Source organism: Anabas testudineus, chromosome 9 (assembly GCF_900324465.2).
Source record: "Anabas testudineus chromosome 9, fAnaTes1.2, whole genome shotgun sequence".
NCBI lineage: Eukaryota > Metazoa > Chordata > Actinopteri > Anabantiformes > Anabantidae > Anabas > Anabas testudineus.
The window spans coordinates 20176160-20418947 of record NC_046618.1 but is presented as its reverse complement, the minus strand read 5'-3'; the positions used below and the strand labels follow the sequence as shown (position 1 = coordinate 20418947).

The following is a 242788-nucleotide window of genomic DNA, read 5'->3' as shown; positions in this document are numbered from 1 at the left end:
GCCTCATTTTTACCGAAGATGCTTTGCTGTAAAACATTCATGATGCAACACCATTAAGCTTCTCCCCTTCCAGGTTCCTGACTTTTATTTTGACAACTTAAATCTTTATCATCATCACATTCACTTCTTCATAAATGACACATAATACTGACCTTACTCAAAAAAGCATATCTATCATTAAAGCTTATAATGGATCTTCATTTGTATAGTTTGTACAGTAAAGTTTGTAAACGTTTTTTACCCTTCCAGAAATTATTTAGTTTCTGCTGTTCAACTGAATGTCAATGAATTACAATTTGCAGGCCTTGTTATAAAAGTTTGTGTTTTTTGTGCAACTTTTGGGTTTGTTCTACTGTCCGGACAAAAATTGTCAATAAAAACTTTAAGCGATAAGTTTGTTTTGTTTGTGTCAAGATTGTGTCCCTTTGATATTGTTCATATATTTCAAATGTTCTGACTCAAACAATGAATCTAGACGAATAACTGAAGACACTACCTTCAAATAATTATTAGAATACGTGATCTTCACCTCATGTGGTGCACTTCAATGAAGTCTACGCCTTCATGTTTTATGACTTTGACTCTGTTCTGAGACAAGATTGATTAAAAAAAAAAAAAAGCAGTCTGACTCATAATGTGCCCCAAGACATCATTAATGTTGCTATTAATGCAGCTTATGTTGCCTTGACATTAAATTTAAAAAGCTAATTTATTATTCTCTTGATATTGACCGAGGAAGGCTGGCTTAACTCATTTGATGCTATTCTATTATGGCTCATGGCAGTAATTTGAAGGATAGCACTCACACACACTGAACCTCAAAATGAACACCTCATTCTGCAAGTCGTGATCATTTTTCACAACTTTTTATACAAATGACTGTTTGCTCAATCCTACTGTAAAATCAGTTCAATATGAAATTGGACTTTTAGGAAAATTCTGCTAATCTAAACACCATCAGCATCTAATCATATTTAAAAAACAAATATTTATGACAGAAAATGCATAAACAAGAACAGGTGAACAAGCACTGCATTACTTTCATACTGAAAGTTTGTATAGTTTCAGTGAGTGGATATCCTCAGGAAGTCAGAGTCACATAGAATAATGTTAATATGAATTTCATGTGTTTGTGATAATATGAGAGAGACTGAGTAAGATTTTTTTTATTCATAAACCACCTCATGTAGAATCTTTGGGATTTCAAGTGGTATTAAAATTCATCCTCTAGGAATGAAAAATGTTTTTGCAAAATGTAATATCCATTAATCAAATAATTACTGCATGACTACAGGTGTTGTGAAAACCTTAGCAAAAGTGTAGAAAACCTTTCTACTGGATTTTGTCTGTTTCTCATTTGCGTTTCTCATGGCAAGCCTTATAATTACAGTACAATTTCACAAAAATAGTGCTATAATTACAGCTTCTAAAAGAGGTTTTGCTCTGTGAGGAAAAGTACCTCAATTCAATTGTTATCATTTGTTCCCTAAAGACTTAAAGTCTGACCAGAAACATAACTGGAGAATTATATTTTATCTGAAAACATCATTTGGTCTCTGAAGAATGGCAACCCAAGATAACATCTTCAGAGGATAAGTGAGTTTATTATGGTCGAAAAAAAAAGGTCACTTAAACACTCAAACCTTTTACACTATTTCCAGGTATCAGAAAACTGGCTCCACTTTTACCAGCAGTCTGCTCAGCACCACAGAACAACTAAAAATAGTTTCCAATTCAACATGTTTAAAAAAAAAAAATCTAAACAGAAATGACTAAACCTTTAATTATGCAAGAACTAGTCTTACTGCTCTCTGAACCACTCAGGCACCTTTATTGACCTCCTTTGTCTATCCTTGGGTCTTGGCCAGATCAGGAAGTGCTACAAGGTAAGAACAGACTTCAGTAAGCTTCAAAATAATGACATTTAAAGTTTCTGCAATTTAAATATTTAGGAGTCTTAATTGACACACATGTAAGTTGTTTTTGTGCCTAGACCAGTTTGCAACAAAAGGGTTAGTTATATCTTTTTCAACAGGGATTTTTTAAAATATTCCATGCCACCTGGCAAACAAAGACAGATAACAGAAAACAGCTTCAGGCTGGTGAGAGAGATAAAACAAGAAAAGTCACTCTTAGTGATGAATTAGCAGAACTAACAATTAAAATTAGGGCTATGCAAGATATACATGTAGTTTCCTTTACATGATATTTATTTTATGTAATGATTTTTCATTTGACTTGAAGATAAAAATATAGATTGATCAAAATGCTACATTTATTCAGAACCAAAGAATTCAAAGCAAATATAATTTGGCTTTTACACAACACAACCGTCGCAAAATGTTTAGTGCTATAACTATATACAGAACTACCTTTGTTGAAAATACCTGTTTCAGTTCTGCAGATTAAAGTCTCTGCAGGTTCCAGCTGAATCACAGCTTGTGTGACGTGATTTGGCACATTTTACTCAGATCAGAAAGTAGAGCCAGGACAGGCAGAGGTACAGATAATAATACTTCACATGATGCTTCTCCTTATCACAGCTGTTTACCCCTAATTTCAACATTTAAAAATCATTTTAGTGTGCCCAGAGCTCTGGTACATCTGCAGAATAGAGACTCAGTTGGATTGCAGCTCGTCTGATGCGATGTGACACATTTCACCTTGGTCAAAAACTGGAGGCCAGAGAGGCACGTAGCCATCTCACTTATGGGAATGACACAAACTGTGTCAGCTGGAGATGTGTTTTGGCTCATGAACCTCCCTGTTGCATACAATCAGTGTTATTTCAGACTTTTGAGGGGGAATGCAATCAGTGGCCGTAAAAGAAAAAAAAACAAAGCTGCTTCGGCTTCTGTGGACTTCCATTTCAATTTGTGATAAGTAAATATCAATTTGCCTTCTGACCACACCAATTTTGCTGTTTATAGTGGCTTTGAATGTTAGTCAGTAAGACATCTGGTTCACTGACCCATTATACAAAGTATGCATCCTCTGCATCTTCAACTTAAGAAGAGATTTTGAGGTTAATGTCAAAAGCAAAAATAAGGATTCATTGAATTAGTTTCTCTGCTCAGCAGACCTGCTACCAGTAGCCAGAATTACTATTCCACACCTGTGAACTGGAGTGTAAATGAAAAAGGGAACCGACATCCCTCCTACACATGAGTACTGATTGAGAAAGGAGCACTGTCGGATGAAATGAAAGTCTGATGAACAATAGGGGGTCAAGTCATAGGTTTTTGGATCACACTGATTTGATGGAACACACAAAAGTGTGATGGAGGATACAATTTTTTTTGTCCATAAATTGTTGTTTTGGTTTAGTTGCACCATTGTTAGTGACACTTAAAGCGTATTACAGCCGCTCCTAATCCTGTCCCTGATTACTGCTGGTTTTCTATCCTACCACGCACTTACAGTTAATAGCGGTTAATTACTGCTAATTGCAGTTATTTGGATTTACCTTGAATTCACCTTGTGTACATAGCTCCCTGATGAGATGACTGAAGCTGAAACCAGCAGGATCTAAAGTTGTAGGATTAGTGTGGAAAACCACTTCTTTGAAATCTGATACTCAAAAAGATGACTGATTGATGATTGTTATTGTACTTGAGTTCAAACTTTTGAAGTAGATCACTAAGTTATATATTAAATTTATCTAAAATTATTATTACTAATACATCATATGAATATACTCAGACTGTTCAATTACTATACACATTTTAATAAAAATGACCTTGACACAACTGCTGAGACCTATTATTTTTTTAATACTTAAGTTAAAAATACATTTTAATTGCAGAGAAGACATTGTGTTCTACTAAGCCATTGCATAGCTTACTGAGCCCGGGGTGAATTCCTACAGCCATTATTTTACAGAGGCCTTCTGAGTCTCACAGCTAATGACAAGTTTGACCTTTCAGGGCGAGGAGGAGACGGGAGTCACCGTTCTTTCTGGCAGCACTTTTGAAGAAAGGCAGGAGCAGATGGGAACGTGTACACAGGCACACATTAAGTCAGCCTTTAACTTTAATTACCCTGCATTAGGATAGAAAGATGAACCTATTGCAGTGTTGGGATGTCGACGGGGGAAATGGAAGGGGCCCTGTGCAAGCCATCGAGAAGAAGCAATCAAAACATGATCATAATGTGACCCATTCACAGTCACATTCTAGATAATGGCAGTAGACTGTTCGCGGTTAATCTAAATATTTTGTGTTGCTGTTGTTTTTCTACAGATATTCTAATAAATTTATACATGCTTGCAGGAACCATTATGGTTATTTCCTACAGCAACGTCAATCGTTAAAGACCAACACAAAACAGAATTCATACCAAAGCTCGTTCGGAGGCACTTTTTGCAAAACTAATTTAAAGTTACAGAGATCAATAGCACCAGTGGGCTCATCCTCTTATGTATTACAGATTTGCCACTCCCGTGGAGCTCATTGTTGTGCTTTACTGGAAATTGAAAAGTAATTTTTCAACACAATTGCATTTGGGTTCTGAACGCCTAATAGGTCAAAGTGGCCTCATGTGGACTATAATGTATCTGGCCATATTGCATTCATGGCCATAGTCTCAGGAGGAGGATTTAAACAGTTTAGGGCCAGGCCAGCACCTTGATCTCACTAGTCACCGGGGACCACACTGAAAGAAGATTTCACTCTACAATTTTCATCATCTTGAACAACTTGAAGTGCAGGAGAATTTCACAGTCTTTGCTCAGACGACTGCTTTTGAATTTTGGAGAGAAACACTTTGAGGGGCTCGAGAGTCAAATGAGGTGTTCAAAGGCTCCTTCATTTTTATTTTTTTTATTTTAACAACACATTGCTACACCTTTCTTTGAAAAGTAATGCTAGATGCTTGTGTTTTTTATTGTGCAAATTTTAAACCAGACCAATGGATAAAAATTCTGCTTGATATGCAAATGTTACCTCAGTTTCTACAGTCTGGGATTTATTATGGTGTGTTGCATGATAAGTCACAATAACGTTTTTGCAATTGGGGACCACACAAACAAAAGATGCTGGACATTTATTACGAATTCATCAAAACTATTCAAACCAGATGTTGAATAGTTTAACCTGCAATTCAGCTTGTTTGTTGTTAGTACAATGCTAGGCCCCATTCTGCGTGTAATACAGCAGCGTGGCTTCATAGACACAGAGACCCATGTGCTTGAATGGCCTCCCTGCTGTCCAGATCTGCCTCCTATTGAAAATATATGGCACAGCACAAAGAGCAGAATCGAAACTGCAACAAATAGTGTCCTCAGTTCCCAAACTGCCCTTAAAGGAAAGGTGTGGTGTAACACAGTAGTAAATATGCTTTGAAAACATTTCAGGAATAAAACTGCCCATTCTACGATTGCTCTGTGTGAAAGGGAAACTCTGCGTTGACCACATATTGGAAGAACCTCACACACACACAGCTCACAGAATCCCCCCTGTGGGAGGAAATGAGCCTTTTTCTCTTCAGACAATTTGACATGTCAAACATGAAAAAGCCCAGGTGTAAATAATAAATGATGATGGCTGATATTCATTTAGCTGCTTCAGTTTTAGGGTCCCAGTGTTGTGCATTGTCACACTTTGTAGCGCACTTGAATTTGAAGGAGCCAGCATTAATATTATCAGTAACACCTGTGCTTTTCTTATTAGAACAAGTCAAAATGTCTGCTGTGAAAAGGGCCTGGAAGTGTGTCGAGGGTGATTCACCTGTTGATTACAAATTGAATCCCATCCGTGCCAGGGAATTGTGAAATATGTCATTTGCTCAGTTGTGAGGAAGGTTAATGTGACTACAATTCTGTTGTAAGTGAATAATACTCCAAAAACAAACAAGTGTAATTTCCTAATACAGTGTTCCAGGATCTAGATTAAATTAGCTTAAAATAAAATGACTGTAATACACAGAAAGCTGCTTGTTTTGGAATCAGAGATTTCATACTGCATATCATAAAATATTCAGAAGTGTCAAGTAGAGTACAGTAAAATGTGATATAGTTTGGATAAAAGACTTCCCACATCTAAAGCACTGCAAGCTCTTGCATACCACCCACGGGCTTTTTTTGGGGCTGACACCACACAGACTGCTGTTATCATCCTCAACAGTCTGTTGTGAAGCTGAGAAACAAGAAACAAAGTGGAGCTCATCTGTTTAAGTAAAGATTTTGCCCGGTGACCTTGGCAAAGTGCAAACAGCACTTTTTCCATGTGCAATATTGCCCTTGGCTCTTTTCAATCCTCTGTCTTTGGCTCTGCTACGTTGACCCTTTTAGATGTGCTCAATTTGTTGGTTACAAGAAGATCTCAATGCCAGCAAAGAGTGGGTGTTATCTTTTCAAGTGAGAGATTTTGTATGAAATGCCCTGGCTGCATTCCTGCCTCTCACTAGCCTACTGGTCTGTACAGATATTCATTTTCACCCAGAAGCTACGAGGAAATCTACACTGATGTTTTGTCTTGGATCACATCAAAACAATTGCACTTTTTACAGTATATCTAGGAAAACTCTGGTCTCGTCTTGCATATGTTCAGACCTTCACAATTTTGCCTCCATTGCCCATTTCATTTTGAATTCTATAGCACATTTATACAAGCAGAAACGCTGAAAGCTTCTAACCCCTAACCATCACGCTAGGGAGGGAATATTAGGGTGCATAGGATCTCATGTAAACTGGGAATTTCCCACCTCTTTAAATAATAGGATTTTTTGTCGTTTATTTAGAATAAAAAGAACTGCTCATGAAATTAACATTAAATAAATCAAATAAAACTGAAATTTTCTGTTTTGAGCACTGATTCGTTAACCCCCTGTTAAACTATTGCAGTCATGCATACATGGATGTAGATTTGCCCTCAGAATTGTTGCTAAATTGCTGAAGGGTCTTGCTGCTATTCACCAAAATGTCAAATATAAACCAACACAATGCACTCACATGCACTATTAAAGTCATTCCACAGATTGGGTTGAGTCCTCCAATTGACTCCAATTGAGCCACTTCAAAAGGCAAATTTTGAGTTTCTTCTGTAGATTTACTTAGATGTTTGGGGTCATTGTCCTGCTACATGAAAATAGATTTGTGGGCTGAAGAAACTAAGGATAAATTGTTTGCAGTATTACGTATACAGTAAGGGTACAGTACCATGAGCCATCATTGTTTGGGGCATTTTTGGTGTCTCAGGGTGGCTGTCCACCAGCTTAAGCTCAGAAGAAGCTAATCGATGCAGCAGGACAATGGCCCTAAAAACAAACAAAGCCCAGACCTCAATCCAATAGAGATGCTGTGCAATGACATGAAGAGACAGTTTGTTGTTGTGAGAAGGAATGGTCCAAAGTTTCTCCTGAATGTTGTGCAGGTCTAATTTACAACCACAGGAAGCACTCAGGGTTATTGTTGCTAAAGGTGATTCTACCAGACATTAAAAACACTTCATCACTTTTGTTTTTCACCATCGCTCTGTAGGTTTACTGGGTGTACTGAATAAATGACCAATTTCAGCAGAAATTACAAACAGTTCACTTAAGTTTCACATAGTATCACCATACTATGTTTTTGTATAAGATGTAATGTACCTGTATCCTAAATTTCAAGTTGGTCTGACCTTCTCTTTTGCATTTTTATTTTTAGCAAAGTAATGCCCTTTGGTACTAGCCAGATTGATGCATAGCATTAAGAATCATTCTCGATTTGTTATGCTCTTTAAGCTATTCCTGGCCACACCCCGCAGTATGTTTTTTAGGAGAAAGCAGCTCAAGGCTAAATCGTGGGATTGGTTAAAAAGCATTTTTACATTAAAGAGGACATCTGTCCTTTCAGTCTTCTCGGTTTCTGATGCAATTTAACAAGTATATAGAGATTGAAGTACATCTGCCTCAAGTAATAAACCTGGCAAGTCTGGAAAAAATTGTATAAACTTGTGATTTCTCTTGAACTTACAAGGTGAATTATAACATATATATATGTATATATATATATATATATATATATATATATATATATACATATATAGATATACATATATATATATGGAGGTAAGAAGAAGTAGCAGAAGCAGCACATGTAGAATAAGATAAATAATACATTACAGAAAGAGAAATGACGACAATCTAACTTTCTGATTTTCAGCTAAAGATGGCGTATAACTATGTAACCAAACTGTTTGTGACCAAACAGCACAAAGAGTCTACAGTCTTCCTAGCATCTTTGTGAGACGGTATTAGGTCAAAGTGGTGCTAATGCTAAGATGCTGATGCTAAGCAGGTGTCATTTTTTTAAATGAGAATAGTTTAGCATGTAAGCATTCTTGAAAACTCTGGGGATCATCAAATTAGATTTCATTTTCTTTATAGCATCAATATCTATCTATTCATTAGACTCTAATATATATCCTACTGATCTAAGGATGTAATCTTGATGTACACTTGTGGGGTGAAATCCTAACTAAGTGTAAAGTCACAGTGGACGCAAATATATAAACTGATAAAATGGAAAAATGCAAACCAAAAAAGTAAATATATAAATAAGTGTGAAAGTTTGAATCATACATCAGCCCTCATTCACATTGGTCAGTGGATTTCACAACTGACGCTATGAAATGATTCTATACAGTCACACTCTGCAAATATTGGCTGTAAACACAGTTAGAATTTATGACACATTCATTGAGCAGACAGGTTTTAGCCTCAATGGATCCGCCAAGAAGCACAAAAACATTTAATTAAAAGTTGCCATAGAAACAAAAGACAGAGCATGTGTCATAAACATGACTAATTAAATGTCTTAAAAATGTTGGAAAAGGATAAGATGGGAAAGCACTTTACTGGCAAGACGAGAAAAGGTTTTCAAGTACTTACTGTCATTTTGTGCATACATCTGCAAAATTGAATCATCACACTGTACTGTACTGTTCACTATACACTCACAGATATCCTTGCACCCCTGCTGTGATAATGCTGGTGGTGCTTCATTTAAATGTATGGTAAATACAGTCGAAACCTTGGCTCAGGGCTCCACTGTATAATTTCTCAATCTGGGAAAAGGACCATTTGTTGGTTCAGCGGGCCAACAGAATAGAGAACATCATGGAAAAGATCTTTGAATTATGGATGTTCCGGATTAACTGTGACGTGAAAAACGTTTGCAGGCGTATTCACGGAAGCACAACAATGCAGTCGTGCAAACACGACATCTCTTTTTGCCACAAACACACACACATATAGACACGCTTGCATACACTACACGACTTTGTTGCTTTTGTTTGATGTTAAAAAAGGGGCTACTATGTATGGCTAAGTGAGAAGAGAAGAAGATGTATAAAAAGAAACCAATGTAAATTTAGCCAGGGAGTCTTGACTCTGGGCAATGTGCAACGTAACAGGGCTAATCGGGGGCTTTGTACAGTGATCCACATGTTGTGTGGCTTTATGAGAGGGCAGATGGTACCACTCATGCAGGAAATGATCGGCATAATGACATGGCTGACCGTAGAATGTGGATGTACGTGACGTGTGCCTGTATGTCTAAAGATCCTTTTTTTTTTTTTTGTTTCCAGGACACACTGTGTGTGTGTGTGTGTGTGTGTGTGTGTGTGTGTGTGTGTGTGTGTGTGTGTGTGTGTGTGTGTGTGTGTGTGTGTGTGATATACCAACTGTATCCATGGATTGTTATGTCTGCATGTCAACACATCAAGTGATAGCTGAAGCAAGGCAAAGGCCAGTCTCGTCTCACTGATCACTCCGCCAGGTTGTAACTCACCGTACAGCTAAATCATTTCAGCCTTTCAGTGCAGTTGTACTAGTGGGCTCCACATCTAACTAACTACATGTCTATGCGTCATCTGAAAGATAACACGAGGAGGAAAGCTCTACTATAGCATCTCTTTCAGCCTGTTATGATAAATGGAGGTAATTATTTTCTTCTATTCTGGGGAGAACCTTAAGAACTGCTGGGCCGAGAAGCAGGGCTGGAGTGTCTAGAATGACATCATTTATTATCACTTGGGTACCAAAGTGGGGTAGACACAATGGTAGGAAGACAGTTTTCATTGTGATTATGTCAAGAGGGAGGCTGGGTGTACAGGGTTTAGTCCAGGTGTTCTGCAATCACAAAGTCGTGCATTTGATTACTGAAATAGACAAAGTGTGTCCATCGTTCATTAGTGTTTCCATCCTTCCGTTTTCATGCACATTTTGAATTTATTAAACATAAATTAAACATAAAATTAAGTTTGGATGAACTTGGAATGAATAAAGCCAATAATTCATGATGTAGATAAAACATTTTATTTGATGTCATTCAAGTTTAAACTGAAGAGACAAAAAATGTGTGGACCAATGAGAAATAAAACACAATATCATCACATCCCTCTTCTCTGCAGTAGTTTTCCAGTATCCAACTGGACAAACTAACTGTTTATGTCCTAATATTTGTGTAATAGCAGTAGAACATCAGTTTTTTTTTATGTCAGATGCCTGACATGAAAGCTGAAAAGGTGACACATGCAATTCACTTTCAGTATGAGATTCTAATCATCTGTTAAAATAGGTTTGTGGATCCTAGTTAAAGGTCATTACTAATCAAACAGATTGGTGCCTTCCAATTAATCGCAAAGGTAAAATTATTTCATTATAGAGTGTTATGACCAAAATTATGAAACGAATTACAGACATTTTACTTTCCCTTTTAATTATTTTTTACTTTACTTTTAATTTAATATGAGATGTTAAACTTCATCACTTATCCGGCAATAATTTGAATAAATCTTTGAAACTGAATTATTATTTATTATTTATTTTAAAACCTTAACAGCAGGCAAGAGTTAAGAGTATCTCAGTTTGTAATAGTATGGGTCACAAATAAGGTGCATTTGCAAAATATTTCAAATGTCATAAACTGCTATGTGCTGTCATGATGAAGAAAGAAATATCCATGGCATATGATTATAAGCGGGAGGTTTTCTTTTTGTTATTAAGCCAAAGACACAAATGTGATTTGCACGTGGCCTTAAATGAAACACACATGCACCTTCTCTTGGTGCATGTGTGCAAGCTAATGTTAGTTAGCAGCAAATCCCACCATGTAAAACATTTCAAAATGGTAAACCTTTTCACTCAGTATAGAAAAATGTACCTAAAGTATCAAAACTAAAATGACATGTTATGCAGAATTTCACTCGTCAGTGATATTTGGTTTATTTCTATCACCACAACTGTGGCGGAGTAGATGTGTGAAACTTAAACTGAGCACAAGAAGTGTCACTAGTATGTAAACACTTTACATGATTACAGAAAACATCAGTGGTTCATGTGGAAAATAGCAGATATGGTCGTGTTAATTATTATTTTACAATGTTCAAATTCAGATCTGATGAACGATGTTTTGCTGCGAATGAATGCAAACTGAGTGAAGAGAGAAGGATATTGTCCTTGTTTACTGAGCCAGGCTGTATTTGCCAAGAGGAGTGGCACCTGAAGGCTGTTTGACATAATTAGCACCTGTTTGGTTTATTGCACAGAAGAGCCTGAGGTAACACATTTACATGTAAGGATGAACAAGAAACATGTGAATATATATGATTTGTTTTGTTCACTGAAATAGCAGAGCATGTTTCCGTGACCTACTTCCACTATAATCGTAGCTAGGTATGAGTTTTTTTAGCTACTTCTTCTCTAGCACGAATTAAACCTGAGATGAATCATCACTAAATGTTTGATTTAGCAAACCACTAAATGTAGAATAACTTCCACAGCATTCAAAAAAATAATAACAGAAGCTGTATATCTGTGGACACATCTGTTTCATGTAGCTGGCCCATTTGTCTCTAAATCATTACCAGATGCACGAGGGTCAGCACCTCTTCCAACGTGGAAGACAAACGAGAAGAACCTGCAGCTCTTGTTAAACGAGGGTCGAAATGAATGGTTCTTGGAAACATGCCTGCTATTGTGTGTTATTGCCTCTTGGTGATCCTTTGCATATCTACCAAACCTCAAAGAAACATTTTAGTACCTAAAACGTTTAAAGCTTCTGTTTTATTTTGAAGAAACTGATATTTTGAGATGGTGTAATTGACTCATTACAAAAAGTGGCACTTTGAGAGACATGTAAATTACTAAACAACGTTATAAACTTTTTTAAATTTGGTTTTGTTTATGTTTATGGGAGGTTGTTGCATTTTGGAGTGACTGGGCAGAACAGGAAGAGGCTGTAAAGTCATTGTCTTTCCTGGTGTAGCAGCAACATCTGATAATGTAGCAGACACGCCCAAAGAAAAGAGTAAAGGTGTGTCCCTTTAAAACACACGGCTTTAAAACATACAGTTAGTTTCTGATGGTGAAACCACTCAGATCTTAATGGTTTGTCAGTAAAGATGGACGCTCTTGGGTTTTTACTTCCTCTTGACAAAGCTCCTTTTCAGCTCCTTAAAACCTCAAAATATCAACTTTTTCAAACATTTGAAACTATGATTTAGTTTGAAAGCTGTCACTGAATTGCATTCATTCATTTCAGTTTGCAGTGTGCACCCACTGGTTCACTGTGAGGATTTGACTTCATTACCTTTGCAGTGTGACACATCTGTCCTTGTTCTGTCCCCGTTTCATGTATAGACATTTCCCATCCTTTTTATCGGAGCCATTACATTTATGCAACATCTAGTAGAGGTGACGATTTATGACAAAGACTGAATCCAGGTCTAGTACTATTTGTATTTGAGCTTCATAAATAATTATTTATACACTGAGGTCACAATTCAACGACCCCACAAAGGTAACCCCTTTACAAACAGTGTCTTCTGTTTTTAACCAAAGCTTATTTGTTTTGTTTATTTGACTTTTGTCTGTGCTTAGTCTTCTGGAAAAGGTATTTTTAATGTCAATGAGATTCTTGAAGGAATGAAGAAGAAAAGAAAAGGCTGCCAGTTTTGTTCAGCCTTCCTGCATTCAAGGTCTTGTGATGCTCATTTATTTGTCTACTGAACAAGAGTTCAAGAAGCCGAAATGAGTTCTCTCTTAAAGGAGCCAGAAAGCATCCTTTTCATGTTTTGGTTTGGTGTTGTAACCCAAGAAGAGGTGGTAAGTGTAAAAATATTAGGATGTGTCTGTTGTTTATACCTAGAGTTGCTGCCCCAGTCAAAACTTCTTTTCTTTTCTGCTTTTTCTGATGAGTTTCATTAACAGCTCAGAGCTCACATCCCCGATTAATCGCCATCGCAACTCCATGAAGATCATAATAATAAGCCTACACGTTGTGCCACTTGCCTCCCTCCATCTGGGCCTACAGTAGGCTCTGGGAGGTGTGTGGATGTGAGGAGAACGATGACGATAGCCGACATAAGTAAACCCACCTACAGTTCATTTAAATGCCCGCGCACGGCTCTCTCCCAGCTCGTCACCGTGTCTCCCGTCGCTCCGTATTTATAAGGCGCCCTGGTGCGCAGAAAGCCACAAGCGTGCCTCGTCTCTTGAGAGGCAGAGCGCGTCTGTGAAAGAGCTGTGCAGCCTCTGCTGAGGGGAAGACGCGAGAGCGCAGGAGTTTTATCCTAAGTTCACCGCAGCAGCAGCATCAGCAGCAGGTCGTAGTTGCAGCGACCTTGTTCTCAGGGGTGAGTTTTTAAGTCGCCGTGCTCCTTTTCTTTTTTGCTTTTGTCTCTGCGTAATTAAAGGGGCGCATTCCGCTGGTGGTTGAGTATGTGGACGGAGCGGTACTAAACTAACGGGCTAACCTGTGGCTTTTATTTGGGAAATCTCCCTTTTCGCACAAATGTGAGTTTGCAGCCTTATTGGTGTTGGCATTTTTGTTTTGGCTTAAACAACTGTCGCCAGAACTTGTTGCTCTGGGAAATACCCGTTAATTCCAGGATCGCCGAAAGAAGCTTGTGCATCTTTTTTGCCGATTGCACCGACGCTTCCGAGGAGCAGGGCAGAACCGAACCAACCTGCACATTTGTAGTAGTTTTGCTGCACTTAAAAAATGTGTTTTCGTGTTTTTTATTTCAGTTCAAAGGGTCGAATTCTTTGCATTTCGTGTGTTTGTTTTATGGCATTGGTAGCTGCGTTTCTCTGAGTAGCAACACACAGCTCTGCAGCTGCTTATCTGCTGTGTTTGGATTTCACTCGACAACAGAAATCAAACAAACAAAAAGAAATTCTTGTTCTTCAGGAGGTTGTTTTAGGAAATGTGTCAAACTCTGTCAGAGCTGTGCAGCTTTGGCTGCTGTAGTGTAGCTGTTGTCTTCGAAATGAGTTTGTTTTGTTGCTTGTGTTTGAGTATAGACACCCGACATACCTAAAGTCAGTCGTTTGCTTAATGCATGAATCAGTTTATTTGCTTAAAACTGTCCTTTAATTACACACACATTGTGTAATAAGTGCATCATTGTCACTAAGTGGGACCACGTTACTAGACACTGGCGATTTTATTAAATAATATGCACGATGTAAGCGACATATAAGTGTGTACAGGCTGAGTAAGGTTGTTATTTTTTTTATTATTTTTAATTTTGACATGTCTACAAAACTAGTTAACGATGGCACCAAACGTGTGGCCTCTGGACCGTCACCCAGTTGGAGCAGGAAGGTCGTGTCATGTCCCAATCATCAGTCCAAAAACATACAATAAGAAAATAAATGTTTGAACATGCACATGACAATCCCACAATACAAATGTCTATAATAAGAGAAAATCATCCGCGGTTACCATAGAAACTAACCAGAAACAGCTAATTAACTGTTAATTAAAGAATAGCAATTACGTTTTTGAATAGCTCGAAATTATGAGTGTAAACAAGAAAAGACAGATGACTGCGCAACCGTATAATTATTATTTCCACATGGATCTACAGTCAAGTAACGCTCTTAATAAAGCGTTAATCAGGTGCGGAATGGTTATAATCGATAGTTGATCTGTGCTTGCTTTAGCTGATTGGTGTTGCAGTTAATAGTAACATCAATATAGAATGACCCTAAGACACCTCGGCACAAAAAATAAAAATAAAAACTTCATATTCAGAGCACATTTTCATCAATATTCACATCCGTTGTTGGTTATCTTAGTAGGGTGCAGCTACAAAGAGGCAGGATTAAAGGGCCGCCAATATAAGTTATTCCTGTGCCCCAGGACAGTCCAGTCAATATTTATGAAAGTGCGCCACTTTCTCCTACAGCGAGGAACTGACCCGCAAATGTGTGAATATCAAACATATCAGAGGATGTGAGGTTAAACCGGTTGAACTATAAGACTTGCTCTGACTAAGCGTGTGACCTATTGAGCTCTGAAGCAGCTTGTTTGATGCTGCGGCGACACTCTGATGTCTGACTTCAGCAGAGGAAACACCGCTGAACTGTTGCAGAGGAACGAAACGCATCCAGCCGCTGTTGGAGAGGACGCGCGCTGTCCAGGGTGCTGAAGTGCTGCTGCTGCTGCTGCACGCCGCGCGCCTCACCTCGTGCACTGGCCGCTTTGGCACGCGCAGCTTCGTTCGTGTGTGTGTGTGTGTGTGTGTGTGTTGTTCACGCGACGCCACCCACGCGGCCAGATGCGACGATGTCAACGAACCACTGACGCGCTCCTCGTGGTTGTGCGTCAAACGCAAAAAAACAACAACAAAAAAAAAAACAAAACAAAAACAAACAAAAGGCGCTCGAGCATCGGCTGGAAACTGGGCCGAAGTGCGTCTTTGTGCTTTAAAGTTCACTTTAAGTGCAGAGACAATGAATCAGAGCACGGTTTGCGCTCAGAGCACCATGTGATCAGGCAAAGTCGCGCAAACAAAACGTGCATGTGGCGCAGTGTTGATAAGAGAGAAGGCGCAGACACCGGTGTGTTGGCATTTCTGCTGAATGTTACTGTGCTGACGGGAGACAGCAACAATCAGCGTCTACTGATCTTCCTGCACAGCACATATAAAGCTAGTGACTTCACAGACTGCTGTCCCCCAACCGGTAGAAAATAGTAAAACGTGTTTCACTTCCTCTTTTCTTGGGGATAGAGTGTGTTAGACACTCAGTGTGGTAAACATCAGACACTAAAGCATTAAACTGAAGAAACTAAACCAGGCATTAAGCAGTTTCAATCTGAAATGTATTGGAACTATGAAGCAACACGAAATGATCCCCTTGATTTGGCTGAATAGTTACTTTTCACAACTAGAGAAAACAGAACTGAATCAACAAACAGGACTTTCTGTCTGTCTAATGTTTAATACCACCTTCTGAAAACGCTGCTTTAGTGACTCATAGACCCTCGTTGACTGATGTTAAATCAGTCACAAGGTAATTTCCTCTATAACTAATAGAAACGTATTTGCCCTCATCTTTCTCCTTCTGTTGCTTTTCAGAAACATCCCTGGGGACAAACAGATACTCACACAAAACACACACAACCTTAATACAGGCACCATGCAGGAGTCAGAGCCCACAGTGTGCCAGCTGCAGCCCAACATCATCTCAGTGCGTCTTTTCAAGAGGAAGGTTGGTGGTCTGGGCTTTCTGGTGAAGCAGAGGGTGTCCAAGCCACCTGTCATCGTGTCAGACCTCATCCGTGGTGGCGCAGCAGAGGAGTGTGGCCTGGTGCAGGTGGGCGACATCATCTTGGCCGTCAACAACAAGCCCCTGGTGGACCTGTCCTACGAGCGAGCTCTGGAAACGCTGAAGAACGTGTCACCTGAGAGCCACGCTGTGCTGATTCTCCGTGGGCCCGAGGGCTTCACAACCCACCTCGAGACCACTCTGTCTGGGGACGGCCGCCAGCGCACAGTGAGGGTCACGCGGCCCGTCTTCCCACCCTCGAAGTCCTGCGAGCTCTTCTCTTCTCTCAGCCCCCTGACCCCTGGTCAGCAGCAGCAGCAGCAGCTCAACCAGCTCAGGGCAACTGAGAATCTGTCCCAGTCCATCCTGCAGAGGGGAGACTTGAAGGGCCAAGATTCCCTGCTGACAAAAGACGGGAGCTGCGGAGCTGTCTTGTACAATGGGCTGGAGGAGAACAACGAGCTGCTGAAGGAAATCGAACCAGTGCTGCGCCTCATCAAAAACAGCAAAAAGGAGATCAATGGAGAAGGCCAGAGGAATGCAGGCAGGAGGGACGCCGAGATACAAGTGACCTGGTAATTTGTGGTGTGATACTACCTTATTGATTCCTTTGTTAAAGTGTCTTTATGTTTGTTCCCCTTCACAGTAAAGGTTGTAGTCAGAGCCCAGGTGGAATTAGAATTAGGATTTGGGTCAAGGACTCTTCACCAAGGTGGTTATTGGCTGATACGAGAGTCTGCAGGCGGATTTGTGATTGAAACATGTCCCTGTACGCCTTGTCTCGCTGCAGTCCCTAAACCACCTTACACAGCTGTGTTTCATTAGCTGTTACAGACAGGCTCCCACACACCTAGTATGACTCAGTGTACACTTCCAAGTAAATTCAGTCTGCACACTGGTCTCTAGCAAACCTCAATTAACATGATATTGCTCACAACATTTATCATTTCGGTTGCAATACCGAACACAAACATGTAGAGTCATGTAAACCAACACATGCAACTTGCCTTGGATTGAATGTTTTTGCCTAAGATCATGGCAACTCCTGCAACTTGATCATTTGTCTGAAAATGATAATTATTCAGAATGACACTGTAAGGTCCATTCATTTGAGAATGTTAGACTGTGGTTCTGATATAAATATTTCAGGACAGACAGTTGCATTTGCTTAATTAATATTTATATCAGTCCCTATGTTAATGTGACCAAGTAGACCCCAATTAGCTTACTGCCACGCGCAGCTTATCACACTTGTCATTAGGCTATTCTGCACCAACGTGCAAGACTAAACACTTTTAGTTATGGAGGTCAGGTGCAGCAGTTTTTCAGCAAGTTTTAGCAACTGTACTTGAAGTTGTCTCCTTAACATTTAATGAGGAGTGTTTACTATGGAATAGTTTTTTTTAAGGCCTCACACTCTGAGGAAATATTCCATCCCAAATTCTGTCTAAATGGTCTGTGTAGTGCACTGTTGATATTGGCGTCTCAGTTATCTACTATTCTACTCCCACGGCCAATTGAAATCAAATGGAGGCTTCAGTCTCCTTGAATCAATATCTCGTTCTTGACCAATCCATGCACATCCTCCTCTCTTTCATAAATATATTTTCAGTGATTCATTGTCTTCCAGGGAGACGTGCTTAGAATGAAAGCCACAGAAATTGGGTTTTAAGCATGCAGACATCCTACAAACATGCTGACTTGTTAACTTCACAATTCAGCGTGAAGGCTGATAATGCTCTATGTCAGAGTCAGAGCTAATGACAAATGACACATGCAACTTCCCTTGTTGTTTCTGCATGTGCGAACTCCACCCCTTAACTGCGAGAATGAACGTGCTCTCGCAAACTGCAGCAATAAAGAGATACAGTGTGACAGAGAGCGAGAGAGGGAAGCCTGAGATGATTTACAATTATCATGGACACATGCTCATGAGAATGGGGGTGAGTGTGAACGACAGTAGAAAGTGATATGTGTGTGGGAGGTTTCAATTCGAGGAATGAAAACTTGAAATCACACGTCGATGAGTTTGCGGTATTTATTCATGTCTCTTGTGGTTTGCCACAGTGGCAGCCAGGGGCTCTCCCCTCCCCCATCTCATTTAGCATCTTAGGATGGCATAGCTAAAGCCCTGAGTGAGATCTCTTACTGTGCATATCCTTTTTATCTTTGATGGGTGAGAGGCTTTTTATAGCACAGTGTAAAGACATGAGACTAGCCCTCTTGATTCATCATTTGTTCTATATGTTTAAATGACCAACAACTCACTCTTTTTTTTTCTCCTGGACACTCAAAAAGAGTGTTTTCTTTTGAGTTTATTTGGCCTGCTCCAAATTTATCTGGCCACAGAGTTGGAGCAGAGCGGTAGTAAGATATTGCTGAGGCTGACCTACACATAGGAGCAAGCTGTCCCACTGCAACACAACAGCAGATGTTTTAATTTAACACAGGAGAACCTAATAGATGCCAGCCAGGCATTTGCACTCCCACTAAGTCCTGAGCAGAGACAGCACATTTGTGGGTGTGCAGACGTTTCATATATTGTGCACAAATTTCTGATGTGACACCAATATGGAGGGCGCACAAGATCTATGGGATTTTAGAGTGAAATGAAAAACTAGTTTTGCATTGGATCACACACCTGACAGAATATTGTGTATGACTTCTAGGGATCTTGGTGTGGGAAATAACACGTCTCCCCAGCCAGCTTCAGATAACGGCAGACCTCTGGAAAACACGCCAGGGGTGCTCAACAACGCCGACACTGACGAGGTAAAATAAAACGACGATCCAAATAATTGTGCGACAGAAATCATGTGTTGTTGCTCTGGACTGCTGGATCAATAACGTGACATCCTTTCCTCATCCTTATTTGTGTTTGCAAGTGTTCCCAAGCGGGCTTTGTGAGTGTATCTGCAGCTGTCTAATGCATGCATGTCCCTGGATTGTGCAATAATCCACACTATTGGCCCGTTCCATGCTTTTAGAAACTAAGCATACACATCCGCACTTAGTAATAAAGCTTTGCTTAAGATCCCATCACCTAGGCATTAAAACAAGCTGGAGCAGCATTAAATCCAGCTTATGCCCTCCTCATAGAAGGGTCTGGTCAGAGATCTTAGTGTCTGTGACAGGGATAGTATCGTAATCTGCACATGGTCCATGTTATCCACCCACTTGTGACATCACTCGAGCCCCCATCAATGGGACCGGATGTGGCAAAATGATTTCAGGAGGCCTAATGAATGAATGCAGCTGCTGATCTGTCTCTCTCCATCAAATGTGGCCCCTTTCCAAAGTCAGAGTTTCAGTGTGCATGCTTGTGCGAATATGTGCACGAGAGTGTGCACATATGAGAGCGGGAGGGAGGGAGGGATGCATCCTCGACGGCGGTTAGAATAGATGTGACGTAGCAGGGGTAAGAATACATATTTCTGCATCTCGCTAGCTGCTGCTTTGATGTCTCGTCACTTAGTGTTAAAATCGCTAGACTCAAGTCAGACCCTAAGCTCATAAAACAACTGGTTTCAGAAACTTTGAGTTGAATTTTGGTATCATCACATCACATCATCATTTAAACTGGCATGTCGACGGCCTGCAAAATAGGTTTCTCACTTTAGTGAAGAGCTGTCCCTGTGCTGCGGCTCGAGCTTCTGCTCCCGCATCATTTTATATTTAATGACGCTTTGCAAAGGAAAGGTGGCAGAAATGTCAGATTCCACCAGCGAGTGAGTTCTGCACACCCCCTTTGATCGTCCATTAAAGCCGAGAATATGAATCTGTGCCTTCGTTCTGACACACCATGGCTTAATCATCACTGAATAAGATGCCTATTGTCAAAACATAAATTGACTTGTCACGATACAAATATTTGATGGATAACATGTCTGCCAGCCTGACTTTGTTCCTATTCACTTTTTCCATCTAGCCCTGTGCTGCAATCATCATTTCCATTCTCATTATAAGTTTTAATTCATGGAAATGAGAAACTTTTTACTGCATAACTGCATTTACCAGAAAGACTTTAGTGATTACATCCTATTATGAAATTATCTTCATCAGATTAGCTTCAGTTTGGTTCATTTCTGGATCCATAGCTGCTCCCATCATGAAATAAAATTCACACCGTATTCCAGACATTAAGGCCTGGTGATCGAGGCATGATGGGATTTTTAAGTGTATGTGTGGTCCAGCAGAATCTGTGAACAAACTATGATGTGCCCTGTAATCCTGTATTCCTAAAAGACGAGGCCACGGCAGATTCTTGCTTAACAAAAGGTTAATAGTACTATCTATGGACAATCAGACTGTCTGCTTTTATGTCTCTTGATCTATGACCCCGTGGTCCCAATATTTAATGTAATTTAGCTCATTTTAGTGGCCATTTATTAGCAGATGACGCTCTCAAGTAACATTTTCAAGGGACAAAAAAAGATGTTTTTTCTTCCGTAGTGACTCTGACATTTACAATGTCCATCAGTAAATATATAAAAGTAAAGAAAAAAGTAATCTGACATTTACAGGTCCATATGAACAAGCTTCTCTGAAGCCTGCGTCTGGCCTTAATAGAATGCTGTAGTTACTTTTCTTAAATGTAAATGCCAAAGCTCTATCTTATGGTCAGTGAGCGTCAACCTAAACATTCAAATAAGACATAACCTCTCTGTTTTTCATGTCAACAAGCCTTAATTCTCTGCATCCAATTTTCTTTGACTGTTTGCCTCTTTGCGGTACAATGATTTTTCTTCCTGTTCACAACCTCAGTGAGACAACAATGTGTCATATCTGAGCCACACAGTGGGGGTTACTACTGTTGGAGCATGAACACACAGGAACTAAGCTCTTTACTCTCAGTGTGTGCAAAATCAAATTCAATTCAGACCTCCTCATTACTCTCTGCTGTTTGAGAGGACACACAATGACAATGAGATTCAACCAGTGTGACACTGTTGGTATTCATCTCCCTGCCGAGCATGATGATTGTGTCAGTGTTCAGAAGCTGCTCCACTGTACGATTAACAATGCTCTAGGAGATGATGAAAGAGCTTCCAAGGTGTGGGATTGATTGCCCTAAAAAAGGAGCTCTTTTTGTGGGAGCGCTTGCAGTTGGCTTTGGGGTTAAATTGCAGGCATTCATCAGTCAATAGCTACAGTATTGGAAAACCCAGTGAGCCAAGAGTTAGCTTGCCATCAACCTGCTGTTAAATGCTGATTGCCTTTATTCTGGAGTGGGAAATAAAACAGAAATGGAAGAGCGAGAGAATGTAAGTGGTTTCTGTATGTACGTTTGTGTGAGGGAGACTTGGGCACAATGATGAACTGATTTTTCCCTGAGAAGAAAGGGCTAGGACTCCACAGAGAAAACTTATTCCCTCACAATGGTTGTGAGAGTACTGTTAAAAATGTTTCCAGATGTTGCTTGTGTTATTGCCATTTTTAACCTGCCAATCATTGTTCAATTGTTGCACTTTAATCCACTTTCCCACAGCGGGAGTGCTGTGCCACTTTCCAGCTTATCTCAGTAGGACTCTAGCTTGCAGCGAAGGTGTTTTAGAGTTAAGAATGTATTATTATTATTATCAAATATAGTCTAAGCCATGATGTAATGACTGAAGTGTCTGTGTGTTCTCTACAGCCTCTGGTCGAGGTTGGAACCTCACCCACTAAGACGCTGCAGAACGGCAGTCCCTCCAAATGCCCCCGCTTCATGAAGGTCAAGAACTGGGAGACTGGCACCATCTACAGTGACACACTCTACCACAGCGCCAGCAAGGTAAGTCCAATTAATGGTTGAGTAACTGAAGTGTGTGCTGAAGCCTTTTGTCGCTGAGGCAACCATCCTGGCAAGTATGAGAAAGAGCTTGATGTCATGATTCAAGTCATCCTATAATAACCAGGGTACCTGTATGATGCAATTATAATGCAATGCAATACACATATCTCTAATAAAACACTTTATTGCAATTTTTATCCCAACACACTTAGTAAAATAATAACATAATAACAACAACAACAAGAGTAACAGGTGTGATTTAAATCACAACCTGCCTGGACTTGACACATAATAAGAAGGCAAATACATGACAGGCACAAGCCCTCTGTGTCACTCCACGTACAGTATAGAGCCACAGAGGTGCAAAGCTTTGATACTGTGAGTCAACCAAGGTGACGGATATCTGTGCATTTAACAGTATCTTAAGGGCACTGATGAACATCAAATACGGTATCTTGGTCGACTGAGCAAACATTTAGCCTGCAGACACATCATTTGCAAGTCAAGTAGATTGAAGAATAATAGCGCAGCATGGTGTGCCCATTCTGTGCTTCTCACTAACTATTCATACATTAGAGAGCGCTCGCCTGAACTGCTGGTGATTCATCTCGTTACTATTTAGCCAGAAAGCGGGTGGTTAGGAAAAGACACACTGCCCGACCCCTACCTAAAAACAGTCAGTAAATAGCGCTAGGAAATAAAACATGTGACATTTATGTATACTGCGTATATATTGAAGAGATAAAAATGTTCATACATCTGCACCATGACTAGCTCGACAAACACACATCCATCCATCCAGCAGAAGCAGCAGTAACTTTCCACATATTGTATTTTAGTATCAAACAACCGGTGCTACATATTAACACTGCCAAGCTAATTTTGCTAATAATGACAATGTGAACATGTGTAGTAGGAGCATATTTAATGTTCACCATTTCAATTTGAAAACATAAAAAAAAATTTCAATTTCTTCTAATTACAAAGTTTGACCTGGATTTTGACTTGAGTTCTGATCAGAGTTAGATAAAAACCCAATATAAGCATCTGCGTAAGATACTTGCTTACAAAAGCAATGCATTTCATTCACAACCACGGAAATCCAACTCATAGTAGCACTAGAGAGAAAGATCCTAAGATTTCAAAGTCATTAGGAAACATCCTGTATGAACCGTGACTGTTTCGCCAAATATGAAGGCAAAGATAATGAGATATTTACCACAAATGTCCTTCAATAACAATCTATATGTGTGTTTAATGGTCCAACTATAACATAAACCCCTTTTAAATAGTATCAACATTGCTGACTGGATTAAAATCATTATAGGCAACTCTTTTAACTACTAAGAGGATTTTAACACATACAGTACATAATGTCTAATTCTTTGGCACAAACACTTTTGGTATGTATGTTATTTTGGCAATCAACTAATGCTGTAGCTTTTACTGGGAGAAAGAAGGTCTCTTCTGTGGCTGAAAGCTAGAAAAGGTCATTTCCAATAAAACTTTTTATTTATTTATTTTTTAGACTAATGCAAAAAGCTGCAGCTACAGGCACATACTATGTTAAGAAGATATGTTTTGTGATTTTCATGCCCCTTCATCTATCAACATCTTGGTTCCTCCACTTATTCAGTTTTCTCACGCAGCCAAGTGTTCTTCCTGTAGTTAGTAAGTCAGTCGACCAAGCACAAGGTGAACCCACATTCACCATCCAAAACACAGCACCCCTTTATAAACAGCAAACAGCAGCCTAATGACTTTGGTAAGTTATCAGACAGACTGTTGTGTGCATCCCAATGAATGGCCTGTAATAGCATCCTCAGATTTATTATATCACAGACGCTGCTGTATTTGAGGATGATCCGTCTTTCGAAAAGGACAGCTGGCTGGCATGAATGCCCAGAGCAGTATGATGAGCGGACGTGCTGGAGCACGAGTGATTCCTTTGTTTTATTTTTAACACTCCCTGCTCTACTCATCCATTTCCCCCCTTTACGTTGTCACCTCGTACCCTTCTTATTTCCCTGTCTCATCTTTGTTGTTCTCTCATGTTGACAATTCTCTTACTTAGCTTTTTTTTTTTTTTTTTTTGCAATCATACCTTTTATTTTTATCTCTGTTGACTCGAGCACTTTCTCGGTTTCTCACTCAACTTCCTTTTCCTGTTTATTCTTTGTTTTGATTGGCCCTGGCCGTGTTGTTCTTGTTAAGCTGATTTTTTTTTTCTGCTTCTCTGCGTGAAAGTCGAATTTGTTGAAGGGGAAATGGAGAGAAGTGTATTTTGGATGCACTGCCGGTCCACGCCAGAGTGTTTGGACAGTGCAAGTGGGTGGTTCAGTGTAATAAGCCAATTTTAGCAGCGCTGGGGTCACTGTCAAATTTCCTCTTCGAGTGCACGTCTATGCTATCGTTTCTGTTGTCCATTCTTGCTCACTCATTCGATCTTTCTAAGCTGGTGAAGGCATTTAGGACAAACCAAAGTGACAGCTGACTTCAGCTCTAATCATACTAAACTGACCACACAGGGCTGATTTCAGCAATGAGCATTTTTCCCTTTGAATCTGTTTGTTTTCTTGTTTTCTGTCTTTCCTCCTAACTCTTTCTCTTCCTGTCTCAGCTTGATGGAACGATAGCAATTCATGACTCACTGATTCACTCATTCATTAACACGCACGCCAGCCATGTGTGAGCGATGTAGCAACAAGAAATTGTAAAACAAGTTACGGTCTCTTGTGTATGTATAGTGTGTTTTTAAACAGAATTGGAAACTATCTTCTTTCAAAGTGCAGAACACATTCAATGACTGTGGTTCATGCAACAACTGAAATTATGAAAGGAGAAAGAAACAAGTTTAAGAGAACTGGATTATTCAGTTAGCATAAGGTATGATTCACGTATTCTAGGTCTGTTTCGTATCAAGCTGAGCCAAGACTTAGCTGGTTCATGTAAAATGAATAGAGAATCCAAGTAATATGATTTGCCTTTGGTAAATTAAAAGGATGCCATGCTTCTTCTCATTTTCAATCACAACACAGACACGGATGCAGCAGCCTCACTGTCTCTTGTGAGAAGGCCGATGAAATAGGTTTAAAAGTTCTTAGCAAAATAAAACCAATTAATGAGCATCATCAAACGTATTTAATCAGTTTTATCATTCAGTGGTAGCTTCTGCTAGTGTTACTAATTAATGTGACTTGGAAGGAATTTCTGAGGATATTTTATCATTTAGCCTGTTACCAGAAAAAAGTACCATATGCCATCATCACCTGGCTCCTCAGTCGCATCTTGGCACTGAGAAAAAACCAACAAGCAGAATTCATCCCCGTACAAGCCTCCCTCATCTGCCGTGTAATTTGCCTTTTAAGATGCCAATGTGCAGTGAAAACGTGTGCATCGGCTCCGTGATGACGCCCAGCCTGCACGCTCGCAAACCGGATGAGGTCAGAACCAAAGAGGAGCTCCTACCCCTGGCTACCGACTTTATAAACCAGTACTACACCTCCATCAAACGGCAAGTACAGTAGCATTACCACAGAAATAACATTATTTGCACCCAATAGTATGATTGGAGTTACAGTATATTATTTGTCTATGTAAGATAAGCTAGATAGCTAATGTTAGCCTGTCCTCTTGGGAAATCTTGTAGTCATTTTATTCCAACTTATCTTTGTGAACCTGTCGTGCCTACAGGTTTGGCTCTAAGGCCCATCTGGACAGGCTGGAGGAGGTGACCAAGGAGATCGAAGCTTCAGGAACATACCAGCTCAAAGACACTGAACTGATATACGGAGCCAAGCATGCCTGGAGGAACGCGGCCAGATGTGTCGGGAGGATCCAGTGGTCCAAACTGCAGGTAATGTACAGTATTCATAAAGTTATATCTTTAGTAATATTTTGTAATATTTACAAGTTGTTCTTGTGAGTGGCTAGTTTAAAAAATAGATTCTGCTATTGTTATAACTATTTACTTATCTGTTGTGCACAGAATAATGTCTGAAGTACTTGTATACATAGTAAAGCATTTGCTTCCTTTCCATCTATATATTGACACATCCTGTGCACAAACCCATTTTCTTGTTTTTATACTTGCTTTCCAGGTGTTTGATGCTCGGGACTGCACAACAGCTCATGGAATGTACAACTACATCTGCAACCACATCAAATATGCCACCAACAAAGGCAACCTGAGGTAAAAACAAACAAATACAAATCAAAAGCACGCTGTTCAACTCTGCATCTGCAAGTCTTGTTTCCTATTGTTGCCTGTTATTGCCTTTTCTTCAACTCTGCTTGCGTTCCTCCTACTGCACTTGTTCCTCTTCCCATCTGTCGCTTCATGTTTCTCATCGCCCCTCTACATCTCTGCCTACCCTGACTTGACCCCCTGTCCCATCTGTCAGTGAGCACTCTGTCTCTTAACATTGTTTCTCACACTATCTGATGCCTGTCTATCTGTCAGTGTCTCTGCACCAATCATTGCCCTGTTGGTGTGGCGGCAGACCTTGCTAACAAGCAGTCATTTGTCAGACCTGCACAGCTTTCGTTCACTTTCTGCCAAGTCCTAATCACATGTGACACTTCATATTTACTTCTTGGATGATGGATGGGTTCTGACTCATTACTACACCTAGCCTGGCCTTCAGAAGGACAGCCTAGATACACATGTTGACAAGAGCCAGCACAACATCCTGGCTGCAGCTCTCCCAGTCTGGCTCGCTTTAACATAAATAAACATGGAGACATAAATAAACACATGATGCTATTGCAACACAATGCAATAGGTTTGAAATGTTTAGCTTTTTCAAAATCACCTATCACTTTTACAAAAACAGATTATTTCTAAAATGATGCAAAAGACAAGCTTGTGGTAGATTTCAGGGGAAAATGATGCTATTGTGGAGAAAATATCTGTTACAAGCGAGAGACTGTAAAACTTTCCTGTATCCATTCATTTAGAAACAGTCATAAAAGGTTTGTAGATTATATATAATAATAATTATTATAATAATATGTCACCTTTATTACTTTATAATATTTGACCATTGTAATTAATATTTAATGGATGAATTTAACATAATACATTAATTGAAATAAATGTGATGCAACTGAACTGGATTAGCTTAAAAGAAAATATTACATTTTTTTACCTAATGAGCACAACATGTTGTACTTCCTTTTGAAAATGACTCCCCAGACACCAAGCAATTATACTATATACAATTTATGCCAGTTTCTGTAGCTGATCTGAGAGATTGCTAGTTCCAGATGTAGACTACGAGCACAACTGGCCCAGATTCACAACAACAGCTGTCCCTCCTCAGGGTCTTGCAATCAGCTTAGCAGTATTAACACTTTTACCCTGCCATGGCATTAAAACACCACTGGGATGTAGAAAAGACCAAAGGTAGCTAAGCTTTGACCTTTTTATGAGTCCTTTGACATCATATAATTAAAAATGCCTTTGGCCAGATTACATTCACAGTTCTACCATCGGTTAGCAATCTTAATGAATAATGTACTTAAATATTCATGCACTTTATCTAATGACTTGTTGAATAGTCTCTAACAGTATGTGCAGAGATCAACATGTTGCTGAACTAAAATATTACAGTAGCAAAGTTCAGGTATCTAATAATATTATTCCCATTACATATGCCAGTATTTTAATTAACTGGTGCACACTGCACCCTATTGAGATTCTTCTTATTATTATATCCTTTTTTGCTGTTGTTGTTTGCTTTCACAGATCGGCCATCACCATATTTCCTCCGAGGACAGATGGTAAACATGACTTTCGAGTGTGGAATGCTCAGCTTATTCGCTATGCAGGCTACAAACTACCTGACGGACAGATCCTGGGAGACCCTGCTAATGTTGAATTTACTGAGGTACACAAGAGGAGTTGTATTTTTAAGTCCACGAGGCAAAGCTGCAACGTTTAACTTCAGAAGACATATTTTATTTGCATTCAGTTCAGATGTTGGTTTTGGTCACTAGATCTGCATGCAGCTGGGGTGGAAAGCTCCGAAAGGTCGTTTTGATGTCCTCCCGCTCCTGCTGCAAGCCAATGGAAACGACCCTGAGCTGTTTGAGATCCCTGAAGACCTCATCTTGGAGGTGCCGATTACACACCCAAAGTGAGTTGTGCCTTGCCTCTTAAGCAGCATGCATGAAATATACACAATCTAGCACAACGAGAACAGAGGGACCTGCACAAAAAGACATCCACCCACTCGCATATCTCTTAACAACGCTTAAACAATGAGGTACTTTTAAGCCAACACGTCTGATTGGGTTGTCGTCACATTCCAACTGTGCTGATAATTCCCAGAAAACACAGCTTTCGATGCTTTATCTGTTGCTATGCCTTTTGTGGTAACCATGGGGCTTGTTAGGTAGATTTCAAGCATCCTCCAATTTTTTCTTTCTTTTACTTTGTAAGAAAACTTGTTTACATTGGTACAGTAGCTACCACACAAAAACCTTCAAGACCTTTAACATTAAACTCTTTTATCTAATACCCATAATTACTGCAGAGAAATGGGTATTATTTCTATACTAGCTTTCACACATATGGGCACAGAGACACACAGCGCTATCACTACATCACTACACGCTACAGAGAGCATTTCAGAATCCCTTGACATGCTGAGCCCCCTGCCAGACTCCCCCGAAATTGGCATCTTGCTCCATACTCTGCATCAACTGGCCCTCAGCTCTGGCAGCAGCTTGGCACAGGCTGTGACCACCAACAGTGTCTCATCATTACACAAGATTAGACCCAGCTCTGAAAATAATACACTGAAAGCAATGTTACCAATCCCCCTAGAGGGTGCAAGGAGTGAGTCGTGGGAGTTAGATTGAGGTCCTGCCTGCTCTGTGTGTGTTTTTCTTTGTGTTAATGTTTGTTTTGGCAGCACTTTTTTATGATACGTGTCTCAGGGGTAATTACCTGTGCTCCTTGTGAATGTGCATATTACAAATGTGGGACATTTACCTGACCTCAGTGGGGAACATAATGAATTGAGTTTTCTAAAATAGCTGCAGTACAGCCCTGAGCCATCATTCTCCTGTCTGCTCTGCTCAGGTACGAATGGTTTAAAGACCTGAACCTGAAGTGGTACGGTCTCCCAGCCGTCGCCAACATGCTGCTGGAGATTGGTGGCCTGGAGTTCACTGGCTGCCCCTTCAGTGGCTGGTACATGGGCACAGAGATTGGCGTGAGGGACTTCTGTGACAGCTCACGCTACAACATTATGGAGGTAATGTGTTGTGCCAAATTACAGTCATGCTCCATTGGAAACGAGAGGGGAAGGATTGTAGGCAATGCCTGACTGAAACCTTGTGCAGAGACGTGCATGTGTTGTGTCACCAAATGACCCAATCAGAAAATGTAAATATCGGCTTAAGACTGATCCAAGTATGAAGTGTACTACAGGGCACATAGGCTCCAGCTTTGTGGATTCATTTTACAATTAAAGTACGGACATTAACCAGTAACATACCTGACAACCTGTGGTCGCAAGTCAAGAAAGAAAGAGGGAAGCATTTTAACAACAATGACTTTCATATAAGAATCATATTATTTTCTTTTTTTTTTTCATGTGTTATGTAGGAAGTAGCTAATAAGATGGCCTTAGACACCAGGAAAACGTCCTCCCTTTGGAAAGACCAAGCATTGGTAGAGATCAACATTGCCGTTCTTCACAGCTACCAGGTAGGGTCATCTGTCTCATTCATTAAAAAAAAAGCTACACCAGAAAACAGATGTTTTTGAATATCAACACTTACCTCTTGTAGCTGGATTCTAAAAGTGTGTAGTTCTCTCCTTAAGACAACACTAGCTGTTGTCATCTTGGATTTGCGTTAACATAGATGAAATTTAAATCATTCTTTGCTCCCTACTTTTAGACGTGCAAAGTGACCATAGTAGACCATCACTCAGCCACCGAGTCCTTCATGAAGCACATGGAGAATGAGTATCGGGTGCGAGGAGGCTGTCCTGGAGACTGGGTGTGGATCGTGCCTCCTATGTCAGGAAGCATCACACCAGTTTTCCACCAAGAAATGCTCAACTACCGCCTCACCCCTTCTTTTGAGTACCAGGTGAGAAGAATGGCTGTGCTATTTGGGATCACATCGCACATCTACAGATACTACTGTAGCAGCTCCACTGACAATAGCTTCAGTAGACCATTTGGCAGAGGCACTCATGTTGACGAAATGGCTGGCTGCCAAGCTATATTAAGGAAGTCATTAAGAGAAATAAAGGTTGGAAATCATTACTTGCAGGTAAAGTATGTGGAGGCATGTTGAAGTGCAGTGCACTGTATGCAGCAAATGATGAATTAAAGCTACTCTATACCAAGTTACTCCTGGAAAACACTGAATATCGCAGATGGTGTCTCCTTGTCTTGGAATGGATTTTAACCTTAAACAAAGACAATCTCTGAACTCTATTTCCTTTTTCTCATATGCATAAGCCTGATCCTTGGAATACCCATGTGTGGAAGGGAGTCAATGGGACGCCCACTAAAAAAAGAGCAATTGGATTCAAGAAGCTTGCCAAGTGAGTGTGAACTCATACAGAAATATTAGACTAAGACAATGTGATGCAATTGATCTTGTTAATTTAGTGATTTCTTAGCTTTATAGAGATAAGGACGAGGGCAGGCGAACATCAAAGATGACATACTGTAGCATTGTGTGTATGATAATCTAAGGCCAAACAAGTTATCACTTTCCTGATGAAAGTTAGACACATGGGAAGGAAGTTGGATTACTCAGGGGTGAAATTCATCCAATCAACCCCTCAGGGAGTAATCAGAGCTGTTTTGTCTGTGTATGCATGTACCCGCGTGCGTGTATGTTCTGCGATTAATATAATTGCCTTGAGGATATGACAGGCTAGGTAATCACAATTGTCATCCCTCTGCTACCTGTACATAATGTCAGCTGCCTGCTGAAGTGAACCACACTACTCTCCAATGCTAATTTCAACAGCTCAAACGTTTTATCAGATGCAACAGCACAAGGATGTGTGTCCCCGAATCTCTGGCCCGTGGGTGATTCATTTGCTTGTCCTGCGATTCCTCTGCATCTTATTCTCACTGTCTCTCTTCACCTCTGCAGGGCTGTGAAGTTTTCAGCTAAGCTCATGGGCCAGGCCATGGCCAAGAGGGTGAAAGCCACCATACTGTTTGCCACGGAGACAGGCAAATCACAAGATTATGCCAAAACTCTGTGTGAAATCTTCAAGCACGCATTTGACGCAAAGGTATGCTTGCTCTCACCTTGCATCATCGTATCAGAAAGTCAAACAGGCTCTCACTTGTAATTGTACTAATTGGAATAGGGGGGATTCAAAGACATTCTTATATCGTCTATCGTCCCCTCCTTTGCTCTCTGGCTCTTGAAGCCAAGCAGATGCCAGCTGAGTACAGGCAAGGAGAGGGTAGAAGAAGAAAGTGTGTCTTTTGTCATATTTTTTTTTCTGCTCTCATGCAATAAAGTGCCTCAAGTCACAGGCAAGATTTAACCACCGCGTTTGAGCAGTGCAGTAGTTTAAGACAAGATCCTGAAGCACCCCTGGCTGTGCAAATCTGTTTAGAGAAAAGAGAGAGGGGGAAAAGAGCAAAACATGCTGCCTTCAATCTTACACTATGCGCTTTTCCTGCGGGTCATGTCTTATTTTCCCTTCCTTTTTCCTTAAGTGATCAATCATACAAGAAGAGATTCACTCATGCACAAGCGTGTGTGTGTGTGTGTGTGTGTGTCACTGAGAGTGGGTGTGTGGAGATTGAATGCAGGACAGATGCGAATGCCTGGGGCAAATCTTTGCTGTTGTGGGGCTAAAGCCTGTTTTCTCTTCACGCCTTTGGTTGTGCGATTCTCTCTGTGTGTGTGTGTGTGTGTGTGTGTGTGTGTATGTGAAATGCATGTGCAGCCTGTGGCAGACAAACACCATCGTGTTGAGTGGTATGCATCGTGGATGCTTGTTGTGTGGCAGCAGCATATTATCATCTCGTTAGAGGCGAGGACAGAGTGGTCATTACACCCTCCTCCTCTGCCAGCGGCTGTGTGTTCAGCCCTAATTTACATGCTCAAGTTATCCGTCGTGTGGAGTTTGTGTCTAGGATACGAGAGCGAGATAAAGACCACATCATGTAAGTGTAGGCTGAGATTACCCCAGCATAATCTTTTTCTGTAGGTCATGTCAATGGATGAATATGATGTGGTGGACCTGGAGCATGAGACGCTGGTGTTAGTGGTGACCAGCACGTTCGGCAATGGTGATCCACCGGAAAATGGAGAGGTATACATAATATTTATATACATACACGGTAGATATACTGTATTTAACAACTCAGTTTAGTTGAGCAGAGCACAGTTACACAGATTAATAACAAAGTTGTTTTTGCTGTAGAAATTTGGAGGTGCCCTAATGGAGATGCGGCATCCAACATCCAACAATGAAGATAGAAAGTGAGTTTATTCCCTTAACCAGCCTGTCTTTGCATTCATCCATGTCAGTTTCTTTCTCGTGTTTGGAGTTACACATCAGTGTGTCTCAACCTACAGGAGCTACAAGGTGCGTTTCAACAGCGTGTCCTCCTACTCTGACACCCGCAAGTCCTCGAGCGATGAGCCAGAAACCAGGATCAACTTTGAGAGCACTGGACCTCTCGCTAATGTCAGGTAAACAAAGTCACAAGGATGTTCCGAAAGGTTTGCTTGTTTTATATTATCTGAAAAAAGATCTAGTGTTCAGTGTAAAAACAAACTGTAACTGTAACCCAGTTAAACCAAAACCTTTACCTTTATCATTACAAGGTGCAAATCACAAAATAAGTGCTTAGTGAGATCAAATCTCACCTCAATTCAATTCAGTTTTACTGTAATGGGTATTTAACAAGAAAAGATTTTGTTTGTAGCACACAGAAGGACAGTAAGGTTGGGTAAAATAAAGATATTCAAGTGTCATTCAGATTATCAGATTACCTTTTGATGTAACTAGCAGCTAACTATGAGAATGTCAGTATTTGTTGTGTTACATTTTTACATTGGCATGACAAAGTGTTCTGTATAAATGCTATTGTTCTGAAAAGCAGAGCTGCATACTTGTCTTCCATTTGGAAACAGTTAGCGACAAATCTCTTGGCAGTACAAGCCGTATTTCAACTGTTTTGTACGTGGGTAACATAAAAGTAATCTAACAAGTGCATAGATTGAGACTGCAACTTTGTCTAGCTGGGTTTTTACTGCAAAACGTTATATAATGAGGTAAAAGATCATTTTCTTAAAAGAAACTTACCAACAGTAATCATCTCCTGGACTGCAGACAACATCATACTTAACTACGCTACTTCTACAAATTTGACAAATTAATCTTTTATTCCTCTTTACTCATTGGGATAATAACATTTATTACAGTGGAGAGTTTGCTGGTCCATTAAAGTGCCTGAAGTGGATCAGAACTCATTCGCTGAATTCAGTCTATTTTTATATTTCCCCCTTTAATTGTTCATGATTCCAGAAACTTTGAGGTTGCATGTCAATGGCGTTGTTGTAAAGCAGACACTTTATATCATCTTTAAACGGCTGTAAATAGCTAGCTGATAAGCTGCTCTCACCGCTGTGTGCACTGCTTTAAATCAATATCCCACCACATCCATGTCACATATCCTAGCATAAATTGACTGAAATGGCTGAAAAGTTGATCACCAAGCCTTCAAATAAGGTATAACACTTAGGTATGTACGCCTAAAGTCAATATGATAATATTCTGAAGATTTGAAAAATTTACATTTTTCATAACATTCTCACAGCATGGGTGCACCTGCACCCCCAAGGGGTTTTAAAGAAGAGGAAATGTATTGCTCAAACTTGAATCTGATGAGTGGTAACTGTTGCACAGCAAAGCAGCAGAAGGAGGACTGAGGAAAAAACTAATCTGCAGGTATTTCATGTTCCCGTCTATCTGAAACCAGGCTGCGGGTCAGTATTCAAAAAGATGTTAGCGGTGTTCAACAGTTTGGAGCTTTCTGAGAGGGATGAAAGGCCACGTTTCTAATGTGGGCTCAGTGGTGGCAGTTTGCTTGTGTATGTTTGTGTTTTTCTTTTTTAACTCTACCTGCTTCTCTATCTCTGTCTCTTTCTTTCCTGTGTGCACGTCTCTGTTTAGGTTCTCAGTGTTTGGCCTTGGCTCCAGGGCCTACCCACACTTCTGCGCCTTTGCTCACGCTGTGGACACGCTGTTTGAAGAGCTCGGGGGGGAGCGCATCCTACGCATGGGAGAAGGAGATGAGCTGTGTGGCCAAGAGGAGTCATTCAGAACCTGGGCCAAGAAGGTTTTTAAGGTTTGTTTCTTGGGCTAAAACCCTATGATCTGTGTTCAGTTCATTTTGTTGCTCATAATATAATAGGTACATCATGCACTTCCTTATTGGCTTTAAGTCATCATTGGCATGCCATTTGTCAATTATTGATTTTAATCCTGTAGTTTCTGTGCAACAGCAACAACACAAATCAACAAGGAAGCCATCTAGCTCTTAAAAACTACCTCACTAGTCGGTATCGTATTTTGAAAGTGCTTGGCTGCACACAATGTGACCATAAGTTGCCGGAGACAATCCTACTTACAGTACAAGAGATTAGTTTACACATTCTTTGTTAGTCCTGCATGGTGCATCACTGCTGCTCAGCCATTATTGCTGTGGATAATGCTTGTGTTCACTCCTAAGGATGTGTTCTCCTCTGTCCAGGCTGCCTGTGACGTGTTCTGTGTTGGCGATGATGTGAACATCGAGAAGGCCAATGACTCCTTGATCAGCAACGACCGCAGCTGGAAGAAGAGCAAGTTCCGCTTGACATACACAGCTGAGGCCCCCGTCCTCACAGAAGGTAAATAATAATCCTGTGAGAACTGAATTATAAACTGCCAATGGTGTCTTGATATTAAGTGGGTGATAAGTACTAATATGCACCGAAGAACAAAATAACCATAATATAACTGGGGGGTTGATCAAGTCCAGTGACTCAGCCATTACATCACCTGCAGCTGCACTTTCTGGCTCTGTTGTGGAATGTGAAATTATAATGGCAGCCTAGAGGTCTGTGGTCCTAGAGTCCTTGATGCTGACCCATGATTACTTGCATGAATTAAACATGTAAATTATAACACTTTGATTGTGGACTAGGCTTGATGTGGGGCAGCATGCGACATCAGAAAATAATAACTACAAAGTAACATTAAACTCAGTACAAACATTTTAAAGGTATTAACTCCCACCACTAAAAGAAGATGTAAGTAATTATCCGAGCTGTGGATTCTGAAATGTATTTAACTGTTTAGCATTGTGTTCTTGCATTTAGCTGCTCCTCAGTACAGTGCAAAACAATATGTTGGTTTCAATGCATTTTCAGTAAAAACTATATATTATCACGGATTTATTACAGTTCACGCTCTTGCTGAGAGTTCTATGCAGCAAAGAGAAGAACGAAGCAAAGACCAGAAGAAATAATCTTTGTCTGTTTACATGTAGGCTGGAAACAGGGGAACAGTTGCAAGATCTGCCTACCGGCACATCTGAAGCTCACTATTGCAATTGTCTGCAGTCTTTATGCCAAACTAAACAAAAAGTCTTGCAGTTACACCTCTGTAATTCATGTACAGACGTTAGTTTCTTTAATAAAAACATATTGAATCTATGGATAATTATATTATTTCATACCAGTCCCTAATTAATGTAAATGTCATGCATGTGATGTAATTTTGTTTCTTTCTGTCAACAGCTTTATATACTATTCACAAGAAGAAGGTTTATGGAGCAAAGATGCTAGAATCTCAAAACCTGCAAAGTCCAAAGTCCAAGTGAGTAAATTGTCACATATTTGGCTGTTTTACTAAAAATAATGTTTAGTTAATCGTTCTGAATGAAACAGACTGAAAGTGGTGCTGCGTTGTTCCCTAAATCTCTGATCTCTTTTACAGTCGCTCCACCATATTTGTGCGGCTCCACACAAACAACCACGACAGCCTGAGCTACCAGCCCGGCGACCATCTGGGTATCTTCCCTGGCAACCACGAGGACCTGGTGACAGCTCTCATAGATAAACTGGAGGACGCTCCACCTGTCAATCAAATTGTCAAAGTGGAGTTCCTAGAGGAGAGGAACACTGCCCTAGGTGGGTGATGCCGCTAACAACGTCATGCTACTTCCGCTACTTTCCAATCAGGAGGGTTGCGGTTTGAAATCTGGGCAGGATGTCAAAATCAAATCATGAATAAGAAACAGTCTCTCTTCCTAGGGCAGACACTGTGAAGTCACACTTTAGCGAGGTATCCATGCCCAGAAATGTTTCATTGGAGCTGCATATTGGCAAACAGTTGTGGTGACTCTGTGTGACTTAAGTGTGATTTTCCACTGTGAAGCAAGGTGTTTCTTAAACACAGTGTGTGCTTAATCAAAGATTTGCCTCGACAAATAAAGCCATTTTTGGTGATGACTTATTAAAGTTTCTACCATCTACTGCTAAATGCTTTCTCGTCTTTGTAACAGCTACCATCTAGAGTTAACCCCACGGTTAATTTAAAATATTAATGATTGCATCTTTAATCGCTGTCTTTTCCGCAGGTGTTATTAGTAACTGGACAAATGAGACCCGTATCCCTCCCTGCACCATCTACCAGGCCTTCCAGTACTTCCTGGACATCACCACTCCACCAAGCCCTGTGCTGCTGCAGCAATTTGCTGCTCTGGCCACCAGTGACAAACACAAAAAGAGACTAGAGATCCTCAGTAAGGTAAATCGTAGGTAGTCTTCGGCGTTACCATTAACTTTGACCTTTAGAATTATTGAGCAGCTGCTGTTTAGCATGCTCTGACTAGAGTATGGAGCAGGCAATAGATGGTGCGTAGGCTATAGCCAGAAATATGGTCTCTCTTTTTTTCCATTTAAATGCCAAATATATGCAGACATTCCTTCATTTTTTATTAGATTTTTATTAGAATTTTAAAGCACAGCTCTATATAAAGGCTTTAAGGCTCAACAGTAACCAACACATTCACTATGTTTTCATCAAAATACGGGAGACTGTTTTCCGTGTCTGAAAGCTGATTTGATGCACTTTGATCACATGGAAATAGGTACAGTAGGAGTGAGCTGGCGCCAAATTAAAGCCGTTGATTGTTCTAACCCATGGCCAACCCCCCACCCTTCCTTGCAGTGCCTCCCACAATTCACTCTCCATTTTTGTCAATGTGTGGAAGAGGCTGGCTGAGGCCAAGCGGTGACTCATATGCTCATGCATTGAATCATTGTCACCAAAGCAAAAGGAAAAGATGGAAGGGTTCTGAATTCAGAAAAAGAAACAGTACAGTAGAATCAGCACAGTTTTTATTTTTGTAGGCAGCAAATCTTAAGCTTATTTCAGGGCTAACGCAGGGTTTCTCTCACTTTTCTAATCCTTTTTTGTCTGAAGCTTCTTATAACTATTCTCACAGCAAGCACTGGAGTACAGTCAAGTTGCCATGTCTGTTTTATTGTGTTCTGTTTCCAAAGGCATGAATATTTAACACTCTATATCAGTCTCACAACCCTATCTGTGCATCAAGGTTGAAAAACCCAGGTCCAAAAGTACTTTGCTGATAAAAGTTTGCTAATTGTACATAGCACTGTGCAAACAGTGCTTCAGTCTCACCAGGGTTCCTAATGGGTACTGTGCCGCTCATTATCAGCTTGAGAACAAAGCAAAAGTTAATAACATACGAAAGATTTGTTGCCTGCTAGCATCTCTCTAAATTCATCCCATCCAAATGTCAGTTATGACACACAAAAACAGTTGGGCAGTGAATGGTGAATGGCTCCGCTTGTGGCTGCCTCCCGCTCTCGAGTCAGAAATGTTTACAGATCTAAAAGATCTGTCCTAATTTTTTTCTGTTATTGTGACAGTGGCTTGGTCTCTTAATTAGGACAACAACGGTTCAACAGCTTGCCAAGCTAGAAATTAAATAAAACAAATATCCATCTGTTTTATTTTTATCTCATCTTGTCTTTCTGCTTGACACCCAAGGGCTTGCAGGAGTACGAGGAGTGGAAGTGGTACAACAATCCGACACTGGTGGAGGTGCTGGAGGAGTTCCCCTCTATCCAGATGCCCTCCACTCTGTTGCTCACCCAGCTCCCCCTGCTGCAGCCTCGTTACTACTCTATCAGCTCCTCTACAGACCTGCACCCAGGAGAGATCCACCTCACCGTTGCTGTGGTCTCTTACCGTGCAAGAGGTAAAGATCTACTATTCATCTGGGGGTGTTTTTCAGTTCAAGAACCAACCAGGCTGTCTATAGGCTAACAGCTCCCCAAGGATTTCAACACTGCGTCGGTGCAGCTGCAGGTCTTATGTTTTATTTCTGCTGAGTGGAAGAGTAAACTTTAGTGCTCGTATTAGGCTTTTAATTGTCTAAACTCTTGATGTATCTGTAGAAATGCTCAAAAAGCCCCCAAAAAAACAGTGTTGTGGTTGTTTCAAGGTTGTTGCAAGGACCCAGCCTGAAAATCCTCAGATGGCTCAAAGAAAACTGAGTGGACGTTATCTTGGAAAGGCAGTAACCAGAACAGGACTGTAATTATAAGGAGCATAGATTTGGAAACACCTCAAGAAGATTTAGTATGTCTGAACAGATTCTATTTAAAGATATTAACACAAACAAAAACAAGAGAAAACAGTGTGTGTATACTAGGAAGACAGTGTATAAACTGTATTACCTATTCAGGTTTCAATTTCAGTGTTAATTTTAGCACACTTGTGAAATCATGTCACTGTGATTGTATAAGCAACAGTTGAATTACTGTCGTTTCATTGTAGAGAGAGAGAGAGAGAGAGAAATGGTCCTAGCCTTGGAAAACGTGTTAAGGCCACTCTCCTGTTAGTTTATGCACTTAAAAAGAGTGATAGACAGAGGGGGGGGGGGAGAGAGAAAAGTAAAGTGCTTGCTTCATAATCATTTCTTTCAGATGGAAGAGGACCTATACACCATGGAGTGTGTTCGTCGTGGCTCAACAGGATAGAGAAGGGAGAAATGGTCCCCTGCTTTGTCCGAGGGTAAATATGACGTTGTTTTCCAAGAATAAGTGTGGCATTTTGGAAAATAAGCTAATTTACTGTCTTGTCAAGAGCTGGATGTTTGATTTTGGCAGAGCCAGGCTAGCTGCCATCTCTCTTTTCTTTGCACTAAGCTAAGTTCTGGCAAGAAAACTAATCAGCGTGTTTCTCAAAATATCAAACAAATTAAAGTAAAACTCACGTGATCACATTAATGTTATGCTTTGTTTAGTGCACCATCATTCCAACTTCCTAAAGACGATCAAGCACCTTGTATCCTGGTGGGTCCGGGAACAGGTATCGCCCCATTCAGAAGCTTCTGGCAACAGAGACTATATGACCTCGAACAGAAAGGTGGGTCCTACTTTAATCTCATATCTTAGAGTTGTACTGTATTCATCATTCTCTCCTAGTGATCTTCACTGCTGGAAATGAACCTGCAGTTACAATCTTCAGTTTGATGGCTGATTATCAATATGAATCAATATCCACGACGGGCAGTAATAAGGATGTTTTGTTCAAATCCCTGTTACATGGAACAGCAGACTGTTTTTTAATTCTACACATGCAGGAATTAAATATGTCTCCCTGTCATTTTTAGACATTCAGCCGTGCCCCATGATCTTGGTGTTTGGTTGTCGGCAGTCTGAGATGGACCACATCTACAAGGAGGAGACCATCCAGGCCAAGAACAAACATGTGTTCAAGGAGCTCTACACGGCCTATTCCAGAGAACCCGGCAAACCAAAGGTACGAGCACTAATCTGTCCACAAATGTGGATGAGTCAGCTTGTCACTTCTCTCTTGGGACTGCTGCGTGGGTTTGACAGAAAATCACAGAATAGAGAAAGAGTTGAATAAAAACCTTTATGGTTGTATTCTGAAGTACACTTATTACAATTTCCTTTTATTGTTTTTCCAATTTAGGTTCTTCAGTTAAATATTTTTGCCGACTGTTAGCAATTAATTTAGTCCCTAGGTGCAGAGACTAAACTCATTTTCATTTAATCCATACCTGTCACTGGTCTTGTGACATTTTTATGTTGTTTCCTTTCCTACTTTCCTCACACCTGACTTCTTCATGCTCACTCATTATTCCTCTTCTGCCTCCCTCTCAGAAATATGTACAGGATGTACTGCGCGAGCAGCTGTCAGAGTCGGTGTACCAGTGCCTGAGGGAGGAGGGGGGACACATCTACGTGTGCGGAGATGTTACAATGGCTGGAGATGTTCTCAAGACCGTCCAGCAAATTATCAAGCAGCAGGGCAACGTGAGCCTGGAGGATGCTGGCTTCTTCATCAGCAAGCTTCGGGTACGAGTGAAGGAAACACTGTGCAGCAATGTCATGACAGTATTCACTATTAAACCTTTGCATAGCAACAGTGAGTGATGGCAGTGTCAGGAAAGAGACGCTTGGAATCCGAGATGAGCTGTGAAAATAGTGAATGAAATTTGATCTGCGTCATTGCTTAGGTGCCCTTGAGGAATACATTAAATCACGTGAGGACAGGCGAGGTTCAACTGCTTTGTAAGATTAAAATATGCAACAGAGTGCTAAGTATGGATCTGCTGAAAAACAAAAGGTCAACATTTTCTGTAAAAAGTAAATGTTTCGATTGTGAGCTTAAGAGTAAAACGACCCACACCCCCTAATAACACACTTGCACTGTGACACTGTGTCTAGTGCACAAAAGGAGAGCTGTTCAATGAAACTTATAAACTGTTAGAAGCTCACATATCTTCCCCTTCTCTCCCTCTTTCTCTATCTCAACCAACCCCCTGCTACCAGGATGAGAACCGCTACCATGAGGACATCTTTGGTGTCACCCTGCGCACCTATGAGGTCACCAACCGGCTTCGTTCAGAGTCCATCGCCTACATTGAGGAGAGCAAAAAGGACTCAGACGAGTAAGTGGTTTGTGTCGTGTGCTTTGTGCCAAAATAATAGCAGTTCCGAACTTTTGAAATGTCAGTTGAAGAAGCTTTAGTATGACACAAATGACAACCGCAGTCCATTTTATGGGCACCTGCCCAGCAGATCTTGACATTTATTGTTCACAAATGAATGTTTTTGGGAATGCTGTTGAAGAAAAGGTCAGGAGGTCACCAGAACCACTGTGATTCATTGTTAAGGGCTTGTAAATATCAATCAGTGTTAAGCAAGTGAACATTTTAATAGAGGAACCGTAGGAATCGTCCGACTAGACCGGTAGTTGTGACGACACGTCTGCTCTTTATTCTAATATTGGATGGATGGTTATTCCTACTGAGCAAACCGACACAGTCTGGTTGCTATTGCAGCACAGATAACTTCATCGTTTAGTCATTTTGTTCTATTTATTGTCTCAGTCTACTGTCTTGTATGTGGCCTCCAGGTTAATTGAGTTTGAGACCTCTGACTTAAAACCTTTCAAGTACCTATGTTACTTTTTTTGCTAATCTACCAGGCTTTTAAATAACCCGCTGACTCAGAGCAATGAATCATACCTTCTGTCTATTGCTATTTTTTTAAAGTAGCACTTTTTGTTTTTTAAACAAAACCAGAAAATATCTTACATTCGTTTATCCTTTTCTTCATCCATACACAGTCGTTTATTTCTTGCTTCTTTAATTGGTTCAGTGGCAGTCAGTGGGTCTTTTAGTGGATTTTAAGCAGCATGGTAATGTCTGGTTTCTACACACAACACATAAAACCAGGATCATTCACTTGTCTTGTCTGTAGCACTGCTGAACTGTGTGGGATGCTAAGATGCCTCTTCGTATTTATTCATCTTTTCACCAGAGATCCATCTTTTCCACGCAAATCTGCCAGCTGTTTAGCTCATATTTTAGAAAAAAAAAAAGAAAAAGGTGTTTGGCACAGCTAATTGATATGTGCATATCTCAGTCAGTGAGCGGCTCTATCTCGGAGAGACCTTCGTGTAAGTCCAATGCCAAACTGCAACCTGTGGTTGTTGGTGACGCTGATGTGATATCACCCCCAGTTTCAGATGAAAACAGAGTGGGTAACCATAGAAACCCACGGAGAAGGGCCTTTAAACTAACAGGATTAGAGTGAAAGCGAGTGGCACTGTTCCATTTCTGTTTTTGTTTCCGTTGTTATTTGTGCATATTCAAGATTAGACACTTCATATACCCTTGCCATGAGAGCAAAACAAGGGCCCTACATAGCCACTATGGCTCATTAAGCACCAACATAATGCATCACAGACGATTGTTCCTGTGTGGATTGTCACTTGAATTTCACATTTGGCCATCAAAGCCCCTGCTCGCTGGATGAGTAATTACTCTAACATCTCTATTTCTATCTCTCTGTTGCTCTCTGTCTTTGTCTGTCTTTCTGTTTCTCCTTCTGTCTTTCCTTTTTTCCCAGGGTTTTCTGCTCATAGGTCTACAAACTGGAGGCTTTCTGACAACAACCAGGAGGCCACAGCAAAACTGGTTAAAGAATACTGTGCCAATTTTTTTGTACTATATAAAAAATGGATTTCTTTCTCTTTTTTATACCACTCTAATGTTTCTGTTGGGCTCTGCAATTTTGTCTGTAGCAAGTTGGAAATGTTCTGTTCTCTGAGAATCTGTTTTGCTTGTCGATGATACTTCCAAAAAATTATTAATTGATCATTTTGATTCATAATGTGTGCACCTATTGTAATGACCTGCCTCATTGTGAATGCATGACCAAGACAAGAATATAATCAAGAAATATTATATACTCTGTGTTATTGTTAAAGAAAAAAAAGGCTTTTATTGAGGTTCTATATTTGCAAGGAAATGTGTGTCATTACAAACTCACTCAATTTCTGAAGTATGAATTAAGTTGACTTTATGTTTCAGGAAAGATTCAGGGCAAATCTGTTTGGGTTGTTTTTTTATTATTATTATTTATTATATTAAAAGCTGCAGCTCCAGATGTATTTGAAGGTTGGAAAAGTTGAATATGTACATGCATGAAGACAGAAAAAACTAAAAAGCCAGATATGTCGGGAGCAGATTTGGCGTGTTGACAGGTCACCCTGATTTATGAAAACAGCAATTCTGTCCCTCTGCACTGCCTCTGCCTCTACAAACATTATCTAGCTGTTCACTGGCAATCTATCAGACTGCATCAGCCCCTGTGCCAGCTCTTTTAGTGGCCTGTCCATTCTTCATTAACATCATCATCTTGTGTCCCAGCTGGTGTGCGCCCAACCCACAGCAGCTTCACAGGAATGTGGGAGGCGTGCACTAATGAGGAAATCTGAACCTGTGGTAAAGAAAATCACAAATCAAAACATATATATATATATATATATATATATATATATATATATATCAGGATTGAAATTTAAGAGTGTTGTTGGTAGTAGACTATCATAAAAGAAAATGGAAATGTGTGAAGATGATACAATCATGGTGAAGGGATGTTAAAGAGGTTGTTTTCCTTAAACCTAGATGATTATTCAGTGATTACAGGTGATCTGTAGTTTTACAAGTTGAAGGAATTGTTGTGACATTTTGGGAAATGGGAGTTTTTGCTAAGAGTTAAAATATTCACGGCACGCACCTGTGTCTGTCTCATATGAAGCTACGGTCACAAGTCAGTTAGCAGACCAAACACAGCTCTGTGTTAAATGCACAGGGTTTTGTAAATGAGACCCAGAAAAATTGGTTTTATTGGTCAGATGATCACTTCTCCCAGCCAAGAAATGGTTGAGCCAGGCTAGTGGTTTCCTGCATTTGCAGTCTTTACACATTATTACCACTTGTAAGAGTGAGATTCGTCCTTTCTACACTCTGTTATTGTGCATTTTAATCAGTGAACTTTAGAGATGCTTTGGAGTAAGCTGAAGTAGCTGTTTCTACAGTGTTTTTGCTAAGCAAAGCTAACTGGCTCCTGGTTGTTCCCTGTGCTGCGCAGACCATATGTGACAGTTGACCCAGTCGTCAGCTTACGGAGCTCTTAAAATGTGCATTTATCAGCATCATAACTCCTCTGCCTTTTGCCTTACATTAACTCTCCGTCTCTGCCTACATGTCGTACACACTGTACATTCCCTCTTTCGTCTCTCTGCATGATTTTACATGACTCTGTGGCTCACGTGCCACCCTTTCACTGTGACCTGACGCCTCCTCAGTAGCATCACCATGCATGTCTGTGTGCCATACAAATCATAAGTGTATCAATCTCTATACGAGTGGGTGTAAACATGCATGTGCTCAGGTGTATGCTTATCCTCCTTGTTGTCCGTTACTTCGTCAAACTGGTCAGAGCATGAATTTGGCAGAAGCCTGTGAATTTAATCTTCCAGATGGCGATAGGAAGCTGGCCGTGTGGCTTTTAGATTTGATCTCCTACTGTTATAAGTGAAGTTTCTCATTCAGAGACAAGAGGCAATCACACTGCCACTGTGGTCATTTGCTGCTGAGTCAGGGTTGTAATTTGAATATATTTGTGCAGGGGCCACATTGTTTATTGATTACCCACTCTGAACTAACCTGTGGCTTTTCTTGTCAGCTTCTGAGTCTGTGTTTCCCTCTTTTCATGTCTTTGATTCAAATTAAAAATTACTTTAAGCATGATTAATGGATTTCAGTGTGATTTTCAAACGTCTCAAACTGTCAAGAATTTGTTTTTCGTGTTTATTTTTATTTATTTTATTTTTTTGTTTCACTAAGTCAACTTTTTTACTGATGGAAGAAATCCCATTGTCCCCACCGTTGTCATTCTGGATGAATGTCTCTTCTGTATAATCTTTTTAAACAGATTTAGTTTAATTGGCGTGAGAGCTGTCAAGAAAATGTCTGTGATGTACAATGTGCAAACAAGGGAAACAATTAATACAAGAGATAGCTTATATATATATACATATATATATATATATATATATATATATATATATATATATATATATATATATATATATATATATATATATATATATATATATATATATATACAGCTTATATATATTCAAAGATAAAGTATAAAATATAAAGAATACCACTTCAAACTTTTTTATGAATGTATTTTGATTATGTAAATGAGTACTATGACTCTGCTTGATTTAAAAAGAACAAAAAAGGCCTATTCTACGTGGTGTCTCTCATACCTTCACGGCATGGAGATAAAACAGCAGCATCAAATAAATGCATGGTGATCTTCTGTCTCCTGTTCATATTTAAAAAGCTCTGTCTATTTACCAGCACTGTGTCAGTCAGTGAGACTGTATTGTGAGGTTGTCCAGCCTTTCTCACAGGGCTTTGGGTGGTAAAAATATTTTTGAGGGGGTTTCTTTTTTCTGTGTTTGCATATCGCTGCTGCTATGAACAACTCTGATCTAATCAGCCTCTGCTATAAAGACCTTTGTCGTGTAATTGATTGAGGATATTCCATTTTAATGCATCAACTGCAAGGACTTTGCATTTACTTACAAATAAAGAGAAACATTTACAGAATATGTCAACACAGTGGCCTGGTTTGTTTGTCTTGATTATATAAGAAAGAAGCCAGACTGGAAAGTTTTAAACCTGCACTAGGGCTTGTTTAAGGTCGAAGCATTTTAGTTTGAAGGTCCGATTTATATGTTGATAAAGAGTTTTTTTATCAGAAAAACAGAGCCGGAGCAAACAAGCCATTTACTTTTCTTTCCTGCCTTTGCTGTAAGTGCTGGTCGTCATGCCTCAAAGAGTCAGCACTAAGATACCTCTCAGCACCATGGCAACCTGTCAACAAAACAAGCCATCCAAACTTTACACTAGGACTCTGATTGGTAACGAAGTGCCAAGTAGTGAAGCAGTGTGCTTTTTAAGTAGCCCAAAGAGTCGGACCCTCCTATTGAGCTAAGTTAGGTTGCATAGAGTACCTACTACAAATGCAGTTCAGTGATTTTATTCATAGCAGAAGTATTTTACTTATAAAAAACTAAATAAGCGACTTGAGCTAAATATAAACATATTCATTTCTCAGTGCTAATATCACCATTACTCAGTACTGAAGTCATGGTTCACGGGAAGACATTGTTCAAGGAGACGGTGCTGCATTCTGTGCTGGAAGACGGTGGAGAAGAAGCAGAAAGTGAGAAGCTGCAGCTGGAGGAGGTAGGAAGCTGACCATCCAGTCTGCAAACTCTTGTGCAAGGGAAGTGTGAACCATCAGTTAGGTGAGTGAAGACTTGAAGGACTGTTCAGAAGCCGATTTGTAGGATACAACACATGAGAGTGAGTTTTTTATGAGAATTCAAAGCATGCTGCAGAACCTGCAAGAATACATTAGGATTTAGAAATGGAGTCCTGAACACCATCCGTAGACATGTCTCAGTACTTACCTTGCCCTGGGCAGGCTCAAATTACAGGCTAAAGACTTTCCATTTCCTTTTTATGGATTGCTCTTATGACCTGTGTACTGGTATGAATTTATTAACCGGGAGGATTCAGTCTCACCCTGAAAGTCTGTTTTAATTACGCCTTTAAGTAGCCTAATCACAGGGCTGCATACTTTAAAAATGCAGCACGAACACAGTGCATTGTGAAACAAAATAACCTTTGAGTGCGACTTGTCCACAAAAGAACATAAGCTGTTCCACTGAAATGCAAATAATGGCATTTTTAACTACTATGTAGTTCTGATAATACTAATACTGACATGGCTAACTGAGACAGTCGGTGAATATGCCACAGGACTTCAAATAAAGGCAATGAAAGACAGCTTAAGAGGCTCTGGTTCAAGAGCTTAAAGGGGAGTGGGAAGAAATGAGTGGGAGGGAAACAAAGTAGTTACAAAAACAGGAGTACACAAGTTTAAAGTACAAGTTAAAATAGTTCATCCACATTGATGGATTGCAAAGTGTAGTTATCTGCTTTATTTTACTGGCGGCGAATCCATTGAATCTCCTTTGTGAGGCTTCCAACAGTGGCCAGCTTTGACGTGTCACAATGTCTTACTTTCTCATTCTCCATCCAGCAAAGAGGAAGCTGGACAGAGGTCGACATGCGTGGGCCAAAGGACCACTGCTCACGGCCTGATGGGAATGCACTAGACAGAGGTGAAAGAGAGGGTGAGGAGGAAGTGAAAGAGAAGGAGCTGGGAGAAGAGGAGTGTGTGAACTCTGATGAGGACTACGACACAGATTTAGAGCTGGAAGGTATAGACACAGTTGATGTGAAGGAGGGAGATAAAGTTAATGCATTTTATGATAAAGGGTGTGATGTGTGAAAAAGTGGGGAAATGGTTTGATCAAGTGAGTCGTATGTTTGAAACGAACCATTTCATCCTGTTATTTTCTGCGTGGTTTTAATTAGATTTTGATCAGAACATGCATTGATAAGGAAAAGTCCTCCTGTCGACCCCCATCTGTTAATCTTCTCCCTTTTTTCCTTCTTCGCCATCTCTAAATCATTTCAGTAAAGAAAAGAAAAGAAAAAAGCAGAACAGAAACTCCTACACGTGCCCGCCCACACATGTAGAACCCTGTTCTGCATCTTAATGATTTCATCTCAGTCTTTGTGTCAGGCTTCCTTTTCACCACAAGTGAAAACCATCTGGTATGAATGAGCTCCCCTGACAGGGCGAAATCAGCCACGAGCAAGTTTTCAATATCACACTGAAAAGGTCCTCCTCTGGGGGAAAGTGCCACATATCATTTCTTTTTAAAAGGGAGTTTTACCAGCAAATGACCCTGACAGACACCACAGCTAGTGTCTTTAATCGTCCTGCAGGTAAGGACGAGGCGTACGACCCGACGGGCCAGGCGTGCTACATGAGGGCATGTGAAATGTTGCAGGTGTTTCCTGCTTCTAATTTCCTGCGTCACTTGCAAAATGAGGACCTGTCCATGATGTACCGCGGCCTGGGACCTCAGGTAATTCAACTGCATGTTAGGGACTGTTTGAAAATACACCAGGTGACCATTTTCACTGAAAAAGCTTGACAGCTCACAAACTGCTCAACACAAAACAGCAAACAGACAGACATTAACAATATTTCTCGCCTGAATCATTTTCACACAGTCTTTCATGTATAAACTGGTCTTTACCCTTTTCTTCACCTGTTTCCCTCCTGGGATCTGTTTCATCTGGGGAGGTCACTTGAACTGAATCTGTTCCTTGTATAAAAAAAAAAAGAAAAAAGAAAAAGTTAATAATGTTTGAACTTCCTGGTGGAAATGTGTTCCCATTCCACTTGTGATTAAAAGGTTTGTGTGAGCTGAGCAAAAACTTGACATGTTCAATAAGATTAGACTCTGACGCTATTTCAGATCAAACCAGACCTTTGTTTAGTGAATGACTCATTAATTCAAAGTCACATTCCCCTCCTGGGAAACTACACTGATCATGAGACAGTCTGGAGAGCAATGAGAGCTTCAAGGAGTCTAGAGTCCTTTCCCTGGAAAATAGATCCTGCATGTATGTATCTTTGCAGTACACTTTACATATAAATTGCACATGTCCAGCCCCATTAAATGGATCCCAGTATGCATTGAAGTTAAGAGTTCCCCTCCTCTTTAAAGAGAAGGGAGGCCGCTGTTTTTTGACTTATCAGAAAGCGCTCATTATGCAGCTCTAAATTTTAATTCACCTCTGGGTAAATGTTCTTGTTTTTGATAATAGCTTTAGTAGCTTTAATTATTTGGTCCTAATGAGCATTAAACACAAGGTCAACGTGTCTACATGTTTTGGTTCTCATTTAGTCCCAACTCATCGGTAAAGACATGATCATGGGAGAAAATGCATTACTGGATGGAGCATTTAACTTTAAGGGCAGATGATACTTCATTCATTATTTATTAGTTCAATAAATGTCATATTGCTCTGACTGAGGGAAGAGTGCATCCTCCAAAATGTGTTGTCTGGAACTCACTGCAGCACACAGCCACTGGTCTGTAGGGCTGCAAGTGAAAGTTTGAAAGTAAAACCATTACTTAATCAGTCAGTCTTTAAGGTTCAGTTTCAATTCAGTGACATCATTCAGACAGATTTAACCTGTCATCTGTCAGTCACAGTTTAAAAGTAAAGTGATTAGGTGTGACTGCCAAAGGTTATTTATTTATGCATGTCTTGTTGATTGACAGGCTTCTCAAATCTTACATAAAGATACTCTACATGCAGAAAACATTATTCTTGAGTAGACTGTATCTGCTCTGTATTTTTTTTAAAGCTCAAGTTAACATGAGGCTTCATGCACTCAACTTTCTCATTAGCCATGCTAGAAACTATAATTTTCATGTTCTGCGAGCTTCATTTCTGACCCACGCCTCCACACAGCTCCCTTCTGCTTCATTTGTCTCACACAGGTTTAATATTCGTCTCTCTCTCTCCCTCTCTCTCTCTCTCTCTCTCCCTCTCTCTCTCTCTCTGCCCACCTGCATCAATACATCTACTCTTTTAACTGGAATACAGATAAGAAAATATACTGCAGTGAACAAACAGAAGAATTTCACTTTGAGGAGGGGTTGGTTGTGTGTTTGCAGGGCACCAAAGCACTGGCGGTTCCCCTGGTAACCAACACTTCAATACTGAGGCTGAACCTGCGAGATAATTGGATGGAAGGAATGGGTGGAGCTGCTATTGCTGAGATGTTAAAGGAAAATTGTTACATTACAGGTGATTTTACTAGATACTCACACTTGCACACACTTTCTCTACCCTTTTCCTTCGTTCTGTCTCCCCCTTTACTTGCAAAAATGCCACCTCAACTCCCACTTGTACACTCTCCTCACCCCTATTATATGCCACAGCACATGATTTAACATTGAGCGTCCCTGTTTAATATTTGGTAAATGTCAGTCGTATTGTATGTGCAATTCAGGAACCTATAGGGGGATCTATGGAGAATGACTCCTGTGAGTCATACTCGCTCTCTGTGCTTATATTATTTTTATCACCCTTTACCATGCACTACAATGGTAATCCAATTTTATTAATACACAGAATAATAGATTAGTTGTGTGAGAATTTATTGTCAATGCTTCAGCAGCCATAAGCTAACACAGATTTAATTAGCGATTAATAAATAGTCATACCTTATATCATCCCATAAATGAGAAATAAAGAAACTAAAAACACAAAGTGAGCATGCTAACGTACTTATGGTGACAACGATAATTTATGTGCTGATATTTACTGTAGCTTGCAGGTCAAACGTTTACCTTGTTTAACATTTATCCTCTGAGGTCCACAAAAGTCTGTACAAAATTTCCAACCAATTTTATAGTAGCTGAGATACAGTATTTTAATCTAGACCAGAGTGGTGGATCAAATGACAGAGCAGCATTGTCATATCACCATGCTACAACTGGAGCCAAAACTTGCTACTCAAGACTAAACTAGCTGTGGGGAACTGCTTAAATTATAATTAATTAATTGATATATATGATATATATATAGATGTGATATATATATATATATATATATATATATATATATATATACTTGAACTTGAACAGTCAGTGCAACCAAAAGTACTGTAATATAGAATTAGTCCAAATACTTGTAGAGGCTTTTGTGCATTTCCTGCTACATTATTTTTTGTGTGTTATCCCCAGAGATGGACCTGTCTGACAACAATCTTGGGGATTATGGGGCCAGAGCCATAGCCGGTATGCTTAAAGAGAACAGCACCCTGGTGAGCCTTAACTTGTCTGGAAACCATTTCACAGACCGGTCTGCTGAGCATCTCGGCCCAGCTCTCATCACTAACACCAAGCTGCAGCACCTCAACCTCAGCTACAATGCTCTAGGAGAGCGTGCAGGTAGCACAGCAATCAATTATAATAATAATTTCACATTAGCAGCAACACATAACTGAAACTACATGCAACATAAAACATATTCTTTTTGTCAGAAACACTCCCGTTTATCAAGAAAGAATATAATAAATAGACATTTCCTAAGCTCTTTTTGTATTTATTTATCATTATTCTGCAATTTCTTGATTCACTTTGCCTCACTTCAGGAAAAACTGTTTATGGACATTATTGGAACTTTTGCAACAATAGACCTTTAATTGTCAGTGACAAACGTTAAATCAGCTTTTCTACTAACTTATTCTTTCGTTTGCACATGAATGAATGATAGAGATGAACGTGTGCATAGGTGCATGCAAAGTACTCTTCTTTGCCCTTTCAAAATTATAACTGAACATACCATTAATCCCTACAAAGTGACCAGTTTCTCTGAAGATAGCAGATAATTTAACATTATGACTGTATGAAGCTGCTGGCATCAACTACAGTATTTTTAGACTTATTGGAAAATCGTTCTCATAAAACCAGGGGTTTTCTATAATGATGCAGCTTTATCTCTCAGCAGTCATATTGCAGCAGGCAGCAGCAAACTGTGGCATTCAAAGGTCAATAACATTTCGCCTTCATTAACACCTCTTTCAATTATCATGTGGATGAGCTTGGTGACAGACACCTTGTGGAAGGATTGGCAGACCAGGACGAACTGAGCATTTGATGTAGGTAATTGAAAATAAATGTGTCTGTGGGAGACGGGACACCACAGTGTGTCATTGCATGCAGCTATGATTCATCCCCACAAATTCAATTCTGCTTTCTCCACTGGTGAAATATCAAAGGACAACCCGATGTGTTTTGAGCGTATTGTTCCATGTAGTAAGTCCCCAAGAGGAAGTATGCCAAGCATACACGCTGACATTTATGCTATAGTGTTATTGCCTTTTCAACCCAACACAATAAGAATATCATCTGCTTCTATGATTATGAGCCATTTTTTTCTTCATGATAAAGTGAAAGAAATGATGATGGAGATTTTCCACCATGGGATACAGTCTTCACTCACTAGTTCTCCCTTTTTAGTCCATTAAAACACACAATCGCAGTGTAACCTACGTTTCTTCCACAGAGCACAGAAGTGGGCGTCTGTATGATTGATTTTAAAAAGCACTTCTCTTGATATTTCCTTACTCGGCCTCTGAAGTGTTTTGAATATCTAAAATACCATGAACAAGTTTGGATGATAACCATTCTGTTAAAAATTGTAAAGACTGTTATGTTAACAATGAAAAAAACAATGATTTATGCAACAGTTGTATAAACAACTGCTATGTTGAGTAAGTTGTACTATATATTATACTTATTCTTGGATTTTATAAATGATGAAGACTGAATTTTGTCATACTGTGATTCATTGTTATTGTTTTTCCCCATCTTAAGGGCAAACACTTGGAGATGCTCTATCAGAGAACACAGGGTTAAAATCGCTAAGTTTGGCCTGGAACTGCATTAGAGGAAGAGGAGCTGTGACACTGGCCAATGGCCTTGGGGTAATGCACCTGGAAATCAATGTTTGAACACTGATTAGTTTTTTAACTTATGCAAGACAACTAAACTCTGCAGCTAATACAGTGACAGGTTAGACCAGGACACTCTTTAAGCACTTCATTATCAAGGGATCCCACTAAATAAAGAAATGTCAAAGCTATATTTATACTTACAGTGGCAACAACAGAGACTCAGAGAGAGCCACACACAGGAGACAGGTTTTTGGTGATGCTGTTTTGCTTATGTAAATAAAACTTGTATATTAAAATTAATGATATGACGATATTCACTAATGCAGCTTAGTTTCTAATAGAGGAAGATTTAACTTGGCTAACTCACTTATTCTACTTTATGAAACAGCCCCCAGGGCTTGTATTCATCAAGCTTCACACAGCAGGGCCTGCTCATACAAGAAATTTTCTCTTAAAAAGAGAATTATTTTAATTTTTAAGCGAGCCATCTGGATTTCCGAAAGATGGATTAGAAAACTAGCAACAAGCTTATGTATAAACACGATTGTAATAGATTCTGGTGATGCAGTTTTGCTTAAGTAAATAAAACCAGTATATTAAATTTAAAGATATGATTCACTAATGCAACTTAGTTTCTAATAGAAGAAGATGTAACTTGGCTAACTCACTTATTCTACTTTATGAAACAGCCCCCTGGGCTTGTATTCATCAAGCTTCACACAGCAGGGCAGATAGTGTGGCAACAATTTCTTTTCTTATCTTAATGACCAAGATAGGTCAAGAGGACCTTGATCAGCAAGCTGCACTGACAGGTTTGATTGATTCAGCTTCTCAGCAGCTTATTATGGATCTGTACTGATTTGTAAATGAAGGTCTTACTTTGGTCCTTGTTAGAAAAAGTCTTCTTATTGCATTTGGGATGACTGAGCATCTTTCTTCCAAATGTTACCTTATTTATGCGTTTCTGTTTTTGTTTTTGTTTTTTAGGGTAACATTCTCCTTACAACAGTGGATCTGTCATATAATGGCTTTGCCAAAGAAGGAGCTATTGCTTTGGGACAAGCTCTGAAAGAGAACAACGTTTTGGAGGAGCTGAATGTGAGGTATCTGATAGTCGGATTAAGAATAGCTGAGGCTGTTTAGATATTTATTTTATAAATCAAAGCAAATACTAGGCCTACCGTATGTTTTTACCTTAAAACTAATATTAAATGTTGATGAGCCTCTAAGTCACCATTTTCTTAAAGGTGAAGTAAGTACATCTAATTCAGCCTCTCCTGCATCTCATGTAACTTCTCAAGCAAATCAAAGCTTCCCTCACAAATTTCCAGACATTTGTACTCCATGGATAAATAATGCCATTTAAAAAATAACACTTTATGATTGCTTCCCTCACACTCCAACACACTTCTTTTTTTATTTCTTTTCTGCATTTTTTTTTTCTCGCCACAGTAACAACCGAATACCCCCTGAAGGAGCCATCCACCTCGCCATGGGCCTCAAAGTAAACAAGACAATCAAATACCTGAATGTAAGCTGTTGAAAAGAGATTGGTTCTAGCTTCAAAAGCAATGGGGGGCATCAGTGGATAAAATGGGATAAATAAATGGATCACTGTACTTTGTTTTAATGTCAGTGCCCAAGCAGAGTTTGCAGGGGTTCATCTCAGCTGGCTGAAAAAAAAATATGGAGATGGATGAGAAACTAAATTCAGTTACAGCTTGAGCATTTGATATTGATTACAATGGAGCTGGAGTGTCTGATTGCATGAACCTACTATGAACAGTTATATCGGGCAGATCAATGTTACAGAACCCAAAGACACAGTCCAGTTTGTATCGAAATTAATGGGAGCTAATAAATTCGTCACAATCTGTTTGAGTAAATATGGACAGCACACAATTGTCTAAAGGTTGGCTTGGAAAAAAGTAGTACCTTATTATTTTTGAAAATTAATTGTTGGAGGGTTAGATGAGAAGATCACTGTCACGTCGTCTTAAATTCATAAGAAATATGAAGCTACCACTATTAGCTTAGCTTAGCATAACAACTGGAAGCAGGAGTAGAGCTGCCCACTCTATGTTGTTACATATGTTCATCTACCATCACTTGTAAAACTAATTAATAAAAACTGATAATAAAACATCAGCTGGAGTTTACATACAGTCACTGTGTTTCTTGGTTCTGTGCAGATGACAGTCACTCAAAATAAACTTCAAGAAGCAATTCAATTACTATGTTTAATATGCATCAATGTGAAATTGTTCTTTTACAACAGCAACAAAATTACATTTCTAATGTTGATTGGTGAGTTTTTTAAGTTGCAGTTCAGTGGATTTTATTGCCACATGTGTTCTATGTTGTTGTTTTTTTTGCTAAGCTAAGTTAATCAACTCTTTTTTCCAGCTCCATTAACATAAAGAAATGAGAATAATGCTGATCTTTTCACTTGAGAGTTTGGAATCCGATTTTTAAGGTCCAATAGCCTTAATAGCTTATTTCATCACCTGCATGATCAAAGTAAAGACCCCCATGCGTTTTGCCATGCTATTAAATTTCCAAATGTTTTTCTTTGGGCAGATGGGTAGGAACCCTATCCAAAGCGCTGGCTGCTATGGGATCCTCAAGTCTATACAGGAAAATCCTGATTCAGCCATGGAAACGTTAGACTTTACAGTAAGTCTCAAACATTTCAGCTCTGGTAGAATTGCTCCAAATCTTCTCCTTTTTGCAAACACATCCACTCTCTGTGTATCACTCTTTATAGGTCATAACAGTGAACCAGGAATTTGAAGACTTGTATACAGCAGTGAAAGAAATATTCCCTGCGCTTACAGTAAATCATGGGGGCAGAATTGGCACATTCAGAAAAGCAAAACCTTGAGAAGTATTACTGTAATTGGTGTACTTTCATGCCAGAAAAGATGGAAAGAGTTTTCTCAAAGCCCTGTGGACAGTTTCATCGACAGATGAATAAAAGGATGGATGCCTGCAAGAATATCGTTTTTAAAAAGATGTCCTTTTTTTTTTTAAAGATCCATAAAAGCATATCCTTCGGAATCAAATGCATCTACATGAAATAAACGTTGATAAATTTCAAGTTAATTAAAATAAAGATAATTCAGTAGGATAGTATTTTGTTCATGTTCCAAAAGAAACAGTATGACATGCAGCATGTTTGCAGATTGTGCTTGAAAGGTAGTGTTGGTGAAGTCATTGAAAATGAGCATACAATACAGGTACTGAGTTTGATTCTTTTTAGGTATGATCTGATTTGATGTTATATAATGTCAGTGGGTAGAATGATCGAGAAGATCAAAGAGCACTGCATTGTGTATGAAAAGAAGTGAAAGTGGGTTGTACAAAAAGGATTTAAGTACTGCATGACTAGTCTATTAGAGAAACCAGCTTAGAGAAACTATTAGATAAGAGACCTGTTTAGTGCAACTAAAACAGTGTTAGATACAGAAAACTGTCATATGAAGACTTCACCTCTCCCACACACACAGAAATGATCTCCAACTCAGAAATTGTATTTCACATTATTTATTTTAAAAAAATGAACAATACAATTTCTATTGATTCATAGAGAATCTGCATTATAGCCTAAATGCCTTAGTTACCATTACACAGTAAAGCTTTAAATGCAGGAATGGAAAGTAAGTTAAACTTTGTTTTAGTACTGTTTTAGGACACAGTGTTAAGTTGAGGTGCTTAAGGTACATAAATTGTTTTTTTGATTTTGTGTATCTACATGACTGGAGGACGATTTTGTAATTTTCATCACTACTTTCTTTTGTTGGAAGTACATATAATTAAAACCTTTTTTATTTAATTAATTCATATAAATCAGCATACAAAGCAGCATCTGGGAAAGCTAAACTAAATACATATTATTACAATCATTTTGTTAATAAATTCACTAACTTAGTGTAAATGTTGAGTTGACACTCAAAGTAAGACACATTTTCCAGTCTACAGTGGGAATTTTGTCCAGATGAATTTCTTAAAGAAGAGACATATTAGTGCTGTGGACGTAGAAGTTTAAATTTTGTATTATCATTACCTATTGTTGTTGCTGATGCTGTTGTTGCTGCTTGGTTAAATGTGTCATAAGACAAAACAGAAAACAAAATAGACACAACCCACAATACCAAACTGGTATAAACTGTGACAAATGTATATTCTAATTAACATTAGCATCACACAAAACGAGATACTGTGAATAATAATGTTTTATTATGACTTTCCACAGACGATTATCTCATTATCATCGAAAGTCACGATCAATTAATCATGTCTGATCGATTGTGCGCGTTGATCAATACGTGCCTGCGTCACTCACTGACGCAAGTTTTTAATTGTGCGGCGGGCTAGCTAAGCCGTCCAAACGTCACTGACATGCAGGGGAGGTAAACATTAACTAGATCAACGTGTTTACGTGTCAGAAGACGATTTCGCTTGATAGACGGACATGGCGACGACTAGTTCCGTGTGGTCTAAAGGACAGAGGTTGTACAGAAATACTGTGAACCTGCACCAGGCGACCAGGTAGGTTTTATTTACACTGTGTGAAGTGAGCTAGCTAAAGTGTTGTAAGAGGCCTGTTAGCTGCTCAGTTAACGGTACCTGGGAGTGTTGGTGGAGTAGCTAACGCTAAAATTTGAGTAAATTAACAAGGAAAAGAATGATTAATCACCTAGTGTTAGTTAGTTATTTGCATTTCCTTAAACTAAGATATAATGTAACAGACTTTTCTGAAGTTATGTTAAACCAGAGTCTCCCACAGCCATACTTGATCTTCACCTTTCTTTACCTTTATGCTAAAACCAGGGTCAGTGTTAACATAGCATTAAGACATTCTCCCAAACCTCTTTTAATCATTTGCTGAACCTCTGAACTTTGCTCTGTAAAGCGAACCTTAATGTAACAATCACCTGTTAACAAGTTATCTGTGCCTCCACCCTATTGCATTTTCTCTGTGACTTGCTGTATGTAAAACAGATTTTTTGATGGATTATTACTTTGTTTTTTTGTTGTTGTTTTTTTTTTTTTGAGAGAGAGTGCCAAGGGAAATGTATTTCTAATTATAGTTCCCAATTAAAGCCATTGGCCCATGAGGTTATTAATAGAGAAGTACTGCTGACTTTGAAAGTTTGTGCATTTTTAGAATAATAATGTTAAGTATTAGAAAGTGTTTGTGAATTAACTGACAGCCTTGAAAGTACCACATAAAAGTGCACATGCAAAATATAGCTCCCTAATCCATAAGTGGCCATATGCCAACGTTTCTCCTTAGGCTGTTCTTGGTTCAGCACTTCACACTCTGTGAAAAATCCTGAAATTGAGGTTAATGTTGACATTTAATGAGCTTTAAATTGTTTTAAAAAATTATGAGTTTATTTAAAAAGTCTAGAAAGTCATTACGATGTCCTTGGATTTATTTCCCAGCTGAGTGTGGGAGATCTGTTTAACACCGCATATGAATAGACATATTTTGTGTAGCTGAAGAAGCAGCTGACATTTTTCTTCCTGATTTCATTGAAAAATATTATTAGTCCATTTTGTTTGAATTTTCACATTCGGTTTTACATAATGTAGCATTACGGGTTGGAATATCCCCTGTTTTCTTAAATGCTTCTATTATCGTCTTCTCCAGTTCACTTTCCCTAGAGGAGTACCTGAAAGTGCATTTTGAATGAGAGATTCAAGTCTTTTTATTTGCTGTCTGACTCTGTGAGACAGTTATTCATGTTCACATACTGATTGGAGCTTCTTAGATTGTAGCAATAGTCCTTAAAGGAAAATGATATCTTCCTTTTTATTCACTTCAGTGTGGGTAAAAGGAAGTTTTATACTTAAGAAACAAGCTACGACATTCAGCCCCCTCATTCATGGAGTATGCATGTGTTTCATACCAAAGGATATTAGCATGACTATCTTTTAGCCCATATGTCACAAATCTGTTAATTTATTTCCTTTTCTTTTTTTTTTTTATATCGACAACTTTTCTGTTTTATATTTTGCTTTGAGCCTTTGTGAAACTTTCTTTCATCCTGTTTCTGTGTAGGAGGTTTTCAGAGAGCAGCGACAAAGGCTGGTTTCGTTCCTTATTTGTGCACAAAGTCGATGCCAGGAAAGATGCCCACTCCAACCTGCTGTCAAAGAAGGAGACCAGCAACCTGTATAAAATCCAATGTAGGCATAAGACCTTTTATTTACTCACAAGTGAATCTTTGTTTCCTTTAAGTGGGGAGTTGCAGAGGGTGAAACAGAAGTGGATGTGTTACAGTTACAGTATACTCAAATGCAGTGTTGCCATCTGCAAAAAGAAGATAAACAATTTATGTTCATTAAATTCAGTCATGCTAACCTCTTTGACCTCAGAGAAAGCTGTAAGTATAGCAAGAAAAGACATGTGACTGCAGGCAGGCAGCAACAAGTTATTCTATAACAATATGATGTATCAAGTCTGTAAAGTTTTTGTAAGTGACATCAAAACAATTTGTCTGGTATTCTTTTGAGTCTGCAGTGATAACTGTGTCTGTGTCTTGCAGAGAAATCTATCATTCTCCCTAGGCTTTGATCTTTTTTGTGCCGTACATCATACCATGTAGGGATTTCAATTTGAACACTCTATCAGCCGTAGCCTATAACCTATTGAAAGCAAATTCGTTTTGTATATAGAAGTCTTTGCTGAATCAAAGTGTGAAATTACTTTGTTGGAGAATTTGATTGTTGCTTGTATTTTAAAAAAACACACATTTCTGATAAGTCTAGCTCTTCTTCTTTTCTTTTCTTTTTTCTTTTCTTTTTTTTTTTTTCAGTTCACAACATCAAACCAGAGTGCCTGGAAGCATACAACAGTCTAGAGTGAGTGTGCTTTATAAAATTATTTGCATTGCATCCACCAGTCAAGTTATGTTTTCAGTACTTGTTTTATTGGGTTTGTTTCAATAGTATGTTACTGTGTAACTCTATGTAGTATTTATATTTATAGAATATATTTTAATATAGTCCGGTAGACAAATGTTACATATTTTTGAGGTTAGTAAAAGCAAAATTTGTTGATAATGCAGGTTCACACTGGCCATCAACAAGATAACCTTTATTTAATTTTTTTAGTTTATCATACAATTGACGTAAGAGGAAAGATGTATTTGGGTATAATAACAGGTTGGATGATTGGAAAGTTTATGGCGTATAAATGCTTTCTATGATATTACGATATGATTATGATACATGATGGTGACACTTTATCATAATTGTACACACATTCACAAAGTCAGAGAGTGTTTGTGTGCATGTGCCGTGTATATTTGTTTATTGTATGCTAATTTTAGGGCTGAGGTGCAAAAGAGGCTCCATCAAGACCAGGACTACCCATGTGAGGTGGTTGGAAGCTGGAATACCTGGTATGGAGAACAAGACCAATCTGGTAAGCAGCAAATAGACGATAACCAGAAAACACAATGAAAAGTTGTTGAGAACCTTTTATTGGTCATGATCCGTGTTAGCGTCATGGACTATATTCATTTTTCTCAAGACCTTATAGACACTTAACAGTTGAGTGGCAACAGGTTGGCAGAGCATCACAGAAAAATAGCAGCTGACTCACCAGCAACACCTCGTCTTTGACAAATGATGATTTAGAGTATATAATGTACAATAGGAGCGTTTCGTGGTAGCAGAAAGTGATCACACAATGATCGAAGTACTGTATCTGTCAGTTGTGGGTGGAATCAGTCCTTACACAGAGCTACAGTGACATCTGCTGTTTTGTTTTTGTAGTACATCTATGGCGATACACAGGTGGTTACCCAGCCTTGACTGAATGTCTGCAGAAGCTGAACAATAATAAGGTATACTGCAAACTTTATTAATCTTTTATTTGTTGAATGACATTTGTAAATGCAATATGAAGATGTGGGGGAAAAAAGGATATGTGTATGCAACCTACACTGATATTAAATTAATCTTGACTTTGAATAGGTTTAGCTCACACACCAGCAGTAAAACAAAGTGCTATAGTAGTATAATGTGGTACATGTTTGTGTACTCTCTTTGTCACTCTTCAGGAGTATTTGGAGTTCAGGAAAGAGAGGGCGAAAATGTTGATTTCAAGGCGAAACCAGCTTCTTCTGGAGTTTAGTTTTTGGAATGAACCACTGCCCAGACCAGGACCAAACATCTATGAAATGCGCACCTATTACCTGAAGGTAACTCCTGATTTTCTCTTATTTAACATGATTGCCTTCTTCACATAATGCTATGTTGTTTTTGTTGTTTTGGTACAATTACTTACATCTTGCAAATCCTATTTTTCCTTACAAGACTGTGAGGTTTATACCTGTCTTCATAGATGACTGATTGTATTGAGGTGTTGAAAAGTACCAAGAGAAATAGTCCAAAGCTTAACTTAATAAAAGTAAAATCAGTGTGCAGACAATGATCCAGGTCTTTATTATGCACGGTTCATGTGGCATATAGAATTAACCAGTCTGGTTAAATTAAACAAGCTATACATTTACTGTGATAGAAAATGTCGTGGCACTTCGATTTATTTAGCTTGTGTGTCTACATGTAGAAGATCTGTACTGTGTGAAGGTGGATGTAGTTGGAAGTTATAAACCATATTAATATTTTACCTCCTCACATTTCACATTTCAGCCAGGAACCATGATTGAATGGGGCAACCACTGGTAAGGCTTGACAAGTTCAATTTGCTTAAAGTGTAAATGACATGCATTGCCTAAATTTGTTTAAGCCGTAGCATTGATTGTTAGTGGTGTCCAAGTGATCATTACGTGTCTAACAACAGGGCAAGGGCAATTAAATACAGACAAGAAAACAACGAGGCAGTAGGCGGATTCTTCTCACAGATTGGTGACCTGTATGTCGTTCATCACTTGTGGGGTGAGTATGTACACTTCTACTCTACACTGTCACATCAAATATATTAATTTGGGTAAAGAGGGTAAGAGCAAGCTTCTGTAGCAAGCTTAGTAAATGTAGGTGGCACATATGCTTTAAATGTGGTGGATATGATGATGTACACTGCTCAGATATATAAAGGGAAACATAATCATTCCAAAGTCACATCACACTTCTGGAATATCAACCTGTCCAGCTAGGAAGCAACACTGGCTGTGAATCCATTTCACCTTCTGTTGTGCACATGGAACAGACAACAGGTGGAAATTAGAGGCAATTAGCAAGACAACCCCTATAAAGGAATGATCCTGCAGGTGGTGGCCACAGACCCCTTACCTGTCCTCATCCTTTCTGACTGATTGTTGGTCACTTTTGCACTTTGCCAGTGCCATCACCAATAGAGGTAGCATGATGCCATGTCTGCAACCCACAAAAACTGCTCAGGTCATAGGAGAGGAGATACCAGGAGCATTTTCTTGGAGGGCATCACATACCTCTATGTTCTATCCAGAGGTGCCCTGATTACCATAAAAGACCAGGATGAGATCCTCAGACCCATTGTAAGACCATATGCTGGTGCAGTGGACTCTGGGTTCCTTTTGATGCATGACAATTTTAGCCCTCATGTGGCTGGAGTGTGTCAGCAGTTCCTGCGTGATAAAAGCATTGATGGTATGGACTGGCCTGCCCAGTTCATTGACATTAACCAATGTTTGTATCCACAGAGATCCTGTGTGTTTTACCTTGACATAAATTCATCCGTACATAATATGATAAGCTCTAAATTGTTGGGTGTCTTTCTGTTTAATTTTTTTTTTTTTTTCGTTACAGCTTATGAAAACCTCCAGACCCGGGAGGAGACGAGAAACTCTGCCTGGCAGAAAGAGGGATGGGATGCAAACGTGTATTATACAGGTGGGAGAGATGCAGTCTTTACATTCCAACACTCCTCAAAAACTCTACCACTTACTCAAAGTTACTGTGTCTCCTTCAGTTAATTTGATTACTTTTCTTACTCTCTGGTGATTCTAAATTCCTCCACTTGTTGTTTTTCATCAGCTAGCCACAGGTGAACTTCAACCAAGTTTTAGACACATCTCGATAATCAAAGTAAACAGGATGCACCTGACTACAATTAGGAATGCCACATCAAAGGGCCTGAATATTTTTAAGATGACAGGTTTCAGTATCAGTTTTAACACATTAGCAAATATCTAAAAACATGTTTCTCACTTTGTCACTACAGGACATTAAATGCAGAGTAGCTAAACTAGTGCCAATTTAAAATTACACCTACAGCACAATAATATGCCAAAAAATTCAGAATCTACCAGAAATCTAATAAAAGGCACTGCAGTGCCACTTAAGTTGTCTTGCAGGTTTTGTTTTATTACTCACCTGCTAATGTTCACAGTAATACCTTTGTACTCTTAAAGGCAGAGAGAAATGGTTTTAAATGGAAAATTCCAGCATGTTAATCTCTGTTGTTTTAACAAATAAGCATTTAATGTTTCTCTATGTTCTCAGTGCCTCTGATCAGGAGCATGGAGTCTAGAATAATGATTCCCACCAAGATTTCACCATTACAATGAAAAAATGACTGGAAACTGAATCACTGAGACTCATCCACCTATTGCCAGTGAGATGTGACTTAAATCTTGATCCTACTGATTGTAACTTTTATCTGCTCTATGATCTGTGTTACTAAGTATGTGAAGAATAATGTTTTTGCTTTATATGGGCAACGACCAGTCAGTCATAAAAAGAAATGATACAGTGTGTGTGTGCATTTATTTTGACAATCTTGAAATACTCAAATTTATAGAGGTTTAGGGCCAATATGTGGAAAAAGGAGCATTAACTGAACCAGTAAAATACTAAATTGTACCATAGATGGTACTGCACAATAGAGTAGTAGTTCCATTGTGATTGTGTAGAGCAAGATTCTTGCTTTTTGTTTTTATCATATACTATGTATTTGTTTTTCACAGTGAAGGAATCCTGTCTTCTATTATTGCTTTTTATGACTGCATATGAATTACACTGAATGAGATCTGACTGTGCTTCACAGCTGTGACTGTGATAAAATAAAACTTGTGACTACCTCAAGAATTAAAATGTGGTACTATTCACAGAAACATGGATGAAGAACCAGCCAGCAGCAGTTCTGTAACTTCTCCTACGTTTCAAAATAAAGGTAGTGTGATAATTATAAAATGTAGCTCAGATAAAACTATATGATTAAGAAAAAGGGGGTTTTAGAAATGGTAATGTTAAAAGTTATTTATCAAGTCAGTTTTATTTGTGTAACACTTTTCATTGATAGTGGCAATTCAAAAGCAAATTATTCAATATTAGGCCATAAAATAATATCGCATCAAAATAACATTAACATGATGTCAAAGGTGAACTATTATGATAGCACCCTCGGTCCCTTACACCCTTGAGTCAAGTAATTTCCCCTGCTTGGGTCATGTGGTAGTTAATGCTAAGGGGACAGATCTGCAATGTGTGCTGAGTTAGTTTGTCAAAAATCCTTAAAACTGAGAAGCCAAACGTCAAAGTGCTTTGTAAACAAGCAGTAGAAGTGCTGCTAGAGGTACTGATATTTACCACCATACACATAAATACTAATGAGCAAAGGTGCAGTATGTCACACTGGCTATTATGCACAATTTTGGCTACTTTTACTTTGAAGGGCAAACCCGGAACCGGCATCGTTCTTGTGCGTCGCCTTCCTAATGAGGCGCCTGTAGCTTTAAGAGCGGGGGGCGTGGCGTGCGCGGGGCCCGCCCTCCTATTTGAATAGACGGAGTCGAGTTACGTCGGATGTTTTTCGGCTGCTGATCCGAGCGCTGCGGGACGTGGTGGCTTCACTCGTCGGTAATACTCATCACCACGACCTATATTTATCGCTTGGATGATATATCCAGCTGGCGAGGCGTTCTCCGCCGTATGCACCGCTCGCAACCGACAACATGGACTTGCACATACTGGACCACAGGCTACGGGTCACCAGCATAGCCAAGAATGGTCTGGCGAATTTCACACACCCCCTCATCAAACTGATTTTTCTGCGGAACAGGACACGGTAAGACAACTAATTGACTTTATTTTTGTCCCCGGTGTGACTCAGTCCAGTGACCCAGCTCGGATGTATGATCCGTGTGGACGACCCAGTGCTGGGTGATTTGCCTGTGCATGTCCTGCTCTGCCTCCGTGCACGATCAGCTGCAGCGTGTGTAGCTGCAGGGAATTTCAGTCGATTGTGTCAGATATTGTGAAAACTACATCAGTCTTCCTTAAGCAGTGTTTATTAAGGTGAAAACATAATAGCACCCATTGTGGCCGAACTAGGTTCATAATGTTTATTGATAATTCTGTGCATACTCCTCTTAATTTATTTTGTAAACCCATAAACTGCAAGCATGAGCCTTCAAATGCTCCTTACATAGGATTTTGATTGGATCCTGTTTCTCCAACACAGACTTGACCCTTGACCTCCTTTACCCAAAAACCACCATCCAGTTACCAAGTTGTCCAGAGTTCACGCTGGCATTAGTACCAGGTGTTAGTAAAGCCCTGGATATCCTCCTATTGTTATGTAATTGCTGATTTCTCTGGCTGTCCCACATAGTCCAGGGCCAGCAGGAGAGTTCAGCATCTGCTGTCAAGCTGCGTGTGATCAAGGACAAGCGGTGGCTCAGCAGCAGCTCTCATGTCATGTTAACAAAGAAGGTTCACACAAATGTGTTTCTCACTTGTTCTCTGGGATGTCTGAGGTCCAGATAACACACTGTCCTTGAGGATCAGCAACAGAGCAACCCTCAAATAACCATGCCATGTAACAAGGTACCACATGAGTGGGTTTGAGATTTTGGAAGACATTTTGTCTGTGTTGTTAAGTGACATCATGACATTAGATTTTAAATCTAATTTATTTCTATATATCAACTCACCTCACACATGTTAACGATTAGCCACCTCCATCAGCTTGTCTCTGGATATTGGGCAACACAGTAAGTTTTAACATGTCCATACCAGACCAGTTTCACCACTGACTTGCACCACCTTATAAACATCTATACTGGGTGAATAACTAGTCGCTCTGACGCACACACAAACTGTAATTGCATCAGTATTTTACAGATACAGACTAACAGGTCCATGTTGGATTGTTCAGATGTCCTGATTTACAGACAGTTGTGTGAAGTGTTCAGTGTTTTGGGAAAACTAATCTAGAATGTACTAGAATAAAAACAGACCGCACCTCCATGGGCAGCAGCCTTGTTTGTTTTCCAGCGTGTTGTTTTTGCATGCTTTAAAGTTATGTTGTCTTGCTGGTGTGCATGTGTTTTGCCTTGTTTTTCCTGTTCTGTTACTGCAGCAGGAGTTGTTTCTTTGTATTTATTTTTTTCCCTTTGATCAAACTCTTGGTAATGTACAGTGGGGAGTGGCGGAGGACGGTTTAGTTCATAGCAAAGCAAAGCTCGAAACAATTGTGTAGCAGAAACATAGCTGAATGCGGCAGTTCGCTTTAGTTGTGTTGCCCCGTTTCAGGCCCCTGCTATTCATTAGAGAACAGCTCCTCGCATGAAGTGATTTGAAAACAGTTTGGAGCTGAACTTTCGTGAGGCAACTGCTTGAAGAATCCAAACTTAGCCCAAATTGTAACGAGATAAACCACAAGGTAGATATCCACTGGGACATCTGTGGTGCAGCAGATGAATTTAGTACTTTGTCCTGTCTAAGAGGAACAGTACCGGTTAATCCCCTATAATATGGAGACATTTGTTTAAGTTTAGATCATGTACAGTATACTGTATATGAGGCTATAGGTTACAGATTATGTGGATAGTGTTCTCTCGGAAATGCATTTCTGCATCAGTCGTGTACAATAATATTACATTCTGTTAAACACCTAGTTATTGATCATAGACTTGCAAGTATTCTTAGATTGTTATATTATTATATTATAGTGTGTGTGTGTGTGTGTGTGTGTGTGTGTGTGTGTGTGTGTGTGTGTGTGTGTAAATAATCAGATCCTAACATACAAGTCTTGGTGTAACCCTGGAGACTCCAGGCAGTCCTCCTTTCTTTTTGGCAGCTTACTAACAAGAGCTTGGGTTTGAACAATACTTGAACTGAGCCAGAAACCCAATGGGGACTTTTCCACTTGTCTGCTTCAGTCATCTGTAGTCCTTGGGCCTCTCACCCACGTCCCCCACCCTCTAATGACGAGCAGGAATTTCAGTTTAAAAACGAAAAAGGAAACCTTCCTCGATGATCTGAGAAAAACATCCAGCGAGAACGCTTCACGACAGTTTGTAGGAAGCTGGAAATGTAACGGACAGCCTGGTCGACTTCTGCCGATGGTGCTGAGATAGCTCAAGGCTCTCCCCGCACACTTGAACAACATCGGTTCGCTCTGCTCTTATCATGTTTCCTCAGCTGGAGCATCAATCGCAGACACCCCACCACCAACAGCATTACCACCCACTGTTGTGTACAGCTCGATCAAAGTCCAGACTCTTTTGCTGCTTGGTTTTCATCTTCCCCACTCGACTGCTTCCTCGCTACCTGTTGCTTTCTTGTCTCTTTTGGACATTTTCTTTCTCCTCTTCATGTTCCAGTTTGCTTTAAAACTTATTAGCATCATTGATCACAACAGCACTCTGTATGTGTCACTGTTGCAGAGTGCTGTATGGACATGTCTGTATGAAGACAGTAAGAGGTAACTAGTGCTGGTTCCCACAGCCCAAAGATGTATCTTCAAATTAAGCAAAATGTGCAAGTACACTCATGTTGACAAACTGTCAAATGAAAATGTGAAAATGGACAGACCCTCTTCAACCTGTTTTGCACCTGCTTCTTCTGCTTCGGAGTCTAAATGAAGCTAAATTTAGCAACATTAGCTGGTCAGTATTACTGTGCAGCTAATGTGGCTACGTGCAGCAGGATAGCAAAGTAAAATGAGACCAAACACTCGGTGATGGTAACAGCTTTAGTCCTAAAATTTATCCAGCATCCACAAACTGGTTGGAAGTTAACATGCACGCACATATACTGGATCTCTCCATCAAAAACAAAAACATGCAGATTGTTCAGATCCTGAGAGGAGGGTGGAAGAAGAGAGACTTTTGAGTTTGTCTATAAATCCAAAAGGTGAGCAGTGTCCGTGCTTTGTTCTGTTGCCACTGTTTTGCTGTTTTCAGAGTAAATCTGCTGCAGCCGGGAAAACTAATGTCGGACTGCGAGTGTTCGCACTCAGTTGTCATGGGCAGGGTTTGAACCAAGGCTGAGCAGGGATTGGGTCCCTGAGACTGGACAATACGTCCTTTCAAGTGCAAACTTTGAATTAACCACTCTGGTTTCTACAAAATCAGAAAATGCAAAATAAAAGGACCCTAGAGTCACCAAAATTAAAAAAGTGGACTAAGCATAATATGGGCACTTTAAGCGGGACCTCTTTGCTTTCAACCACATTTACTTTGGGCTCTATTTGTCTTTTGTCTGTTTGTACTTTCATATGTTGAGGACTGTCATATCCTGTTAACACAGACTATTAATATTTCACCCACTCGTGCTGCATGAAACTTAAAACAAATGCACCCTTTTCGCTGAGGCTTGCACAGTGTACACTGCAGCAGTCGCCGTCATGGAGCAGAAAAGGAAACATGTTAATCAAAGATAGTCGCCTGTCAAATGAAGGAGAACAAATGAAGTAGTTTAATATGAGGCCTTAAATTAGTGAAAAGGAATCTACATAGTTTTTGAATTGTTCAGTTTATTATATTGTTGCTTTTTAGTTTAATTTGAAATGAGCTCCACAGAAATTAACCTGTTAAAATTAACACTGATCTGATTTTTGAGTTGATTTACATTGAAAAGTGTGAATGAAGGGAAGTGGAGACAGAAGAGCGATAAGGTCTGAATGTGAAAACACAGAGCAAGTAAATTTGAACAGAAGCTGGTCAAACTGTTCTTATCAGGCGTTATCTAAAGCATTAAATATAGATTACTGGAACCAGCTATAAAATAATTGACAAGAATGGAACAAACAGCTTTACTAACTTCTTCTTTTGGTAGAAACGACAGTAAAATTGACAGTTATGGTTCTGAATAGCAGAGAAACACAGCTTTACATCAAATTGTGCACCCGTCTGAGAGGAGCTGTGGGAGAAGGACGGACATCTGAAGACGTCCCCCTGAATGGTAGAGGACAGGTGGAGAGTAGGGAGAGTAAAGCAATTAGCTTTGTCGGCCTGTTGATCACTCACTGTAACTTTCAGATGCCCTGTCATAAAGATATTATATAAAATCAAATGTGCAGAATACTAAGCTGTGTAGAAAGGTCGTGACCCCAGTAAGAAGAAGAAGATGCTGAAGCCATTCCAGGGGAAACGTAGGCAGGCAAGTGTCATTTTCAGTACAATGTAAATGGATGAAAAAGATTAAATGGTATACAGTAGATGGAGCGAAAGGTAAATTCATTTCCCATCATGCTTGTTAGGATTTTGTAATGACGCTCAGTTGAGGCTTTTTAATGTCTTATCTCTACTTCACAAACAGGAAACCAAACGCGCTCAGTTGCCTCACAGATGGGTTTCCCTCAGGTTGCTTGACAGCACACTGCTGATGTGTTGCTGAGGTTTGGCTGCTTTGCAGGTGTAATTTAAGAGCCCTCCTCTCAACAAGAACGTGATAAAGATCCACACTCGGATCATTCTCGCTTAAAGGATAGATGCTTGGCATACACTACCTACAGGAAACTGCAAGCAAGGAAAGGTGAAGGGTCAACAGGAAATGGGGGGTATTATAACACAATGGGCTGGCTGAGCTTGCTAGCACAGCTCATAGCTAGTATTACAGTGTTCTCTCTCTCCCTCCCTCTCTTTGTAACTCTCTGTGGCGTGATTGTCCCATCTCGCGGCAGGGATTACTTTTTGCAGAGTAAGGAGTTTGGTGATCTCACTCGGGCTCCTAACGCAACAGCCTCCGCTGACTGATAAGCAGAGGAACAGGAAGGTGTGTCTCCAGTGAGATGTTTCAAGAAAACAGGAATATGTAGCACTTCCTTTTTGGAGATATATAAAAAACAAAGAGAGGGGATACATGTAGAAATAGATTATAGCTTCTCTTCTCTTACGAACTCAGTAACAAGGGCAAAAGGCTTTCTTTCTCTTCAAGCCTCAAGCCATAATGCATGGGGCAGTGCTATGATCTGTGGTTGCTGCACTGGATCAGGTCTAGTTTCAGCAACGTTATGTGACCAAAGAATGAGGTCAGCTGAATACCTGAATATACTGAATGGCCACCACAGAGTCCAGACCTTAACCTCACTGAGAATCTTCAATCGACTCTCCCATCATCAATACGAGATCTTGGTGAAAAAATAATGCAACTTGCATAATGATAAACATAACAGACTAACACTAACTTTATCTGTCTCTAAATCACAAAGTTGAATGATTTTTAAACAATATTTAATTGTTCTATACTCAAGGTTTATGTTGTTTTCTTCTTGTTGGAGATGCATATCAGAGCTTGGTCCCAATTGGCACCATATCTTCTCAATGAATTTAAAATGTATCTGTAAAGCAAAGGTGAAGGCATTTAAGCTGCTTAAGTTTGAACTATGCTTCTGCCTGAAGTCTGCACCCCATCTACAGTGCAGGCACCACATAGGTGCAGACTCTACACCTCTTGAGAAACGGAGGTGACACTGACTCATACATTCCGGTGACGGATAACGTGTGACGTATTCTTTACCTTCAGCTTTTCTGTAAGACACTTTTAACAGAATTTCAGTATTTCTTAAATTGCTCCTTTGAAAATTGTTGCTGACTTTTCACAGGTATGTTTAAAGCTTTATTAAAGAACACGTTTGCGACTCAAGTCCAGCTTCAGCTCTATCTGCCTCCAGTTCACCTTCCACATCGCCTCACTTCTGTCTCAGTCTTTTTGTTTCTTGCTGTTGAGCTTCCAAAAAGAGATTTCTTCCATCCATAACACTTGTTTTGAAGTTTATTGGCCTCAAAAGCTAACGCAAGAAAAATGTGTTTGACTGCCCAGTTCTTTTCTGAGCCCATACTAAATCACATCGGCCTGCTGACTTTTTTAAAACTCTTTCTTTTTCCTCTCACTCTCCTGCTGCCCTTTTTGAACATTTCACAAAGGCAACACTCAGTAGAACTGAATGCTGGTGTCGGACAGAGCAACAGCCTTTGAAAGCAAATGCTTTTGGCCCCATGCCTGATGAAGATGCATATACTAGAAGGGGAAAAGTATTATAAACTGTAATCAGAGAATTTAAAGGTTTCAAAATAAAAACTTTATACCATCTGGCCTTTTCTTTATTAATGTTGAACCCCAGTGGGCTATCAGGTAGCAAAGCTGCACTGTCTTTTCAAATATTTAACCCAGGTGACTGCTTTTTTTTTTTTTTTTTAGAACAAGAAGGCTACAAAAGTAAAACCCAAAGACTGTGGAAAAGACGATGATTTGAAGCCCACAAACTGTAGACCTCACTTCTTCTGGTGCAGAGACGTCCCAGTCAGCTGTGTTTTAAACGATTTCACAGCAGATGCATAAAATCCTGTGAATCCTAAAACACGCTTCATCCGATTTGGAGTGGTGTTGTCCTCGAATTGAATGCTGCCATTGGCATTGAAGCAGTGCCCCAGTTTGGTGGTTTACCCACCATTAGCTGTAGACAAAGGAGTAACGCTGGGATAATGTTGAGCTTCAGTCTGTGATAATTCAGTGACGGCCAGCCCTGAACCCTCGAACATTTGGAGAAGCACGATTCCTGATAGCTGTTATTATGAAAATCTGAACCTCCTTTTGTTCGTTGAAATTGAATAACACTGTTCTTCCACTCCCTTTCTCCCCCTGCCCCCCCTCTCGATCTGCCTGCATATTTTCTTCAACTTTCTCCATCTGTGCACCCCCCACCTACACCACCCCCTCTGTTTCAGATGTAAGTTTTTCAGTTTGACGGAGACGCCAGAAAACTACACAGTCGTCCTTGATCAAGAAGGATTCAAAGGTAAAATACCACTGTGAACGTGCGTCTTTGGTACCAAACTGTACACAATATACTGACAACACACATGCATCACACATGCAAGATATCAGTTTGCTTTAACATATTGTATTAACAGAAATTGGACTACATTTGCTGATTTAGGTAAAATTTAAATTAGGAGACTCTAAGCAGCATTCTTTGAGATTAATTCACTAGTTATTGAGAGTACTAATCAGTGTGTGAAAATGATCCTGAATCATTTCTTGAGCTGCTTTTATTTGTAAAAACATATCATCTAGTGATGTTGTCATCATTATCTCACTATGGGTTGGGTGAGGTCTGTGTTACAAATCAAGCGTGGAGTTTGGAAAGACAAACAGGCAGGCAGGAAAAAAAATTCTGTGAATTTGCATTATGGAAATGATCAGTCAGGAAATCTCGCTTTGCTGTCTGAGTTTTTTAAACTGTAGCTAAAGTGCTGTGCTAAATGACTGGAGCTCTCTTTGTGCAAACACAAAGTGAAATGTTTTTCAGAACCTAGTTTTTGTTTTCTCGTCATCATATGCAATCAGCTCTGAGTAACTCATCTAGAATCCAACACACACTCCCAGAAACCAGACACATTATGTCACTTTTGTCAGTATGCGCATGCTGCATATTCAAAATATAGTTCTAACTTGAGCTGGTCTGCAGCATACAGTAGGACTCTGTTGTTTTACCACTGCAATGTTACTTCCTTCCTTCCTTGTTCCCCCCACAGACCTCATGGGCTTGGACGGGTGTAGGCAACCATATAATGTAGGAAAAACTATGCTCTACAAGATACTATCTACAATTGAGTGTTTTGAGGTTAAATGAAGTAGCAGTAGAGCAAAGGGCATGTGTCCTCTTAAAAACAAGGTGGAGATGCTTCCAGCTTCTGTTGTCAAGTATTTTTCACAGGTGGAAAACTATTAAAAAAAAAAGAATCGGTGAATGAGAGTTATGTCCACACAAGGCGGAGCTCACTGTTGTTTGTCCCTTTGCCTTCCTCATCCCTTTGGTATAAAGCTTCACATACATTTTATATAAGAGGTTGGTGTGTGCATCAAGTGCAGCTTTACAGAAGGAACTGTTTGACATATGAAGTTCTAGCTATACTTGTGGTTAAAAAGACAGATTAAATAAATCTTTGGACTTGAGAGCATTTTGACTGACATGCAAACACTACTACTACTGTAGCTATTGTGCAAGTCGGTGCATAAAAGAACCAAAGAACCTTTTTGGGTGTGCTGCCAATTTTCCGTTGGTTAACCAGTGACTTATTTATCAAATATTTAAAATCAGACCGTCGCAGATGTTGGACATTGTTTCCTTCCCTTGTTTTCTGATGGTTGGTTCTCAGTGCTGTTTTTAGGCAAAATAACAAAATTAAGCAAATTTTGACTTCTTAAGAATTCACTCTGGTCTTAAAGTCACTTACGTGTATCTGTCTCTATGTTTGGAATTGTTTTTGTTTATCTAACAATTATCAGAGATAAGGGTTAGCCTGAAGAGTTATTAAAATATTTGTTCATTTTAAAGCCTCTAACCATGTTCGTCTATGTTTTCAATATGTTCTCCTGTCTTTGTCTGACTGCACTCTCGGCACACATTAAACAACATAACTTTCTAAGTACTTGTAAAGACCCCATCCAGTCCACATTCTCCCATTTTTGTCCAGTGTTTTTATCCAGATGTGGATTTATTGCCTCCCGGCGCTCTGTTTCACTCTGTCGTCTTTGCTCTCCTTCTCTGTGCTATTTTAAGAGGTGAAAGCTGGTGTAGCGAAGCCACCGGGGGCCGCCTGTGACAAATTAATGCCAACCAGAACAGTGGCCCTTTGAAGGGGAGTAAAGAAAAATGAGTATTCACTGCAGGAGCTAGATGCCATTTAGTTTTACGTTAGCTGAATATTAATGAAACACTAACCAATAAAGTTTTCTGCCTTCTTTGAAGGTTCCCAAAACTTCAAAAGAACATTTATCATCTCCATTTTGCTTAGTCCCTGGATGGACACCTGTTTCCCAGGTAGCTGCCAGTTTCCACTCTGCTCTAATTTGGGGCGAAAAGTGAAGTATCCTGCTTCTCCATGTTGCTTAGAGACTTCTTAAAGCCACATCTGAGGGATCGCCCATTTGAGTGCAATAAGGCATCAGTATCGGGTCACTCTTTATCGCCAAGCATGTTGTGACGGCATAGATGGCATAGGCCTGGCCTCAGCATATGTTTTACTTGTGTAGCCTGGCGGTATAAATAGCAGGGGTGTTTCAGGTCTAGATGGCAGAGGAAGAGAGGGGGAGAGGAAGTGTGTACGTTACATTGAGCAGCAAACAACAGGAAGCAGTTACCTAAAGATGCCTCAGAGTTTACACATTTATGAACATAAACATGCATCACTGGTAACATAACGTTGTGATGAGGTACAGATGATAAACACTTGAACTCTTACAAAGAGCTTTTTGCTTTGAAGTAACTGAAGCACTACAGAAGTGTTGGCAACCTCACAACCCCTGAAAGACGAGCTTGTGGTTTTGTCTTGTGACTGTTGTCCCTCTTCACTTGTGCAGTTTAGCATGTGCTTTTTTTTGTACATGAATAAAATGATTTTGCTTTGTGAAGCTGATATTAGCAACATGTGCATTGTTAATTTGTTGAAATACATTACTCCTGTAAAGTATTGTGCCGTCCTCTTGTGTTTACCAGTTTCATGTTGTGTCACACACACAATTTGGGATATTTTGCACGTGCAGAACGAACAAACCCCCTCATGGGAATTCTATTTATTTACTTTCTATAAATAGTTCGTTCTTTAGGGTATAATAAATTCTGTTATCATTCAGTGATGACGTGGTATAAATCCACCCAGTAACCTCTGTGCTTTTAAGTTCAATTTGTGTTTATCACATGTAGTCAATTCTACACTTTGACCACACTGCAGGGGACGGCTTAAAAAAATGCAGCAAAAAGCAAATAGTCCTTATTGTGAGTCAGATTCCAACTGCGCTCTATTTTTTTCTGCAGCATGTGTTATCAGATCTTCTCTGGCTGCTACATGTCCTCTTTTTTTCCCCACACTTCACTACTACAATGTGATTTTCACGTTTTGACTGTTGGAAGATATCACAGCCCCGACTTTTCAAACTGGGCATGTCCTCTGTAATATGTTAGCATGTGTATATCACAGGTTCACTCACCAACTTTTCTCTTTCTGACCCCACTCAGAGCTCCAACCGTCTGAGCATCTCCAGGTAGAGAGCTCCATCTGGCTGCCGCTCAATGTGGTCTCCAACGGCAACGCCTCAAGCAGCTCGCAGGCTGTCGGTGTGACCAAGATTGCCAAGTCGGTCATCGCCCCTCTGGCCCAGCAGCACGTCTCTGTTTTCATGCTCTCCACTTACCAGACTGACTTTATCCTGGTGAGTCACATCTACTTTAGTCTTTTTAAGCTTTTGCTCCGCTCCAGTCTAAGCAGCTAACACACAAGTATCTTTAGTTGGAAGCAGCATTCTAAAGCTTTTCATTTTTGTATAATGTGAAGACGTTTAAAGCTGTTTTTAGACTTCAAGGCTTTGTGAACCCTTATCTCATAATGAGGCCTTTCACACACTGAGCTCTGCCAGACAACAGAAGCCACATTATCTGCTTTTTGGCCACTCACCACTTTTGCAGCTCGGGATTAATTCCTGGCAGAGCTGACGGCCCTGAAAAGTTAGTTAATGTATTACAGGTGGAAGTGTCAGATGGGCAAAAATACATAATACCTAGACAGATGTTTGTGTCAGCAACTAAATTGATGGTCAACATGCTAGTTGAGCTCAGCGACTCCCTTAGAGTGAGATGATGTTGATCTCTAAAACATAGACTATGCTGGAATTGTACGACTGGTTGATCAACACCACATCTGCACATCTATGTTGTGTAGGTGAGAGAGAACGACCTGTCTGTAGTCATCAGCACTCTGGAGGAGGAGTTCAACATATACAAGGAAGTTGGAGGAGAGTCGGTCCCTGTGCAATGTCAGGATGTCTCCAACGGCCTCCAGAAGAACGGCAAAGAAGGTAGAGGTCCCGCGTGCACTCATCTCTCTCGTATTGATCGAGCTCGTCTCAAAAAGCCTCTAGCACCACCATCAGGTTTAATGACTCACCCAGCACATTGTTGGTCTGTGTTTTTGTAGAGCTTAAAACACAATCGGAGACGTAGGTGCAGAAATATTGTTACATGGATTAAATATTAGTAAGCTTACACCAAACACTGAAATCATGTTACAGACTCGTCTACAGCACATATAAGCTGATATCCTTCAATTAAATAATGATAATACTGTAAATGCATTTTTTATACATCATTACATTAATATGAAATACTTTTTATTTTATTATATTGTTAGTTTTACTGATGTTTGACCTTTGTTCGGCTGCTGTAGCACCTGAATGTAATGTGAGTGTAATTCAGTACTCATAAATGTTAGCACACCTACAGTAACAATGTTAACTGTAGGTGTTTAATTGCTGCTGCCCAGCTTTTTCTAACATGATCAACCCTGTGCGACAGTAAAGCGTTAGATGAAATGTGTATTTATAGCAATAGGAACCTGCTGTTTGAAAACACCTACTTAACAAAGCTATGTTTGACTCAGACAAACATGACAGTATGGGATGTTTTATAGTGACACAATGCGAACAGACTAGGTACGCATTAGTTATATTAGTCAGAACAATTACTGTAAGCTTTACAGGAAGTTATTTTCACGTCACTATGAAGAACAGAACAAGCTGTACGATGGGAGCCGAACATGCTGAAAACTGTGTCCATCCTTTTTCATGTCTTTACATCAAAGACTGAGGGAGATGACATTAGGGCATTTGACCCACTTCAAAATATAGAATATGTTAAACAAAAGAAAGAGAAGGAATAAAAATATAGTTTTGAATCATCTGTGTAATCTCAAAAAGCTGTAGTTTTGAAACTACTGTCCTTGTTCTTGTTCTTTCAGCCATCCAGCATACAGTTCACCCAGTGCTGATCCCCAAGAACCAGTTCTGTGTTATGTCTCTAGACCCAGACACACTGCCGTCCATCGCCACCACACTTATTGACGTCCTTTTCTATTCCAGCAGGTGAGATGCATCTTCGGTACCCGTCTAAACCACAAGGTGGCAGCACATGATGCTAAATAGACACCAGCTGGGTGGCTTGAGATCTTTCTATGCTGATTATGACCGATATTGTCACACATAATTATTGGAAACTTCTCAAACCCATATATTGTTAGCAAAGAGGGTCCTTGTCCTGTCCTTTTCTTATTGTTTTTTTCCATTCTATTATAAGCTAAACAGTTTTTTATTTTACAGTCCCTGTGAGGCAGGAAATTAAAAAGTTAGGATAAAATAAAATAAATTGCGTCACTGGGAGAATTTACATATTTTAAGCACATTAATCACACTGTACATTCAGTATATAATCCAAAATATTGCAATTCCATGATTCTTTAAGTATAACAACTGGTGTGTTTAGGAATCACGTTTTACCGATGTATGAGTGACCTAATGTGTCATAAAAATATTTTTGTATTGCAATAAGTGACCAGCTTTGTCTTTCTGCTGAATTTATTCCTTCCTTTCTAGTCCTAAAGAAGACGCACAGTCGTCTTCCAGCGAGGACTGTGTCAAGTTTTTCTCTTTCTCCCTCATCGACGGCTACATCTCACTGGTGATGGACACAGATGCTCAGAGACGGTGAGCACTCTTAAGTTTTGTTTCCACAATTAGCAAGACGAGTAAGATCTCTTTTGGATTAAGAAAGATGGTGAACTGATATTTAGTTTCTGAACCTAACAGTTCTGAACTTAACAGGACTTATCAGTTGAGTTGGATGCTTCTGAAAGTAGAGTAATGTAAAAGTGATGTACTGTATGTTGTTGAAAAACGGTTTCGTTTTGAAGATAAACCAAGAGACATTGAGCCAGGGACCAAGTGTGTGTTAGTGAGGTGAAATTTGTTATCAGTAAAATGGAAGCAAATCTGTTCAAATGAGTAATGGTCATGCTTAGTCATTTTCAGACTGAACTAGTTATACAACATAGTTATACAAAGACTCCTGGATCTGGTCACAACTGAAATGCAGGCTTCGTCTGTGTGTTGGACACAATATTTGGTAACTTTATAACAATAGGACTCAATGTGAAAGAGAGAGAAGGAAACAAAGATGCTAATATTTTGTCTATATTGGCTGTGTGTGTGTGTGTGTGTGTGTGTGTGTGTGTGTGTGTGTGTGTGTGTGTGTGTGTGAAATGATGGAACAGAAAGTAAAAAGGGAAAAGTTGAATCAAGTTAAAGGATAAAAATCTTAGTTCATGATGTTTGTGTTGTAGGTTTCCTGCCGACCTCCTCTTCACCAGCTCATCTGGTGAGCTGTGGAGAATGGTTCGTATAGGGGGCCAACCGCTTGGCTTTGGTAAGGCCACGTGTTTTTAAAGAAATACATTTTAGCATATTACTTTGTGGAAAAAAAGTGTCAGTCATCCACACAGTATGAGAAAGAGAAACATGTCCGACCTACAGTACTGTATTTTCCCTCTTAGCCTCAATCAGAGATATGTCTCTATGTGTCTTAAAGGTTATTGTTCTTTTGTAATTTATGATTAATGTCATTACATTACATTTTGTGTTTGCTTACACATTCTAAATTAAACAGGAAATTTCAATTGCATGCTGGATCATTTTCAAACTAACACGCATACAAGCAGGCAACATTTGCAAAATCAACTTTATGCTGTCATGAAGTGAAAGATTTAACATTTGTCTTAATAACTACTGTTTTCTGCACTCTATGTTTTTTCTAGATGAATGTGGGATAGTTGCTCAAATATCTCAGCCTCTTGCTGACAGCGACATTTCTGCCTATTACATAAGCACCTTCAGTTTCGACCATGCTCTGGTGAGTCTTAACATCTCTGCGTCATTAGTTCCAGCACCACTGCTCATGGAGCTCAAAGCTTAAATCTCAATACGTAACTTGATATTTTAAAAATCATGTATTAAATTTAGCTCACATGGTTTTGGCTGTGGTGTCTCCACCACATGTGGGAGATGGAGACAAACTATCAAACTAAACAGCATTCCTATGGGGTTTACGAAAGATGAATAATAAATCAGGTGATGACAAATCATTTTGCTCTGACATAAGATGTCTATGTGAAAAATGTTACATAGTCCTGATAAGTGGTAAAAAAAATAATCAAGTAGTAGATATAAACTGAATTATCAACCACATATAATATCACTCTAATATTTTGTTGGACCACCTTTAGCTTTGATTACAGCATGCATTCACAGTGGCATCATTTCGATAAGCTTCTGCAGTGTCACAACATTTGTTCCCGTCCAGAGTTGCATTAACTTTCTGTGTTGATGATGTCTTTTTCTCTTCCTCAAAGGCAGAATTCTATTGTACTGATGTGTATGTAGCCTATAATATCGTGGAGCTTAACATGAACAAGTTCAACTGTAGTTTTCAAATGTTGTCATGTTTGTGAGAGTTGTTCATTACAGTGCTGTTCTCTGACATTATAGTGCTATTGCATTCACACTCCATGAGAATAGAAGAAAAAAAATCATAGAATTATGTAATGGAGAAGTTGAATTCTATTAGTTTTAAAATAAGGAAAAACAGTCTTGTTCCTTTGTTAGGGTATTATGCAAACCATGTCTTTAGAAATAAAATTGGATAAAAATCCCAGAAACAAGGCATTTTACTTTCTTCTTCTATCTTTTTAATTTAAGAAACTGTGGATATACTGTACGTGCAGTGCTATTGGGAGCTGCCAGAGATAGGTTATGTTGAAGGTTATATCATACCAATACTTCGCTGATGTAGTGTGGTTATATTGAATTAATCAGTGTCTGTCACCTTAGTCAGCAGCTTGTGCCACCTCTACTATCTTGGGAATTACCAAGACACATTTTATCTGGTTCATTTGTTGTTGGTTTTTTTTTTTTTTACTGTTACCCAGAAACTTATCAAAGGACGCCTGTCTCTGTGGAATCAGAGTAATCAAATTTCCGTCCTGTATCAACAGGTTTGATTAATAATTTATATGCATCTACAAGTGAAAAAGTATTCACCCACTTCCTGATGCAGTTTAGAAATTATGATTGATGATGAACCACATATTTTGGTTTGAGTTAAATTAGACTTGCCACACCCAGGCCTGATAACGGCCAGACCTGCTGAATCAAGAAATAACTTGAATAGAATCTGTCTTACAAAGCCACTTGCTAAAAGATCTCAAAAAGGAGCACATTCTGTCGCAATCTAAATAAATGCAAGGACAGATGACAACAAAGTAATTGACGTGTCAGTCTGGGTAGTGTTACAAACCCATTTGTCAGGCTTGGGGACTTCAGCGATCCACTGAGAGAGCCGTTATCCACAAATGGCGAAATCTTGAAACAGAGTGGAGGGCCCACAACTGCAGGCCTCACTTGACTTAGTTAACAAGTCAGTGTTAATGATTCAACAGTAAGAAAGAGGAGGGCCAAACGTGGCATCCATGAGAGAGCTCCAAGGTAAAAGCCTCTGCTGACCAAAAACACAAAGGCAAAACTTAAACATTTTAGATGATGTGCATCCCGTTACATCTGTTGCAAAACTAACAGAGCATTTAATAAAAACAACATCATGCCAATGGAAAAATATGGTAGTGGTAGTGTGATGGTCTGGGGCAAATGTATGTCCAAATTTTATCCATACAGCCTTTTAATCTGAGATATTTGGGTTTGTTTTGTTTTTTTTGTTTGTTTTTTTTACCAACCTAATCACCAAATGTGAACAGAATGGAGCCTGAATAAAGGTGAAGTTTGCCATTTATCTTTTAATAGCCCTCATGTATTCACCTGCTCTTACACTCACTTTTAGGCAACTGTTAATTAATGTTATGTTTGAATCAGTATGTATGCATGTTGTTTTCATAGCCATCAAAATGTCTTAGTCATAGTGCTTTGTCAGTGATTTTTGTATTTACCAGAAGTCAACACGTTCGTGGTTACTTTAAACCGCAATGGTCTAATATTAGCAAATTCCAAGATTAAAATAGCTGTGACGTCGGTGATTTCCACTTGTAGGTTTTCCTTTTCTGTGCAACTGCATTATGTGCATTTTGAAAAGTTTGTAAGTATACAATAAATCTTATTTTCAATAGTAGCTTTTCAGATACTAGTAATATAATTTGGCTGTAAAGGGGGTGGAACAGAAAGCAAAACTCTCATTTGGAAAGTCGCAATAACAGAAATAGACATTTCCTACCATGGAACAGAACACAGCTCTGTCACTAGAGCTTGTGCGTATAGGATGATGGGAGGTCACTGTCTCGCTCACATTTCAGTCTTAATCACCGAATCTTTGAAAAGGGAAATTCCAATTATTGTCACTAATATCATGGGAACTACTGAATTTATTTGAAAGCAGACAAAGTGACGTTGAGTGAGTTGAGATTTTTTTATTTACTTATTTTTTATTTTTATTTTTTTTTTAATTGGAAAAAATCACATTCAGCCCTAGCACAAAACAGTTCTTTGTAGCACAATCACAAAAAATGGTTATTAATTAAATGCCGCCTACAAGTGTAAGTAAACATTAATGAGTTTACAGCTTGTTCTTCTTCTTGTTCTTCTACAGGTCCCTGAGGAGGACATAGTGAGTGTGACGGACATGCTCCAGCATCAGAGGAAAGAACCAGCCACCAGCTGATTTCTGGAGTTCATCCTGAGCCGGATGTTCCTGGCTCAATATGATCCTCCTCACTTCAGCTCCACTGGCCAGCGGTGGCGGGCCAAAGGGAAAGGAGCCTAACTTGGTGCCTAGACTAGCAGTATTAACTACTACAAACTCGCCATGAAAACCAGAAGCGCTTTTTTTGTGGTGTGTACATACAGATTCCTGTAGCTTCCTGTTTTACCTTTCCAAGGCAGGATGCACAGAGCACCGGGGGGGGGCCCACATGCACTTCAAATTCACAATTGGTAGAAACGTCAAACATATGAACATGTATGATAGAGTATCTTGCTTTCTAATACAGGGCTTAAGATCTTGTGGTGTATGGTGTAAGGTTGAATTGTTCATGACACACTTTTCACTACTACTCCACCACTCATGTTGGTCTTTCAGCAGTGTTTCATAATGTCATGTGTCTGTTTTGTCTTTTTAAGGCCATTTGCCACAAATGCAATTTCCCCTTGTTGTGAAACGGAGCTTGAGGTGGGAAATGCAATGCGATTTATCTCACAATAACTTCCATGTAAAAGGAAATGGTCAGTTTTATTTTTGACAAGAAGAAGAATCTCTCCCATTTCATTTTGAGAAAAATATGCAGGTATTTCTTATATATTAATACTACTACAAATGCTGTCAGGCAAGGACAGTAGGTTTGGTCAGTGTTATTTTATTTTTTATTTTTAGGAAGTCAGCATATCTTAACTATAACATTACTTAAGGTCAATAACACTAGGTCTTATTTTTTGTTATTTGCACAGTGAACGTAGTTTTGCTAATATCACGTAGATGTTTTCTTTGGTACACCTACTTTTTGTACAATTTGAAGTAAAATTATACTGTAAACATTTGTAATTTTTGTGCTGCTTCATTCAATAAAGAGTATTGAAAGTAAGTACATGTGACAATTCTTAGCAATTAATAAAACAAGCTCCTAGAACAAATGTGTTTCAACAAATAGTGATTCATCTTAACCCATGACAGACAAATTAATACTTAAAATACTGCATATTAGTCATCACTCAGTCACAGCTGTGCGTGTGTAAATTGAAGATTTCATAAAAACCCCTGTTAAAAACCTAAAAAGTCATCTCCGTCTCTAAAGGAACTACTTTCCAAAGGGACACCTGTTACAAATGGTGGGAGAGGTAAGAGGAAAAACATAGGCAATAAGTCACTGATATTTATGTGGAGGAGGCAGTCTTAATTTATTTAAATAGCAGTATTAATTGCAGACAACACAAGCGATAGATCTAAGATATTTTTAACTGAATTGTTGGCATTTTATCGTCAAGTGGAAATGATTCAAATCATGATAAGGTGGTGGAAAGTACAGCTAATCAGGTGTGGCAATGTAGCTGATAATATCAAACTGAAATTTACATTTTTGTGTTCTGACCCAGTCAGTCGGAAAAAGAAGATTAAATAACTCATAATTAAAATAAGGAAAACCTTAAAAATAACTTTTTTGTCATAGTATATGAACAGAATTTTGAAAAACTAGAGGATCGATTCAACAACACATCAGTAATTAACTGTCACAGCCCCCAAGTTGAGACCCACTGACTTAGAGAAGAAGTCGTGGTTATTTTGTCATTGATTTTATTTTTTCAGAGGCCTCAAGAATCCAACACAGACATCATTTAATGTCTTGATGGTTTTATCTTCACTCGCCGTGGTATTTTATGTGTTGTAACTTTTTATTTTTATGAACCCTGTTGTTGTCATCTAAGGAGTGTGTGACAAGTCACACCTTAAGAGTCTAAGGCAAGTAGCACTGTCATAACATGAGCGATGTTTGACAAAAAAAAAAAAAAATGTCATCATGGAATTTTGTCATTCCTTGTAGTGGTTGCTTGGACGTATGTGTCAGTAAGTAGGTGGGTGCAAATGACTGCTCTTCAAACTGTATATATACGCCCATTTACCAGTGTAAAGTAATTACCAAGTTTGCACCTTTTGGGTCAACGACTGCTTGTCTTTAAGCGAATAAGTTACTTCTGTCACTATGGATCTTAAACTTAGAGGACTTCTATGGCGCTGTGGTAAGTATCTATTTCATATTTAATATACAGCAGATGTAATATTACTTTTCAAACTGCATTTTTATTTCGTAATGCACCAGTATTTAGCCACTTACAGTAGTTTACATGTCCATTAAGCTGTACTTTATGTAGAGACAAATAAAATTAGATGGTTAAAAACCATCTTATGTACAGACATGCATTTGCTCAGCACAGATGAGCCAGCCTATAGAGGAGCATATGTCTGAATGAGAATGCTGCGTTCGCACTGAACATTGAACTTTGGAGTAATTGATCAGGCATGATTATTACACTACAATTTAACAAGACCTGTCCTACTTTTGAAAGAAAAACTCATCTTAAAATGTTGTCAAGTTCAAAGGCTCATTTACGAAAGCACTTCCTGTGGTGTTAGAGTACTTCCACTTTCGCCATCGGCATAGGGAAGGCGAGCGAAACTAATGAGTTGTACGTATTGCTCACAGTTGTCAGATGCCTCATTAAATGAATCAGTATTTGCAGAATCCTGTTGGATTCTATAAATAATATGTTTTCTTTCCTCTTTTATCTTTTACTTCACTACTTGACAAACAAATGTGTTTAAGTGCCTCAAGCCCTTCACATTATTCTAAGACACTGGTCTCTTGTGGACATGAAATTATGTAGTAACTCTTAGGAAAAATGAAAATTAGAAAAACTGAAAAGACATTTGGTGGTTTTTTTGATGAGTGTCCGTGTCATTACCCAATTCACACTGCATACTCAACACGAGCAAAGAAGAGGCAGAAGAGTTAAAACGTATCTATTTGTGTCTACTTGATCTTTTCTTAGTACTTGTTCTGATGCTCCTGGACGTCCAGAGGAACCTGGTGTTTTCTGCACCAACTCAAATCAGCTCTAATGACTTCGACACTGCTAAGTCACTCACAAATATATTGGCATATGATACAAAGGAACTATTGCAAACATATGTACAAGTAAGTACTACTGAGTTATTCTATCATGAAGTCATTTTGCTTGATACGATATATTTCCTACGTATAATCTTTGATCACTTAAAAACTGAAGGCAAATTTGGATTTACATTAGCTGAAACTTCAAACAGTAAACAGTGGATTCATTATACTTAGACTTAAATTTTTTATTTTATTATTTATTTCTTTTCTTATAGATACATTTAGATGGCGTGAATGAGACAGTTCCAAAGGGAGTTCCTGATTCCACAATACATGGTGACAACATGTGTGAGAAGCTGCAGAACATCTACATTAAGAATATGCTTTTTTATATGCATATCTCAAAGGTAGAAGAAATTGAGATACAACTTTGGCAGAACGTGAACATAACACAGCGCCTGTCGGTCGTGAAGGGCAGACTGAATTACCATTTAGATATAATAAAACATATCCTCACAGACAAGTACCCAGACCTCTCTCTGCCACCAACGCCAGCCCCACTGCATTTGCCCCATGATAAGGGCTTTCAGAAAAAACAGTATGGGTGTGGTGTCATCATCCGGCTGATCGAATGGCTTAAGGAGGCAAAGACTATGTATGTCAGCTGGGACACAAAGCTTTTCCACACCAGTTTAACCACCAAGAGTCTGTCACAGCGTTAATATGTTTTCTGAGGGTGAGATTTTTAAAGAGAAGTTTAGAGAGAGTTCAAAGTTGTGCAAGTTATTTCTCCGGGCAGTGCCACCGTTCAATTTGTTGTTTGGAGGAATGTTTAACGCCATCTTCTAGTGTAAAAGCTACGTTGTCCATCTATCCATCCATCCATCCATCCATCCATCCATCCATCCATCCATCCATCCATCCATCATCTTAACTGCTTTTCCTGTTACGGGTTGCATGGGTGCTGAAGCCAATCCCCACTGTCACTGGGTGGGACACAGGATATATCCTGGACAGGTCACCAGTCTCACCAGAGCTGACAAAAAAAAAGAGAGATGGACAACCATAACACTCACACTCACAACCACACCCACTGGCAATTTAGAGCTAACAGTTAAACAACTCCCCGTCTTTGGCCGATGGTGGGAAGCTGGAGTTACCTGGAGAGAACCCACGCAGACACAGGGAGAATATTGAAGCTGTGTGCTAACCACTACCATCACCCTGTCACCAAGCAAGGGGTGACATTTAATTGATATAATTCTATCAGTTCTTATTTCCTGTACATTTTATATTTGATATGTGAATTTAAGAGATTACTGTATGATTATTTATATATTTATTGAATGTCTATTTATTTCCTTAAAACTGTTGATAGCGAATGATTAAGACGTTACTGGTCTTAAGAAACCACTTAAACCACATCACCTGAACAATTTTGGACTTACACAATAATACATGTTAAACACAGCTTGTGAAAACAGTGTCACTCTCACCATCTGTGGCAACATGGATTATTATTTGGTAACATCAGGTATTTTTGTCCAGTGTTATTTAGTTATTTAGTTATTTAGTTATTTAATATTTATTCAAATTTCATAGTAACAAATTTATTGAAAGTTGTGTTAATTTATTTTTGCTTGCTATTATTTATTAAATAAATGATTGTATTAGAAATATTATGTATAATATATTATTATATTGTCTATTGCACCATTAGACCTTTTAAGCAGTGGGTACAACTGTACTTGTGGCTGCAAATTATATTCTGTTCTGCTTGTTATTTATGAATTTTAATATTTATTTTGCCTGTTTCAGTCATATTTTTGTTACTAAATTATACTTTTTTTTTGTACAGACATCTAGGTACCAATCTGCTTCTTCAGAACCTTTTTTTAAAGCAGACTACTATAAAGCATTTAACGTTTTATAATATATATTTTTTTATTTACATTAAATAATATATACATAAATATGTTTACTGAAGTAGCATACTTAAAGTGTAACTAAGGTAACACTAGGTATGAATGAAGTGACTTTTAATGTACATTAGTTACCTCAGTCTCTTTTTAAAATGTTGTATTTTTGTGAATAATTTTAAGTACTTATTCAGCGTACTCCTACAAACCCTTATTAAATTCAGATTCTGTATCAGTCTGCTTTTTATTTAAAAAACAAGTCTTAAACTTGGATTAAGCATTTATGAAGAAATGAATCATTTATTATAAGTAATATCAATCAGACTAAACCCCGGTGTTGTAAAAGAAAAAAAAACGAAAGACTATCGTGGAGTTGTGGTTAAGGTGTTGCTTATTATGTAAGAGAATTTGGAGAAGAAATGAATCAGTCATGAATCAAGTAGCATATGTAATAAGCAACTGACGTAAATAATGTTGTTTGTAAGAGAAAAACGCTTCTCTAGAAATGATGTCAAGATGGGGCGGATGTTGTTTTTTGTGTGCTTTGACCTTCAGAGTGGTAAATGCTTGTACAAAATGAACTTTTGTAGCTTGTACAAAAAGTTCAATAAAAGCCAATGATAAAGGGACTGGTTTTGTTAAAAATCTAAAAACCTCAAATCTAAATTAAACATGAACAGAAACACACAAAAATAATTTGTCATTTCACATCTATTCTATGGGCACACATCTTGTTCACTGGTAGTTTCCTTCCTTTCAGTGGAAGTGACAAAGAAAACTGTGCAAGGTGCTGATCTGTCAAACTAAGAAGATCAAGATCTTTTTTTCTACTTCCCTTGTTTTCATCAAAGGATATAACTTCTCAGATAGTGGGGTTTTATAAGTATGTCTCTCATGCACCTCCTTCGGGGGGGTGCACGAATATAAAAATGCTCATCAATCTGGTCTTGTCATATCTGAAAACCTGCGCAGAGCCAGAATGAAACATAGGACAGGTACAGTATGCAATGCGAGCACAATTCTTACAAAACGTCTGTGAGCATTTAAAAACCTGTGGTTGTCCACTTGCATTTGCAGGTTTTCTGAAAGTGTATGCTTGCTTGGTGATTCTGTTGCCAAGTTTGGATGCAGGACGTCCACCAAAGAAAGTTGCAGCTGGCTTTTCATGCCTGCCAAAAGAGCTGACAGCCCTCACCAAACACCGCGTTGAAATGAGCTTGATAGGATTTGTAAGTAACATGCAGTATTTCTTAAGGTAATATGCACTGATTAAAACCACCAGGTGCTTTTGTAGCTGCTGAGCATCATGGCCACAGTCAAATCAAGTTCCTGTTTCACATTTGGAAGTTTTCATTCGCAGTTTCAGTGCATATGAGAGCTATTTAGATCATCTTCAGTTATGTATAACGTTTATCCCTTTACTACAATGTGATGTTGTGCCATTCTACCGTAGCACCATGTTAGATGTGTGAGAAGACGGCCGTGCACCAGATTAACATCTACTGAATAATGTGAAGATGTTAAGTAAATACATCTTGGTAATAATGTGTATTTAGGAATCATCATCATCACTGTTTTCTCTTCTCTTTCAGGATGAAGCTAATGGGAAGCACCTTGGCACTTGGTCTCCAGGCTTCCCCGACCTGCATGTTCACCAGAACTCTCCTATTAGTGGGTCAAAGGTCCAGTGCAGTCTCATCTTCATGGTCCAAGGTCTTGAGAAAATACTTGAGGACCAGAGCACCAACCTCAATCCAGGAGATGTTTCACTTCACAGGCACCTCAGCGACACCATCTTCAGCGTCAACATGCTGGCAACATGTCTGAGGAGTATTCTTGGAGGGGAATGCTCCTCGCAGCCATCCCCACCTGTAATGCCAAAGTATGCATTTCAGAGGAAGCAGTGGAGTCACACTCTGTTGACGACAGCCAAGCACTATCTGGCCTGGCTGGAGAGTAAGTTAGAGATCTACATTTCCAAGGGGAAAGGGAAAAATAACATAAAACGTAAACTGCCACAGCATCTGACATACTTGGAAGGGAGCGGATACCTCCTGTAGATTTTTCACCAGCTGATCTCAGTTTATATTTTAGTTACAGTTTAGAGCAGATGTTCTTCGACTTTGATCTGATATATTTATAGTGACAGTACAGTAATTATTTACAGTTTGATCCAGCTTTTATTTTTGTTTTTTATTTAAATATTTGAAGGATTAGTTTAATATGCTAGTGGCCTATAATTATTCGCCTGTTACGTGTGCATTCATTATGAAAGGAAATCAGCAAACAACGATTGTCCAAGTCTCACCAAATCAGGCTCATTTCATTGTGTCTAGACTGTTAAACTGTAAAAACCAAACTCCCTCAAACTGTTTGAAGCAACAGATAAGATAAGAAGGCGAAAGTTACTTCTGGACAGAGCCTCCTCGCTGCTTTCTATTTCAAATATGGTGAGCTAAGCTACCCTGCTGCTAGATACATTAGAGACATGGGAGTGGAAATAGTCTTCATCTCATTTTTAGGATTAGGTAAATAAATCCATATCCCATAATGACACATTACTCCTATACAGTTTTATACTCCATCAGAAAGGCCTTTGTTCAATTAAATATAATAATTTGCAATAATTGTCATTGTTCCTGTGAGACAGTAATTAATCAACTTGCCAACATGGCAAATAACAAGGCAGCCTAAGTACATTTTCTAATTACGACAGTTTGTTTTTTCAGCCTTCACAATGATTAATTGTTTTGCTCTGGCCATCCATCCCTTGTGAGCAGGCTACTGTGCCTGAGGTAGAAAAAGAGGAATGATAAGAATCACCTACACGAGCCACCAGTTTGGGCACTAATCACTGTATTCCACAGTGAAATTTGTGGACAGATGGACAGTGTACAATGAGGAAGATAATTCTGTCAGACTCTCATCAAAGCAATACAAGAGAGTAGCACTGTAACAAAGATTAATGTGTGCCCGCAAATTAACCAGTCAATTAATTTTAATTTAATTTTAAGTTGTTGTTGTTTCTTTACTCTTATTGTTTTTATCTTTTTTGCATTTTCTGATTGGACACTCTGTGTTCTTCTTCTTACTTATTTATAGCTTTATATTTGTAGCGTACATGTCACCATTGTTTTGGATAACCTCACTGTTAAAGTGCTATTTACTACTGTAATGCAACAGTTAATGAAAATATTAAAGATACTTTTAAAAATATTCTGAACAGCGGCATTAATAAAAGGTACAAACTATAAAGCATTCTGTTTCACAGTCATCTTTATTAAATAGCTGTTTCATATGCATGCACTATACACAGACGTAATGACACATTCTCTGCTGTTGTGAAATATTGAACAAAACATACAACGGATGTCACCTTCTTTTAAAATGAAACCTACTTTTTGTAATGAACTGGTTTGAAGCGAATCCTGATGGATGAGCTGCCTGCTATGTAGACCTGATGATCATCATGGATGATTGTATGAAGCCTTCTATGCACTTATGAAGTGTAAATAATCAAATCACATACAGAATTTGTCCATTTTTGAAGTTGGTCTTAAATGTCTTCATCTCATTGCTATTATAACGCAAAACTGTCCAAGACAGAGGTTTTTCTTCTTCAAGCACCCTTCGGTGTCCAGACAATATGCTTCACTAGCCCTCCACTGTTCTTGTACTTCCTAAACACCAGAGTAACTGCTCATACAGGAAGGAGCTCTGGCGGACTCTCTCCATAACAGTACTTTGCTTGAGGGTTTCGGTAGGTGTTCTCATGCTGGACACTCTGAGTGAGAGAAAAAAGAAAGAGAGGGAGAAATTAATAAATGCAATGCCTTTTTCTTAAAATTAAAATGTATTTTTTCTGCTAAAACAACAGATTGAACACATTTTCAAAAAAAAAAAAATGGGCATGAAGTATCTCTTGTCCGGTGATACATTTTTAAATGAGGAAATCTACAATCCTACATTTCAGAATTGGTACGACACCCTTATTGAAAGCAAATGACGATAAATAAAAGGTTTCTGAGCTGTCAGTGCATCATGGTTGCTTTGTTGATGGTTGTGAATATATGATATTTTATATGCTTATTAATGTATAATATACATTTTAAATAATAATAATAAACAATATTTTGCACATACAGTATGTGCAAGGCGTGCTAAACAGTTTTCACTCTTCATGTATGTTCTTTCAAGATGACTACAATAACCACATAGTTTCTTTTAAGAGTGATTCAGTAAGATTTTAATCATTTTTAGACCGTTAAGAGAACTGCTCTAACAGAGTAGATTTTTGTTTTAAACACATCTCTTAACATACTTGAGAAGAGGTTCTACACTTAGCCAGGCAAAGCTCAAAGTGATCCTCCACCGCAGTGAAGAGATTCTGGAAACCTTCAGCTGCACGATTCAGGAAGCGCTCAAGAAGAGGTTGCTAAAAAAAGATAAGAGAGGGTAAGTGTAAAACGACTTGGTGTAGATTTTTATCTGTTCAATTTATACTTTTTGTCCCCTGGATTACACTTCAGTGTGTAGGTTGTAATTTTAAGACTCAGCTTTGGTACTTAAAGTGTCTAAATTCTTAAAACGATCATTTTGAATTTATGCACACAGCAGTCTCACAAGTTGCATGTTGACAGTTTATGATAGTAATAGCCCAAGCTCCCAAACACCCTTGATGTGATAGATAACCTTATCAGGCTGAAGGCAGCAAGACACACAATACTCGTAGATGCTACAGCAGCCATTGGCCAGGCAGCTTTTACAAATGTACTGTCTTGAGCTGGGAGCATTGACGTTACAACAGCCGTTAACCAGCAGGTCTTTTCTCTCGCAGACATAACCTGTAAAACATTGACACGGACGACATACTGATTAAAACCTAAAGCGCAGGTCCATTGATCTGTCAGATTATCATCACCGTGTGGTGGTGAGCAGTGTCTGCATCACTCACCAAGTTCGTCTGTAAGCAGCGTCTTCCCCTGGATGGAGTTTCTGCACTGAGTGATCTGTCTGCTGCTGTTACCCAGGTTGAAACGGACTTTCCAAGGGATGCGATGGTCTGAATCTCTAACCTCTAGAAGTGTGCGGTCCCGTATGGTCCGCTCCTCCTGCAAAGTTTACACAGGAGAAGGTGATGAAAGAACAGCTTAGCAAAGTTCTACATGCAGGTCGGCCAACTTGATGATTAATTGATAAGTCAGTAGACAAAATCATTCTTATAATAATGTTTGAATAATGTTCTTATTCCTAAGTTTATGAATACTTTTTAGGTCATCTAGGATGGTAAACTCAATATCTTTAGGCTTTGGATGGTTGATCAGACAAAGCAAGGAACATAATCTGTTTGCTTGAGTGATTATTTTGTTTGAATATATAAAAAAAAAGGGTGTAAAAATAAACACCACCACAAATTATTACAGTCAGCTATATTGCCAGAACTACAAAACTAGACATCTTGCTGTATCATTTCTAGCTGTCCCTTTGATGTTGTTATTAAGCTACTGGGGGCAATACTGCACTTTACTGTGCAGAGCTGCTTCAGGGCAATATTGAATTTAAGGATATTATTGATACTTGTACGGAGCTAAGTTTCCCAGTAGTAAAACAGGAAATGTTTGAGGGACTATATGTGTTTAAATTTATATCCATCATGCAATAACATAAGGTATTTGGGTGACTGATCTATAACTAATGCATTCTGCATTAAGGGCGTGTAAGCTGACTCTTCTCCAGTGTCTCCATGTCCACAATCTCTAGCAAATGACTTGGCTATGTGTTGTCTGACTGTACTCTACACTAAATTTATCAATTGTGAAGAAAGATCCCAATTCAGACCGTAGATCATCATTGCGACTAAAACAATCATGACATGGTCTTTTAGCAACCCTAAACATACAGCCAGTCAGTCATGAAGAATAAGGAGTCCTGCAACTGATGTTATGGCCCCCGCAGGGCCCTGATCATGAGTCTCAGCATGGTGGGGTGAGTCTGGGATTGAAATGGGATGAAAATAATAAGACTTAGAGATATTAGAGATTAGTTTCTACTGCTCCTCACATGATATTAACTCATAACAAATATTCAATGGACGTGTATGTGCAATGCACCACCAGTGAATAGGATGAGACAATTAATTTCACTGCGAGTCTCTGTACCTGTTTGAGTGTGCTGGTGAGAAAGTAGATGAGAGACAGTCCGAAGACTACTCCCAGCACCCAGCGTTTTCTCAGTAATCGCCGTAGCACCATCATATCATGATTTTCATATGAAGACGCCGGGGAGGTGACACTGACAGTCCAAAATCTTCACGGGCGGATATCAACTGACTGATTTATTAGTCAGGTATATAACGAAATGTCCCGATGACTCAAATAGCTCAAAACTGACGGTAGCTGTAACGATATCCTACTGCAAATGCAACGCTAGCTAAAAATACAGCATTAGCAATAACAGAAGAGGTTTGCTTTCAGAGTCAGGGCAGCGGCGTTAGCTAACCCATTTTGCTGGTCTAGCCTGTTCACAATTACACGTTTATACTTTTAAAACCTTTAAATATGCCGATATTATTTATGCTCTTAAAAACGGTTTAGGGTGCATCTAAGCTAGCGGTGTTTCACCATAAAAGCCTGCTTTGTTAGACAGCTAGCTCGATAGCGTTAGCATTAGCTTCCTCCCTTAGACAAGCTAAACATTGATGATGCAAGTTTACTATAGCACAGTTTTGTATCCTTTGAAGAGGACTCTTGGGAACTGTCCAACATTACGTCTGACAAGCAGCAACTGCGATGTTTATCCCGCGAAATCTAACGTAATCTCTATAACATCCACTACAAGCATAACAAATTTCCAACACGGATGTGGTTTGGTGGAAAGCAGGACGCTGATTGGTTGATAGGCGCCCTGCTGACGTCACACCGGAAGTTTTTCTAGCCATGAGCTCAATGCTTCTCCCGAAACTGGACCTTCGGAGTCGTAGCATCTTGAGCATCTTTAGCTGCAGCGTTACCAGAGATAACCGCGCACTAACTATGACAAAAGGTCAAAGGCAGTTCACTGAACACATTCAGGTAACGTAGTCTACGCTATTATGCAGCTTCTTCCTGTTTAAGTCATTACAAGCCACACAAAGCAGAATAACTAAATAGGCCTAGAAGAGCAGTTCACCGGTAGCATCCCTGTCAATCAGACATCGTTGATTTGCATTTTCAGGGCTGGACCATGTGGTGATGAGCGCTATGCCATGCAGAGGAGACACAGCAGCAACACGGATGGCATGCCCTCAGAAAGGTGTGAAATGAGCTTTCAGAAACAAGGAAACTGCTTTAGCAAGCTGTTGTTTGTAGAATTTACTCTATAGTCAAATGTATGTGCACTCTCCCTGTCCTGTCCGTACCTCTTAGCCTTGTGCTTACCACTTAGGTTTGCAGCGTGAATTCAGTGTGACCAGTTCATAAAGTAAAATGAAGTGTAATGAGGTCATAGGGGCCCTGGCCTTAACCACATCCAGTACCTTTGATGACCATGACTTGGCCTTAACACCCAGCATCAGTGGAAAACACCAATAGTGATCCCAGTCACTGAAAGGGAGCAAGTCATCTTGTGAAAAGCTATCACTGAAGAGAAGTGGTTAGAATGACACACCGACAATTAAACGTGGGTGTGTCCATACTTATAGGCAGTATTACATTTTAATACTGAAAAGGTCATAGTTTTCTTTTAGCTACATCTTTTTAAACATATGTAGCAAAATAATACCCAAACAAACTACCCATCTGTATTCATACAGAGACATAAGCTTGTTAAACTCTTTCACATGACATATCAACTCGCTCTCTTATAATACAAGAATATGTTGAATAGGATATTAAGAATACTAGCCATCTTCCAGGCCAATCATTTTTTTATTTATTTCCTGATTCAGGAGCCGAAGCCAAACTCTGGGGTCGGAGAGCAGCCTGGATGAAGGCGGTGTGTTCGATTGCCTAAAGCCCGACTCACCTGCTTCACCCCAGCAGATCTTCTCAGGCCTGGTGGGTGTCCCCTCTGGCTCTGTCTCATCTGCCCAGTTCCAAGCAGCTGGCTTAGTCCTGGGCTCTCCCCCTGAAGTTTTTATCCAGATGACTGCATCCTCTAGGGAAGAAGTGGGCCCCCACCGCACAGAGGGTGGCGCTTTTCTCCCTCGACCGCCTCAGCATCACCATCACCACCATCACCACCACTTCCACCACCAGCCCCTGCAGCACCGGACCTCCTCTCTGCTCCAGCAGGCCACCACGGCAGCTGGATCAGAGAGGCATAGCTCCAGGGAGGAGACACAGGAAGACCAGTCAACACCAGCCCCAGCCCTGTCTGAGCTGAAGGCAGTAGTCACATGGCTGCAGAGGGGCTTCCCCTTCATCCTCATTCTGCTGGCTAAAGTCTGCTTTCAACATAAGCTGGGTGCGTCAGTTTGTGGAGTATTAGTTCTGCCAACAGTGTGTAATAGTACACCATTACCACAAAGTTTCATTAGGAATAAGGTCTGATTTAGTGATCATGTTGCACCTGTTTTCTTCAGGTATTGCTGTGTGTGTGGGGATGGCCAGCACATTCGCTTATGCAAATTCCACATTTAAGCACCAAGTGTCATTACGGGTAAACAACTACAACTACAAGTCCTGCATTGTTACAGATTTTTAAAGCTATAACACCTGATGATGTTCTGAATGGGCTTAAATCAGTGCACATAGTCATATACCCTTTGATCACATTTGCAAAAAACAATGTTAAATTACAATTTTACATGTAGAGAAATGTAAAATGTGTCTCTTTTGTGTTGCCAGGAGGAACGATCTGTATTTGTTGCTCTGTGGATTATCATGTTCCTTGCAGGAAATATAGTTTATATCTACTACACATTCAGTCACGAGGAGCTGCACAACAGGTAGTGTACAAGGAAGTATCCATTTATTATTAGTGTGTGTTTCTTCACCCACCATCCTATGTTTTAGATTTACTCTATGTAAGTAGGGTTTTCCATTCATTTTGTGTTGTGTAAGCCATTTCATTTTGTATTTGTATTTCCTTTAGGGACTGTTCTCATTGTTATCTTGGGTTGTCCTGTGAGTATTTTGTGTTAATTTCATTATTTTGTTTTTTAGAGTTTCTTAAAGCAGACATTTGCCTTGCTGTTGCTTTTCATTCTGCCATCTCCACTGAAAACACTAGACCCTTTTAAGTGATCCAGATGTTGTTTGCTTTGTCTTCTAGCCTCATATTTGCAAAGCCCAGCCTCAACAGCTTTGACTTCTTCGATCTGATCTGGGTTGTGGGCATCACTGACTTTGTCCTTAAGTACTTCACCATTGGCCTGAAATGCTTTGTTCTCTTCTTGCCCAAGATGCTTCTGGCCTTCAAATCCAGGGTAAGAAATACTCATGAAGTCCTTTGATCCTTATTGCATATACATATAATTCTTTTAATAGGGCATGATTACGTTTACAGTCTATTAACTTAGTACTGTATAAACCATAAATGAATGATCTCAGTATACAGGTTTAGTGGTGTAGTAACAGGTTTTGTTTCCTTGTTTATTTTTAGTGATGAAACTTAGTTTTGTACTAAGCTAATTGCTCATGAATCATAAATGCCAAAATATTTTAAGTATTATAAGTTCTTAGCTTAATATGATTGTTGTAGAATATTTAATCAGCTGATTGAAAGCAGCAGAAAATGCTTAAATGAAGATTTAGAAAAAGTGAAAACCTTGATTAAAGCCTAACCAAAGTAAGCTACCCGTGGTGACTGTGACTCAACAGCTACATTCATCATACTGCACAAACGTTCAGGATTAGATTGCTTTTCCTTTTAACACAAAGCTGAAAGAGTAGACCATGAAATCACAAAGGGCATTTTTTTTAATAATAAAAAATTCAAAATAAAAAAATTATACATACATATACAAAATATCCAAACTACACTGATAATAGAGTGGCAAAAAAAGTATGACTAATATAACCTATTGGAATTAAATGGTTTTGTGCATTAATTTGTCATAAAATGTGATCTAATCTTTAAGTCAAGTATTAACAAATATAATGTGCCTGAAATAACTTCATAACAAAAATTTAGATCTTTCATGTCTTTATTGAGAACAACCATAAAAACCTCATATTGCTTATGGAAAAAGGATGTGAAACATAGGTAACATTAAGTACAGATAACATCTGTGAGTTGCGCCTTTAAATATTTGATAAACTGTTGTAGTGATGTTCTTCCGTCACATAAGATAAACAATGATCAGGTTAGAGGAAGTTCATAGTTAAAGTTATGAAATTTGGTTCGCGGTTTAAAAAAAAAAAAGAAGAAGAAGAAAAAAACTTTGCTGAAATACAGCACTGAGTGAATTAAGTGCTGCAGAGTCACAGTGTGAAACTGTTTTGTATTCATAAGGTTTTAAATGGTACTCCTTAGGTGAGCCTGTGCATGTTAGTGTCTGCGTGTGGGGTAGGTCTGGCCTGAGGCAGCAGAATATGACTGCAGACACACGTGCAGACACACTTGCACAGACTGTGATTTCCATACAGGTGCAGGTCATATTCCTGGTACGCGTTTGTGTGTTGGAGGGGGGAGTTACAAAGTATTAGGATTAAATTTTCCACTGATAAACAGACCTGGAGGCCTATCAGAACCACTGCAGCCAGCAACTGAGCTCATTTGCCCTCCAGAGGGTTGCAGAGGTGAGGTCATCTGTCCCTGGAGCTGGACTATTACCTGTGCCATACACACACACAAACACGCACACACTCATGCACACACTCATCTCGCTATACTGAGGACACTGATTGACATGATGTATTCCCCAGCCCCTTTACCCTAACCGTAACCATAACAACTAAATGCTTAACCTTAAGTCTTATCCTTATCCTAACCCTAACCAAAATCTCACAAGAATAGTATTTAAATAAAATGTGTACACCGAATACACTAAAGACATGTATGCACACACTCCTGCTATATACATATACAGGATTTGACTGCTTTAATGGGACACATTATTTCTAGAAAATCCCAGTTGGTATCATTCCTGCCTTCTGCTGGTTCATGGAGGTCTAACAGTTCTGTTATTCAGTTATTCTGACCTTTATGAAATCACAGAATCAGCCTCTCTTCTTCATCACTGCATCCATTTGTGGATGCACTAATGATCCTGCATAATCACTGCAGTCAGCACGAGTCTGCACAAGTGGTACCAAGCACACATTCAGACGTTCCATGGTGACTTTATTTTAAAAGCTTGGGCTCATATTTACCACTTGTGTTTGAATCATAAAATTGTGTGTTGCCTAAGGCTCTAAGTATTTCCTTTGTTGTGCTGGAGAGTCTTATGCACAAGCAGTACTTCCTAAATTTGGTCTTTTTCATATCGATTTGTGGTTTATTTTTTGCTCTCTTGGCGTTGCTCTTCATGTCTGTTCTTTTGGCCTCAAGCTAAGAAAGCCTCTCTGCAGCTCGGTGAAATGTTTCAGCAGGAGTGCCTAAGTCAAGTAGCACTGTGACTAATAATAATTCAATATGGATTGATTTTACTTTTTTTTTTTGACAGAATAATTATGAATAATTTATTTACCCTTTTTACACGTTTGAGGAAATCCCTTAAGCTACAAACAGAGATTGTGCAACAGTTATTCTGATAACGAGCATATGCTGCATTTAACCAGCTAGATCTAGACATAGTCTCAATCCCACATCGTTTTATTTACTTATGAATCATTTCCTATACAGACAGAAAAAAAAAAAAACCCAAACCTTCAAATTGATTTTATGAGCAATTCACATCCTGTTTTTAATGCTATCTCACCATTGTTCATAGAGTTCACAGACACTGCCTAAGCATATGAAAATTGTAGCCAGTTTGGAGCCCGTTATAAGCAGATAAATTAGCAAAGTCGTTATCTAAACTGATCAAACCATATAAGCAGACATCAAGGCCTGCAGTGGAGCTTACTCAAACTTCTTGGCTTGTGTCCAGACTTTAAATTTGACAGTTCTTGCGTGGGCGTGATGGGCACTGTGGGATCTAAGGCTGAGGGGACAATAAGGAAGATGAATTAGCTGCTAGCAGAGGTCTTTCTCCCCTGCCAACCTGGCTTCTCGTGTTTCTTTATCCACAGTCATCAGTCTTTGTCAGCTAACATCCAGGAAGTCATTATCCAGGCTAGGATGCTGAAGGAGCCGTTGGTGAAGTTTGTCATCTCTATTTTTATACATCCTCAATTCACTTAACACACTTTGTGGAAATGGGGACTTAGTCAGAAGTTCATTTCTTAGTGTGATTACAGAGAGGGAAGGGAGGTCCTTTAAAGGCAGCTAGCAGGCCCCTGTAGGGCCGATCTTAATGTGAGCGCTGGGTAGCAGGTGGAAAGAGCCGCCTGCCAGTTTCCCTTGCAGTGTGGGGAAATTGCCTGTACTGCTGTGAAACTCTGCAGATCTGGACAGCAGCCATGTTTGGGCTGGAGGCATGCTGTTTTTAAGCTTTTAATACCTCACTGCTCTTGACTAGATAGAAGTGTGCCCTGAAGCCATAGAGCTTTTTCTGCTTTCTGGCCAGTGTTTGAGGCGATCAGAGAAAGAATACATATTGTCCCAATTTAGATTTGTTTAATTTAGTTGAAAACTTGCGTTCTTACTGTCTGAGTGCCGGCTGTTGTTTCCTGCCATTGTAAATTACAATATAATAAATGGGCACATTCTCAATCACTAACGTCTGCATGTGGACACAGAGGTTTATTATAACATTGAAAGTGGCCTTAGTTACCAGTGTGGTTTCTAATTGTGTGCGCTTCTCCAGGGGAAGTTCTACCTGCTGATTGAGGAGCTGAGCCAGCTCTTTCGCGCCCTGGTGCCAATCCAGCTGTGGTACAAATACATAATGGGCGAAGACCCCTCCAACAGCTACTTCCTGGGAGCCACACTCATCATCATCTACAGCCTGTGCAAGGTAATCGTAGTAAAAGTATCACTATGTAGCAGGAACCTGCTGCTCTGTAGACCCTGGTCGTAGGTAGAAATCTATTCGGACAGCAAGGCTTTTAAAATAATGAACAGACCTACATTCAGGGGTCATAGCAAGGCCAGTCACTGAGTAGTTACTTAAAAGCCTGTGGGAAAAAGAGTCTCGAGGTATGAGTCAGTTTTGTGTCATTCACGATATTCAACGGGAGCTGAAATAGTGAAACCAAGAAGAATATCAGGAACTTGGAGGATCAGAATCACCCAATGACATATTGGGTACACAGTGAGGTCACAGCTATTCACACTGTAATGCGTGTTGTCAGCTGCATCCCGGTACACCGGTGAGGGAGGGGGGAAGTTTCTTGGGTGTGCTGAGGTGAAGAACTTAGGTGTTTTCCGAGATCAGGCGGTATCAATATTGTGTAGAGCATGTTGAAGTGCATGATGCGCATCAGGGGTTGAATCACTGCTGTCACTCAGTTGCATCATTTGGGGGAAATGTTAAATAAAGTTTTAAGAAACATAGTTGAGAGCGAATGTATGTCAGAGTGTCAGACCAGAAAAACGTAGGTGGCGAGTCATAATCTCCATTTCCAATTTTAGGATAACTAGAACTAATGACTCTAGGAATGTGAATCATCTGGTCAGTGTGTCACCAGGTCTTAACTGTGAAACACATTAGCAAAGTGAACTTAAGCTAAGATAGTAAACACTGAAGAAAGAATAACTCAAATAAAAAGGCTTATGGAAAGTTGTTATTGTTCTCATGAAAAAGAATTTGCTTTGCGTTTGTTTTACAGTCCTTTGACATCTGTGGGCGTGTATCGGCCATACGCAAGTCCTTGGTCATGCTCTGCAGCTCCCAGGTCAGATTTTATTTTTTCTCACATGTCAGTATAATCACAGTCACACAAATATACTCAATTTAACATTTTTGAAGAATAGTTTCTTTCTTTGTTTTTTTGTTTGTTTCATCCAGAGTTATGGAGTGAGGGCTGGCAGTCAACAGTGCAGCGAGGCCGGAGACATCTGTGCTATTTGTCAGGCTGATTTCAGAGAGCCCATTGCTCTTATCTGTCAGGTAACGACTCAACAAACTAGGTTTATGAAAGTTGAGTAAAATAAATGTAACAGATACAAGGTTTAAAAAGTAGCTGACGTGGCTCTGTCTGGTTGTCTACAGCTTGTTGAACCTCTGACAACTGTCAGCAGCATCACTAATAGGTGCGGTGTAATGTGTTATCAGTGAAGTCAAAGTGTGCTCACGAAACCTAAATTACATTAAGTGCATTTCTCCTTGTGTAATACTACAAGAATTATTGTGTGCTCATTGGAGAGAGGTCAAAGGTCAAAATATATATTTTTAATTGCTTGTGATTTTTTTTTTTAATTGTTCAACATTAGCTTCCAAAATCAATCATTTACTGCACATTGCAGAGAGAGAATGTAACTGCGAGAATTAAACATGTGTACATTATGTGCATTATGTTCTTCTGCAGCACGTGTTCTGCGAGGAGTGCCTGTGTTTGTGGTTCGACCGTGAGAGAACGTGTCCGCTTTGCCGCTCTACTGTTATTGACACCCTGCGATGCTGGAAGGACGGCACCACCTCAGCTCACTTCCAGATTTACTAAGTTCTTACAACTTCTCATATGCACTGGATGAAAAAAAAAAAAGTGTGCTTTACTGCGAGTTAGACAATTGTGCATTTTCTTTGTCTGTTTATGTTTGTGCAGTAGTTCTATTAATCAGGGTAGGTATCATTGCAGTAAAACATGGTATGTGGTGATTTTTAATTTCATGTACGAGCCGGTGGTAGAGGCCTCATGCACAAACCAAATGATCGACACGGTTAAAAGAAACCTGAATCTGTACTGTTGTTAGTTTTTAGACTCAGTTATGGCTTAAGTCCAATTTTCATGGACATTCTCTTTGTGAATGTTTTATTTTACACATTTACACAAAATAATGTGACTTTAATTCAGTGTGGTGATGTAAATAGTCGTGACATTCACAGTCTGTGGAAGATTTGACACAATTGTTTGAATTTATTTTTGGCATGCCTTCATATTGTCTATACTAAATGATTTTACTTGATATGTTTCAGTTTTGCTATATTTATTTGAAAATGTGACGGCCAACTTTGAACAAAACATGTCTCTCAAAATGATTGTACAGAAAAAATAGAAAATCAGTTCCAACTTTTTTAGTCTACTTTATGTGGGTATAAAAAGGAATGGACATAAAGTGGCATTTGACTTTATGTCTGTGTTATTCCCTGTGATTATTGTTGTATGAATGATTTCTTTTACAATAATAATGGACAGTATGACGGTAACGCAGAATGCACTGTGGTGGAGAAGTTGCCATTAGGAATTAAAGCACTATAGTTCACAGTATCAAGTGTACTTGTCTGATTGTAATAACAAATGCAGAGAATTCATTTCAGAAAGATTTATTTTTCTTTTAGTTACTAAAAACCCATATGAAATGTGTAAGAAGTATAAATAGCGCACACTTTATAAAAGACGGGTTCAGTGATTCTGCTCACATTACACTTGTAACATCAGATGTATCAGAGAAAAGCTTATTTCCAAAAATCACAGACAGCATTAACAGCATAGCCTCCTATGCAAAGGTCCTGCATCTTCTTTATGATCAAAAAAAAAAAGCCACTTAACACTGCCCCCAACATATAATGCTAAAGCACAGGAGAGTGTGTAAACATCATCTAAACACTGTAGAAAACATCTCTAAAAACATTCATCTCCGTATTTACACGTTTGCACCTGTACAGTGTAGCTTATGAAACTCGCAGCAGCTCTGTTGCCAGTGCCTGTGGTCGACTTGACTGCGCTAATTGTAGCCTGCATGCATCAGAAGGTCGAATCAGTTTCACCCGTTTGTCGCTGATGCGTTCAGTCCGTGGGAGGCGAAAATTCAAAGTCCCATTCGTCAGCTTTTCCCTCCGCTCTACCAGGGGAGGATTACATCACCGTTTAGTAACTGGGATGACAGAATCAGAAGGTCACACGGGTGCAGGGCTGCAGGGGGTTCAGCATGTCAGCACGGTCGTGAAACTCGTAGTGCATCCGCATCTGGCCTGAGCAAGTCCTCGCCACACATGGGATTTAGTCAGAGACAAAGTTCGGGACCCCGAAACACACATTTAAGTCCGCTCCTGCCTCCTCTTTTGCCGCCTTTTTTTTCGGGCTGCGCACTTTTTCCTGCAGCCCGTAGTTATAGTGCAAATAACGTGAGGTCCTAAAGGCACCATCTGTGAAAAAAGTAACAAAGAGAGACCTGTGACCCTGAACGCATCACTGTCGGTTTAGCTCATTTCACTCATTTTTAGCAATAGCTTCTTTCAACATGAACTTATTTTAATATACAACACACTGGTGAAAAGTTAAACAATGCCATTTATAACTTGGAAAACATTTATTATATCCTCTAAATGAAATTTAAACGCACCTCCAAGTGAATTTACCTGCGCTGCACTTGGCTGATCTTTAGTTTTCCGGGGTTTGTAGTGAAAGTTGTGAAACTCCCTACACAAGTTCTCAGACTGCTACATATTTATCGAGTGCTTAATAATTGAGCATTTAAACCTTTGTTTTGTGTTTGAGTTTTTTACCTTTAAGCATTGAAGAACACAGAGACAAGAACAAAAACACATTATATCACTTTGCTTCGTGCATCACTCACTGTCTTTTCATTAATATCGTGCAGCAGGTTTTTGTTTGGATCTCATCTTTTCTTTTGCACATGCAACATGTTGCTCACATCGACACTGCTGCTCTCGCGCAGGTGACTTGACACTTAACGCACCTGTTGCCGCCTCGCGCCCTACAGGTGTCGCCTCGCGACGAGCAGCACGAGCACGGTGAAGTGTATTGCCGTGCACAGGAAGCTCTTCAGGTGGTCTCGCCCCGCAGCCGCCCCTGCCGCCGCCGCCGCCGCCGCCGCCGCCTCCGTCCCCCTGTCCTCGCAGCTGTAGCCGCCGTCCGTCTCCCCCGCCGTCCAGCTTTTCTCCAGCTGGTCTCCAATCCTCCGCAGGCGCGACGCGAGCAGCTGAGCCACGGAGCACGGAGACGGTCCGAGGGCACTGCAGGTGGAGTCACCGGGCAGGAGCAAAGGCTGGTCTATCGGCAGCCAGCACATCTTGTCCGACAGAGCAACCAGTCTTCTCTCTTTGGGTCTTCAGGATATATGAGCCTCCTTCTCCTCTCTCATCAAACCTTAACTGTGTTTGCGTTCCCCCCTTTCTCTCTCGCTCTCTCTACTGTATTATTCATTACAGTGTCACATGGTGTGGGGTTTACATCATCTTTTTCCCAAAAGAGAGATGCAGTGGTTAACTCTTGAATCTCTCCTGTCTGCTTTGATCTGAGGAGTCTTTTGTTATAGGCTGTTCTGGGACATTGTGTTCCCTTCCATGTTTTTTGATCAATAAAAGATTCATTTTGTATTATTTTTTTTAAAATACGACCATGCCTTTGACATGACACATGAAACACTTGCATTTATAGTCAGAACATTTACCAGTTGTGGCCATAAAACGTACACAACTTTAGAGAATGGCGGCTTCTATAATAAAAGTGCGGAATTAAAAACTGGCGGAACTGATGTGCAGCAGCACGCTGTCCCTCATCGGACTGTTTATAGAGAAGGACAGTTGCTTGTTTTGCGTCGATGTCCAGCTGTGGCTTTACGTCGCTCTACATAACTGCTAATTTAATATAATATTAGTTTATGACATTGTGTAGCTCTGTTTTGTCAACGATGGTTGAGAAACATGGCAGAGGACGAACTTGCTGCATTCAGGGAGCGTTGGAAACATGAATTAACGAGTAAAAAAGACGAGCAGCGACTTGTTTGTGCTCCTTCCCCTTCATGGGTTAATGCTGGCCAGGCTGACCAGAGAGACCTGAAAAACAGATACTTTGAAGAGAAAAATAATAATCCTACAAAACCGGAAAAGGATGGCTGCACTAGAAATGAAGCATCTGTTAAAGCAGGACGAGGAAGCACTGCAGCCGGGTGTGAGGATCAGCCTGAGTATGTGTCCATTGCACGTAGTTTGCTGGATGGAAGGTGCAGTCCCCTGCTGGACAGGATTCAGGAGGAAAGAAGCAGGAGGAAGAGGGAATATCAGAGCACAAGCAGTGAGTCTCTGCAGCCACAAACAAAGACCAGGAAAGAGGAGAAGCTGGTGGATCAACTCATTGAGGATCTGGTATGAGGAGGATAGATGTGGTAGAAAGTACATGATCACGTAGATAGTAGTTGGTCAGTGTCAGATAAGCATGTGTGGTGTGCTCATTCTTTTGCAGAATGAAGTCAATGACATTCCTTTCTTTGACATCGAGTTACCGTATGAGTTGGCCTTGAAGATATTCCAGTATCTCAGCTGTACTGAGTTAGGCCGATGTGCCCAGGTAAGCTGCAGTGGTAAAACTATTCTTGACATGAGCTCTGCATAATAAAATGCAAGAGAAAAGTGGATGTATTTGACATAAATCGGCCTCACACCAGCTGAAGAGCCACATATTGACCATACGTCCTGAACAAACTGTGACCACAGCTTTTTAAAGCAGCTTCTAGCTTTTGATCCAATACAGTTATCAAGAAACACAGCACAGTTTTAACCCCTCAGTCCCCTAATTAGTAGTCATATAATCTCTCACTGAGAAAAATCACTCTTTAATTAAACAGCTAACAACATCTACACTTGACTAGAGCCAAAAAGACCAACAGTTTCAAACTAGCTATCATAGCTTGAATGCATATTATGTGTAGTGTATACAGACTGAGGTCATACTTTGTCTGTACTCTCCATATGACATCCTTTCCTGTAAAGTGACCACAGTGTGCAGCTTTCTGATATATTTTAGAGGTCTTGGCAGTAGTGCTTAGTGGAGCTTTAAAACGTTTTTTAACAGATTAGGATATTACAGTCTGTGCTCAACCAACAGCACATTTCACCGTGTTTTGTTGGCAGACAGCCAAGCTCATTATGTGCAAATAAATTAAGCGATGCAAGCTTGTAATGTATGCTGACGCAACCCATAGTTACACTGTTCAATCTCCTCTCAGGTGAGCAGGGCATGGAGGGTCCTTGCAGAGGATGGCGTTTTGTGGTTTAAGATGTGCATGAACGAGGGCTATCATCAGGGTGCCAGCGTGTCTGATTCCCCCTGTTGGAAGAGCACTCTGCGGGACTGCAGGAGCTCAGCCAAAACTGTCTGCTTCAACTGGAAGGTGGGCGTGAGCTTTTCTACCTCCATAAAAATGTCACATTAATTCCCCAAATACCACACGTGTCTACAGGTTTGTCTGGTGAATTTACATCATCACGTGCCAAAGTAGAATTACAGCAAATCACAGATTGAACTCTTGCATTGCCTCTCATCTGTGTTTCTAATTTTTATGCAAGTTTTCTTATGATCACAGGCAGTGATGTTAAAGTCCCCCAAAGTTCAGTTTAGAAGGAAACCTATCCAAGATGTGAACCCCCATTACACATCAACCTTATATTTGACTAATTTTAAAATACCGTGTTTTCAACCAAGTAACATTTTCTGTCTAGAATCGAGTGGGATCCATCAGCCAGCTGCAGTTTGAGCTGGGGAAGGTGTTGTGTGATGTCAGCTCCTGTGACAACTTTGTCTTGGCCGGGTGAGTTTCAAGGCCACTTCTGACATCTGACGTGTATTAATTTTAGATTTAAAACTGGCTGTAACTTCGACTGCTTCCATACTCTGAGAACCTGAGTTATTACCTCTGTCACTCTTCAGCTTTATATCTTCTCATATACAGGAGATCTCAGTCTACAGTTTACTGTAAATTACACTTGTGATTTATGATATATGGGTGTAAAAATGTCATATTTAATCCTTAACCATTTTGCCGTGTATCCCTAATAGATTGCAGTATCACAACCATGACTTCTATATTAGGCTAGTTAGTCCTGGGATGATGCATTTAACATTTCTTGTGCAAAAGTGATATTGTAATAATAAAACATGTAGGTAGTTATTGTGAACAGCAAGGATGAGTAGAAAGGAAATTGCACAACCTATAGAAATCCAGAACATGTCACAATATTGGGATGTTGAGTAAACTAAATTTTTGATTGCCATTTGGTTGTGTATTGCTTTTGAAACTTGTTGAAACCAGTCATCTGTGGTACTACCAAAGAGGTTTAGTGAAGTGCATCTTCAAGTGTGAACATTTATATTTGTTATTTGTTTTTACAAAAACTTATTTCTCATAGATTTCTGTTAACAATTAGATTCTGAAAAAAAGCAATGCATGTTTTCGACAAGCAGATCTTCATTTACATATGAGTAAACTGATGAATAATACGTGTGGGTTAAGGAAAAAGCAATTTTGTGAATGTGGTCATGAACCACACACTTTGATTTAAACTTCACATGAACTGATGTCAGGTGTCTGTAGCAGGACATGGACAGTTTTAACGCTATAGACAAGTCAACATTTTCAAGTGGCAGCTGAGACATCTGACAGTTCACAGTGTAAATTGAAGTGACTTTTAAACCCTCACATTTTCCATGCTTTTACAATCCTTCTGCTGACAGTAAACTAAACTTTACTAAACCTGCTGTGATATAGTTGAGCTGAGACAGTGATAGATAGATTGTGAGGACCCACAGGGAGGTGCACAACGTCTCCAGGGAGTGATGTGATTAGATTCCCCTCAGTCCTGCTGTGTCTCATTGGAGATTGTTTGTATCTTGTCAGGTGAACAGATGTAGGAGACACAGTACCAAAACAGTCTAGACAAGACGAAGCACTTTGCAAAAGTCTTCTCTTTTCATTGTTGCAAGGGGGATTAACAAATTCACATTGTCGATACTTTAACCATTATTGGTACTTAAAGGGTCATTTAGCTAAGTGAAACTACTTGATTTTGTTTAACTAGAACATAATCAATAGCAGTTAAGATGAATTAAGAATGATTCATTTGCATGCGCAGAATGTTATTAGAAAAGATTATTAGACATTTGGCACTTGACAGGCAACGGGAGACGTTGTCTCGTTAACCCAACCGCTCTTGGAGTCACACAGTGACATAAAGGCCAAATCTGCTGAGGCTTGCATGATGATTGTAGCAATCTGTGCACAAAGTTTCTTGTACAGAAAAGTTTTGAGAAAATAATTGGGCGGGATTCAGCATCATCATCCTGTCGATAGTTGGCATTGAAGTGATGTACCAATTAAGTGAACGTGTGTACTGCTATTGTTTACTTCCTGCCAAATACTGCAATGCCAGTCACACATGCATACGGGTGCACAACATGTACACCCTCTGTCACACTCTCTTTCTCTGTCAAACACTCTGGCTGTGAGGCGGATGCTTGCTCAGACATGATGGTATCTGTGGAGGTGGTAACGCTGGCAGTTTGTCGTCTCCCGCGGTGTGAGCTCATTGACTTGGGTGAAGACCGAAGCCGAGCAGGGGGGAGGTCGAGAACAGAACAGAACAGAACAGAAGCCTGTTGAGGGCGAGAGGTGACTTGTTACTTGTGGACGGGAGGTAAAGGCAGCACTTTGTCACTAAAATGGGATGAGGTGAGGTGAGTTTGTGTGAAAACAGAAAAAGGTCACAATCTGGTTGGCTGCAAAAAAATCTAGCTGGATGAAATCTGACTTTTGCTATTTTTAAATTAACCAATAAACAGATGCAAACTTACCAATCACTGAGGGGACTGCTAACTCCTGTTGACCTCCACACTGGATAATGTGAGCCAGTGGTTGGAATTGCTTTCAGCCACTCAAAAGGCTTGTTCTGTGTTGTTTATAAAATTGAAATAGAATAAAACCTTTTACTTTGTTTTATCAAGAAGAAGAAAAGTGAAAGGGGAAATAAATGTGTCATAGTTCTCATAGAATCTCCATTTTTAGCATTAACTTATTAATCATTCTTGTCTTTTAAATGTCAAGTGTGCATCACAGTCTTTTCTCAAATGTTGGCTTTTGCTTGACCATCATTGTAAATAAAATCAAAGATATGCATCAGAAACAAATCAGCAAATCCTCACACTGTAGAATCAGGAAGAAGCCGATGATGATCTGCAGAAGGCACTCACACCCACAGGCATATACCAACAAACCAACAGATACAGAACATACACATAGATTTAAATATAAAAAGAATATAACAAATACATACATGAAGTATAGATTTCAAAATACGTGAAATTATTCAAATATAAATTTCAATTTTCTTTGTATAGCGCCAAATCACAACAAAAGTCATCTCGAAGCACTTTTCAGTGTTTAAGGTTTAAGACCTTACAGAGTGTATAGAAAATTACAACAATCCCATTTGAGCAAGTTTTAGGCAACAGTGGAGAGGAAAAACTCCCTTTAGAATAAACCTCCAGCAGACCTAGGCTCATGGAGGACGGCCATCTGCCTTGACCGGTTGGGATGAGTGGAAAGAGTAGAGAGAAAAGAACAACAGGCAACAAAAACAACAAGAAAAAGCAAAAACATTAGGAAGGATAACTGGATTCAGATATACAGCTCCAGGCCGAAGGTACCTGCAGAAAAGTACAGGGAGAGGGAGACAGAGAGGAGGAAGCACAACTACAGGAGAGAGAAGACACAAAGTTAATGACGTGCAATGGTGGCATTTGAATGGATAGACAAAACTGTATCTAAACATGTCTCACTTACCTCAGGCCAAACCCCACCATACAGGAATCAATTACAAGTTCTATTACTATTATTACACTATTGTTCAGTTTCCCATATTTTCTTTGTTTTATATCTTTGCAAAGTGCATATCTGAGGGTTTAAGAGTGTTCTATAAATGATTCCAGTTGCAGATCGTCTGTCACATACAGTCTTACTTTTCAGCAGAAAAACTGCCAAGGTATCATGTGTTACAGCAATAAAACAATTAAAACTCACTGGATGAATCAGCAGGATAAAGTTACAGAAGGCAGCTAACAAACTCTTATGTGATGGAGAGAATAGGTAAAAAGTATGTCTTCTGTAACTGCATAGGGTTTCTCTAAACCTGAAGTGTGCACTACTATGGTAAACTTCAAACAGTAGATTGGGCACCCTTATAAACAGCGTGGTCCAATAGTATGGGGCGAAATGTTTGACTATGTTTCGCCCAAGCAACACCCCTGTAATCCTGGAAAGATCACAGAACAAAGATTTTAGAAAACATAACAGTCCGGGTGAGTAAAGGAGGAAAGTGTGAGAGGGGAAATGATTCAGCAGTGAGAGGGTGACGTCAGGTATCCTCGAAGAGACAAATTCTCAGCCTTGGTTAGAAAATGGGCAAAAGTTCTGCTCATACATTCTTCAGCCTTTTTGTACCAACCTACATATTTGCTCTGTGTGTGTTTAAAGTGACTTGATGTAGTTGTACTGTATGTGTGTCAGGTACACGTCTGGTGATGTGAGGCTGTGGGACACGCTGCACTGGGACTCAACAGCCACATACCTGAAGACTAACAGCCTGTCAGCTAACACAGAGCCCAGACCACATGTTAGTCACGTTCAGGTCAGCGGCACAGTGGCTGCTGCTGCTTATGAAGACGGTAGGTGTAGGTGTATGTGTTTTCAATAGCTAATTAAATGAAGCAAACCCTGTGTTAATGGGATGTGTTACAATGTTCTGGTTATAGGCTGTGTGGACCTGTGGAGCACAGAAACAGGTGGAGAGCCCATTCACCACTACCAGAGCCCTGGGAGGGTCCAGACCCTGGCCCTGAGCTGCGACAGTCCTGTCCTGGGCTCCTCTGCTGGGCCTGACATTAGGCTTGATTGTGCTGACGAACGTGGCTACTGGAGGACAATTTACCAGGCTCAGCTACCCAAGACTGTAAGTCAGAGTCAGACAGATGTACGACAAGCTCCACGCTGATAGATAATTGTGTTAATTAACAGGTGGTCCTTCACACCTTTTCCTCTTGTGATTTTATTCTAAAAATGATAGAAACACCTTTTTTTTTGTGGCATTATGGTTTCATGAATTTGTACTAATGCTGAAATGATTTAGATGATCAATCACAAAGTTATATTCATACTTATTCATATTTTCTAATGGCTTCATGAGGAAGTGAAAACATGTTTATAGCAAATCTCAGTAATGAAGCTCACCCCCATTAATTTATTTTTTTAAACATAGTTGAAACATACAGGCTGCATTGCTAAATCCATCAACAGAGCAGTGTGCATAGTGCTTAGTGCTGTATGAACAGTGCTCCTCTGTTTTGTCTGTATGGCAGGTAGAGAGCCTGGTTTTAGTGCCAGGCAGAAGGCAGCAGCACCCCTTGGCGGCCCTGGCAGCAGAGGAGGCTGTGTACCTGCTAGACCCACGAGAGGATGAGCCGCGGACGCTGCACTCAGTCTACGGTCATCCTGTTACCTGCCTGGATGCCTCTGAGTCCGACGTTGCATTCGGGGTGAAGCGCTCCGGCTGGGCCATGCATGATGGAGGGAATAAGGTGGGTTCTCTGCACACTTCATGTGAGAAATTGCAGTGTGACATTAACAAGTGATTGTTCTTACACAAGGAAGGATTTTATTTTTCTGCAGAACTGAGGCTTGTTGATAAAAAGCTGTAAGTTGTGTGTCTCAAACTATTTCTAAGTCTTTTGACCCTTTTTATGTGATGCAACCACAGAGAAATGGTTTAGATAATTCAAAAAAGAGAATTCAGTAACAATATTAATTAGTATTTTACAATAGCCTATTGAGAAGAGCACTCTGGTATTTACAGTAAATAACAGCCTTGATCGAGTTGTATTTAGGGCGCTTTTGAGCTTTGTAGAGTTGAAAAGTCTGTGAAAGAAAAAAAAAACCTAAACAAAACCTTGATTGTTGATCAAGTATCTCTGCAGCTGGAGTTTAAACATACAAAAACTGCTAGCCAGACCTTACCAATTGAAATAAAAGGTTTCCAGTAGAGTTAACAAGGTCGCTTGTGCTCTCAACAAGTGCTTAATGAAAAAATAGGAAGTTGAACTCAATAAATAATTTGCTTTGCTCAAACGAAATTATGTTTGTTTTCTTTTAGGAATACAATTCATTGTTGGGAAGAGCATTAAGAATCTCAAGGATAATGGTCTCATTTTGGCATTGGGCCATCATCAGTTTAGACTCTGGCTTATAGCTGAAACACTCATCGTCGGTAGAAAATATGCCTCGTGCATTTTAAATGTGAAGCTCATTTTGTTACAAATTGACATGCACATTTAAATGATGAGAATTTGAATGATGTGCACTGCAAACAAAGTTTGTTTTCTAAACACATCTCATCTGTGTTAATATAAACTTGATCTCCTGACACGTGATCATTATCATATTTGTCCCTTTAGACCATTCGGTTCCCATTAGAAATGAATGTGATGTACCTGTAGGGGATTTGTTTATAGTACAAATATCTAGCTTAAATAGTGGCAAGCCCTCCTTGGGCCCTGCACCTAATTACTACGGCCTTTAAGTGTGCTTTGATGAACTGTTGTTCCCTAAGCTATGTCTGTTTGCTTCTAATAATACTGTGTTTCTAAGGACCCTTATGCACCTAATTGACTCTTAAGCCTTTACTTAGAAAATACAAAGAGCCATGAGAGAGACTGCTCTGTTGGGATCTGGACGCAACTATACAAAAGTCATCGTGGTTTTAAGCTCACTTCATCTAGATCTTTTTTGTCAACATTAATTGATAACAAATACTAAATTATGCTACTTCAAATTTTCCTCATTCAGAAAAGCAGATGTTAGTTGCTTTAGAAGCGGGACAAGTGCTGGCTGCAGAACGTGCTTGTACCACGCATGCAGGTTATGTGTGTGTGTGTGTGTGTGTGTGTGCGCGCCGCACTCTGCTATTGACTGACAGATTTTTGGCTAAGCTGTGACACTGACATCACCCGTATTAGACAAACGCAGCTGATGCACTGCAGCAGTGATTCAGTGGCAGCGCTAAAGCACCACGTAGTGGGCCAACGGGAGAGAAGCAGTGAGAGAGTGAGAAGCTGCCTTATAACTGGGGAGAAACAGTGAGTCCCGATGGAACTAGTCTGGAGAGAAAAAAACAGTGTGCACATTATAATCCCATTTTGCAGTTTGCGTTTCTTGTACTACTACTCTGGATTTGTCTTTTTCCTGCCTGCAGTTGTTGCAGAACCCACACTTGTTGCACCAGGTGTTCTTATCTCTAAATTTGAATTCTAATTTGAATTCCTAATTTCAAGCTCTCCTTAATTTTCTTTACCTATGTTTCAAGATGTTTTCAGTCTAGTTTTCTTCGTCTTTAAGAAAACCTGAGGTTGATCGGGAGTTGTTGATGACAGCCATAAAATCAATATATCGTTTTTTTCTAGTTTCCTGTTGATCAGACTTTCTAAACAAAGTTCATCTCTTCTTAGACTCACAGTCCAACTGAAACTATCATTTCTCTTTTTAACAACATCTTGGGATAAAAAGCAGCAGGTCCTTCGCATTAGATATGTTTTGTTTGTGTTTGCAGCACAGAAATCATCTTTCTGACAATGACACATCTCTCTTACTAATTAAAAAGTTTAGCGAAGTTAATGAACCTGTCTGTCACTCTTGTCACACTTCTAACAGCAATTTCATGCGGTGAAGAAGACGAGGATCGAATTGGTGTAAATGTTAGTGACGCCAGACGTTTTTCATGCACGAAAACATATGCTTCATTAAAATCTGTCAAAATTCATGGAGATGGCATCCAAGAATGTCATCTCGCACCTTCTTTCCCACAGAGGAATGAAACTTTTTCATTTGCAGCCTTTTGACTTTTGACTCCAACACATTGTCATGTTTTAGACTCGATTCGTATTTTTCTTTTTTACCTGTTAGCCTGTTTTATCATGTATCTTGTGGCTTTGTCTTCGAGCTCCCCCCTCTTTGTTGCTGTTATCAGTGGGAGTATATGTATGTGTGTACGCGTGGTTGAAAGCAGTCTCCAGATCCTCATTACTGCTCGCCTCCTTCTTGCCAGTGTACTGGGGGTACCCAGGCATCGACCCAGCTCATGGCTGGGCTTTCGACACAAGCTGGTGTTTCTACTGGCAAATCATCCATCCGCTGCAGTTGATCTACCACAGAGCACTGAGCATAAGTGCTGTCAGAAAACCTATAATCCATTCATTGCCTCAAGCTCAGAGGGCTCGTTGATGCACGGTTGGCTGAATGATTGGTTTGATGTACAGGGGCTTATAAATCTGTGGATTGAAATATGTAGGAAGGATATAAACATTATCAGGATCCTTTATTATGTCCAGCAAAACCACCACTTTAAACAAGCATCAACAGCAACAGGAACTGTGATTAAGTGCGTGTTATGTGTAACGAGGTCAGCACACCAGAGAGGGAGTGACAATCACAGCATCCTACCATGTGAGTTACTTCACTGGATGACATTATTTTATTTCAGCCGGTAATTTCACTGTTGAGTTCCTCCCATGTATCTGTGGGACCATTTACTTAGATGAGCTGTTGGAGTGAAAGCCTGTGGATAGCTAGTGGCACACAGTTTCCCATTCCTCATCTATAATATGACATTTAAGATGAATTAAAAAACCACCCAAATTTTGCTATTCAGCCAGAAGTGTTCAATAATAAAGGCGATTGTGAAATAAAAGGTTTCCTTCAGTGTTGCAACAGTTGCCAAAAGGTTCATCTCTTAAAAGCAAGCAGTAATTACATTAACGTCGCCGCACAAGCCACTATTACAGTTTCCTTTGTCTGCGAGTCTCACTGGAGCTCCAGCAAGTGCATTAACCTAACAACTCTTCTACAGTCATGCTCATGATTATTTTTCCTCAAAGCATCCTGCTGCCATCTCTAGACAGCCCCCGGTCTTCCCACAAAACAGCTCCTTAGCCTCCCTCAGTGCCATTTTTCCGTTTTAGTAGGCGAGGTAGGCAGATATTTAATCGAAATATCTTCCCCAAACTGTAATGATTCATCGAGAACAGCAGGCTGAGCCTCATTTCTGCGTCCCCCTCCCCTCTCTTTCTCAACTCTTCCCCCTCTCTTCCGCTGTCCAAATCCTATCAAGCTGTCAATTCAAAGTCCAGTGTGATTTGGGCTTTGCCCCGGGGTGGTGCACAATTAAAGCTCTGCTTGGCCCAAATAATGGACACACAAAAACTGCTGGCATCTCCTCAAGGCTTACATCATGCCTCTTTTTTTTTCCTTTAAACTATCTTTGTCATTGTCCCACCAGGTCTCTCCCTCTCTCTCTCTCTCTCTCTCTCTCTCTCTCTCTCTCTCTCTCTCTCTCTCTCTCTCTCTCTCTCTCTCTCTCTCTCTCTCTCTCTCTCTCTCTCTCCTTCTTTCTGGCTTTCTCCATTTCTCTCCCTCCCTTTTAATTATTCAAAGACAATTTTACCTGGCAGTTATCCTGTTTGTTCTGTCTCATTTGGATGAGAAAACACCAGTCACTAATTGACCAATTAGGGCAGCTCCAGATTACGTCATTGTATGAAGTTGTATGAAGAAAGTTTGCTGCAGCCATTGAGCCAGAGGCAACAGTGTGCATCTGTGAGTGTAACTAAAGTTTGCCCTTAGGTGGATTGTTTTTTTAATTACCTGGCTAGGCATCACTTCATTTAATTAGATTTGTCTTTTGTATGATTTATTATCACAGTATTATGATGTCTGGTACTGTGTTTCTTAGTGTGAACTGTTATATTCTGTAATGTACAGACAGTTAGCAGGTATGAATTTAAAATGTTTTAGGACAAATGCATGGTTCAAGTGAAATGGCTGTTGACCACTGCTGCGGTCGGTTGCATCTCCTGATTGTAGCACATTTAGCAAATTATACACATTTGGCTTAGTGAGGAAGCTGTAATCAAAAGTGAAATCACTTTAATGAGTCGATGAAGATGGTTGACGGGGAAGAAATCACAGTGGCAAATGAGACATGTCCACTCTATATATCAATTTCAATTTGATCCAATTGATCAATTAATTTGATTCAGATAAAATCTAACTAACAAACAAAATAAAACACTGTTTGCTAAACCAAAGTACTAACATTCAGCTTTAACTTTAATTCAGACTTTTATTTGCAAGTCAAATGACGTAGAATGTGAACTTTATCCCTCAATCTTGTGATTTAACCAAGAGAAGGTAACAACCTGCAACCCACAGACAGCAATTATCCTTGTACTGTAGCCAACTTTAGAAGCTTTTCAGTTTGCTCCTCAGCAATTCAAACACATAAGTTGGAATAAGTTTGAGAAACTTACCCATCACCGTTTGACCCCTGCTGTTCTTTGGTGGTTATCCATTTGGTGTTTGTCCATTTGAAGGTTGACAGACTTTAATATTTAATATTGCATATGTGTGCTTTTACTTCTCAGATCCACATCTACAGCCTAGAGACTGGGAAACCTGTGGCTTGTGTCGGCAACTCGCCGGGAGATTTCACGTGCATCAACCTGAGAGACAGCCCTCCTCACCTGCTGGTGTGTGGCAACAAAGACAGGAGGTTAGGGCACACATGAGCACTTTGAGGACAGACTTCCCCAGTAATGACATTCTTCATTTATTAAACATCACAAATAGCTGAAACTGAGCCAAGTACTTCAGCTGAAAGGAGAGCCTGTGGAATAGTTTTCCCCACAGCAACATCTGATCCAGGAAGCTGGAAAGCTGTGGCTACTTTGAGTGAAGAACAGGTGGTTTAAAAATATGTGAGAAGAAAAAGCTCTTTGAATTTGGGCATCACTCACAGTCAACCCCAATTTCTCCGTTGCCTTGACAAACAAAGCTTCCAAGAGCTGAAAATGGAAGAAAGAGGCTGGAATTACTTAGAAGTGAGACATTTTGCTCTTTGTCTTTGATCAGAATTTGCCTGGCTGTCTCCTTCTTTACCTGGAATGTTATAGAAGGAAAAAGTCTGGCTGTCTTGATCCCATTCAGCGACGACACACACAATCGTGTACGCACACATACACACACACACACACATTGCTAACCTGGCTCCCAGATGAGGAAAAGACACATAAAAGAGCCATTCTCATCTATTCTGCACTTGTTAGCGGGTGTTGCGGTGCATGAGCTGGCAGGAAGGGAAAAATCCCTGGCGCGTCTTCGTCCCAAAGCTGCCCCCGCTGTTTCTATTCAGCACCACATCCATCTGGCTTTTAAGCAGTTGGCTTAAAGTGAAAGGCAGACCACATTGTATTGTTTAGGTTCCGCTTTTTCTCCCTCGTCTTACTAGTTATGACTCCTAGGCAGGACATTCTCAGTTAAAGATGCAGTGTCAGGTGCCAATCGAAAATGCTTAGCGTTGTTTTGATTCCAGTAGAAATGATTCGACAGCAACATACATATATTCGAATGAATTCTTCAAACTGAAATGTTGTTTCTATGCCAGGGCAGGGGCCGCGTCTTTATTCTTCACTTTCTGATAGATGTGGAGGTCTCACATACACACCAGCTTGGCTCTTCCACTTTGGCCCCAGCTGATGTAGTGCACAGTTAAAGACAAATGGAAACCAGGGAGACAGAGGGACAGTGGGCGATCTTGGCCCTCTGACAGCGTGGCTTTAGGCCAAAGACTAATGCATCCCTTCTTTTTGTCCAAACGAGTTTTGTCCCTCTTTTCTTTTTTTTTTTTTGTGAGATCCAGGGAGCAAATGAAAGGTCCTGATAAGGGCCATCTGGAAGAAAGCCTGAACTGTGCAAACAGGAAAGATGTGGGCAAAGAGCTAAATGGGATTCAGTAAGATTAGGAGGAATGAGTGCCTTACTTGTAGCTGTTAGTCTATTATCACTATGCAGCACTGCAGCTTTGAGTTTGGTCGCAACTTTTCATCAGCGCGGGCAATCATCAGATCGACGTTTTCATTTCTGCAGTATACTAAGTACCTGTGAGGGATGCTGTCACCCTCAGCTGTACTTTCTGTTAAGGGCTAATTAACTTATTTTTGTCATTCTAGCATGATAACTAAAATAGTGGACATGCTAAAAATCTGCCAGATCTCAGCATGTTAACATTGTTGTGATGAGCATGTTAGCATGAATTGCTTCTCTCACAGTTTGAATATTTAGTTTTTAACCACAACACACACTTGCACTAATGATCTTCAAATGTCTTGCTTGCAGTTCACTTAATGTTAACTTGTAGAGGAGACCCCCTTAGCCTTTTACAAACTCTTAAAGTCTTGAACAAATACAGTAAATGAAAAAATAATTTTGGATAGAACAGTTTTTCACAGGTTGTTGCGTTTAGTTTATTGTGTTACCCTGATCTTGGAATAAAGATAAATGCAGGTGGTCTTAACTCTGCACTGCACAAAACCTGTATCACTAAATCCTGCAGCAACCAAAATGTTGTAAAATTTTAAAGGCAACTATTCGTATAGAATATCAAATAAGACCACATGGCTTACCGAACCACAGATTGATCGAACACTATAAACTCTGTGTAATGATTAATGTCTCACATAGCTGTAAGAAAATAACTATGGAGTCATCTGAGCTTCTCCCTCTCGTTAGGCAGAGCTCCTTCTGATTAATGAAGAGCAGTCTGGCCAGTGACAGCTCACTGAAGACAGTGCTGCCTGCAACATTAGATTTATGGTTCTCTGCAGTCTGCCAATACTGTTCAGTCCTCATTGTTAAAACGTGTGTTCCTATCACGTAATGCCACTAAACGGATAAATCTAACTGCAGGCAACAAGGCCCCTTTTAGTCATTTAACTGCGATTCTTTAAAAAAAAAAAAATTGGAAGCAGAAATGAAATCTGTCTGAGTCCCCAAAGTGAATGTGATTATGGTAATGAAGTCTTGGAAGAAGGTTGAGCCTGGATGGAGTCATGTCCTGGATACTTTCAGCTGCAATGAAGCCATGATGACAACAGATGGAGCTGACGGTCCCTTGGGCTTGTGCTGTGCATGAAACTAATTTCTTATTGCCTGTTTTAGATAATAAATACAAGTACATTGATACAAGCGCATTGCAGTGTAATGGCATATTTGGTTGTTTTAGCTCTTGAGAGCACATGATGAAAAATCCTAATGCTGCTCTTGCAAAGCCTCCTTCGAAAAGCAAGAAGAAGTGTCCTGTTGTCTGTAAATGAAAGCTGCATTTGACAAACTGTACTGTCTTGTACAGTCTTAGTGTAACATTGTTAAAATTACCATGCATCACTGGAAATGACTGAGGCTATTTTACTCACTGCACTTCTCCTTCTCTTGCACTCACTCTAAATCACTCCACTGTGAGATATATTCTTACATACAGTATACATGAAAATATGAAAATACAAAACTCCTAAAACCTCCTAGTTTGTATTAAAACAGTAAAGGCCAATAAACACAAAATGCATCATGTGTCTCAGCCGACTAACCCAATTTTTGCTAAATTAATTGCAGCATCTGTCGTTCTCTGCTGTGATCCAGGGTGAGAGTCTTTGACCTACGAGCTGGCTCCTCTGTAGCGTCCCTGTATGCCCACCACCTAGGCGTCACCTCGGCGCAGATCGACGACTGGAAGATTGTGAGCGGTGGAGGAGAAGGATTGGTGTGTGTGTGGGAGATGAGGATGGGAGCTAAGCTGTGGGAGATGCACAACAGGTGGGATGTTCTTTCCTCTAAAGAGAAGATATTTAGCCTGTCAGCTGAAATTAAAACGTTGCATGTGTCCCATAGGTGTCATGAGATGATATTAACGTTTAAAAAACCCATTAACCCGACCATTTCAGAACTCTGTGTTCTTTATATTGGCTTCAAGAAACTACAAGCCACAGGTAATGTACTGTATATGTTTTATACTAAAGGTGCTGTTCGTGTTTTGCAGGCATCCTGTAAGGCATGTACGCTTCAACACCAGCACGCTCCTGACCGCAAACATCCCAGATGACAAGTCGCCGCGGGGGGCCTGCATCACAGACGATGACCTTACAGCTCACCGCAGGTCTGATCTCCCTCCCACCCTCTCCTATCTCTCATAATTTAACTGCACTATAGGTTTTATGAAATTGAGAATTTGGTCTAATATCATTCTTAGAATATTGATCTGATATTTTAGCAAATGTATGTCTTTGCTTTCCTGTCAAGATAAGATTTATATGACTCATTTCTGTAAAGGTTAATAAGTTAAACAGCTACAGTTTGAATTCTGGTTAAAATAGGTAGGTCAGCCTACATGCAACAGCCTACAAAGCAGAATGGAAAAAGCTGCATTTTGCAAATACAATATGCAACTTCTGGCAACTGGAAATGTGCCATACTCTCAAGAATGTTTACTCAATTTGCCCTATGGTGTATAGGTTATTTATACACCATTATTTGTGATGTTTAATAAATGAAGAATGTAATTACTGGGGAAGTCTGTCCTCAAATTTACAAGAATATGCTTACAGAAATGTGTAGCCTGTCTTGGTAGGTGTCCAGTTCACTTTGTACATTTGTACAGTAACTAGAGAAGCAACTTTACTCTTTGTCTCTGTACAGTGGCGTTCAGAAGCAGGATAATAACTGTTATATTGTGAAATAAATTGTGTCAGAAAAGTAATGCATAACTGAATATGGTCTCAGACCAAAAGAGTAAAAAAAGCCTTACAGTTTGTAAATAATGTTGAAAAATCCCTGAAAATACAAATGTGAAAAACAATGAAACTGTGACACCACACAATCAAGAAACTCAAAATCTATCCACCCGGGGCATTAATTATTAGCACTATGTTAAAAACATACATGACGTGGCTTGTGGCATCTCCTAGATGTGTAAGGTACCCCTTTCACATCATTATTTGGTGCACAAGGTTAGACATTACCTGATTGTTAGAAGTGATGCTCGACTCAAAAACCTTTAGAAGAGACCATCTCAACATTGTTACCTGTGGTGTTCTGAGGCTCTGACAACATCTTGTCACATTAAGATAAGTTATGAAACACATCTCTACTAAATATATATAAAAGTTCCATTCTTCAAAATAATTCATCATCACATTCACAGTGATCCATTCCGGTTTAATGTCTTACTCAAGTATTCAATTCGAACAGTTTTCCAAAAACTGAAATAAGTTGCTGCTAATGTTGCTGTTTGTATGCTTCAGACACAGGGGAGTCATCTGCCATTACGACTTTTCTGAGGATGCGTTGTCACAGGATCACATCCTGCCCATCTGCAGGTCTAACTACACCGAGTCTTACGGCTACAACTACAACATCAGTCTGGCGGTGCCTTACGACAGGCTGTCGGGCTCCCACCCATCCCACTGACAGTCAGTTTCCCAGACTGCAACTGGCTCAGAGAGTGACTAAATGAACAACAGAAATGTTCAGAATTTATCGGTTTGATTCCCCAAACTTTATCCTTTTATTCAATTAGTTTGCTTTTATCATCAAGCCTTTTGGAAAGGTAATATTTGTAATGTATAATGTTGAATTCAGCTGCCTAGATGGTGCACATACTAAGAGCATTGGAATTAATGCATTTTTGATTCATGTTTAGTTTTCTGGATTCGATTCACTGCTGCTGTGCAACATCACAGCAAATAAAAAAAAAAAGTACTTTCTACCTCATTTACTAGATCTTCTTCTTTGTACATTAGCATTTTTCCCAAATATATTTTTCCCATTATTATTCAGTGAAAAGTATAATAAATCATATTGTGGTAAGTAAATGCTTTTCATGATGGAACAGTGTCTGAGCTAAAGCAAACCCCTGGTTGCTCTGGAAAATATTAGTAAAGGTCCTCATGGATCCACTTGGTCCTCATCAGGACATCTTCACCAGGTCGGGTCTATGTTTTTTAAAAATGTATTTATTCATGTTGGGTTCAGATGAGGTCTAAAGTTTTGGACTTGTGAAAACCTCTAGTTCAGACCTCTTCGTTGTTTGCACCATTTATTGTTTTGTAAATTTTAAATAGACAAAAGTGACATTTTGCCCTTTTGGTTTATTTTCATTTATACATTTATTCAGATACATTGAAGTGGCACTCCAATTTATAGTCTGGCACGTCCTGTTTGTTAGGTTTTTTTTTTCTTAGGACGGATTGCGAACTCCACCGGTCATTGATTTAACATATGTTAGAAAGGTACTTCTTCAAAGTACTAAACAAACAATAAACAAAATACTTTAAAATTAGAGGTTTCAGTTTTTAATACATTTGCAAAAACATGTATTCAATTTGCCATTTTAAAGCCCTAATGACATCCCCCCCCCCCACCATTTCAAACTAAATTTACAGAGCAATAAAGTGTGCAAAACGTGAATGGGTCTGAAAACTTTGTGAAGTGACCTTGTCACTATTTTGGATCTGCAGAGGAATGCTATGTGCCTGTAGTCTCATGCTTTGGATATATACCATAACAATCCATGGATGCCACAAAGCATGGCTTCATCTAATGTGAACCTTTTGAATAAATGTTCCTTACCTGAATATCTGTAGAGTAACAAATGTAGTGTGTTTAACATTTGACCAAATGTAGATAGGCACTTGACTAAAGTAAACACTTATTTCATTCAGATTCCACCATCATGTCTTTACAGTTGATATAAAATGTACTTACATTATAGCAAGAAGACTATAATTATTTAACTAAAGCCAAAATATATTGTAAATATCAAAAGTATTACATTTAAAGACTGGTAAAGTTCGGCTAAAAAAAAAAAAAAAAACAGCAACAACATAAACGTTTTTTTCAGGCACAACCTGTTCAAGAGTTCGATTTGCCACAATGTATTGTTGAAGTATCTACACCCAAAAAACGAATATACATCCTGGACTCCATTTCAAGGTCTTTTAACATCTGTGGGCAGATAACAAATGACTGTCATTAGTTAAGTGACTAAAAGTGCCTCATATATTTTAATGCTGAATAAGAAGAGTACAAACCTGCTCAAAATGCTCAAACGTTATTCCTTCATAGAATTCATCTGGTTGCTGAAATCAAGAAAAGACGTAAATTAATCTATTTCTTTCTTCCAGGTATTTGACTGAGAATTTATTGTGACACTTTGTTATGTTATGCGAGTTACGTTACCATGTTGGGAACGTTTGTGCTCGCCACTTCCAACATGGCAGCATCTGCGATATCTTTGGCCACCTCCTCCTCCATGTTTTCACTTTTTGACAGGAGCTCCTCTACAACCTTGATCAGAAACATTAACAGACTTTAAATGCTCACGGCATCAATCTTCAAGGCATCTTCAAGAATGATAGCAAGAGGATTAACTTAATTAATTTAAATCATAATCACTGAGCTACTGTTTGTTGGGTCTCCTTTTACTGTCTCGGGTATCGGGGTCTGTGTTTAGCTACTGAACTGGTTTGATGACTTAACTGGGAAGACTGGTAAGCTACAAGTCTTACTGGTAACATCAAACCAGCATTCTGTAGACTAGTATCACTTATTGATGTTAAGTAAGCTATTCAACTTCAAGTCATTTTTATAGTGTTTCAACACTTGCTTTATGCTGGTTTTCACTCGAATAATTAATTGCACAATTTTAAGCATAAAATCAACTAAGTCAAATTCTGGATTTTTCCTCATGGTGCCTCCTTTACCTAATAAAACTGAAAATGTTGCTAATAATATAAATTTTTAAATTTAAAATTGTCTTTCAATTGGAAAAAAGTTTAAAATTTGTATCAATTTAAGGAAAATTATGCTTTTTAAACAAACTTAAAATGCAACCTTCCTGGAACTATTACTTTGAATCACGTGTAGCTATATAAATGTTTTTTCTGTTTTATTTTGAAGGCTGCACTGCAAAGGAAATAATTCAGTTTGAAGCAAACTGCTCAGAAAGAGCCCTTCACTAGCCAGCATCATTTAAGCATGAGCCTATGAGCTTATTATTGTGTTTGTAACAGCTAATATACAGGAACTAGAGCACCTAAAGCTATTCCACCTCACAATCCACCCAGACAGGTTTTGTCACTTTTTTTGGCTACTTAAACATCTTCTTGGGCGTGTATGTGTCTGCACAAACAGCTTGATTCACTGCTGTTACATAGTGTAACTTAATTATAATTTAATTTTTATAATTATAATTTCCTGAATAATGGCATATTTCAACCTGAGAAATATAATCAGTCAAAAACTGTAAATGCATAAGTGCTGTTCATTTACAGTTCATGTGCATTTATTGGTTTTAAAGCTTATTCTCTTTTTTTCTTAATTAGGTTTAGTTTAGTTAACTAGAATAAATGGTCAGGTCTGTCTGAAAACGGAAGTATGTCTTTAAGTTTGTGATGCAAATAATGTATTATTGTATTTTACTTTTAGCTTGTGTGGTTTTAAAGATATAAAGTATGGTATATGCCCCATACTCCATTACAAAAAGGTTTGGAATTATTTCTTTGACTGACAACTTTATATCAAATTGCTAAAAAGGCTCATAATAACCTCAAAAGGTCAGGGTGGTCTTACCTTCCTGTACTCCTGCAGCGTGATAGTGCCATCATGGCCTGTGTCATGCATGTTGAACAGAACTGGAAGGAGAACAGAAGATTATAGTGATTAACCCGATTCAGAGCAAATGACCATTATTAAAAATCACATGATGTTACTAAAGGAATTGAGGCAGATGCAAGATTTGTTTGATAAGAGTCCAATGTCCCAGCAGAACCATCACTGCTGAATGTAAAGAACCACACAGAGACAAAACCCATTTAAAATGCCACTTCTCAGGGGACAAAAGCAACTAGCTTCATGAGGAAATGTCTTTCTGTCGCTTTGACAGTGCTGCCAGTGTTAGGTTGTTAGGTTTAACATCTCATCTCTTCCTTTCTTGACTCTCCTGTGGTAAAAACGCAAAGCCCTTCAGATTGTGAGAGCACCTTATTGTACACTAGGGGAGAGCAGAACAAAATAATTGACAATCATAAATACTACGCTAATACTAATGCATAAGCAGTATTTTACTGGTTTCGTGGCTCGAAGTGGAGCCAGGTTTAAGTAATTCATAAACAGTTGGCTAAGATCAGTGATGCAGCTTATGCTAATGTACACAGCAAAACAAGAGACAACCCCCAGTGTCTGGAGTAATCTGCTTGGAGGCCCAAAGGTAAAAATGCACAGAGTATCACACAGTGCCAACTGCATTTACAAGCATCATCTAGAAACTAAGCTATTTAACCTTTGGGAATAGTATCTTTAGTTTCTTACCTGTGATCTTGTGGTATGACAATAAATTTGATTTAATTTTGTAAACAATTCTGCTCAGGAATGTGTATAAAGTCAACTCAATATGTAGCTGAATTAAAATACAAGGCCCCCACATAGATAAATTAAGCAGGATTTCTGGTAAATGAACGAAGTTACAAATCACACAAGATATCTGGAGCTATGATCCGAGGCCTGACTGCCCACAAAGGATTCCTTTCTACCTTCTACGACCATCTGAGTAATGCAGAAATACACCACACTAGCTATACACCACACCCTGACATGTACAGTAGGTGATGGCTGAAAGAAGATATTCACAGATAAACTGTCACATTTGCTGTCGAGACACACACCAAGACAGAGGCAAGAAAGTCCAAGAGAGCTGCACATGTGTAGTGCTTGTTAAAAAACGTAGGAAATGTACTTACAGCGAAGCTTTTCTTTTCTCACAGCTTCTTTTTCCGCATCTGTCATATTTGAAGCAGCAGGGCGAAAGTGGGACATGACCATGACGAACTGCTCAAAACCGATCTCACTGTACGAGCCCGACTCATTCTGATGCTGGTTCCTGGGTCACAGACAAAATAAACATTTTTGAAAACACCTTTATGAATTCAACTAGTGCGTCTCTTTAAACAGTCAAGCCAGAGTCCATTATTTCCCCAAGTTGCAAATAGACGAGTTGTAACCCAACTTTATTTATTTTAGTTTTCTAGAGACGAGTGAAGGTTTAAAGACACATTTTGCATGTGGTCTTTTGTGCACATGATTACTCACAGATGTTTATTGAACAGACCATACTGTGGTTTGGCTTGTTATCATAAGCTTCACATGAGGAACTGGCTCTTTTAAATGTCAACAACTGCCTCTTAGTAGCAATGAAACCTTTAGTTTTGATGTTGTTTCCTGGATCTCCTCCCCCCTCCCCCCCTCAAAATTGCACCAACAGTCTTTTGGAAGAACACTGAAATCCTCCTCATCAACCAATCTGAAGGATTTACAGGTATTTTCAACCGCCCACGGTCAAATAGCACTGTTGTCATTTAACTAGACAAACCCAACTGAAGCAGACGTACTCAGGAGTTTGATTACACCATTGTAAACATCCCTAGGGGTAACGCACCTTGAAACTAATGCTAATCACATCCTTTCAAAGAAAGAGTGACTCAATACATTTATCAGTGGGTGGAGGCCTTCAAAATAAAAGAAATCCACCTACCAAAACCCAAACAAATATTACGTTAAATGTATATATAGACAAACCCAAACATTTAGTGTTTGTGCTAATCTACAGTGTGTAATCTCAGAACAGACGGGCTGTGATGTGATTGTACCTACCTTTTGTCAAAGAATGCTTCAATGATTTGCCTTTTGATTGGATTGTAGGCGAGGCCTGGTATGCTCTCCAAGTTTTCTCTACTGCAGTGCGATAAGAATAATCACATTATCATAAAACTAGTACAGTGCCAGTACTAGAACTAAACAGTTCCCTGTTTCTTTTTAAAGGGGAAGGAACTAGCACCTCTTTGGCTGTACACGTGTCAGATCTGTGAGTTTGATGCGTCCACATTATGCATTTGCCTAATATGTCTGTGGTTGCACTGTGAACCACCACCTGCCCACAATTCATCAGCCACCATTCATTTTTTAATAACACCACTAAGGCCAAATGATTTTGGTTAAAAGCACACACAGCTAGTTGTTGTTGTTGTTTTTTTAAATACACACTTTACCTTATTGTGTCTTCATTTTCACTCAACTGCTGGAATCTGTAGTGGAGGTTTTTGATCTGTTCCACTGAAACTGTAAAGAAACACACAGCAATGAACATCAATGGTACACTCACATACATAACACACTGCCATGTGGGTAGTGAGTGAAATAATATATTCACCTCACCAATTGGTTACAGACAGTGAGAAGGTGAAGACAAGTCCAGAACTCAAACAATGTAAGGGTGGTAAGAAATAACAGAAAATGCCACTCATTGGAGATTAAATGGCTATTGTTTATAGGTCATGCACAAACCAAAATAAAATACTGCACAGTTTAATGGGAAGTGCAACCATCCTTCCAGGAACTAGAATTCGTGTGGGGGTGCTTCACCAAGCAGGCCTACTTCTAAAATAGCAAAAACGTTTTGCAACATTTGTTACCAAGCAGAACTAATCAATACTTCGGTCTACTTAAAACCTTATGTCTGAGCTGATAGTCCACCTTCCTGGGACCCTAACCTGTTTTATTTATTTGTCAGTTTTGTTCCATTTAACTTTTCCAGTGGTACCTAAAATAGTCTCCAGACTGCACATCTGTAGACGGTGTGAATAGTTTGAACTGTGGTCTAAACAAAGAACATGTTTCTACTTGTTAGAGCAGAAACTCTTGTTGATACAACATGTGAGCAGTCTCTGGTGTGTTTTTTTTTTTTTTTTGGCTTGTATGGCCTAACATTGTTTGTAGAAACTAAAACTAACCACTGTAACTATGTAAAATATGTCAAAAAGGCAACTTGACTACTTAAATACTCATATGCCATTCTGACTTTAGCTGAACTACCAACAAGCTACTGCAAAATGTACTTAAACTACTAATTAACCATCTTTCTCATTACTCCAACACACACACACACACACACACACACACACCTGTTTAGGTGCAGCTCTATTACGATTTGAATGGCAACACAAACATGCTGTGCACCAGTACGACTCGTCTTTCCTGTCCTTTCAAAGACTTCCTTGAATCATTAACTCCGTGTGTGGACTAGTGACCACACACTGAAAGGAGTTAAACATCATAATCGTGCTCTGCCTGGTTTCATATCAAGATTAGATTACCAAAAATTATTTTAAATGCCAAACACCTGTGTTTCTTTTGACCTTATCCTCCTTTTGCCCGAGGCTCCTAAATGGATGTTTGCAGCAGCAACTGCTGCTCAGGGTGAATTAAGGACATACGCTGACAGGTTGGAGGATCAAAAGATGCATGTTCTAATTAATATCGTTGTTGCAAGACATTGTGACATAACCTGTGATCTGTGCAAAGAGAGTTCATCAGTGTCCAGTACGTAGAACTCTATACAAAGCTCCCACGGATCTGAAAAATGAAATCAGGTTCAAATCTCCAAACAGTTCAAAGTCTCAGTTTCAAAGGATCAAAACAACTTTATCCTTGCCATGTACTCCCCATGCCATTACATGCACAGGTTTGGTGTCAGGAAGTGGCCCATTCCAAAAATAGATCTATAGCTTCCAGTTCTGTTATTTCAGTCTTCTTAACCTATAGTACAGGATCCGTCCACACATAGAGAGAGAAGCTACTTGGTTAAAAGTCTGATGAAGAACAGATGAAGAAAGAAAATGATGCATGAAGTCCGATTAGTCTGATTCGTTTTGAATTGTTTACATGGTTAGTAAAGAAAAATACTTCTCTCATAGTGGTGTTGTTCATAAAAACTAGTGGGTGTGGCAGTAAACACTACTGGTTACATTTCATGTATTACACAGGTAACACAGTGGCAGTCTGCATTAATTCATAGGTGGTCACTCACAGGGTCAGCAGCAACTATCCAAACGTCAATAAACTCAAGTCTCTCATTCACCTGCTGATCCAACTCTTATTTCCGCGACGGCATCGATCCGTCGCTGCAGCTTGAAACCTAATTACAAAGCAGTACCTCGAGTGTTAAAAGTGTTAAAAAGAGTTTTTAGTGGACCTCTTCCTACTTACATCCCGTCCTCCCCATCAGGTCGTGATACAGCTCCTGGTAGCGCGTCTGCGAAGCTCCCATCGCGGCTCCTGTCCGATTCTCCAGGTGCAGGATCCGGATCGACTGGCTCAACTTTCTCTGTGCTGTCGCTTCATCACGCTGCTAAAGGCTGAACCACGAACTGTTCTCTGCTCCTGACACCTGGAAACAGCCTCAAGGTCCTAAACCCACTCAGCCTGTGGATCAACGACCTGCTGTCTCCAAGTGTCTGCACAGTGTTCTGCAGTAAATGGTGGTTAGTACTAAACGTTACAAATATAATAAATAAATAAATAAATAAAAAAATCAATGTTAATTTCAGTTAAATTAAAATAAACCAGAGAGAAGCTAGTAAAACTTGAAATGCTTTATTTCTCAAAGCTCAGTAGTTTCTGTTTCAAGTGTTGATGGATTGTAATCTTGGTTCTTTTGTTGTTCCTTCAGTAGCTCAACTTTAAATATACAGGAAAAAACAAAACAAACCAAAAACAAGAGGTACTCTAGAAATATGAAAGTCAAACTTTCATAAGTGCATGAACCTTGATTAAAAGTTGGGGATTTAAAAGTAAAGTGTCTTCTTTAGAGTCTTTTGAAAAATGAAATCAGGTTCAAATCTCCAAACAGTTCAAAGTCTCAGTTTCAAAGGATCAAAACAACTTTATCCTTGCCATGTACTCCCCATGCCATTACATGCACAGGTTTGGTGTCAGGAAGTGGCCCATTCCAAAAATAGATCTATAGCTTCCAGTTCTGTTATTTCAGTCTTCTTAACCTATAGTACAGGATCCGTCCACACATAGAGAGAGAAGCTACTTGGTTAAAAGTCTGATGAAGAACAGATGAAGAAAGAAAATGATGCATGAAGTCCGATTAGTCTGATTAGTCTCAGTAGTTTCTGTTTCAAGTGTTGATGGATTGTAATCTTGGTTCTTTTGTTGTTCCTTCAGTAGCTCAACTTTAAATATACAGGAAAAAACAAAACAAACCAAAAACAAGAGGTACTCTAGAAATATGAAAGTCAAACTTTCATAAGTGCATGAACCTTGATTAAAAGTTGGGGATTTAAAAGTAAAGTGTCTTCTTTAGAGTCTTTTCTGTGGCACTGTTATTGAGGGTTTAGACTATGCTGCTGCTGCTGGGTGTGAGGAGATATGGACAGGGGTTCAGGAACTCTGGGTAAAGGAGCATTCCTTGCTTTTAGGTAAAGGATGATTTACAGCACCTGAATACCCATCCTGAATGTACTCAGCCACTCAACTGTTTAATTCTGCTCTATAGTACATAATTTCTTTCCTTCAACATGTCTTCCGAGTTTCCAAAATGTACCTTAGTTGTAACAGTATACATGTTTTACAATGTCTTTGGGTTGTGAGTGATGCATCCTGGATAACGACCTTCAACTTCATAGTCTGAGCTTTGTTTTCACAGTAAACACAAAGTAAGGGCTGGAGATGTATATCAAAACTGCAACTGTAATAATCATTGCAGCATATGTACCCGTCCCCACACACTTTTCCAGACTTTAAAGTGTTCAGATCAATCTTTCCAGACGTGCCCAGAAACCTGACTGTGGTCCAAGACCACAGCCGTGATTATTTCCTCTGCTAGGTTTTTAAAAATACTGTCTACTGGATGTTTTTTTTTTTTTTGCAAAAAATCAACAACACAACAGCAAAGCGGATTGTGAATGGTGAATGGGTGACCAGTGATGGGTTAAGCCTACGTTGGCTCGGTGTTGGATACAGCTACTTGGCTACATGGGCATGGTTTGGTCCATAGGAGGAGCCTGCTCTTGGTCCACAGAGCCAGGTGTCAGTCTATGATAGAGCTCCTGCACTGTGTCCAGGGTTTTATCCATGTCCTCTGGGTATCGCGTCTGCAGTTCTTCGTTGGCAACATAGTGGGTGTCGGCAAACTCTGAGAAGTAGCGTCCCACCTCCTGGTGGCCGATCTCCAGGGGGGCTGAATGGGGCTCCAGGTTTTCTGAGGCACAACAACAGAAGAGTGTTACATTTGGGTCCAGTACACATGTATATAAGGACAACTAAAGTGAATAACCAAGCTAAACTAAGGAGAAACAAATTATACAATACAGTTCCTGCCCTTGTCTACATGTATACAAAAAAACAGTTGAACAAAATAGCTCAAATCGAAATGTTCAGTTTGGTAAGAAAATGTCAAACGCCATTTAACATTGGCAACACAGCGCTGTGTCATAACAGTTCCTGCAAAGCAAACTGAGCAGCAGGAATTAATCAATAGAAATCCCCCTCTGGGTTTGTAGAGAACTGAGCCTGCAGGTGAATGTTGAGGTGGTGGAGTGAGATAACATGTACAAACAATGAAAGCTGTGTAGTAGCAGCATCAGCTGACTGAGCAGCACGATGAGCAGCTAAGCACAGGGGAATGAGTCAGGCTAATAGGGGGAAGATTCCTTTACTGGGGGGAAAAATTTTTTGTTTTTTTTGTTTTAAATCACAAAAAAGGGTGATGTAACAACTCTGAAGTGTTTTAAACCAGCTGGTAGACATAGGTTTGAAAATCTCTTAGGGGTGAACATAAGATAATGGCACTAGATATACAAGCACATGACACTAGTAGGTGCAATTTACATGTATATCTAAAATGCCACCTACTAATTTGCAAGCGCATGTGAACAGGATTTGTCTTAACTGCAGATAGAATAGATTTTACTTCTACACATCTAAAACGTTAATGAGAATTTAAAGTTTGTCCTATAGTTGTGCTAATGACTTCAACTAGCAGTTTCCTTTTGATATGTTTTTTTTTTTCAAAACTGTTACACACTGTTCTGCAAATGAAATAATGACTAATAGAAGAGAGCTGAGCTGCTGCACTGAAAGAATCCATTCGATTTTCAATGTTCACCCAAAGAGTGAGCGATGCAAGGTGTACACTACAGGATTTGCTTGAAATATCAGAATGGTAGATAAGACAACTTTAAGCAGGTGACCCTTAGAAATGACTTTTTTCCCTTATTGTAAACAAACATAAATGTAATCTTTGATGATGCAATGTGATTTCAGTATTTACCTTTTATTTATGAATAGACACATAAACACAAACATATGTTTATTTACAATGGTTACTTTTAAGTCATCACACAACCACCTTAACCATAAGGATAATTTTCCCCAACACCATGCTGGTCGGTATGATTCATACCCTGTGCTGCATAACGGCATGTTCCGTCCTGTACAAGGACATTGTAGAAAGGTTGGCTGGCCCCGTTGGACAACTGGTGGACCCTCATGGTAGTGATCCACTCCTGGCTCATGGTGCATTTGGGGTCCCAGCCGTAAATCACACAGTTATAACCCGACCTGGGGGAGGAGATAGAGTCAACTAAAGGGATGTCTTAACACAGTATTTGAGCTTTTTTCATGCAACACTGGCTGTACCCCGTTTAAAGTGTGACCCACCTTTTGTGTTTCATGATAAGTCCGACTGAATACTTGACCTCTCGGTGTTCTGAAACGCTGCGCATCTTCACTTCAGGTGCAGCAGGATGTTTCTTGTGCTGGATGTGCTCCAGCGTGTGCTGCACCAGGTAGCCCACTGCCCCATGCTGAGAGGGATCCAAGGCCTGAATATGCTGCAGGATGTCTAATACCTGACATGGATGACAAACATCAACGGGCAAAGTGGTTAGATCAAATATTTGACCTGAGTATAACTGTCCTAATTATAACAACACAAAGAGTTAAAAAAAAACTGTACAATAGCAGATTTGTGAACTAAGCTTCAGAATAATATTGACTGCTATTTATACTTCAATTAACTTCTAAATTTAAACCAGCTAGAGAATCACTGGGCAAACCCAAACCCATCAGAGCTTCAGCATAATGTTACTGTTAAAATAGATGGGTCAATTTCAGGTTCGTTCTTAACAGGTTGTGTCCCAACCTTTTCTGGCCAGATGCCCAGGTGGAAGTAGAGGCGTGCCTGTAGTAGCAGGTACTGCACGTTATCTGGGTTGATAGTGAGGTAGAGGTCCAAAGAGTCTCTTAGTAACTGATAGGATTTTTCATTGCCCTCCCTGAAAGAAATCACATGGTGCAGGTAACGTCATATAGCCAGCAGATGCAGATACACAAATGTATATATTTAATTCTAGCAGCCATCAAATGTATTTTAGTAATTTCTTTCAGTTTCTCTTGATCTCAGATTTCTCTCGTCTATTTAGATGACTGGATAAAGCCCAAATTAAAATTAATTGAGTTCGTTAGTTATTATTTAAAATGGTATTACTCAGAAAGGGCTTCTCATGGGCAAAAAAAAAAAAAAAATCCACAACTTTCTTTTATACTAGCCAGTCCATTAGACAGAAATAACTAACATTTATCATTAGCCTATAGCCTATATACTGACCATCCATCACTCCCCTATCAGCTGTCATCCATTCCTCCAGTCGATCAGTAGCGACAGCCAGATGCTCAGTTTCTCTTACCCTTTCTTTCCGATGTTAAGCAGGTTTCCCACCATCCTGAGCAGCACTTCTGTCGTGTTGATGGCACTGTAGTAATCTGCTGTCACCTGGTGGCCAATGAGGTACTCGCACTCCTTGGCTGTCAGCTGCTTGCCTTTACCAAAGGCATCAATGTAGACAAAGTCATATATGTCCTCACTCCTGCAAGAGCAAAGTTTAATGAATATGTTTACTGATTAATTTAACAGTTGGAAATACACTAATAACAAGCTCTTTAATTCTGCTTATAAACTATGGAAAACTGCTTTTTATAGGCAAATTAATGTGAACTAATGTATGTATGTACATAAGTAATGTAATATCTCTAACATAGTGGACTGGAGTAGGTGCTGTGGCAAAGCTTCAAAAAGACACTAGTGAAGTAAAAACACCATGACAGTCAAATTAATCAAGTGGTTGGTGCAAGACATGGGGTTGATCATGCGAGTTCATCTCTTCAGCTGAAATGATGGATTACTGTAGGTGATTAATATCTTAACTCTGAAACAATGTTACAGGATTTGAGAGATTATTTCAAACTTTACCCTCTTGGTTTTTGGCACCAACGCAGAAGGAAGTGATTAGGAAAGTTCACAGGTTCTAGTTGAACACCCAGCTTTTGGGCCAATGTCATGTAGAGAACAGAGAGGCTTATGGGAATGCCTGTATGGCGTAGTAGCACCTAAATGAAAATACATTTTGAATCCATCACATCAAACATTCTAATATTAAAATTGTTATGAAATAACTGAAATGCTTGTGACTTCAATACATATGATTTATAGAAGATCTACCTGGTGGATGTAAGAGTTGAGGGGATTGTAGTAGTCAAACTCATTGCCTTTGTATTGAAGCTGCTCATATAAGACAGAATTTAGAGCCCACAACACTTGCCTCTGGAGTTCAAAGTCCTCCACAACAAATCTGTCACCTAAAATAACATACACAAGAAATGTAAACACAAAATTTAACAAGAACTTTGGATGGATGGAAAAAACACATCTTGTTTAGTGGACATCTTTACACATGTAGATACACCAGTACTGATTGTACCAGGAACAGGAGCTCAAAACTTCAATACCCAACAGGCAACTTTTCATTCAGTTTTTCTAGTGTTGGTGTAAAGCCCACCTTGAGTGATTCGCAGGCTGGGGTGAGATGCATTCTTGATTCTCAGCATCTTCTTCACTTTTTCTGCGATCTCATCCAGCTGGGCCGATATACTGTCCACTGTGACATCAGCCAAGGGATTACAATACTGATCCACCAGTACAGCACCTAGCATAGAGACAGAGAAGATCAAGATCACTTTTCTTACTTTTAAGAGAGTGCTTGAGTCTCACTTCTCATTCTAACAAATACTAATAAAAAAGACCAAGCAGAAATATGATACACACTGCAAGTATGGTGATGTTTAACAAATAATAATAACAGGGCACACTGAATCGTGAGTTTGGCTGACTAGTGTGTACTAATGCCTCACCTTCTAGAGATGACTGCTGCTCTGCAGGCTGCTCCAGGAAGGTCTTCAGACTCCTCAGGATATTCTGTTGCCTCAGGAAGTAAAGGATTTTCTTTGCATAGTACTTTAAGGTCAAGCTTTTCCTAGTGATGGACAAACAGAAGAAATGTTGTTGGCTCATGGGCAAGAGTGTTCAGCACAACAAGAGCCTTGACCCAAACACATTAATGACTTCAAAATGCAGTGTGCAGCAAGCTCTGAGATTTGACTGTGGGCACAGTGTTGCTCTCACCTCTTGTCAGAGCTGAGTATGAAGAGGAGTTCATCTTCACAGAAGTGCTCTGGCATCCCAAGTGACTCGATCTCTGCAAAGCTGTCTCCCAGCACCTGACCAACGCAAGGCTGAGTTACAGATCTCTGGGTTAGTTTGGAACATAGAAGGCTTGTATTTTCTTGAACAAACATGTAGTCAATCCACAAAGAAAAATAACTCTTCTTTTTTTAATTCAACCTGTGCAGATGTGGAGGACTACAAATGTAACTGACTGCTTTTCTCATTCTGTAACATCTATGCAAGTATGCACAGAGTTTAAATAATATTTTAATTACAAATAGACTACTTACAACTTCTGTGAAGAATCTCTTAGAGATTGACTCCACGGTGCTGTGGATTTGTATTCCAACTCTATGGCGTGTTTTGTATTCTCTGAGCCAGTCACAGCACTCATTCTGACGGTAAAACCTCTGCAGTCTGGGCCATCTGTTAATAAAGACGGTACACTTCAGTTATTTCAGAAACTCGCAGCCTCAAGCAGAATATAGCACATCTAAGAAACAATGCATCACTCAGTTGCAGACATGGTTTTCTCTTTGCACACAATCAGCAACAGCCAAGTCAGTCATGGGGAGATTCTGGCAGGAGCTGAACTCTCCTGCAGCATCACAGGACACTGTATAGGCTAATGTATAATTCAAGGTCACACAAATTCATTATGCATGATATTAAGTAGAAATAGCAACTTGTCCATATTTTAAATCGTACGATTTACAAGCTCCGTGGCTCTGCTAAGTGAAAACCTGCCACTTCGTGCAATGATGGATTTGGTGCATCAGCAGAATGTCCACGGCTGACAGGTGCATGTGAGCCCGCAGCAAACGAGCCCACGTTTTAATAGACAATGAACGATTTCACATCAATGCAAGAGAAAGAGAAAAAGTACAGAGAGTGACGAAAGGCCACCAGAAGCCCAAAGTGCGACGGAATAGACAAATAAAAAAAAAATCATAGCACCTGAGTTTGTACTGGTGTCCCCAGACCTTCCCCCTTCCGTGGCAGACGTCGTGTAGCCGTTTACAACAGCAGGAGACGTTACAAATGTCGACATGTTTTAGGACTGGGAAGCACAGGATGTATTCGAGCAACTCGGTCGGCAAGTCTGTCAGTTTTTTGGTTTGGAGGTCGGATATAATACAATTCAGACTTGGTTGTCCCTCTCCATCTACAACCGTCGCCATCTTTACTGTTTACCCCGATTACCTCATTGCTCAGGCTCCGCCTCTTTATGGCGCAGGGGGCAGGGCTAGGGGCGGAGCTTAGGAGGTGTGCTGCAATGTGATTTGTTGTTTGGTGAAGAGGAGAAGGAAGCGATGCTGCATTCAAGCTCCTCGGACATCCCGCAATTTTGTAAAAGTACGTGCAGGGGACTGTAACCACTTCATTTATTCAAGTACTATTTTAAGGGACATTTTGAGGCACTTGATCTTAACTTGAATACTTTCATTTAATGTTATTTTATTTGTAAATACTGTACATTTTAGCCAACTACATTTGTCTGACAACTTTATTTAATAGTTTAATTTAATATGTCAGCTCTACCATTATGCAGCATTTCTAACACATTATGACCTACTATTATGAATTAAACCACATGACAATACATAAAGAGGTTAAATGATCCTCACCCTTACCAACTGCACATTGTGATGCTTATTCATCAATGCAATTACTCATCTATAAAAGTTAAGCTGATGTGGCTGTTACTGGACATTTTTACACTGGGCCAATAATGCATTTACTTTTACATTTAGTCAGTTGGCAGGTACTTTGAAAACTCATTTCGTCTTCAAATGCTTATTCTGGTTTACCCAGACTCATCATAAAATCATAAAATTGCTTGTTTTTATAGCCAATAATTCAAAACATAGTACCATTAAGTTTGTGATTGTAAAATTCAAAGAAAATAATGCAGTCTTCACAGATTTTGGCTTGTTTCCTTAAATTATTAATTCAATGTTAAAATAGTTGCTGATCACTTTGTGTCTCCCGTTTTAATATGCTCTTGAACGCAGCGCATGTTTTGGATGAAACATCCAAATAGTTAGCAACAGTTAGCTAGTTAGCGCAGTTTATAAGCAACAACACAAGTGTCCACACGTCTGCAGAAGGAATAAACTGGATTTATCATCTCTCGGACGCACAGATAAAAACTTAGACGGATGACTTTGTTCGGTATTTAAAGGCGTGTCACTTTATCACAAGACAATGGCTTTTATTGATATGTAATGTGAAGTTAATGTAAAGTTAGCTAACGTTAAGCTTAACTTAGTATGTGGTAACCTGACGATAGCTAACGTTAGTAGCCGAGGACCTTACTCTGTATTTATCACCTAATGTTAACTGTATTTATAAACTTTGTATTAGTTGGTAGCTAACGTGGAATTACCAAATAAGTAATAGCGAGCTAGGTAAAGTAATAAAGTAAATGTGAGTTCACATTTTGATGGAGTTGCTTAAAAGCAAACGTCTACCTATAGATAGTTCAGCGAGCTAAGGATACCACAGCTCGTCGAGCTGGACAATCACATGTAGTAAAGCTACACCTGTAATTATCTTTAGATAACTAAGCTATGCCAGATGAACAGAGCAGACACAATGCGTTGACGGTGCACTCAGTTTGTAGGAATTAACGACTGTGAATAGTAGTAGTAGTTAATTAGCAGTTCGCCATGGCAAGTGCCTTAGCAGCCAAACTGGGATTTAACTCGCTGCTGAGAAGACAAGCCAAAAACTTCAGAGTCAGAATCTGCACAATGGAGTCAGACATGGAGTTCAGCTGCGAGGTGCGTCTGATTTCATTCAAATTATGAATGCTCTTTAGCTAGCTGCCACATTAGTAGTGGTCCTAGTAACAGCACCACACATCAATTAGCATGCACAGTATTGCAAATATTACCTCATCCTGTGTTTAATCATAATCTATAATGACAACTGAATTGTAGGAACAGTTCACCCAGGCGACAACATTGACCATTTTTAAGAAATAAGTTTGAGTTTAAGACACCAGATGGCAGCAGGGAACTGTAAATACACGCAGTAGGTGTAATGAGGCTGTTCATTACAAGACCACTGTATCTATTATAATTTATATCTGCCTTTTGCAGGAAAATGTAGTAATCGATCAGTTCCTGATGTAGTAAAGGGCTTTGCTTAAATGCTAAGAAAGAAAGTGTCCATCATGAAATAGTGTGTGAACTGTCATGATGTTGATATACTCCATTTTATACAGTATGTTTATGCTTGTACAGTGTATTAAAAATAGTGTGTGGCTTGGTTGATGATATACCAGAGCTTGAAGGCATCAAAATGACTTCCAGACACCATCCTTGTGCTCAAAGGGGAGGAACCCTGCCAAAGTTTGCAGTTGGTAATTATACAGGGCAATGCTAGTTGCAGGTTTCTATTTTCTGTGCTGGGATGATAATTGTATCAATTATGAGTTTTGTAAACAGCATTTAACAGGGATAGGTCATATAGACAAAATGTTCATTGAGCCTTGCACAGGAAATTTCTGATTAACCTTAGCTGCCCACTGCTTGGTGGAGCTGATACTCTAATTTCCTCCCATTTTTAATTCAGTTTTTTTCAACCTTGAATGCATGTGACACTAGCTTGCACCCTGAGTTAGCTCAGAGGCTAGAGATGAAAGCTATCTATATTGGACATGTGTGCATGATATGCCTCCGACTGGATGACGGGAACATGTATGGTTCCCTGCTTTGAACCAAAGACTGTGGTTATAATGGAAATGCTAATATATGTATGTTCAGTAGATGCATCATCTGGATGGTAATTCAACTGGATTGAATTAGAGGTTTTAGTTTTTTAGTATGTTATAGCATAATATTATAGAATAAAGTCACCTTCAGTGTCAGACTAAATCTGTTAATTCAGCATTTTTTGTCTCTCTATCTAAAACATGTATGTGTTTCAGGTCAAGTGGAAGGGAAAAGACCTTTTCGACTTGGTATGCCGAACTCTGGGACTGAGGGAGACATGGTTTTTTGGGCTCCAGTACAACATCAAAGACACAGTAGCTTGGCTAAAGATGGAAAAGAGGGTACGTGATTCTCATTTCATAACTGGTCTTGTTAACAGCCACGAGCCATGTAAACATCAATTAAATGGATGTTGCAGCCATGAAAAGGAAACCATGCAAATGCTGATTTCTGTGGTTCATTGTTGCAGGTTCTGGATCAGGAGGTACCACAGGAGGAACCAATAACCCTTCACTTCCTGGCCAAGTTTTACCCTGAAAATGCTGAAGAGGAGCTAGTGCAAGATATCACACAGCATCTCTTTTTCCTACAGGTAAATATAGGAAGGTAACTGCAGCCACATGGTATAAACCTCTTCTGACTGTCAAGGCTTGAAGACCTTATGAGGAGGCTCTTTGTACACTTGGGACTGGGACACTCTCTTCTTTCTCTGCTATTTTTTTTAGTTATAATTGCCACAGGCATACAGGTAAACCTGATATCCAACATGAATCTCAGAAGCAGCTGTGGATTACTGCCTGGCTAGTAGGCAGACACCTTTCTGTCCTTCATCTTTCTACCCTGAGGGGGTGCTGGCTTTGATTCTTTAAAAGGAAACATTCTTAAAAGTGGATGTAAACTTTACCACTAGATATATATACCTAAAATTATAACATGAGCCTTCAAATTCTCTTTAAATTTACAATGATCCATTTTACTCTTGCATACAAGGCACTTGGCTGGTGTACTGTATTTGTGCCTTCCTTCCTTCCTTATCTGATCCAGTGATAAAGGGGGCATTCACAGAGTTTCTGACAAGTTGTTCAGCAGAGCACACTGTAATACACTTTTTTTTCCCCCATTGTCCTGCTCTGATTGTGTGCAGCCATGTGAAATCAATGTGCAACATATTACTGCTGCCCTTTCTTTCCACTTAATACTCCCAGGGGAATTCCCACAAAGCCTACCACACCATTCATCTCAGAAGAGATGAGATTTGGAATTGCGCTTCCATCATCCAAAGATGCCAGACACATTTGTCAATTACCTATTAGGTTTTAAAACCTCAGTTATTTTTGATTGATTGAGGCACTTATCTACTTAAGGCATATTAAAAGTCTCTCTATGTCCTTAATCCATTTAGAGGTAGTTAATACAATTTAAGGGAAACCTTGGTTAAAAATATATTATAATCGACAAATTACTCAGCAGTAAACAACTAAAAGGGGCAAAGAATATACTCCCCCCTCCAAGTATTGGAACATGTGACTGACAGGTGTGTTTTGTTGCCCTGGTGTCCCTTATTACATTAATTAAGGAGTACGGGCTTTATTGTTCCAATACTATTGGAGTGGAGTGTAAATGTGTTGAGCCTTGCATCGCCTGTCTGCTTATTATGTTGCTTTCATTAATTCCCATAATGTCAGGAGCAGGCCTGTGTTCAGATAGTGTCACAGGCATGACAGCTGGATTAGTGCTTATCAGAAATGATCACCGACCCGGATACAAACATACACACCCACCCCTTACTCCTTTTAGACCACTTACACAAAATGGCACATGCACATCTTTGTCACCTCGGCCTGCAGTCTTCGCAACAACACATTCTCATTTGTAAACCAGATTGCAGCCTCTGCCTCTTAGTGCTTACCATGATTAGGGGCTGTCACCTCTGGCTCCACACCTTTGTTAGTTCAAAACAAGAGAAGACAGCATGACTGGCTTTGCCACTGATAAGGTTTGAAGCATTAAATTGCTCACTTGCATAACTACAGTTGAAGCATGTTTGTGCTGACTAACCCTACAATCCGACTTTATGGTCTATGTAGTTATGCAAGTTTGTGATTCAATTAGTTTGACGGGTGATGGAGCTTGAGTTGTGACACCTGGTGAGAAGTGACACTTTAATCTGAAGGGAGGTTGTTAAAGGGGATTTTCCCAATTTTAAGAATTGTTGTTATTAGTGTGATCCATGACACTTAATTCAGCACTTATAAACGTAAACCACTCTTTCCTTCAACTTTACATGGGAGACATAAACCTTGAATTTGGCACTCTCACTGAATAGAGTGAATTTATACACACATAATCAGCTGTTCCAGGTTGTGCAGAAGTAACACACATAAAAAAATGTGGCATTCTCCTTTATTAATCATTTCTGTCTTGTTGTTATTTTGTGTTGATGATACTCTTGGAGTAGCTTAATGATAATATGAAATACTAGTGGTTAAGGTGCATATTTCTTTGCTTGGTGTCTAATACACCCCCATGTGGCTGTGTTACTTAGGTTTTACAATATTTATTTGGCACATTTTGTCCTACTTCCAGACCACTCTGAAATGAGCAAGTAGCCGTGTACTTTAGTGGTAAGTTTATCTACACAAGTTGCAGCATAAAATTATATGCTTTTGTGGCTACTGAATATTGGTTGTTGAACTCTGTGTAAACCAAACACAACAAAAACACAATGTGAAATGAAGGAAATAAAATCCTGACTGTCATAACTTATCAGAAAGTTCAGTTTCAGCTTGCAGTGTGAAGTGAGTATTTTTCCCTGTGTTTGAGATCATCAGTCCGATTCAGGTATTTCAACTCATATGAATCATTTTGCTCTTCTTGTGTAGATCAATTTACTGGAGACCTACTGTATTACTCAAACTGAAGCCATGAAGCAGTTGTCCAGATTTATAAAGATAGTGATAAGCTGATTATATTTGGTTATTCCTTAGGTAAAAATGAAGATCCTTGAGGAGGAGATCCACTGTCCACCCGAGGCCTCTGTGTTGCTGGCTTCCTATGCTGTCCATGCCAAGGTTAGTATTAAAATTTAAATAGCTTTATTGTCCACCTTAGTGAGTAAAGGATAGACTTTTTTCTTGCCTCACACTACAACAACATTATCATAATTATCAGAGTTTGAAAATGAGAGATATCAAAGTTTATCAAAGTTAAAATATTAGAAACATTACAATGATCAAAGCTGTTAAAGTTTAAATATCAGTAGTATAAAACCTACCCTACCTTAAAGGTACGCTGCTTATCTTTTAATTATTTATTTATCCATACTTTAAAATTTGCATTACCAAGTGACGACTTCTTCTCCTCAAACATATATTTTAATTTCCTGTTTCTGATGAGGTGCCGACAGATGTCAATCACTTATTAGTAAAGATGCTGCAATTTTAAATGTTTCGGCCAGGAGTTTGAGTGTTATATTTAATTTGAATGTCACATTTGATATAGTGTGGATTTAAATCAGTTTGAACTGAGGAAATATGTTTGGCCATCTGGAACTGCCTGCAGCATATTTTGTTTGCCTACATCTTAAGAAATTAATTCTTTCTGGCTGTAAATGACTATATATTTAACAAATCTGGGATCTGTGAGCTGCTTTATAAGCAAATATTTGTTTATCATCTCAAATGTATCATATTGTTAGAGTGTGTTATTCCTTTCTTGGTACTACAGGTGGACTGCATGCTTATATCACCTGTGGGTTTGACTATTGCAGTCTTCTTTGGACACCCCCCCCCCAAAAAAAAGCTATTAAGCAGCTACAATTGATCCAGTGCTCTGCTGGAACCAGAAGAGCACAGTTTCCATCTTAACTAGCTAGTTTAGGTTTTTTCAAATTCCATTACGATTTCTGCCGGCACTTACCTTAAATGCTTTAGATGTACAAACCAGAGGCCTAGGTGCTCTGGAAGTAGCCTTTTAAATGACAGGTTTAAAATGCAGAGCAGACACCTCTGCTAAAACAGCACCTACTTGTTTGTTAAACTGAGGATGCAGCAGCTGCTGAAAAGGTGCAGATAAATAGCGAAGCGATCCAGTTTGGTGACCTGGGGATTTAATAGGATTTTTGCCATTGATTACATTTTGACTTTTTTGCTCCAAGACCTCCAGAACACACGGGTTATTTGAAGATACATGTAAAGCAGGATCTCCAATTTTTTTTCTTGGGAGGAAGTCGCTGTCCCTGTGAGTAGAACCCAGGGCACATTTGATATAAAGGAGCCAGTTAAGTTGTTTCAGGTATCTGCTTAGAACAACACCAATGAGTTAACGAGAGCTTTGTGTATGTTAAGCTGATTGAGGCAGAGAATTGTGAATGTGATCTATGCAGCTCATTAGAGGTTCTCTTGGTAAAGTTAACGAGACAGTTTATTTTAATATAGATTATATGTTATATTGTCCAGCCCAGCTCAAAGCTGACCTTTTGTAAACTGATTTTCACTAATATTGTGTTTATCATTGTAATTTTTACACTTGTCCTGTTATCTGTATTTTATTAATGTGTGTCTATACTGTTTGCTTTTATTAGCACTATAAACTGCTTTATCTTAAATGAAAGGCACCGTGTACAAGTTTTCACTGATTTATTTGTGGGGGATCAAACAACAAGTTACCTGAAGTCTATGAAAATTTCTCCACAGGAAACGCTTCCTTAATAAACCACAAGCGATCTCAGTCGTTTTGGTTGAAGGATCTCATCTCTCTGAAATCCCCAAGAAAAAAGATAGGGAGAGTGAGGTGCAGCTTTTTGACAGGCGGACAGGGTCTAGTGAGACCGGAGCTCTACCTCAAAGATTTGGCCAAGAGCCCTGAGAGACTTGCTTTTCCCATGCCAATTTAACAGGCCTAGGTTAAAAGAGACTGTGTGGATCAAGAAAAATCAGCAAATAAGCTTGAGACTTGTCCTCTATGCTGTCAGAACTCTCAATCTGGAAAAAAAAATACAGTCTGTTTTCATTTAATCAGCAGTCCACTTTGATTAGAGCCAGTGTGAATAAATTGGGATTGTAAAGGGGAGACAGGTACATGTTTAGCAGTGCAGCTGCTGAGAGGTTTTGGCAGACTTTTCTCTTTCCCCTCATCATGAGGGGAAAGGGGATTTTTTTTTTTTTTGTGCAGAACCAATGTGAAGCCCTGGCAGCAGAGTATACCGCACAGTGGGGTCTACTTTGGTGCTCTGGCTCACATTTAATTATTATTATGCCAGCCTGAACATAGCAATAAGGACTAAGTGCAGTCCAAGGCAGCCTAAATGTTTTGAAGAGATTCTTAAAAATGATTTGAATCATAACTCTGTTCAGGTATGGATGGTCACACACAGTATCAGTGTGTGTAATCAGTTTCCAGTCATAGCGAGAGTGCTGTATAATTCACAGCGAACGCAGTAGGAAGCCATAAAAGCTACCATTACCTTGTATGAAGTACAGGGAGTTTATAAGGAGAGGGAATAATATAAATTAGGCATAGTGGAGGAATTTGCGTTCACACAAATTTAAATTTGCACAAGCTATTTTGCGCATGAGCAGGTGAAGATATAGATACAGTGGGGTCACATGTTCCCTGTTCAACAAAATACTGCATTATTTCATCACTCAGATACAAAACTATGTATGTGGTAAAGCCCACTATTTATAAACCTAGACATACATAAAAGCATGCAGCCTTTGGCATTTTATTTGACATCATTATGGACTGTTAGCTAACAAACTGCAGCTTTATAACGCTTTGATTTGGGAAATTATATATCCATCCATATGTAGAACATATGCTTGTGGTAACTGAACAGGGTAAAAGTGGGAGTGAGGTAGTTGGAATTGTCAGATTTGAGTAGACTGTATGCAGAGCCTGTTTGCTGTGCGAGGCTGATGATGATGCTTGGTGAAAATCAATGAATCACAGAAATAATTTCAATTTATTCTGAGAGTGTACCAGATTTCATAACAACTCCCCCAACAGTTGAAACATTTCCACAAAAACTAAAATGTGCACCTCATGGCAGTGATACCAATGATGCTGCTAGTGAGGCTAACATCAGAGAGAGGATGTGAACATAACCTTAGTTTTGGTGTGTAGTCATCTATGGAAGTAGACTAACAAATGTCTTCCAGCACATCACTGGAGTAAATTTATTAGCTAGATATGAGAAACCTGCATTTTTCACAGTTGTACTATAAATTTAATTTCTTTAAAGTGACTAGAAGAAACACATTTCCTAAATTTAGGAAGAGGCTCAATTTAACAGCTTATATCCATTATTCAGTATTTACTGCTGCTGGTGTTGTTTGTTAAATGAAAATATTCACTCATATCTGTCCTTTGAGAATCATTTGTTGCTATAACTTTGGGGTAATGGGCAATAGAAAGGAGTGTAATTAGAAAGCCTTTGAGAGCAATGTCAAAATGTCATCTTGTTTACCTTTTTAAGTCCATATTTTATCAACTATGTAGCTGTTACAAACAAACAGGCGAGGAACTGAAGGTGTAGAAACTGCAAGGATGGAGAAACTGAGGGGAAGGGATTTAATTAAATGGCCCTTGCCTTTTCCACTGTGTTAGCTACTGCACCGGTGTTCCAGCCTTTCCGGTCTCTGTGTTGAGCTTATTAAATTCAGGTCTCTTAAATACTGTTTTCAGACTGCAGAAAGAATCCAATTTAATCTTTTAACAAAAGTGACACTATAAACATAACACAACACAACAATGCAACATAAAGTATTAGTTAGCGGATTAGAACCTCACAGGTGGTCCAAAGCTTCTCATTTATTCTGCAAAAATGAGGAAAAATGCACTATTAAAAAGAAAATTCAACATCCTCTAAAATAAATTTGCAGTCACTTGTGATTAGATATAATGAATTATGTTCTCCTGAAGTTCATCAAGAGAAGGCACAGTTTCTTTACAATATATACCTACACATATACATTCCTCAGTGGTAATGTCAGATTTCGGTATCGTGCTCTAAAACAGAGAGGAAACGAGTCTTTTAAGACTAACCGTTTTCCATTGATGTGCAACCAAAAGGTTCAGCAGTCATAGAGATAACAGCCCCTCAGAGTCAAAGACAAATATGTCCTTTTCTAAAGCCTATTATTTGCATCAAGGTTTAACAATCATTGTGGTGGCTCTCGAGTTTTAGCACTTCACAAGGATGTTCTTAACAACTACTCTGCAAAATAAACAAATAAATAAATAAATAAAAAATTTACACTCAGGCCTTCAATGTCAAGACTCATAGAATTCACAATAAAATGTATAATGTTTTAAGTTACTTAACCAAGTGACAGAAGTCATATATACTATTTCAACGCCATGTTTTCAATTTGTCTTGTGAATTCAAATAATAATAGTAATAATGCAAAACCTCATCTTCTTCAATGACCTCTTCTAACCTCAGCCAAAAGCTTTAATATGTAACATTGCAAAAGAACAACCTTATCTCCAGCGGGGGTCCTACTGGAGGGGACCAGGCAAGTCCTCCTCATGCTTACCTTGCCTTTGCATTGTATCTTGTACCTCACTTGTAAGCCGCTTTGGATAAATGACTAAGTGTAAATGTAGGTAAGTGTTCATATTACCCTAATTACCTAAATCTACAGTCATAACCCACTTTCTAAAATGAACCTTATCTGTCCACCAATTTTTCAGTAGCCTAAAGGAACATCCCTTTACAAACATGCAGGGTGTAATTTGTAGCCCAGCTCTGTGATAAAAGGTGATCGGTCTCAGTTATAGAGTATCTAAGAGATTTCTCTAATAGCATAATTTACACTGTCTCCCAACAACTGGGACACTGGGTGTGCAGTACACGTTAATGACCTGTGGGCAGATCAGCCTCTATTCATTCTCCAAGATAGCCTTTTCCTACCTGTGCTGTAGTTTGATCTTATGAGCTGCCTGCTCCCAGGAGAGGAATAGTCTGGCCTGTTACCGGGGGGGAGGGTGGAGAGTGGCCATTATTTTGGAGTGATTTTAATCCCCTTGGCATGTTTGCTCTATTTTACAGTATGGAGACTACGACCCTAATGTTCACAAGACTGGCTTCTTGGCTGAGGAGGAACTGCTGCCAAAGAGGGTAAGAGAATGTTAGTTGTACTTATTGTTGTTCATAAGGGAAGATGATTGCGCTTTTGCCTTCATCTACATCTGTACTTACGTCATGACATGATGCGCTGCAATATTTACTGCGTGCATTCATAGGTATTTATATCTGAATCTCTCAATATCAGGTGATTAACTTGTACCAGATGACAGCAGAAATGTGGGAGGAGAGGATCACAGCATGCTATGCAGAGCACAGGGGCAGGACAAGGTAAAAACTGCTTCACTAAAGGGTACTGCTGCAAAGTCCCCCAGCCGTGAACACAATTCCAATCTTTTGTTTGTATGCAAAAACTGTTTATGCTAACAAATAAGTTCATATTGTCAGTGAGATGCAAAAAGACGGAAGGTGTCGCAAGAAGTGATGACATTCAGAGTCATTTTAACATTTGTTGTTGACTTTGAAAATGCACCATGATCATCACACCACCACACACATGAACAGTCAGTAGCCCACCTTACCACAGCCTAGAAACAGTAACTTAAGTATAATTAAATACACTGCCTATTCACAAGAAAAACCAATCATCGTAGCTTTTTTGGAGAAGAGATGCAACAACGTTCTTTAGCATGGAGCAAGTATATCATGTTGAAAATGATGTGAAAATGATGTGAATGCGCTGTGATTGGTTTCATAAATCGAAAAAGGCATGAGAATCAAAGTCCGTTGTTCTGTTGTTGCACTTTGCTCCACCGCTACGCCGCACTAAGTTGAAAATGGATAGGGAGTAAGTGTGAGGGATGTGGAGTGTCTTAAAAGTCCCGTGGGTGGGGAGTTTTGTGCTGTACAGCAAATTGAGTTCTAAAAGCCAGAAACCTCAGTGCTTGGAAAAGTAATAACTGAGTCACTGGTGTTGATCAATAACCCTTTCAACCCCAGCAGAGGGAGTGGAGTTAGTGGTCCTGACAACTTTAGCATTTTAATTGTTTAGGAAATGATGTAGTGTAGTTGGGCAAGAGGAGGAATTTGATGACTCTGTTTAACTGAATTCAAATATTTCAGTTTCAGTGTTGGAATTCCAACATATGATTGTTGTTTTAGATACTTGTCTTTGAGAAATATAAAATGTTTTATCCATGCTTGTGTTGTAACTCTAGGGACAGAAATGTTTATCAGTCTGAAATGTGTCAACAAATGTTGGATGAATTCCCATGACAAAGGTTGATGGTGTTGCTGGTTCATTAACTTTTCATTTAGCACAATTATCATTACCATTACACTGGTTAACGACTAAATATCTGAAAAAAAAAAAACCAACAGTTTTCCCATTCCCACGAGCCTCAGCTGCACTTTGCACTGTGCTTTGTGTTAATCACGGAGTGTTTGACAAACTACTATGCTAACATAATGCTTTGCTAGCTAAACATCAGAATGTTAGCTCTTATCCTAGTGACATTTTTAGCATGCTGTTACTTACATTTAACTCTAACCCCCAAACCTGGCATTGCTGAAGAGGCTTTGTCATTTCCACAAATCCCTGTTGTCACTGAAGAAAAAAGCAAAACTTTTCAAATGTGAAATATTTCTTAAACCCAAGCAATAAAATAAAATGATCATTCAAATTCAGAACAGTCTCATTAAAGACAAGCAAAATGAAAACTCCAACTCAATGTTCAGAGCTGGGTTTTGATACTTTACAGCATCAGTAGGATTGCGGAAATGTTGATAGCTAAAAATTATTCAACTTCACAGTAATATCCAGTCCCAGATGACATTATACTATTAAAGGTTTATTTAATCTATATATTCATTATCAGCACAAAATCAAGTTGAGTTGAGTGACTCATAACTGATGTGCATAATGCATGTTTTTTTTTTTTATACAGTGCAACTCTTTGTACTTTCGCAGCATTAATCAGGCATTACCATTTAAATTCCCTCTGACCTACAAGTCAGAATGTATTCACTGTTCAGCCTAGTTAAGATTTGTTTACTTGGCATAATACTCTTGCTGGTTAAAACTTTGATGAAGCTTAAATCTTCAAATTTCCAACCACCCATATCAAACAGCCAGTTATTAAAAGTTTAGGCGTCTGCATGCCCTGATTTTTCCTCAGCCATCAAAGTATGCTAATGTTCTTTTTTGCTGAGTTGACCCTGAAATCACAACAGATCAGCAGAGCAACCAAGCTGCAGAGAGAGGAAGAAGAAAATAGTCTGATGCATTTGTTTTCTCTGTTGCAATATTAGAGTCTTGGAGGCATCAGAATACTTCTTATTCATCAAGCACAACCTCTAAAGCCTGTTAGCAAATTATAGTTGTGTTTTGTGTCAGTACTGCACTTATGTTTTCACCCTTGCAAGAGCTGTGTGGCACAGTTTTTATAGATCACACCACATGACAGATGCTACACACAAAAGCAGGGGAAACAAGGTCTGATGTTCTTTTTTTTTTTTTTCTCAATTTCTGCACATCCTCTTCCCCCTCCTTCCTTCCCTCTCTTCTCCATTCCCTTGGATCCCTCTCAATCTCTTTCTGTCTCTGACTGTCTTTGAACCAGGGATGAAGCTGAGATGGAGTATTTAAAAATAGCTCAGGACCTGGACATGTATGGCGTCAATTACTTTTTAATCAGGGTGAGCCAATGCTGCTTCGCTATATCTTTACAAAGTAAGCCAATATGGGAGATTAAGAGGCGTGTCAATTTCATCGTGGTGTTATAAGAGGAAGTGGAAGAACAGCAGTCTGACTCCATTGTTTATAATTCACACTTTACTTAAATCTTCTACTTGACTCAAGCATTTTATAAACTATTTTCTTTGATAAATAAATACGTTTTTTCTGCTGGTGAGTCATAATGAAAACAAAACTGTATGAACTCTTAAAGAATTTCATTTGCGGTGACCCTGGCCTTGATCAATGCATTCTTTAAAAGGCCAAGACATTTTGAAATACCACCACCAAATCAGTCTCAGCTTACGTAATTCACTGTAGCAATAGTTTTCACATAAACAAGCCCAGACTGCATATACACCCCACAAGTGGCATTGTTCAGCTCAGCTCTAACAAATAGTTTTGGCAAGCAGAGCCACTGCAATTCCACCTCTGAAAATGCAAGTACAAATTAATGTTGGCTGGAAGCGTGGTCCCACAACTGCTCACCACATTCCCTTAACAGACGGCTAGTAGAAATGATTTGTTTACTCTCCTGATGTGGTTTAGAATAAAAAGGGAACAGATCTTCTACTGGGAGTGGACGCCCTAGGTCTGCACATCTATGAGCCAGACAACAGGCTGACACCCAAGTGCTCCTTCCCTTGGAATGAGATCCGTAACATCTCTTACAGCGACAAGGAGGTGGGACAATCTGCTGTTGTACTTCATTGTTAGTCGGACAGTGCTTTGATTGTAATAAAGGCTTAATTATCTGCTACAAGTTTATTAAATGTCAGAATTAAATGAAAAATGTCCATGTCTATTTCCTGAAGCCTAATGTTATGTCAGCACTAGATTTCCTTTCCCCCAATTAGTTCAAAACCCCTGAAAAAGTTAATTGCCAGTGCTATAAACACAGATGTCCTCACATTTCCAAGTTGTAACCTTTTTCTCATTTTGTTTGGAAAATCAAAATGCATAGTATGAGAATAGTTACCAATTAATTGTCAGTTGATTATTGCAGTGTTTTTCAAAGTGCAGCACAGAGGTGTATCTTTTTCTAGTTTTGTTTCTGTTTTAATCAAATGCTTGGTATTCTTGTTTCCCTAACATTTAGTTTACTATCAAACCTCTGGACAAGAAAACCAATGTGTTCAAGTTCAACTCTTCAAGGCTGAGAGTCAACAAGTTGGTGAGTTCAACTGAAATGAAAAACCTTGTTTTGATCGTGGCTGGTAAATATGGCCTTTTCACCGAATGTGTTGCCAATTTGGAAACGATCATTTTGGTTTGTTGGTTATAGTTAAGATAAAGTAAAATGCTGAAAGCGACTGGTAAATTAGGGTTTCTAGATGTACCAAACACTTTTACATATTATAAATAGCATCATCCTTGGTTATGCGTCTCTTGTGCAGATACTCCAACTTTGTATAGGGAACCATGATCTGTTTATGAGACGACGACGGGTGGACTCTCTTGAAGTGCAGCAGATGAAGGCTCAGGCCAGAGAGGAGAGGGCAAGAAAACAGGTATTGATTTCGGAGAAGGAGACGACCTGACACAAAATGCATTCTTATGCAGTATTTGTCTTTGATGTGTTGACTTAAATACTTCACAGCAGTGTTCTGTGTTGTAGAAGGGATGAAGGACAAGTCCTAGGATACTTCTTTTTTTCTTGTAGTAGAAAAAAGTAAACTTCTTACTTTTTAAACTTTTTCAAAACTTTCAAAACAGAAGGACCTGCTTCCGTATTTTCACTTATTCCTCTCACCATATCGTCCATGTGTCTATGCTTTTCAGGTGGAGAGGCAGCGTCTGCAAAGGGAGAAGCAGCTGCGGGAGGAGGCAGAGAGAGCCAGAGATGATCTGGAAAGGAGGCTGATTCAACTGCAGGATGAGGCTCACATGGCCAACGAGGCCCTGGTAAATCTCTTCAGTGGTCAGCTTAAATCAATATACACAACTCAGTTGGCTGTCATGTATACAGTACACCAGTTTATATTTGATTTTTATTTTGTTAAATTTTAGTCACCTTGCCTCCTCACTTCATGATCTATGGTCTCTCCAGCTTTACTTGTCATGTACAAATTATCTTTCCCATAATTGTTTCTTACTGTCGCCTCTTTCCCTTCCATCTATCTTGCTCTTTTTGTATTTATGTACATTCTCCCGTCTTTCCGTGAACCTTTTTTTTTTATTTTTCTTCTTTTTGTGCCCCATTTCCCCAACACTTCAAATGTTCACATTTTCCCCTCTCTACCCTTCCTGCTCCTCTCCAGCTGCGTTCAGAGCAGACGGCAGACCTGCTGGCTGAAAAGGCCCAGATCGCGGAGGAGGAGGCGAAGCTGCTGGCCCAGAAAGCTGCCGAGGCTGAGACAGAGATGCAGCGCATCAAAGTGACTGCAATTCGTGGCCAGGAGGAGCGGCAGCTCATGGAGCAGAAGATGCTAGAGGCAGAGATGCTGGCCCTCAAGATGGCCAAGGAGTCGGAAAGGAGGTGGGAGGACCAGGTGGACAAATGTGGAATTTGCAGCCATACATGCTGCAGTCAACATGCATCTGTTGGCCGATATGTGGCTTTGTCTCCATCTTTCTCATTCCCACAGATACACACACACACTCTACATTATTATTTTTACATCTTTAAATAACTTATTCCCACATCTTATTTCCCACGGGTTTTTTTTTGTTTTGTTTTATTTGAAATGTGAATCCCTCAAACCGAGAAGCTGTCTTATAGGAGCATCAAACTAGCAGTTCCTAAATAACTTCATAGACCTGTGAACTTCCCAAGTGTTTTTGAGTAAGGTTGAAAGGCGACGTGCACAAACACATCGCTGCACATCAGTTTGCTCAGCAGCACAGACACTGGTGTGCTCTAAACACAGAGCAAGGCAACACAGCTGCATTTAAATTGCTTGATCAACGAATAAGAACTTTTAACTTGTTTAAAAACATTTAATTTCAAGGGCTTTGTTCTAGCACTGCAGCTGAAAATCAGGTAATCATGCCGTTACAGCCACACTGCTGCACACAGAAGCAAAAGGGAGAAAGCTTTTGTTCGACAGCTCTCCCACTAGGTCTGAGGCACAGCAGTTAATTTGTGCTTGTTAATTGTTAGAAGAAGCATTGGTTGGTGGTGGGAGTTCTTATCAAACACATTTTTACTACACTGTAAAGCTCTACGGTGCTTTTGATCTTTTGATCTGTTTTTTATGTATACATTTTGCCATTTGTGGTTCAAAACAAGTACTTAGAATATCTGCTGTTGACCTTTTTTTTTTTTTTTTGGAGATCAGATGAATAAGGAGATCAGGACTTGATGAGTATACCTCCATCAACACTCTGTAAAGCTCAGGTGCCTATCTACTGCAGCGAAGAACTTTAATCATTTTCATAATAAAAAAGTATACATAGATACTAAGAATATCACTTCACATCCGCTACTTTACAATTTATTAGGCAATCATTTCAGATGGGCACCATTAACCACTTGCCAGTAACTGCAATTTCTCGATGAGCACTTTCCTGCACCAGAGAAATTTAAACCCGTGGCACTCAACATGTAAATGACTACGTCCACTCAAACCCTTGAGGCACATAGCTCCCCCACATCAACGAGGAACTGCTGAGTGTTCAGGAACACAATCAAAAGAAATGTAATCACCTGCATATAACATTCTTACATCACCGTGTGCAAACTTGATGTTGGGATAATGGAGTCCGAAATTATTGTCTTTCTGTGTGATACATTGATCACCTGGGTAATAAAGTGACATTCCTGGTTCTTCAAGTACCTACATGCTGATATATATATAACATAACATATTTTTGGCTTCAATTTAGATAATTCACTTTCCTTTGAAGGACTCGAAGGTGAATTAAGGTATTAACTGCATCTGTCTGTCTGTTTGTCCCTCAGGGCCAAAGAGGCTGAGCAGCTGAGACAAGACCTGCAGGAAGCCAGGGAGTCAGAGCGCAGGGCAAAGCACAAGCTGCTGGAGATTACCAGCAAGCCAGTCTATACGGTAACAGATCTGGGACACACACTCATGCTTACAGCACATGGAGATACATGTAGTTGCACAAAAGTAATGGAACAAACAACCCAGTTGAAAAGTTGATATGTAAATGTTAAACAGTAATTAAATAGGTTGAAAGTATGAAATGACTGGTTTGTCTATAGGTAGGAAATAAATGAGAGGAAGTTCTGATTGAACAGTTCTTAAAAGCATCCATAAGCATACTGTGTTGCTTATTTGTTGGATTATTGAATACAGGCAGTGAATATGATTAGAGCTGAAACTAACAATTATTTTTACTCTCACTTTTAATTCTTTTTCATTTTATAAAACATCAGAAAACGGTGAAGTTCTCATCATCGTATTCTAGAGGAGAAGATGTCTTTTTGTTATTAAACACACAAATCTTCCATTCATTATATTCACAGAACAAGAAAAGCAAATTACATTTGAGAACCTGGAAAATCTTTATAACATAAAAAGTTGAATGATTAATTTATATAAAAGAAATTGCTGTGTAAGATTCTTGAACACACAAACACAGCTGTGCTGTGTGTAAAAGTTGTATCTCACCCCCCTGTTAATAATAATAATAATAATAATAATAATAATAATAGTACAAAGATTTGTGGACAACCCAATAAGAAATGCAGTAATAAAAAGTTAAAGCCTCACAAATATACAGTAATATACTGTAAATATATATAATTAGAAAAATGCACAGGTACAAAACATAAGTACGCATATTAGAGGTATGCAATGCATAGATAATACTGCCCATAACTGTACTGAACCATACATAGAGCCATGTCTCATAGAAAAATATGGTGTACTTTGTCATTAGTAGTGTGAGCTGCTACTGCTTGTATCAAAATACACCATGATTTAACAGGTGTGACAGAATTATTTTGACTGCTAATAGCACATATATGTACTTACACACACTGACACATGTAAGCGTGTTCCTGCAAAACCACACTGAACAAACAGAGGATACTTGTATAAGAACAGGCAACACATAAGCCAGCCTACACAAGAGCTTGTAACATACAAAAAACAAAAACAAAACACATTTACACCACACATTTATCTGCTCACACACGTGTACACACAGAGAAACATATTGAGATGCTGGCCACCCATAAAGAACTACTCACTCGTAAGCATATGAATGGATCTACACACAGGTACATACACACATGGTGCACACTTATACAAGAGGCATACTACCACTGAAATGTCACTATTTCACCTCCTGAGTGAAAAATCTTCACAAATACACACACAGCTTCAAGTAAACCATTTTCTACTTTCCTGCTTCCTTCGGTCTGGTTGAATTGCCCTTTGTGCTCTGCCAGAACATATTTATGTTGAATGTATCCAGCCTGTAGTTTGGATTCACAGCAACTCAACCAACAGATTTACATTTATATTGTATATTAGGCCCACTTCTTCTCCAGGTCACAAGTGGCCAGTGCACTGTAGATGTTTGGACAGGATCAGAAAGCATATACTTGTGTACTCATGGTGTTTGACCATGTGGTGGGCATCTTGTTTCCTATATCCTATATCATCCTTTTGTTCTCTGTTCTCTGTATCCACATTGTGTTCTTGGGTCATATCTTTTCCATGCATTATACATGATCTACTTTTCTCTCGTCCAGTATTTATCTCAGTTCCTCTCTATTCAGTTGCATTTTCCACTTTATTTCTGTCAGGTTGTCTACATCCCTTTGTTCCCTCTAATCTATCCTTCCATCTGCCTTCTTAGTCGCCTGGAATGCTGCCTGACAGCATGCCTCCTGACCTAAGCTTCAGCAGGGAGAACCTCAGCTTTGACTTTAAAGATACCGACATGAAACGGCTGTCCATGGAGATTGAAAAGGAGAAGTGAGTGACCAGTCCTACTTTGCTGATATTTTGTGTCTCAGCGAGTTGGCATTTTACACTTTGTGGTTAGCCTCATTGCAGTGGAGAATTAGGTATTGACATGATGATTTAATTGTTAATCAGCGGGCGCATTAAATGAAAGATAAATCTGGCTCTTTTAAATAGCCTCAAACTGTGTTTTAGATAGGTCTGACTGACTCATTGCAATGTTGTATTTAGAGAAACACCCTCACTACTGATTCAGGAGTTCAGATGAACAATTCACTCTCTGCATTAGCTGCCACTTATGTCGTGTCCAACCATTTTATTTCCCCTAGCTGTATCAGTAATTACAGGCAGGAAAAACTAGATTTAGATAAGTGTGACCCTGTCTGTGGTATTTGTTAGTAATTAGGTTTAAGGCTAAAAATAAATAAACATGAGTTGAGGGACTACAGTTGCAATATTGATGGTTAACTGGTCATAGAACTGTGATGGAATTGGATAGAAAATAAAAAAGTTGTGGCACCATGAGAAATATTTTTTTCTAATCTTATTTTGTATAGTTAACAACCACTTACTATAGTTATAGTAGTAGCTATAGTAGTACAAGTACAAAGTTTATTGAAGTTTCCTGAAATTGCAATACTTAACCCATGTCCATCAGTCTATTTACATGACATTTTATTATTCGAATTCTTCAGTTCACTGATTCTTAATTTGGTTTCAGAGCAAAATACCTCAAGAAAATTCCAAAACTCTGAGTATCACTAATAACTAACTTGTAAATAAAAGCATATAGAGATTTTAGAAATATTTCTGTATCAGAGAAGACTTTCAAGAAAGTTATTTTAGATGCAATTTTCCTAAGTTAAAATCTGCTAAACTCATATGAAGTGATTATAGATCTTAAGTGTAATCTGTCTCACCATCTGCCATTAATCAATGTTTAGGGTGGAATACATGGAAAAGAGCAAGCACCTGCAGGAGCAGCTGAATGAGCTCAAGACAGAGATTGAAAGTCTGAAGATGAAAGAGAGAGAGACTCCTCTGGACATCATTCACAACCAGAACACAGAGCAGGGGACCAGCAAGCACAGCAACTTTAAAAAGGTAGCTACAAGCTCATTTGTATTGTGATAAACACAAAAACACACATAATACACACAAACTTATTCAGTATATATTTCTCCAAAGTACAGTGTGCAGATATGAAGCTTCCTATTCATGCCTGCACAAAAACAAAAACGTTATTACATATACCAAGAGCCAGATATTCACAAGTGGAAATATTACAAATAAAATATCAATAATTGTAACTGATTCATGTAGAATCTATGTATATGTATGTGGTATGTATACAATTAGCAAAGACCGATTTTTCAAGTTGAATTTTAGCCTTAACACTTGTCCAATCATCTGGAAACACATTTAAATGCTGAACTATGGATCTTACACAATCTTTCAAGTGTAACCGTCAGAAATCTTCCTTTCTCGTACAACACTCCTGCCTCAAAATCATATTATTTTAAGGTTAGGCATTGATTTTCAAAGTAACACTTAATAGCAGTGTCCTCCACTTAGCTCCAGGTTGATTTTTCAGCCTTAAATTTCTTCTTTGATTGAGCCCTCTGGGGGAGAAAGAATCATGATTCATCTCCTAGCATGACCCCTAGAAGTGCACAGTGATTACTGAGCATAGGTGTATAAAACAGATTGTTGCAAAGCACAGGAGAGAAATGTGTGTTTTTGTATGCAACATATGTCGGCTCCAAAAGTTGCTCCATATGTCTACAGTATTACAGTCTCATCTCTTTATGGCTGAATATGATGTCTTTTTTTACACCCTGGTTTAGTAGTGATATGAAACTGTGACAGACTCCTTCAGCTTGAGGGATATTTCAAAATTGATTGGTCAAACGCAGAATGGAATTATTATAAAAATAGATTATATTTCTACTGTCCTCTGATGAACCGGCAGATTAGGCTCATTCTCCTTTATCTTCCCATTTCAGTGTCTAATTTCAATAGAAGTATCAAATTTGAGTTATGTTCTCAGCATATTAAACAACAAAAAAAAGCCCACCCCTCCTCTGTTTCTCCCAGTGTAAAATATACTAGTTGAAGGGACACTAATTGATTTTTGCTTGGTGATTAGTCATTTAGATGGATGGGTGCATTTCTGGCACGCAGGGGGACAAGGAGCTAAGTTAAAAGTGTTGGTTTAATTGAACCAGAGGCCACTGGCATTCATCTTGTTAGCAGGGGAAGGGGCGGAGTACACGGCATTACAGGGACATGGGAAGAGGAGTCAAGCGAGGGGAAACTAAGTGAGCTTTGCCAAAAGAGATGAGAAGTTCTGGAAGGTTCTGAAATGTTCAAAGGATGGAGGAGTTTGAGGGAGGCTGAGTCAGGAGTGTTGTGCTGAGAATATACTCTGAAGTTGGTGACTAGAGAAGAGCAGAATGCAAAGAGAGTGGGGAAAGAAGAGCAGAGGGATTATGGAAAGAAGCACAGAACTCTGAGCCAGAGGCCTCAGGACCAGCTGTACCCGGGGGCAAAGTTTTCTCTGTCCAGACTTCCTCTCGCCTCCAGATGATTAATGAATGGTTTCTTAACACAGCTCAGCGCCTTTGCACTTCTAGCAGGACACAGGTTCTGCTCTGTGAGCACCGGGCCTGCCAGGAGAGCTCATTCTTAACAACTGAATCAGAACACAAGAGCTGCAGTGATTCTGTGTCAAGTTTCACTTGAGAGGAATTTCTTTTTTTTATATATCGCAGTCCATCCAGACTGTGTGAAGCAGCACACAAAGGAGGTCAAGCATCAGGGTAACTCTCATTGTGCTAAACAACTTACAGAAGCATTTCTTTTCTGCAGATAGCTTGCTGTTGTTCCATTCACATCATTAATACCCAGGACACTGAATAAAGAGTTGTGACTTTCTCCTGCATGAGGAATGTGGGCAGTGTGGTGTGGAAGGCTTGAGAGTTAGACATAGCTGAACACACTCAGGCTTTCACACACACAAGTTTTATTCTGGCTGCTTGTCAACAGGGACAATAGAAGGTGATCAGTAAACATTACAAATCCATTCCCCTCCCACACATTATCTGTTTGGATTTGCTTAAGTCCCTCCATCTACACATTCCCCAGAAATAACCTGGATTTCCCAAACTGTCCTCCTTCATCTCTAGTCCAATAATTACTTTGGCAGCCGCTTTAATTCCCTTTACCCTACAGATGTTAAATAGAGGAAAAGTTTGCCCAGCCAATTTGAAGTGGTGCTTTTCAATGCAGTATTAGATTATCTATTGCTAATCTGTGCTGAAGAGTTAAAACACAGCCAGTGGCCTGAAGTGTCCGATCACCAGCTCTTTTAAACTTGGCACGAGAAACAATTCCAAGTATTTTCTCTGATATTGATCTTCCACCTGCCTTTTCTGGATGACTCTGCAGTAGTAGAGAGACAAAGAAACAGATTTGCTTTTCTATTAGTGCAAGTGGTAAACCCTGATCAAGGGGGATTTTAATTTCAGTTGATGTAATTTAGGATCACTCTAGGACGTATCAGAAATTCACACATACCATCAGAGATTTATTACAAGCAGAATAACCTTGGAGTTTCTCTTCAGTAAACACACAAAAGTGTACTCTCCAATTATCCTCTCTGTATAATCACTTATTGTTTTGATTAGTAAAGGGAAACAAGTCAAATCCCACGTTTAGCTGAAGTGCAGTGTGGTTTCTAGTGTCTTTTTAAATTTCCTATGGTTTTCATCAGAGTTACAGCTAACAGCTAACAGCTAATCTAACCTCATTTTTAATTATGTCCGTATTATTTTGTGCAGGTTAGTAAAGCTATCAAGTATAACTTAGGTCTGGATCAAATGTGATTTAGGGCGATCCTTTAATCCGCACAATGCAGGAAATTTTAATAGTCTAATGCCAGGTTCAGACTACATGAATTTTTTTTCTCTGATGTGACAGTGACTGTGTCAAATTAGGCAATTAGTCATAAATTCCCTGCATGATTTGGCCAAAAGATATGACAAATCACAGTTTGCCATCTTTGATGATTAGCAAGATGTCATTGAATGGAGATGCTTGTATTCCTACTGTATATGTTTTATCTATATAAGCACTCTCCATTATTAAGAGGACATGACGGTAGGTGATAAGGTTAATGCTAATGCAAGTTCTCACTTGCTTAAGTATATTTTTAGTCTGTCACGATAGTCTCTCAAGGAAACATCAAAAAGGCAGTGGTGTTGTTGCCACAGCTCTGCAAACCATTCCTCTTTTCCACAGTTCCAACTCATAGCAACTTTAATTCGTCTTTCATTCACAGTTAGTGGGGACTAGTACTCAGTGTTAGTCAAGCAACAAAGGTCAACAGCATAAACCAAGAGGTTTTGAGTGCACTCCTAATACAGTGGTTTTAATGGTCTCTAAAATAAGATGATCACATTCTGTGGGAAAGGGAAGATGATGATGTGAGTGACCCTATTCTCCAATAAGGATTTACATTTGATTACTTCTTTCTTTTATATTCTTGTCTTGTTCTTGTCCACTTTCACTTTGCATTAAAAGCCTCATCAGCTGTGTTTTTGTCTCATCCACAGCTAACACTACAGAGCACCAAGTCCAGGGTGGCCTTCTTTGAGGAGCTTTAAACTACATACCTGTAAAGTCAGAATGCACAACTCTAATTTCCTCATCAGTTTAAATGACCATATTACAAGACCTTAGACCATGACCCACATCCTGGGATCTACTATGGACCACTACAAAACACTGCTTACATAAACTGATCGCTGCCTCGATCTGCACCAACAACAGGCGCCTCATGTGTGGCGCCTCAAATGGATGCATACATAATGTTCCTGCACTAAATCTGGGATTAAAAAAAAAAAAAAGTGTGCATGTTTACAGTGAGAGTGTGTGAATACAGCACATTTTCCGTGAATATTTTTTTTGAAGTGAACTTAGATATCAAACAATAAAGGTAGGTAGATGCAAAACAAACAGAAAAAGGGTTTATAATGAGATATTTGCTCATGTTACACTGGGTTTTAATTAGACAGCATTTGTGTAATTTTAAAAAGGCTGTTATATCCAAATGGGATGGCCAGTTTTATGTGATTTTCTAACAGGAGCTTGCCACTGAAGGATAAAGTTTAACAAGGGAGTAAATGCTCAACCATTCCTTGACCTATATATTTAATATTTAGTAACTATATCCAGCAGTATTCTACATGTAGGTTAAACTTCTGTTAAACACTGACCATTAATTACATTCCACTTTATTCTAAATGCCAACATATTCCTCCATACAATATATTCTTTCTTTCCTTAATAACTTTATGCTAATGCGGTTTTCTCGTTTCAAGGGAGTGGTTAAATGAAAAATGGAAGGTTCAGGCAGTAAATACAGGGCATTTCTTTGTCACTATACATTATGTGAGCCATTTATTGCTAATAGTTGGAGTTGATGAGCTGTGGTGAATCATAAGCTTGTTCTCAACACAAAAATCGAATACTGGGATGTATAATAAGAAGAATAAGGATTTTTCCTTAGTTGAGTGTTTGTCTCTGTGCCTTTATGGAACTTTTTTGTGGTGAACGTAGACAAAGTGTTACACATGAGGCCTTAGATCCTACGTTTACATCTTGTACACACAAAGTGTTAGATGTCTCTAGCTGCCTCAAGCAGCTGATTAAGGTGTGCAGGGTGTATGCAAGGCACAGAGTGCAGTACGCCCTGCTCTTGAAAGTGAAGAGACGATCATTTGTGTTAGGCGGTTCTTAGAATTCAAGCTGGATGAAGGAACTGTGATTCTTAGATGTGAGCTGGTGTCACAGCTGTCTCTCTCTCTTCTCTCTTTTTTTTTGTAAAGACAACCACTTTTTCAAAGATGAATTTGCATCTATTTTGAATTAATGTGTATTTTGAATTAATGTGTTCTTTCCCTGTGAAAGCAATTTATTTTTGAGAATTATAATGTGAAGAAAATATGGATTTGTTTTTCTTCTTCTCTGCATTTAACAAGGATAGTAAGCAGTATTTAAAATGAAACATTGGATGAAGTTACAGTACCTATATTTCTACATATGCATTGTAACTGAAATATATCTTTTGCATGTAAAATAAATAAATATCAGGTTTGACTGATGTGTGTGTGTGTGTGTGTTTTCTGCCATTCAGAAATAGCTTTGTCTTCTTTTGGCAGTCTTTGATGAATGTCAGCTTTGATATTGCCAGTGCCAAGAGCCTCTTCCACCCGACCCAAACAGACATCCAATTACACCTTTGAAATGAATCAAGTGTTATGTAAGCACCCTCCATCTTGTGTCAGATCACATACCCTGGTTGCTTGAGTGACAAGGTCTTTGTGTGTGTGCTTGTGTACTTGCAGCTGCGTGGGTGAGTGGGGTGTGTTGCACGGCCCGTGCACTTGTTTTTGTGCTGCTGTGGGTTGTGTCACCGCATTAACCCTTTAACGTGAATCTCTAGCCGTTGTTTTCGGGTCCCTGAGACTGACAGCTCTCTGATGATAAGGCGATAAGGTCAGAGGCCTCTTCACAGCTCTGTTACCTCTGGGCTTAGGTGGAGAATGGCCACCCTTGGCTTGTCAGTGGTGTGACAGAGAGGCATCTTCTGAAGCCAGCTCTTCCTAAGAGGTGTGGGGCTCCGAGCAGGGTTTGCAGGCGACTCGGCAAACCAACAGACACAAAAATTCTCCTCCACTGCAGCCTCCCCTTCAAGGCTGCCCTCTGAAACGGGCCAGGAGCAGGGAAGGAAAAGGGAATGAGATGGCAAGGATCATATCTTTTGTCATTTATGCCGTCTCTGGGGATCACAGTTGACGTCACGCCTGCACACACACTGGTACACACAGAGTTATGCTTGTCTTGCAGCAGATTGACGAAGGTTCTCAGTTTACTGCAGGGTGAGGGGAGTTGATGGAGACTGCACTGCACCGGCCAAGGGATTGAGTATAAAACAATCACACAGTGGGAAGGGAAAACTTGTGTGTTAATCCAGGGCTTATCTCCATTCGAGGATCCAAATCAGCCATCGAAAGAAAGATACAGTAACAGTTTATTGGCACCACTGTTTGTGACTGTGACAGAAACTGTTTTATTATAGAGCGTTATAGAAACAGCCCAACATAACCCTGCACACATTTGTTTTAGCTGCAGCTCTCACAATGCATGTATGGTTACCAATAGCATATAAATCAAGTCTACTCAGTTCTCTCAATAATTTACATTTTAATAAAGTGTCATTCATAAAGCTTGTTATCTATCGTATGTCATACATTAATGAACATTTAACATAAACTATATGTGATAAGGACTATTCGTACTTCATTGAAAATCATTTGCTTTATTTGTTACCACTGTCAATGTTGGAATCTACCCACACATGACTCACTTTACTAAGTAATTCATGGAAGTTTAGATACAGATAAAATTCTCTGCAGACTCCTGCATCTACTTATTGTATCTGAAAATAACTTTAACTAACTCAGTGCTCCATCTCTGTCTCTGCCTTGGTGCACCAAAGCATTTCCTTTCAAATGCTCATCTGCAGTGGCCTTACATGACATTGTGAGCTCCACAGACTAAACCCATCCTTTGTCTGTTTTATCTGCACCAGCAATGGTGGAGCTCACCATTTCCTGTGGGCTTATCAACTGTTCCCTTAAATCTACTCCCATGTGCTAATCTCTTCCCACCCATACCTGTCCTAAAATATGCCAGCTTAGAAATCCTTTAGTCCTTTTTCCTTTATGACACACTGGACAAATGCAACAATATATTCATCAGATGACAAATGAATTTCTAACTGCTGGGTCTCAATTTCTGCAGTTCGTTAATTCACGTTGCCTCGCTTATCGTAACGGGACAGGAACCGTACTTTCAAATAAAGTGTGGATATAACTTAATGTAAGGACAGGTAATGACCTCATATCCGTAGACTGATTTATTGGAGGTGATTTGGATATACAGTGGCAAGAAAACGTATGCAAACCCTTTGTAATTTTACAGTTTTCTGCATTCATTTGTCATAAAATGTGATCAGATCTTTATCTAAGTGAAGGGTATTAACAAATATAATGGGCCTAAATTAATAACACAAAAGAAGATCTTTTATGTCTTTATTGAGAACAACCATAAGAACCTCATAGTGCAAGTGGGAAAAGTACGTGAACTGCTAATTTGAGTCAGGTATTAGCATACCTGGAAAAAAAAATTGTAGGTGTAGAGTGGAGCTACTTTGCTTTCAGAGGATGATCAAGAATTGGTAATTTAAATAGAACTGGAAAGGGTTACAAAGTGATTTCAAGGTTCACATACTTTTTCTTGCCAGTTTGCCCCATGCCATCCTTCTAGTCTAGTTTTATTCTCACTCCACATTCACAATTTCTCCACTGACTGTTTTGCCTGTGGATCAGCCCCTTTCAACATCACTGCTTTATCCTGCTGCTGTATTTATATTTCCTCCATGACCAGCCTGCATTTTTCAGGGAGTTATCTTCACAAAGGTTACCCTTCCTCTGACGCTGCTCCTCATGTCTGTCTTGTGGCACCTGCACTACAATATTCCTACATCTAAGTGCCGTCTCTATCCGTTGAACTGCTTTGATTTGGATAGAGGCCGCGCACTTTTGCTGCTCATTCAGATACTTTGAACCTTACCTGTAAGCTCACCTGCACGGATTTAAGAACTCTGCTTGGGTAGATGTATAGATAGTGTCCAGATCCCTCTACAACTCTCCTTTGATGTGCAGTCTTTGATATCTTGAAGAGCCACGCTGACCTTCTAAATTAAAGTATTATCAGCAATGTAATCCCGGCCTTTCTGTGTCCTCAGTGCTTTCAATCCCTCCTACATCAGAAGAACAACAGCACTGGTCATTTGTTCAAACGCACCATATTTCCTTATCAAGCAGCCTTTTGTGGTTGTAATACCGTGACTGACATCTTTAAATAGCAAGCGCAGCTGGGGCTTATGGGCGTCCATCAGACTGTCACTCAAACTGAGTTTGTATTACATCATCTCCTTTTGCTTCTGTATAGCTGCAAAACTATGTTTGTTTTTAATGAAATTTACCTTCACTTTGCCACAGAAAAGGATAAGTTGATGTATTTCTGATTCTGAAAATGTATTAAAAATTAAAGGGTGAGATCGATGCTACATTGTGGTATTGTATTTTAAAAGTGGTGAAGAAACAATCCAGGACTTTATCTTCTCTATTTGCACACATCGAGCAGCCCTGTTTATATCAGCAGAAAGTTGAACAAAGCTGACTGCACAACACTGCAAAACAGGAAATGAATCCTTGTCCATCCTTCAACAGAAACAAATGGTAAATTGAATATTTGTGTAGCAGAAATCTAATGTGACAAGCTACTGCTGTGGACAGTATACACATTTAATATGATTATTGAAATGCTGTTAAAACAAACACTGACTTGTAGATCACGTTATAAGCTGAATTCAGGTTTTTAACCTCATCGTTGTTCATACATGCCCAGTGAATAAGAGGGTACAGCGTTTCCTCTCGCTTTAATCCACCTACCATTCACCTTGATGTCGAAATGAGCACCTCCAAAACCATTCTAAAAGGTAGGTGTGAAATTGTCTCTCTCTCATGCTGGTATGATCTACTACACACTTCAGTGAGTCATCTGTCAATCCCCACAGATTACTGAAAGCTCTGACCATATTTTTAACAGTGGGACTCAGCTAATCAAAACCCATCCACAGTAGTTGATGTGGTATACAGCCAAAGGCATTAGTAGGGTCTAAAAATACCATATGGAGAGTCAGTTCTCCAGCTTGGTTGACTGAATTTGGTTCCAAGTCATCTTTGTTCACTCAGATCATCTGAACATGCTTGATATTTGGGATTTTTGCTATGGTGTGTCACTTAACCCTTTGAAGTAGCTGGACTGTCTCCAATATAGTCGCATGTACTACAAATTGAGTAGTGTGTATATCATTTTCAATTTTCATTAAAGGAATACCAAAATGCTGCAGCAGGTGTAGGAGTAATCTTTTTTTTAAGGATGAGTCTTTTTGCCAACAGATGAATCTCATTAAGTTCTGAAGGTGAAGTCTTAGCAGTCATGTAAGCACATTAGTGCTTTGGCTTTTGGCAGCAGCCTTTCAAAAGTGTACACAGGAGCATTGTACCTGCACGCTTTTCTGTAAGTACATTTATCAGCATGTTGTGCAGACTTGTGCCGCCAGGAGGATGCATTGACTCTTTCATTATGAAATATGTCCTTAAAAAGTGGTGCATCCCCCCTGCTTGCCTCAATATGTGGGGGTGAGGTGTAGCCTGCCTGCTCCTGTGGGAATATGTTTTATTCACTACATATTCAGTACAAATCCTCTTGACATGAACCTTTTCTGCTTCTCTTCATGCTGGTATTTTATTTGATCGTGTGTCATCCCCACCTTACACATATGTTTAGTGTGATTAAATTTTTCCAGTTCCCGGGGACTTGGTGTGGTGGCAGGGGGTGTATAGGATTTGAAAACTTGGAAGCTTCCCTGTGCTGCATCAGGTTGCTGGTGTCTGTGTATTTTTCTCAAATTCATGCACCCACACACACACACACACACACACACACGTGTGTGTGCGCGTGCACACACAGAATCACAAAATCCTTCTCGGTCGTTCCAGCCAAATTAGTATCTTCTTTCATTCCAGGATGCAGATGTCTCTGAGTGAAATACCTGTGGAAAATTGCCATGATTGGGTTCATTATGTTGCCTGCAGTTAGCAAAGATGGAAATGAGTTTGGTATTTTAGGCTTAAAAAAATCTCCCTATTCAAAATATCAGCTTGTTAGACTCAAGGAAGTGATTCTGCCTGCCTGTTCTGTTACGTCTCTGCACTGCTTGATGAGGGGCTATGAATAAATTTTCCTATGACCCTGAGATAACGATGAGCTTTGTTTTAATTGTCTCAGTCCATTATGAATTACAATATGAATATCTACTTGCCTCACTCATCATTATATGGATCAATCTTCAGTAATCTGTCCTTTTTTTTGCCCGTCTCTTAGATATGTTTCCTCTTTTATCTGATTTTACTTGCTCTCTCTCTCTGTCTGTCTTCAGGGTCCAGTGCTCATGGAGTCACTGGTCATCATGTGTTTCTATTATCCCTCTTCATACTTGTACCATAACATATAGTTGAAGTGTGTCTATCAAAAATTGATGATACAGAGAGACTATTAATGAGACTTTGACACTGGCCAACATGACAGGAAGTTAACTATTAATTATTAATGAGAGAAACACTATATCTAAGGCTGATGGATCAGTGAATCACATCAGAGTTATTTCTCCTACCTTACAAAGACCCATTATGCATGCACAGACGGTACCCTGAGGGGCTGTTTAATGCACCTTTACCTTGCAATTTCTCTCGTTATTTGCAAATTAGTTTCTCTTTACGTAGCCTCATTCTAATCTCCTCATCTGGTGCCATGACAGATGGGGCTCAGTCTTCCTCTACCACTCAGACTAATGGTCTGACCGCCGGGTCGCTGGTGGCTTGTTTGGTGGTGTTAGTTGGGTGTTGAGCCCAAATACTAGCAGAGAGGATTAAAAATAGCTCTGGAAGAGTCTTGGAGGTATTAATTAGATTGTAAGAAGACAGAGTTTCTCACAGTCATTCTTCTTGACCTGTTTAACTGACCCACTTCTTTGACTATACCTACATGTCTGCTGTGGTGTTGTAGATCTTGCATCAGAGGTGCACAGGGAGGAAAGATTTGCACGAGTTTTTATTACTTCTGCTAGACCTTTCGCTGTCTTCAGCCACGTTTCGCTTGCCTTACCTTGCAGTTTATTTCTATCACTTTGGGGAAAACAATACTTCTTCCAACACAGAAGGTCAACAGGTCATAAAACTACTAGACTGATAAGACACAGGCAGATGTAGATCTGTTGGATCTCTGTATTCTCTCTATGTCTTCACGTCAGCCTTTCATTTGTTACTAAGCTGTAAATGATCTGAACATCTGCAGGTTAAAACAAATGGGCAGACTGATTAATGACCAAATGTTGAAGAGGTCTCGAAGAAGCAGGAGCACAGTGGTGGTTCTCTAATTGGTTGCTCTAGTTATGATTTCTGTAATACTGCAGCAGCAACATACTCATGGACCGAGGTGCAATGTGCACATCTCTCTCCTCTTCACTTGATATCTCTGTATTGATTAAACCTCTGGACACAAGTCAGCGCTCGCACTAAATCCACACCAAGAGTTTGAAGGCAGGCTTCATGAAATTACAGCAGATCCCAAAGCGGTTTTCTTTTCCTTTTGTGTCAATACGTCTGTGTCGTTTGTGAATTTGACCTAATAACCAAGTGATAGGAAGTAAAACTGTGGTGCTATAATCAATACTTGTATTATAATATTAGTGGCTTAAATGTGATGAACATTGTTTTTATCTCTAGCCTTTATTATCGAGGGCTATTTCTATATAAAATCTACATTGGAAAACATGAAGTGTTCCTCAATCCAAGTATGCCAGCTTTGGTTTATTTGTACTTGGGGGAATTTGGATGTAATCTAGTGTTATGTAACAGACAGAGATCGGGGCAGAATGCAGACCAGAAGGCTGTTTTGCTGTTTTGCTGTGTAGCGATGTCAGCTGCATTGTTCATTCATGTGCCTCTCTTTCTCTCCAAGCTGCTATCCTTCTAACATCCTGGTGGCAGACTTCCCAACAACCCAGGTTGAGCGTAAGGGATTCACACAAACTTGGCAGAGCCTTCTGCTCTGTCACTCTCCCTCTTTCTCCGTTTCTTAACACCAAAAGAAACAGATCTCAAAAAACTGTCAGGTCTGGAAGTGCTCCTGCCTAGTCCCTATTTTTAGGCTGGCAGTGAAAAGGGACTCTTCAGTTCTGCTTTAAGCATTTCCCTCCTGTCTACAATCTACAGTATACTCATGCGAGGAATCTTTCTTTTCCTTTCCTCATTCTTGTCAACCCCGTGTTTCTGTGATTTCCTCCTACTCTGCTGCTCTATTTTACTTTCTCTCCGCATCATTCTCAGCTGCCACTAAAATGGAAAATTAGGTAAAAATGGAATAAGAAAACACTCCAGTCTTATGACTCACTCAGCCAAAACAAACCAACATAACTTCTTGTATTGCAAACTGTTGTGAATCTGTCTAGGGCGGTCTAATTAGAATCTCTTCATGACCATTAGTTGGCTCAGGAGTGGCTGCCATGAAATATTGCCATCATTTTTGTCCCATTTTTCTCTTTTTCTGCTCCACGAATCACATCACCCTGCTTCCTCTTCTTCCTTGTGGTTGTGGTTGTGGTTTGGTGACCTATTTGTTGACATGCGGGGAGTGCAACATTTTCTGGCTTGTCACCTCTTTGCAGACGTCAGTGATTTGCATAGATGTCTATTTGCTGCCACCACTGACTCAGTACAAAGGACAACTTCTTATTTAGCCCGTTTGGTTTCTTGGTTTTGACATAAAACTGTACCCAGAAATGACATATAGGACACTGACATTTGCTTTATTATGCCGAATATACAGGATATATTCACACAAAGACAGAAGAATCTATATTTATTTCTAGCTTTTACAACTAAATATATAGTGTACTACTATAATTTATAGTAATACTACATTTGGAGATGAGTAGAAGAGCAGGCTTCTCCTTTCCAGTCTGTTTACTGGCTCATTGACAACTGGTCTTGGGAGTTTTAATCAAATATAGCTTCCTGGATATTAACCCTTTGTGTTCATGTATCTATTAGACTACCCTAGTCTACCCTGTGAAACTGGTTTTAAATGTTAGATCGCTCTTGATGGCAACATGCTAAAAGATGCTGCAGCTAACAGATCTCTATAGCAAAGAGGCAAAATCATACAAATCATGCCCTGTGAGAAACATATAGGATAGAGAAGTTGATTAAAGTAAAATATATTAGCTTGACATGATATAGTTACAGTTTGTGTTGTAATGAATTCCTTTTTGTGTTTTTGGTATTTAGAATTAATGTATCTACAAATAAAATGTCTATGTTTTCATGGTGACCTGGTTGTTTCTATTAAAACCGGACAGTATATCAATCTGGAAGTTATCTGATGGATATAAAAAATTAATTTCTGTTTGTTTGTTTTACTTTTTTGGGGGGAATATAGTACTTTGTTTATTAACACATAACAGATAGTTGTCTATATATGAAGAATCGCATGATAATGATGAGTTTTAATAATGAACAAAAGCAAGAAAATCACATATTCAGAAATTCTTTAACCCCTGGACTCATATTTACATTATTTTAAATAAGATAAAGAGAGAATAGAGAGTCATTTCAGTTTCCAAGCACTGGAAGCAGCACTGTTGTTTTATTAATAGGGAGGTCGTTCATTTATAGAGGAGTCCTCTGGCTATTAATATTGGATCGACATAAAAAACCAAAGAAATTGGATAAGCCCACAAAATTTGAAATGCCAAATAGAGCATGAAGTGAAAGATTGACTAAATTTGACTGAATTTACATCACTCTCATTTATTTATTTTTATTTAAAATTTGCCAATGTTTGGTAGGAGATTTAATTTTACATGTTAGGAAATCAAGTGAGTAATTCAGGACAGTTTATGATTGTTTTTTTTTTTTATCTAAGGAAGTGGTAGCACATCACAGTAGAAAAAGCTGGAGTGAATTGAATGCTTTTTGGGTTAATAGTGAGGCTTGTTAGCCTCCATAGTTGAATTGTGCCCCGACACCTGCTGCTGACTTGTACTGTGTCCTCCATCACCGAGTTGTTGAGAGTGTGGGCAGGTGGGAGAGACTGGGAGAGTATTGAAATGCCAGTAGCTGGGGAGTACTTTTTCCAAACCACAGCAGAGGCCAGAAAATGAGTTCTGAAAGCCAGGCACCTCAGCATCCAACTCTTTTGTATGCATCAACCCAATTAAAAGGTGTTGATAAATCCGTCCACCCACCCTCAAATTGCCTTTAAGTGTGGAGCATTTAGTGCAAACCTCTAGTCTGCAGAAGAGAGTGCTGCATAGCTGACATTGTCAAAGTCATTCCCAGTTACAAAACCTGCACACAACATTTCCAATTCATGGTGATACCCTGCATCACCACTGCTCTATTCAGTTTCATGCCCACTGAGCATGGAAACGGGGGCTTGCGACTCTACACGTGCTTTTGATGCCACGGGCACCTGTCCAGGATTCTGTTTACCTCTTGGCCTGTCTGTGAAAGTCTAGCAACCCTGTTGAAGACCTCAGTCATCCCCAGTAGACACACACACCCCAGGGCGAAGAGCTGTCTGCTGATATACTGTCAGCTCCAGTGCTTTTGAAGTTTTATTTATATATTTTGAACTTTTTTTGCAGCTAGTCTGTTACCTATATGTGGATACATTTCTGCAATTTGAATATTTGCGCATACAGTTGATGTGCTACAGGCTATTTATGAGAGTCTGTTAACTGAAGATTTATCTTAAACTCATTCTGCCAGAGGCTTCCTCTACATGGATAAGATTGCAGATTGGGTAAAAAAATAAATAAAAGAATAGTTGAAAATGTTTCCAGACAGATTTGGCATCCTTTTATTAGATGTTGTCAGCATTGTGGTTTACTAGATTTCACTATATAATAATTACACTTTTACACTTTTAATGCCTCTAGACAAATCACTTTAATTATTCCACTCACATTTATGGCTGGGTCAGTTTACATTTGATCTTTTTTAGCTGTGTGTATTTACCCTGGTTATTGCATTGAACATGTGTGGCAGTATCAACTTATAAAAACAAAAAGAAACATGTTTTGTTTGTTTCAGTCCTCTGAGCCATGCTGATGTAGGGCTGAAGAACAACTGATATCATTAACAAAAAACAAAAAAGAAATAATAAAAAGCTGTTGGCGATAAAGATCTGGTAGGCATTTTTCCCAGAACTTATTCACACACAAGATGTGTCAATTTTATGTGGAGACTCAATATGATGCACGCATTGAAAAAATAAAAAGGCTGCAAAAGTAAGGTCCATCGCAAACCGCATCCATGAAAAGGCAAATTTCACACAATGGTTGCTACTTTAATTGCATCATTAATACATATTAACATTTTGTTTAAGGCATCTTTGTGTCTGTCCTTTAGAATACACTCCTCACTTTCACACTTATTGCTTGGCACAGATGCCAAAATCCAATTATTTCACCAAGCCTTTCAGGAAAACTAGACAAGAAAAGAAGAAACTGTGCATTGGGTGAAATTGCCATTTGCGTCCCCCTGACCTGAGTGGGTCTGCCAAAAGGGACTGTATTAGCTCACATTTAGTTTTTTTTGACACATGAGTGAGTTTAATTGGGAAGCAGTTACATCTGGGGGCTATCAATACTAAGACCTAGTCGACTTGGGAGCTGATGCACGCCTTGTTCTGCAGGGGTAATTTCATTCGGATCGTCTACAATTGGCTCTCCTGCCTGTTTCCATTACCCTCAGAACCAGCGGAAGAATAAACAAGGTGAGATGAATGAGAATGTGTGGTGAAAAAAATAAAAAAAGCCAAAGGGGTGTTACAAGGAGTTCCTGCTGTCTGGCTTTTATGGTCGAGCGAACATTGTTTTAACAGAAAAAGTGTGAAGCTGCCTTTTTTCTTTTTTTTTTTTTTTTTGAAGTGAGCGAAGTAAAATCTGGCGTCAGATATGTTCTTCTGTGTTGATGTTGTGTATGCATGTGCGCATGTGTGTGCGAATTGGAGACAATAGTTATGCGATTATGAAAACGTCCTTTAGATGACCTTGTGAAGACACTGAGAAAGACATGCTGATATTAAAAGCATATATAACACCTCAGTGTTATTTGTATATGCCGTCTTCACTGTGGCAATAAAGACAGCATTGTTTCGTGATGAAAACCCCCTCTAGCACTTGGCCTCCAGACTCTTCCTCCACTGTCATCCATCAAATACAGCCAATACCATCTGGGAGACTTACATAAGTTCCATCAAACCCGCCTCTTTCTGCAGCTTCCACTGAACTTGCAGCTTCTCGCAAAGGATCCTTCACTTCAAAGGCTTTTCTGGAGAAGACTCCGGGCCCAAAGTGTCCTTCTGTGTCCTTCTACACCTCCCTCTGAAAACAAGCAACTGTTGCACGTGAAATTCCACATGCCTACTTTCAATAACAAGACATGCTGCAGAAGCTGCAGAAATGTTGCACCAAAAAAAAAAAAAAATCTAATGGGAATTAAAACGTGTTCGTGTCTTTTTCACACTTCAGCTGTTGGTTAGGCAAAGTTAATGAATTCAACACAATCATAATTAAGTTTTAATATTGCAGTTTTGATGCAACTCTGTCACTCACTTGATAACTGAGGCTGTAAAATGGAACGTTCTTATTCAAATGTATTTCAAGATATGTCTTTTTTGGTATGGCAGATCTCTAATGCATAGCTTTGACAACGTTTGGCAAAATGTGCAAATATCGATTTTCTAAACCTAATGAGCGGATGTGTGTGATTCAGAGTGGACAATTAGTCTTCTGGAGAGATTGCACAGATCTAAACTAGCAAAACATTTTAAAACCCCTCACCAGTTGTTTTTGTTACCATCTGTTGAAAAAAAAAAAAAAAACAGGATGTAAGTGGATTTATTGGAGCTTTAAACAAATAGGGTGCAGACTGCCAAAAAAAGCAGAGATAATAAAAAAAAACCAACATGTCAACAATGTTTTGTTGCAACTGACAATTTGTGATGAGACCACAGTGATTCCATTAGACGATCCTGACGTGTTTTTGGTTTTGGAATGACGTATATGTCGAGTTAAAGTACTCGCATCACTCACGTCTGCTGGTATTTGGTGAAGCAGCCACTCGTGCATCAAAAATGCAATTTGCTCTGTGTGGTGCACACAAGCACCACATAGAGCATAATTGCATGAGTAATTGGTGTTACGTTGAAGGTCTCCCAGTTTACGACGGATGTCCTTGAAAGGACAACAATGTGTCTGAGAGCTTCGGCTCTTGATTATCTGCTTAATGCAGCACTGACAGATCAGTACTGGGGATCTTTACTGAATGAAGTACTGCTTTTTTCTACCTGAAGGAAATAGACTCACTCTTGTAGCGAAAACGCTTTACTGTGTGCACAAGCGGATGGCCAACCTTATCTATCTGCACTTGATACTGGGCAGAGCCGTCTCACTGAAAGCAGTGTTGTTTCTCTCGTGCTGATCCACAGTGTTGATGATTTTTTCCTTTCATTTGAGGACTAGTCGGACGCAGTAGCTATTTTTTCCTTCCCAATCTGTGACACCATATTAAGTGCTGCCTGTTTATTTATCCAAACTAGTAAACCTTATTTAAATCCCTTTGGAAATCCTTTGACACTGGGCTCCTGGGCATGAAAACGACGCTGGAGTATACAGTGACAAAATTATCCTAATCGTTTACCCACTAGTACCAATTATTGACACCCTAGAGTGCTCAATCTGCCTTTTTAATGCCATAAACACTTCCCTATGTAAAACTTCAGGCAACAAGAAGGCCCCAGTTGAAAAATGCATATCAAAGGAATGTGTCCCTGAGAATGATGGGGTGCCATTACCCTGGGAGGCAATATCCTCTGTTCGGGAATTTGCTTCTCACACAAGTATGTGTGAAATGTGTGCGAGAGAACTGAGGCAAAGCTGAGATTTGACTTTTTCACAGACATCCAGCATCAAAAGAAGAAGAGTGAATCATGCTTTACCAAGTAATGCATTTGAAATATCATTAGGTTTGCGGCAAAAACTGCTTTAACATTTATCCACTAATGAATAATAATTATTGAAATGATAACTTTGATTGAACCTTGATCGAAAGCAGGATCAGAGTTAAAATGTTAATGTTGAAGATTACATGCCCGTTTTTGTTCGAATCTATTTTTTCTTCTGGCTTCTCACTCCAGTGAGTGGACAGCACTCAGAGTATCAAAGACATTTACATCCGCTGCCCCGTCTGTTTACACATCACCATATATACGCATGTAGAGTAAAGAGGTTCATGTCATCAAAATGCGTCAGGAAGCAGAAAAGCACTATTTTTTGGTTCAGACAGCCAGTCGCCCTGTCCGACTGCAGACAGTCTGCCGTGCCGGTGTCATCGCTTCAACTCCATCATGTTGTGTTGTGACATTTTCTCTGTCCATTATCCATACCTGCCTGCTCTTCCACATTTTCCCATTCCAGTGTGTCATTCCTTCACAGAAGCTGCAGCAGCTGTCCTCACCCGATCATTACCCAAATGACCAAACACAAGCACTTGTCCCCTCACCCCCACCTCCTGCCACTTCACCAAGTGTAAATGGGATTGTCTCAAATATCACCTAGGTTGTATCCAGACTGTTGTTTCCATCACAGAGACTGTACAGACTGGTCTTCATGCCTAAGATCTCCAGAGCTGTGGAAGTCTTTTCCAATTGTCTTTCCCCTTGCACTGCTTAGGGGATAGGGTTAGGATAAGCTCACTTTCAGTGGAAACACATATCAACAAGCAAACTGTTTGAGATAACACCAGGCAATCCCTGTTTAAGCTATTTTGTGACTGATAATGTGTTTGAGTTATTTTTCCTTTTAAAGTTGAAAACAAATGAAAACCTTCATCATTTTATGTTGTCATTGTGTTAACTGCATTATTGAAACATCCTCGCACGTCCCTCCTTCAGAGCCCTGTGTTCAATTTCAGGGTGTGATTTTAAGGTTGTGTTGTACAGTCCCCTTTTTTTTCTGGAGTTACTTCCAGGTAATGTCACGGGCAGATGTCATTGTGTTGGTTACACATTTTAAAGGTCATGGCAAACAAGGTAAAAGTTGCAGTTGATTTAAGCTTCGAGCGAGGTGGTGAGGTGTGAAACAAGGTGCTGTGCAACACCTTAGGTAGAGCTGCCACAATGGTTATCAGCTTTATTCTGTCCATAGTAAACTGTTGAGTGATTCTGCCACCAATCACATTTAAGGCAAAGTAAGGTAGCACTTAAATTATCCCTCAGGGGAAAACACAGGTGCAGCAACATAAAAAACGAAAATAAAGGTGAAACAATTAATTAGAAAAATAAAAAAAAGAATAAGAAATAAAATATACAACACGGACCATCAAATCCTACTGCTACTACTAGTAATAATAATAATAATAATAATAATAATAATAATAATAATGATGATGAATGTGCTCCTTCACACACCATGAACAACATTCCTCTGACACATCGTCCTGTGCAACAGTCCTGTACTCAGTCAGTCAGTGATGCACCCTACAGCAGCTGAGTCATCACAAAACATCTGTAGGTGACATCGTGCAGAATTGCAGGTGAAGTATGATGAGACCGCCCTCTGCGTGCTCCCGGGCTACATGACACTGAGGCTAGACATTAGTCCGCCTCTGCTTGCTCCATTTTATCCCTCAACATTGTTGGTTTGTAGTGTTGAACATGATCCACACAGGGGGTTCCTCTTCTGTCGAGGTGATAGATGGATCTGTGCAGGAGGTAGATAACAGCGTCATCCGCTCCAGGTAGGTCCTTCCAGAGGAAAGCAGCACTGTTCCAGTAGAGGAGGTGAGGAAATCTAGATGGTCTCAGAAATGTCTTGGTGCAGCTTTTGTTGTTGTTGTTTTATTTTGTTGTATAAATTAAGAAACTTCTGAAATAATTTTACTCCTTCTTGAGGATGAAACTGCAAAAGCACAAAAAGATAAATGCTCAGAATTTTTAGTTCCAGTGCTTCTCTCCAGTGCTGCCAGGGCAGAGTTATTTCTTTCTTTCTTTTTTATTTTTGAGTGCAGCCATCTTCAGGTGAGGACTTTTTTTAAGTGGACTGTACCGCAGCACCATAGCAGCTCAACTGACAGCAAGAAAACAAGTATATCGCAGAGAGAGAGAGAGAGAGAAAGAAAGAAAGAAAGAGACACACACAAAAAGATAAAAACGGCAGGAGTGAAGCATGGTAGACTTTAGGTGGGGAAGGTGTAGCAGAGAGGCAAAAAGATGACAGGTAAGTGTTTGTGTGTGTGTGTGTGTGTGTGTGTGTGTGCATATGACTGAATGTGTGTCTCATACTAGAGAGAGACAAGAGCAGCAAGGTGGAGAGTAGAGAGAGAGAGAGAGTAAAGCGAGAGAATACCCCCTACACCCTGAAGTGAAATCTCAACCGGTGTGTTGTGCAGAATCTTAATGGACTCTCCCGTCAGATATGGGGATTTTCCATCCAAATCCTCAGACATAAACCATGCACGCGTGCACACACACACACACACTGTCTCTCTAATGAGTTATTCAGGGAGGGAAAGCACCGTGCAGCAGATGAAGCAGATAGTGTATTCCACAAACTCTGTATTTATATGCACAGAAAAATAGGATTCAAAATGCAACGATAGTCATTTTATCAATCAATATCTTATTACACCTCTGCTGATAGTCCATTACCTTTGTGTCCCGCAGAGATAGGGTTTTATCACTGCTGCAAAATTGTATTTGACTTTAAGTTGTTTACATACACACACTCTCGCACATATGTGGGCGAGTCAGTGTGGGAATTTTTATGTACACAATGTGAGAATCAACTCAGTAGATGCTTTTCTGAGACATTTTTCTCATATTTGCAGGAGCTAAAGGGTAATACAGCGGGGAAATATACTGTCTGTTCAACACAAATATACTGTCTCCATTCAGAATGCTTATCACAGCTGATGTCACTTCTTAGAGCCATATTTTTAATCCCTAGTGCAAATGTTTCTGGTTTTTTTTTGGTCTGAGCTGCTAACAAGTCAGGTTCACCTGTTAGCAGAGTCATAATTGTTAAATACTGTAATAATAATATATAAAATATACATTTGTTCTTGATATATATTTAGATTGAACTAATGATACCTGTACACTATGTGATTCTGTACTTTCTAAAAGTTTGGACATGAGTAATATAGATAATACAGTAATACAGTAATTTACAATGCACTTCTCACAACCCTTTTTTCACATAACATGCTGCACCTTTAAGAATAAGAATAGTTTGTGCACCTGCATTGACCTTTTTACACAACTTAATATAGAAACCTATCACCTATTACACAGTGCAGACAACCAAAGAGAGCTTTGGCAATCAAGTAAAAATAAACTCTGGGAGTGAAGTGGCTCCATCAGAACTGTTAAGAGACACTTTCTCGCAGTGAATTTTTTTCCTCCTGCCATTTATTCTATTCTAACACATATCACACATCATCCTGTGTCAATATAGTAGCAAATTTTAATCACGTCAAGGTAAGTGGAAAGCTCGCTGGTGAAATAGTGAGAACAACTATGTGACTGCAACGACAAACTGAAACAGATCTCACGTTAAGATGACTTACACTACCATGAATATTGTGCAGCTTTCTTATAAAGCTACACAATAATATTCAGACTTTCTACACTCACTTCCTCTGCTGCTCTGTTGACCTTCTCTGCCATCATTATAGCAGATTCAGGAAAGGTAGTACAGAACCTTACTAGATTTACCGGCTCTTTTGACCCAGTTTCCACTGCCTCTTTCAAAAGTGCTTTTAATTGCTTGTCCACTGATGTTTTAAATACACAGTAGTGAGCACCCCTTTTCCTTAAATGCAAAAAAATCCACTTCTTCATAACAGCTTATGAGAGGCAGACCACCTGACTCTCAAAAATGTTTTTGTGCTAATCACAGCACTGAGACAGCCCCAGAACCGAAAAATTAGGCACCCAATGATGGTAAAGGTTCTGCATTATTAGATTCCAATGCAGCATTTGACATCATTGACCGTAACATTTTTTGATTTCTGCACATTCTTTTTATTTCAGACGTCAGTAGCACCCCCACACCTCCACGTTTTTTTTGTGCAGTGTTCTTTACGGTTGGTTCAGGGCTGCACTGGTTCATTTTCTGCTTAAAGAGATGACAGTTTTCTGTCTCTTAGGAACTTTGCCTTGAAAAAGGTCAACACTTTGTGACAGGAGAGAAAACCTTGTAGTCGGTGCCAAGCCTCGCAGCAGGAAGAATGTTCTTGTCTCCTTTGGTTCTACACAGGTCAGAAGTCCAGGTGTCATCATTAATTCAGACCTAACATTTCAGAGCTGTGTTGTCAAGATTAGAAAAAAACATTTGAAAAGGAATAAGAGGCTTCTTGTCTTAGGCAGGTGTAGAAAAACAAAACAGTGCATGCATTTGTTTCTTGTTGGATCATTGCAATGCCCTCTTCAGTGGTCTATTTAAAGAGACCGTTGGTAGGTTACAGCTATTTAAATTAAAAATTGAGAACTAAAAAAAAAAAGAATTTAATATGATTTCTTATCTGTCACTATATATGTGGCACTAACAGCGTGTTGCTACTTCATTGAGATCCTGAATGCACCACACCATGCAACTTGATAATATTAAACACATGTCAGTTTACAGTATGTGTGTGCTGTTTGCTAATTTCCTTGTTTAGGGCAGATTGCAATATTTTTTTATACCATTTAACTAAGGTTAATAGAGGTTGTGTGTTTTAGTGGTGATTTATTTTTTTAAAGCTGAATTTTAAAAGCCTCAAACATGTAGCAGGGAGCAGTTTTTCTTCTAAGGCAGCAGATTATTTCACTTAAATGTAAAAAATTAACTAATTGTTTTGCCCTGAATAAACAAACAACAAATACATTTCATAATGTTGTTTTTTAAGATTTCCTATGTCAATAGTTGCAAAACTGCCCTACCATGCCCTCATTAAAACCATATCCAGAGAAGGATTTGGCTTCCTGTAAATAAGGCAGACTCGTGACAATAGTCAAGACAGCACCGCTTTCCTCTCTCTGAAGTTGAACTCCACTTCTGCATGTTGATAAATTTGCTGGCATTTCCTTCTCGACTGCTGGAATTCAGGAGCCCCTGACAGTGTTGCAGGGCAAACACATTCATAAGTGCACATTTGCATAATGACATATTATGTTGTTTACATCGAAAAGGGAAGCGACAATTAGTGACGGGCTACAGAGTGGGGGAAGAGAGGACACCTGTTGAGAAGATGAGACAAAAAGACGAGTTTCTCAGGTGTACAAGTATGACACCTTTTCAAAAAGTCATCTATTCAGCAGTTCTTGGGGTTCCAGAAAGATGTCAGCTAGAAAACAAATATGTTTTTTGGTGACAAATGCGCTGTGTCACCTAAATCAGCTATATGACTTTGGCAAAGTACATAAAACTAACAAGCTTTATACAATCACATTTCTTTTCCTATAGCAAAGTAGGAGAACCTATCGATCATGAGTTTACTCTAGAACATATTCCAGCGTCAGGGTTGACATATGCTTTCTTTTTAATAAAATAGAAAAGGCTGTAAAAGAAGTGAACTGTCTACAGAAAAACCATCATCAGCTCAGTTGTAGTTGATTCAAACTGAATGTTGTGCAGCAGCAAAAATTTAGGCAATTCATGTATTTTCCAGTGCTTTGGTTTTGGCTTTCATAACACCTCATTGTTTTAATGAGTTAACACAACTAGCTCGCAAACACTGATTAGGCAGTAATTGAAAATGAACTCAAAAATGAAGAAAATTGCTTCTGAGCTTACTATCTGCCTCTCTGGTAAACACATCTGCATGCATGTTCTTTTTTCCCTGAGTGTTTTTACTTTCTGCTCTATCTTAAGTTAAAGTTGACCTGGTAAGTACCAGGCAGTATTTCTGTTAAAGTAATTAAAAGGCAAATAGCGCTGTCTATTAACAATGTGTTGACATTGTTGAGTTATTATTGTAAATAGCTCCATATACTTCTGCATATGCTCTGTGTGTACAGTGAGATGCAACTGTGTGTGTAGACAGACGCACAACGACACCTACTGTAGACCAGCAAATGTACATAAACCAATGAGAGAGCAAACCTGAGCTCATTAACGCACAAACACTGCATCATGACACAGAAGTTAGTGTTGTCTGCCCTAACATCCAATCATCCCCCTCCCCCCCATCCGCGTTGACTGGGCTGTAAATCAACACAAACCGGAGCTGGACATCAGTCCCAGTGGGCCCACATGTGTGCCCACTGAAGACTGGTCACGCCACCTGGGCTTGCGTTGTCCTTGGCCTGGACAACTGAGAGGTTGAATATCTGCCGGAAAGAGAGAAAGAGGTGCCACCCTCCCACTTTCTCATCTCTATCCAGCCCTCCAGACTGCTTACACACACACACACACACACACACACACACACACACACACACACACACACACACACACACACAAACAAATATAAACCTAATGAGATTTACTTGGGAATGGACCGGTATTTGATTCATGACATTCCACAGCGACACGATAGAATAAACATGAGGCTGCTGACTTTCAGCAGAGTGTAACATGTGCCATTTGGTGGGAAGGTGGTCATGTGCATTAATTTCAGCACAGGTGGCCCGAGGGAAACAAACTCTGACAGTGCTCTAGTTTCCAGGAGCACAAATTGTGAACCTCATCAGTTCAAATTTGCAGTAAGGTTTGCTGTAAGTACTCTCCCCTTGCAGTCACTGCCATAAAACATGAGTTAGAACTGCCAACTGTACGTACAGTTATAGCTGTCAAACACCACAGGAGTGGTGCTGCCAAAATTGAGACGTGTTCAAAATGTGGAAGGGCAGCGCCAGAACGTGTTTGACACCAAGCAGTGACTGTCACTGGCTGTCCAGGAAGTGATTGTTGATACTGGAACGTCCCCACCAGAACAGCTGTCCAATCATAATGAGTTTGGAAGTGGCGTCTTTCCTGCTTGTAACTGAAGGTGGACATGAGCCAGCTGGCAAATAACCCAGCGAAAAAGAAAGCGTTAACGCGTTAATGTGGTGACGGGTTGCATCCAAGATTGCTGCTGGGTAAAAACAGTGGAACCTGATCAAACGTAACTGCGATAAGAGTTGATTCCACACTAAAGCAACTTTGATTTGATATGAATATAACATACATCACTCTCATGCCAGAGATTACTTGTGACAGGAGGAACAGATGCCATCTCCGACGGATGATTTCTCATTAATGAGTGTTGGACTGGTGGGTCAGTTATGCCTTGTCTATTCATCAGATGTGATCTGATGTGATAACCTTCTCCCATGTCAAGGTCATCACTGCCTCTTTTCCCATCTTGTTTCGACTTCTGCTGTTTCCTTCAGGCTAATTGAGGAGTTAGGTTTTCAAGGCCTTTACATAGTTGTGCATATTGATTAAAACACAGGCGGCTTTAAACCTCACTGGATCCTAATCAAGGTGGAAGCATTAAAACCTGGTTCACTTAATAAACAGCAAGCAACAGTGTTTCCTGTTTCTTCTCCACTGTTAAACTAGCAAATAAAGACTAAACATATGATCTTGTAGATATACATTATTGCTATACATTAGTCTATCTCCCAATTCTGTGCTTAAGTGTTTACGCGTGTGCTCTGATGAAGTGTATTTGATCGCTCCAGTTTACTGAACATAACGTGAATACATAGAGATGTGTTTTGCAGTCAGTAGGCTGAGGGATAAGCCATTATTGTAAATGAGAGGTCAACGGTCATGTTTTCCAAAATTGCATCAAAATGATAAAATGTCTGTTTACAAATTTGCACAGAACCATGAGTCACCGTTTGACTCTTTCAACATCTGACATGTGCTTTCTTTTTCTTTCCTTTAACTTTTCTGTGTTAAAATCACGTGAACATGAGCGTCAACTCCAGGTGAACTGCCTCAGCATTAAAATAATCTACCTGAGCAACCTGCGATACACAGACATGTTCAGTGTTCATATTTTAAAACACTGTCAGGATGATGTTGAATGTATTCACCTACTGTGTAATTTGTTCACTTCTTCTATCTGTATGATTTATACCAGGGCTTTCACTTCCTCCTCTTCTCCGTTTTGTATCTTTTTTATTTAAAAAATTTTTTGGGATCCAAACATGTCTCTTGCTCTAACTTCTCAGCATGACATGAAACCTCCTCTCATTTCAACACGTCAGCATCATCACTGCTGACTCTAGACTGGAGATATCACATCAAAGATTTTCTCCCCCATCTCATTTACTTCCTAAGAAGGCCTTCATTTAACCCACGATAGCAGTCTGTGATGTTGTATTGATTCGCAGCACCAAACTTAAGGAAGGCCTTGTCTCAGGCTGTGATTGACAGCATTGCCTCATGTGGGCACCGACGCTGGAAGTGAAACGCTGACTGTAGGGTAGAAATAAAATCAATCAACACCACTTAGGCATGACCAGCTCAGCCTGTCTTTCCATAAGCATAGCTGTCAGGTGACTTGTCAAATGAAGAATTGACTTGACTGCATGATGAAGGCCCTATCTTAACATTGTTCTAGCCAGAGTGGTGGCATGACTTCACACACACACACACAAGACGGCAACTGTTGACAATAAAAGCAACCACATGTTTGTTCAGTTTGCATTTTTCCAGTTTTAGTTGTTGCTGTATGGAAAATACAGAGCAAGATGTGGAACAATGCAGATATGATAACAATTGCAGACACTTCTTCACTCATGCATAGAAATAAAGGAAGGTAGGAACGAAAAGGTTGTTGTTGTTGTAAAAACCTTAGAGAGAAATTCAAACCCTGCCTAGTTCCTACCTTTGCATACCTATTTTTGTGGACTGTGGGTGTAATTGTTGAATTGTTGGTTTTGGATGTAACCCTCCATATTATTGTGTCTGAACAGTGTGGGTGCAGATGGTTTAAGACACAAACCCACCACCATCACTAGAGACTCAGAGTAAATGGCCTCTCTTTTCAAAGACTCTCCCTTGATGGAGTCTAATTTCCAATGTGTTTTACTTTGCTGCCAGCCTCAAGAAAGATTTTTGATACTTCCAACTGATCTCTGAAATGCTTATTGAAGAAGTGCTGAGGTGACAGCATCAACAGCGATACAGTATGTGGGGCTGTTCCCATGTGTATTCGCTGTAGGTAAATCCCTTCCTCTCCAGTTTTTTCTGGTACAAAGCTGTATATAAACTTCAGGGACTTAAATATTCAGGCCTGTCATTTACCTGAATCCCCCAGCAATGGAATTCCTAATCTTTACTAAGGGAAGGAGAGGGCAGCTTATTTCAGATGATAGGTTGCAGAAGGAAGGGAGGGGGCACAATTCTAATGAAGCCGACTCACCCTCCTGCGAGGCACACGGTTTGATGTTCCCCAACAGGCAGAAATACATTACACTCTGACTGTCCATTTCCCATTTGACAGCATTGCATAGCCAGGCAGAGGCATGGGGGGGACCACTGAGGGATCAGGGGTGTCTTTTTTTCCTTCCCTAAATCTCTGACAGACACTTGACAAGTTGTCAACAATGCAAATGACAAGTCAGATACTATTCTATATATTAAGTGTAAAATGCAGGGACAACATAAACAACATAATGCATGTGACTGGTTACTGGTGGAAAACACCCAGTAATTTATGTGATCAGCAGCAGATAAGGGATGATTTATGATCCATTTTGTGCTCACTGTCCAATAGCCAGCACAACATATTGGTATGCAGACCAAGTAGTGTTTTTGGTTCACTGGTTACAAACAAAGTCGGGCTGTTCTAGTGGTGCAAAGTGTGTGTGTGTGCGTGCAGAAGGGTATATCTGTTGTTGCGTAGTTGTGTTGCTGTGTGTATTCAGGCCGGAGCTTATCTGATGTTAATGTATCTACAAGAGCAGGTCCCCCGTCTACTGTTGTGTTGCATGTCTGACACGCTCTCTTTCACAGTTCATAACGTCCTGCTGTTAGGAGAGGGCGACGGCACTAAATTACACATGTCTACTGTAAGACAGACATGGATAAAAAGACCAACAAAACATCAGGGAAAAGAGTGCATTGAGACTTGTGTTGATTACTTTAAAATATTACAAAACGTCATGCCTGTCTTTGGGAAATGTGACTGACAATCAGTCTTTTGCTGACCTTGCTCCTGCTGGCACTGTTCCTGCTCTATCTTTCTTACTCATCAAGTCTATTGTGAAGCTGGTGTAGATAAGGTGCTGTGGTCACGAGTGCACTTGATCCCTCCTAGAGAGGTACCCCTTAATCCATCTTTCAAACAGACAAGCTTGTGTGTAAGGATACAGTGTACTGGACATACATGTAGTGAATGTAGTGTACTTTAGCACTCTAATGAAATAAGCATCCATCTGTGCTGCAGTTCATGCACATTTGACAGGCTCAAGTGAAGAGGAATCATGGGAGACTGAAACTGGGGACACTGCAGTTACATGGTATAAACACACACAGACAGAGAGAGACAAAAGAAGAACAAACACTGAGTAAACAAGACATAGCAAATGTGCATTCATATAGGACAGGATGGGTCTCCGAAGTGATTGGTAAGTAGTGCTTCTCCAAGGAGCCAATTCAAAATCTCCCACATGTTCAGATGGATTGAGGTCTGGTGGTAACGCTTGTCATCACAATCATCGAAACACAGAATGGGGGATGTTTGTGGGGATGCTCGCTCACTGGGGTAATGGTTATCCTCAGGCAAGTCCAGTTGCCACTGAGTTGCACTTTTAGAATGATCAAATGAGGGCATATCCTTTGGCAGAATGGTGGTTATCCCAGAACCTCTGCCAAAGAGGTCTGAAACTGTCCTGAAGGCTCTGTGCTGACTTTTCCTTTGTTATTCAGCCACATTCAAGAGGGCTGATGGGGTTTGTGTGGCGGGGATTTCTGTTTGGTCACTGATTTTTCACTGTTATTGTCAGAACGAGAACTCCCTGTGGTGGTATTCGTAGGAAAACAGGCGCTTTGCTTCGTGCAGGTGTTCATGAATATGAAGAATTACATTCTGCTATTAACAAACAAGGGTCGGTTAGTAAAACGCAAGTAGTAGAAGTAACTATTCATCACTCACAGAGCAGAATTATAAAGAACAAAACATAAAAATGAAAATCTACCAGAAAATGAGGTCGTACTCTGGGAGGCCCTATTCTTTCAGCGTGCGGGGGAGCTTTTCAAATCTTGTGTTTTTTCTCAGGGGGAAATGAACTGGTTTTCTTCTCATTGTGTATAAACAACTTTGTCATCGTCTTAAAACCATTTTAGTGAAAAGGTTTTTGTTGCCTACTCTTTAACTCTTAATGTGATGAACAAATTCAGCAACATAAAAAAAAAAAAAAACATCCTCATGGTGCACAGAGGGAAATGGTTTTCTTTAAAGACGTGACATTGATGTAATGATTGCAGAGCTTTCTACAGCGCCAAATGTGTCACAGTTATTCAACATGTTACTATCCAGCACAGACTGAATGGGCTGCGAGCAGTACTGGGCCCATCTGTGTCAATACTTGGCTGCGAACACGTAGTCATTGTGTCATGGGGAAGTGGAGCCTTTCACAATGGGGGAGTATCGACTATCGGCTTTTACCTGGGAGAAATGCTATTGTGAGAGGACGTTTGGGGAGGGAGGAGGCACAGATTGATAGGCAGGGTCCACTGAGTGCCTGCACTGAACTGCTGCTTTGTTAGAAGTCCATCTATCAACAGCAGTGTATCTGCACATGGGGAAAATACAGCCATTATTAGGAGTTCTGCACACATCCTTCTGTCACTCCTGCTACCGTTGCCTGCAGTTTGCCCACAAGCAAAACATCAAGTCCTGACAAGGACGCCGGGATGCCCTTCATGAAAAAAGCAGACTGGCACCAGCTGTTTTTCTCCGACTGCACCTCTGACAGGCTGGAACCCCACAACCCTTTGAGTGCAGAGCGATTTCACTTCTGTACCTTGCACTCATTGCAAGTTTCAGTCAACAATGCTAATTTGGGAAGCTAAAAATATGGTTATTGCCGTAAAAGTGTGTGCACAACAATTTGAGGCATGGAATATTACTCATGCCTGATGGAAACCAAAAGACATTTCAAATGTTTCTCATTTGCATTTTAAAGCATTGTTTCATAATATATGCAGCAGTACTGCAGGGCTCTGGAGAAATATAGACATTTCTTTATGTATTGCATCACAGAGCAGCACATCATTATTGTATGTCTAACAGGAACTTAGACAAATAAAGACTACCAGTGAAGAATTTGTCTGTGTTCAATGTTAAATGTATTCCAACATTTACACTCCTTATAGCTACAAGAATGTGTTCATACAAGCTGCATAAAACTGACATTTAAATTACTCAGATGTATCACTGGTATTATGAATATCATTAAGCAAGAAATGACTGGAAAATGACGTTTAATCAGAAAAAGAAAACATCCAAAAATGAATGATTCAATTAAATCACGGCACGAGACTCCTGCTGTTCCATAACAAGACGAGAGCGGTGAAACTGACAAGTGGACCTCATGCAAACAATATGAACCAGAACCATCAGCTACATTTCCTGCACTTCTCCTTCTATTACTTTTTGTCACAGTCTGGCGGTTTTACCTAATACAGTAAGGAGCTCATGCTAAGAAAGGCTGTTAAGCAGGAATACATGGCAGGTCAGTGTGCAGAAGCATTTTTCTTCTGATTTATTACTAGTTCACACGGCAACGTGCCATTAAGAGGCTCACACATTAAGCAAGAGACGGAGCATCGCTTGTTTGGTATTCAGAATGAAACCCAGCGCGGTGAAGTGGAGAGGAGCTGTTGATGGGCAACAAACACAAGTTAAAGTGTTTCGGGTGTCACACCTTATTGACTGCTGTGATCAACTTTGAGTGTGTACTGTAAATCAACACATGCGTTGATTGAGAGTGAGAGTGAAGCAATAGGCCCTCTGACTGAGAGAACAGTGCACAGACTGTCTTCAAATCAAATCAAGTGCTTTCAGCTGACTACGACTACGGTGGAAAAAGGAGCAGCATGCTGCTAAAATGATGTAGATACTGAGCTTTCTAAGTGTGTTTGACCCTTGGCCCGAGTCATTTTTTGTCATTGGGATTTTCTGCCTTTTACTACTTGCAGGAATTCAGCTACTGTACACATCCTGCTAATCGCTGGTCATAAATCAACATTGTTTCTTAATCTCATTTGGAGTCGGCAGTGTCAACCTACAACAATCTTATTCTAAGATGTAGATGTTTGTTGGCGTTCTGTCTTGAGGATAATGAACTCGGATGTCACTGGAGTCTGCAGAGCTCCAAACCAATCTCAGTGTAGAAGGCATTAGTTAGCATGCTGCCCAGAAGCTGATGTACAGTGACCTCAGTCTCATTTTGAGTCCAAACACAAGCCACAGCCTCTTAATCTAAAAGTATATTTTTTAACATACTGTCTAGACTCTAAAGTTATTGAATCACCTTTGCTGTGGTCTATGGAGTCAAATGACAACTGACAGTCTGCCTTAGTCTGAATGTGTCACTGTATCTTTTGTTTTTTCAATTCCTTGATGTATTTCAGCATTTCGTATATTTATTTATTTATTTACTGTAGGCTCACCATCAGTTTAAATACACCGTTAGATCAAGGCGAACTTTAGAGGTACTTCAAAACTTTACTTCAAAACTTTAATTTTCCCCTTGGGAAAATTATTGTGGACAGGCAGCTGCATATTAGGTCCAGCTTCTTGTCCAGGTACTAAAATACATACTATGATAAGCGGGCAGGGGGTTTTTGGGAAACCGTTATGTTATGTCACAGGTTACGAAGGTTGTTTTATACTGGAGTCATATTCTGGAGGAAAGTCCTGTGCTTTTTTGTGCAGTCATTCATCCCAACCTCCTTCTAACAAACTGTGATGATATATATAGAGTGAACATTAGACATTTCTTATAATATCAAAACATTTGTGAGACATAATAATGTTGCAGCTATAGTAATTAACTTGAGCATTTTCCTCAAGGACATGTCAAACAAACAAAGACGTGAAGACAACGACAAAACATTTTACACACTAATCTATAAACAGATGTTTATCCTTTGACTGCTCATTTTCTAGAAACATCTGTACAGAAGTGTTTTTCTTTTCTTAATTGATTTTTGTGACCTATACACACGTATTAATATAACAGACTTTTCTACACTTGTGGTAGCTATAAAGTTTTAAAAAGCAGTGAAACAAGTAGGACAAACACAGTACTAGAAATAACATAATAATACACTGTGTAATTCAACATTTAATACTCTTTAATACTCATCTTTTCCTCTAATAACAGGGTACAAAGCTCATGCTGACATTTCTTGAAGCGGACATAAAGTATAGTAGTGAAGTAAACATAAAAAATAGGAACCATAGAGGTACAGAACAGATGAGGAAGCGCACAGTCACACACCAGAACCAGTCACAAAAGGCTGCACACAGGAACAGGGCACACATCCTCTCTTTGTAAAACATTCACAACTTCTCAGCAGCGGGATAGCCAGTAAGACTCTGCACTAAAGAGACAGTGTAACCTTTTCCTATCTGGTCTTGCAGACCTGTCTGAGAGGCCCATTTTCTCAACGGGGTTCAGTCATGGAGGAGATGTCAGTGGCAGGCAGGGTATGCCAGATACACTCTCATCCGGAATGTAACTCACATTATGCTGAAGGGTTTAGCTTGAACCTACTCAAACACACACACACTTACACATTCACATACACACTTTGAATCATCTTAGGAAACTGCCAGGGCCTGCACATCCCTAGAGATGTCTGTGAATAATTGATTTTAACCAGGGAGACGTTTGCATTTTCCCCCTATTTCCATATAGAGGGGAGTCTTGAGGAGGTGATTCAATACTTGACTGATACTTGCAACACTTTGGGAAAGTTTGAGAAACTATAATTTGTAGGTCTAGGATATGTCCCCGAGGATGTTAGGAAATAATGCTCTTAGGAAGTTTTTATTGAGAAATCTGAGCAAAATTGTTTCAATTTTTCTCTACAGGTTGAGCTGGATGTCAACATTCAAAGCAACGTTGAGCTACGAGTAGTCATGCAATATGCTAAACAGATGACATTCACCATAACCCTTTAAGAAATGTCTGTATTTTAACATTTAAGGACTTTCACAAAGACTTTTTCTGCCCTGAGGAGCAGTGGTGCAAAATAGACAACAAAGCCGATTTCACTAGTGTCACGGTTATCTAATCAAATTTCACCTCACTCCGTCTGAACTCGGAGTTTGCTTAACTTTTTTTCAGAAGGCTAAATTCCCTCGTGGTTTCTCTTTCCACTGCCTTCAGTGTTGTCTTTCATTTCTGGGTCATAAGAGGGAAAACAGACTTGGGCGTTTTTTGATGTGTCGAAACGGTTCCTGTAGAAAAGGTGTGTAAACACTCCGCAGCTCACTCAGGAGGTAAACATGATGCGGCTTTCTTACCCTACTTTTCACAACTTTGATGTTTGGGAGATGGCATTAACATTCTGCAGGGAGAGCGGGGCTCGGTGCTCCCTCAAACTAAGAGCTTAAAGCAGTCTACCAGGAATTTCTCAGCTCTAAGTCCTGAGTGCTTCTCGGATTATTTTGCCGCTGTTCAGACACCTCTAGCTGTTAGTAACATGGTCAGTCTGACATCAAGGGAGTTTGTGGGAGAAGCTGGGGCTGAATGTGTGATAGCTTTTTAAAAGACAATACCTCTTGTGTTCAATATCATTGCACTCGGAGCGGCCCAGTGCTGTGACTCTGTGAGAAGTAATAGGCATCCAAATCATTTAAAGTCTGATTGATGAACTCATAATGGAACATTAACTTTCATAAAATGACTGGGGGATAACCCTGTGCTGGCTGGCAGCCCAGAGTTTTATCTTTGTGTTTAAAACCACTCACATAGCACCATTGTAGCCTGGGTTCATGTTCCCTCGACACTACCGCAGTGCTGAATAGTCCAATAACCAATAATTAATAAAAGATTGATCAACAAGCAAAAACAACCTCAGGGTGGTTAAAATGATTTTCCCATTATTCGATCACACTAAGCTGCGTATGATAGTAGCAGTGATTACTGCATGCCCCGGGTGTTTTAAGAACAAGGATTCAGCAGCAACATTTTAGCCAATGCCAATGATTAAAACCAGTCTAATTTCCTGCTGTTAAAATACTGACTGTGGAAAAGGTCCTTTGGTGGAATCACTTTGGGAAATATTATGGCTAGATGAAAGTTAAATGCAGGGTTGTGATGGGACAAACGTCATGCTGCACCACAGCCTTCACACTTTTCTGCTCTGATTGTTGCCAATAGCTCTAACATTAAATGTCCAGCATGGACATAAATTCCCAGGAATACTGGGATGTGGTGAATTTGGCTTTTTACAATAATTATTTGGGAATTTTCTTCACTTATTTTTGATGTTCCTTTAACATTTTCAGTGTTTGATGCTTTGTACAATCTCTGTGGTGAATTTCACTCTCCTCCATCATGGGTGCGCTGTCCCTGAACAGGGTTCATAGTTGTGCTCTGGAACAGTAAGTAATCATGAGTCAGACATGTTGCAAATGGAACATATCAAGTCGAGTGAACAGCCTCCAGAAGTGCAGACTAGAAATGTACAAATAAAGAAAGAGGAGAAATAAAGAAATGCAAAGGCCTGTGTTTGTATGTCGTATACCCAATAAGATGATAATTAAAAATTTTATTTAATGCTTTTAGCCAGACATAGAAATCAAGACGTAAAGCTGGCACAACATATTATGAATAATTTCCATTCTGCCTGTTTATTTCCTTTTTTTCTCACAACAATACCTCAAATACCCTCAATGTCACACGCTCCTGCATGATTTCTAGTTGAAGATCAAGAGCTTGTTTTTGTGGGGATTGACCAGCCTGCATCTGCGTGCCACCAGGGGTTGCTGTTTCGTTTCTTCTACAAATAAAGAGGTTTTCTTTCCTTCCGAATCCAATCTTTTTCTTCCTCCCACATTTCCTCCCGGTGGAACTTCCCCAAATAGCAAAGCAGCACTTCAAACATACACAGACATCCTCTGAAAGCCATTGACGAGGTCCAGCTTGGGGCTGCCCAGCAAGGAAAGGAGGAAAGAAAGAGAGAGGGGCCTACCACAGAGATAAACCCAAGCCAAAAACACCTAGGGAATACATGTTTTGGCCTGCAGTGCAGCTTATATTTATCCTGCAGCTTCGTTCGGATGCAGATTCAGCTCAGGGGCCCACTGGCATATCCATAATTCCCTTATAACTGGGAACTCCTCTTTCCACAGCCAGAAACTTTTAAGAATGGCCGGACCAGGCCGGTCATGTGTGGTAGAGGAGAGGGACATAATCTGAAAAATGGGATGGTGCCAGTTTCCCCAGTAGAGGATATTTGGATGTGTAATGGGACTGAGGGACGGCGGAGTGATCCAAGGTAGAGCTTTGTCAGTAATGTCAGACTTTTGTCAGCGTTTCATACTCCCTGAACAGCACTCTTGTCATGCAGGAATTATGTAAATGCATCACCTAATGACATTAACCAGTTGCAATGCAGAGTTTTAATGACATGAGTCTGTTCAGGGGTTTGTGAAATGACCACATCTTTCTCTGTTTCTTCCAAACAGAGACAAAAAACAAAAAAAAAGCTTTTTCCTCCCTCTATCACCCCTCAGTCCTTAGCTCCCTCTGGCTGCATGCTCATAATCCTGGAGCAGCTCAATGGGCTCACAGTATGTGCCATAATTCACTCCAATACTTTTTCTCTGTGCTGGTCAATAGGCAGGAAGAAGTCAGAAAAGGTTTATTTGTTCCACAGGGTAGATGGATCTGACCACGGGCATCAGAGCCGGGCCTCGCCCTATGGTCTCTGTAGCCCCCCGTCCCCTTCTACACAGTACATACATTGTGCACATATTTTGTGAAATATGGTTAATCCTCAGAAGTAATAACTTCTGGCAGGTAGCCTGACATGAAATGGCTGCCTCTCTCGTCTTTTCTCTTTAATCTGCAACAATTCAATCAGGCTGTTTGTGTGCATACCTGGGTTCTTCTGTATTTTCCCCAGTTACAGTCTTGTCAGGCTTTTCTCTTTGCCTAATCTGAGGATGAGATAAGTGGAAAAAAAGAAGCGAAGGGGTGAGGATTTGTAGGTTTTTCCGATTACTGTCAGATGAACTGAAGAATTCCCTGGGAAGTCAAGAAATGGTTAGAATTCAGCAGTGTGTGATGGTACAGCCCCCAATACCTCTAATTTATCTATGACTAATTCTACAAGTAATAAAGTGCCAAACATACCATTTTAATAGTAATGTACATTCTCTTGATTTTATATGCTGGTAGACACACTAAAAATAAATAAATATAAAGTTTAAACACACAATTTGATGTCAATAATAGAATTTAAATTTTTAGTCTCACATTTTTAGGCATTCATTTTTTGATGGATTAGAGAAAAGAGTGGGATCATGAGGCGAGGGCATGGCATGCAGCAAAGGTGTTCAGCATTCTCCAGTAGATTCAAATTTTAACATTTTGTGACACATATTTCTTTTATTTTTGATAATTAAAGCTACATCAATCAAACATATGTATAATTATTGTGGGAAAATAAAATGTAAAGTCAAAAGTGTTACTTTAGTGACGTTTGCACAGAAAATGAACATCCAACGCTGCAGTTTCCCTCAGTTCTGGAGAGGGATTTACTGTCTTTCAGTCTATTGATTTGCTTTTGCAATGCGCAGGTTTAATATTTAATATTTCCTCTCACTGCTCACCTTGTGCCTGCAGCAGGTCCAAGGTTCCCCGCCACCTTCCCAACATCATGGCAGCCAAGGTTGGCCACTAGCTTGTAAACATGGAGCTTTATAGCAAATTAAATATTTAAACAACTCCCTCACGAGTGAGAGACAACAAAACTAATTAAAAAGTGTGACAACGTCATGGTTTGTGAGTTCTGTTAGTGTTACGTGTTAAGAAATGGGAGGACAGTGTTCGTCTTAGTGTATTGCTTAACAACAAAAAACACACTCTTACTGAAATCACGAAATGATTCAGAAGGATTGATTCTGCACCACATTCGTTTTACACTTCCCAGTCAATAATAAATGACACATTTTAGTGATTATTCAGAGTCTAAAAGCACTTGAATGCACAATGAGTTCTAGGCTCATACGTCCAACTTTCAGCTTATGAGCAGATGAAGGAGGAAAGACTGTTCCGCCAAACTGCTGCAGGGTGATGCATGGTGAATGAAGGAAATCTATGACTTAATGAGGGAAATATTGGGCTCTTGAATTCACAGTGCAATCATTTGGCTTTTGAACACATGAATTATTCTGCTCAACTGTTCGGAGTAATTTGCTGGTCATTTTTTAGCACTTTTGGAAAATGTTCACATGCATCTGAGCTGATTCAGACGTGCACCTGCTGCGCTAATGTGGACATTAAAACTTCAATCAGTTTTAGGATTATTAGAACAAAATGTTGGTTCCTGTATTTCTAGATTGTTTTTTTTTTTCACTCTCCATTGTTGATTTTTCTCGATTTTTAACCCATTCATACTACGAGTGTGGCAAGATCATCCGGTCCATCTGAGTGTGAGCTCACTTATACACAGAAGGTGTATAACCACAACCCCAGAGACCTTAGCCTAGCAAGAGGTAATCATTAAACATTTTTAGTGACAAAAGGGTCCTGTGACACACTGGAGTCTGAACACTGTTGCTATTGGATTCTGAAAGTGGTCTGACCTTCAAAGTTTCCTCCCGTTGAGAACACTTTAGGTATAGACTTTTTTGTGGAAATAAAAGGTGCCACATGTCACCCAAGGATACAAAGTTGGCCGTGCCCTTTTGTGTCTAGCCAGTGGTTGCTGGACGCTGTTGAATCTGTCACACTGACCAATGGTCTGTTGAGCATTTGAAATTTCAGCCAGCACAGTTATTGTTTTCATGTGAGGTGTCAGAGGATGTTTCAACTTAGTGACCGGGAAAAAGTGGAAATTTGGAGAGGTTTAGAGTTATCTCTCGAGGTTCAGACATTTAATATATGTCAGTGCCTCAGGGGGTAGAGCGGTCATCTATCAATTATGGGATTAGGATGAAAGGCAACATAAAAAACGCTTTGAGAAAAGCACGATCCATTTACTGATCAGAAGTGGCTGGTTACATAGGGACAAGACAATGGTGCCCAGTAGAGCACCACTGTGCTGTTAAATGTTTTTACTTGGTTGTCTTCCTGGATCTGCATTCGTGTTAAAGTGTGAGGAGAATGAAGAAAACTTTAAATCAATAGCACTAATTATTATAAAAAAAGGGGTGGGTCTATGGGACCCCACCTAATGTTGAAATGAAACCAGAATTACTGGTTGATGATGTTTGCCCTAATAATTAACACCACCTGCATTGAGAGGGGCCAGTTGAGGTGGCTTGGGCATCTGTTTCGGATGCCTCCGGGACGCCACGCAGGTGAGGTTTTCCGGACATGTCCCACTGGGCGGAGGCCCCGGGGAAGACCCAGGACACATTGGAGGGACTATGTCTCTCGGCTGGCCTGGGAACGCCTCGGTGTTCCCCAGGAAGAGCTGGAGGAGGTGTCAAGGGAGAGGGAAGTCTGGGCATCTCTGCTTAAGCTGCTCCCCCCGTGACCCGGCCCCGGTTAAGCGGAAGAAAATGGATGGATGGATGGATGGATGGATGGAATTAACACCTCTATTACTATATTCCCTAAAATAGATGAGCACGGCAGACCTCATGCTTTGCCAAATGTTGCAAGAGCATCACTGTACTTTTTGATTCATTCTTGATTTGTCCATAAGGCAAAAAAATTAAAACTAGGAAGGTACGAGTCTGGTCCTGCAACTGATTGGGAGTTAAAGACAACATGAGCACAAGAAAATATCACCTTTTGTATCTTTGGAAAATACTTGACGCTCCCAACAAAAAGAGAGAAAGATTCAGGGAACTGTAAGAAGACAGCTCATGGTCATCAAAAATTCAAGTAGCTCCATTCAACAAGGCCTTACTGGATCTTACCGTAGACTGTGAAGTCAACCATGTGAATTGAAAAGTATAAGAGCTCAAGTTTCAAAGGGTTGCTCTGTACAGATTGTGGTGCAGCAAAGCATAAAATTGAGATTATGGGACAGAAAAGGTACAGAAATGTTTAACTCTGTCTCTTCTCTGCTCTCTTTTCTCTTTCACGAGCTATAATCGACTTCCACTGGAGCAATCACCCCAATCTAACCAATCAAATCTGCAGTAGCTGCAGTTTTGTATCATGGGAACATTTCACACGCATATTAAGTGAGTGGTCATCATCCTTATACATTTTAATATAAGCAATTATTTACATTACAGCTTCTGCACAGTTGGATAAAAAACAACCACGCACCCTACATGGTCATCAATCCCACTTTACAGCTCTGATGTCGTTGTGTAAAGGGAATGCGCACGGTGAGAGTAATTAAACACAAAGGAACAGGGAGGGGAGGGAGAGTGGGAGTGTTTGCGCGTTTTGTAGAGGGGATTGCCTACACCCATACAGAGTCTGTCTGTATGTGCAGACGTATGTATGAGAGACGAGAGTGACGAGAGTGATACGAGAGAGACGGCGAGAGCGAGAGAAGGGTGACTATCTGTTCCGCACAGACAGCTTCCCTTCACAAAAACACTCCTTCACTCATCCACTGAAGATGGAACCACTGGATCGCAATGCGCCCCCGTACCCATGGCCAATTAAGAGCTAGTGATCGTGTCATCTGTCATCTTTGCACTCTTTCGAGAGACACGTTTAGGTTTTTGAAGTCCGTTTTTTAAGTGCAACACGTCGTTTCTGTGGATTATGTGAAGCTGGGAGCATCTCGAGGACGGAGTGCGTCAAGCGAGCGCACGTATCCAACAAGTGGATGCATGAATCCGTTCGCAGCAGACAAAACGTGGGACTGAAAAGAGTCAGTGGATTGAAAAGCTGATTTTTTTTTTTTTATCCCTCGATCGGTTCACAGTCGAGACCAATAACCTGCACTAATTAGCTGTGCCTCAGATGTGGAGCTCGTCTGGATTCACGGTGATGTACATATGTGCGCATTGTCTCGGCTTGAGGTAGTTTTCAACCTAGTGACTTTGTTTTTCCATTTACAAGCAGTAAACTAGTTAAACTGCAATGAGGTAAGACACCCCTTACATGATCTGCTCTTCATTCATTGACCAAAAGCAAGAGTAAGGCGGACACGCTGCGGAATCCACCGTTCACCACCTCACCCCTCTCCCCCACATGGACTCCATACGCCGCTCCCTCGGTGACCGTGGGGGGAAGTTGGGATTCTCTCTGTAGACATTTCTGTATGACGAGGACGCAGGTGGAGGCCAAAGGTCGCAGCCATGCCGATGCATCCAGTCACCTCCACCTTGATGTACCGGGGGATCTGCACCATCCCCGACATCCTCTCCTACAGCGCCCCGGTGAACCTACCCGAAGACGAAGTTGAAGGTGAGATGATACCTGTTAGAGCAGAGCCGAGGCTCAGCAGTGCTCCAGATGTTTCTTCATAACAGGGTCATGTAGCGTCAGGCTGTGCGGCTGTGGTCAGCTCCTGAGGTGGAGCTGGTTCAAATAGACGCGCGGTCAGCACCATGGACAGCGCTCAGAGCTCTGGTTTACAGATGAATTGATATTTGAGTTGATGAATTCTGGGCTAAAAACACAAATTTTTCCAGTTTTTTTTTTAAATCATCCCTTTTCTGACCTCGATAAATGAAACAAATGCGCAAAAACAATCAACCACTTTCTCACCAGCATCACTTAAAGAACCAGCTACTCTGTGGAAATGTTATCTCATTGATTCCAAATATAGATTCTCAGATATGTCCTGTGATGATTTGGTTAAAAAGAGAAAAGAATGGCAGCACTCTCTCTCTCTCTCTCTCTCTCTCTCTCACCAAGTGATGCACAGGCTTTAACCAGAAGCAGGAGCCCCTGGTTCATGAAAGTCTGATGTTGTTGCTCATTTAGCCTGACCACACTGACTGTGACATCTTTGAACCACAGCTGCTAATGAGTCATCCAGCATCCAGGTTAAATCTTCTCTCCATTAATAAAAATACTTTTTTTAAAACCTCTTCAGCACTGCAGTGGCACCTGATACGAAAAAAAGCGATGACCCCCATGAAGCATGCTGGGTTTGTTATTTCAGTATTCTGAAAATATTGTGTATTATGTCTGGAGCACTTGTGATGTGACTGCATATCATGCAGCAGCAGCAGCCTCTGGTACTAATGTCCTAATGTATGAGTTGGGTTGTGTGTTTTGGTAGCTGACTTATCCCCCCCCCCCCAATGATTTGTTCACTGCAGCTTTCATCCCCGTTACCTGAATACTGGGCACTTTGTTAGGGAGACAAAGCAGAGACACATTTTTGACAGAGCCGACTGCTTCAGTCAGATTAAAATAGGCCAGTGTGAACACGACTTTCAAAGTAAAACATTTGTGATTAGGCTTCGTGAGAATTACAGACAAGTTGGTTCTTGTGAGGAATCTTTTTCAGCGGGAGCTGGATGTAGAATTTTACCTACGGAGAGATCAGAAATGAACTGTTAATTGAACCTGGAGGTTCTCATCAAGATACACAGACACAGATACACATAATGAGGTTGGCAGGGAAACGCTACTGAGTGTTGAGGCCTGATATTAAGTCGAAAAGCTGAGTTGAAGAAGCAAAAATGTAAATTAGTGTCAACCCAGAGAAGACAACAATAGGTGAGGCACATTTCACTCTTGTTTAAGGTACCATTGTGTTTCCTGTGTACCAATGATGTGAGCCTGTGATGAAAGAAAAGTGTCAACATGTAAGTGAACACAGCATGATGCCTCAGCCATGACTATAGCATTGCATCATCCCTCTTTGTTGTAAAACATCATTTCCAGTGTCATGAGGCCTTGTGTGACAAAAATATATTTTGCACACAGGAAATAAATTATTTGCTGGATGTCGAGTCCAGAAAAAGCTTTTAGCTGTCGAGATTGAGGAACCTCAGTTTCCTTTTCCTGCTCCTTCTACTTAATTTCCAGTCAGCTTTGAATGCATCTTGACTTTAATTAGTCAAATTAACTTGGACGGCCTTGCTGCAGTTACTCTGTCGCAAGACAAAGTGAGCCGTCCGGGATTTACAGCTCAACTTATGGTGGAAGTTTAACTAGAGGAGAATGAGAATATCTTGTGTGAGCCTGAGATAATGTTCAGTTAACTGCAGTGACAGAGCCTTTTCAGCTGTGGTAAAGCATTAGTGATCCCAAGTGAGGGACGTCTTACAGGTTGTGAAAGACAGACTTTAAAGGCTGTGTCACTTAGGAGACTGAATGTTGTTCTCGAGTGAGGAACTTAGATACTTGGCTTTTTCTGCTAAACAGCACAACACAGGTAGACTATAACTGTAACAGGGCTGACTGGTTTGAAGATAAACAGCTCTGAAAGTGGCAAAATATAAAGACAAAACACTTTGTGGCAAGATTTGTGCATTCAGAACATTTTTTTTTTTTTTTGCTTTTTAAAACAATAGTGCTATTGTTTCCCTTTTATTTTTAGTTGCACAAAGATGGAGGGAAGTGCAGAAGATGTGCAGCCGCATAGCACATTTTCATCCGAAGCAATAACATGTAGTACAGCGATACGTTTGAATCCTTACCGGACATTTCTATTGGATATGTGTTTTGATTTAGTCAATTCCTAAATCCTTCTGGGTAGCAGGTATTCTTTAATAGCACACAGCCATCCATCACACATACGTGCATTTGACACCCGACAGCTTCTGTTAGGATTTCTGTTATTTTAGTTTCCTAACAGGAAGTCAGACCTGTAAGTGATGTAGATGGACTTACTGTACCTGTCCTGGTCTGTGGATAACTTTAACAATAAAATAATAATAACACATATTTATTTGTGCTGTATGCAACATGGTATTCAAAGTAACAAGCAAGTATTCATGGTCATTACTACAATATGTTGCCTTCATTAAATGCAAAAGCCCTTATATGCAGCAACTTTTCAGGATATTTAGTTTTAATAACACCACAACAATATAATTAAAAAGAGAATAAAAAGTTTATTTTGCAAGTATGATTTATTTTTTTTACACATGCATCAGTGAGTCCCAACATAAAAGAAAGGGAAGTGAAGTAAAGCCAATTCCTGCAAAGGTCAGTAAGCTCTTAATTACAATATGCAGGGAACAGTCTCAAGTACCTGATCAGATTTTGACAAGCGCGACGTTTCATAAACGACTTGTCGATGAGAAACCTGCTGCTCGAGTGACAGTCTCTGTCTGTCTTCTCTGCTCTCGTCTCTTGAGAGATGGATGAGAATTGGCTGCAAGTGTCACATACATCAGCTCGCTCTTCAGGGAGACAGGGCTTTGTCATGAGACAAAATTGCACATTAGTGAATATGTGTGCGCGTGAGCGTTTTTAGGGACAGGTGGCTCAAACCCCACTGACACGCATAGCCCATGACTTGATTTTCAATTACTGGCTTGGACACCACAGGGAACGGACCAGTAGCATCACGCTGAGGCCGAGAAAGTAGTCAAATCTATAATTGGAACAAAACACTATTTTTCAAAAGCTTGATGAGCCATTGTGTGTGTGTGTGTGTGTGTGGTAGATGGTGGAGGGGGGTAGCAACTACTTTAACGTACAATGATGGGATCATAAATTGAATTGGACTCCATATTCTCCATTTCCCCTCCTACACAAGAGGGATGAAAAGAAAAAAAACAGTTGGTCATATTACAGGAGCTCAATATAGTTTAGGCCTCCTCCACCACAAAAAAAACACACACACACACACACAGCTCAGTGTCAATATCACTGCAGGTGGAATTAAGTGGGTAGCCAATTTCCACACTGCCTAACAACAGCCCTATTGGAAACAGCTTCAGAATAGTCCCAGTGCTGAGCTTAAAGCATTTGTAACAGTTCCCAGAGTGAGACTCGTGTAAACAGATGCCAGCAGTTTTCTGTAGACACAAGCAAAAGATAAGACGGGAGCAGAATGTTTGCATCTTACCGACAAGGTTGTGATCATTGCAGTGTATTTATCTTTGCAGGCTTTCATTTCATTGTCTCACTTTTCTTGCTTGTTTCGACTGGTAGAATGTCAGAAAAGTTCAGATTGAACATATTAAAGATGCATTTTCTTATTCTTACCATCAGTTCTTTTTTTTTTGGGAGGGGGGATATATGAACATTGCTTGAGAAAAGTCATTTATTTCTAAAATTAGTGCCACATAATCCCAGTGTTGTTGTTGTCTCCAGAGAGCTGTCCCCAAAACTTCTGTGATGCGTTTGGGATCAGTAGTGAAAACAGGTAATTTGATCCATTTGATGCATCACAATGCATCAGAAAAAAATAAAAAAATAAAAAGGTGAAAGAGAGGCAGAGAAATTTACTTTACTCACATGACAGTCGTTCTCGATGGGCATAATATCTCAAACAGGGATTTTAATCTTTGAATCCATTTTAATATGTCTAATGATACAGGTTTCTTCCTCCCTCAGTTTCAGTTCCGCTGTGTTTAGCTTGGGCATGAAAGCTTTCTTTCAGGAAACATGAAAGTGTATCCTGAGTCAAATCTTTCGCAGCAGGGACAAATCTCTCAAAGTGCACCTAAAACTCACATAGTAACTGTACGCAGTAATCGGAATCAGCTCAGCCTCAAGGTTATCGCCCCATTTGTTCACGCTCGTAGAGGAGCGAGGAGGCTTTCCTCGTCTTGAGATCAAACACAGATTGGGATGTCAATGCCCCCGGAGACAAGAAGCAAACATGAAGTGATTAGAATAATGGGACTAAAGTTGCTGAAGCCTAAAGCGAGATTCATTTACTTTGTTATATAAAGTGAAAGTGCAACTGTTCACTTGTTAGAGAAAACACCGGCAGTTCAAGCTGAAACGAGCAGAAGGTTTGCAGTGGGAACAGCAAAAGGGTTTTAGAGTCCTTCTTAAACTTGGGTGTGCAGTTTAGTAATGTTAACGGAACTGGCACCAGAAATGGTAACCCAGGCTGAATCATCCCAATAACACCGGAGTCACCGGTGGACAAATTCCAGCGACTTTGTTGATGCTGCCACATGTCTATGGCAAGTTGGATCAATTTCCGTAACTTTTATTTAATTGTTCGGTTTTTGACAAAGCTCTTACAAAACCAATGACACAGCCAGCAGCCTTAGTTAGATACTGCTGTTGTGGCATGATGAAACGCAGAGCTGCTGGCTTGTGGAGGGGGAATAACCAGGTTCAGTGCATCTGCTTGAGGTATAAATATGTAGAATGTTTTCGTATGATATTCAGACTTCCACACTAGTAAAAACCCTTCACACGCCAGGGCTTCTTTTTCAACATTTTTAGTTGCTCCCTTGGTAGAGCTCGAGACTCGCACATCACTTTGACTGACAGATGCTAAAAAAAAATAAAAAAATAAAAATAAAAAAACTAACAAAAAAAAAAAAAAAACACCACTGACACCACTGTGTTCGTAATGGCATAAACTGCCTGTAAGGCAATGTGGATGTTTCTGCTCGACTCCTACTGTAGCTGGAGCAAAAAAACATTGACTCATTCCTTTGCCCTGAGGTGGAGGGTTGACTCCATTCCTTTGGAAATACTTACATGAATACAAATGAAGATATATAAAGACACCGGCATCTGCTTGGCAACACAAGAAATTATGCGCATAACATATTGCTGGTGCAGAATCAGTGGGCGTCGTGGGGGTGTGCTTCTAAGGGGTCATCTGAGACCATTTTAAAGCATATGCTGCTCAGAAGATTTGGGCAACAGCACACAGCAAAATGACCAATCATGATGACAGTGGATATGCTGGCTCATTTTCAGGAATATGGAGTGTGCAAATGATCCAGATGTGTTTACCAATCCAAGCACTCTTCACTTCAGCTCTTCACTGCTATAAGCCATGTTTTTTACTAGAAAGCCAGAATTAGTTTAATTAAAACATTGTTTTAGCCTTAAATTGGATCCTTTAAACAGCCATTTGTTTCCCTGTGTAGATGGGAGCTGTTCATGGCCTTACAGAAAATGTTTTCCATCAAAGCAGTCCCTCTCTCAAACAACACTGAAACAAAAAAAAAAAGTTAATCATGCTAATAAATAAATTCCCAAAGGTGACAGTGAAGATCTAAAGAAGAGAACCAGGGGAGTGTGGTGATCACAGAGAGGGAGAATTGATCTGAAGATCGACCACTGACGTTACGGGTGAGTATTTGAGTGGTGAGAACCGAGTCTAGTAAGGCAGAGGCAAGGTCCAAAACATAAAAAGGCAACTGTGAATCTTTCAATGGGTCAAGGCAGAGGCAAGGTCCAGGGTCAAACATAGGTTTAAAAACAAACAAACACACACACACACACACACACACACACACACACACACACACACACACACACACACACACACACACACACACACACACACACACACACACACACACACACACACATATATACCAGGCTAAGTTCAGAGCAAGGAAAGCATGAACTTATAAAGGGAAAATCAGGGCCAAGAGAAAATGATGAGGAATAATTAAATGCAGCTGAAGACAGGAAGGACAGGGAAGAAACCAGAAGTGAAACAACATAAAAGCACAAAACAAAAAGTGGAACTAGGATCATGACAAACTCAGGAGCCTTTGTTTAAGGACAAGAAAGAAGAAAGACGTGCAGCATTAACAATTGCTGACTGCTGTAATTATTAAATTACTCCAAACTGAAATGCCTCTAAAGCCTGAGATATTCTCACAGATTGTCAAAACTTGACTTTTGTGTTTTGCATTGTGTGAGTTTACTTTACAAAAAGACAGTGGAGGTGAACCTGCCTTGAAACGACGGCTCACAGGCTTTTCATATTCTAAGTAAAAACCACTAAATGGAAAAAAAAAAACATCTGGATGAAGAAGAGTGACAGTGAAACAGGAAGATTACCTTTATCCATTTTGGAAAAGGACAGGGTTTACGACATTGTAAATGTGCAGCACTGGGGCTCCAGCTTGTATACAATCACAATAATAAATCTCACTTTGTATGTCTTCCCATTATTCTGCTCAATCCTCAACCGTTGCCGTTCTGCCTGGATGACAGAGAGTTGTTTTGCAATCTGCCAGACAGACGGGCAGGGAGGGAAAAAATGGATTTCAAAAATCACTCTGGGCTGTATCACCTGCCTGGATGAGACAAGGGGCATATGAAAAAGTGCTCCTTGACATAGATGGTGAAAAAGAAACGTCTTTTCTCAGAGGTTGAAATGACCCTGCATCACAGCTAGTGAGCCACAAGTTTGGTTTCATCTGTATAATTACACTGCTTCTGAAGAGATCTGTTAAAAAACGCAGCAAAAACACATTAACGCTTGTTTGTATAAAAAAGTGATTATTCACTCATGGGCTACCATTAAAATAAAATGATGCATTGTCAGTTTTACACCGTTTCTTTTTTTTTGTGTTAAACAAATAAAATATAACATGTGACCAGCTTTAGAGTTGCCAGTGATGCTGGGTTGTTACCTTTCCAGAGACACAGACTCGCAGACTCCAGTCTGTGCTAATTGGTATCAATCCTTCCAATTCCTAATACTTTATTATCACTTAATATAATTTAAGCATTTGAACACAACAACAACAACAACTGTGTTGTATTTATTTAATTGGCTGCTGTAAGCTGGTATGAATATCCTACCTGACCAAATTACGTTTTGATGGAAAACATATGGTGCAGATTAGCTGGAAATATCGTCAGGTGCCGTGATTACATAAAGACAGGTTAAAGTTAAGCTTAAAGTTATTTATTTCCATTTTGATCGATTGCCGTGAAGGAGTGGATCCAGCAAACTGTATTACCCGTGAAATGAACTGTGATGATTTCAGGAAGGTGAAGTGCCTTTTTGCTGATAGGTGATGCTTCCTCCCTTTGATGAACAATCCTGCAAACTCTACTCCAGACAATAACAAAATTCAGCAATAGAAAAAAAAAACACTGCATCCAGAAGAGAGTGCGTACCGTTAATGTAGTGGAACTGATGAGGGACTGTTGAAGAAGCGGTAACACAGCGGAGGCTTCTGATTGTTCATATCTGACCTTTGTTTGAGGTGCTTCTCGCACATCTTCATGGGGATCGAATCTGATGATAAAAATCTTGCAGCTTTGAAAACACACGAGTAAGAGAGAGAAAAAGAAAACACTGATAAATTTTTCTCCCCTGCTGTAGAAAAGTGAAAGTACCAATGGAGGCGGGTTAAAAATTCATGGCCTTTCACTGACTTCAATCATTCAAGGTCAAACGGGGTTTCAGAAGTTGGCATGAGGATTATTTCTTATTGAGGATAAAACATCTAAACCTTTACATTTTTTACATTTTACGGTTTCTCCCTGTGGCCATGTCAGTGTTGTAGTAGTGAGGTTAAAGCGCCTCAAATGTTATAATGGAAGGGGGACTTCCTATCCAAACTCTGAGATGAGGTTTTTTCATTAATACACAGATGACTTAGAGTCTGCTATATAGCCACCCTCTAGAGCCTTGTTAGAAGCATGTCATGGTAATATTCAAATGTTTTCATGCTCATGTCGGCCCATATCCAGCTAAAGATGGATTATGGTTGCTATGGGTGTTTAAAAATAGTTGGCCAAGGTTCATACTCACACACAGCAAAGCAACGTTTTTCTCACACTGATAAGGTCTTACATAAAGAATAGGCGTGCTGCAATTACCCATCCAAAGCGGCCCTAAGCAGATGCAGGTCTGACTGAGGCAAAGAGGATCTCTGGCTCCCAAAAACAGGCCCTGGATTATATTCATGGACACTTCACCACAACAAAAGCCCTGGTATTAGCCTGCTCAGGGTGTACTGCATGTAATTAGAAAAAATTTTCCCTGTTAAATGCTAAATTTAGGCTTAAAAGGGGTAAAGCTTTGCTCCAGGCATGTCTCAGAAATCCAAGTAAATATTTCCCATGTGATGTGTTTCTGTTTTGTGATGAAGAGCAGCTTTCCTTCATTATTTTCTTTTCCTAATTAATTCTTTATTTTGTGTGCATAGGTCAAGAAGATAATGATTTTAAAACTGTAAAGATTATCAATACTGCACAAGAAGAAGATGCTTATCTTAACCATGCCTTGCCAAAAGGAGCTTTCAGAGGATCTATGATGAAGAATTGTTGATTTACATAGAGCTGGAAAGGGTTACAAGGTGATGTCAAAGACTTTGGAAATTCACCAGTCTATAGTTAGGCATACAACAAATGGAGACACTTTAGGACTGTGGTTACTCTATCAAGAACTGGGCGGCCAGCGGTCAAAATGACCCCAAGAGCACAACAAACACTCATTAATGAGGTAAAAGAAGCAACCCTGAATGACAGCCAACGATCTGAAGGCATTTATAAGAACCGGCTAACATCTGTGTTCATGAGTCTACAGTACATAAAAACATAGAGGGCGTCTATGGCAGGACACCACAAAGGAAGCCCCTACTTACTAATAAGAACATTGCTGCACACCTGAAGTTTGCCAAAGAGCAACCCAACACAGATGCTATGGAACAAGAGCCACATACGTGAGACGTGTAAAGAATATGACAGAGCTAAAGCAGTTCTGCCAGAAAGAATGGGTTAAAATATCTCCTGCAGGACGACTGCAGGTCAACCAGTTATTAATTTCAAGGGTTCACATATTTTTTCTACTATAACCAGGAGGTTTTTATGGTTGTTCTCCATAAATACATTAAGATCAGAATTTCTTTGTGTTATTATTTTAGACAAATTAATGCAGAAAACCAGGTTCATATACTTTTGCCACTGTACATCCTCTAGAGTCTGGTAGAAAATAGAACAGAAATATAGAGGGAGAATGTCAAGGCCCCTTGTCATCGACATTTCACTCTTGTCAAGAATTCATGCGTTTTCCATTTGTCTTTATGAATCATCTCCTTTTCCAAGGGATTTTTGGCTTTGTCTATACTGCTGTATGCGACTCCGACTGTTCAACATCTCTGTACTGCAGCAACAATTGAGTGCAGTTCATAGATCTACAGCAGTGTATGGGGAGAGCAATGTGACATGAGTGCACTGCACCTTTCTCTTGTGGGAGTTCATCTTCAGATGCTTTGCTCTCAATGCTCACAATCTTAACTTGGACTTTTCATCCTCTATCAGGTCACGCCACAGGGGACCAAAAGGCATAGTATCTTTGGAGGCCGACAAGCACCTCTCTACATCAAAGCCAATACCACAAGCTTTTAACAAAAATATTCACACTTCCCTAGTGGGAACAGAGCGAAAGAAGCAAAAAAAACATTGTATATACACACACACAAGTGTCCTTCAAGCTTAGGTCCTCCACCAGAGCCCTGGGAGATGCAGGGTCCTGTGCAATATCTTAGCTGGTTCTAGCATTGCGCTCTCAGATGTCATTACCGGAATCTGCACTGTTGCTTTCACCTTCCACATCTGTTCTAGCTCCTTTCTCAGCCCTTAGTATTTCTCGAGCTCATTATGTTCCTTCTTCCTGATGTTGCCATGACTTGGGATTGTTACATCCATCACTGCGTCCTTCTTCCTCTGTTTGACCATCACTACTATGTCCGGTAAGTTAGCCATTACTAGTGTCTCAGTCTACATCTGGAAGTCCCACAGGATCTGAGCTGGGTTACAACTACCTTTGGAGGTGTTTTTTTTTTTGACCACAGGACTTCTAGCACAAACACAGCACAGATGTTCCTGTATCCTCTGCCTGCTAGCATCTTGCACCCTTACGTGCTGGATTTTCTCAGGGGCATCTTTCCACAGCTTGCTTCAGGGATCTTCCCAGGTGTGGTAGACCCCAGCTTCTATTGATCTTATACTTGGAGTGCGTTCCTGTGCTGCCATAATTGGCGCCTCTTTCAGTCCAGCTATGTCTAGCCACTTGTAAGATGTGAGGAGAGAGAGAGAGCAAGAGAAAAAAAACATTAATTCTGAAATGGTCAATTAAGTGATTAGGCCAATGGACAGAAACATAAGCAACAGTTTTGATTATTTAAATAATTAATTAATCAGCACACATCAACATCAAGACAAATGAGCATGTTACACAGGCGTCGTCATGGCCACTATTCCATATTTTACACACTTGAAAATAAAAATCAACAGATTAGTTGCAGGCCTAGACCCACAGATGGATTACTGAACGGGCAGACAAAGGCCCAGATAAGCTCAACCTCTCAGGGGCTCCTACGAAAGGTTATGAAAAATAGAGATAGAATTACCATGAGCAATTGAAAAGGGAACACAAGGAGACACAAAATGACCACAACAACATGACAGCCTCAGTTGAAGTTGCTTTCTACCTCTATCAGTCTGGGGGTCCTAGGTAGCGGCCCATTTCCTCATGATCCGTTTATGATTAGTTTATACTGTTGTATCTGTATAGAACAGTTGAGCCAACAATGTTAAATACAGAAGGCATATCTCCTGTCATTATGGATAAGATAAGATTCTGGTTGGAAATGAAAGAGATCTGTAGCTACTGACCCACTGTCAGTAGCTACAGGTTTTAATTGGATACAGCTCATAATAAAAACTCTTTATTTTAAAAACACATGACTAAGCAGTACAATGATTTTGCCAACATTCTGTCCTTGATTAGGCAGGATTAGTCAGGTCATCATACTGTCATAGACCAATGTCTGAGGTATTCAATTTTAGTAATAGTCAGAATGTTTTTATTCTGACTGAGTTTCTCACTTACAGTAGAGGCACTGTGGAGACCTGCATGTGGATTTGGCTCATTTTGGGCTCAGAGACTAAAGTGAAAAGAGGAGAACATAGTCATCTATCCAGGGGATAATTTAGATAGTAGAGTATTATCTCTGACAGTTGTCTGGGTGGAGTGTGGTCAAAAAGAGAAATTAATTCTTTTAGAGGACGATTCGTCAGCCTCTTTTGATAAGTTGCTGGAGTGGGGATTATGTATTGTTTGCTTTGCTTCAGAGATTTGTTAGTTCATTCTGGTAATGCTCTGTTAGCGCTGATTTCTAGTTGAGCCGAGGGGTTTTGGTAATATAATTGTAATGGCTACACATACTGCAGCTTTTTGGTTAAACACAGTATTTTAATAGACACAAAAGCAATTCATTATATTTCTTGGCAAACTGCACTGAGGCATTTGTATTCTGTGAAAGAATATACAGTAAAATCCTCCAATATTTGAATACAAAAACCTTTTATATCAAACACAGTATACATCACTCGCTATGAGGATATTTCCCTCACCTTGGCCTTTGATCAATAAATAAGGCTTTCAGTAGAGACAGAGCATTTCCTGAAACTGTTTTGGCACCTTATTTAGTGTGTTTGCCTCCTGCAAGGAGGCTACATGGTTTTTTTAGAGACTGTCTGTCGGAAAGCCCTCGTTTCTAAAGTAAACAGATGAAGCAAAGACCTCAGGTGGATACTGAGGTATTGTTATTCTATAAACAATAAGATCACACCTAGGGAAGGACAAAACATAGCTGGAGGCTCTGAGTCATTCAAACTATACCTCTAGTAAGACAATTTGTAGGGAAAAACTATGTGAAAAGCAGCAGCGGCAGCGAATGCCACTCGGCTGGGTTTTATAAATGCGTGCATGTAATCTATTGTAATACATGATTGTCAAGTACCCTTGTCCCTGTGGCGCTATTTCTATGCAATGCATGTGTACTTGATTACAACAAACTATTTCCTGAAGCCACCGCATTAAACACTGAATGACACACACTGTTTCCTGCCATCATTGATATTTTATGTTTTGTTTTCCGACTGAAATATTTGTCACAGACTGTCACACTGTGGATTTTGGCCCGAGGCTTGGCCATTTGCCGTCGTTCTGACACTGCGGTAAATCACAGGAGCAGCAATTCCCATTTACAAAACTCTGGGGTTTTTTTTCAGGGGATTGATAAAATTTGTTGAGTATTACACTTCAGTAACTTAACGGCACCTAATTGGTTGTAAACTGTGCAGGGGAAGTCATTTATAGTCCCGTGTTTGAATTTTTATTTTGTCTACTTGTAACAGGCACAGGTTGTCCATTATTTAGCAGCTGTGCTCACTTGTTTACATCACCAGGTTTACATTTTCCTTTTTTACAAACTTATTATTTCTTTAACTCAACCTAATTTCTGTTCCCTGCCAGATGTGTGGAAACTGTATTTTGCTACACCTTTAACATATTTTGGTTCTGACTACATGATTTGCTGAGATTTATACTGTACATCATTCTATCTGAAGATTCACGTCATGCTCTGTTTTTTTTACTTACACTAATCTGGTGGAGTTTAAAATTGTAGCTTGGTGTTGGATGCCATTGCATATAAAAGAAGGGATTCCAGGCCACGTGAAGACTAAACAAAGCAAAATGGAGTGAGGAATTGAAAGATTTCCTGCGGTTATGAGGGTTCTGTAACAGCAGGAAGCATCTTCTGCTCTATTACACTGTGTCCAGAATAAATACAGCATCTATGTGTCTTTTCTCTTTGATTTGTATTGCTGAGGTGTGAGTTCTAGCATCTGGCAGTGATTTGTCTGTTCTGGGATGGTGGTTTTGTAGTTCTTGTTTGAGGAATACTCCTTAAGTGTCTTGACAGGATAAATGCAAGTTTTTCCCAAGGTGGAGGTGTTGTTGTTTAGATCCCCTATAGCCGGCTGTACAGTTGACCATCTTGTGTGAATAACCAACCAGTGGAGGTCAGATTCAAGTTGACAGCATCTTAGATACAAAGCATCTGGCAGCTGCTCAAACAAAATGTATTTTATGGATGGAAACTAAAGTACTGATCAGCACACACCTACAGTTCTTGTTCAGAGCTTCTCTAAACCCCGACAGAATCATCTCACAGTGGGAGATTTAACGGACTTGGAAGCTCTCATTAACTGCTATTATTATCAGCAACACAACCTTTAACTGGCAACAGAGAGCGGCTATGTACAAAAGCTACTAACGATTTCCTTAAGACGCTTTGATTTGAACCTGCATGTGGAAAGACAGACATCGAAACCAAACTCAGAGCAAACATGCAACCTCCATTGTCAATATTAAATAATAAACCTTCCTCTCCAGCCACACATTTCACTTTTGTTATAGACATTTTGTGCTGCGGTGCTACCTTAAAACAGCTCATCGATACTACTAATCCTTTGACAGCTCCTACATGTAGACAGTAAACAGGGATTCAGCAATAATCACTTATTCTAAGACATTATTGAACCTATCTAAGAAATGCAACCACTGTCTCCACCTTATTTGACTGCAAAGCTTCATCTTTCTTGTTAGGTTATTTCTAGCATTAAAGCTTTATAGATTTTGGCAGCCAGGAGAATAAAACGTCACACGTTTGATTCATCACCTCAAAATTTAAAATACAAAGAGGTCGGAGAGTGCTGCCCTTTAACATGTTGACAGTTTTGATCTCAACTCCTTGTTCAAGGGTACTTATTTTATTTTGGCTCCTTTTTTGTCATTTTACTGGTTGAATTTGTTCTCCTTTGCTGCCAACCCTCATATAACTATGACTCAAGCATTGATGCAGCATAACAAATGCGTCTTTGGTGTGTGGAACACTTCCCGCTTTCCTGCTCTGTCATAAGATTTCTGTGTGTGTGTGTGTGTGTGTGTGTCTTCTCTGCAGAGATCCGTGAGGCCTTCAAAGTGTTTGATCGTGATGGGAATGGGTTCATCTCAAAGCAGGAGCTGGGAATGGCCATGCGCTCCCTGGGCTATATGCCAAATGAGGTGGAGTTGGAAGTTATCATCCAGAGACTGGACATGGATGGTGAGGCAAACACACAGCTTACATTTTATTATCTTAAGTCACAAAGCACGGAAGCTTTAATCTGTATTTGCCCACAAAACCGGACTGTAACAGGCAGTAAAACATGCAACAATAATCTCCAACTGTTCCTCTTTTCTGCAGGCGATGGCCAAGTGGACTTTGAGGAGTTTGTCACTCTTCTGGGCCCAAAGCTGACGGCAGCCGGGATGCCAGATAAGTTCAATGGCACCGACTTTGACTCCGTCTTTTGGAAGGTGCTCATTATTCCGTCAGTCATTTCTTGCTCATTAGAAAGACGATAGACAGCTGTAGCAAACCGCCAAGCACAGAAACAGTAGGACCCTGCCACTGTGAACCAGCTACAGCCACTGGATTGTTAATGGAGGGAGCCGTTGCAGATTTGAATTCCCTTAGGAACTACGTCCTTCATTGAGACTGAATTGAAATCACCGCCTCGTTGTGTGTGGCGACAGTCTTATTACTTAGAACATTAAAGTCAGTTTTTATGTAAAGTAGATATTAATTTATTTACAGACACCTCGTTAGATAATCAACTGCTCCATCCTGTCAGCAGGATGAGAATTAATGGGACAGAGCTCGTGTCAAAGCCGCCTTTGTTGTAGTTGTGTGATAACAGCGCCGGAGTGGCTGTCAGAAAGTGAGGCTCCAAATTGAGTGTGAAAGAGAGGGGGTTTATGGGAATTCTTGGTGCAGTCAGTGTACAAAAAAAGATTCACAACCAAAGACACATGCTGGGAGAGTCAGGAGGGATTGCTGCAAAGGCTGCATAGTTTCATATAACATTATATAACAGTATCGTAGTATCAAGCATGTGCTGCTGGATTGATCACACAGAGCCTCTGGTGAAACTGGTGAGCTGCTGCTCTGGCTGAGCTGAAAATGAGTAACACAGATGAGCTCTCCAAACAGGCACAGATCCTGAATTGGCACATTTACAAGGATTTTGTTTTTAGTTTTGGTCTTAGTCAGATTCTTGATTTTACATAATGGCAGTGCTGAAATGTAAGTAGGTAGATTCAATTCAAAACTGGACACAGAAGAACTGCTTGAATATTTTTTGTAACTTTATTCTATTCTATGCTGTGAAAGGTAGTTAAACTAGTACAAACGTACTATGCTTAATTCAACTCTATTTGTTATGTGTGTGTGCCTACATATTGCATCCGTGTGTATGTGTGCCCGTCTTTGCATTTATTTGTGTGTGTTTGTTTGTCCTATTTCACTATGTACTGCTTCAGCTATATGTGGTTGGAATGACAATAAAGCTTCTTGACTTGCACAAACTACAAATGTTAATATTCAGTTATATGTGTGTGTGTCTCCAGTGTGACATGCAGAAATTGACAGTGGAGGAGTTGAAGAGGCTTCTGTATGACACGTTCTGCGATCACCTTTCAATGAAAGACATCGAAAACATCATCATGACCGAGGAGAACCACATAGAGAACCCTGAGGACTGCCAGGTGGATATAGACAGTAAGAGAGAACTTTCTGTAATCATTTATTGCATTTTATTGGTCAGTTTGAGTCCAAGCAGTATCACTGTTATTGCTACTAGTAGTGTGCAATATTATTATGTTAATTAATTAACTGGAATTATCCAGACTGATCAACACTGCTCAGTTACAGTACACAGTCTGATCCCAGTAAAAATTAAACTAGAACTTGTTTCTTGTTGCACAGTTTTGATCCAAAATCAAGTGATCACACTGAGCTGTGCTGTTGAAATAGCAGAGGTACCAATTACTCCCATCAGCAGCCCCAGTAGATCATAATGTACTCCAGCCACTCATTAAAAAGTATATGAAATCCTGAGTCCTCCCAGGCACCTGTTTTGTAATTTGTGCAACTGTGCACAGAAAAACATGGCATCGTTCCCTCTCCTCTCTTGTTTTCTCCTCAACCGTAACAATTACTACACTGTTGCTAAAACTCAATCCGCCTACTCAGACTCTGCGTGGAAAACCTCGTCCTCTGTGGCTCATTTAAAAGTCATTGTCAGAAATCCCTAACTGAAGTAATAGTGAAGGCAGATTGAGGGAAGCGATAAACTTTATCATGCAGCGATAAAGCAAATTACACCTCTTCATTAAAAAATATCTGGAATTTACTGAAGATGGCAAATTGGCATGTCAAGGGACAGAATTTTCCTTTAATGGTTAATTTGCTTGGGGTTGCAGTTGAGGATTTTGAAATTGCTTTTATTAGTGGGGGGAAAAGTACGACAGATGTTGTGTAAAAGATTCTTTTAGACACTTTTTGCTTCAGCTGCCCTTCTCAATTCAGATCTTTAATATGCCAGTCAGGTGCCAATGCTTTTGTTTGTTATTCCAAAACTGCAATCAGTATTACAATAAAGATGCAGTTATGCAGCATACAGGTGTGAAAACAAATTTTCATGGCAGCGTTCATCCCTTATAATTGTGTTCATGTAATTGTTGGTTTTGCGATTAGCTCTTTCATTTGGAAATTACTATCAGATCTCTTTCAAGCATTAAATAACACCTTCGTTCATTCAGTGGATCTTTTGGCACGTTTATTTTCCTCTTTCTCTTCCACTTCTTCTTTCTCTCTTCTAGGTTCCAGCCCAACGCAGCAAGTCAAGCAAACTTGTGTGCGCAAAAGCCTGATATGCGCCTTCGCCATTGCTTTCATCATCAGCGTCATGCTCATTGCAGCCAATCAGGTGCTGCGGAGCGGCATGAAATAGGAGCTGTGGTATTTTTCGGCCTTGACCACCACCTAAAGGCTGCCTTACAAATGTATGACTGAGAGATGAAGCTCAAAAAACAAATCCAACAGACAATCACACTGCTGTAAAACAGGCCAACGAATGACTGCAGAGTCGCTATACCGTAGTCACCAAGGACACTACATGTGCAGAAATTTGTCTTGGTGACAGAGACATGTTGAAAACCTAGAGGGTTTTCAAGGACAAGACCTCACATACAAAAAGACAGCAGTGTGTTTAAAGTGGACAGCTGTCTATACATATCACTTCACAATAACCCATTTAGTATTCATTAGCTATGTGCATTCGAGCAGTGTTGCATTCAGTATGGTGGCAGCTATAGAGAGAAGTGTAGTGACTGTCCAGTTTTGTATTTGTCCCGTGTACCATGCAATTTATTGAATACAAGTAGAAAGAAATCTGTGAACTATTGTGGGGACATTGGAGGAAATGTATTCCTGAAGCTGAAAAGCGTTGTTTTGTTCAAGGACTGGAGTGTTGTGGAGATATCGTATGGTGCAACATTGTTCAAAAACCACTTGGGAACAACAATAGCTCTGTAAGAAAACTGATAATAGGAAGGGTTTGCAGGGAGGTGCATGTGATTGTATGGATGGTTTTACTCATTCACAGCCTGCAGGGCGTCAGCATGAGCAGAATGAAACGGGTTGAAGCAGGTTAACAGCTCTGAGGAAGACTGTGTTGGGGTCTGAGTGCACAGGTAACTTGCCAGGAAGTGGCTGGACATGCAGTGAACACGCAACTCTGTCTCCACAATGAGGCTTTGCAGGCCTCAGAGAATGACCATCATCTATGCATGAAATGCATGGATTTAAACAATTGTCTTGACCCATCTGTAAAAGATCTTATCAATGTGTTCAAATCGGTCATTTTGACTGTGTATCAGAGCTGTTTCCAATTACTTAATGACAACTGTGAGCAACTGTGTGTGGTGCGAGGTATCAGCAATCACAACAAAAGTAAAGCATACAACTGCATGAAAAAGAAGGGCTGCTTTACATGCTTGTAAAAATTATTTTTGGGATTGCTAACCTATGGACCCTTTGCGTCGTCGGGCGCCTGATGATCATGTCTCACTGCCACCCAAGAGCAAACGACTCAAAGTTGTGTGTCACTCAGTCATTTAAAATATGCATCAAAAATGATCTGGTTGGTAGAAGGGATACAAATGTGCAGGAATGTATTTTGTTCTTCATTTGTGTTATTTTGTTTAGTTTTTTTTTTTTAAGCATTGCTATAGAGCAATAAAATATGTAATGTAAAAAGAAAATAATGTAAAATAGACATCTCACTATGCTTTGATCAGACAGGCATGTTAAAAAACCGTGGACCCAACTGATGCGGTCAGACATTTTTTCTATAGCACTTTTCAAATTAATGTTTTGGCAATACAACAGAGACACTGGTTCTGATGTTCTAATGGGACAAAAAGTGGACAGTGAGACACAAAGATGAGACAGATGAGTGGAAACCTGTGTGTCAGAGGCCTTGAAAGTTGGATGGGGTCAAATGGTGTTGTTGCAATAAAACATTAAAGGAACAATATGTAATATATTTACTATAGTAAATAATAAAATGGCTATTATCACTGTCTGTCTGTCACCTCAGAAACTGTCTGTAAGCTCTCTTGAAAAGTTTGTTCTAACATTTAGAAACCATGTGCTGCCAGAGATCGAACAGTTCAGAGTCCAGAGTTATAAGTTATAAGTTATACGTTTGACACGGAATCAAATTTTCATCTGAACAGGTAAACATTCAGCAAATGTTAAATAACTTTAATTTATCACGGCTACTAGTGGAGATGATTATTTTAAGTAATAAGTAAAAAACATTCAAGTAGTGGTATTTATACTGTGTTGTCTGTATGCCGCTGGTTTTTCAAGGCAGACTAGCGAAGGCTAGGGCTGTGATGCCGACGTATCACTCACATCTGAGTAGCAGCTGTATCTGACCAGTCTTCACCTGCCTCACTGTGTGAGGGCACTTCATTATATCATAACTGCATCTTCTGCAACAGTAATAAATGAATAAATGATTTATAGATTGCCTGTTAAATTGACCAATATGTTGTCAAGGGCTGTGTGTATTTTTGCAGTGTTGCATGTTTGTTTTGAGGATAATGGGCTTAGCTTTTGGCTGAGGTACTTACAACCAGCCATGCATCAAGCTCACGCCGACAGGATAATATAACATCCACGTGAGATGGTTTTGAAATTGCAAACATCAAAAATGCTGCAAACGTATACATTAGCTGATACAGTGTAAGATTTGTCTTATCTGGAAGTTTAATATTTTGGTCGTCCTGCGTTTTATGTGTTCGATCTGTGTCAGTCTATCTGGCAACACGTGTGAGCTTCAAGTCTGGGCAGAGGGAATTGGGGGAGGTAAACTGTGTCCAACATTTTGGATTTGGACTGCAGTGCTCCTTTACTGGCAACGCTGGTTGTCAGTGCTACATATTGTTCCTTTAATACGTGTGAAGCACCACATTAATTCAACTGGGTGTAGTAGATTGTTGTGCATGCATCTGGGTAGGGCTTGTCACTATTAATGTTTATTGTACATATGTACCTGTAAACTAAGTTTAACCAAAGCTTTGGAGGAGCCTGTGACAAATAACACAACTGGCCACCAAAACAAGGGGAGTCTTTGTGGAAAGTGATCAAATTAACATCCGAATTGAAAAGAAACCAGACATCCTGCAGAAGACCCACATTCACTTGTATTCACTATTTCATTAAGAGTTAATCTTACCTGAAACAAGGCAAGACACTTATAAAGCAAATACACACGACATGGCAAAGATGTGTTTGGAAAGTCAAAAGGGAAAAAGTATTTCAAAACGCCCTAAAAAAGACAAGACACTACGATATAAAGATCTTACAAATGTCTTCCTATAATATACCCTCTTTGGGAACACTATTGGCAGTTCCCCAAACTTGAATATCCTACAAGAGCCTCACAGGCAACCAAATTAGATCTGTATTACCCAGAGCCGGGTGGAATGATGATTACCTGATGCACCTGGGCAATTTGTCAAACGTGTCAACCCTCTGGGGAACTGATTCAGGAAAAAAAAAAAAGACGACAATATATTAACAAATAACTTTGTTTCCATTTTGCACTTTAAGGTGTGCTGCAGCGCACAACGACAACAACTCACCGCCATGATTGTTCATCTATTTCCACCCATCGTTTAGGCATAAAGAATTACTTTACCATAGATGTATCTATTTTTGTGATATGACTGTGATGGGAAAGAATATTAACGGACTGACAAGTGATACTATCTTGTTAATTTTCTATTTTATCATTATGGATGGATCATTTTCATGGGGAACAAAGTCGAAGTAATAATTATTATTTGTTGCCTTATTTTTTGACACACTTTGGCATTGTGCATACACATAGAACTACACCAATCATAATATTTATTATTTATCCTCAGATCAAATATACAAAACAATATTTATTTTCTTTTTACCGATGGGAAAAAAAAAACAAAAAAAACACAAACTGTATGAACCTGTTGATAGTCCACTGAATGTTATTTCCATTGTACTGTACTTTGATACTTGTCTTTGGATCTAGCAAAAATGTTTATTGATCATGTGATATATGTCCATGGAGTCCACCCAATGTTCTTCTCTGTCTGTGGAATGGTATTTCACATGAATAAAATCATATACCAACCATGTTGTGTCTTTTAAATGGTCAAACCCTCAATCACAGGGCTTCAGAGAACTGCTGAGGATCCGTTTGGTGGTATTGATTGACATCATGACATTTCAGATTAAACTCCATAAAAAGTGATGGATTTTTTCGAGGTTCACTTAATCCATGGATTGCTTTATTCCAATTTAAAAACACACTTTGGTTTAGTGGAGGATTTCGGGTCTTTCCTATTTATCCCAACAAAGCCACCCCCTATATTTTTTTAGATCCACTACAGTGGAGTAATTCTCTATGAAAATACAGGTTTAGAATGCATACATCATAATTTTCTATCTATTATGACAGATATTTGTTGTAACTCATGCAGTAAGTTATACATGACCTTTGTCAAATTGGTACAATAACAAAGCAGGTCTGACTAAATCCCTGCCACCTTAACTTGTAGCAACCTGTACTGGCCACTGAGGCACAAGACAGAACATTTTTGGTAAACATAATTGGTAAAATGATAATATTTTGACTTGAAATAACATTGCACCCTATTAATCCACTAAATGTTGCAATAATATATGTATGTTATTGTATGTTGCAATGCAGGTCTCTTGCTACCAGAATCAAGTTCCATGTTGCAATGCTTTAAACTCAAGCAGGTGATGAGAGAAAACAAGGAAATTGAGTTTGTATCCAACAAGAAGTCCTGAATAAATGAATCGCAAATATATTATAGCATGGTTATGCTTACTTACTTCATCTTTAGGATGATTTTTCCAGGTTTATACAGTTGAACTCTTTTTTGTTTGTGTTTTTTTACACCAATAAAAAGCAAAATGCACCAACAAGCATATGAAACAGATGTCATGTCCATTCTGTCTATTGACATGAAACATTTAGGAGTAAAAGTGCACTTGGAACAAATCACATAGATATCTAAAGTAAACCCAAACCTTTACATACAACATATACATGAATGTTTGCATAATAAGAACCAAAGTGATCTGTTACATTTTGTCACAGAACAAAATGGGACTGTTCAAGAATATATGTTTTAAAAGAAAGAAGAAAAGACAGAAGTAGAAACTGCGAAAACCAGATTCAGTAGGTTACCATATTGGCACCAAGTCAGAAAGAAGCCAAAAGAGCTGGATCAGAAATGTCACCATCACCTTGGGACAAACTTTGAGCTAACAGTGCGTTAACCAGGTTGATGTAGGACACACCACCTCTTTAATAAGATCTAGTTTTTTCAGAGACAATTCTGAAAGAGCAAAATCTTCTCCTGTTGACAAAAGCATTTCAATCTCGTATTTGCCACACAAGAAATTGAAACCTCTCAAATCTGTAAACTGAATTAATGAAAAGGGACTCATAATGTTCAGAGAGCGGCAGCTACTACAGCACTCACCTGGAATCAGCAGTGTGGTGAATGCTGTGTGTTACTGGTGCCTCAAATAGAAATGGCTATAAAAGAAAAGCTCTGCCGAAGCAGCTGAAGCATGCTGAGATACCCATTATACCTGTATTAAAATAGCTGCAATTTTCCTCAGGTTGCTAACAGTGATTATTTTGTGTATCTTTTAACACATGTTTTGATGTTCTGAGGCCCCAAGTGGCAGCGCAAACCCTTTCCTGAATGAGTAACGTTTTCTTTTTCTTTGCTAGAAGGAAAATAAAGGAAAATTATTTCATTTCTTTTGTCTCAACATTAATCAGCTGCTCAACGCCTCAAGGTGAAAACTGGTAATCAAAAGGGAATACCTGACACAACATTGATCTTTTTTGTGCGCTGAGTGAAAAGCTTGGAGACAGAAAAAGAACCGTCAGCAAGCATCTGCCAATGACCAGCAAACCATTATGGTGACCTGATGATCAATGTGGGTCAGAAAATTAAGTTTCACCTGAACACATAAATCATAAAGGAAGGAGAGGGAGTTATCAATTCTTATATGGTGGCGGAGAGCCACAGAAAAAAAAAAAAAAAAAGAAAGCCAGATATAGTATCCCAAATTCCTCTGTGGGATCAGTGACTCACTGTAACTTTATTACTCATCTGCAGGGTTCAGAAAGAGCACTATTGCATCAGTTCGTAAAGGGCTTTGAGTGAAGTTCTGCATATAACCAGTGCCTTTGTTCTCCCAGGGACGATATCCCTCCTTGGCAAAGCTTAAAGGCTTCTCAGTTAAAAAAAGATTGTGACGTTGCTTCAGAAGAACAAGCAAATGTCTGACATCACTCTTAATGTGACTTAAAACCCAGCAATGTCATGAGCCCTATGGGTGGTGGAGAGAGGACATGATACCATGTTTTTAGAGCTGTGTGATCCCTTAGGGGAGGTTTTTTTTTTTTTAAATCTTATCACACACTCACAAACAAAATGGGCAATTGAGCATGTTTCCCTTTCTACCATACCTAAATGAGCACAAGGGCTAAGTTGTAATGCTGCACTACCTTCGCTAATCAAATTTATTGAAGGGAGCAAATTAAAGATTGTGTCTCGATGGATTAGTAATGATAAACAACATTCATGCAGCAAAACCCTAAATCTCAAATATGTGCAAAGAAAAGTACATAATATGCATTGTGTGCAGATTGTGACGTTAAATGCAAAAATACTCGTTTCAGTCGAGGCTCAATCATATAATTAAAGGCTGCACCTCTTGTTTCCACCAGTTCTATTGTTCGTCCCAGGCATCTGAGCACAACAGAGTATTAATATGTCCCGATAAGGTGCTAAAGACATTTGCATTATCCAACTAAATTAATTCTCAAGGGACTGTTGCTGTAGTGTTTGCTAATCACGTCATTTGGACTGCTCAGGCTGCATACAGATTATCGGTTTATGATCTATACATGCAGGAGACTTTCCAAAACGGCGGTACTCTAATTTGTATTATTGCATATAGCAGCATACAGCTTTTTTTTTTTTTTTCAGTGGGGACATTAGCAGATGCATTAAGCCACAGTATGATTTCCCATGGAGGGGGGTGATTAAAAAGGACTGGTTCTCAGAGCAGCAGCAGAAAAATTTAGACGCTTCTCATCCATTACTGATGAGACTGTTTAGCCTCCATAGATGAAACCAGGGATCTGGGCTTATTAATGATTTATTTTCTTAGTCTCAAACTTCAGCGGGGGCAGAATTAGAACTGTTCAAATGAGCTTTTTTTTTTTTTTTTTAGTCTTTATATCATCCACAGTAATCAATAGTAAACAAAGGTGCAGAAATGTAAAGCCATTTGTGGAGGTTCTGGGTGGGTAATTGCATTGACCTGAGTTATTGTGAGCCACAGGTGAATACACATCTCTGCAAAATAGATCCACTTTACTCTCATTATACCAGAGACACCAGGCTTTTTGTGTGTTTGTTCCACAGACTTAAAGAGGCCGTGCTCACTCTCTCACAAATATGTTTACCATGGTGTTACACCAAACTGTCTCTCATCCTCTTATTCAGAAAACTTTAATAACTGCCAAAAGCTAAAAAAAAAAAAAAAAAAAAAAAAAAACACAAAGTAAAGACAATTATTTCAGACCTTTCCTCAGTGGGGTTCAGTACAAAAGGCAGCTGGAAAACTTCGGCAAGGCAGGCATAGTTTTTCCACTATGGGTTGACTATGCTTTGATAATCAGATAACGTATCCTGACTGACCCTGCAAAGAGGGAAAAAGACAAGTTCAATAAACTCAAAAGTTTGGTCAAAACTAAATATGCGATGTCACAGTGGACTATAAATTTTTAGGTCGATATTTAATACCTTTCTACGTTACACACAAGAGGACAACTGCAGGCTCTTCCTTCTGTTTTGGATATTTGCTCCACACAAGGAGACCATCATCCCAAGCAATACAAGTGAATGTGCAGCTTTGCCAAATCAACTCAACTTGAATCCTAATAAACGTGTTGGAAGCCGGTCAGGTCCAGGCTGCCTCTCCCTCCCATCCTATGCCTCGTCCAGCACGTGCACAGACTTCCAGGAAATCCAACAATGTTATATTTCCTTCCAGGAAGACATGTCATTGAAGTCGATCCACAACATCAAGACCAGTTTGCTTACATGGACGAGGACCTGAGGACCTATTTGATGTCATCAGCACTGGACTTGACGGGATAAGGCACCTGCTGCCAACGTTTGACGTTGAGGTTTCAAGTTTTATCTTCTCTTTTCATCGTTTGTGCAGCAGTTTATTGGATGTTTGTCCTTTTTTGACATGATGATGAGCTTTGAGGTTTTCTCTCTATACTATAATGTCACAGACCTTCAGTGCAGGTCACAAATTGTTATTTGTTACTGAGTTGCTTCTTTGCATTTTTATTAACCCGGTCCATCATGAAATCTGAAAATGAACATTACATTTCAACATTAAAAGCTATGAACGTTCACTGGCTAAGCAAAAATACTGCATCGTTGTGCAGTGTTTCATGGGTTGATTTTCTATCATGTACACACCCTTATAGTCTTGAGATGAGCTTAAGCAGCTCAAATAAGTGAAAACACATGTGGTGTACATGTCTTTTTTTTTTTAAATTAGTTGTCAGACAAGAAACTACTTTTCAAAGTGTGATTTTATCAAACTTCATTTAAAGGTTTTGCACCACTGCCTGCATGAGGTACTGCAACTTTCCATTCACCTAGAAAGCTGAAAGGTGCTTTTTCACCTAATGAGTTCCAGTTGGAGAAATACCTAATCATTTCACCTTTACAAAACTCGTAATTGAAAGCTTAAGGTCACAGCGAGCGAAAGGCCACAGTTAGTCAATTTCATGAGCAGTATAATGCCTCAAATGTAGGGAGCTTCGATCTCAGCATTCAGAGCTGTGACCCACTCCTGTGGCCGTCAACCCTGTCGGGTCCCTCTGTGGCTTTGTATTATGTCTCCACAAAGTCAAAGTCAATAAGTGGTTATTTCAGAACTTCTACATGATCAGCTTATTTGGGTTAGAGCCCAAATAAGTTATAGTTAATAATACAACCCCAATGCTAACCTTCAGCCTCTGAAAGTACCATGGGTATAACAGTGACCTAAAATTTGACCTTCCCCTCACTCTCCTTGTTTGTTTCACTTCTTTTACCTTAATATTCTTACTAGTATGAGAACATACTGTACTGTACTGTATGTCACTTCATATCCAGCATTGAAACTTTAGCCTGAACAGCAGAGGTGAAATCAGTCACAGTAACAGGAACCTGAAAAATCTCCCAACAAACTGCAAAATATAAAATGAAAATGTATAAAGATGGAGTTTAGAGTTGAGATTATCAGACATCTGCAGTAACTATTCAAAAGCAAGTGCTTCTAGTCTATAAAAACCGTAAATCCTCAACTTATGTTGGTAATCAAGCTTCACTGTGGGTAATGTAAGCATCACATTGTTATGATCTCTGTTTGCCAGACTGTATTGCATAGATACTGTTATATTGATCTACAGTTATTTACTGTCATTGTTTCTGTTCACATCTTTGTATGATTGTTTTCTATATCATTATTCTATATCCACTTAGATTTCATTCTCATGTGTGCCATTTGTCTGATTTCCATAGGTTAATGCCAGTGCAGCACACCGTGTTGTTTCTCATCTCTTCAAACAGATACTTCATCTGTGGACATCTGGCCGTCCTGCGGCAGCAACTTATAAGCATATGCTTGATCTCTGTTTTTTTCCCATCTCATGCCTGCTAGTTTCCCCAATGTGTCATGTTTCTGTCTGTCTCGATGCGATTGTCTTCAGTGGCATTATAATTCACGTCATGGTCATGGAGCGAAGCCAAGAGCTTGATTGGATCAGGAGTCACCGAACTTCCAGTTTTAATTGAATTGAAGCTCCTCTCTCCCCAGGAGTCTACCACTGGCCCATGGGTAGAAAATGCTAAGCAGAGCAATAAGACTATGGTAAGGGTGCATTAACTGGAGGTTGTAAAGAGGTTAATAGACAGTGAGTATTATTCTTTTTTTTTGCTTGACATTTATGGTCAGATTACTTGTGACTTGAATTCAGACTCAGTGAAAAGTAAAACAAAGCATTACTTACTGTGAACTGTACAGCCTGAATAAATATTTCATGAAAGATGCGAGGAGAAATGCAGCTAGAAGAATAGTGGGCCCTCCTCTGATCATACATTTTATTGTCGATATTTTGATTGGTAAATATTTTCTGCTTCTTGTCGTTTTGATGTGCTGGGCTCCACATGAAGGAGTGTTAGTCTGGAAAGGAGCTTTTTTTGCTTTTTGCCCCCCCCCCCAACAAAAAACCTGGCATCACTCTCCACCATGTTTTCGCTCAACTGTCAGCTTGAAAGCAGCTCGATCATCCGGCTAACTATCACAGTTAAAACATGTTTTCCCACAGGCGCCTGTGGAGAATTCTCAAAAGCTCAGTGGCTTTTACTTCTGCTGTTGCTGCCCCTGACAAAAACAACATGCACAACATGCAGAAAGCGGAGTGCGCGTGAGCAGATTTTGAGGGGAGTTTGGCGTAATGAGTCATATTTCTCCTGAATAAATCATCATTCAAAAATTAATTAGCATTTTTCTTGTGTTTGCATCACATGCTTGAATCACACCAATCAATTAGAGCGGCTTCTCTCGTCCTCCTGGAATCTCGCAGGCTGAAATACTTTTGTCAGAACACACCTCAAAGACATTTCACAGTCCTGCCTGAATCAAATGGCTGACAGGCCTGTGACTGCTTCATCCAAGCTTGAAAGTGGAACTTTGCTGCTCTGCTGTTTAATAGAAAGAACCAAATGAGCCTCCATATTCATATTCAGTCATATTATCAAAAATTCCTTTGAGAACAAAGAAATCATTAATCAAAAGCCACAAACAGCGGGAAATTTAATTGAAGACTTCTGGCTTCATGAAGAAATATGCAATATAAATGTGAGGATTCAGAAAACAGATTCATTCAGTCAGAATGAAAAAAGAGATAATATGATTGGACGGGTAAAATGAGCTGCAGACATTTGTTGAAACCCTTTAGGCCTAATGTGGCTATTGCTATGCTGACACTGTTGGTCAGCTACTAACCAGCCTTGCCATCAATCCTTGTGTATTTCCTTCAAAATGTCCCTTGAGAGATGAATGTAATAGTTTGAATTTAACTGAATAAAACAGCTGCGACATTAATAACTTCCAAAGTGACCTGAGGGGAAATATATCGTAGGAGAAATATGACTGCTGAGATTTCCATATCACAAGTACACAGCAATAAATGCAAGAGTAAACAACCACCAAGACAGATCACAGCCCAATCACTCGTGTAAAGGTGGAAACCCTGGAGTGTCCGGTACCGGCTGCCACGCCGCCTTCCAGGTCTCTAGTCTCTTTTCAAGCAAATGAAATGTATGAAGTCAGTAGTTTTAAAAACACACCTCACTGTCTTTACAAATGCCTGCCTGCAAGAATGATAATTCTTGGGCAATCAAAGACAGACAGTCCATATGTTCAGTACCTGCAACAGCCAAGGTCACTGTTGATCCATCAAGTATCAAGCTGCACTGTCCTTGAGAACAAGATGGTTAACGCCCCACCTGCTCACTCCATGGTTGACCATTTAACTGGATGAATGGCTAAGCTGTAATAGATACCAGGTACTTAGAGCGGTTACTGTCTCACAAACCTTGAATTCTTGACATGTCTACAAATTAAGTAAATGGTCTTGGCAAACCGGCTCTGGAGCTACAATACAGCAATGTACACGATGGTGACGCTGAATGAAAGCTGACCTGTCAAACAGGCAATTAGGAACAGCTTGAAATTCACGTTCAGTATGTTACACTTGTCCGGAAACATTTTGCTAAAAGTCTGTTTCTTTGCATGTTGTTTTTAGTTTGCTTTTAATTCATCACTTCATGTGTTGCCAGTGACCATGACTAACAGACTGTTACTCTCCTGGGTTTCATTTAATAAGGTCTCTTTGTTTTTTGCATGTCATTTCATCAATGTAACTGAAAGCTTTAAAGGCTTAATATCCACCACAGCTACAGAACTGTGTTTAACACACCATCAGTGTCCTTGACTACTGATCTTTGATTTGGTTGCGTGGGTCTTGTTTCCAACACATTAAGTGTTATTAGTAATTCTAGTACTTTTATATTGTAGTTAAATTTTATCTACAGTAGTAGAAGATTTATGACTGTGGATGGATGGACTGGGTTTGCTGGCAAGACTCCTGGTCAGATTTCTCTGAGCACAGAATTTAAGTTGTGCAGCAGCCAGAATGGAGTTAGAGGAATTTCATTTTAGCCAAAAAAAAGTTTCGTGGAAACTCTGGGAGGACTGTGCATTCCCCCTACTGCAGTGTATTTGATGTATTTGTTCCTACACTCAAACAAATCCTTACCTTCACTGAAGCTGTTTGGCCACTTGTGTCCAATAGCAAGAGCCAAGACATTTGTAAAGACAGAATCTATGATCAGTGTTTATTTAATGGTGGTTTTATCAGACAGACAATTTCAAGTCATCTTATTTTAAGAAGACATTTTTCGTTTATGGGGAGTTTCAGGTATTTATTATAAAGACATAACAAGGCATTGCAACTGCAGAGTAATAAAACAAATAGATCTAATTTAACATGTATGAGAAACTGTAAATTCAAAGACAACATTAGGATTGATATACGTTTGCAGCTGGCTGGTTGCACTGCCCTTCCAGCCTTTTCTAGCCTATGACAGAAGACATTCACATCCCCAAAAGACAGTTTTCAACTGGGCTTTACCACTGGACCTCTAATAATTACAGCCAAAGCTTTCAAGGGATGGAATCCACATTTCATACAAACCACTGCCATCAGAAATGTGGTCAGAAATGCTGTCAGAAGAGAAGACCACTGTGTTATTGAACGTGATGTCTGAGATCTATGAGCAAAGTCTGCAAGAGAAATGAGTAATCTAAAGGGATTTTAACAAGAAATAGCAATCTGCTGTTAAAACTGACAGACCAACCAGACTGTCACCATTGTTAGATGTTGTGAGGGGATGGCATTTTAATTTCCCAGAGTCAAAGGTGATGTTCAAATATCTTGTTTTGGCTGATCAACAGACTAGACACCAAACCTAATGTGGCAGTATGATTGTGTCCGGTGTTGGTTTTCAGTATTATTTTCAATAATCTGTTGAAAGGACAAGATTAAATTAAATTAACATGACTAAAGACAATGGGTTTCTGTTTTAAAAATCATACACTGCACCACCTATCTTGATAAGATGTTAGAGTGGGACATCTCTTCTGCACAGTGGCACCACATTACACATGCGTTATATTACATTTATTCACCATTTTCCAGTCAAATGCCTTATCTTTCAAAAACAGATCACTAAAATCTTGTCTTTGGAGGTCAGCATTTGCATAAAGTCTCCAGTTTGCTGTAGGGCAGCAGAAAACGCTATAGTAGAGCATTGAATAAAACCTCAAAGTAAAAAAACAAATCTAATAGGAACGCATTAGACCTGAGACTCCGCTGCACTTTTCTTTTCCTGAACATCCACCATGGAAGGAAACACACTTTTGCCTCTACAAACATTAGGATTGCCTCTCCCAGAGTGAGCCAAGCTCTCCCTCGTAAAAAGAGGGAATTCAGGGAACATGAAAATGGCTCTTTTCATATTAGAGCAACCTAAATAACCCATAAACTAAATATGATAGTCTCTATGTGGTTTGTTCTGAAGGCAGTACATTCTCCTGTGTCATCAAGCTCTGCAGACTTAATACTGCTGTTGCAGATAAAGCATTCATCTGTACTGTATGGAGAGTGGCCATTTAAGCCACAGGGAGAAGTGAATTGCCCTGCCATTCCCTCTCACCCAGGTAATCAGACCCAAATTGAAAATATCCAGCTGCCAATTTCAGTCTGAATTTCAATATTCCCTGCCTGCCAGTATGATGTCACTTTTTCTTTGGAGCCTGCTGGCTGTAAAGGTGGAAATAATATAAGTGGCTTATGAATGAGATTTGAATTTCATGGCCCAACATCATTTAGAGTCAGTAATTGAGCAACATGTATTCTGTTGCCCTGAATTGCACTTCCACTCATTCTGATTCGAGTGGAAAAACAGTTGGATCATAGGGACGGCAAATAATGGGGCCATACATGTGCTCCCCTCAACTATTACATTACCATTTCTTAGCAGATGCCAGGTCCTATTCTCTCAGCCTTATCTGGGGACATGAGTAAGAAAGATTGAACATTGTCCTCGAGGATACAGCAGTAGGCTCACAGCTTGACTCTTTCTGCTGGCCTGCACAATTGAGACTTGCAGTGTGTTCTTGGAAGTGTTTTTCTTCAGTTGCTAATGGAAACAGGATATGGAGGAAGAGCGTGGACCTAGAGAGATGGGTCAGTTGTGGATGGATAACTGGCTTAATTAGTGTCTTTATTAGAGTAGCAGATTTGTTGTTTTTTTACCAAAGAAGAATAAAAAGAAAATGTTCTTACTCACTTCTAGTAGTTTTTATTAGTTATTTGCATAATCAAAACTAAGTTTTCCCCTGGTTTCAGAATAAATGTCTGAGATTTAACTCAGACTAGACACTATAGTTTTTAGCAAATCTAACTCAGATCAGAGTAAGTTGTGTATTTGTTGGAGACTACTTTTCATTTTCATGTTTATTTAGTACGACCATAGCAACAACACTGAAAACTAAAAGTAAAACATTGTAGTGCCCTCGATCATCATGATAAAGGATCAAGTCGTCCAGTGCTACAGGGGAGCTTAATGTAATTTTGAATTGCTTTTGGACAGAGGAAGAAGCTACTCCATATCAGACAAATGATTTCATTGTTGGCCATAGTCTTTTCTGGGATTTAGTTTCTTTTTATGTGAAAAGAAACCTTCAAATTTTATAATTAAGGTGTGCATTAGACACTTGTCATCACATGAATGGAGCTGAACTACAATACTTCGTGAGCATCAAGGCTCATAACCACGTAGGATTAAGAGGATGGGAACATTTCTAGGCGTCTTGGCAGGGCCGTCGAGCTGGTAAAGCATTGAAGGATTACTGAACTAAGGGATGAGGATGTTGCTATGATGTATTGGATATTGCTCCCCTCCCCTGCTTAGCACAGCGTCGTCAGTCACAGTTTGTGATTACCTCTGAGCTGCACCCGATCGTAATTAAGGTACACTCACCGAAGCCCAGCTGATGATGTTACACTGCATGATAGAAGAAAACTTGATCTGAAGTTGCAAGAACACATTTTCAAGGAGATGCAAAAAACGCAAGGGATACAATACAGTATGCTTAGTGAGATGGAGAACATTATATCCCCACACTGTCCAAGGCTATTATTCATCACACTCCACCACAGAAAAGCAATTTGAAGAGGTGAGAGGCGCAAGGAGCTGCTTCAGATGTGACCACTGTGTCTCCAGGGGAATTCCTATTCATGTGTTTTACAAAAAGCTGGTTAATCTTGCTCCTCTCCAGCACCTAATAGAGTTCATGTGTATTAAAACCTGCATCCCAGCACCCTGGTGAACAGACAGTTCTTTCCAGCATGTGACGAGTGTGAAAGCAAAGATAGGATACAGAACACATCATAGGCTATTGTCAGTTTGAGAAAGATAGAAACTTGATGCCAGATCTGAGTCCAAATGATGGAAAGGTTCTGCTGAGGAGCAGTTAGAACAAATCAATAGATGAAAATGAGATTAATTGCGATTTGTTGGTGTAATTGCTGCCATCACATGCGAACCAGACTGAATGGATCGCAGCTCTAACTTGATGCAGCATTATTAGAGACTTTCCCTCTTTGTTCTCTGCAGTTGTTTGTTGGGCTTTGGGCTTTACGGAAAGTGACTGTTCAATCAGCACTTCGCTCGTCTCAACACCACCTGAACGAACTTTAAGTCTGTTCACAACAGTCGGCACGTGCACTTCCCATTCAGTGCAAATCAGATTTAAAAGAATACAAATATAAAATTGTAGCAATACAGGGTTTTCTTTGTAATCTGATGATTCAGCAAACAACTCAGATTGCCAGGGAAGATCAGAGAAGCAGCAACTCCCTCCTATATATAGACAATGAAGAGCTAATGAGTGACCAGGTGCTGTTGGACAGGCAGGTGAAGACAATCAACTGATTGACAGAGAGAGAAACCTCCAAAACAGTAAAAAAAACAATCATATAATGCATTTTCCTGGCAAATTAATAGATTACAACTGCAAGAAAAATAAGATTTGTGCAATACAGTACGAGGGGCATGGACTTAAATGTAGGAATACAACCATGCACGTGTTTATCTCCATATTTTCCATAATTTTATATTCATACTTGTAATTTCATGTTAAAACTTTTTTAGCTTGCATGCTATGTAAATACATTTCCCCTTGGGACAATAAATACAGTAAATCTAATCAATCTTTTCTGGTGCCACAGTAAATGCACCAAATCAAGCTGCTGCATTGCCAATAGTGGCAGCGGTTACAGAGGTCAAATTCGTGTCACGTGGAACAGTTTAATTGAGGTTAAAGGACACTGGGGTCAGGCACAGTTAAATCGGTCCTTAATGCACTTTTGCTCATTTAGTCACGGTACACCACTTATATGTGACCTCACGTTTGGGGTATTTTTATGCACCCACTTCTACACAGTGCACTGTAAATTGATAAGCATACATCATAGGTTGCACTCCATTTTCTGTTCTCCACGAGCAGCGCAGCAGTCACTGCAGCTTGTTGTTTCCTGAATGTAAAATAGAGTGAATTAAGCATGTTGTGTATCGCAAAAACTGTGCCTCTCATGTAACCAGCTTGTTGACTACACCACACTCTAAATAATTTCTCACCAGAAAACAATTCCTGGCTGCATGCTTGTTGCAAAATAAGTGTGACATTTATAGTATAGTAGCCACATTTTCTATCCAAACTGAGTAAAAAGAGGCATAAACAACAAAATATGAAATCGATTTCCATGCAGACACGTCCTTGGAGTTATAGATTATCAAATAATACATCATATTCAAGTGTGGACAGGCCTAACCTTTATTCCTCTGCCAGAGGGTTTTCCTGATCAGGACATGTGCTGCATGATAATCTGTTCTCATTGGACTTTGCAGCACTGTCAAATGAGCCCATTCCGCTTTTGGTCACTGACTGCCACTGTGTGGTCATAAATATTAAACACAGTTCTGCTGCAGTTTGGCTCTTTCACTTCATAAGCCTTAGGAAATTTGATTCTTGTTGAATATTATATGCTGCGGAAAAGACTTACAGATAAATTGAGAAGAAATTAAAGAAGGTTTCACATTCTTCCTTGCAGAAATGAAAGAAGGTGCTGCCCTATATGTGGGAAACACTAATCCTGTTACATAGGCAAATAAATTGAATCTACCTTTGCAAAAACAATTTTAATCTTCCACCAATCCAGTCTCCATCATCCATCATCATCATCATCAAATAAGAGACAAACTGAAACCCTTTAACACCGTTTCGTGAAGGCAGATGGTGGTAATTTGCTGCCTTGTTTTCCAATGCCACTGCCTGTTTTGTTGTTTCTTTGGTGCATTTCCTTCCATTCCCCTGTAAAGCCATGTCACTCCATGACAGTTTGACGGGCGTGACGTCAGATTTTGACATTTAGAGTGGGGCTAAAATGATGTTTTTCATCTGTTTAAAACAACAACAGCAAATGTCAGCGTTTGGCATCAGTGTATATTTAAAGTTAAACAGTAGGGGCTTCTTTCCAGAGCTGTCACTTTACACCGGTGCTCAGATGTCATACAGAAAGACACGGCACACACACATTTCTGCACCAACAGTGGGAAGTAAAAGTTCTGTAATCTAAGTAATAAGCAAAGATTTCTGCAGTACTGCAGTAAAGTCAAGATGGATTTTTACTTTAATGGTACATATCTTGGGTGGGTGAAATGGGTAGCACACTTCTGTGATAGGGCAGCCCGTAGACGGGGCTCATCCCTGCATGGTGCAAGCTCTCCACTTTGCCAAACTGACGCAGATGGAAGAGGAGGGTGAGCTTTCGAGTCATGGTCCTGAGCGCCAGGAAGGAGGCCAAGATCTGGGCGAGGAGGAAGAGGAGGTACAGGGAGTGGATGGCTCTCTCCAGAGGCAGGATGATAATCCCTTCATCGGTCAGGAAGAACAGCAGCACTGGCAGCTGGAACATGAAAGACAGGAGCCAGAAGGCTGCCAGTTCTGGCACCTGATGACAGAGAGGGGGAGAGAGAGAGAATTTAGGTTGGTGCATGGAAGCGACGCAAAGATGGACCAGTCAGGCATGAGGTGCTTCAGTTGTATCCACACGAAAGCACAGATACATGCACACCTGCGTGTCCACACCCGCAAACACGAAGGCTGATTGTGCACACGCACAGGCAGAATGCTTAAGCAGCCACTTCCTCCGCTGTGTTATTCAGGAGGCGAATTCCATGAAAGAGCTCTGTGTTGTGGTGCAGACAGGATGTTGGTTTGAATTACCTTTTCTTTAAGGTTGCCAATGTAGCCCAGATAAAGTCGCACTGCTTCAATCACTGTAAGGAGGATCATCCCTGTTATGAGCAGTGCCTGATAGTACCCTGGCAGGTAATAGAACTGCAAATAGAGCAGAATAATAGAAGATTTTCATGTGATTACAGCATTTTCTTTTTTCATCTCTTGTTACTGGTTGAATCTGTGGTAATAGCCATAGTGTCAATTTTCATGATGCCAGTAGAGGGTGACAAAGAAACAGGCTTTTTAATTGAATATAAACTCTCTTTGAGTGGATTTATTGTATTAACTATTTCAAAAATCACACACACACAAATGGATCCTCACTAAAGTCATGTCAGTGTAGTAAACGTCTATTACTTATTTACATAGGACAGCTTTTTAAGTCATGGATTGGCATCAGTTGACAGTGTTGGTCCATTTAAAACTAATGATGCAACTTGTTTTATAAAGTGTAACTTTGGATTATGAATTATTAAGTTATTCACCACTTTCCACCCAACCAACCTTTACTTCCAGCATGAACACAGCTGAGAACCACCAACAGGGGAAGTAAAACATGTTGAAGTAGAGCAGCATCTGCAGGGGAAGGTGAGAAACCAGCTCGTTGACCACTGAAAGGCAAATAACAGCAGCATGTCAACACTCCTGTTCATCACTAGCACAGTCAGTTAGTATGAACGCACTTTCCATCAAAACGAATGTCTTACTTGCACTCTGATGTAACTTAATCAATTACCAGTCCTGCTGAGGTTGATCGAAGAGTAGCAATATTTGCAAGCTGTAGTGGAGGTTGTGTGACTTTTTAAAGTGCTTTGAGACAAATAACATGTGCTTAGAAAAACAAAATATAAATGAGTAAAATAAATATTCAAGAGAAAAGCATTGTTATGACAATCACAGGCTGCATATACAATAATTCACGCATAAGAAAATGAATGCAAATGATTCAGCACACTCATGCTTTTGTAGTAGTAGTAATATATGATACTATATTCTAAAATGTTATTTTACTGCAGTTCACTATTGTAAAGTTGTAAACAGTCCAAACTGACCAGATGCATCTTCCTGCTCCCTGGTGAAGTCGCTGTCTGCCGTCCTGTTGTGGGTGAACGCAGAGCCGCCCATATAGGCCAGACTCATCTGCAGGTTCTCGGGAAGAGGCGAGTAAAACACGGGCATTGTGGGCAGAGCTGATCACCATGGCCGAGCAAAGGAGTCAAGATGTGTGACAGTTCAAAATGGTTTGCATTTTAGAGTCTATACTCTAATCCCTGCTGGCTTAAGTCACAGAAACGCACATTTGCAGAGGCACATAGAGACACGAATGGACACACACACACAGACGCATGCTGGCAGGCACAACTGCTAATCAGATTATAGTGAAGGAGGCGGTCTGAGGATTAGGCTGAAACAGCAGCGTGGTAGTTTGTTAGTCAGTTAGTGGCTGTTTAGTATGTTCCCTTCATTTGTTTATATAATTAGAGACTTTAAAAGTTGTTACAGCTCTGCAGATATAACACACAGACTGAAGTAAAAACCAGAAATGTGTGCCCTCGTTAAAAAAGACTCTTTCCTAATTATAGCAGGGGGAGGATAACATCCTTCAGTCCAGTTGCTATCAAATAGTAGTTTTGGAAACCCCATCACATGAATGACTGACAATCTCTACACACTCACTCATTGTTTCATTCATTCCAGATGACTGTAGTGGAGAAGAACAGGCCCGGTCACCACACTGATGCCATTGAAAGCGTTTATTACCATATTTTACTGTCATTTATTTAACTATAGCTCATAAATAGAGTGACACAGCACTGACTAACACTCTGCACACTGCACCAGGCCAGCGGCTCCTCAGAATAGCGCCTGGCTTATCTTTTTGGCCTTGGGGCCCCACTCATCATTAACGTGGCCGAGGTGCAGAGGCAGAGTTTGGCCACAAGGTGTCATCAGAGCTCGTCCCTGGGGGCACGCAGGGGGAAATGCTGGAACTCCTCTGGCACCTCTTCCCCTTTCTGGGACCTCTTGTAGAAACCGAGTGAATCTAACAGGCTGCTGATCTCGTCTGCCTTCATTTTCTTCACAGGAACAGTCTGACGTGTCAGGAAGCACACACACACACACACACACACACACAGATTTGGGCTCATGGTTGAAAACTTACAGAGCAGTAAGAGCAGCTATTAGCACCTAAAAGATGTGTTTTTTTTTGATTCACTGTTTTTTAATTAAAACTTTTTTCAGTCTCCGCTGATCTATCGGCTCCTCCTGCACATTTCTTTTTCTCGATTTGCTCAATTCTTCATTTAAAATCAAATTACAGTCTTGGAGGGCGCCCACATTATGAAACAATAAATGAAAACAAAAACACGAGAGCCTGAATGAAACAAAGGAAGCTCCCACATACTGTAAGCTTTATAGTGGGAAATGAACGGTTTCCTAACTCAAACCAACACAGCAGTAAAGTACTGTATGGGAGAAGTTTACTTTTAAATCATATCAGCGTCTCTCCATGTGTTTACAAGTGGCTGACAGGGGCTTTTCCACACTGACGTGAGTGCAAGTCTGTGGGAATCAATGAACAGTGCTGATTCCACATATTACTCAAACTGAAACTCCCATTTAGCTATTTTTCCCCTGATCTTTTATTTGTCTTTTGTCTCATTCTTTCAAACACAGTCTGTGTGATTTGATATCTGACTGCAGCCGTCTTAAAACTTCCCAACATTAATTTGTCCCGACGTTCTAGCACTCCCTGGATAAGCCCCATCACAATACAGCCTGAAAAACTCACGTCTCACCTTTACAACCTCGTCTTTGTCGTTGTAGAATATCAAACGGGGCTTCTTCTCCTCTGATGAATCATACTCCAAGTTGTGGCTACGCAGGAAAAGAGCGGATCAAGGGAGACAACAGGTTGTGAAGAATTAAGCACATCCGTCTGTTTTGCTATTATTAGACTAACTCGACATGATTTCCACTTCGAAGAGCAGAGTTTTGGAAAGCTCACAGAGTTGGCACAGGAGTTGGCAACTTGTTAGGAATATTAGTTTGTGTATGAAAGAGGTCATGAGAAAACCAGGGACGTGCATTTTATGTTTTTTAAGAAAGGTCACGTCTCACTAAAAAAACAAGAGGAACACGGAACAGAACATAAGGATACTACAAAGCCCATCGCTCCATGAGAAACAGATAGAGCTCAGGCATTTTCTTTATGGATCATCCAACCACACTGGGGGCCTGCAGGGACGACAACAGACAGTTGTTTAAACAGCATGACAAATAACATTGGGCACGCTCCGTACTTTGCGTGATCCAGGGTTCCAGAAATAGGTTTAGTGTCTTAGCAGAATACACAGTGACACGGCAGCACGTGGCTTTGCCCTCATCTTACATATTTCCCTCTTTGCTTGATGAATGACACGGCCCCTGCCCTCTTGTCGAGCAGTATATTTAATTTCAGACTCAAGAGATAACAAAATCCCAAACAGTTAATGGACATGACGAGATGAAAGGTATCCAAGGCGAATGGGTTTTCAGAGGTACTCACCAGCAGTTTACCTCTGGCTATGACTAGCTTTCCTTCAGCCGCTGTGTCGTTGTTGGTGTCTGAAGGCCCGACAGCGAGGGCAAGAGCGAGCACCAACAAGGCCCACATTGTATGATGAGTGTATATCTGTGAGTGCTTTTGTCTAAGTTAATATCCACAACGTCTGACCCTTTAATCCACTGGGATAGTTTACCAGGTTGGACAAGACCATGACCTGCCCATGCAGGGGAGATGTCTCCACCTGGATTGATTTTTTTTTTACATCATGTCTTGTTGTTTTTAGAAAAAAAAAAACTCTTGCAAACTAGTTTACATGCATATGCTGTACATTTGTAGCTGTAGACTTGATTATTTGGCTGTTTTCAATTTTTAAAGCCACGCAGAGGCCCCCCGACCTTAGAGTTTATAGTTTCTTCCACACCAAATGTCATGGGTTCCACAGAAACTGCATAACATCTGTGCTCTTATCACTTTTTCCCACATAGTAAACTTGCAGGTGGTAGAAGGCCACAGAGATCCAGGCACCCACTCACAACTGCTGACAGGCACAATTTGGCCTGATTTGGCTTGGAACTGTCCTTATTTCTCAATTTTCTAAAAAGCGTGTAAAATTGTAGTAAAAACTAAGATATTTTGAGTCTCGGGGGGAGGGTTTCTACTGGGGAGAATGAAATAATAAAGGTGAATTTAAAGGGAATATTTTCAAACTGTCCAGCACAGATTTGACAGATTGCAGTTTGTGAGGCAGGGGAAGTATGTCTCGAACTCCTTGACCATAGCATGAGTTATTCTCCCCATATATCAACAATTGCACATCTGGACACCAGTCTGTCAAACTCCTGAAGTTTGCAGATGACCCCACCCTCATCAGCCTTATCTTTGATGAAGCCGAAGTCGGATTGCAGAGGTGAGATGGATCGTCTGGTGTCATCGTGCAGCATGAACAACTTGGAGCTCTCAAGACAATGGAGGTGATAGTGGATTTCAGGAAGGAGTCTCAGCAGAGGCTGTTTCAGAAGTTCCGCCTCCCTGTGAGGACGCTGGTGAACTTCTGCACCGCCATCATCGAATCCATTCGGACTTCCTCCATCACAGCCTGGTTGGCTGCAGCCACAACTAAGGACAAGGCCAAGCTGCAGCGCGTCATCTACTCTGCTGAAAAGTTCACGCTTCAGTTTGTGAACCTTTTGAATTTTCATGGTTTTCTGCATTAATTTGTCATAAACACAGTCTGATCTTTATCTAAGTCAAGAGTATTAAATATAATTATTAAACAGTAACAAATATGATATATGCCTAAAATAATAATGTCTTTATTGAGAACAACCATAAAAATCTCATAGTACTAGTAGAAAAAGTATGTGAAACACCATGTTATTGTTACATTTTTGTTTTCTTTATCTCTTTATCCCCCTTGAGTTTTAATTTTTGATTCTGTGTCTGCACCTGACATCAAGACAAATTGCTAGTGCCGTAAAGTGTCCTTTACTGTACCTGGCAATAAACAATAAATAAATGTTTCTGCTTCTGTTTCTGATTCTAATATATATTTAAAGACGTTATCATATTAACGTATATTTGCAGGAATACTGTAGACTCCCCTTTTGTATCCTTTCTTATCACCACAGGCTTCCATAGATATTTTTAAATAAATGGTCACTGCCAGCGTTTGCATGTTTCTAGTCTTTATTCTATGTTTAGCTATAGTAATCATACCTTTGTCACCACTCAAACAAGAGAGTGCTAATGATCTCATTTCTTAAAGTCCTACCTCCTGTCCAGCTTTTGTTTGGTGGTATTACGTGTTCACCGTTGTATTAATATTATTGCATTGTCTCTTAAAGTGGTCATAAATAATGCATTAGCCTTTTTCAGACACACTCAAGCCTCTGTTGCATTCGTTCTAACTCTCTTACTTTCCTTTTCCTTTCTTATTCTTTCCTCACAGTGCTGCACTTGCCTGAGAACAACACTTAATTCCACCATGTACTCGTGCATGAACTCAGATCTTATGACAGCACAGCACACTTGCACCGTGTTAACACCCTGGAAGAAGACACACATCTCTCCCAGCTCCTTTGTATCCTGAAAAGGCAAATCCACTAGGTCACCACACGAGGGCAGTAATGCACATGTGTACAGTTCCTGGCAGTTTGGCGGGCAAAATGTACTTCCAAATCTTAGCCACAGACAATTATGTTTCCAACAAAAATAAACCATTCCTGCCTGGAATGCTGCAGCGAAACCATCTCTCTGTCTCTGTCTTTTCCAGACACACAGCTCTGCAGCTCGGAGTCCTGCGCTCTGCATGTACTGTGTGAGATTATGTGTCAAACGGCAGAAAAGCAGTCGCCTGTTTTAACAGGGTTTCCTCCCCCTTTTGCGGCCATCGTAAATTTGCAGGCCTGTGCACTTCTCTTTCTGGGGCTTTTACATTTGCCCTCTTGCTTCTCACAATGCATGTTCGGTTTGCAAAACAGTTGAGCTTGAGAAAGTCAGAGCTGACGAGATGAGAGAGGGGAGAAAACAGAATAAGCGGTGGGGGTGGGGTGATTTTATGTTTCACTCCTCAGTCTATATGTGTGGATGCATACCATATGTGTTCACAATCAGCATGTTACATCACGTGGTGCCTGCCAAAAGGGATGCTGTTATTATTAGTCTGCTGACAAAGGGGAAAACGCAGTCATTTATAACTAGAGGGTTATGGAAAAGAAATCTACATGAAAACATTTACAAAATTTGTAGCAAGCAACTTTTTCCAGAGGAGATTCTTGCAAATTGCCACACTTGCAGCTGGCAAAAGATCAAACGTAACACCTCACTGTAATCCTACCTCCTTAAGAGGTCTTGTTATAAAGACACACACACACGCACGCTTCCTGTTTCTCCACAACACCGGATGCTGCCTACCAGCCAGCAGGACATTAGTTTGTGTGTCTGCTCTCTTAAGATGTCCACAGTCATCTGTATGAAAGTCCACTTCACTCTAATGTTTATTTCTCAGTGCTCTAATGTGGATATTTTTAAATATATATTTATGGAGGAGCAGGGATGATGAATATAAATGTAAGTTTTACAGTTAATTCTGTGTCTATATGTGTGTGTGTGTGTGTGTGTGTGTGTGTGTGTGTGTGTGTGTGTGTGTGTGTGTGTGTGTGTGTGTGTGGGTGTGTGCACGCTTCCCTGTCTGGAGCCTCAGGGCAGCTTGGGGAAGTCTGCTGCCTGTCTGCCCCCCTGCTCATAAAGAAGCGAGGCATCACCGAAGGAAGTAAAGAACACGCTGAGGCTTCATTGTAAGAATACAATTCTCAGTGTGAGTGTGTGCTACTGTGTACTGCACAGAGCAGACGTAAACTTGTGGAGGTTAAGGTTCAATGTACAAAAAATTATTTCCTCTGATTACAAAAGTTGGTTTAAGAAACGCTTATCCGTAGATCCGTTTACTTTAAGTATATAAATTGATGAACTGCAGCATTTGTTTAACTTGACTTAAATACATCACAGTAAATTGTGCCATAAAAACATGGGAATGGAACGAAATGTCAATGCGTGACAGTAACTGTAAGCAAATTTACAGCTCATGGAGCAAACGAAAACGTCACTGAGTTTGATTTAGCTTGTGGTTGGCTTGGACCTACGACCTAAAATAAGTGGCTCCAATTTTCTTCACACAAGGAGGCCGCAGGAGGCTGTGCGACTCTGCTGGCCTTGGCACTGGATCTGTGTTGTGCAAGCATATATGACAAGGGCGGTTTTCTGCCAGCAACCTTGTTTAGAGTGTGTTAATTGAAAATGTTGATGGTGAACGGCGAGAGAGAACTGCTAATTTTCACTAAGATTATAGCTTATTTAGTTTGGTTTAGAGTCAGTTTGGTGGTGCAGTGTATATTTGACATCTCGTCTTTGTGTTTGAAGTGGACACTGTGCAATTAGTGGATTATTTTAATATTCATACCTAAAACAAGGATTGTGAGATTTTTATGTGTGATAATTAAAATTAACAACAGTGATTTTGTTAACTCGAAACAGTTTTTGCATGTCTTGTCTTTCCTTTCAGGGCAGGTTTGGGTACTTGGCATATAAGTGGTACTAGACAGGATTCAGTATTGTTTTCTTGAAAACACTACTCTGATATGCATCCAGAGGGATCCAGGGATAAAGCTATTTCTCTAAACACCATCTGGCTTATTAAAAAGGATGATGAAAACCTGACTGCATGAGCATTTTTACTTTACTACCAGCAATGTGTGATTGACAAATTGTCTGTCAAAACTAGATTCTAAGTTTCTAAGTGCAACCATTAAAACTTACATTTGTAATAAAGATTTGACATTAGTGACAGATGTGAAGAAATTGTTTGTGTCTTTGACCACTGCTCAAGTGTCCCTTCAGTCTACTCACTATGTGAATTAAGTTTCTTTGTTAACACCCTGCTGTATTGCCAACCAGCAAATCATTGATTCCTCACATTGCCTCTCTAGGATGCTGTTCTATTATTGACCGTGACCTCTGAACTCCCTCGACGGGGGCAAATTACAGCAGAATTTCCCTGTGGAGGTAACATAACTATCGTATTGCTGAACAACAAACACCCCACTCTGGTCTTCGGCAGTTGCAGAAGCCAGGCCCAGAGCCACATCTGTGTTTACGATTTAGCAACAAGAGCACATTTTGGTGCTTTTGGCACGATATGTAGGTCAAGTTGGACAAAGCTTCCAGTGTTTACATATTTAAATGGGGAATAGGATAAGGTGGTAGATAAACCTAGTAGTGACTTCATGGCGGATGTGGGAGTGGGTTTGGCGTGGAGGTGGGAAGGGGACAAGAGTGGCGGAGCGATTTTCACTGATGGATGTCCAGTTGCTGGCCACATCAGAGGAGCCGGAGGGCAAGCAGACAGCAACCGCTGCTCCCCTCCCTCTAATCTGTGCCTGGGTAATCAGAAACACATGGCTCCCCATAATGTCTCCAGTGTCGTCTCGTGAAGGAGAACAGAGCTGTGAGGGTCGTGTACACAACAGCACACAGCTCCAGTGATGATAAATATACAGCTAACACTTCCCTCTGCATGCCAGCGCGCTGCAACCGCGTGCAGTAAATATATCTGTACATCCATATACAAGTAAAGGCAACTTGTCTGGCTTTTTTAGGGTGTTATCAAAATGTGGCTAACTAAATAAGCCGTGAATAAGTAGGGTGTAAATAATCCCGACTCGGTCTCTGAATCACAAAGACAAATTAGAAATGATAAGGCAAAACAACGCAGTTTGAAAAATGGGGAAATGTTGTTGCATGCTAAGGGCAAGTACCTTCAACTTCATCAACATGTGTTCCTGTGACAGTTTTTGGCAAAAACCGAACTCAAAGTTTACGTCTCCGAACAACAAAGCTCTTGTAAGCTACAGTTCATCAGTCACAGACAGAACTGATTGTCGGGACAGTCGGGGTTCAGTGCATGAAAACATAAGCCATCTGCTTATTTTCCTTGGGATTGGGCAGACACATTTGGTCTTGTGATAATTTTCCGTCCCAATATTTGGGAAAAAAAAAAGGCAGTAGCTTTCTTTCTTTCTTTCTTTCTTTCTCTCTCTATGCTGCTCCAGGTTGGAGTGAGTGAGAAGCAGAAAGGGAAAAAAAAAGAACAACTTTGGGTCAGACTGTGGAATTACGTGAAAGCTGAAACCTCAAGCCACATTATGAAGTCCCATTTTACTGCACAGATAGCGGATGGACGGGTGTGCGAAGGAATAAAGGACGGGGGGGGGAGAAGGAGGAAGGGGGTGAATGAGGGAGAAGGAAAATAGGTTACAGAGAAAAAACATGAACGAAAGAGTGAGGATTTAAAAGAATGAAAGAGAAAGAAACAAAGGAAGAAAGAAAGAGCATCTGACTGATCTGCTTTCTATTAGCCATCCAAATCCTCTCCCCTAGTACACTCGTTCCATAGAATTATGCTGACAAAGGGGAAAAAATCCAGGGCAATTTCAAGTCCCAGACAACTGTTTGCACACCCCTCCATGTGAAAGAAAAAAGAAAAAGAAAAAGTCAGAATCTCCATCTGGGCAAAGAGAGTGACTTAATTGTGTTTCTTGCTTTTCATATTCGTTTGTATTTCCACATTTGAAGAACTAGACGAAATGAAATGTTCCAGAAGCTCTGCTGTTAAAGCGCATCAGTCCGACTTGTAGTAATTTGAGATTTCACAGGTGCAGGAAAGTGCGTCCCACTAACGTAAAGAACAGTTTTCAGTCTTAGCACAGTAGCGCTAAGTTTATCCATCCTAAACGGAGGCTCCTTCAGCTTCGGTTCCTTTGACCCAGTTTCACCAGCTTGTCTGAGCATCTGTTTGGGAGGTCGACTTGCTGTGTGGTTGCTCTTAATTTGTGCATTAAGAGCGGGCTATTTTAGCTCCGTGCCACTGCAAGGGAGTTTCAGGTCTATTGTAATGACAGTCTTAAATGAGTCTTAGTGAGTAGATGTCACTGGAAATCTATAAACACAGATTTGATGCTGGCACTGCTTCTCTTCCCCATTCTGGTTGCGCGCTGACCTCAGTTCTCAGTGGTTTTGGCTCAAGAAAAGCACTAGCTCGATTTCCAGTAAATGTCATTTCATAGTTACTGCATTTCCACAGGGCTGAGAAGCAACGTTTAACGTGTAAGGAGGACTGCAATTAGACACCGTTTCTCGCAGACAGCGCGTCAACAGGGATAAGAGACGAAAACAGCATTTTCGAATCTCCTCTGGCCGTGTCTGATGCAATGAATCAACCAGGGAAATTAAAGCATTTTAGGAAATCGTGCTGTAACAGACACACATTTATGACAGACTGTGAAACAGTTGGTGGTTTGAGCACCGGAATAAAAAGCTACTTCAGCTGCATATCTCAAAAGCTCAGACTCTCCCTCAGTTACATTGAGGTTTCATAGGAAATAACTTGCTAAGTCATGAACACTAAAAGCATTCCAACAATAGGCTTTGAAAACAAATCAAGTGATTTGCATAGAAAGTATTTCTTTAACCACATGACATATTGTCTTTGTCTCTGGAGAGAAGATGAAGCTGAATGAAGGTTACAGCTCGAACGGCGTAAAGCTTAAACTACTATCCCGAACTTACGTTTGCATCAAAAAACTGCTCTTGACTAAGTCCACTGTAGGATTAATATTTTCTGCCGCTTTCAAGTGTAACTCGACTCTACTTTCTTTCTGCTTTGCATTGCAGAAAATATTTGTCTTTTTCCCCCTCACTCATAAATTTCTTTCTTCCTCTCCTTGCAGGGACTGAAATGGCTACCAGATGTGGTTCCAATCTGTTCCTGTTGCCATAGAAACAGGGACTGGAATAGGTTTTCTGAGTCCAGGCCTTTTGGCTGACTCATAGGGCCCGAGTTTTAAAGCCTTGCTGTTTCTATAGACTTGGCACAGCGAGGGCACCCCCAGCTCTAAGTCATGTTTAGAGTGGTAGCCAATATGTCATTGAACCCCCTTCCAACACTCCTAACCCTGACTTTTTGACCATACTATCCTGATTCTTTGTTCTTTCATGCAGTAGAACCAAAGTGAGTTTAGCTTTAACACGTTTACCTTCAATACCAAGTCGGTAAAACAGGAGATATACTACTCTTAGCTCACTGCAGGCGGGATAAGAAAAGGCCAAATTCCATAATCTTGCACAGGCCTCATTCATTCTAAGAAACCCATCAGAAGTCGTACACATGTCCAACCAACACAGTTTATCTTGAAAAGCTGTGCAGTGGTGACATGCAATGCACATTTCCAAGTTGTGACTTTCCCACAACATTGTCAGGGATGAAAATCCAGAAAACATGTGCTGGTAT

General features: G+C 39.8%; 15 protein-coding genes and 1 long non-coding RNA gene across 19 annotated transcripts; 11 read left to right on the top strand and 5 right to left on the bottom strand.

The window, feature by feature from the left end:
- Positions 1-13478: 13478 nt before the first annotated feature.
- Positions 13479-45226, top strand: nos1 (nitric oxide synthase 1 (neuronal)). The gene is made up of 29 exons (XM_026342331.1): positions 13479-13616; positions 16350-17114; positions 19209-19311; positions 22175-22312; positions 25681-25826; positions 26006-26168; positions 26413-26504; positions 28062-28203; positions 28313-28452; positions 29403-29577; positions 29931-30032; positions 30227-30421; positions 30799-30884; positions 31448-31592; positions 32526-32630; positions 32742-32800; positions 32897-33013; positions 34500-34674; positions 35080-35218; positions 36110-36188; positions 36309-36502; positions 36952-37121; positions 38391-38601; positions 39332-39419; positions 39652-39773; positions 40021-40169; positions 40538-40732; positions 41210-41328; positions 42794-45226. The coding sequence occupies exons 2-29, from the start codon at positions 16411-16413 to the stop codon at positions 42807-42809; spliced, it is 4269 nt and encodes a 1422-aa protein (XP_026198116.1). The 5' UTR covers positions 13479-13616; positions 16350-16410; the 3' UTR covers positions 42810-45226.
- A 971-nt stretch (positions 45227-46197) lies between these two features.
- lrrc74b (leucine rich repeat containing 74B) lies at positions 46198-55698 on the top strand. 3 transcript variants are annotated; one of them, XM_026342629.1, is made up of 10 exons: positions 46198-46500; positions 47363-47543; positions 48118-48260; positions 49869-50001; positions 50943-51149; positions 52578-52687; positions 53645-53760; positions 54110-54161; positions 55238-55333; positions 55425-55698. In XM_026342629.1, the coding sequence occupies exons 1-10, from the start codon at positions 46402-46404 to the stop codon at positions 55539-55541; spliced, it is 1254 nt and encodes a 417-aa protein (XP_026198414.1). In that variant the 5' UTR covers positions 46198-46401; the 3' UTR covers positions 55542-55698. The 3 variants fall into 3 exon arrangements, with proteins under 3 accessions (XP_026198414.1, XP_026198413.1, XP_026198415.1); XM_026342628.1 differs by having other exon boundaries at positions 54110-54188; XM_026342630.1 differs by lacking the exon at positions 46198-46500 and adding an exon at positions 46528-46562 and having other exon boundaries at positions 54110-54188.
- Positions 55699-57034: 1336 nt separating this feature from the next.
- Positions 57035-63708, top strand: nipsnap1 (nipsnap homolog 1 (C. elegans)). Its single transcript, XM_026342384.1, has 10 exons — positions 57035-57208; positions 58728-58855; positions 59485-59530; positions 60001-60095; positions 60449-60519; positions 60736-60876; positions 61328-61359; positions 61479-61573; positions 62423-62506; positions 63119-63708. The coding sequence occupies exons 1-10, from the start codon at positions 57132-57134 to the stop codon at positions 63181-63183; spliced, it is 834 nt and encodes a 277-aa protein (XP_026198169.1). The 5' UTR covers positions 57035-57131; the 3' UTR covers positions 63184-63708.
- Positions 63709-64412: 704 nt separating this feature from the next.
- castor1 (cytosolic arginine sensor for mTORC1 subunit 1) lies at positions 64413-82308 on the top strand. The gene is made up of 9 exons (XM_026343200.1): positions 64413-64682; positions 71572-71642; positions 74865-75058; positions 75565-75700; positions 76639-76762; positions 77270-77380; positions 78016-78098; positions 78487-78581; positions 81321-82308. Exons 1-9 carry the CDS (start codon positions 64570-64572, stop codon positions 81390-81392), a joined length of 999 nt encoding a protein of 332 aa, XP_026198985.1. The 5' UTR covers positions 64413-64569; the 3' UTR covers positions 81393-82308.
- Positions 82309-83336: 1028 nt separating this feature from the next.
- On the top strand, positions 83337-85847 carry LOC113150942. Its single transcript, XM_026343705.1, has 3 exons — positions 83337-83458; positions 84269-84414; positions 84609-85847. Exons 1-3 carry the CDS (start codon positions 83422-83424, stop codon positions 85053-85055), a joined length of 630 nt encoding a protein of 209 aa, XP_026199490.1. The 5' UTR covers positions 83337-83421; the 3' UTR covers positions 85056-85847.
- A 1266-nt stretch (positions 85848-87113) lies between these two features.
- Positions 87114-89392, top strand: LOC113150971. The gene is made up of 3 exons (XM_026343742.1): positions 87114-87247; positions 87330-87481; positions 87845-89392. The coding sequence occupies exons 1-3, from the start codon at positions 87232-87234 to the stop codon at positions 88310-88312; spliced, it is 636 nt and encodes a 211-aa protein (XP_026199527.1). The 5' UTR covers positions 87114-87231; the 3' UTR covers positions 88313-89392.
- A 414-nt stretch (positions 89393-89806) lies between these two features.
- Positions 89807-93112, bottom strand: c9h12orf49 (chromosome 9 C12orf49 homolog). The gene is made up of 5 exons (XM_026343550.1): positions 92411-93112; positions 91207-91363; positions 90945-91096; positions 90574-90687; positions 89807-90036 (listed from the first exon to the last, which is right to left on the bottom strand). Exons 1-5 carry the CDS (start codon positions 92504-92506, stop codon positions 89953-89955), a joined length of 603 nt encoding a protein of 200 aa, XP_026199335.1. The 5' UTR covers positions 92507-93112; the 3' UTR covers positions 89807-89952.
- Positions 93113-93181: 69 nt separating this feature from the next.
- Positions 93182-101684, top strand: rnft2 (ring finger protein, transmembrane 2). The gene is made up of 10 exons (XM_026343549.1): positions 93182-93322; positions 93465-93542; positions 94177-94694; positions 94813-94889; positions 95078-95178; positions 95505-95658; positions 99085-99234; positions 100049-100114; positions 100228-100329; positions 100748-101684. Exons 2-10 carry the CDS (start codon positions 93496-93498, stop codon positions 100880-100882), a joined length of 1350 nt encoding a protein of 449 aa, XP_026199334.1. The 5' UTR covers positions 93182-93322; positions 93465-93495; the 3' UTR covers positions 100883-101684.
- Positions 101685-103914: 2230 nt separating this feature from the next.
- On the top strand, positions 103915-120548 carry fbxw8 (F-box and WD repeat domain containing 8). Its single transcript, XM_026344176.1, has 11 exons — positions 103915-104487; positions 104585-104689; positions 105348-105512; positions 105841-105929; positions 109680-109837; positions 109925-110121; positions 110528-110746; positions 115640-115767; positions 118689-118862; positions 119086-119202; positions 120347-120548. The coding sequence occupies exons 1-11, from the start codon at positions 104047-104049 to the stop codon at positions 120510-120512; spliced, it is 1959 nt and encodes a 652-aa protein (XP_026199961.1). The 5' UTR covers positions 103915-104046; the 3' UTR covers positions 120513-120548.
- Positions 120549-121916: 1368 nt separating this feature from the next.
- tesca (tescalcin a) lies at positions 121917-128311 on the bottom strand. Its single transcript, XM_026344181.1, has 8 exons — positions 128142-128311; positions 126146-126215; positions 125751-125831; positions 124841-124980; positions 123675-123736; positions 122283-122390; positions 122135-122182; positions 121917-122048 (listed from the first exon to the last, which is right to left on the bottom strand). The coding sequence occupies exons 1-8, from the start codon at positions 128200-128202 to the stop codon at positions 121956-121958; spliced, it is 663 nt and encodes a 220-aa protein (XP_026199966.1). The 5' UTR covers positions 128203-128311; the 3' UTR covers positions 121917-121955.
- LOC113151254 lies at positions 126222-129254 on the top strand. The gene is made up of 2 exons (XR_003297708.1): positions 126222-127525; positions 128767-129254. It is a non-coding gene; the product is annotated as an uncharacterized LOC113151254 (long non-coding RNA).
- Positions 128533-135649, bottom strand: fbxo21 (F-box protein 21). Of its 2 annotated transcripts, none has more exons than XM_026344177.1 (12): positions 135403-135649; positions 134736-134871; positions 134404-134513; positions 134133-134254; positions 133781-133927; positions 133444-133580; positions 133195-133331; positions 132632-132811; positions 132088-132220; positions 131604-131794; positions 131347-131504; positions 128533-130143 (listed from the first exon to the last, which is right to left on the bottom strand). In XM_026344177.1, the coding sequence occupies exons 1-12, from the start codon at positions 135624-135626 to the stop codon at positions 129914-129916; spliced, it is 1905 nt and encodes a 634-aa protein (XP_026199962.1). In that variant the 5' UTR covers positions 135627-135649; the 3' UTR covers positions 128533-129913. The 2 variants fall into 2 exon arrangements, with proteins under 2 accessions (XP_026199962.1, XP_026199963.1); XM_026344178.1 differs by having other exon boundaries at positions 134404-134498.
- Positions 135650-136480: 831 nt separating this feature from the next.
- nf2a (neurofibromin 2a (merlin)) lies at positions 136481-159711 on the top strand. The gene is made up of 16 exons (XM_026344179.1): positions 136481-137231; positions 138383-138508; positions 138637-138759; positions 141155-141238; positions 146224-146292; positions 146447-146529; positions 148821-148896; positions 149483-149617; positions 150033-150107; positions 150331-150444; positions 150716-150838; positions 151195-151412; positions 152838-152943; positions 154709-154827; positions 155760-155919; positions 159432-159711. Exons 1-16 carry the CDS (start codon positions 137118-137120, stop codon positions 159480-159482), a joined length of 1776 nt encoding a protein of 591 aa, XP_026199964.1. The 5' UTR covers positions 136481-137117; the 3' UTR covers positions 159483-159711.
- A 36323-nt stretch (positions 159712-196034) lies between these two features.
- Positions 196035-213919, top strand: LOC113150975 (calcium-binding protein 7). The gene is made up of 5 exons (XM_026343751.1): positions 196035-196143; positions 210357-210500; positions 210642-210754; positions 211847-211997; positions 213101-213919. Exons 1-5 carry the CDS (start codon positions 196035-196037, stop codon positions 213229-213231), a joined length of 648 nt encoding a protein of 215 aa, XP_026199536.1. The 3' UTR covers positions 213232-213919.
- Positions 213920-230784: 16865 nt separating this feature from the next.
- Positions 230785-232703, bottom strand: zgc:112294 (transmembrane protein 17A). Its single transcript, XM_026343905.1, has 4 exons — positions 232448-232703; positions 231900-232006; positions 231381-231494; positions 230785-231105 (listed from the first exon to the last, which is right to left on the bottom strand). The coding sequence occupies exons 1-4, from the start codon at positions 232572-232574 to the stop codon at positions 230785-230787; spliced, it is 669 nt and encodes a 222-aa protein (XP_026199690.1). The 5' UTR covers positions 232575-232703.
- Positions 232704-233144: 441 nt separating this feature from the next.
- selenoe (selenoprotein e) lies at positions 233145-235091 on the bottom strand. The gene is made up of 4 exons (XM_026343684.1): positions 234946-235091; positions 234559-234635; positions 234197-234275; positions 233145-233488 (listed from the first exon to the last, which is right to left on the bottom strand). The coding sequence occupies exons 1-4, from the start codon at positions 235051-235053 to the stop codon at positions 233345-233347; spliced, it is 408 nt and encodes a 135-aa protein (XP_026199469.1). The 5' UTR covers positions 235054-235091; the 3' UTR covers positions 233145-233344.
- Positions 235092-242788: the final 7697 nt, after the last annotated feature.

Bases quoted from the DNA above. Each gene is read 5' to 3' on its own strand.
- zgc:112294 (XM_026343905.1), bottom strand. From the start codon at position 232,574: ATGCCCGTGTTTTACTCGCCTCTTCCCGAGAACCTGCAGATGAGTCTG. The intron at 232,007-232,447 runs GTCAGTTTGGAC...TTTGCCTTTCAG, and splicing joins GGAGCAGGAAGATGCATCTG to TGGTCAACGAGCTGGTTTCT. The intron at 231,495-231,899 runs GTTGGTTGGGTG...CTCTATTTGCAG, and splicing joins TGTTCATGCTGGAAGTAAAG to TTCTATTACCTGCCAGGGTA.
- rnft2 (XM_026343549.1), top strand. From the start codon at position 93,496: ATGCAGAGGAGACACAGCAGCAACACGGATGGCATGCCCTCAGAAAG. The intron at 99,235-100,048 runs GTAATCGTAGTA...TTTGTTTTACAG, and splicing joins TCATCTACAGCCTGTGCAAG to TCCTTTGACATCTGTGGGCG. The intron at 100,115-100,227 runs GTCAGATTTTAT...TGTTTCATCCAG, and splicing joins TCATGCTCTGCAGCTCCCAG to AGTTATGGAGTGAGGGCTGG.
- LOC113150975 (XM_026343751.1), top strand. From the start codon at position 196,035: ATGCCGATGCATCCAGTCACCTCCACCTTGATGTACCGGGGGATCTGC. The intron at 210,755-211,846 runs GTGCTCATTATT...GTGTGTCTCCAG, and splicing joins TTGACTCCGTCTTTTGGAAG to TGTGACATGCAGAAATTGAC. The intron at 211,998-213,100 runs GTAAGAGAGAAC...TCTCTCTTCTAG, and splicing joins CTGCCAGGTGGATATAGACA to GTTCCAGCCCAACGCAGCAA.
- nipsnap1 (XM_026342384.1), top strand. From the start codon at position 57,132: ATGGCGACGACTAGTTCCGTGTGGTCTAAAGGACAGAGGTTGTACAGA. The intron at 60,877-61,327 runs GTAACTCCTGAT...TTCACATTTCAG, and splicing joins TGCGCACCTATTACCTGAAG to CCAGGAACCATGATTGAATG. The intron at 62,507-63,118 runs GTGGGAGAGATG...CTATGTTCTCAG, and splicing joins TGCAAACGTGTATTATACAG to TGCCTCTGATCAGGAGCATG.
- fbxo21 (XM_026344177.1), bottom strand. From the start codon at position 135,626: ATGGCGACGGTTGTAGATGGAGAGGGACAACCAAGTCTGAATTGTATT. The intron at 134,872-135,402 runs GTGCTATGATTT...CTTTATTAACAG, and splicing joins GGACACCAGTACAAACTCAG to ATGGCCCAGACTGCAGAGGT. The intron at 134,255-134,403 runs GTGAGAGCAACA...GTCCATCACTAG, and splicing joins ATACTCAGCTCTGACAAGAG to GAAAAGCTTGACCTTAAAGT.
- tesca (XM_026344181.1), bottom strand. From the start codon at position 128,202: ATGGGAGCTTCGCAGACGCGCTACCAGGAGCTGTATCACGACCTGATG. The intron at 125,832-126,145 runs GTAAAGTGTGTA...ATCGCACTGCAG, and splicing joins GAAAATGAAGACACAATAAG to TAGAGAAAACTTGGAGAGCA. The intron at 122,391-123,674 runs GTAAGACCACCC...TTTCTGATCAAG, and splicing joins CGCTGCAGGAGTACAGGAAG to GTTGTAGAGGAGCTCCTGTC.
- LOC113150971 (XM_026343742.1), top strand. The intron at 87,482-87,844 runs GTAAGTAACATG...CTTCTCTTTCAG, and splicing joins AAATGAGCTTGATAGGATTT to GATGAAGCTAATGGGAAGCA.
- c9h12orf49 (XM_026343550.1), bottom strand. From the start codon at position 92,506: ATGATGGTGCTACGGCGATTACTGAGAAAACGCTGGGTGCTGGGAGTA. The intron at 91,364-92,410 runs GTACAGAGACTC...TAAACTTTGCAG, and splicing joins TCACCAGCACACTCAAACAG to GAGGAGCGGACCATACGGGA. The intron at 90,688-90,944 runs GTTATCTATCAC...ATCTTTTTTTAG, and splicing joins GCTGCCTTCAGCCTGATAAG to CAACCTCTTCTTGAGCGCTT.
- castor1 (XM_026343200.1), top strand. From the start codon at position 64,570: ATGGACTTGCACATACTGGACCACAGGCTACGGGTCACCAGCATAGCC. The intron at 76,763-77,269 runs GTGAGATGCATC...CTTCCTTTCTAG, and splicing joins GTCCTTTTCTATTCCAGCAG to TCCTAAAGAAGACGCACAGT. The intron at 78,582-81,320 runs GTGAGTCTTAAC...GTTCTTCTACAG, and splicing joins TCAGTTTCGACCATGCTCTG to GTCCCTGAGGAGGACATAGT.
- nos1 (XM_026342331.1), top strand. From the start codon at position 16,411: ATGCAGGAGTCAGAGCCCACAGTGTGCCAGCTGCAGCCCAACATCATC. The intron at 19,312-22,174 runs GTAAAATAAAAC...TGTTCTCTACAG, and splicing joins ACAACGCCGACACTGACGAG to CCTCTGGTCGAGGTTGGAAC. The intron at 26,505-28,061 runs GTAAAAACAAAC...TTGCTTTCACAG, and splicing joins ACCAACAAAGGCAACCTGAG to ATCGGCCATCACCATATTTC.
- lrrc74b (XM_026342628.1), top strand. From the start codon at position 46,402: ATGGTTCACGGGAAGACATTGTTCAAGGAGACGGTGCTGCATTCTGTG. The intron at 51,150-52,577 runs GTAGCACAGCAA...CCCCATCTTAAG, and splicing joins TGCTCTAGGAGAGCGTGCAG to GGCAAACACTTGGAGATGCT. The intron at 52,688-53,644 runs GTAATGCACCTG...TTTGTTTTTTAG, and splicing joins CACTGGCCAATGGCCTTGGG to GGTAACATTCTCCTTACAAC.
- LOC113150942 (XM_026343705.1), top strand. From the start codon at position 83,422: ATGGATCTTAAACTTAGAGGACTTCTATGGCGCTGTG. The intron at 83,459-84,268 runs GTAAGTATCTAT...ATCTTTTCTTAG, and splicing joins AGGACTTCTATGGCGCTGTG to TACTTGTTCTGATGCTCCTG. The intron at 84,415-84,608 runs GTAAGTACTACT...CTTTTCTTATAG, and splicing joins TATTGCAAACATATGTACAA to ATACATTTAGATGGCGTGAA.
- nf2a (XM_026344179.1), top strand. From the start codon at position 137,118: ATGGCAAGTGCCTTAGCAGCCAAACTGGGATTTAACTCGCTGCTGAGA. The intron at 150,108-150,330 runs GTGAGTTCAACT...TCTCTTGTGCAG, and splicing joins GGCTGAGAGTCAACAAGTTG to ATACTCCAACTTTGTATAGG. The intron at 155,920-159,431 runs GTAGCTACAAGC...TCTCATCCACAG, and splicing joins AGCACAGCAACTTTAAAAAG to CTAACACTACAGAGCACCAA.
- fbxw8 (XM_026344176.1), top strand. From the start codon at position 104,047: ATGGCAGAGGACGAACTTGCTGCATTCAGGGAGCGTTGGAAACATGAA. The intron at 105,930-109,679 runs GTGAGTTTCAAG...TATGTGTGTCAG, and splicing joins GACAACTTTGTCTTGGCCGG to GTACACGTCTGGTGATGTGA. The intron at 115,768-118,688 runs GTTAGGGCACAC...GCTGTGATCCAG, and splicing joins TGTGGCAACAAAGACAGGAG to GGTGAGAGTCTTTGACCTAC.